Genomic DNA, 288358 nt, shown 5'->3' on the forward strand with positions numbered 1-288358 from the left:
TTGTTTTTAGGCCATTTCTGCCCCCCTTGGGGGCAGATTGGCCGATTTTAGGTCAATCTGCCCCCAAGGGGGCAGAAACCACTAGGCACCGGGGATTTGTTTTTTGGCGCCAATGTCACGCAGGGGGAGCGACCCCGTAGGCAAGGGTCACTCCCGGGGGGGGTGGGGGTTGGGGGGGCAAATTTATTTTTAGGCCATTTCTGACCCCCCTGGGGGCAGATCGGCCTATTATTAGGCCGAACTGCCCCGGGGGGCAGAGCCCTCTAGGCGCCAGGGCAAATGTTTTTTTTTGTGTTTTTTGTTGTTGTGTTTTTTGTTTGTTTTTTAGAGATGGGATGCGACCCATCAGGCAAGGGTCCGCTGCCCTGGGGGGGCAAATAGTTTTTAGGCCATTTCTGCCCCCCTTGGGGGCAGATTGGCCGATTTTAGGTCAATCTGCCCCCAAGGGGGCAGAAACCACTAGGCACCGGGGATTTGTTTTTGGACACCAATGTCACGCAGGGGGAGCGACCCCGTAGGCAAGGGTCGCTCCCGGGGGGAGTAAGGGTTGGGGGGGGGGGCAAATTTATTTTAGGCCATTTCTGACCCCCCCTGGGGGCAGATCGGCCTATTATTAGGCCGAACTGCCCCCGGGGGGGGCAGAGCCCTCTAGGCGCCAGGGCAAATTTTTTGGGTTGTTTTTTTTTTTTTTTTTTTTTAGAGATGGGATGCGACCCATCAGGCAAGGGTCGCTGCCCTGGGGGGCAAATTGTTTTTAGGCCATTGGGCAGATTGGCCGATTTTAGGTCAATCTGCCCCCAAAGGGGCAGAAACCACTAGGTACCGGGGATTTGTTTTTTGGCGCCAATGTCACGCAGGGGGAGCGACCCCGTAGGCAAGGGTCGCTCCCGGGGGGGAGTGGGGGTTGGGGGGGCAAATTTATTTTAGGCCATTTCTGCCCCCGGGGGGGGGCAGAACCCTCTAGGCGCCAGGGCAAAAAAAAATTGTGTGCTTTTTTTTTTTGTTTGTTTGTTTTTTTTAGAGATGGGTAGCGACCCATCAGGCAAGGGTCGCTGCCCTGGGGGGCAAATTGTATTTAGGCCATTTCTGCCCCCCTGGGGGCAGATTGGCCGATTTTAGGTCAATCTGCCCCCAAGGCGGCAGAACCCACTAGGCACCTGGGATTTGTTTTTTTGGCGCCAATGTCACGCAGGGGGAGCGACCCCCGTAGGCAAGGATCGCTCCGGGGGGGAGTGGGGGTTGGGGGGGCAAATTTATTTTAGGCCATTTCTGCCCCCCCTGGGGGTAGATCAGCCAATTATTAGGCCGATCTGCCCCCAGGCAGAACCCTCTAGGCGCCAGGGCAAAAAAAAAATGTTTGCTTTTTTTTTTTTGTTTGTTTGTTTTTTTTAGAGATGGGATGGGTAGCGACCCATCAGGCAAGGGTCGCTGCCCTGGGGGGCAAATTGTTTTTAGGCCATTTCCTGCCCCCCTTGGGGGCAGATTGGCCGATTTTAGGTCAATCTGCCCCCAAGGGGGCAGAAACCACTAGGCACCGGGGGATTTGTTTTTTGGCGCCAATGTCACGCAGGGGGAGCGACCCCGTAGGCAAGGGTCGCTCCCGGGGGGGGGTGGGGGTTGGGGGGGGCAAATTTATTTAAGGCCATTTCTGACCCCCTGGGGGCAGATCGGCCTATTATTAGGCCGAACTGCCCCCGGGGGGCAGAGCCCTCTAGGCGCCAGGGCAAATGTTTTTTTTTGTGGTTTTTTTTTGTTGTGTTTTTTCGTTTGTTTTTTAGAGATGGGATGCGACCCATCAGGCAAGGGTCGCTGCCCTGGGGGGCAAATTGTTTTTTAGGCCATTTCTGCCCCCCTTGGGGCAGATTGGCCGATTTTAGGTCAATCTGCCCCCAAGGGGGCAGAAACCACTAGGCACCGGGGATTTGTTTTTTGGCGCCAATGTCACGCAGGGGGAGCGACCCCGTAGGCAAGGGTCACTCCCGGGGGGGGTGGGGGTTGAGGGGGCAAATTTATTTTAGGCCATTTCTGACCCCCCTGGGGGCAGATCGGCCTATTATTAGGCCGAACTGCCCCCGGGGGGGGGGCAGAGCCCTCTAGGCGCCAGGGCAATTTTTTTTGGGGTGTTTTTTGTTTTGTGTTTTGTGTTTTTTTTTTTTTAAGAGATGGGATGCGACCCATCAGGCAAGGGTCGCTGCCCTGGGGGCAAATTGTTTTTAGGCCATTTCTGCCCCCCTTGGGGGCAGATTGGCCGATTTTAGGTCAATCTGCCGCCAAGGGGGCAGAAACCACTAGGCACTGGGGATTTGTTTTTGGGCGCCAATGTCACGCAGGGGGAGCGACCCCGTAGGCAAGGGTCGCTCCCGGGGGGGGGTGGGGGTTGGGGGGGGCAAATTTATTTTAGGCCATTTCTGACCCCCCTGGGGGCAGAGCCCTCTAGGCGCCAGGGCAAATTTTTTTGGTGTGTTTTTTTTTTTTTTTTTTTTAGAGATGGGATGCGACCCATCAGGCAAGGGTCGCTGCCCTGGGGGGCAAATTGTTTTTAGGCCATTTCTGCCCCCCTTGGGGGCAGATTGGCCGATTTTAGGTCAATCTGCCCCCAAGGGGGCAGAAACCACTAGGCACCGGGGATTTGTTTTTTGGCGCCAATGTCACGCAGGGGGAGCGACCCCGTAGGCAAGGGTCGCTCCTGGGGGGGGGTGGGGGTTGGGGGGGCAAATTTATTTTAGGCCATTTCTGCCCCCCCTGGGGGCAGATCAGCCTATTATTAGGCCAAACTGCCCCCAGGGGGGGGGCAGAACCCTCTAGGCGCCAGGGCAAAAAAAAAAATTGTGCTTTTTTTTTTTGTTTGTTTTGTTTTTTTAGAGATGGGTAGCGACCCATCAGGCAAGGGTCGCTGCCCTGGGGGGCAAATTGTATTTAGGCCATTTCTGCCCCCCTTGGGGGCAGATTGGCTGATTTTAGGTCAATCTGCCCCCAAGGGGGCAGAAACCACTAGGCACCGGGGATTTGTTTTTTGGCGCCAATGTCACGCAGGGGGAGCGACCCCGTAGGCAAGGGTCGCTCCCGGGGGGGAGTGGAGGTTGGGGGGGGGCAAATTTATTTTAGGCCATTTCTGCCCCCGGGGGGGGGGGGGCAGAACCCTCTAGGCGCCAGGGCAAAAAAAAAAATTGTGCTTTTTTTTTTTTGTTTGTTTGTTTTTTTAGAGATGGGTAGCGACCCATCAGGCAAGGGTCGCTGCCCTGGGGGGCAAATTGTATTTAGGCCATTTCTGCCCCCCTTGGGGGCAGATTGGCTGATTTTAGGTCAATCTGCCCCCAAGGCGGCAGAACCCACTAGGCACCGGGGATTTGTTTTTTGGCGCCAATGTCACGCAGGGGGAGCGACCCCCTAGGCAAGGGTCGCTCCCGGGGGGGGGAGGGGGGAGTTGGGGGGGGCAAATTTATTTTAGGCCATTTCTGCCCCCCCTGGGGGCATATCGGCCTATTATTAGGCTGAACTGCCCCCCGGGGGGGGCAGAACCCTCTAGGCGCCAGGGCAAATTTTTTTTTTGTGTTTTTTTTTTTTTGTTTGTTTGTTTTTTTAGAGATGGGTAGCGACCCATCAGGCAAGGGTCGCTGCCCTGGGGGGCAAATTGTATTTAGGCCATTTCTGCCCCCCTTGGGGGCAGATTGGCCGATTTTAGATCAATCTGCCCCCAAGGGGGCAGAAACCACTAGGCACCGGGGATTTGTTTTTTGGCGCCAATGTCACGCAGGGGGAGCGACCTCGTAGGCAAGGTTCGTTCCCGGGCAGGGGGGGTTTGGGGGGGGGGGTTTAGGGGTCAAATTTATTTTAGGGCATTTCTGCCCCCCCCCCCCCCCCCCTCCCGGGGCCGGCTGAGCTAGAGGCCAAACTCCACAGGTAGGCACTTTGCAAAAAACACCTCTGTTTTCTGTGAAAAAATATGTTGTGTCCACGTTGTGTTTTGGGCCATTTCCTTTCGTGGGCGCTAGGCCTACCCACAGAAGTGAGGTACCATTTTTATCGAGAGACTTAGGGGAACGCTGGGTGGAAGGAAATTTGTGGCTCCTCTCAGATTCCAGAACTTTCTGCCACAGAAATGTGAGGAACATGTGTTTTTTTAGCCAAATTTTTAGGTTTGCAAAGGATTCTGGGTAACAGAACCTGGTCCGAGCCCCACAAGTCACCCCATCTTGGATTCCCCTAGGTCTCTAGTTTTAAAAAATGCACAGGGTTGGTAGGTTCCCCTAGGTGCCGGCTGAGCTACAGGCCAAAATCCACAGGTAGGCACTGTTTTCATTAAAAAATTTGGATGTGTCCACGTTGCGCTTTGGGGCGTTTCCTGTCGCGGGCGCTAGGCCTACCCACACAAGTGAGGTATAATTTTTATCGGGAGACTTGGGGGAACGCTGGGTGGAAGGAAATTTGTGGCTCCTCTCAGATTCCAGAACTTTCTGCCACAGAAATGTGAGGAACATGTGTTTTTTTAGCCAAATTGTGAGGTTTGCAAAGGATTCTGGGTAACAGAACCTGGTCCGAGCCCCACAAGTCACCCCATCTTGGATTCCCCTAGGTCTCTAGTTTTCAAAAATGCACAGGGTTGGTAGGTTTCCCTATGTGCCGGCTGAGCTACAGGCCAAAATCCACAGGTAGGCACTGTTTTCTTTCAAAAATTTGGATGTTTCCACGTTGCGCTTTGGGGCGTTTCCTGTCGCGGGTGCTAGGCCTACCCACACAAGTGAGGTATCATTTTTATCGGGAGACTTGGGGGAACGCTGGGTGGAAGGAAATTTGTGGCTCCTCTCAGATTCCAGAACTTTCTGCCACAGAAATGTGAGGAACATGTGTTTTTTTAGCCAAATTTTGAGGTTTGCAAAGGATTCTGGGTAACAGAACCTGGTCCGAGCCCCGCAAGTCACCCCTCCTTGGATTCCCCTAGGTCTCTAGTTTTCAGAAATGCACAGGTTTGGTAGGTTTCCCTAGGTGCCGGCTGAGCTAGAGGCCAAAATCTACAGGTAGGCACTTCCGTTACAGTGTGTGTACTTGGACAATTGTGGTCCACTAACACCTGATAGTGCATACAAATACATATTAGTCGCTGTTGATTCATGCTCCAGATTTGTGTGGGTGTGGCCACAATGCTCGGCTGACGCTCAGACTGTTATTAAAGATTTGCAAGTCTTATCGGTGCATATGCAGTTGCGGCGTTCCATTCGGACCAATGCCCCGCTTTTGCCTCAAGGGCATTCTGGGACACCATGGCTTTGTTGGGGGTTCAACTGTAGTTCTCGTCTCCATTTCATCCCATTTTTATCGAGAGACATAGGGGAACGCTGGGTGGAAGGAAATTTGTGGCTCCTCTCAGATTCCAGAACTTTCTGCCACAGAAATGTGAGGAACATGTGTTTTTTTAGCCAAATTTTGAGGTTTGCAAAGGATTCTGGGTAACAGAACCTGGTCCGAGCCCCACAAGTCACCCCATCTTGGATTCCCCTAGGTCTCTAGTTTTCAAAAATGCACAGGGTTGGTAGGTTCCCCTAGGTGCCGGCTGAGCTACAGGCCAAAATCCACAGGTAGGCACTGTTTTCATTCAAAAATTTGGATGTGTCCATGTTGCGCTTTGGGGCGTTTCCTGTCGCGGGCGCTAGGCCTACCCACACAAGTGAGGTATCATTTTTATCGGGAGACTTGGGGGAACGCTGAGTGGAAGGAAATTTGTGGCTCCTCTCAGATTCCAGAACTTTCTGCCACAGAAATGTGAGGAACATGTGTTTTTTTAGCCAAATTGTGAGGTTTGCAAAGGATTCTGGGTAACAGAACCTGGTCCGAGCTCCACAAGTCACCCCATCTTGGATTCCCCTAGGTCTCTAGTTTTAAAAAATGCACAGGGTTGGTAGGTTTCCCTAGGTGCCGGCTGAGCTACAGGCCAAAATCCACAGGTAGGCACTGTTTTCTTTGAAAAATTTGGATGTGTCCACATTGCGCTTTGGGGCGTTTTCTGTCGTGGGCGCTAGGCCTACCCACACAAGTGAGGTATCATTTTTATCGGGAGACTTGGGGGAACGCTGGGTGGAAGGAAATTTGTGGCTCCTCTCAGATTCCAGAACTTTCTGCCACAGAAATGTGAGGAACATGTGTTTTTTTAGCCACATTTTGAGGTTTGCAAAGGATTCTGGGTAACAGAACCTGGTCCGAGCCCCGCAAGTCACCCCTCCTTGGATTCCCCTAGGTCTCTAGTTTTCAGAAATGCACAGGTTTGGTAGGTTTCCCTAGGTGCCGGCTGAGCTAGAGGCCAAAATCTACAGGTAGGCACTTCGCAAAAAACACCTCTGTTTTCTTCCAAATATTTGGATGTGTCCACGTTGCGCTTTGGGGCGTTTCCTGTAGCGGGCGCTAGGCCTACCCACACAAGTGAGGTATCATTTTTATCGGGAGACATGGGGGAACGCTGGGTGGAAGGAAATTTGTGGCTCCTCTCAGATTCCAGAACTTTCTGCCACAGAAATGTGAGGAACATGTGTTTTTTTAGCCAAATTTTGAGGTTTGCAAAGGATTCTGGGTAACAGAACCTGGTCCGAGCCTCGCAAGTCACCCCTCCTTGGATTCCCCTAGGTCTCTAGTTTTTAGAAATGCACAGGTTTGGTAGGTTTCCCTAGGTGCCGGCTGAGCTAGAGGCCAAAATCTACAGGTAGGCACTTCGCAAAAAACACCTCTGTTTTCTTCCAAAAATTTGGATGTGTCCACGTTGCGCTTTGGGGCGTTTCCTGTAGCGGGCGCTAGGCCTACCCACACAAGTGAGGTATAATTTTTATCGGGAGACTTGGGGGAACGCTGGGTGGAAGGAAATTTGTGGCTCCTCTCAGATTCCAGAACTTTCTGCCACAGAAATGTGAGGAACATGTGTTTTGTTAGCCAAATTTTGAGGTTTGCAAAGGATTCTGGGTAACAGAACCTGGTCCGAGCCCCGCAAGTCACCCCATCTTGGATTCCCCTAGGTCTCTAGTTTTAAAAAATGCACAGGGTTGGTAGGTTTCCCTAGGTGCCGGCTGAGCTAGAGGCCAAAATCTACAGGTAGGCACTTCCGTTACAGTGTGTGTACTTGGACAATTGTGGTCCACTAACACCTGATAGTGCATACAAATACATATTAGTCGCTGTTGATTCATGCTCCAGATTTGTGTGGGTGTGGCCACAACGCTCGGCTGATGCTCGGACTGTTATTAAAGATTTGCAAGTCTTATCGGTACATATGCAGTTGCGGCGTTCCATTCGGACCAGTGCCCCGCTTTTGCCTCAAGGGCATTCTGGGACACCATGGCTTTGTTGGGGGTTCAACTGCAGTACTCGTCTCCATTTCATCCTGAGGGAAATAGTGTTGTGGAGCGGACCGCGATTTAAAGCAATCCTTAACAGCCAGAGTCTTAGGTACGGGTCGTAGTTGGCTATCCCACCTGTATGGAGTTCAGAGAGCACTAAATAACCTGCCTAGAAGGTCCCTGGGGCGTCGTACTTCATATGAGTTCCTGTTTGGAAAACAAATGTTTGTTCCCGATCTTGATGGCTGCGGCGTGGAGGCAGCAGAAACACCTTGTGACATAAATGATCGTGTTACTGTTTTACAGGAATTACAGCAGTTCCGTGAAGATAACTCTTCTAAAAGTGCTGCCTCCACAGGAATTAAGGATGTGCCTGTGACATCTACCGGCTGGATTCCCAGGTTTGGGGATATTGTACGTGAAAAGGTTGCAGTGAAAAAAGAATTTGGCCCTTCTTATCGGCACCAGTCCTTGTACTGGGGATACACGGTACCAGAACTGTTATTCTACCACCATTGCCAGGTGCCAAAGAAAATCGTTTTGTTTCAATTGACAATGTCAAACTACAACATGTGGCCGATTCTGCACAGCCGACCAAGAGGAACATCCAGTAGTTCCCGAATCCCTCTCACTACTGGAGAAGAAGTTCCGCTACAAGTTGTTTATACCAACACTGATACCTCTCCGAGCTTGGGGAGGGTGGATGATGATCTTGCATTAGTTCCACTAACAACAGGCAATTTAGAAACATTTGATCAAGTCACCACGACTACAAGCCAGACCGATGGTGCTGTCTACAGTGTACCACCCCTGGAAACACCAACTCCACCATTGATAACGGCTACGCCATTTGCACGAACTGCCTCTGGTTACTTTGCGGACTTCAACGACGGTCTAACGGACTTGTTTGCCTCTTCGACAGCTGCCCTGTCAGGTGCACATAAGCTAATACATTGGCTTACAGACACATATTTCATTTTTCCATGGAACTATGTATGGCTTTCTTTGACTGTCCTAGCCTTTCTGCTTTGGATTGGTTTTGTTATTACCTTTTTCTTGCTGATACATGGTCATTTTCTTCCCGAGAGATCAGCGGTTGAACACGTGGAGGAGGTTTTGAAACCACATTTTTCATCACATAAGATTCAAAGAGACTTGTCTTTTGTGAACATTTCTGGAGTGCCAACTCCTGATGGGATTGTGTGGGACAAAGTAATGTTTGATATATATGGTCCCACTGAAATTATCCAAATACCGTATGTGTTAAAATTATCTATGAATGATCTAGTCATACCAGGCATTGTGTCAGATGATTGGGATGTGAAAACAGTTGATTCTATGATGACAGAATTGCAATAATATACTGTCTATGAAAACGAAGATGTTTACCAATTTAAAGCCAATTATGGTGATATGTTTTGCTATAATTATTATGGGCACCACTTCATACATAGAGCGAGTACACCAAAAACAATATTTAATTATACACAATGGGAACATTGTCCAACTCCACCGCAAGGGAGTTCAAAAACTTATACTGACAAGTTTGCGTATTTTTCTGGGCATTGTCAAAAAAATGCTGAGTCATATTATTTTAAAGTAACTCCTATAAGGATATACATATTTTATTGACCAACACAAAATTTATATATTTGGAATCCTTTGTTTCCTGGTTATCAATAGAAGGTTATGAATATTGGTCCAAATATATTGATTTGAAAAGTGTTTGGGGAACAAAAAATTGGCAAATCAAGGGTACAGAAACATTGTTTAGAGCATGTCTCATCCCTGTTCAAATGATCTTTTTGAATGAAACAGTACAACAAACAAGTTGTTAAGGCTTAGCGACAAGCAGAGAATTAAATATGCCCAGTATACCTGCCCCTGCAAAATTTGACAACTGGCAAAAATACACAAATGCAACCCCACACGAGCTCGATGAGTGGGTCCAGAATGGTACGTTTAATGCTTCACTGACACATCCAGGTGGGTGGTTATTGTGGCCCATAGATACCAACGGGTGTCATCAATGTTTTCTCACCTCCTCAGGGGGTTTCCGGACGAGTAGGCCAGACCCACGCTATATATCACCAGAACATGCTGACATAATTACAACATATAGTGTAGGAAAATTGTGCCAACAGTGGCTAAAATCGTCCTCATTTGATGCGGTTAAAACACACCTCAATCTCTTGTCTAACAACACTGACTTACAAGATTTCTTGTCAGGCCCCAAGATACCACGTAGGAAGTGTTTTTTGTATGAAGTATACAATGAAATATGGAAACTTTCCCAACAAGAGGCTGCAGCCCGGTTAAGGCAAATAGACCAGGAAAATTTGAAAAAGGCATGAGCTGTTGTAGATAATGGAATTCACACTTTGTCCGACCGGATATATACAATTAACAACATTGTTTCTTCTGCTATAGACATTATACGATCTGATATGTCTTCTTTATATCATGGACAGAGTCAGACCAGGTCCATTATGCAGTTGGGTTGGACACTTCAAACATTGAAGGCGGGTCGCGTTCCATGGCAGCACATCAGTGCCAGGGAAATATTTTTTTCCTTTAATCTAGAGGGGCAACAACAACTAATGGCTAAGAAAGAAGAGACTTATGTCATGCTTAACATTGAAAAGATAGAAAGACTGCCTTTTACCGTGGCCGAGATTCCTTCGGCAGAGTGGTTAATACACGGGGTTATTGCCTATTTCAACATTGCAATTCACTTCTTGTTTGAAACACGTTCCGGTAGGCAGATATGACAAGTTGGGAGATAGTTCCATCCATGAGGTGTGGGAGCTTCCCTTCTCGTACAAATGCCTCAATGGCATGAAAGAGGTCTTTCTTAGCGATAGTGAATGGGAGACTTCAGTCAACCATTCGATGATTTGTAAGCAGCTGTCCCTGCATGGGGCGTGTAATGCCTCGGCTGCAAACTTAGCTTGCTATCTGAAGGGAGTTACAGTCCCCTTGATTAAACGCACGTTCCAGGTGCTTTCAAACAGCAGCTACGTCCTTCTCAACAGCGAAGACTGTTGTGGCATGCGGGCCGGATTAGTTTATGCTGTTTCGGTCTCTAAGGTCGTTACATGCTGCGGGAACGTGTTGTTTCCCCCCACTAAATTAAGGGAGGTAGCTGATATCTGGCCTCATATTGCTACTTCCAAGGTGAATTTTGACAAGTTGAGTAGACTCAAGGCTTTATTGTTTCAGAAGCATGTGGCCCTTACATCTGCACGCGAGACCTACGCACTTCAAGTGGCAAGGTCGTCGGCAGAAATACAGTCCCTGTTAAATACAAATTTTCCTAGACACTTTGGTGAACTCGTGGGGCGTATATTTAATGCGTCCAGCACGGCTGGATTAGCACATTTTTTCAAAGCTGTTGGTAATGGTTTTGTTCACACCTTTTCCTCTATATTCGGTTTGATACCTTCGGCTATTCACTCAATTTTCGGAAGCATTTTTGGGGGATTTCCAATAACTTTGGCTTTATTAACCGGCATTTTGCTGTTGCTGTTGTTTTTCCACAATGGCTGTCCCGCCGCAACAAGGACAAATGAAGGCGCTCCCATCAGCGCAGCTGTGTCCTGAACGCATGATCCAGCAGTTTGGAGCAACACTCCTGAAACATTTGGGGTGTGACTGGTCTCTGTCATTTAGACCGGTTTTGGATTGTGTGCAACCCGTGTTTCGATGCCTTTGTTGCTCTTTTGAACATGCACTAGAAGTCTGTCTTTCACAGCAACGCCCCTCAGTGATTGATGCTGACCTGCTGATGTTCTCGTTGAGGGTTCATTACCAGACATGCGCACTGCAGCTGCATTTGCTGAGAGAAGCTAATTACGGGCTACCCTTCCTGGAGGAAGTTAACATCGACTCGTTAATGGGCACTGCACGGGATGCCGCCTTGCTTGATACTGGTGCTCTGGAACACATCTGCTCCATGGTCGTTTTTGGCGTGGATTTACCGGTTTTGTCATCTGCCGAAGTGGATGATCTTCTGCGTTCCATGACTAATGATTGATTTGGAACAGTTTTAAATTTACATTTTTTCTTATAATTCAGCACTAAGCTGCATGCTCACTTATAAATTGTCAAGTAATATGCTTTTATGAACTCTTAACTTGTCAAAAATATTTAGGGTTTTAAATATATTTTAGGTTAGGGCATTTTAGCTTTGGCTTGAACCACTTTCTACCGACAAGGGGAGGGTGTTGTGTAGCCATTTTAAGTATAGCTCCATGCACGTTAGTTTAACATACTAGGTCGCTGTGCACTTTGCCCTAGATATATTTTATTCAGCTTCGCACTGTTATTTTACAATAACCAGTTTTTACGGTCTTGTTTTAATTTCTTCTATCACACTGTTTAGCTTAGTTCAGCACTGTGTTCTCAAATAATGCATTCCTGATCGCTCTGTGCTTCAGTCAAGGCTACAGTCTGGTACATTGCCAGTAAACATGGTAGAAGTTTAGTCTCCAGCATTCGTAGAAAATACACATCCTTACGTAGGGACATTTTTTCTTAGAACATCTGCGTGTTAGTTATAAAAACACTTCTAGTCCTAGTACACATCAAGAGGGAGATTCCAGCCAGGGAACCACAACCGTATGCTAAATGCCCTGTTGCAGATGCTGATGCAGATTACAGGGCTTTGCTCAGGTATGAGGGTTGATGTCCTCCCGGGGGAACCTGAAAGGCAGGCTTAGAGCTTAACATGCTGTGCTCGAAATATAACTTAGAGAGAAAAATAATCTATTGGCACTATGATAGCCTTATTCTTGTGCTTCACTCTCATCATTACTATTTTAATATTACTGTGTTGAGTAGTTCTGGTTATTGCAGCTCATACTTTGCTATCCAAAATACAGTTGTTTTATTAAACCAATCTTTAAAACTTACACTGCCTTTATTGTCATTTATATATGAGACTGTACTGTGTATGAGAGAACCGGTTGTGACCTGAGTGACCACGACTTCCCTGAGAAGTACAGAAACGTCATCCGCTCGGCTGCCCAATCATCTCTACCATTCGGGAGAGATGAGGCACTGCTAGTTAGCCGGAGCAAAGCCCGGATTTGGAGTGGCAAGTGTCATCCATCGTGGGTCAGACTCAGTCCCCCACATTGTGGACGATCTTGCTGCTCAAAATCAAGTAGTCTCATTAAGATAATGAGAGCCTACGCAACACCAGGACTCAAACAATGAAGACACTTACTGGAGAAGAAGATGCAACATTTTCAATACCTGACGAGCGGGATGATGATGACATCGTAAAGCGGACCAATCAACAACATGAGAACTGTGAAATATTAGAATTCATAGATTTGATTTATAAAATGTATTGGTTAGGGAAAGTCGTATGATTTAGTGACCAATCAGGAAGTGGGGGATAGTCTGGATGACTTTGATATAACAACGGGACAGTGGGAAGAGAGTTCAGATGCAGGAGAACAGATGTTAGGGGAGCGAGATTGCAAGATCATAGAGGTGATTCAAGATTCTGTCATTGGGCTCATACTCTCTGATAGAGAGGCTGATGTGATGCTGATTGACTGATGGCCTGAAGATGAAGACTTACTTTGTTGCTGATCCATACTGAGGATAGGTAGATATGACAATGTGACTGAATGATCTTTTTGTGCCTTTTCTTTCTAGGTACCAACTGCGCTGTATAAATAGTTCTTCTTAGCTAAGATGTTTTCTAAATTCTTGTTCTAAATTGTTTTGCATGAAGCCCCACGTGCTGATGCTAATTTAGAGTAGAAAAGTGTTTACTTTCTATGACAATTAACAGACTACAGAGACAAATGGTTGACGGACTGATTTTGCTGAACTATATGACACAGTTTGACTTATTGCCTTTGATTCAATTGTTGGCTTATGCTAATGCTTTAGAATGTACTCTGATACAAGCTTTGATTAGGTTATGTTTTTGCCACTTTTTAATAAATTCATGCAGATTAAATTGAATTGAGTTTGAACTAATCTCATGACTTAGTATTGTAACTAATAGGGAAATAAAATTATTAAAACGTATACCGAGTTGTGGTTATTCGTGACTGAAAGGTCAAGGTGCGACGATTATTAATTGCCGATTAATGACTAGTCTAATGATTATTGAATATTGTGTATTGATTACTGAAATACATTGGTCACATCATAGCTAGGATACCCCAGGCGAATCAAAAGGTTCATCGACCTATGCACGTCCCCTTGTAAGTTTACTTATTAAGGACCAGGCGCGCCAACAAGTCCTTCCTTCGTAGTCTCAGAGGGAAAATGACTGAAGCTCGTTTGCATGTAAATGGTGTTATGTCTTATTTAACTAAGCAGGGAGGGACTCAGTCTTTCACTTTCATTTCTTTAAGCCAAGGAAAAGGCCTGGTCCACCGAGAACAAAATCCTTGAGTTACAGAAAACGTGAAGGTAATGTAAACTATAGAGCTAGAAACGTTGAGCAAACTCCATCATGCTCCTCAAGAAAGGTATATTAGTTGCAAAGTACTACTGATTACGATCTATAGCTGAGGCAAGTTGTGAATAACGCAATGCTACTTTCAATTTCCTTAATTTGCCTTCTGACTGGGAGTAGAGAATAGATTTTTGGCAGATGTTGACATCTAATGGAATGGCCAAGTACGTTTTATATTCTTTTCCATGATCCTGCCATACATCTTTGTGGTTCCCTAAATTTACCAGACTCATCAAAAATAGAGATACCCCGAAACTCCAAGAAGATACTGACTTCCATTTTGGTCTACCAACATAACAATCTAATGCTGCCACAGGCCCAGTAAACTAAAAGGAAGTGTTATTATTCATTTCTCCCATCTATTGTTGAGAGGAAAAGGCTGGCTCCTGAAAAGTCAAGTTATGAGATAATCATTTTCATAACTTTGAAGATAGCATTGCCATCCTCTGCACTGCTATGAAGAAATCAACCAAAAAAGGGATAAGTAAACATAGCTCAAGTTTGGAGAAAATATGAATTGCCCTTAAAAAACGTCTTTGGATGATGTCTTGGCATTTTGTCTTATTTAATTGTGATGGTAATAGGACTCTTCTTGCAAGTATTATCTGAACATTTTTCAAATACTCACTTTGAAAAATGATCCTACAATGTGTCACGTTCATTGTCTCTATTCACCTCCACACTCCCAATAATAATTCTCATCCCTGCTGACTTGACAGTCTACATATTTTGTTGAAACTACATCGGACAGCAGAATCTGCATACTTCAGACCCAAAGGTGCCTTACTTAGTTGTCGACAAAGAGAAAGATTTGCGAATGAAGCCCTTGCCTTGCTGTGCTTCCTTTACAGCAGGGGATTAATGTTTTGTTAGTAATGGCAGAGAGTTTCTATGGTTTCAGTTTCTGGATCCCAAAGGCCACTGGACCGGAATGATATAGAAACAATTGATAATATTGGAGTGTAAACATTATTAATAAGATATGAGATTAAAACATAATGTGAAATAACATGGATTAAAAGGCCTAAGCAAAAACCTGTGTTTTGGGAAATATGATCACCCTGGTGTCAGGCACAATGAAGATCGACATGAAACTAATTAATGACTAATGAAAATATATTTTGTTTAAACATAATTAAATATACGGACAGGATTATTATTAATGTGTACTAAAAAATTAATGGTTTAAACTTATTATGAAATGTTTTATTTTTCATGCTTAGCACTAGTTTAAAGGCCACACGTTTTAGTAATTTTCCAGAGGCATGGTTTAAAAAGACTGCAAACTCTGCTAAATAATGTCGCTTCAAACATCCTGTGTGACTTGCAGAGTAGAAATTTCTGCATTGCTTTCACTGTTCGTGCTGAATATTTCATTGAGATAAAAACTGTTATTTTAACAAAGGGCCTCAGTGCTCAATGTTGTGTTTTTCATGTAACATATTGGTCGTGCTCAAATTTCATTTTTTTGGTTGGAAGCTCATGTATTGTTTTCACATAGTTTAAATGTAATTTTTGTACAGAAGCTAATGTCAGGAGAGGAGTGGCAGAGTTAATCCATTAATGGCTGCAAAAAATGTGAAGATACATCTGATGCAAAGAAAAGGATCATTGACTGAAAACCTAAACCACCCCTTTGTCTGTCCAATAGAAGTTAAATAACTTTTGGGACTTTATTATACCTATGTTTTAGGTGATGTAAGTTAGTTCTTCATTTTCCAAACTACAAGATGTTACTGTTTAGCTCTATGCCTGTGATTCTAACAGTTCAGATATAGTAGGGCCAACTTAACTGAAATGTTTACCGCTAGTATTCTGATGTTGTTCTCTGGAGACCTGATATTCCTGTGTTCTGCTGAACACGTTTCTACAGCTTGCTGATCCATTTAGGACAATTATAACCAATGTGCATTTGTGTTTTCTTTGCAGGTTTTCTCTTTTGAAAATCCAACACCTTGTCACCTATACATGTCACCTTATCGTAATAATATAAAAGCAAATAAGGTCTGACACGCCCACGGAACTTGGTAGCAGCAGAGGATGGTTATGTCTCAATAGGAGGATGTTATCTGTTGGTTTTTTCTCAATAGGAGGGAAACATTCTGGTTTTGATGATGCTATCTCAATAAGAGAGAATTGAGAGACTTGATTTTGCCAAGGGTTGTTGAAATTTAGATTTTTGGAATTTATTTTTTGCCAGTGCTTATTTAGATGTAATGTGAGATGTTCTCAGTGATTGAATTTTGAGTAGGGTTTGCGCTTGCAATGCTTTGGCGAATCGCAGGTGAATTGTGATGTGTGAGAGAAATAGGGAGTCTGCGTACTCCAATGTAGTTGATTAGGGACTGGGTGTACTCAAAATGGTGAGGGTAGCGAAGTCATCATACTTCAAGTGATTGTGGCGCTTTGAGCCCAAAAATTGCCCACGTGGTTGTTCATGTACGGACCCTGCATGGTTGAAGACTCCGGAGTACTGTACAAGTTTATGAGATACTTGGTGGTGGTTGTTGTTGTTGTAAGGTGTTTGTTGTGTTAGGTCAATTTGGTGTGGTTGACAAATAGTATTAAGGACGTGTTAGTTTGACAGATACTGGTGATTCCTGAGAGGTCAAGGAGGATCTGGTACTAATCAAGGATGAAATTTGCAGGTCGAATTTTACTTGCGCATGAGAGAAAGCTAAAGATGAACAAGTAGCTGTCAGAGCTAAAAGATGCAGTTGAAAATTCCGTAAGGCTTCTGAAGCGATTGAGCCCCTACCTGTAGTAAGTTGATTTGTTGATTTTTTTCTTTAGTGCTCGCAATATTTCTCATTTAGTTTTTGTGTAAATAAAATTTAGAGGACTCGTCTGTGAGGCTTTGTCAGACGCTGTGTGCGAGTGTGACGTCATTGGGTCTGTGCTGGAATTAGTCGGCTGGTGAAAAGGAGCCACGAATGGATTGGTAGACAACTGTTATAAGCTATTGTTCCAGAGTAGAAAGAGCAAAGGATTTTGGGATTGAATTACTTCTTGTTTTGAATTTACTTCATAGCTTTGAGTCAAATTAAAGAAAAAAATAATTTTTTCAAATCGTTAAAGAGTGCATTAAAAGGAGATGCTTTCATTCCAGTCAGATTCAGAGAAAGTGCCCTGCCAGAAGGTACACCCACAGACATTGTAAATTATGGGAAAAGTCCTTCAGCATGTATTTGGTTAAAACAACGGTGCAAAATTACAGAGAGGGAAGGGAGCTTAGCGTTTCCTGCTCATGGAAGTTTTAATATGAGAATTTTAGAGAATCTGAGAAGAATACTTTATAAATCAAACCTCCCTCCTAGACCACCACAATTTGAAGCATTAGCTATTTGGTAGTTAGGGGCCAGGCATCAAGAGAAACTAAAATATGAGAGACTAATGAGAAAAGCTGAGAAAATGTTGCTGGAAACAAGATGGGAAAATGATCAGAAATTTTGGAGACCAGAAACCTTACAGGGTATTGGAATGTATCCTGCAATTACATAAGATAAAGAAGACAGTGTTAGACCAAAGACAAGTAAAAAGAATAAGGATCTTGAAGAAACTGAGTCGCAGTCATATGAAGCTGAGAGGTTGCTGCCTTATGATAGTGACTCAGATGATGATGAATTTATAATGCAACTGTTGAGAAATCGCCCCCCACCATATGCAGCACAAGAAGCAAGTTCAAGTATTAGTATTAGTCCAAGTGCACTGTCTTAAGTTGTGGTGACGCAGAGCCAGGTACAGGTTGCAACTAATGTTCCTGCTATTGCTGCAAATCAGACACCTATGACTCAGGCTGGACTACCTACAGTTTACGATACAGTTCCTATTGTTCTGCACCGAGCACTACAGTACCAGTGGTGACACCATCACAGATACCACAGATTTACCAGAAAGCAGTGATGGTTCAGGCGGAGTCTACATCTAATTCAATGACTCCTGTGCAAGTTGTTAGTCAAGCTCAGGCAATTCCAGGTATACTCACGTAACAGTATCACAAACAAGTTCCTCAGTATGTACAGGTCAAAACTCTGGAGTAATTTACTCGAGAAATCAGAATGTTCAGTCAAGCCCAGAAGCATTAAAAGTTCTCTTTACAATTGGTCCAGTTGCTCCATTGTATGCTCAGGGAAATAATGAGAGTAATGTACAGAATCTTTTCAATTCAAATGCAGAAATGGAGAGACTCAATGCTACTGCGGGAGTCATGTCTCCAATAAATCCGACTTTTGACAAAACAGGTCTGCTTATAGATTTAACTTATTCCAGGATTTCTCAAATTTGGAGAAGTCAAATCAGAGTCAAAATTCAATTCTTATGACACCTGAGAGAGTAATGGGTCCGCTCTGTAATATTCCACAATGCATGCCCAATGTAAATAATAATGTTTCTTTACAAGGCTTGACGTCTCAGCAGTTAACAGACTGGTTGGAGAAAATGAGTGGAGCATCAGCAATGAAAACATTTGCTGAAGGGGAAAGAACACTGAACCTATCAAGATAAAAACTAGAATTAAATTAAATGATTGATGGGACACTTGAATTAAATAGAATACAATTGAATCATATAATGAAGATGAGTAACACTTCATGTGTAAATATGTCACAAATAGAGAAGGATTGGCACATCAGAAAATATCATAACTTGCTGAAAAATAGGAAATGGATCTTGAGAAATCTAAACATTTGAAAAGGATTTACAGATTAGAGTTCGATTCAAAAGTATTGTGAACACAAGATCACCTGAAATGAAAAACATAGGGAGCATTGGATAAATAGGAAGGCAGATGGGTAAAGAAAATAGATCAAAAGAAAAAGGAGTCTGCAGAATTTAACTCTACTGATACACAGCAGACTGATAGTCCAGTAAAAGATATTGCCAATGAGAGAAATTCCGGGAGGGAATTATGTTCATGTCCCTTGGAGCAGGGGTGATATTTTATCATTTACAAACAATTACCCGAGATTGAGAGAGAAACCAGTGGAATGGTACCAGCAAACAAATAGGTTTGTGAAACTCGCAAAATGCCTGTGAAAAGATTTAAGTACTCTGTTAGACATAGCTGTCCCAGCTGATTTATGGATCAAGTACAAAAGGAGTGTGGATTGGCCGACAAGAGAACCTCCACAAGATCCATTTACAAGAGCACCATTCCTGAAGTAATTAAAAGCTACTAAAACATGACAATTTCTGAAAACGAGAATTTCCCCCAAGAATAATTGATAGGACAGCTCAGGAATCAAAAATAGTAAATACATGCATATTATGAAAGGTTGTTGCAGGCATTCAAACACTACAGTGGTACAGAAACAATTGAGCCCAGAGACATGATTCATTTTGCGTTCAGATCTGTTGAAAGGTTGAGACCTGTAGCTGGTAGCATGCTTAAGAGTCATTTGATTTGCTGCCAAGCAAAACCAGTTGATGGAGTATTGCAGTTTGCTATATACTGCCGTGATGAGATTGAAATGAAGCAGAAGAGGTTGAAAGAAAAGGGAATGGTGATGCAGATTAGAGCAACACAACCGGGAATGAAGGGAATTCCACAACAACAGAAAAACATGCAGATGGTTCTGAGTCAGGGAATGGCAAGAGGCAGAGGACGTGCTGGTTTTAGAAATGGAAGTCGTGCAGGTGTTGATCTGAATACTAATGTTAATTCAGGCGATATGCAGACAATGAAGATGATATTTGTAAGGAAATGCCTCCTTGGCATGGTTGCCCCCTGACTTTTTGCCTTTGCTGATGCTATGTTTACAATTGAAAGTGTGCTGAGGCCTGCTAACCAGGCCCCAGCACCAGTGTTCTTTCCCTAACCTGTACTTTTGTATCCACAATTGGCAGACCCTGGCATCCAGATAAGTCCCTTGTAACTGGTACTTCTAGTACCAAGGGCCCTGATGCCAAGGAAGGTCTCTAAGGGATGCAGCATGTCTTATGCCACCCTGGAGACCTCTCACTCAGCACAGACACACTGCTTGCCAGCTGTGTGTGCTAGTGAGGACCAAACGAGTAAGTCGACATGGCACTCCCCTCAGGGTGCCATGCCAGCCTCTCACTGCCTATGCAGTATAGGTAAGACACCCCTCTAGCAGGCCTTACAGCCCTAAGGCAGGGTGCACTATACCATAGGTGAGGGTACCAGTGCATGAGCATGGTACCCCTACAGTGTCTAAACAAAACCTTAGACATTGTAAGTGCAGGGTAGCCATAAGAGTATATGGTCTGGGAGTCTGTCAAACACGAACTCCACAGCACCATAATGGCTACACTGAAAACTGGGAAGTTTGGTATCAAACTTCTCAGCACAATAAATGCACACTGATGCCAGTGTACATTTTATTGTAAAATACACCCCAGAGGGCACCTTAGAGGTGCCCCCTGAAACTTAACCGACTATCTGTGTAGGCTGACTAGTTTTAGCAGCCTGCCACAAACCGAGACATGTTGCTGGCCCCATGGGGAGAGTGCCTTTGTCACTCTGAGGCCAGTAACAAAGCCTGCACTGGGTGGAGATGCTAACACCTCCCCCAGGCAGGAATTGTCACACCTGGCGGTGAGCCTCAAAGGCTCACCTCCTTTGTGCCAACCCAGCAGGACACTCCAGCTAGTGGAGTTGCCCGCCCCCTCCGGCCAGGCCCCACTTTTGGCGGCAAGGCCGGAGAAAATAATGAGAATAACAAGGAGGAGTCACTGGCCAGTCAGGACAGCCCCTAAGGTGTCCTGAGCTGAGGTGACTCTAACTTTTAGAAATCCTCCATCTTGCAGATGGAGGATTCCCCCAATAGGGTTAGGATTGTGACCCCCTCCCCTTGGGAGGAGGCACAAAGAGGGTGTACCCACCCTCAGGGCTAGTAGCCATTGGCTACTAACCCCCCAGACCTAAACACGCCCTTAAATTTAGTATTTAAGGGCTACCCTGAACCCTAGAAAATTAGATTCCTGCAACTACAAGAAGAAGGACTGCCTAGCTGAAAAACCCCTGCAGAGGAAGACCAGAAGACGACAACTGCCTTGGCTCCAGAAACTCACCGGCCTGTCTCCTGCCTTCCAAAGATCCTGCTCCAGCGACGCCTTCCAAAGGGACCAGCGACCTCGACATCCTCTGAGGACTGCCCCTGCTTCGAAAAGACAAGAAACTCCCGAGGACAGCGGACCTGCTCCAAGAAAGGCTGCAACTTTGTTTCCAGCAGCTTTAAAGAACCCTGCAAGCTCCCCGCAAAAGGCGTGAGACTTGCAACACTGCACCCGGCGACCCCGACTCGGCTGGTGGCGATCCAACACCTCAGGAGGGACCCCAGGACTACTCTAAGACTGTGAGTACAAAAACCTGTCCCCCCTGAGCCCCCACAGCGCCGCCTGCAGAGGGAATCCCGAGGCTTCCCCTGACCGCGACTCTTTGAAACCAAAGTCCCGACACCTGGGAGAGACCCTGCACCCGCAGCCCCCAGGACCTGAAGGACCGGACTTTCACTGGAGGAGTGACCCCCAGGAGTCCCTCTCCCTTGCCCAAGTGGAGGTTTCCCCGAGGAACCCCCCCCTTGCCTGCCTGCAGCGCTGAAGAGATCCCTAGATCTCCCATTGACTTCCATTACAAACCCGACGCTTGTTTCTACACTGCACCCGGCCGCCCCCGCGCTGCTGAGGGTGAAATTTCTGTGTGGACTTGTGTCCCCCCCGGTGCCCTACAAAACCCCCCTGGTCTGCCCTCCGAAGACGCGGGTACTTACCTGCAAGCAGACCGGAACCGGGGCACCCCCTTCTCTCCATTCTAGCCTATGTGTTTTGGGCACCACTTTGAACTCTGCACCTGACCGGCCCTGAGCTGCTGGTGTGGTGACTTTGGGGTTGCTCTGAACCCCCAACGGTGGGCTACCTTGGACCAAGAACTGAACCCTGTAAGTGTCTTACTTACCTGGTAAAACTAACAAATACTTACCTCCCCTAGGAACTGTGAAAATTGCACTAAGTGTCCACTTTTAAAACAGCTATTTGTGAATAACTTGAAAAGTATACATGCAATTTTGATGATTTGAAGTTCCTAAAGTACTTACCTGCAATACCTTTCGAATGAGCTATTACATGTAGAATTTGAACCTGTGGTTCTTAAAATAAACTAAGAAAAGATATTTTTCTATACAAAAACCTATTGGCTGGATTTGTCTCTGAGTGTGTGTACCTCATTTATTGTCTATGTGTATGTACAACAAATGCTTAACACTACTCCTTGGATAAGCCTACTGCTCGACCACACTACCACAAAATAGAGCATTAGTATTATCTATTTTTACCACTATTTTACCTCTAAGGGGAACCCTTGGACTCTGTGCATGCTATTCCTTACTTTGAAATAGCACATACAGAGCCAACTTCCTACATTGGTGGATCAGCGGTGGGGTACAAGACTTTGCATTTGCTGGACTACTCAGCCAATACCTGATCACACGACAAATTCCAAAATTGTCATTAGAAATTGATTTTTGCAATTTGAAAAGTTTTCTAAAATCTTAAAAGACCTGCTAGGGCCTTGTGTTAGATCCTGTTTAGCATTTCTTTTAGAGTTTAAAAGTTTGTAAAAGTTTGAATTAGATTCTAGAACCAGTTTTAGTTTCTTAAAAAGTATTCCAACTTTTAGAAGCATAATGTCTAGCACAGATGTGAATGTGGTGGAACTCGACACCACACCTTACCTCCATCTACAGATGAGAGAGCTAAGGTCACTCTGTAAACTAAAGAAAATAGCAATGGGCCCCAAACCTACCAAAGTACAGCTCCAGGAGCTTTTGGCAGAGTTTGAAAAGGCCAACCCCTCTGAGGATGGCAACTCAGAGGATGAAGATAGTGACTTGGAGGGAAATTCCCCCCCTCCAGTCCTACTTAGGGAGAGCAGGGCTTCTCAAGCCCTGACTCCACAAATAATAGTCAGAGATGCTGGTTCCCTCACAGGAGGGACCAACAACTCTGAAATCACTGAGGATAACTCCAGTGAAGAGGACATCCAGTTAGCCAGGATGGCCAAAAGATTGGCTTTGGAAAGACAGATCCTAGCCATAGAGAGGGAAAGACAAGAGATGGGCCTAGGACCCATCAATGGTGGCAGCAACATAAATAGGGTCAGAGATTCTCCTGACATGTTGAAAATCCCCAAAGGGATTGTAACTAAATATGAAGATGGTGATGACATCACCAAATGGTTCACAGCTTTTGAGAGGGCTTGTGTAACCAGAAAAGTGAACAGATCTCACTGGGGTGCTCTCCTTTGGGAAATGTTCACAGGAAAGTGTAGGGATAGACTCCTCACACTCTCTGGACAAGATGCAGAATCTTATGACCTCATGAAGGGTACCCTGATTGAGGGCTTTGGATTCTCCACTGAGGAGTACAGGATTAGGTTCAGGGGGGCTCAAAAATCCTCGAGCCAGACCTGGGTTGACTTTGTTGACTACTCAGTGAAAACACTAGATGGTTGGATTCAAGGCAGTGGTGTAAGTAATTATGATGGGCTGTACAATTTATTTGTGAAAGAACACCTGTTAAGTAATTGTTTCAATGATAAACTGCATCAGCATCTGGTAGACCTAGGACCAATTTCTCCCCAAGAATTGGGAAAGAAGGCGGACCATTGGGTCAAGACAAGGGTGTCCAAGACTTCAACAGGGGGTGACCAAAAGAAAGGGGTCACGAAGACTCCCCAGCAGAAGGGTGATGAGACAACCAAAACTAAAAATAGTAAAGAGTCTTCCACAGGCCCCCAAAAACCTGCACAGGAGGGTGGGCCCAGAGCCTCTTCACAAAACAATGGGTACAAGGGTAAAAACTTTGATCCCAAAAAGGCCTGGTGTCATAGCTGTAAACAGCATGGACACCAAACTGGAGACAAGGCCTGTCCCAAGAAAGGTTCCACTCCAAACTCCCATCCAGGTAACACTGGTATGGCTAGTCTCCAAGTGGGATCAACAGTGTGCCCAGAGCAAATCAGGGTCCACACTGAAGCTACTCTAGTTTCTGAGGGTGGGGTGGATTTAGCCACACTAGCTGTCTGGCCGCCTAACATGCAAAAATACAGACAGCAACTCTTAATTAATGGGACTAGAATAGAGGGCCTGAGGGATACAGGTGCCAGTGTCACCATGGTGACAGAGAAACTGGTTTCCCCTGGCCAATACCTGACTGGAAAAACTTACACAGTCACCAACGCTGACAATCAGAGAAAAGTACATCCCATGGCAATGGTTACTTTAGAATGGGGAGGGGTCAATGGCCTGAAGCAGGTGGTGGTCTCCTCAAATATCCCAGTGGACTGTCTGCTTGGAAATGACCTGGAGTCCTCAGCATGGGCTGAGGTAGAGCTAAAAACCCATGCAGCAATGCTGGGTATCCCTGAACTGGTGTGTGTGAAAACAAGAGCACAATGCAAGGCACAGGGTGAAAAAGTAGAGCTGGAGTCTGGAAAAATGGCCCAGCCTACCAAGAGAACAGGAAAGTCAGTTGGGAAACCAACTGCAACACAGCAAAAGAAAGGGAACCTCTCTTCTCAGGAAGAAGTTCTGCCCTCTGAGGGAACTGAGCCTTTGGAGCTTGAACCTTATCAGGTTGAGCTCTTAGGCCCAGGGGGACCCTCAAGGGAGGAGCTGTGTAAGGGACAAGAAACCTGTCCCTCTCTTGAAGGCCTTAGGCAGCAAGCTGCTGAAGAGTCCAAAGGCAAGAAAAATGGAACACATAGGGTCTATTGGGAAGATGGGCTCCTGTACACTGAGGCCAGAGACCCCAAACCTGGTGCCACTAGGAGAGTGGTAGTGCCTCAGCTGTTCAGAGAGTTCATCCTAACGTTGGCCCATGACATTCCCCTTGCTGGACATTTGGGACAAACCAAGACGTGGGAGAGGTTAGTCAACCACTTCTACTGGCCCAATATGTCCAACATGGTTAAGGAGTTTTGCCTCTCCTGCCCCACCTGTCAAGCCAGTGGTAAGACAGGTGGGCATCCAAAGGCCCCCCTCATTCCACTTCCTGTGGTGGGGGTGCCCTTTGAAAGAGTGGGTGTGGACATAGTTGGTCCACTGGAACCTCCCACAGCCTCAGGAAATATGTATATCCTGGTAGTAGTGGATCATGCTACCAGGTATCCTGAAGCTATTCCCCTTAGGTCGACTACTGCCCCTGCAGTAGCCAAGGCCCTCATTGGTATCTTTACCAGAGTGGGTTTCCCTAAGGAGGTGGTGTCTGACAGAGGTACCAACTTCATGTCAGCATACCTAAAACACATGTGGAATGAGTGTGGAGTGACTTATAAATTCACTACACCTTACCATCCACAAACTAATGGCTTAGTTGAGAGATTCAACAAGACATTAAAGGGCATGATCATGGGGCTCCCAGAAAAACTCAAAAGGAGATGGGATGTCCTCCTGCCATGTCTGCTTTTCGCTTACAGGGAGGTACCACAGAAGGGAGTAGGGTTCTCACCCTTTGAACTTCTGTTTGGTCATCCTGTAAGGGGACCACTTGCCCTTGTTAAAGAAGGCTGGGAGAGACCTCTCCATGAGCCTAAACAGGACATAGTGGACTATGTACTTGGCCTTCGCTCTAGAATGGCAGAGTACATGGAAAAGGCAACCAAAAACCTTGAGGCCAGCCAACAACTCCAGAAGTTTTGGTATGACCAAAAGGCTGCACTGGTTGAGTTCCAACCAGGGCAGAAAGTCTGGGTTCTGGAGCCTGTGGCTCCCAGGGCACTCCAGGACAAATGGAGCGGCCCTTACCCAGTGCTAGAGAGGAAGAGTCAGGTCACCTACCTGGTGGACCTGGGCACGAGCAGGAGCCCCAAGAGGGTGATCCATGTGAACCGCCTTAAGCTCTTCCATGACAGGGCTGATGTGAATCTGTTAATGGTAACAGATGAGGATCAGGAGGCAGAGAGTGAACCTCTCCCTGATCTTCTGTCATCAGACCCAAAAGATGGCACAGTAGATGGAGTGATCTACTCAGACACCCTCTCTGGCCAACAGCAGGCTGATTGTAGGAGAGTCCTACAACAGTTTCCTGAGCTTTTCTCCCTAACCCCTGGTCAGACACCCCTGTGTACCCATGATGTGGACACAGGAGACAGCATGCCTGTCAAGAACAAAATCTTCAGACAGTCTGACCATGTTAAGGAAAGCATCAAGATGGAAGTCCACAAGATGCTGGAATTGGGAGTGATTGAGCGCTCTGACAGCCCCTGGGCTAGCCCAGTGGTCTTAGTCCCCAAACCTCACACCAAAGATGGAAAGAAAGAGATGAGGTTTTGTGTGGACTACAGAGGGCTCAACTCTGTCACCAAGACAGATGCCCATCCAATTCCAAGAGCTGATGAGCTCATTGATAAGTTAGGTGCTGCCAAATTTCTAAGTACCTTTGACTTGACAGCAGGGTACTGGCAAATAAAAATGGCGCCTGGAGCAAAAGAAAAGACAGCATTCTCCACACCTGATGGGCATTATCAGTTTACTGTTATGCCCTTTGGTTTAAAGAATGCCCCTGCCACCTTCCAAAGGTTGGTGAATCAAGTCCTTGCTGGCTTGGAGTCCTTTAGCACAGCTTATCTTGATGATATTGCTGTCTTTAGCTCCACCTGGCAGGATCACCTGGTCCACCTGAAGAAGGTTTTGAAGGCTCTGCAATCTGCAGGCCTCTCTATCAAGGCATCCAAATGCCAGATAGGGCAGGGAACTGTGGTTTACTTGGGCCACCTTGTAGGTGGAGGCCAAGTTCAGCCACTCCAACCCAAGATCCAGACCATTCTGGACTGGGTAGCTCCAAAAACCCAGACTCAAGTCAGGGCATTCCTTGGCTTGACTGGGTACTACAGGAGGTTTGTGAAGGGATATGGATCCATTGTGACAGCCCTCACTGAGCTCACCTCCAAGAAAATGCCCAAGAAAGTGAACTGGACTGTGGACTGCCAACAGGCCTTTGACACCCTGAAACAAGCAATGTGCTCAGCACCAGTTCTCAAAGCTCCAGATTATTCTAAGCAGTTCATTGTGCAGACTGATGCCTCTGAACATGGGATAGGGGCAGTTTTGTCCCAAACAAATGATGATGGCCTTGACCAGCCTGTTGCTTTCATTAGCAGGAGGTTACTCCCCAGGGAGCAGCGTTGGAGTGCCATTGAGAGGGAGGCCTTTGCTGTGGTTTGGTCCCTGAAGAAGCTGAGACCATACCTCTTTGGGACTCACTTCCTAGTTCAAACTGACCACAGACCTCTCAAATGGCTGATGCAAATGAAAGGTGAAAATCCTAAACTGTTGAGGTGGTCCATCTCCCTACAGGGAATGGACTTTATAGTGGAACACAGACCTGGGACTGCCCATGCCAATGCAGATGGCCTTTCCAGGTTCTTCCACTTAGAAAATGAAGACTCTCTTGGGAAAGGTTAGTCTCATCCTCTTTCGTTTGGGGGGGGGTTGTGTAAGGAAATGCCTCCTTGGCATGGTTGCCCCCTGACTTTTTGCCTTTGCTGATGCTATGTTTACAATTGAAAGTGTGCTGAGGCCTGCTAACCAGGCCCCAGCACCAGTGTTCTTTCCCTAACCTGTACTTTTGTATCCACAATTGGCAGACCCTGGCATCCAGATAAGTCCCTTGTAACTGGTACTTCTAGTACCAAGGGCCCTGATGCCAAGGAAGGTCTCTAAGGGATGCAGCATGTCTTATGCCACCCTGGAGACCTCTCACTCAGCACAGACACACTGCTTGCCAGCTGTGTGTGCTAGTGAGGACCAAACGAGTAAGTCGACATGGCACTCCCCTCAGGGTGCCATGCCAGCCTCTCACTGCCTATGCAGTATAGGTAAGACACCCCTCTAGCAGGCCTTACAGCCCTAAGGCAGGGTGCACTATACCATAGGTGAGGGTACCAGTGCATGAGCATGGTACCCCTACAGTGTCTAAACAAAACCTTAGACATTGTAAGTGCAGGGTAGCCATAAGAGTATATGGTCTGGGAGTCTGTCAAACACGAACTCCACAGCACCATAATGGCTACACTGAAAACTGGGAAGTTTGGTATCAAACTTCTCAGCACAATAAATGCACACTGATGCCAGTGTACATTTTATTGTAAAATACACCCCAGAGGGCACCTTAGAGGTGCCCCCTGAAACTTAACCGACTATCTGTGTAGGCTGACTAGTTTTAGCAGCCTGCCACAAACCGAGACATGTTGCTGGCCCCATGGGGAGAGTGCCTTTGTCACTCTGAGGCCAGTAACAAAGCCTGCACTGGGTGGAGATGCTAACACCTCCCCCAGGCAGGAATTGTCACACCTGGCGGTGAGCCTCAAAGGCTCACCTCCTTTGTGCCAACCCAGCAGGACACTCCAGCTAGTGGAGTTGCCCGCCCCCTCCGGCCAGGCCCCACTTTTGGCGGCAAGGCCGGAGAAAATAATGAGAATAACAAGGAGGAGTCACTGGCCAGTCAGGACAGCCCCTAAGGTGTCCTGAGCTGAGGTGACTCTAACTTTTAGAAATCCTCCATCTTGCAGATGGAGGATTCCCCCAATAGGGTTAGGATTGTGACCCCCTCCCCTTGGGAGGAGGCACAAAGAGGGTGTACCCACCCTCAGGGCTAGTAGCCATTGGCTACTAACCCCCCAGACCTAAACACGCCCTTAAATTTAGTATTTAAGGGCTACCCTGAACCCTAGAAAATTAGATTCCTGCAACTACAAGAAGAAGGACTGCCTAGCTGAAAAACCCCTGCAGAGGAAGACCAGAAGACGACAACTGCCTTGGCTCCAGAAACTCACCGGCCTGTCTCCTGCCTTCCAAAGATCCTGCTCCAGCGACGCCTTCCAAAGGGACCAGCGACCTCGACATCCTCTGAGGACTGCCCCTGCTTCGAAAAGACAAGAAACTCCCGAGGACAGCGGACCTGCTCCAAGAAAGGCTGCAACTTTGTTTCCAGCAGCTTTAAAGAACCCTGCAAGCTCCCCGCAAAAGGCGTGAGACTTGCAACACTGCACCCGGCGACCCCGACTCGGCTGGTGGCGATCCAACACCTCAGGAGGGACCCCAGGACTACTCTAAGACTGTGAGTACAAAAACCTGTCCCCCCTGAGCCCCCACAGCGCCGCCTGCAGAGGGAATCCCGAGGCTTCCCCTGACCGCGACTCTTTGAAACCAAAGTCCCGACACCTGGGAGAGACCCTGCACCCGCAGCCCCCAGGACCTGAAGGACCGGACTTTCACTGGAGGAGTGACCCCCAGGAGTCCCTCTCCCTTGCCCAAGTGGAGGTTTCCCCGAGGAACCCCCCCCTTGCCTGCCTGCAGCGCTGAAGAGATCCCTAGATCTCCCATTGACTTCCATTACAAACCCGACGCTTGTTTCTACACTGCACCCGGCCGCCCCCGCGCTGCTGAGGGTGAAATTTCTGTGTGGACTTGTGTCCCCCCCGGTGCCCTACAAAACCCCCCTGGTCTGCCCTCCGAAGACGCGGGTACTTACCTGCAAGCAGACCGGAACCGGGGCACCCCCTTCTCTCCATTCTAGCCTATGTGTTTTGGGCACCACTTTGAACTCTGCACCTGACCGGCCCTGAGCTGCTGGTGTGGTGACTTTGGGGTTGCTCTGAACCCCCAACGGTGGGCTACCTTGGACCAAGAACTGAACCCTGTAAGTGTCTTACTTACCTGGTAAAACTAACAAATACTTACCTCCCCTAGGAACTGTGAAAATTGCACTAAGTGTCCACTTTTAAAACAGCTATTTGTGAATAACTTGAAAAGTATACATGCAATTTTGATGATTTGAAGTTCCTAAAGTACTTACCTGCAATACCTTTCGAATGAGCTATTACATGTAGAATTTGAACCTGTGGTTCTTAAAATAAACTAAGAAAAGATATTTTTCTATACAAAAACCTATTGGCTGGATTTGTCTCTGAGTGTGTGTACCTCATTTATTGTCTATGTGTATGTACAACAAATGCTTAACACTACTCCTTGGATAAGCCTACTGCTCGACCACACTACCACAAAATAGAGCATTAGTATTATCTATTTTTACCACTATTTTACCTCTAAGGGGAACCCTTGGACTCTGTGCATGCTATTCCTTACTTTGAAATAGCACATACAGAGCCAACTTCCTACAATATTACCTTGTCATGCTTGTGGGGGTCATGGACATTGGAAACAGGAGTGTCCAAAGATTCTACAAGAAGGTGTTGTGTAGATGAATGAACAAAATCAATTTCCAAATTTGAGAGGACTGAAGATTCAGAATCCTAATTTAAATGTTCGGATTACGAATAGTCAAATGCAGATTCTTCAGCAAATGAAAATTCCCCAAAAGCAGGTGCAACGTTTTCAGGTACCACAGCAAAGGCAAATGTAACAGCAGATGCAAATGATGCCACAGCAGAAAATGCAAATGCTCCAATGGCACAGCAAATGATAGTGGTTCCTCAGGAAATCATGGGTCAAAAGTTAAGTGAAAGTAGTCAATCATGTATTTCACAGTATCCCCTACACCGTGAGAATGAAACAAGTGATGAAATTGTGAGTGAGAGTGCGGGTGAAGAAGAATGTGTGCTAGCAGTTTCATTAGAGGTGGGTCAGAGTTGTCCTTATGTAAATGGAACAGTAATGGGTCATGATGTTTCTTTCCTGGTTGACACAGGAGCTACACACTTTACTGTCAGAACTGAAGAGGTCCCAAATGTGCTACTTTCTGGGAAAACAGTACAGGTTGTTGGAGCAGCAAATCAGCACCTAACAAATCCCATTACTGAACCGGTTCCTGTTAAAATAGGTAATTTTGAAAGCATGCACAGATTTGTAGGCTGTGACTCAAGACCAGTAAGCCTTTTGGGAAGAAATCTGTTGTGCATAACAAGATGTTTTATTACTTGTACAAATTTTGGAATTGCCGTCCAAACAAATAGTGATGATGAAGAATCCTGTTTACCTACTGGGAATTGTAGTTTGATTAATTAAGTTTTCATTGATTACTCTTTATCCTGCATTTACAGGATTGGAACTGCCAACTGACTTACGAAATACAGTTATTTCACATTTTGAGATCTTTCTGGAAAAGACATTGGTCTAATTAAACGAGTTGAACCAGTCAAAGTCACAGTTAAACCTAATGCAATTTTTCCAAAGACTCCTCAATATCACATGGCACTAGATGTAATTGAAGGAGTTATTCCTGTAATTGCAGATTTTGTTAAATAACGAGTTTTGAAAGAAGTGCTGAGCAGCCATATAATTCACCTATTATGGGTTTGTGAAAAACAAGTGGGAAATTTCAAATTGTTTAGGATTTGAGAAAAGTTCATGAAATTGTGGTGACATTTTACCCAGTGGTACCCAATCCAGCAGTGATTCTGTTCCAAATGCCATGTGATGCAGAATGGTTCACAGTAGTGTACTTGTCACAAGCATTTTTCTCAGTGCCTCTACAGGAGGATAGCCAGTTTCTCTTTTGTTTTAAATTCTGCAATTGTGTGTTGTTGGTGCAGGATCCCACAAGGCTTTTCAGAATCCTCATCCATATTTAATCAGGTGTTAAAAAATCATTTGGAATCACTGGAAATGCCTTTCCAATCAACATTGGTTCAGTACATTGATTGCTTCAAAGACAAAGGAAGCATGCAGACAGGATCCTATTGCCTTGATATATCACTTAGGTGAGAAGGGACATAAAGTGTCCCCAGCAAAATTACAGTACTGTCAGAAAGAAATAAAATACTTTGGACAACAGAGAGAAAAAGGTACAAGGAATGTATCCAGAGAAAAGGTTACAACTATTTTGCAAATGAATCCTCCTGTTACTTAAAGAGATGTCAGGATGTTTTTGGGAATGGTGAGGTACTGCCACCAATGGATTCCCAATTTGCCTGTTATTTCCAAGCCATTACAAAGATTGACTCGCAAAGACATAACTGATCCAGTGCCCTTTAAAGAAGCTTGTATGAAAGCTTTTTTTGAGTTGAGAGTGTCTGTGCACAGCACCACCTCCGAGAATGCCTGACTACACAAAACCATGTTTCTGTTTTGTCATGAACGTGATTGTTGTGCACTTTCTGTCCAGATACAGGTACATGGTGGCATATTTTTCTGCTACATTGGATCCTGTCACCGCAGCTTTGCCTGGCTGCTTAAAGAATGTGGCCACGGTTGGAACCAGCATCACTCAGTAACTGTTTTGGTCCCTCACTCGGTTGAGGACTTACTTACCAGGACCAAGACTCAGTTTTTAACAAATTCCAGTGTGCCTTTGTATAAACTTTTAATTTTAGGCTCACCAAATGTGTCCCTTAAGCGTTGCAATGTGCTTAATCCAGCAACCTTGCTCCCAACAGACACTGTTGAATCTGACAATATTAATGAAATTGAGCATAACTGCCTAGAAGTTACTGAAGTGTGCACCAGACCTGATATACAGGATACTCTGTTGAAGGAAAATGATCAAATAATTTTAGTTGATGGTTCCTGTTTAAGAGACAATGCTGGAACTTTAAGATCTGGTTATGCTGTGTGCACTATTACTGGCATACTCAAAGCTTCATGGCTTCAAGGATTATTTTCTTCAGAAGTGGCTGACTTGGTGGCTCTTACTAGAGCATGCTTTATTTCTGCACAGCTTAAAATTACGATTTCTACAGACAGACAGTATGGATTTGGTGTGGTACATGATTTTGGGCAGTTATGGTCCCAGAGAGGTTTCATGACCTCTTCTGGCTCACTAGTTATAAATGGTGATAGAATTCATGATTTGTTAAAAGCTTTTTCATTGAGATCCCTGTGTGTGGTGGTTTGAGATACATATTGGTGATTGTCTGTATATTTAGTCAATGGATTGAAGCTTACCCCACACATAGAAATGATAGCCTTACAGTATCAAAGCTGTTACTTAAAAGAGTTGATCCCTCTTTTTGGGTTTCCAGCCTCTTTAGAATCAGACAGAGGAAGTCACTTCAACAATGAAGTGATTAAATTACTATGTTAAGCCTTAAACATTAAGCAGAAGCTGCATTGTAGCTACTGGCCTGATGCTTCTGGATTAGTAGAACAAATGAATGGAACTTTTAAAGCTCAATTGGCAAAAATGTGTGCATCCACAAATCTGAAATGGCCAGATGCTTTACCATTGGTTCTAATGAGCATGAGAAGTACACCTGACAGAAAGACTGGTGTCTCTCTCCCCACGAGATCCTGATGGGAAGAGCAATGAGATTGCCAGCTGTTCCTGCAAATGCACTTGTAAACATATGACTTGATGCTGAATTACTGCAAAGATCTAGCTGATGTGGTTCACTCTTTGTCTCACCAGATGACAAACCAACCGCCGTGCCACAATCCCAAGGACAGTGTCATAGACTCCCAGCTGGTGATTGGGTGGTGATCAAGAAGGATATGCGGAAGACTTGCTTGGAGCCTAGGTGGAAAGGCCCTTACCCGATCATTCTGGTGATGACAACTGCTGTGAAGTGTGCTGGAGTTTCAAACTGTGTCCATGAGAGTTGTACTCGCAAAGTGGCTTATCCTCTGGAAGACGATCCAGTGTTGCTGAGGGCACCAGCTGAAGTTATACAGTCCCAGAAGAGCAAGTGACAAAGAGAAAGCAAGAGACTGCAAGAGCAAAGACAGTGCAAACTGGTGAAGATCCCAGAAGTGTACCTCTGAAAGATGAAATAGAGGACACATCTGATACTCCTCTATCAACAGTACCTTTGAGAGATGAAATAGTGGACAATCCTGATATTTCTCTATCAGCAGAAATCGATGCGGATGAAGCAGGAGAGGCAAGTTTGAGGAGGACTCTCACAGAAGCAGACGATTGGGAAAAAGGGATAAAGCAGATCTCGTTCCCTGAAGAAGACGGAAGTGGAGTAGAGTTGAATCAAAGTCATGCAGATTTGACTTCTCCTGAAGTGGTTAATGGTGCAGGTGAAGAAGCAAGTCAAAGTCAAAGAAGTGCTTGTCAATTTCCTGCTGAACCAAGAATAATTGTAAGTCCAGTTTTGCCATTACTGTCTAGAAAAACTGTGAAAGGAGACAAGTGGCCTACACTGCATGAAACTGTAAAGGTTCCTCATGCACTGTCAAGAATAAATGAGGAAGCTGAAACAACAGAAGGAACCGATCTGAGTGAAGGAGAAAAAGTGCAAATCGAAGATCAAAGAGAAAGAGTTGCAAGACGAAGATACATAGGTCCTGAATGGGCATATCTCACAGCTGATGAATGGGAACACAAGTTTACATCCTTTTGTTTTAATCGTGAGAATACCGTCCTACATATTGGACCTTGAAATTGTATTTGAACTGAGTTTTGAAATCACATTGCCAATTGAACAAGAGACATTATATACACTGGAAGTTCGTGATCAACAGATTATGATTGAAAACTGATTTTGACAAAGCTGCTAAACCGATGTTTGACAGGTTCTGGAGAAAAGTCTAAAAGCTGCTATATATAATCACAAAGAAGACTGAAGACTATTTTTGATTTTGTTTGGCCTCATAGTTAAATCTATTTTTCTTTTTCTTTCGCTTTCTGATTCTTTACAGGTCATGGATTCCAATCAGGATTGCATTAAAAATAATAGGTGTTGCAAATGTATGTGTGTTGGATTAGCAATTGTATGTGTGTTGATAAGTTTGTTGCTGATTTTAAGTATGAGTGTTTCTGATAAAGCGGAGACTAATTATACACCTCCTCAAAAGACTACTACACTTTCTAAATTAGAGATGTTTAATCAGGATGAGAAATCCTTACATTTAGACAACTCACAGGTAGGTCTTTCTTCTAATGATTTATATTGCTTATTGTATGAATATGTTGGGACAATGGATGTGAGAGAGTGTTATGCGTGTACATATATTCCTTTACCAGTGCAGGAAGGAAGTACATATCATAGTTAACCACTAAAATGTGGAATTAGGCTCAGTCTTCTGTTAACAAGATTTTATAATCAAGGATACATCCAATATTTTTGGATGTTGTTTTTTATTTGTTCCAATTAACCAACATTTGAGTAGTATTGCTAGAGCTAACAACTGACATTTTAGGAGGTTTCTTTGAGCCCTCACTAACATTTGGGACTGCCTATGCGCATCATAATAACCTCACATGTACACTTTCACAAGCTGAGAAAACTTTCCTGGATCAGAATGATGATAGAACAAAGGGATTGAAGGAGAAGATAGAGATGGGTTTTGTGAACCGCACATACAAAAATGACTGTGCATATAGTGTAACTAACACACAAGGGAAGCTTGCTTTAGATAACCAACATGTAGGAAAGCTCTGTACATACAGACCTCAATCCAGAACTGATACTAAGTTTGTGGGAACCAGTAAATGCATGCATGTATTTCTTTTTAGGAACACATGGGACTTTATGCTGAATGGAAAAGATCCTGTGATTCCTGGGGTTTACTACATCTGTGGGAAAGTGCTTAGTATCATCTTCCTAAGGGTGGTATGGTACTTGGTACCTGGAGTGTTTTTTTCCTAAAATGTATCATGTTGACAACACTGAGGACCACATGAGAACCTGAGATCACGATCAAAAAGGTCAAGTTATTCAGTAATAGTTGGAGATATATTTGGAGGAATTATTCCTTCTGTAGGAGTTGTTCTGAATGACATGGAAATTAGAAAGCTGTCTACTATTGTAGATAGAATACAAACAGATTTTCTGGAGCAATCATATTGATGGATACTGAAATGGTTGTGGTACGTTCGATGGTTCTTCAAAACCGTCTGCGTTAAACATCCTTTACCGATAATAGTGAAGAAATTAGAAATTTCATTAAGAATTTGACAGATTTAAATTCAGATATACAAGACCTGAAAGCCAGGTGTATGGGAAAATATAGGCAAAAGTTTTACTAAAGTATTGGTCGGGAAATCTTGGTCAGGATATTATGGGAATGATACTAAAACTATTATTAATAGTGGTTGTGTGTGTCAACTGCATAATCGGATTCTACAAATTGTATAGATTCATACAAAGACAAAAGATGAAAAATGGAAAAGATGAGAAGCACGTACTTTCATGATTTGAGAAATTCTGAAACTTGGAGAAAACCCGAGTAATAATAGTTATACTAAACAAACTAAGTTTAGAATTGTCTCATTAGTATTAAGTATTTTTTATGATGAAGGTGGTCGATGTTGGTCAAGGATGGCAGGTAGGAGATTTTATCTTTAGGACTGGGTTAAATAACAGTGGCATATTATGTATGGCTCCCCCATTACTACTCTGCCACATGTAGCAGTTGAAAGCAAGGGCAGATGAGCTTGGGGGCCATATGTAACATAACAATACAGATGGGTAAAAAGTAAATTACAGGGATGTTTTTCACTTCAGAGTTTTCAGTGGCCTATAGATAACTCAAGCAGCAATTCACTTCCGATATATAGATATATATTCACATCCAACCACAATCAGCTCAGGCAGGAATACAGCACAATCCGTTACCACTCAAGAGGCTTATTTCTCACTTTTCTTTTGTTGTCATAATATTTCACCCGCCAAAGTGCATGGTGCGAACAAAAAATATATATATTTTTTTTCATTTGTAACAGGGAGGAGAAGTCATGGCTTCCCTAATACTCCTCTGCCCCTGCATAGCAGTTGAAAGCAGAGGCAGATGATTGATGGCTATACATAACATACAATTATAAAAAAAGAAAATTATGGGGATGCTTCGCCCATTTACTGTCATGCAGAACCCCTCAGTGAAAAACTTCCCCATAATTCACTGTACCCTATCTATATTTCTATAGGTTTTCTAGCCAGTCTTATGGCATCCAACCTAGTGTTTTATAACTGAAGACATTACACAATTACAAGATTTCCAGGCCTTTAATTTTAGATTATGTCTAAACATCTGTTCACTATGCAATACATATATAACAGACAGTCCCAGACATTGGATTTGCGTGACATTAGAGGCGTTGAAACTCCTTGGGAATGTTGAGCTCTTTAAAAAAGAACAAAGGCAGCAACAGTGATTTTTCACGTTTTTAATTTTGTAGCTTTGCTCCCAGACATGTACTAAAAAGAACCAATGACTGGATTAAGACTATTTCTTTCATACACAAAATACATTATTGCAGTAGCTTGACAATTTTACCAGATTCTTCACATACATTCACAAAACACTGGTGACTCCACTCTCCCACTAATTCAACCCTCCCTATTAAATTCACCTCTGTATGTGAGTATTTGCTATGAAAGAGCATAACAAAAGGATATGGAAGTCTTCTTTCTACTGATGACAATAAACAGATGACAACACTGCACCATCAGATATTCTGCAGCATGGCATAAAATGTGTCTTTGTCTCTTTAAGATATAAAGCCTGGCAAACAAAAACTACACATAAACACATTTTCTGAAATATAAAGACAGTTACAAAAATATATTTCTGAGCAAATTAACTCAAGTGCTTCAAAATCGTGTAATTCAAAAATACACTACTTTCAACCCCAAAAAACACTTGTAATTTTGATGTTGTTTTTATGCAGCAGCCGCATAACCAATCAGTTAAATATTATTGCATACCACTGTAGAATATATTTACATGAGTATTCCAAGGAAGAAAAAATATCACGGACAGTTTTCCTCTTTTTAAACAGGTCCTCCGAGTGCTTCTCTTTTCAGTTGCAATCACTTAGATATAAGACATATGTTTATGCATGTACACGTGAACATTTTGAGTAATGTTATAATTTAATATCTTTCTTGATTTGAAGGCGTTGAATTCACAGTCTTCTCTGATCTACTACTTTTCACTGATGCAAAAATGGAAACAACACTAGTTGGAGCGTTTATGAACCTGTTTTTTTCCTAGACAAATCAGAGGGATCTCTTACAATGCACGTTTCTTAGAAAAGTAGATGACTTCGAGCTTTTAATTTACGCCACAAATGCACATAGTTGTAAATGCACATCTTCCATAATGTTCACTCTTCTGCTGCCTCCACTGTTTCAGAAACTACTACACCGCTCTCAGTCTTGGATGTGATTTTATTTTTGTTAGGTGCAAGTACAGTTTCTGGTTGTTCGTCTTTTTCTGAGACATCAGCACCAGAGCGCACATCTTCGGTTTCTTCTTTATGGGGGGATGATGATTCTTCACTTGTGGTGCTGGTCTCTACTTCTTCATCTAAAGGAAAAGAAGAGTAACAAATGTGGACATCTGTAACAATTCCTAAATGTAAAAAAACATCAAGTACATAATGAACATTTGAAGGTAACTGTTTAAGGTGAAGTAAATGTAGAGCTAAAAATGGTTTGCCTTTGTGACCTCTTCACAAAATAGAAGCACAGTATGCAAAAACAGGCTTGAGCAAATTGGACTTTCCTGCATGGCCACCCAAGATTTCTGCCGTTTGCTTGACCATGTTTTTACTGGCATTATGACTCTGCAGTGATGCTGCTACTCAGTTCCAGAGTGTATGCTCTCTGCCATAAGTTGGTACTGTCAAAATCGATTTCACCTAACTGTGGTACTTTACTTTTCTGTCAGGTCATGATCCGTGAAAATGATACATCATAGGTGCACTGCAATGAATTTGCCCTACTCGAATATATGCAAAGATATATGGCTTGCAGGGACACAACTGTGCTCTAGCTGGCTGCACTTTAAAAGCACTGCCGTGAAACATTAATAGATCACCCTTAAAGAGTGCCTTGTAAACCGGCTGCCCTGGGTGCTTAACATATCAAAACGGGGCACCCTATGCAATAGAAATAGTGTGCGTAACTGCTAAATATCTAAAAGCTGCATGCATTATTTTCCATTAAGAGGTGAAAGAATTAAATAAAAAAAGTTGAGAAAATGCTAGCACAACTATTCAAAGTTATTTTTCACTTAATTTTAAACATCTAGTTGTGTGGTGAAAGTAGATTTATCATAGCTTTAACTTTATAAAAGTATACTTTGCGCTGCCTCAGCTACAAACGTCTTAGAAACAGTTTTGTACTTATCCCGCCTCCAGAGGCCCAATACACATTCCTTGCTGGAGTTAACTACCCTGCTCTGCAGAGGATAACAGTATGGCCTCTGGGACCAGGAAGAGGTGTTGTCAACTAATGGCCACTTAACACGGATTACCCATCTCCTATGACGACAAGAACATTTGGCAGAACAAAGGACAGTTGTCACATTACCTCTTCTGTCTTGGAGAAGCCAAGTGGGGCAGACAGAATCTACTTCCATACATTCCCAGGGCCCTACAAGATTCTTTGGCTTCAGTCTCAGCAGGGGAAGAAACCAGTTATTGACCCCCAACAGAGGGAAATTATCTCTCTAAAGATAGGAATGGTATGGGTATGGAGAGTTATATCCCCTTCTGACGGAAGAAGGGATTAGCCATGATGGATAATTTACAGTAAGTGCTGGAAAGGAGATGAGCATATGGTAAGAAAGTGGCTGGATAGAGTGGGAACAATTCTACAATCACAGGATAGCACACAGGATAAGACCTCACCATAACATTCTCAAAACATTCATTGACCAATGAAAAACACATTCTCCTTGGTCTTGTTGTTGCTCAAGAACACCAGAGTGCCTCTCTCACTCTTCATGCAGTGATTTATTCGTGGGTTTTTGTGATGGTTGGCCTACGGAGCTAACAGCTGGACTAGGAAGGTGTGCACCACCGATGTACAGTGGTATGACTGACTGACTGACTGACGTGGTACAATTGCCACAACCATCTTTTGTAAATATCTGAAGATGAAAAACTCTGCTGAACCAAAGACTCAACAGCTCCTGACTCCTGTTGGCACCCACTGACTGACACCGCTCTCCAAGAGTCAGGTGAGTGACCTCCTATTTGCCTAATCTAGGGAAATTGAAAGCAGAAGGACTGTCAAAAGGGCCCGGCTGACTAAAGAGTAATGGAACCTGCACAAGCACTGGCTTGAGAGACTTTGTGTGTAAAAGTCAGCCCTGTGGCCATGGGTGTTGAGGGAGAGGTACGAAATAACTTTTCTAGGAACTGGAAAAAAGTGGGATTTAGTCACTTGTTCCACCTCTGGAGGACCAGGCACTGAGGTTTATTCAGAGAGGGCTGTCTCATGGCGGTAAAAAAAAAGCCAAGATACTCTTACAGCGTTTTTGCTGTGCTGACAACTAGTCCAGTGGGACCCCCATGATAAAGGCATTTGGTCTTATGGAATCATGCTGGTTACTGCTTCCAGCTTTGCTCCACTGGTGGATTATGATAACAAAAGAGTGATTAAGTTCAGAGGTGAAACATGGGACTGGGGGTGAGGCAGCACATCTATCCCAGCGGCAAAGTGACCTTGGCAGCTATAAAACCCAGGTTTGTTCTATTCTGAACTTATGACACAAAACAAATGGCTTCAGCAGGAATTGGTGAGGACATATCGAATTTCGACCAACTGTTACCAGTTTAAGCTCTGGATCTGGCCTCGCTGAGGACTGTAACCTTCCAAGTTAAATCAGGCAGAAGGACTTTAAAAAAAAAAAAAAGAAGGTGATCTGCTTTGTGTAACTACCTTTACTGCGGTCGAACTGAGATCATTCTACGTCCCAGAAAACACACTGCGGTTTCTTGTTTCTTTTTTGCATTAAAACTATAAAAAAAAAAATCATATATACATTTCCCCTTATCTGGATTTTTTGGGGAAAAATCTTTTTGTTATGTTTTGTACATAACTAAAGAGCACCCTCTCTCCCAAAACATAATGTGACGTGGTTATGTCATACTCTTGTATTACAGAACAACCTTGGGAAATCTCAAAGAGGCATTAACAACCTCTTAGCTCATGCCAGTTCTCAATATTCCACCCACTGACCATCAAACTTTATCAAATTTCCAGGGGCAACCCCTGGCTTTTTATACTGATTTTTTTGGCTAGCATGCACCACCCCATGCCCACCTTCCATTGTGACACCAATCAGGACAGTGTACGTGGGTGAAGTTTAATCACATCATATGTCTAGGGCAACCAGCTGTTTGGTAACGTCCAAAAGGCATTGACCCACCTGTAACCAAAAGTGTTGTAGCCTCAGGCACTCCCAAATAATATACAAAGAGACTACAGGCTCCGTGGGCACTCATCATCCAATTTCTTGCTCATACGGAAGATTCTAGTTCTGATGTAGTAAGTACAGTGAAATATTTTCAGTTGCACTAATCTGAATCTGGACTTAATGGCTACCTCCCCTGAGTATCGGACTGCCTCACCCCAGTCTTCATCTGTCACCATTCCTATGTCCCCTTCCCATTTGCCCCTCAGAACCAAGAGGGTGGACTGCCAATTAGTGACCAGTGTCCTGTCGATTTGGGAGACGGCGTGTTTGTGTAAGGGTGCGTCCAAATGCCTGAATTCCAAGTCGGCTTTCATGTGCCACTTCTTATATCAGGTCCTTATACCCCTTGAGGGATTGTTGAAGCTGTCTCTACTAATAGACCTGGGTGGCTGCCAGGTCAAACTGCAGCTTAGCAAATGGGAGGATGCCCTATGGTCCCCACACATCCCCAGGCTTCATTATCCTAATTATAGCCCATTGTTTCCCACACTCTAGTCCCCAGAGGTCTCCCAGAGCAGCACATTCCCACAATGGGGCCTCTACTGTGAGGAGCGCTACCACCCTCACCCCACAGCGCCAATCCAATTTTGTTAGCCACTACCTTCCACATGTTAACCACTAAGTCTGTGGGTGATGATAGGCGAGTCAGGCATTTTTGTTTGTATAAATTCAGCACATACCCTGTGGTTCCAGGGAGTATCTTTCTGTACCTAAGAGAGGGTTTCTGCCGAGGGGCAATGCCCAATCATTAATGACCAACAGCTGTGTGGCCCAGTAACAGAGACGAAGGTCAGGCAAAATTCACCCTTGTAGTGATTTCTTGCTAATGTTTTTAGTGCTATATGGGTGGGTATTTGGGGTGGGGTGGCTTTCCATCCCAGAGTAAGGACCTGGTAAATATGTCCACCGCCCTGAAAAATTCCCCTGGCACCGCATATAACGTGTTCTACATCAAACAGAGAAACATGTCAGGGTAATCATTTTGTACAGGGCAGCCCTGCGTTCTACAGTTAGCAGGAGGGACAGCAGGGGACCTACATCTCTTCTGTATTCATCTAGAGCTTGTCCCATGTTGCTCCTCTAGAACGTCCCAGGGCCCAAGACAAACTGGACCCCCAAATATTGGACCCCCCCTCCCTTATAGTCAATAGCAGAGGACAGGACCAGTCTGCAGATGGGCCCCAAACAGTCAAAAGGAAGGCAACTGACCTATGCGAATTTATACGGACCCCTGAATATCTCCCGAAGGTATCAAGAAGCTGCAAAACTCTGGGTATGGAGTGTAACAGTTGATCAGGTACAGAGGCACGTCATCTGCATATAGGGAGATAATGTCTTCCCAGCCTGGTCCCTATTTCATTCCCGCAGCTGGGCGTCTGCCCTTCCACAGTACACCATGGGGTTCCAAGGCCAGGGCAAACAACAGAGGGGAGGAGTGAGTATTCCTGTCTTGTTCCGCTCCCTATGCCAAACTCTTCTGAGAGATATCCATTCACATGCACCTGGGCCACCAATCTAGGGTATAGGAGAAGTATGTAGGAGGTAAAATTTCTCCAGTTTACTGAATCTAAGGCTTTTCGGCATCAAGGGAGAGCAGTCTTCGGTTCACACCAGATACCTAATGAATCTTCAGAAATTGTGACGGGTGAATCCTGACTGATTCGGAGCCACTAATTTTTCAATTAACCGTATTATGAGACTTGCTAGTATTTTGGACACGATTTGCACTTCTGTGTTTGAAAGAGTAATCCGCCTATATGAGGCGCGCTTGTCTATTGGCTTTCCCTCTTTATGGAGGAGGATAATGGTAGAAGTCCTTAAACCTCTGGGCAGGCAGCCTTCCTTCCTTGCCTGGTACAGCCTTTTACATAAGGGATCACATACTAGTCTCCAGACATAGCAGAAACAATTCAGAGGAGAGCCCGGAAGTCTTCCCAGGTTAAGCTGGTGTTCTAGGCTCATTGATATTTGTTGTGCTAATTTCCCTGTCAATGGCCTCCAAGTCCACTCTCTCCAGAACCCTGGAAGGCAGGTCTCCTACAAACCCCTGGAGGTTGTCAACCCACACTTCAGGCCCAGGCCAGTATAGTTCCACAAGATTGGCTGTGAGGGCCCTGGCTATATCATCTGCTGAATGTTCATGTATCCCTTCTGTGTTAACCACTTAGTGTCCCCAGCATCTCCCATCCTCTCTTCTCCTCAGCCATGCCACCAGTTTGCTGGCCTTACTACCAACTTCGTACAGTATTGTCTGGACAGATATTGGACCTTTGTCTTGTTCTCCACCAAACATCTTTACTCTTCCCTAGTAAGGACAATATGGTGCAGGAGTTCTGGACTAGTCTGGAGCGTATATTCACTTTCCCATCTCAACTGTCTGGCCTCTAGTTCGGTTACCTCAGTATTTTATTCTTCGTTCCCCAAAAAGTGTGGGATATCAAGCACCCCCGCTGAACCTTTTATATGCCTCCCGTATCACTATCTTCGAAGCCACTGACCTCCTGTTCTCCCTGGAATACTATCCCGTGTTAGTTGTCAACTTAAGTCTAGCGTTCCAGTTGACCAGGGGTCCAGTCACCATACCACCCAACCCCTCGGGTATTGTCGTCCCAAACATGTGAGGATGGGGGTGATCAGAAATTCTCCTTGGCAGATATTTAATGTTCAGATAGCAATCCCCCCTTGTGTATGCGGACAAGAGGATAGTCCTGTGTGGATATACAGCCATCTGACCCAGTTGTGTATGAGGAGAGTCGTTCCTCCGGGTGGGTGTCTTCCCAAATGTTAAGTGGTTCCACAGAGTCTTCGAATGTTTGCAGATGTGTGTTGCTTCCCCAGTGCTGCACAATCCTAGTTAGCCTGTCCAGCTCTCCCTGCAAGGTAAGGTTGAGATCCCCTCCTACAAAGGTGGCGGCTTGCAAGGCCTGCACCAACCACAACGCTGTAAACCCTGAGTGCACTAATACAGTGTGTCTGCCTTTCCCCATGAAGGCACAGTTATTGCCCACCAAGCGGGTCTCCTGAAGCAAAATTATGCCTGGATTGTTTATCAACAGTAAACGGGACGCCACTCCTTTCTTCACCCAGTTACATAGCCCATTTACATTGCATAAGAGGAGCTTAAGACTTTGACTCAGATTGTTAGGCTTCATCCCCATGCTGTTTAAAAGTTGCTATGCACCCACCCTCCACTGTGTCCATTGCAGTGTCAAACATCCCCTTCCAAAATCTTCCTTGCGTACTTACACAGGCTCCAAGTGTAAAACTGCTCATCTACCCAATGCTTGTGGCGTCCGCCACCTTCCCCTACCCAACATCAAACCTGATTGAGATTATATTGTCAAGAAGAATAGACCCTTACTATCCGGGGGCAGACTAATCACTCAGTCTCTTGTGCAAGTTTTATTCCCAGCGTGTAATGTTTCTCAGGTCGCTGTGCTCCTTATGCCTATGGTCAATCTCTGCAGTCTTCTCCTCTCCTCTGTGGTCCGTCCCTGCAATCCAGACGAGGCACCTCATTATTCAGTACACTGGGAGAAACACATGGGCTTCCTTGTCTTGAGTCCCTTGCAGGGTACCAGCCCTTGAACCAGTTCCATGCCTCCTCAGGAGCCGAGCAGAACTAGAATTTACCCTTTGTCAAGCAAATGACTTTTGGCCTGAACTTCTTTGGTAAAGTCTGAGAACACCATCATTGTCTGATTATCTAAGAGCAGTAGCCCTGTTGCAGCGTTCCTCAGATCACAGTGTCCCAATCTCTAAAGTGCAGGAAAGGGGCGATTATCAGTTGTGGTCTCATACCCTGTCTGGGAAAGGTCCCTAGTATTCTTTGTGCACTCTCCACCGAAAAGTGGGGAGAGAGGCCACTCGTGGTTAGTCACATAGTCAAAATGTTCTTAATGATTTTCTCTACATTGAAGCCCTCTGCTATCTGAGGAATCCCAACAAAGCTCACATTGTTGTAGTGTGACCTGCCTTACGCATCCTCTGCTCCACAGTGTAGGCATTGTGTGATGACTTGGTGGGCTTTGTCGCTCAGGGTCTTGAGGGATAGCTCGCTTTCCAACAGGGAGTGGCAAGCCAATCCACTATTTTCCCCATGTCATTCCAGATCAGTGACGTTCACCTCCGCCATGACTATTTTGTTCTGATGCGCTATGCAGGAGTCCGCAATGGCATAGAGAAGTTCTTGAAGGGTGGAACCTCATCTTCCGCCTCTGCCCAATCTTACCTAGGATTTCTCCCTCTTTTGGCCTCCACAGTGGTTTGGAAGACATATTTGTCCAGGTGGGTGGCTTGAGTTGTCTTATGCCCCTTATCACATACAATGTTGTGAGCAATTGGTAAAGCACCACCGCCTGTACAGCTCTGCTCCTGGATTTGTAAAGTCAATGGCCCCTTCGCAGGTGGTCTGATCTTTATCGTCCGATTCATGGCTCCCCTGCTTTTCTCACCCACTTCTTACAAAACATTGCTGAGGCAGTGAGAAGTAGTATTTTACAAAGCCCCCAAATGAATACATACATCTAGTGATTTTGCAATATACTCTTTGTTGGTACTTATATCACTAAAACAAAGTACATGTTGACCATGAAGCAAGGGTTTTCACTTACCCGTTTATTTCTCCGCCTTCATGGAATAGAGTTGAAGTATGATTATGGTTGCATTTCATATCAAATGAACACAATCTGAATGCCATGTTTTGTAGCTACGTGGTCTGTGCTTAGATACAGTATTATCAATGTATTGAGCTAATTAATCCCAGCCTGCCCGCTGCAGAAATTGTACAGCAACAAACCACAAAGAATGGAAAGAATGTTTGAATATGCCATTCTGGCCAGAGACCAGTCATATGCAAACCAGTCATGGTCCTCCACTAAACGGTATCATCCAGTCCGAACTACCAGACAAGGTCTCCTCCAGACGGCAACATAAGCTATCCCACACCGTTTCGGCCTGCAGACCTGGTCAGTGAGGTATTTAAAGTATAGAGATCACGGGACCCACGTCTGGGTATACCGATCTCAGTTAGCTTATTTATTACTGAAAGCAACAAAATGCTGAATTGATCATTTGGTGGAGAATTCCAGTTTGTAATTTTCCTGTCAATGTGATGCCCTGTGAGGCCCAAAGGGGCCCACACCAACATGGGATTGCTTGTGTTCCTGCTCAGTGGGGACAATGCCTGAGGTTCAGGCTGGACTATTCCAACTAGAGTTGAATACAGTTGGTTCCTGTCTGAGTTGGCATGGCAAGCAATAAAACAATGGAATGGAATGGACCGTGACCCTGAGTAATTGCCAGTGGCTGACATCAATTCTAACAATCCACCCAATGCTTTTCTTTTCTCCTCAGTGCTGAATTTTTATCAGCTCCTAGTATATAAAAATGCACAGGCATACCAAGTGTCAAGCTTACACAGATATTTTGCTTGTAGGGAATGTGTCTATATTCTCAAGTTGGAATACAGTACTACCATGGTAACACTAATAAACAACTTTATAGGAGTAGTTCAGGATTCATAAGAACGCCAGTGCAGTGAGCGAACTACCAACTTGTAACACAACAGCCTGTAAATAGATCTTTGCACATTAAACAAGGCCTATCAGGGTGTTTTAAACGTTATCTATTTACTATGCTCACACAAGTATTAATGTAATGTCCATTATTAAACTGCATGCAAAATACAGCTGTAATTTATTACTTACCTTTTCTCTGCAAATGCTCTTGTTTCTCTCTTAGTTTGGCAGCTTCAGTTTCCTGCTTTTCTCGATCTGCTTTCAGATTTTTACAAACTTTTTTGTGAGTAAACCAGTGAGCTTTCTGACAGTCCTGGTCACAATAGATCACCTATAAGGAAAAATAAGGTATCAACAAACTGTGCTCGTCTATTTACATGAAAGAATCCAAAAACTTGATTGCAAGAAGCAAATACATGCTGCTCTGCCTAATAGGCTATACTGTCAGTCCTTCCCCAACTTCTTGATCCCATTTTCATAGAATGCTAACTATAAGCCATAATCAGAATCACATTTATACAGCACTACGACAGGTGGAAAGTGATCTTTGAGCTAAAAGGGTGCTGTGGCACTGGGACAAGTACAACTAGAAATAAATTCTTCAATTGCCAATGTGTATCTGACCTCGCCGTCCCCTTTCTGGGCCAACATGGTCGGGGAATATGTGCGTCAGAGTCAAGTCACAAGCCCATTTCTCGTTGCTAAGCAAGGATGAGAGACCCAGAGATAGAGAAGAGAGGAAATGTTTGAAGAGGAGGATTACAGTCGGCGTCAAGAGAGGACAAATTATCGGACCACTGCTAGCAAGGACTTCCATAATAACAGGGATGAATCTGCAAAAAGAACCACTGAGAGAAGCAATAATTCACAGAGGAGGTGATGAGCACACTGACAGATACCTGGATATACTACTAAAAGACCCAGTCACCCAGTGGAGTGAGGTGCTGAATCATCCAATGCTATGATTTTAACAGACAGTGACCTTAAGCAAGTTCTAGAGGGATGTGGCAACAATGTATTATCATACAGGGTAGAGTGAGGGGAATCAAATCACCTACATGTACCGTAATTTCCTATCACATCCTGGTCTCAGTGCAGACTGGGGGATAGTCCTTTTGGGTGTTGGGCAGAACACCTTGAATTTTTTTCTTTTTTCAGTGGTCCACATGTTCCACCAGACTGCATAAAACACTATGTGTATTGTGAATAATTGTTTTATTGAGCTCCATATTAATAATAATGGATTTTTTTGTGCTTTTTTTAGGTGACAGATACTCTATTCAGGGAACCTGTGAAGAATAACAAGGAATTCAAGGCTGAAAGAAAGCCCTGTAAGCATCTGTTCGTAACATGTAGTGCTGTAATTCACATGCTCTCCTTATTCCTGACATCTAGTGTTGGGCTTGGTCATTTGCAAGTTGTTTTTCTTCTAAGTCTTTTGAGTCACGGGATACACCATGTCTACACCCTTAATTGGCAAGGCACATGGGCACTGGTACACTAGCAGATTGATTTCCGCAAGAGTGGGTCAGAGTAGCATGGGGTGGCAAGTGAACACAATATAGTGCACATGTATTGTGAAAGGCCGTTAAAGAGGCAAGATCTGTAGAGCCACATGGTTCCGGGGCGGAAGGTGGATGCATGTGAATCTACAGCACAGCACGGTTAGAACAGATGCTTACAGGATACATAACATTTTCCATTTGTAGCATGTGTTGCTGTAGCTACACATGCTCTTTATAGACTATAAAGCACTATCCTTGTAAGTGTGGCAGCTAGCATGTAGATGATGCAGATGTCTGAAATCAAGTCCTTTAAACTGTCTGGCCACCCACTGCCTGCATTTGAGCCAGGATCTCCACGCATTAATGCTTGCTGAAAGTATATGGGGTTGATCATGTGCCTGCCCTACATATGTTACCAAACGGAATGGTTGCTGCTTCTTTTACATTGAGGCGAAGGGAAGGACTATTTTGGCTTTATGATAGCAAGTGTGGATGCACTTTACTATTCATCTTGAAATCCTGGATTAAGACATAGGCAGGCCTATGTGGGGTTTGACAAAGGCTACAAGCAATTGTTCAGCCTTGCAGAAGGGCTTAGTCCAATGACTGCATAGTACACGAGAGCTTGCTTGGCATCCAGGGCGTAAAGGGCTCCCTCTGCTTATGAGTGTGGCTCAGGGAAGACGACTGGAAGCTCTATGGTGTGGCTAAGGTGAAAGGGAGGAACATTGGGTTGGTTCTGGGTACAACCCTGTCTTTGTGGAATTGAATGAAGGGCTCATGTAGTGTGAGGCCATGTAACACACTAATTCACTTGAGAGGGTATGGCTACAAGAAAAGCTACTTTCCATAATAGCAAATGGAGATGGCACGACCCGTAGGAGATGAAATGTGCCATGACCCTGGTAAGGATCACATGAATGTTCCACACAGGAGCAGCTGCAACCCTGGAAGAGATGCTCGTTTTGAGACCATCCATGAAAGCTTTAATCACCATGCAGATACGTTTTTCCTGTTTTGCATGTCAGTGGCTATAGCTACTAACCTGAGCTCTACTGAACTGTATGCAAAGCCTAATTTCTGTACATTAGTAGGTAACAGATAGGTAAGAAATAATGTCCTGGACAGTAGGGTTGAGGGAACCCAGGTGTTGGGAGATTAAATAATGGACAAATCTTTTCCATTCTGCTGCACAGCAGGCTAGCGTGGTGGACCTACAAGACTTTCATAGATGTCCATGCACTCCTTCATAAGAACACAGGTAGACATATTTTAGGGACTCGGGTGCCAAAGCACCCTTGATATGATCTTGGTTCTGGTGAGAAAGACTGGATTATCAGGAAGCTTTTTGTGAGGGTTGACTAACACTTTGAGGAGTGTTAAATACCATCCCTATCTGGCCTATGTGGGGGCTACAGAAAGCTGCTGCCAGACTCATTATGTACCTCTCCCACGCCGAAAACACATCTCCCAACACCTGAGGACGCTCCTCTGGCTTCAGGTTGAAAAACTACTCAAGCTACTCACCCACATGTACAAGGCCATACACAATGCAGGACCAGCCTACCTGAACCACCGTGTCTCCTTCCACACCCCACCAGATCCCTTCGCTCTGCCTAGATGGCCCTGGCCACCATTCCTCGCATCTGCAAAACCACTGCTGGAGGATGATCCTTCACCTACATTGCAGCAAAGAGCTGAACAACCATCCCCTGCACCTCAGCCCGTCACTCACCATCTTCAGGAAGAAACTCAATACATGGCTCTTCGGATGCTGCCCTTCTCTCCCTCCTGCCCCCCCCCCAACGCCAAACACCTTGAGACCCTCACAGATGAGTAGCCGCACTTTACAAAAACTGATTGGATTGGATTAGTGTCAACATCAGGACAGTGCGCGCTCTACGGGCGACAAAAATGCAAAAACCCAGTCTTTATGCAAGAGCATAATTCATGCATAGTGTTTATATGCAGTATGTTAACCTTTTGTATTGCAGAGTTTAACCTTGAAAAACAGTATTAATGATGTTTGCAATAACTGTTTATTTGCAAGGTATTGCTGCAGGCTTACTGGGTGTATTAGGGTGTGGTCCCTTTCTAGGACCTTCTAGAAACTTTCCCTGCAGCATGACTGGGTGTGGTTTGTGGGCTGGGCCAGACTCTATATAAAGGAGCCAGCCCAGCTCCACCTGCTCACTATTCAGAGGTCCCGGTGCAGAGCAGCAGCAAGTTCCTGAGCTCCTGTTCCGGAGGCCTACCTTGATGTTCCAGGCCTGCCCCGCATTATATTGGTGATCCTTGAGCAGGGCGGTAAGGCAGAGGTCGGGCTGGGCCCTCGACCCCGTTCTCAAAGACTCTTGAGTTTTGGGCCTACTTGTGAAACTTTCAGAGTGCGCGATTCATTGCTCTCATGTAAACCTTGGCATTCAGATCGGCAACAGCTTGCGCAATCATTTCATGGCATTTGCATATTCTAGTTCGAATCGGCAGTGTGCGCGATTCTTTCCCAGCATGTAAACCTTGATGTTCAGATCGGCAACAGTGTGCGCGATCATTTCATGGAATTTGCATATTCTTGTTCAAATCAGCAGTGTGCGCGTTTCATTCCCAGCATGTAAACCTTGACGTTCAGATCAGCAACAGTGTGCGCGATCATTTCATGGCATTTTCATATTCTTGTTTGAATCGGCAGTGTGCGCGATTCATTCCCAGCATGTAAACCTTGATGGTCAGATTGGCAACAGTGTCCGCGATCATTTCATGGCATTTAAAACTTTGGTGTGTTGTGTTTGATGAGGTGCACACATTTATCCTGAGCTTTTGGATTTTCTGTGAAGATGCTTAATTCAAAGTGTGACATTCTTTGTGCATATTAAGTTCCTACGGGAGAAGAAGGACTCCTGCACCAGCTCCAGGGGGCGGGCCAAGTCCCCCTTTAAACTGTTTAGCGCGCCCGCTTCGCGGGACGCGCTCACGGGAGAATAAGGACTCCTGCACCGGCTCTAGCAGGCGGGGCCAAGTCCCCCTTTACTCACGGGAGAAGAAGGACTACTGCACCGGCTCCAGGGGGCGGGGCCAAGTCCCCCTTTAAAGTGTTTAGCGCGCCCGCTTCCTTCGCCCATCAGCGCCCGGAAGAGGCCGGCCTGGGCCACATCCCTTAATTTTTATTTTTTCGCTGTGTTTTTTAGTGGTGCTGAGCGAGCTCTTTTTATTATTTTTTTTAATTATTTTTTTTATTCAGTATGGGAAAGCGTAAGGTGCGCTCCAGCCCTGATCCAGCTTCAGTTAAGTCCAAAACCTCCAAATCCAATAGAGTAACGCAAATTCATTTTAAGGAAATTGACAATTTAATCGAGGAAGTGGAATCTATCATTAAGGAAAAAGAGGGTAATGCCTGCAAGAGACTGAAACCCGGAACCCTACTCCCGTTTTTAACAACAGGACCTAACATCTCTACCGATGCTCAGCTTTCGAAAATTCCAGTTCAAGTTCCTGCCTCTTCTAGTTTGTCTTGGTTGCCCAATTCTTCACCTCCGCCTGGCTTTGTTGCCAATTCGGATGCACCTTTTTCAACCCCATCCCTAGTGGGATTCCCTGTGCAAATCGGTTCTCTGTCCTGGACCAACCAGATTTGGCGGGTGCCAAACAGTCTTTGACTCCTGCGCTTCCTAACTCCAACTGTGATCCTCCCGGAGAAGATGTTTTAACAATGGTTTGTAGCCTAAAACGAGAAGTTGGGGAGCTGAAGGTTCTACTGTTTGAGGTCCATAAAACTCCTCAAAAAATCTGATTCAATCTCTCAGTGTACTTCGATTCCAGTGCCAGCTCAATCTCCTCATCCTCCGGTTCCTGCTGTACTACCAGCATCTTCGCCACTGCTAAGGGAAGTTAACAAGGGCCCCATGTATAGGCCAAACCACGGAAATTACTCGGCCCCATTGCCAGCGAATCTGATATCTTCCCTTTCTAACTCTGATCAATCTGTGGCCCATTCTACTCACGTGCCCAACCAAAACTGTATTTACATGTGTAATGTCCCCCCTCTTATATCTCACATGAGGGAAGATACTTCTTCTCTTATTAATAAGGTGTCATATTGGATTCACCACACTAGGGGCTGAGGCTCTATTATCCATGCTGATATTGTTTCTGCCTCACGTGTGCGAGGTTGTCCTGGTGGGCGGGATATTATTAAAATTAATCTCGTTAGCCCCGCTTTAGTCACAGGGCTTCTGCAGATGGAAGCTCACAACCTGCTAAGAACGGACTCTGATATATTTTTTAGAGAAAGTTTGCCCGTTACAGGTCACAAGATCTTACCCTCTCGTCCACCTAGGGTTAAGATCATTCCTCGTAATGTTCCAGTTTCTGTTGCCTTCCCTGGTTTGTCGTCTTTCCCTGTTGATGGGGCTGCCTTGGTCTGCAACCCTAAAGGTGCTAATACCCGAGACCCTGTTTTTTCAGGGGATACATCTGATGTGGATGGACTACGCCTTCCCAATTCCTGCAAACCCAGCGCTCCACACTCGCAGGCCGTGCTACTTCAAAGATCTCCACTCGGCTTGAGTGTTAACACTCCAAGTGCTCCATCTTGCACTGTTAAGGCGATCTCCAATCCAGTTCCGGATGTTGACTTTTGCATGCCTATTTGTAGCACCATACATGCTTCAGGGAAATTATTGTCTTGGAACTAGCAGTCATTAAGAGTAAATTATCTGATTCCGAGTGGGGGGCTTATGTCAAATCCTTTTCCATCTGTATGTTTCAGGAAACTTGGGCAACGGATTGTGTGTACAGGCAAGGCTATTGTTCTTTTACTAAAAAGGCGATTCAGTCTCCTAGGGGAAGGGCGATTGGGGGACTATGTACCTGGGTTAAGCTGACTGAGGTGGGCAGGGTAAAGGAAATTGCTGTCGACTCTTGTGACATCCTAGCAATAGCAATATGGCCAAACTCAGGTACTCCTGTGTTATGCATTAATATCTATAACAGACCAGGCCCCTCTAATTATCAGTCTGACACTATCCATCTGCTGCATAATCTTCTATCTGAACTTCTTTTTAAATATCGTCTCATTATTGCAGGTGATCTTAATGTTCAAATTGAACTTGACTCAGGTTTCGCCGAGTCTACTCAGGCTGAAGATGAAGTGAGGAATGTTCGCCCGCTTTTAATTCAATCAACACCATTTATTCCTCCCCCAGGGTGTCGCAGATAATAGATCTTGCAGTAACATATGGCCTTCACTTTGGAAATGTCCGATTCCCAAATGACAATCCTGATAGACCTACTTTTTTCAGAGGCTTCTATAGCAGTATTCTGGATTACGTCATCTTTGATCTACGAGTCTGGCATTTTATAATTAATGTAGAGGTGGGTTATCGGCGTACTAGTGACCAAGCCCCTTTACAAATTGTATACAATGCAACTCTTTTTACAGGGCACGCACCTCCTCACGTTCCGGATGCTCCCAATGATTTGCTGGAATTGTCCAGCAATAGGCGCGCGGTGAGATGGCCTTCGTTTCTGAAATCCAATCTGCTCAACGATAAGCTCCGCGCCTTGGTTTCCTGTCACCAGCTCTTTGATGACTCTATTGTATTATCTTCCCCAGAAGTTATCTCTTCCCATGTGGCTCTCTTTGCGGACCTCAAGGAGCTTTTTACTAAATCTCCTATAACCCAAAGGAAACCTTCTGTACCCAACTGCAAATGGTTTGATAAGAAGTGCCGGGAGGCCAAGAGCCTTCCGTCTAAAGCTCTAAAGTTAAAGAACCGGGATGCTATTATACATGCGAGAAGAAACTACGTTTCTACTTGCAAGTTATCTAAACTCAAATATGTGGAAAACTTATGGGAGTGTTTGGCGGAGGCGGCCAGTGCTCGTGATGCCAAACTTTTTTGGATTCTGGTTTCACGCAGAGATCCCGCCCTGTCATTTATTCCTGAATGCCACATTGATGCAGAAACTTGGCTCTCCCACTTTGGGGAACTGTACGGCTCTTGGCCGGATTCTGACAATACTCCTACAGATTCTTTATTGTGTTATCCTGCTGTGCCGCCCTTTACTTTAAAAGAAACAGAGCTGGCAATTTGTGCACAAAGAACAGGGAAGGCTCCTGGCCCAGACGGTATCCCCTCAGATCTGTATAAATCAGACTTATCCGTATGGACCCGGTACATCTATAGGGTCTTGAACATTGCCTTGACAACTCGATCTTACCCGGACTCGTGGAAGGTGGCAATTATTGTCCCCATTCACAAAAAAGGAGATAAGAGCTCCCCAGGGAATTATAGACCCATTAGCTTATTAGACAACTTGCAGAAATATTTTCTTTCCAGCTGCTATCCAGACAAAAACATTGGATAATGAAAAATCAGGTTTTAAGCCATCTCCAAGCTGGATTTAGGGACAAGGTCAGTACCATTGACCAGGTCTTCCAATTTACTACCATCAAGTGGAAGATCGTAGACGCAGACCAAGGCCATTTATTTGTGGCCTTTGTTGATTTGAAATTTGCGTTCGACCTCGTCCCTCGCACTAAGCTCTGGGAGGTCCTAAGTAATACTGGAGTCCAGGGTTCCATGATCAACATTATCAAAGATCTTTACTCTGACAACTGTGCCAAAGTTCGCTGGGGTCTGGCTGGTGATCTGACCCCAGCTTTTCCAACAGCCCGTGGTGTGAGGCAGGGGTGCGTTCTCGCGCCTACCCTGTTCCTTCTGTTTATTAATGCATGTATTCCATACCTCTCAGATTGCCATGGTGATGCCCCCAGCTTGGGTTGGCAGAAGCTCCCTTGTCTTTTGTTTGCGGACGATACCTTGCTACTCTCACGTACTGCTACGGGCCTTTCCAGACTGCTCTCTAAATTCACGGAGTTTTGCAAGGACCATGGGTTGGAAATCAACTTAGCAAAAACAAAATACATGGTCTTTGGGGATATTAGGCATAAAATGAAGAGGCCTGTATATCTAGAAGGTGTTCCTTTGGAAAGAGTGGGCACTTTTGATTATTTAGGCATTAAATTGGAAGACTCACATCTTTGGCATGCCCATCGCCAGAAATCTCTACTGTGCCTGAAGCAAAGGGCGGGTGGCATTGTAAGATTTGCCTCTACATCTTCCAAATTTGCAATGTCCCCTGCCCTTGAAATATACAAATCTCAATTGGGGGGGGGTGGGTGGGGGGCTCTATATGGTGACGAACTTTGGGGCCACTTCAACTTGGCGAATCTGGCAAGGGCAGAAAATCAGTTCTTGAAAATGCTGCTAAAAGTTCCCTCCAGCACACCATCTCTGCCCATCCGAATGGACTTAAACCTTTACTCAATTTCACAGATTGCAGCTTTAAGGCCCCTGTTGTTCTGGATTCGGTTATGGACAACAGACGCCCTTATTCCATTTCGTTGCGGGCTTCTTAAATTGGTGGGCCGTAATCCTATTATCAAAACCAAATGGTGTGCCTATGTCGAACGATCCTTTACTCATCTCGGCCTAGGGTCCTATTGGCAGGATCCTTCCTCCATTCCTAAAAACGCTGTACAGCTGCTGAAGGATGCTTTTTGGCACAATGTCCAGATTGTTCAATTTGCCAAGACTGTCCCGTTGTCTATGTCTGACAATTATTTATCAGTCAAATGCCATTACGAATTTGAGCCCTTTATGGACGTAGCGTTATCTCCATTTGCACGTGCCCTTTTTATTAGGTTTAGAATACGGTCTCTCCCTTTGTGCTCCCTAACGTATAAATGGTTCAGTTCCACCAATAGATCTAAGTTCTGCCCAATGGGTTGCAAAAGTGAAGAGTCTGTCTCACATGTTTGTTTTCATTGCCATGCATACCACAAACAAAGAGCTCTTTGGATCATCCCGCTTTGCAAACATAGGTGCTAGGTCCTGTCTTCATGTTGAGAGAATTTTTTAATCTGATTCATCTGTCCAGATAGTTTTACCAGTGGCAAGATTTCTCGAATCAATCTAGCGTTTTAGATTAGCAATTTTAAGGAACAAGACTGGGTGTTAATTCTTAGATTTATTTATGTATATTTATTGAACTCTGATGGATGATTTTAGCTCTCAATTTGTAGTATATAGATATTGTTTCACTATACTATTGATTATTTATGGATTTAGGGAATTGGTCTCTTGTTGAGTGGAATTTTTCATTATTAGGAGACACATACTTTGTTGTTTATTTTGTTTGGATCTTAAAAACTTTCCTCAACCTTTTTAACTTTTTTATTGTGTTTATATCTTCAGTGTTTTTTGCTCTTTTAAAAATTCTATGTGCATTGTACTTTTATGGTATGTTTTTACCTACCAAAATAAAGTCAAATGATGATGATGATGAAGTCCCTAGTACAATTCCTATTGTTTTCCAGGGAATGTTTCAGATAGCCTTTTGTCCTCATGTAAACATGCAATGTTTGTTCTGAAACATTATTCTAGAAGTTTCTTGTATTCTAGACAGTATGTGATATTTCACGAAAAGCTCATATGAAACATTGTATTAACCTATTCTTGATTTTTTCCTGGTACCTAGATTTCTTGAGGTCTAGTTATAGTCACTTCTTAGGTTATCCATGGTTACAGTATGAGAACTCTTAGAACCATAGTCTATTGAAAGTCAATGTGATTATATCTTGATATTGTGTTTAACCTTTTCCTTCTTACAGGTCTCCTTCCCAGCTGTTCTCTACCTAATCCCTTTTTCCCCCACTTGGACTCTCTCAGGCTCTGTGGTATTTCTATCGGAGCTTTGGAGCTGTCTAGTGGTGGACATGTTGGGAATGTGCGCAGACCCCGAAGATCTGGTCTCTCTGACAGAATAGTGAGCCCACAAATTTATTATCCTCCTGGTTTGCGAGTGTTCTCTGCATGGCCACATTGGACGAGCTAGTCTAAGTTATCACGCAGCTCCAAGCAGAGGTAGTGTCATCAAAGGATATAGCAGCCAGCTTAGCTAAGAGAGTGAGTCAGTTGCAGGAAAGGGTAGAAAAGAAGGAACAAAGTCCTTTGGGTGTGTCTTGGCCTGGTCCTCCTTCTCAAGCTTCTGGAAGTAATCCTCCTACGAACATTTCCCTCAAGGTTCCCTCAGCTATTCCCCTGGCTCCTCCAGAATGTTTTTCAGGCGATCCCCTGAAAGCGCAATCTTTCTTGGTTCAAGTGGAATTACATTTTATCTGCCGACCAAACACTTTCCCTGATGCCCAATCCAGGGTGGCCTTCTTGTTATCTTACCTGACTGGGGACGCAGCCACCTGGGCAATCCCTCTTGCTCGTAAAGACAGTCCCCTGCTTTACAATTGGAGAAATTTTGTCCGTGAGTTTGAACGAGTGTTTGATCGAAGAACAGTGACATTGTCGGCAGATCGTGAACTATTAGGCTGGCGACAAGATAACCAAGATCTAGTTTCCTACTTAGCTAGTTGTAATTGGCTGGTAGCAGAGACATCCTGGCCTGAAGAAAAGCAAGCAGCCTTGTTTTACAAAGGACTCAAGGATGAGTTAAAAGACATTCTTGCCCAGATAGACCCGCAGCCTACAGATTGTCAAGATCTAATAAACCTTGTTTTGAGACTGGATCATCGTCTTGCAGAAGAAGGGGAACACGCAAAAAGACTGAGAAATATTCCTGCCGTGTTCACGATCATAGAGAATCAAGAACTCAGAAAGAGAGAACTCCGGAACCCATGGAAATCGGAACTATCAGGAGACCTGTTAGAAATGGGGTCTTTGGTTGACAGTCAGGGTACCTCCTGTTCAAGCAAGGACCCTCACTCTAGTCAGGGTAAAAGAGAATCACCCTCAGCTAACCCCTGCTTACCCCCTTGGTAGCTTGGCAGAGCAGTAGGCTTAACTTCAGAGAGCTAGGTGTAAAGTATTTGTACCAACACACACAGTAACTTAATGAAAACACTACAAAATGACAACACCAGTTTAGAAAAATAGGAAATATTTATCTAAACAAAATAAGACCAAAACGACAAAAATCTGACATACACAAGTCAAGTTATGAATTTTTAAAGATTAAACTAAAAAATAGCGCTTAGAAACAAAAAATGCTTCGATGAGGTGTTAACACAGCATCGTGACGGAGTCGTTCCCAACAAGCCGGCACCAGCGGTGCCGGACACGGAGTCGCGTAGACCCCCAAGTACAGTACCTTTGGTGAAGAGTGAAAAGAATTTGATGCGCGAAGTCGGAGGTCGCAGCGTCTGTGCGAAACGTTGAATCCGCGCACTTCAAGCGGCAACTTCCACGGAGTCACGGACTTCGGCGGGGCTGCAGTGATGTCGGGCCTGCGAAGGTCGTCACGTTCCAGCGAAGATCACGGAGTCATTGCAGGCGGCGTCACCGGATTCAGCAGCGGCGTCAGTCCGAAGTCCTCCGGAGTTGATTTCCTTGAATTTCCATCAGCTTTCCTTTCAAGAGCCCAGGGACTGGATAGGGCACCACTTGTCAGAGCAAGAGTCTCTCCAGAGACTCCAGGTGCTGACAGAGAGAAGTCTTTGCTGTCCCTGAGACTTCAAACAACAGGAGGCAAGATCTAAATCAAGCTCTTGGAGATTTCTTCACAAGATGGAAGGCACACAAAGTCCAGTCTTTGCACTCTTACTCTGGCAGAAGCAGCAACTGCAGGATAGCTCCACAAAGCACAGTCACAGGCAGGGCAGCACTTCTCCTGAGCTCTTCAGCTCTTCTCCAGGCAGAGGTTCCTCTTGATGTCCAGAAGTGATCTAAAGTCTGTGGTTTTGGGTGCCATTCTTATACCCAATTTCTCCTTTGAAGTAGGCCTACTTCAAAGTAAAGTCTCTTTTGAATGTGAAATCCTGCCTTGTCCAGGCCAGGCCAGGCCCCAGACACTCACCAGGGGGTTGGATACTGCATTGTGTGAGGACAGGCACAGCCCTTTCAGGTGTAAGCGACCACTCCTCCCCTCCCTCCTAGCACAGATGGCTCATCAGGAAATGCAGACTACACCCCAGCTCCCTTTGTGTCACTGTCTAGTGTGAGGTGCAACCAGCCCAACTGTCAAACTGACCCAGACAGGGAATCCACAAACAGGCAGAGTCACAGAAATGGTATAAGCAAGAAAATGCTCACTTTCTAAAAGTGGCATTTTCAAACACACAATCTTAAAATCAACTTTACTAAAAGATGTATTTTTTAATTGTGAGCTCAGAGACCCCAAACTCCACATGTCCATCCGCTCCCAAAGGGAATCTACACTTTAATCGGATTTAAAGGTAGACCTCATGTTAACCTATGAGAGGGACATGCCTTGCAACAGTGAAAAACGAATTTAGCAATATTTCACTGTCAGGACATATAAAACACATTACTATATGTCCTACCTTAACCATACACTGCACCCTGCCCTTGGGGCTACCTAGGGCCTACCTTAGGGATGCCTGACATGTAAGAAAAGGGAAGGTTTAGGCCTGGCAAGTGGGTTCACTTGCCAAGTCGAATTTACAGTTAAAACTGCACACACAGACACTGCAGTGGCAGGTCTGAGACATGATTACAGAGCTACTTATGTGGGTGGCACAACCAGTGCTGCAGGCCCACTAGTAACATTTGATTTACAGGCCCTGGCACCTCTAGTGCACCTTTCCAGGGACTTACTAGTAAATCAAATATGCCAATCATGAATAAACCAATCAACATTACAATTTACACAGAGAGCATATGCACTTTAGCACTGGTTAGCAGTGGTAAAGTGCTCAGCGTTCAAAAGCCAACAGCAGCAGGTCAGAAAAAATAGAAGGCAGGAGGCAAAAAGACTGGGGATGACCCTGCAAAAAAGGCCATTTCCAACAAGACCTTTGACCAAAGACGAAAAGGACCTACGTAGAAAGAACGGACAATGCCTTTATTGCGGGCGCAAGGGTCACTTCGGCAAAGATTGTCCAAATCAAACCAAAGAGCAAACAAGGTCCTGTCCAGAAAACTGCAGCCAGTGTACAAGTTCAGCCGGAAAACTAGATCACCCAAGATGTAAAGAAGGGTTGCTCTTGGGTGTCACCATGGACCCTTCACAGTCTAGGCATCTCAAGCTGGGCATTAAAGTTCAAGTACAGAAAAATAACTATTTCAAGAAGGCCCTCGTAGATTCTGGGGCTACCGGGAACATTGTTGATACCCAATTGGTTCGTGCATGGGGAATCCCATGCACCAAGAAAAAGACTCCAGAGATAATACAAGCAGTAGACGGAAAACTCTTGACTGGAGGCCCAGTAACTCTTCAGACTGTCCCCTTGTCGGTGATCTGTGAGGGGGGAGATCAAAGAACCAAACATGAAGAGAAGCTCATCTTTGACGTTATCCATGCTCCTCAGTATGGAATTAGCCTTGGCTTACCATGGTTAACTCATCACAATCCTGAGATTAACTGGGCAGAACGGAAAGTCGTGTTCTCTTCCGCCTTATGTAATGAGAAATGTCTTCAGACATCTCGAGTCGCTAAAAATTGCATTCTCACATAGCCACTGCAACGGAGAAAGAAGTAAAGTTGTCCAGGCAGTATTCATCCTATGAAGATGTGTTCGATGAAAGAGAAGCAGAAACCTTGCCTCCTCATAGACCTTATGACTGCCAAATTTATATCCAGGTGCGATACTCCCTAGCTGTCGTGTGCACACCTTGTCAGAACATGAAAATCAACACTTACGAAAGTACCTAGATCAATTCTTAGAGAATGGCTTCATCCGTCCTCCCAAGTCTCCTGCAGCCTCTCCTTTGTTTTTTGTCCCCAAGGCTAATGGCGACCTTCGAACCTGTATTGACTATAGGGGTTTGAACAAGGTCACAGTCAAGAACAAATACCTCTTGCCTCCGATTCCTGTCTTGTTGGATCAAGTGAAAAAAGCAAAGATTTACGCTAAGCTCGATCTACGAGGTGCTTACCATTTAGTCAGAATGAGAGAAGGTGACGAATGGAAAACTGCGTTCAAGACCAGATATGGTCTCTTTGAATACACCGTCATGCCCTTTGGACTGTGCAATGCTCCAGCAGCATTTAAATTTTTCCTGAATGACGTCCTTAGCGCTGATATATTCTGATCTACTCTGACAATGAAACCGAACATGTACAACATGTCAAGAAGATTCTCATAGCCGTTCGAAAGCATCATTTATATTGCAAACTAACCAAGTGTGAGTTTCATGTTACCACAGTTGAGTTTTTAGGGGTTATCCTTACCCCTCAAGGTATGGTCACGGCAGAAAAGAAAGTACAGGACGTACCCGATTGGCCCACTCCAAAGACTGTTCGAGATGTACAGTAATTCCTGGGTTTTGCAAACTTTTATCGCAGGTTTATAAACCATTTCTCTCAGAAAGTGGTGCCAATCACCAAGTTATTGAGAAAGAAAGAAAAATTTGTGTGGTCTCCAGAAGCTGACAGAGTCTTTTTAACTTTGAAAGAAGCTTTTTCCACTGCCCCAGTCTTGACTCACCCTGATGTGGATCGTCCATTTATAGTTGAAGCAGATGCCTCAGATGTGGCAATTGGTGCAGTCTTGTCCCAACAAAGTAAAGACACTGGCCAACTTCATCCTGTAGCTTACATGTCTCGAAAACTGAACAAAGCCAAACAGAACTATGTAATTGCTGAGAAAGAGCTTCTGGCGATCCGTGATGCCTTTAAAGAGTGGAGACATCATTTATTAGGTGCCAAGTACACTATCACAGTATATACTGATCATCGCAATCTCCAGTTCATGAGTTCAGCTAGACTTTTGACTCCTCGGCAATTACGCTGGATACTGTTTTTTGCCGAGTTCGATTTTGTGGTAACTTTTCGTCCTGGTGAAGATAATCGCAAAGCAGATGCCTTGTCCCGCCAAGAGTCTACCACGCTACCTACAATCGAGCCTTCTAGAGCTATCATTGCTCCAGACAAGGTCCTCTGCATCATAAGGACCGAAGACTTCTTTGAAGACATCCGTAATTCCTTCACCATTGAGAAATGGCAGGCATGGGCTCAAGCAGATCCCAAACAATCAATCAAGGACTACCTTTCCATGACGCACATTTGTTCGTGCCCATTACCAAGCTTCGCAAATTAGTATTTCATTGGTTGCATGTTATACCTACGGCAGGCCACCCAGGCACTCCTAAAACTCTTGAATTAATCCAAAGCTACTATTGGTGGCCTACTCTGACAAAAGGCGTTAAAACAATTGTCATTAACTGCGAAGTCTGTGCTCGCATCAAGACAAGTCATTCAAAACCGAAAGGTTTGTTGCATCCGCTCCCAACTCCACTTCGACCTTGGGAACACATCTCGTTAGACTTCATTACAGGTCTACCAGTTGTTCAACAGCACTCAGTAATCCTTGTGGTGGCAGATAGTCTCACGAAATATGGACATTTCATTGCCTGTAAGAAATTGCCCACCTCCAGTGAATTGGCAACCATCCTATTGACTAGAGTGGTCCGTTATCACGGGCTGCCGAGAATGATTCTCTCCGATCGAGGATTGCAATTTGCCTCCAACTTCTGGAAAACGTGGTGCAAAACGCTTCAAGTTACATCCACACTATCTACTAGCCATCATCCTCAAACAGATGGCCAAACAGAGACTGAATCAGACATTGAAACAATACCTGCATGCTTACGCTGAGAAAGCACTTAATTCCTGGACATCTATGCTCTGGTTAGCTGAACTAGCCTACAATACCTCGTTTTACACCTCCACTGGTGTCACACCCTTTTTTGGCTTGTTTGGTTACCATCCTGATACTTTGCCCATCACGATTCCTCAAGAAATTTCACTTACACCAGCTGTGTCGGAAAACATTCAACAACATCTAGAAAAAGCTAAACAAAAATACAAAAAGCACTACGACAAGAAACATTGTGAAATACCTCAGTATCAACCAGGTGATAGTGTGGCTTTCTACAAGACATATTGACTTCAAGAAAAAGCACATCTTTAATCCCAAATTCATAGGTCCTTACACTGTCCTCCAGCAAATTAATACAGTGACCTATAAACTGCAGTTCCCCTGGTCACTACGTATTCATCCAGTGTTCCATACTTCCCTCCTGAAATAAAGCAGTCCAGAAGGTACGCTCCCAACCAGCTCCAGTTCTAGTACAGGGGGAATTGGAATACGAAGTTAAACAGGTGTTGGATTCCAAACTTAGAGGTCGTAACCTGTGGTATCTGATCTCTTGGAAAGGTTACGGTCCTGAAAGCAACTCATGGGTCTCTGCATCTGACATTCATGCTCCACGTCTAGTGAGACGTTTTCATTGTCTTAACACAGGCAAACCAGGCCCTAGAGTGCGTTTGGGAGAGGGGAGTACTGTCAACATCAGGACAGTGCGTGCTCTACGGGCGACAAAAATGCAAAAACCCCAGTCGTTATGCAAGAGCATAATTCATGCATTGTGTTTATATGCAGTATGTTAACCTTTTGCATTGCAGAATTTAACCTTGAAAAACAATATTAATGATGTTTGCAATAACTGTTCATTTGCAAGGTATTGCTGCAGGCTTACTGAGTGTGTTAGGATGTGGTCCCTTTCTAGGACCTTCTAGAAGCTTTCCCTGCAGCATTACTGGGTGTGGTTTGTGGGCTAGGCCAGACTCTATATAAAGGAGCCAGCCCAGCTCCACGTGCTCACTATTCAGAGGTCCCGGTGCAGAGTTGCAGCAACTTCCTGAGCTCCTGTTCCGGAGGCCTACCCTGATGTTCCAGGCCTGCCCCGCATTATATTGGTGATCCTTGAGCAGGGCGGTAAGGCGGAGGTCGGGCTGGGCCTCCGACCCCGTTCTCAAAGACTCTCGAGTTTTGGGCCTACTTGTGAAACTTTCAGAGTGCGCAATTCATTGCTCTCATGTAAACCTTGGCATTCAGATCGGCAACAGCTTGCGCGATCATTTCATGGCATTTGCATATTCTTGTTCGAATCGGCAGTGTGCGAGATTGATTGCTCTCATGTAAACCTTGGCATTCAGATCGGCAACAGTGTGCACGATCATTTCATGCCATTTGCATATTCTTGTTCGAATCGGCAGTGTGCGCGATTAATTCCCAGCATGTAAACCTTGACGTTCAGATCGGCAACAGTGTGCGCGATCATTTCATGGCATTTGCATAGTCTTGTTCGAATCGGCAGTGTGCGTGGTTCATTTCCAGCATGTAAAACTTGACGTTCAAATCGGCAACAGTGTGCGCGATCATTTCATGGCATTTAAAACTTTGGTGTGTTGTGTTTGTTGAGGTGCACACATTTATCCCGAGCTTTTGGATTTTCTGTGAAGATGCTTAATTCAAAGTGTGACATTCTTTGTGCATATTAAGTCCCTAGTACAATTCCTATTGTTTTCCAGGGAATGTTTCAGATAGCCTTTTGTCCGCATGTAAAAATGCAATGTTTATTCTGAAACATTATTCTAGAAGGTTCTTGTATTCTAGACAGTATGTGATATTTCATGAAAAGCTCATATGAAACATTGTATTAACCTATTCTTGATTTTTTCCTGGTACCTAGATTTCTTCAAGTCTAGTTATAGTCACTTCTTAGGTTATCCATGGTTACAGTATGAGAACTCTTAGAACCATAGTCTATTGAAAGTCAATGTGATTATTATAACTTGATATTGTGTTGTTTAACCTTTTGCTTCCCAGCTGTTCCCTACCTAATCCCCTTTTCCCCCACTTGGACTCTCTCAGGCTCTGTGGTATTTCTATCGGAGCTTTGGAGTGGTCTAGTGGTGGACATGTTGGGAACGTGCGCAGACCCCAAGGATCTGGTCTCTCGGACAATGAGCTACTACGATGAGTATTTAGGCCATTTGCTGGACCTTTCTCACCACATGTAGGAGATGTGGAAGAGGCATAAATGTAGAAGCAAAGGTCCATAACCAGTTCAACCAAAGCCTATTGCCGATGGATTACAGGTAACAGGAGGTGAAGCTTGGCCATTTTGCGTTTTCTGGAGTGGCAAAAAGATCTACTTGTGGCATGCCCCAGCATTAGAAGTAGTGGAGGAGGACTTGGGCTTGAAATGTCCACATGTGGAGTTGTTGATACGTCCTGTTGGGTAGGTCTGCCAAGTCGCTGTCCATCCCTGGAAGATATTCAGCTAAAAGTTGTACATTGAGACAGAGTGCACAATGCCATGTTTGTTGCACTATTAGCGACAGACGGAGAGAGTGAGTGCCGCACTGTTTTAAGAAATAACACATTACAGTCATTTTGTTTGTTCTGACCAAGACTACTTTGCCGTGACCAAGACTACTTTGCCATGAATGAGTGGAAGGAAAACTTTGAGAGTGAGTTGTATATCAAAAAGCTCAACGTAGTTGAAGAGGCACCCTTGCTGTTGAGGGGTCCAGGCTGCATGTCTGGCCATCTGGTTGAGATGCACCCACCCACAGCCACCTAGAGAGGAGCATGTAGTGATGGTGACTTACAAAATGTAATGGCCTGCTTTGCAACAGGTTGATGCTGTTCCACCACTTAAGAGAGCGATGGGCACTGGCCTTCACTAACACAGTTTGACCACTAAGCTGAAAGGCACTGTCGTAGCAGCCGCATATGAAGACACGCAAGGGGAACTATGGCAATGCAAGAAGCTATCATGCTTAGGTGGAGCATAAACATTTTGACAGAAAGTTGATGACTGGGATGAAAAGGAGTTAAGAGCTGCCTGAACAGTAACATTCCTCAGGGGGTTGTGATAGGCTTTACCTGTGATTGCGTTCAGTACATCCCTCTAGGAAGAATTGGACCTGGAGGGGTAAAATGTGGGATTTAATGGCATATGTTATGAACCAGAGGCTGTGAATGAGGGAGACTGTAGCCTGGGTGTGAGCTTTGCTATGGGGCTCGCCTGAAATCTTTCTCAGCCAATCATTGAGATAGTGGAAAATGTGGATGACCCTTCACCTTATTTGGGGGGCTACCTCTTCTAGGCACTTTTAAAGGACCACTAGAGCAGTAATGACCCAAAAGTAAGTACTTAGAATTGATAATGATGGCCACTTACCACGAAGCAGAGGAAACACCAGTGGGAAAGGATGGATTGGAATATGAAAGTAGGTGTCCTCGAGGTCCAGCACAGTCACGAAGTCACTGTGTTGCTCAAGGAGGATGACATTTTGCAAGGTTACCATGTGGAAATGTTCAGATAGGAAGTAGCGATTGAGGGGCCTGAGGTCCAAGATAAGCCTGAAGGAGCCATCCTTCTTGGTGATGGGGAAGAGAGTAAACTCCCTTGCTTGATGGTGGTGGTGGTGGTGGGTACTGGTTCTATGGCACATTTTTGAATAGCCTATTTTACCTCTTCCTGAAGAAGAATGAGATGCTCCCTGCAGAGGGTGTGGATGCAGTTGGGATGCTAATACCCACTGTCCTGAAGTGATTTCTTCCCAGCTGGGAAGGTACTTTTTGAGTCCCCTCTACAGGAATTGTGTGACTGGTGGAAAGACGCGGCATGTCAGTGTGTAGACGTGGAGGACTCCTTGCTGGAGCTGAATCTATCTGAACCATTTTGTTTCCCCTGTAGGCCCCCAAGTGTGCCCTCTTGCTGCCTGCTGGTGGAAAGAATGTTGTTGCTACTGGTGACTGTCAGGCTCCAGGAAGGCAGCCTTTACATCTCCTCTGACCTGCTACCTACGAAAGGAGCCTCTGTATTCCAGGGTCTGAAGGGCATCCGTGGATTAGGCAATGTTAATATCCTCCTTTTCTAAGGTATCCCTTCAAGGCAGTGATACAACGGCATCTCCCCAACTTGCCCTTAGATGGGGAATATATAATCAGGCCACAAGAAGAAGCTTGAAATGCAGAGCCAAGAGTGTTGTCGAATAAGGATACTTGTGTTGATGCCTTGTGAAGCTGTGTTGGCGATGCCTACGCTGCAGCGGACAGTGGCAATGGTTATAGTTTTAGCCTTTAAAACTATTTCCTTTACCCTCTTATGGAATTCCTCAGAGAGATGCTCAATTAGCTCCATGATCCCTTCTCACTGGGCCCAGTCTTAGCAGGACAAGAACCCCACCACAGAGTTGGCTATCCTCCAATGGGTGGTTGCCTGTCCCACCATCATTTTTGCCTGCATTGTCAGGCGGTGAGCCTCCTCCTGTTCCCCTGGGTCTTAGTTTGTGAAAGAAGCTGGCTCATGACTGAGTGACAGCTAGTGGGGTTGATGCCAAACAAGCTGGTGTCCGCACCTTCTTAGATATCAAATGGTGCCTGTTCCCCAAAGATGTCTGGTATTTCGACAGAGGATGTGCCCACAGCCTCTACCATCGATATTCAAGGGTTGCGAGAAGTTGCCTCTTTCTATAGTGGATCAAAAAAAAGAGGTATGATGTGCAAAGAGTACAAGCAAACCTAAGAGGAATCACTGAGGCACACATGGCACCCTAAATGCTCTCTTTTATGTTAGTGAGGGTGAGCTGTTAAGCATATCAGAGGGTAGTGCATGTGAGGCACACACATAGGCAGTAAACAAGACACACTCAAAGAAATCCAATACCAATAAAAATAACATATACTTTTAAATAAATTTAGATAAAAGCATCATCGGAATCAGGCGAGTACTCATGTTAGGAATTTTTACAGTTTTCCAAAGTTGACAAATTGAAATTTTTGGAAGCGGTAATGTTATCCCAAGGGGTAGGGGAGGGGGGGGTCATGTACTATATTTGAACACTTCACTTATGGGACTGTTCTCCTGGCTTTAAGGTGTAGTGAATCCTAGTTCGTTTTAATGGGAGTTAGCTTAGCCTCTGGCTTGTAGACTTGTGCCCCGTCACCTAGTGACTTTTAACCTACTTAGCTTGCTCTGTCTTAGCCCATTTAATTATTTCTCTCTTCTAAGATGGCTGCCTTGTTTATAGTTAGGCCACTTGTTATGGGTAACATTATCAGTGTCACCGCGCCAAGGCGTCAAGATCAAGCACCAAAGACAAACAAACAGTAGGTGTTCACACGTAGGGATTTTCTCTCTCTATACTTTCGAGGGATTGTTGATATTAATTGCCGTCCCAAGCATGTCTGTTATCTATTGTTTAGGAACACACCTACGTCAGGGGACCTTGCAGATCTGTATAAATACATCACACTTTAGACAGATAATCAGAGGGATTCTGACCAGAGGGCATCGCCACCATGGCGGATACCAATGCTGCAGTCATCTTGACGCTGACCCAGTCTTCGTGTCCCTGCGGAGTCTGAGATAGAGACCTCATTCCAAGGTAACGAGGGTTGGGGGCTCCTCTCATGGACATGGCATTGGCAGATTAGGTTTAACAAACCCAGCTCTCCTTTAGGTAGGAGGTTAGGCCTTTTCACATTAGGGTATATGGGCATATTACATCTCATATATCTTTTCTATGTATTGCAAGATGGTGGGGGTCTTTGTAATAATGACTCTCGTCTTCACAATACTGTTTCTTGCTTTATTCATCATCCTAATCATTGCAGCCCATGCAACTTATCGCAAATTGCAGTTATGTTAAATAAAAACTATTGTAACTTTACTGCATCTGTGTCATTGCCTGTGTTTGTATGAGACATAATATATCTGTGAGAAAAGGGTAATCTCCGTTTAACCACGACACTCCCTGAGATATCTTATTTTCTAGTCCATGCGTAAACGGCTGCCATAAATCACCTTTTACTATTGTGTTTCTGGTGAGGTGCTGCTAGTGAGCCAGTAAGGTTGGGACAACAGTTGCGACTTGTTGTAGGAAAGACGCAGTCGCCTACAAACAAAATTACTGTCATCCTTAAACCAGGAGTCTTGCTCAGAGCAAGAGTCTAAACTATGACATGGCACCACCAACGATGGTGTTTAGGCACTAATTTACGGATACCCTGACTATCACTGTCTCACAGACAACAGGTACCCTAAGTACCATTATACGGAGACGTCCGTGGTCTTTGGGAGAATCCTCCTCAGCTGAAAAGGTAACACCTAATAAAGCTGTAGGTTGTTCGAGCTCAAACTCATAAAAGGAATATACTTCCCATTTTTGGTGTTCCATTTCTCTAAACAAATATGGCTGATGCCACAGACATTCCTGAAAATGCTAGACATGCACTAACACAACATTTATTAACGCACGGCCTTACAGATGAGGGCGGGGATGTTACTCTGATAATAGAAGCTACTGAAGCATACCAAACAGAAACATTTTACTGTTGGGTCACCTTTCCTGAGGTTTACCAAAGAACAAACACATTCCACACATATGAAGTTGCAAACGTACCTTTACGGTACCAAGCATACCAGTATCATGAAATATCGCTCACTTACCAGGAGCATCAGAACTGGTTCGCAGGCGCCCTACCACATGTACTACGAAGAGTGAGGTTAGGTCCCTTAAGTAATGATGGACCTACGTGGCCTATGTTCACCACATACACACCTCACCCAGGCATACAGGATATGCCGATAGCAGATTTACGAGTTTTATATAATGAATTAGGGCATTATATAGACAATTAGTCCAGTTAGTAATGCGAACATTGAACACAACACCAGCGCGTCCAGCACCGGCAGTAGCTGGTGGTTATCAATTGACTACTGGGATTAATCCACAAACAGTGCATACTATTATGGGTAAAGTACCCACGGAACGGGAAAAAATACCATTCTGGATTGCCCAGAAAACGAATCAGCTGGAAGCTGTGTTTCCCCATACAGGACCACAGGAAAAACAGATTGCTCACTATGTGCTTGCCTTTAGGGATGGTTCCCTCGGTGGATGACTGTGCCACATGGGGTACAGTCTTCGCTGCCATATATACTACCACACATGGTACCCCGACACTTGCCAATTTACCGGAAGTGTTAAAACAAATACAAAATGAGCATGGGCCTGCACCAGCCCTGGATTTGGGGATGAAATTAATGCGTAACTTTGACGCCGTATCATCAATTATACTAAGTAATATTAAAGGGGAAGCGGTAGCACTGGCAATTCGCCAGCGTCTCCGGGAAACCCCAAACCAGGAACAAGAGAGACAGCTACCGAAAATAATTTCAGATACCTATACTAGTATAGGACAGGATAGTTTGGGAGCCAAACCTAAACAATTGGAGTTACAAGGTACCGCCCATAAGGAGGGTACAAAGCAGGGACAAGAGGGCTCTAAGAAGCGCTGGGACAAACAAAGATTTCAAAGAAAGAAGAAATAAGAGAGCTGATTCTCCACACCCGGAGAACTCGGAAAGGAGAAATAATCTCAGAAATAGGGAGAACATTAAAACTCCAGACAGATATACTGATTCACGTCCCTCTCGTTCCTTTCAGGACGCACCGGATAGACGTAGCGAGAGAGGGGGCCGTCTAGATCGACATCCGGAATACGTGAAAGAAAAGAAAGACTCACAACAGTCTACCATTAAAAAAGAAGAAAAGACTCCTCAGCAAAAGCCACAGTTTAAAAAGAAGAAGGTGGCAACACTGACAGTTAAAAATGCCAGTAATATTGAGAATGCTGTTGAGGAACAAGAGGTGGGCAGTGACTCTGTTAGACAGCGCGGCAGAGGTCACGATATGTCGCCAGAGTCTGAAAGATCATCTGGATGCAACAGCAACTAGCGATTACATCGCAGTTGAAACAGCGTATGGCCGTGTTCTTCCCCCCGATAGGGTTTATGACTTAAAAATTCAGATAGAGGGAGATGTGGAGCGCACTATTAGTGTGATATTTTGGGATGAACTTACTAGTGATATCCTATTGGCCGAAAGAGACTGGCCACCTGAACACGTCCGCAAGCTCCCGCATGGGGAAGATGTCATTTTGCCTTCTTTCTCCGATCTTGTTCCGGAAGCAGCAAAAGGAGCCTATGCTGCTGAATGGGCTTTAGCGCAGGCACCTGCACTATACCACAATCATGTAGGTTGGGACAAGGAGTCTCCTTGTCATATTATTACCGTTAGGTCTACACCCCAACCGCAGCCACAATACCCTGTTAAACATGAAGTGAAAGCTCTGGTAAAGGAGATCCTATCACAACTGGAGTACCAGGGAGTAATTAAGCCCTGTCCATCTGCAATGAATAATCCGTTATTCCCCGTTGCAAAGCCAGATCATTCATATAGAATAGTAGTTGATTATAGACACTTAAATAGTCATACACGCACGTATGCTATACAAAATTCACACAGCACAGCACTGATAAACAATATAGTGCGTAAAAAATATAAAACAACATTAGACACATCTAATGGGTTCTTCTGCCAGAATTTCATCTCATGAAAGTCGGGACCTAAGTGCATTTTCATTTGGCTCTCAGAAACGCTTTTGCCGTTTACCTCAACGCTATAAAAATAGCCCAGGCCTGTTTTCAGCCTGTGTAACCTCAATATTACATGATATTGATTCTGAGGCATTGTCCTATGTGGATGACATATATCTCACAGACGACGTCCTCGACATTCATCTTGCGAGGGTCGATCGGATCATTCTGGGATTAGCAGACCTCGGTTACAAATTCAATTTTAAGAAAAGCAAGATAGCCTTTCTTAGTGTGTTATTCCTGGGATATGAGCTATCAAGCGAAGGGAAGAGCCTGGCCCCGCACTTTCTAGAGAAATGTGCTCACTACAGCCTCCGAACACACTTAAGAAATTGCAGTCATTACTGGGTTTCTTCAATTTTGGCAGAACATACATTCCAGATTATGCTGAACGCATCAAGCCACTGTATGACCTAGTTCAGCCCAAATGTTCTAGCAGACACTGGACAATTAAACACACGCACATCCTTAGGGACATGCAACAGGACATGCTAGAAGCTAAACACTTACACACACGTGACAATAAAAATAATTTGGTCATCAGAATAATTGCTGGTGCCATAGGATGTACTTATGTCACCTTTAATGAGGATGACGCGATACCGATAGCATATAAATCACATTTATACTCAAATGCTGAACAACGTTTTGCACCTACAGAAAAGATTCTGACGGCCGTTCAGATGGCCATCATAAAAGAGAGGCCACTTGCCCAGGGGAAACGTATTATTGTTGTCTCCCCGGTGCCGGCCTTAGAGGCTGTCACTAAAGCGAGCGTTCCTAACGCTAAGACATTACATCCACGTTGGATTCAATGGGCAACGTCTCTGACCGCCACTGATGTCGATTATATATTCAAACCAAGACTTCAAACACAAGAATTTCTCCAGTATGAACAAGAGTACCGCGCTCCTCTAAATATCTTGCGACTAGACAGCTACCATACTATCATATACACTGACGGTTCAGCACAACCGGCTGTAGGTACTAAACATCAATGCTCGCCAGCTAGCGCAGCCGTGAGCGGAGTGATGGAAGATGGAGTTTTCCACCCTCACAATACCTACACGCAGACCTTAGGGGACTGCACGGCACAGTTGGCTGAGCTTAAAGCTCTTATTCTAGCGCTCGAACATACTGGAGACAGGAAGCCAGACTTTGATAGTCTGTGACTCATATTACTGCGTCCAGTCATACAATGAATATCTCAATCATTGGAAACTGAAAGGGTTTAGAGATTCTAAAGGGAACACCCTTAAACACAAAACATTGTGGGGAAGGGTGGCTGATCTTAAGGATAAGCTACCGTGTGTCCATGTAGTCCATACATTAGGACACCAACGTGTAGGAGTAAACGTTGCCGGTAATACATTGGCTGATGAAGCGGCCAAAGCATCAGTAGCTACGGCTTCTGAGGCTGCAGTGACTCGTTCTCGGACGAGATTGGATAATAAAATATTGATTGCCGTTAAAGCTTCGGCTGCAGGCAAGCCCCTTCCGAAAGGATACCCTACAAACTATACTTACCATATCAGTGCACAGGATGTTGCTTATACAACGATTCCTGGGGTTGGAGACCGAGTGATCCCCAATGAAGACCAGAGATTAGATCTGATTACAGCAGCGCATGAGGGTGTCGCTTCTGCACATGCTGGTATACTGGCCACGATAACAATTCTACAGCAACGCTACTGGTGGCCTGGTCTATGCAGACAAACAAAGCAGTATGTCCTTTGCTGTGACATTTGCCAGCAGATTAAGGGCTCTAATATCAAACGCCCACCGCAGACATCCCTCTTAGTGTCAGACAAGCCACTTCAGTGTGTGTACCTAGGCCATTGTGGTCCCTTACAGCCTGATGGTGCATACAAATACATTTTAGTGGCTGTGAATTCCTGTTCCAGATTCCTGTGGGTATGGCCACAGCGGTCGGCTGACGCCCGGACTGTTATAAAAGATTTGCTGATCTTTATCGGTACATATGCGGTTGCAGCATTCCATTCGGACCAGGGCCCTGCATTTGCCTCTAAGGCATTCAGGGACACCATGGGGACGATGGGTGTTGAACTCCATTGCTCCTCACCATACCAACCTGAGGGAAATTCGGTTGTGGAGAGGCGGAATCGTGATCTAAAGCAGTCCTTAACAGCTTGAGTATTAGGTTCAGGCCGCAGTTGGTTACACCACCTATATGGGGTCCAGAGAGCACTGAATAATCTGCCAAGACGGTCCTTGGGGGGACGTTCTCCATATGAGGTTCTCTTTGGGATACCTACGTATGTCCCAGATCTTGATGCCCCTGGTATGGTGGCAGCAGAAACACCATTTGACATAAAAGAACGTCTCACTGTTTTACAGGAGCTTCAACAATTTCGTGATGATAAATTATCTGCAAGTGCTGCCACCTTAGGAATAAGGGAATTGGCGAAAACTTCAACTGGCTGGATTCCTAAAGTTGGGGATCTGGTTCGTGAGAAGATAGCTGTGAAGAAGGAGTTCGGTCCATCATACAGAGCACTGGTACCGGTCTTGGGAACAAAAGGCACCAGGACTGTCATCTTACCACCACTGTCTGGTTCTAAAACGAACAGATTCATCTCCAATGATGACATCAAATTACACCATGTGGCAGATCCTTCACAGTAGACCAGGAGGTCCCTTGGGTGGTTCCTGATCCCCTCTCACTACCCAACAGGACATCCATCTACATAGTAGGATGAACATCACTACTACTGACTATGCAACAATGTCAACTGCTGTTCCGGACACTTCCTCGACCATGGGGAGGGCGGAAAATGAACTCTTGTTGGTTCCAGTCACATCTTCAGTGACCACCCCGGTTCAAGATTTAGCTGTATTTTACACAAACACTTCACCGACGGATGACGTTATCTACCAAGAGCCTCCACGTGCGGTGGATCAGAATACACCGGCTCCTGTGTTTGCAGAGACTATCTCTGGCTATTTCATTGACATTGATGATTTTTCTTCGGATTCATCCTCTACAGTGATTGACGATATTTCAAAAAGTAGTAAGCTGTATCGATGGCTTAAAAAGAACTATTTGATATACCCATGGAACTACTTGTGGTTCTGTTTGACATTTATTGCTTTATTTTTATGGATTGGTTTTGTGACTGTTTTCTTTTTGCTCATAAATGGTCACTATATTCCTGATCGCTCCTCAGTGGAGCCTGTTGATGAAGTTTTAACACCACATCATTCTTCACATAAGGTCCGAAGGGATTTGTCCCCTGTAAATATTACGGCAATACCGATTACTGATGGGATTGTGTGGGACAAAGTTCCATTCGATATATACGGGCCTACAGAAATTATTCAAATACCATATGTGTTCAAAATTTCAATGACTGATGTAATTACACCTGATGTGGTCTCTGATGATTGGGATGTCCAAACAGTTGATTCCATGCTAACTGAAATGAAGGACTATTCCGCTTTTGAAAGTGATGATGTATATGATTATACAATGAATTATGGGAAAATGTTCTGCTATAACAATTGGGGACATCACTACCTACACCGTGCCACTAGATAAAGGCCTCTCTTGAACTACACACAGTGGGAACACTGTTCTACACCACTGGTGGGGAGTCCAAAGTATTATAGCGATAAATTTACATACTTTTCTGGGCATGATACAAGAAAAGCAGAGTCGTATTATTTTAAAATACCTCTGGCACAAATTAGGAAAATTTTGCTAACAGATACAAAACTGATTTATTCAGATCCCTTTGTTTCCCGGCTCTCAATTGAGGGTTACGAATACTGGAAGAGCACTATTGACTTGAAAAGCATATGGGGAACACAAGATTGGCAAATACAGGGTAGGGAGGCTTTATTTCGAGCATACCTGATTCCTGTGCAAATGATTTTCTTAAATGACACTATTGAGCAGACATCCTGTCTGGGGTTAGCAAAAATTAAAGATCTGAACACGCCCAGTATCCCTACTCCGGCAAGGTTTAAAGATTGGCAACATTTCCTTAATATCACAGAGGAAAGGCTAGATGCAATGGTTAAGGCTGGTACCTATAATTCTTCTTTCCAGTCCCGGCGGGTGGTTGGTATGGCCCACAGACACTAATGAGTGTCAAAGGCGTTTTTTGAACTCTTCAGGGGTTTTTTCAATTAACAGACCAGACCCTCGCTTTATATCGGGTCAACATACAGGTATAATTACAACATACAGTGTGGGTAAGCTGTGCCAGCCAAGGGTGCAAACGAACACGTTAGCCGCAGTTAAGAAACACCTGAACACTCTTTCTGAAAATATAGACTTGCAGGATTTTCTGCTGGGTCCTAGAAAACAGCGCTCGAAAAGGTTTTTATATGCTATGTACAATGAAATTTGGAAACTATCCCAAATTGAGGCTGCTGCGCGTTTAAGGCAACTAGATAAGGAAAATTTGGAAAAAACATTAGCTGTTGTCGACAATGGCATGAATACACTGTCCAACAGGATTTATTCACTATCAAATATAGTATCGTCTGCTATTGATATCACTCAGACAGACTTGTCCCGGTTATATCATGGGCAAACACAGCTACGTTCCATCATGCAGCTAGGTTGGATATTAAAGACACTGAAAAGTGGCCACATTCCATGAAAGTATATTAATGAGAGTGAATTCTTCACTGCTTTTAATGTTTCCAAGGAACAAGAGACAATGGCTAAAAGGGAGGCTAGTTTCACCCTGCTTCAAGTAGAGAAATTAGATAAGTTGCCCTTCACGGTATCAGAGAGTCCTTCAACTATCTGGCTCTTACACAGAATTATTAATTTACCGATTTCGACCTTTCATTTCTCAAGCTGCCTGAAACATCTTGCAGTGGGACGATATGAGCAACTAGGAGATAGCTTTATTAAGGAAGAGTGGGAGTTGCCCTTTGACTATAGATGTCTGAACGGTGAAAGGGAGGTCTTTCTTAGCGGAAGCGAATGTGAGACTGCTGTTCGTCATTCTATGATATGCAAACAGGTGTCTCTTCACGGTCTTTGCAATGCGGGGGTCGCAAATTTGGCCTGTTTTCTGAAGGGTACTCCCGTCCCCTTGATTCGTCCGGTGTTTCATGTACTTTCCAATGGAAGTTATGTTGTACTGAACGATCAAAGTTGTTGCGGCATGCGACCCGGAATTGCCTACACAATCTCGGTCCCGAAGGTCGTTACGTGATGTGGACATGTTTTGTTTCCCCCCACACGAGAGATTAAAGTATCTGACATGTGGCCCCACATAGATACTATTAATCTGAACTATGACAAGCTGAGTAGGCTAAAGGCGCTATTGTTTCAAAAACAGGTCGCCTTGACATCCGCAAAGGAGACGTATGCTCTCCAGATTGCGAGACCATCAGCCGAGATACAATCCCTTTTAAATACCGATTTCCCCAAACACTTTGGAGAATTGGTATCCAGAATATTCAATGCTTCAAGCACCACTGGGATTGCCCATTTCTTTAAGGCTGTCGGGTCTGGTTTCATGTCCATCTTCCAGACTGTCTTCGGAGTCATGCCATCAGCCATCCATTCTCTCTTTTCAAGTGTGTTTGGTGGCTTTCCGATTATTTTAGCTTTAATTGGCGGACTACTACTGCTATTTCTTCTGATTCGCAGTGGTTGTTTCTTTCCAGCAACACAGAGCAATGGAGCCGCTCCCACCAACTCCACTGTGCTGTGAGCGCATGGTTCGGATCTTCGGTGCACCTTTGCTGGTGGAACTGGAGCGTGACTGGCCATTGTCATTTCAGCCCCTTCTCTGGTGCGTACAACCAGTCTTCCGCTGCATATGGTGTCTCTTTGAACATCTGCCTATGGTCTGTCTTGCTGTTGCAACAACATCTCCTGTGGACCACGAACTGCTGATGTCCCCGATGAGGGTTCATACACGGTCATGACCCTTGAGACTGAGGTTGCTCCGCGAGGCCACCTGTGAGCCTTCCGTTTTGAGATCTACCATGGATGAGGACACTGCAACGGATAACGATACACCAGGAAATATGGCTCACTTCTGCTCTGTGGATCTGTTTGTCCGCCCAGCACTCGACTTAACATCGGAAGATGTTGACTCATTTTTTAGGTCCTTGGTTGGTGACTTCGATGACATTCTTCAAGATCATGCGTTCAGGGGTGTGGAATTTATTAAAATATCTACTTGTCCAGGGGACAGGTTGCTTCTCAAATCTACTTGTCCTGCAAAAAGATCTACTTGTCCCTTTGGTGCCATGTAGTGTGGCGACAAATTATGCAGCAATCTCATTATGTAAGTGCTCTGATAATAGCCTCTCTGATTATGCCAGGGCTACTACAATAGTATGGCTTGAATACTTGCAGTTTCAATCCCTACTGTAGCAATTTCCTTATTTTGCCACCTTTCTGCAGATCTGCATACTGGGGCTGGAGGAAGCAGTAAGCAATAGTTCCAGGGCTGGAATGCCTTTGAGTCTGCAAACCTACTAACCTGCATGTTTTAAAGATTTTTACCAGCTTCTCTCTAATATTTTCCCATAATAAGAAAGGTTGGACATTTACTCCTGACAATGGCAGAATTAGAACTTCTTCCAGGGTTGGGAAGAAAGTGGCTGGAGGGAAAATGAACTTGCAAATGCTCAATAGATTTTTACATGAGCAAATCTACACATCGTATTTACCCATGCTAAAATACAGTTCACAAATATTTTATAGGGGTACGACATATACCATGGGTGCACTTTTGTGACTTTCTTTAAGAATTTGGGGCCACTTGTAGGTAGGTTCAGATTTGCGACCTGCAAATTGCGAGTCGCAAATCCGAATGTAGAATGGTGTCCCTGACACCATCTGTGATTCGCAAGGGCTTCGCAAATGCCCACCTCATGAAAAATCATGAGGAGGGTCGCAATTTGCAACCCCCTCGCGAATGGCGGCCCTCACAGGGATGGTGGCCTGCTGGAGACAGCAGACCACCATGTCTGTGACTGCTTTTCAATAAAGCAGTTTTTTTTTTTTTTAAATGCAGCACGTTTTCCTTAAAGGAAAACGAGATGCATAACAAAAACGAAAAATGAAACGTTTCCACTGCCTGCTCTGAAAAAATGTTTACAGTGACATTCACAATGGGGAAGGGGTCCCATGGAGATCCCTTCCCTTTTGCGAAAGTGTTAGCACCCATTTGAAATGGGTGCAAACTGCGATTGGTTTGCGCCCGCGGTCACAAAACAATCCTACATTGCATTGCGAGTCGCAATTAGGAAGGGAACACCCCTTACTAATTGCGAGTCGCAAACCCGTTTTGCGATTCGGTAACCAGGTTACTGAATCGTAAAACTGGGTTTGTGCATCGCAATGTGCTTTTTGCACGTCGCAAACAGCGAAAGTCGCTGTTTGCGACATGCAAAAAGCTACCTACATGTGGGTCTTGGTCCCTAATTAGGTCTGGAGTTAACAAAGACATTTTGTTTTTATTAAACTTCTATTTCTCTCTCTTTCGGCTGGCTTTACTGTGAGTGATCGCATTCGGCTCTTCCACAAGGAGCATATTGCCACACAAAGTAGTTTTGTTCAGTGTCAGGAACTACAGTGGCAATCAGTGACGTAACGAAACTGGAGGGTGCCCCTTTGCAAAGAACATGGAGGAGCCCCCTCTCCAGACTCACTCAGGGCAGGTGCTGTGCTGAAGGGGCCCCCTGGAGGGCGGCTGCGGGCCTTTGTTATGCTGCTGGTGGCAACGTGTGCTTTTAGAGTTCAAAAACTTTTTGGGGGGGTTTTGCCTGTGTTTGTTACAATGTTGAGGGCCTGGTAGCTCCCACAGCAATAAAGTGTTACAAAAGCCATGTCAAAACAAGACACGCACTGATGAAACTAAAAGACTTATAAAAATATGTCAGATTAGTTGGCTTTGTCAGTGTTTGTTTATTTTCATGCTTCCCATAATCGTGTTGAAAATGGTTAAACTGATTTTCCGTTAGAAATATTTTTGGGAAATACTAGCATGCATCAACACATTTGACTAAATGACACTTCATTTGCATCTAATCAGAGAGCATTCTGGGAGCATATTTAGCCTCATAGCCTAAACTTTTCAAACATGTGTATACAGTTATTATTTTTTTTGTACTGGAACCAACGTCATTAGTGAAGTGTGACCTTAAAACATTTATTTACAGCACTCACCCTAATAATGAAGGCTTTCAAATAATGAACCATAAATACAAGTTCAAACAGCATTATCTTTTGGAAACACATTACCTCAACTGCAGAGAGTTCCACTCTCTGTAAACAAGCAGCCAAAGGGTTTGTGCTGCAGGGGGTTGGGCCTACTTGTCCCAAGGACAAAGTAAACATAAAAACTTGTTGCCCTTGACCCCAAACAATATGTCCCGGGCTGTGCGTATAACAAATAATTTGATGAATTGACTTGCCATTCCCGATTCCAAGTTATGCATTTAAATTGGCATTTGCTGTTGCACGCTGTACTTGTCATAGTTGACATTAACATCTCTGTATGTATTTTAAAAGATTTGTTTTAACATATTTTTTAACACATGCTAAAGCTTTTTTAGCTTGTTTTTTTGCTTTTAGCTTTTAGTTCAGAAGCAAGTTTTAGCATTTGGGTTCCTGTACCTTCGTCATACCTGTTACAGCAATGGGGAGGGTGTAGTGAATCCTAGTTCGTTTTAATGGGATAACAGGAGTTAGCTTAGCCTCTGGCTTGTAGACTCGTGCCCCCGTCACCTAGTGACTTTTAACCTACTTAGCTTGCTCTGTCTTAGCCCATTTAATTATTTATCTCTTCTAAGATGGCTGCCTTGTTTATAGTTAGGCCACTTGTTATGGGTAACATTATCAGTGTCACCGCGCCAAGGCGTCAAGATCAAGCACCAAAGACAAACAAACAGTACGTGTTCACACTTAGGGATTTTCCCTCTCTATACTTTCGAGGGATTGTTGATATTAATTGCCGTCCCAATCATGTCTGTTATCTATTGTTTAGGAACACACCTACGTCAGGGGACCTTGTAGATCTGTATAAATACATCACACTTTAGACAGATAATCAGAGGGATTGCGACCAGAGGGCATCGCCACCATCGCTGATACGGATGCTGCAGTCGCCTTGACGCTGACCCAGTCTTCGTGTCCCTGTGGAGTCTGAGATAGAGACCTCATTCCAAGGTAACGAGGATTGGGGGCTCCTCTCATGGAGATGGCATTGGCAGATTAGGTTTAACAAACCCAGCTCTTCTTTAGGTAGGGGGTTAGGCCTTTTCACATTAGGGTATTAGGGCATATTACATCTCATATATCTTTTCTATGTATTGCAAGATGGTGGGGGTCTTGGTAATAATGACTGTTTCTTGCTTTATTCATTATCCTAATCATTGCGGCCCATGCAACTTATCGCAAATTGCAGTTATGTTAAATAAAAACTATTGTAACTTTACTGCATCTGTGTCAGTGCCTGTGTTTGTATGAGACATAATATATCTGTGAGAAAAGGGTAATCTACGTTTAACCACGACACTCCCTGAGATATCTTATTTTCGAGCCCATGCATAAACGGCTGCCATAAATCACCTTTTACTATTGTGTTTCTGGTGAGGTGCTGCTAGTGAGCTGGTAAGGTTGGGACAACAGTTGCGACTTGTTGTAGGAAAGACGCAGTCACCTACAAACAAAAAGTACTGTCATCCTTAAACCAGCAGTCTTGCTCAGAGCAAGAGTCCAAACTACGACAAAGGTGAGCAATGGGCCAGGGTCCAGGAGGCCAGGAATTAGCCATTGGAGTTACTCCCAAAGTCTTGGCTCAAGCAGGAGGGCAGTCCTCTGAGGGCACAAGTTAGGCATCAGGCAAGTCCTCTTGGTGCAGCAGGGCAGTTCCCTGAGGTACATACCATGTCACAGGCTCCTATTTTATACTCAATGCTAGCTTTGGAATGGAAGAAATTTCTGGAACCGCCCCCTAACCATACAAACATACTTACATACATACATACATACATACATATAGGTGTCTGTAATTTCCTTCCTCCCTGTGCTTTGGTCCCATTCTGTCTGCAGTCACAATAGGTGAGTATTAGGTTATGTGTGTGTGTGAACTGTGGCATCGTCTCACAAGTGCACACCCTCCCCCACCCAAAAACAAATCCCGACAACACCCTAGCCTTCTATTGTGTGGCTGTCTGGGAGGAGTACACAAAGATCAACTGCAAAATATACATAGTCATGTGACCAAGGTAACTTTCTGCAGGCACCAAATGGTTAGAAGATGATAATGCCAACCTTCTAAAAATGCAATTTTCAGAATCAGACTTAAAATCTGACTATCATTAAAGATGACTTTAGATAACAATTCCTTGGACATCAAAATGATATTTTTGCCTGCTCCCAAACAAAAATCATCACATAATGAAATGTAATAAGATAACCTAATGTTATCCTATAGGAGAGGTAGTCCTCACAGTAGAGAAAAACACATGTGTAAGTCTTTCAGTACAAGGATATGTAAAACTTGAAAGTACATGTCTAACCTTTTAAATACAGTGCACCCTGTCCTACGAGCTGCTTAGGGCCTACCTTAGGGGAGACATATGTAATAATAAGATAGTTTTAGCCTTGGCAAGGGGGTTATTTTTCCAGGTCGAATTGGCAGGTTAAAACTACTCACAGATGGAAAGGGCAGGCCTGGGACAAGTTTTAAGGGGCTACTTAAGTGGGTGGCAAAATAAGAGCTGCAGAATCACTAGCAGCATGTAATTACGCAAGCTCTGGACATATGGTATACCACTTTACTAGGGACTTATAAGCAAATTAAATATGCCAATCAGATGTAATCCAATTTCACCAAATTTTACGGAGTGAGCACAAGCACTTTAGCACTGGTAAAGTACACAGAGCCCTAAGGCCAACAAATACAAATTCAGCATTAATATTCGGGAAGTAGTCAACAAGTTTGGGGGACCACCCTTAGGCTGACAGGACTAACAATGTGGCACTAGGGACAGTACTGGAAGAGCATCCAATTCATCACCCTATCTGCATTCTCCACAAAGAAGTTGCCAAAGATGAGGAACACATCACCCTCAAGGGCCATGGGCGATAGGGGCAGATCTACAGGCGTCAGTCTCCAAGAGTGTCACTGAGAAGAAAGCGGACCACAAAGGCTTTTTCCCTGCTTCTAGATGTCGAACTTGACTGCATAAGGCCAAAACAAACCATAAAGAACACGTTGAGCCTCATAGCCCTGTTGGTACATGTCCAAACCGGGTGGTGGGAAAAAAAGTAAAATAATCCAACATGGAGTAGGTGCCCATGCAAATTAAGGATGGAGTCAGAGTGCATCTCATGACTCAAAACCTACATCAATACATGCAAATAAGAACTAATTTTCAGAAGTCAGTGGAGCCCCTGCTCCAAAATGAATTATGATGGAGGAATTTCAGACCACTCTCATAAGTATGTGTTGTCTGAGAGATAAAGTTGTCATTAGGCCAGCTCCTATAGTACCCAGGTAGCCACCCAGGTACATCAACTGAGTAGTGGTAAAAGAACAACCGATTATCTCCTATCCTGCTGGAGTTTTGAAAAAGAAGGAGCACACAGACTCAGCTTGATTGTCAGGGTTCTAAAACAGGCCAGGTCAATCTGTGTTTCCAGTGTCGGTATAATATGCTCCCCAAACCTATAAAGCTGCTTGGGGTTTTGATACAGAGGAGACAAAGCAGAGGGGAGTTTGTAACTTTGACCAAATATGAATCCACTTCTCCAGGAACAGGAAACCATTTCTCATAAAAGATCATACACATTACTCTTGGGAGTCATATCCTTTTGCAGCACCAAACAGATGTTATGGGAAGCAGGTTCACAACAGTCAAATAATCATGCTTAAGAAGTCCACCAAGATGAGGGGCATAAAAGGCTGATAACTAAGAGGGGTGATTTCCACATTTTCATTGGCGAGTTGATGGGTGGGAGAATGTAAAGTGTAGGTTACCACCCCTTTCTTCTTCTTTGGCAGAATAAAGTTCTAAGATTTGCTGTGATGGGCAGATTGTTTTCAAAGGAAGGGTGGTATGTCATGATCAGCTTTTACAAAATCAGTACTGAAAACAATGTAGCCTTAAAGAAGCAAAGGCAGGTGAAGAAGAGCGGCTCATATGTATAAGTTGTGAAATGGGTCAGCCAGAACACTATTGCCAGAAAGATCCACCTTACTCTTGAATCATAATATAGGGAACATTGTAATGAGGAGTCACTCACAGAACCAGCCAGTCCTATGAAGGAAATCCCTTCCTTTCAAATAAATTCTCCTTAGAATCCATCTCTTAGATTCAACGACAGATACATTTTACACTCTTCCCAATCTTCCCATGTCAAACAGATGAGAGATTGTCAAGTGACATCCAGCTACTGAGTGGCGGCAACCAGGGGATATGAAAGGGAACACAATTAAAAAAAAGTAAGCTCTTAAATCTTGAGTAACATTTGTCTAAATCAGCATGAATTCTAGGACAGCATTATTGACACTTTCATTGGCTTAACGTCTGATAGAAAAACAGTACCACTACATGGAACAGTTAGACAATACTTCACAACTAAGTGGCACAGATACCATCTTCTATGGGGGCATTAAGAACTAAATGGAGGACAAAGTACTAAAGTTTCATTATACACAAGCAGCATCCGCCAGTTTCATCTATCTCCGCCATAAAGCCACACACACTCCAACATGCATTAACACCCAGACTTCATTAAAGTAACTACATTCTAAGTGTTCTGTTGGGGAATTATTAGAGGCACTTATGCAACTGGCTGAATCAGGATGATCTTGTATAGTCTGATCATAACTGTTTTAGAGAAATACAAACCAAAGAATTATCTCCTTGCTATCAGTGTGCACCCCACTGGAAAGTGAACAGTTTCTAACAAGTTAGTTAGGATAGACACTAATGCAATGTACTTTTTAAAAGTCTTTGGTTGTAAAGAAAGGGCCAAATCTACTCATGGGAACAAGTTAATGTAAAGTTGTGATATAATCTTGAAACTTTCCCTTACATGGAAGTAATTAGTTCCCAGAATCACTTTTAGTTTTGAATGCCAGTCAAGTCAAATCTGGCAACTATTTAACCAAATGTATCCCCATTCACATACTGACTTTATCTAAGCTTTCTTATATCCTACCAAGGCAAACTGTGATAGCCACAGGAGAGGTCACTGGTATCCAGTCTACACCCATGCACCCTGCTAGTGCCAGATTTGGAGTACACAAGTAATAACATACTCGTAAGGCACAACTGGCTCGTGGCAAATGAAATCTTGTCATAGAACCAAAACAGCCGACTGGAGTTTAAAGTTAATAACGATCATCTTGTCCAGAAGAAGAATACATTTTGCTCCTATGCTGTCATAGTATTCTCCACTTCAAAGTACTCTTAGCAACTTTAGATACACATGCAAGCAAGCCAAGCAATAACTCTGCAAATTGTTGAACCTCTTCTATGACCTTGTGCACATGCATTGTTAGGTCCTCATATTAGGCACATAAGTTTAGGGGCAGCAAAATTAGGTCACCTACTTCACTGTAAAATACTAAACGAATGTTATGTCAATGGATGGATTGCAATTCACTTGCACAAGCAGTTGTTACAGAGCATGCTGCAGCCTAAAAAAATGTCATCAGGAAAGCATATATTGGCAGGAGTCCTTTCACTCGACAATAATGACAGGTGACTGCTTCAGCAAAGCAACGCAATGAGAGGCTTGGTCTTGGAGCAGCCAACAAGGTGAAACCACAAACATGTACTAAAGCCCAATAGCAAGACGCTGGTAGCAGCAAGCAACATGGTGCTCCTGGTAGGGTCCTATTTTCCTCTCCACAACAACCACATTGAAAACCAGGTGCCACTTTTTTTGTGAACATTTCATCTGCCTTGAAAGGTAATTCTAGGTTAATAGTAGAGGTATTGTCACATCTTGCATGGACCATGGCAACAACCCAATACATTATCTTCACCCTGTAGACATTTCCAGAGGTAGGAATTGATGCCAATGACACATATGATAAAAGAAGCCTCAACAGGAACTTTGGAGATTTGAAGGATGCAGTTAAAGTGTAAATCCCAAAATATGGTAGGCTCAGCAGAAACTGATTTTATAAAAGGTCAAAATGGAGTGTAAAAAGAACTGTAATTAAGTGTGACAGACCGGTGTTTTCTAGTTTTCTTGGAAGGAAAGACATGTATATTCACCCAAACTTTGTAACACCACATATTACAAAAGAAATAATAGGAAATTAAATTTTAGGTCCAGTCTAGTGGTAGCTTTACGTTTCTCACCCACCTGGATTTTTCCTAATAAAAATACACAAAGATACACACACATACACACACACACATCTTCATCCAGTGGTCTATTCAAGTGGCACATTTTGCTTCCTCCCACCACAGCACACAGCAAAGCGCAGTGGATCGGCCCACTTAACCAATAGGCTATCTTATGCTGTCAGTGAGAGCACTTTGGCTGATCACACATGTACAGCCCCTTAAAAAAGTCATGCACTTCTGTGCCAGCACTGCTGGGTCTTTCCTTTTTTATATGTTGTTGCCAATTCTATGCATATTGCACTTGTTTTCCCCAAAAAACATTAATAAATAAAGCTGTAAAGAAATGGCTCCCTGTTGCAGTTACCCCCCACTTTTTGCCTGATACTGATGCTGACTTGACTGAGACGTGTGCTGGGACCCTGCTAACCAGGCCCCAGCACCAGTGTTCTTTCACCTAAAATGTACCATTGTTTCCACAATTGGCACAACCCTGGCACCTAGGTAAGTCCCTTGTAACTGGTACCCCTGGTACCAAGGGCCCTGATGCCAGGGAAGGTCTCTAAGGGCTGCAGCATGTCTTATGCCACCCTAGGGACCCCTCACTCAGCACAGACACACTGCTTGTCAGCTTGTGTGTGCTGGTGGGGAGAAAATGACTAAGTCGACATGGCACTCCCCTCAGGGTGCCATGCCAACCTCCCACTGCCTGTGGCATAGATAAGTCACCCCTCTAGTAGGCCTTACAGCCCTAAGGCAGGGTGCACTATACCACAGGTGAGGGCATATGTGCATGAGCACTATGCCCCTACAGTGTCTAAGCAAAACCTTAGACATTGTAAGTGCAGGGTAGCCATAAGAGTATATGGGCTGGGAGTCTGTCAAAAACGAACTCCACAGCTCCATAATGGCTACACTGAATACTGGGAAGTTTGGTATCAAACTTCTCAGAATAATAAACCCACACTGATTCCAGTGTTGGATTTATTAAAAAATGCACACAGAGAGCATCTTAGAGATGCCCCCTGTATTTTACCCAATTGTTCAGTGTAGGCTGACTGGTTCCAGCAGCCTGCCACAACCGAGACATGTTGCTGGCCCCATGGGGAGAGTGCCTTTGTCACTCTGAGGCCAGTAACAAAGCCTGCACTGGGTGGAGATGCTAACACCTCCCCCAGGCAGGAGCTGTAACACCTGGCGGTGAGCCTCAAAGGCTCACCCCTTTGTTCCAGCACCGCAGGACACTCCAGCTAGTGGAGTTGCCCGCCCCCTCCGGCCACGGCCCCCACTTTTGGCGGCAAGGCTGGAGAAAATAATGAGAATAACAAGGAGGAGTCACTGGCCAGTCAGGACAGCCCCTAAGGTGTCCTGAGCTGAAGTGACTAACTTTTAGAAATCCTCCATCTTGCAGATGGAGGATTCCCCAATAGGATTAGGGATGTGACCCCCTCCCCTGGGGAGGAGGCACAAAGAGGGTGTACCCACCCTCAGGGCTAGTAGCCATTGGCTACTAACCCCCCAGACCTAAACACGCCCTTAAATTTAGTATTTAAGGGCTTCCCTGAACCTAAGAAGGTAGATTCCTGAAACTACAAGAAGAAGAGGACTGCTGAGCTGAAAAACCCCTGCAGAGGAAGAACAGAAGACACCAACTGCTTTGGCCCCAGACTTACCGACCTGTCTCCTGCCTTCCAAAGAAACCTGCTCCAGCGACGCTTTCCAAGGGACCAGCGACCTCTGAATCCTCTGAGGACTGCCCTGCTTCAAGAAAGACAAGAAACTCCCGAGGACAGTGGCACTGCTCCAAAAGAACTGCAACTTTGTTTCAAGGAGCAGACTTAAAGACCCCTGCAACTCCCCGCAAGAAGCGTGAGATTTGCAACACTGCACCCGGCGACCCCGACTCGACTGGTGGAGAACCAACACCTCAGGGAGGACCCTCCGGCGACTCCGAGACCGTGAGTAACCAAAGTTGTCCCCCCTGATCCCCCACAGCGACGCCTGCAGAGGGAATCCCGAGGCTCCCCCTGACCGCGACTGCCTGAAACTCCATTTCCCGACGGCTGGAAAAGACCCTGCACCCGCAGCCCCCAGCACCTAAAGGAACGGAACTCCTGTGCAGGAGTGACCCCCAGGAGGCCCTCTCCCTGGCCTAGGTGGTGGCTACCCCGAGGAGCCCCCCCTTGCCTGCCTGCGACGCTGAAGAGATGTATTGCTACATACACTACGTGCATGCGGCAGCACTACGTGCAAGGTAAACAGTGGTGCAGGGTGTGGACCATTGGCCTCTGCTTTCATTGGCCTTCGCTTCCATTTTGGTTCACGACTCCATTTTGTCGAGTCTGGTTCGGTGCGTAAGGCACTGTTCTGTGTTTTTCCACAAGCTTCGGCAAGCTGAAGGGTGGGGTGTTTTTCTGCTCAACTTCGCTCCATCTGCCTGGTACGAAGGGCGCTATTTACATTCCACGAGCTATCAGTTAGAACAACAGGGGGATGCGCCTGTACACAAGGAGGAATGCAAGCTTCACCTTGGAGTCCTCTCCTGGGAACTTGGCCCGTTCTGAGGAGACGTCTCGAAGGGTGAACAAGGTACCGTCGATTGCACAATTTGTAAAGGAGGGGGTCTTTTTCTAGAAAAGACTCCTGGGTGTTAGTAGATACTATAAAAGTTGGGGGCCTGGATGGGCTGGTTTAGGAACTCTCTTCTGGGTTGGACGCAACGCCAGGAGGACTGATTGTCCCGAACAGAGGCTCCCTGTGCCAGCTGATTTGGGTTCGCCAGCTTTGTGTACGGCGGAGGGATGCAGACGCTCTTTTCGGTGAAGCTTTTCAATTTATTAAGTGTATTGTGTGTGCGCGCGTAATATGCACTTATTCTTGCAGTCATTTTCATGCTATTGAGCATTGAGGTATATTGTGTGTGCTTGTATTATATGCACTTACTCTTGCAATTATTCACAGAGTGCTTATATCTTTATCATTATTCTCATGTTATTCTCCTGATGTATATATATATATATATATATATATATATATATATATATATATATATATATATATATTAGTGTGGTTTAGTTTTGCTAGCTGAGAACTTGCCCCTTAAATAAACTTGATTATTCTACTTACGAAGGTGTTTGAGAGTGATTGCTTTACATTGTGCCTTAAAATATCCTGAAGTGCATAGTTTTGATATTCTGAAGAGTAAAGCAGCACAAATTGGCGTAGTCGTTTGCAGGATTCGAAAAAAAAAAAAGGGAAAATGCTTAATGAGATCAAAGCGAGCTCAAAAGCAGGTTCTCATGTAGCAAATCCAGACATAGAAATACCGGGGTGGGAAACTGCTCCGTATAAACTTTTAGCTCAGGAATGGTCACGTTGTGCTGGTTTGTGTGAAAATTGGAATGCGTGTATGTTGAATGTGGAACCTGAAGATCTTCTTATATGTTTACGGAAAGTTTCAATTGACAAGGGAAGGGAGGTTTGTGCGTTGGGGAGGCGAGGCTGGATCTTGCTTTCTGCGTACCGAAAGTTGTATGAAAAATGTTTACAGTTACAAAAAGACCACGAGCAGCTGGAGAAGGAGTTAGTAGAAGCCCGAAATTCCTCTACCATGCTAGCTTGTCAAAATAAATTATTAAGTGATAAGTTGGAAATGTACCAACTGGTTGCGGAGAGAACGGCTGTTAGCGTAGCTAAATATAAACACAAGAAACGAAAAGGGAAAGTTAATAAAAAGAAGGTGCATTTAGCTATCTCTCAGGCAGGATTAGCCTTTGACCCTGAATTTTGGGATGGAAACATCTGGGATACATCTGATTTTTCAGATGGGTCCGGGAGCGATGACTGCCAAGATGTTAGACAGGAGAAGACAGAGCGCAGGAATGTTGTCCTTGCGCAGCCCATATATCGGCGAAAGTTACAGCATAGCCCAGCTAATCCTGGAGGGGTGATGTTGGATGCCCTGGAGGATTATACACAGCAAGAACTAAGTGATGTGATAGACAGATTTCGACAGAGGTCTGGGGAAACATTGCTTACGTGGTTGGTGCGGGTGCACGATATGGGGGGCCAGGGGGTCCAATTGGATCACGGCGACGCCCCGAGGCTTTGTATGTTAAGTACAGACCCGGTTATTCAAAATGAGTTTAGAACCTATCCAGGGAATGGTCCCATGACCAATTTGTTAGAGCTAGCTGCGCAAGGGTGTGCTCAGAAGTATCCGACAGAGTCAGACTGGCCGCCTAATGATAAACCTTGGTATACTTTGAGAGATGCAGTACAGAGATCGAAGGAAGAAGGGATGAAAACAGCTATCTTTATGGGTAATGCCCATGATTTGATGAATGGAATTTTAAGTGTGTCTGTGCGAAACCGGCTGATTAGGGCCGCTCCTCCTGCATATAAGCATGTCATCATGACTTTGTTAATTAATCAGACGGGTAACCCATTGTCTCAGGTGGTAGAAGCGGTGCGTGAGTTAAGTGATTTAGGAGAATGGGCTAAGCCAGAGAGGAATTCACAGTCTGAGAATCGTACTGATAACAACAGGGTGACAAGGCGAGACATGTTTCAGGCCTTGATGCGAGATGGGGTGACCAGGAATGAAATCGATGGGATAAGCACCAAGGACCTGTGGGAAATGTACTGCAAACGCGGTTTGGATAAAAAGGAGGGGAGTAGGAAAGGGAACAAGAAGGATAACAAAGTGGTGAACCAGAGAAAGGCAGGAGGGGAGGAGCGTGAGGGTGAAAAGGGAGAGAGAGGGAGAAAACCCCACAGTAGAGAGAGATCCCCAGAGGACGGAAATTGGGAGGAAGAGCACCGAAGCGCAGAGGGAACCCGGAGCAGGGAGAGAGACCGGGAACTGACAAGTTCTGGGAAAACTCGAGGAAGAGAGTGGGAGAGGGAGCTGGTAAGCTCAGAGAGGTTGCGAAGCAGAGACAGGGAGGAGGAGTTCCCTGAGAATTACCACAAACTGTATCCAGATTTGACTTGGGCAGACTCTGATGTGCGCAGAGTGAAAATAGATTAGGAAACAGGCCAAACTCCGGTTCAGGGATGGGCTCGCAAAGATAACAGACCTCATGTCAAAGTAGAAATTTATTGGAAACGTGGAAATGTTCAAAAAGTTCGAGCCCTCGTTGACAACGGAGCGGAGGCCACTTTGATTCATGGCAATCCAAGAAAATTCAGGGGACAGTACTTTACCATTACGGGATTGGGCGGAAAAGAAACCCCGGCAGTGCAGATAGTGGTTCCCATGAAAATAGGGGCACTTCCAAAGAGAGAATACACTGTCCTGATTGTGCCCATTCCCGAATACATTATTGGAATTGACATTTTGAAAGGGATGACCCTACATTTGGAAGATGGATGTTATCAATTTGGTTCCAAAAGATTTATATCAATAGCCGCCGCAAGGGTGGGGCTGTTGAAGATTCCTCCGGTAACACTTCCCCAAGCTACTAAGGTGATTCAAATGAAACAGTACAGAATACCGGGAGGACATGAGGAGATTAGCCAGACTTTACATGATTTACTAGAGGCCGGGGTAATAGTTCCCATCACCACTGCGTGGAATAATGCCCTCTGGCCTGTTCGTAAAAGTGATAACAGTTGGAGGATTTGTATTGATTATCGCCAATTGAATAAACATACACCTCCTCTGACTGCAGCGGTCCCAGACACCATTACCTTGATTGAGAACATACAGAAACACAGTGGGACTTGGTATGCAACCATTGACATTGCCAATGCCTTCTTTACGATACCAATAGCTACTGAGAGCCAGCCTCAGCTGGCATTCCAGTGGGCGGGGCGTCAGTACACCTTCTGTAGATTACCCATGGGGTATTTACATAGCCCCACTATCTGCCACCGGCTGGTGGCAGAGCATTTGGATGAAGTACCAGTGGTTCCTGGAGTGCAAATTTCTCACTATATAGATGACGTGATGATGCAGGGAGAGACGCAAGAACAGGTGCAAATTCAGCTAGACAGGGTGGTGGAACATTTGCAGAATCAAGGGTGGGAGATTAACCCCGAGAAAGTGCAGGGACCGTCTCAGAGCGTGAAATTTTTGGGCATTCAGTGGAATCAGGGACACCGAGAAGTGTTGCCAAAAGTGAAACAAAAGATTAAGGAATTCGCAGTACCGCGAAATCGGAAGGAAGCCCAGAGTTTTATTGGACTATTCGGGTATTGGAGACAACATATACCCCATTTGTCTCAGATTTTGGCTCCATTGTACAAAGTTACACGGAAGAAAAATGCGTTTGAATGGGGAGAGCAGGAGCAGCGCGCGTTTGAATTGGCGAAAGACGCCATTCAGCATGCTTTGGATTTGTGGCCGATTCGAGAGGGAGACATTGAGTTGAATGTGACAGTCCAGGGGCAGTATGCCAATTGGAGTTTATGGCAAAAACAAGGAAGAAAGAGGGTGCCCCTGGGATTTTGGACAAAGAAGTTACCTGAGGCAGGAGAGCGGTATACTCCCTTTGAGAAGCAGCTGCTGGCCTGCTATTGGGCCCTGGTTGATACTGAGCAAATTACACTGGGACACAATGTGATTTTAAGGCCTGAAATTCCCATCAAGCAGTGGGTGATGAGTTCCCCAAAAACTCATAGAATTGGACATGCGCAAGAAGCCAGCATTATAAAATGGAAATGGTATGTCCAGGACAGGGCACGAGCGGGTCCAAAAGGGACCGCCGTTTTGCATGAGCAGGTAGCGCAGGCTCCAGTGGAGAATTCCGAAATGTTGCATGATGTACCTTCAGTGTGTGAATCCCCAGTAGGGTGGGGCCAGCCGTTCGCAGACTTGTCTGCAGATGACAAAAAACATGTGTGGTTCACAGATGGTTCAGCAAAATATGTTGGAGCGAAAAGGCACTGGAAGGCAGTGTCCTATAATCCTGTTACCAAGAAGCTTTTGACAACTACAGGACAGGGAAAAAGTAGCCAGTATGCAGAGCTTTATGCCGTGTATCAGGCTTTAAAACAGGAGCTACCCGGAAAATGTCACATTTATACAGATTCCTGGTCTACCGCCAATGGGTTAGCTACTTGGCTTCCCACGTGGCATGCACATCAGTACAAAATCCATAACAAAGAGGTATGGGGGAAGGAGTTATGGCAGGAGATCTGGGAAATGTTACCTCAAAGCACCGTGACTGTCTATCATGTGGACGCTCACTGTCCAACTGATTCATTAGACCGATGGTTCAATTGTCTTGCAGACGATCGAGCCAAGATTCAAGAGGCTGAAGTGGAGGCGCAGAGTTCTGATTTGGGGGGAATGGCTAAATGGGCACACCAGAAATGCGGACATCTTGGAGAAAAGGCTACTCACAGGTGGGCTGAGATTAGAGGGATGCATCTTCCCCTAGATTTGATTAAAACAGCGATCATTGAATGTCCCATTTGTCAGCATGCACAGCACAGACCGGTCCCACAGGTGGTGAGAGGCCAGCTAGGTAGAGGTAAATTGCCAGGACAGATTTGGCAGATTGATTACATTGGACCAATGCCAGTGAGCAGAGGGTGTCAGTATGCCTGCACTGTGGTAGACACTTACTCTGGTTATCTCATAGCCTTTCCCTGCAAGCGCGCAACTCAGCAGAGCACCCTGAAAACACTAGATCTGTTGATTCTGTACTATGGAGTGCCACTCCAGATTCAAAGTGATAACGCGAGCCACTTCAAGGGCAGACTAGTGCAGGACTATTGTGCACAACGCAATATTGAGTGGATTTTTCACATACCTTACTACCCACAAGCAGCGGGACTGATTGAGAGAATGAATGGGTTGCTGAAAGAACAATTGCGTAAACTGAATGATGGGACACTGAAGGGGTGGAGGGATAATTTGTATGATGCTTTGCAAATTTTGAACAACCGACCCCTTACAAATGCTGAGACACCTCTCATGAGAATGCTCACACCTGCTTTACAGATTAATCCGTTTACAACGAGCAATACCATTGTGTATTGGGAAACAGCTCCAGGAGCTTTGGCCCCATATCGAGCTACACCAGAATCTGCAGGACTTGACTTACATGCTTTACACATGCATCGATTGAAACCTAGAGACATCACTCTGATTGAAACTGGGGTGGGAATTCAGATTCCCCCTGAGCATTACGGTCTGATCGCCCCTCGATCTGGGCTTGCCTTGAGGGGCATCCAAGTTTTAGGAGGCGTGATAGATGCAGACTACCAAGGCGAGTTGAAAGTCATTCTCTTGAACAGTGGTGACACAGACCTAGTGGTGCAACCTGGTGATCGCGTTGCCCAAATTGTCATTATGCCGGTTTATGGAGGTGTTGTTAAGAAGGGGAGCGCCCCAGCTCTTCTCACTGTGAGAGGCAAAGGAGGGTTCGGATCTACTGACAAGAACCCAGGGGCCAAAGTGTGGATTGAATCCCCAAATAACCCTCCTCAACCCGCTGATGTCATCGCCACTGGACCAGACAATGTCCTGGTAGTTATGCGACCTGGTCAAGACAAATGGGAACATGTTCCTGCTGACAAATGCTATCTGCGAGAATGATAATACGTGTTTTGTCCTTTGTTCTTTTCAGATCATCCTGTGGAGTGCCTGTGCCATGAGTGTGGTGTATGGAGCCCGTTCGGGAGACTCCACCGGGGAGCGGGAGGGGCTCATAGCCCAAAAATTCAACCGTCAGCCGCAGATGCCAACGCTGCTGCATCAACCGAACAATGTTTGGATTCATCTAGCGCAGGAAGTGCTGAATATATCTCACTTCTGTATGAGTAACATGCAAAGCGTTCAAGATTTGATTACCACTTGTCTAGTGGCAGTGCCCACTCCTGCTGCTGTATTATTACACATCTTTAACAATACAAACCAGGATGGAATGGTGGATGTGAGTGACGTTCGCTCCCATCTGTCACTCTATGAGTACTGCCGTCATTGCCCGGAGGTGGGCAGGCGGTTGTGGAGGAACATGACATCTATACTCACGTTTAACATCTCAAATGGGGATGTGTGCTATTCATTGACCTGTGATCCTATGAAAATAGGTAAATGTGCTCAGCTCAAATTGGAGAAAAGAGACAAAAACTTAACTGCTGCACAACGGACGTTGTGCCACTCACGGACTGACCTAACCTGTTTGAATGTAAATAATTCGATGTTTTGCCAACATGTGGTGCCTGCTGCCAGCCACATTCAAAATGTTAAGTTGCCTAAAGGTTGGCTCTTTTCTTGTGGTAATCTTTCTTTTACTTATATTCCAGCCAATCTAACCGGAGGGCCTTGTGCCTGGTCACGCTTAGGCTTTCTCATGTTTCCTATGGATACTGCTCTACACCCTCGCTATACCAGAGACACTATTCAATTACCTACGGACTGTGATTCTGAAATTTCATTGCTGTCCAGAACAGAATAGGTTAGTTTAGCTGGTTCTATCGTAGGGGTGCCAGGACTTGCAGTATATAATACCAGAGTTATTAATAAACTTGCATGTTTAGTAGTCAAGAATATTAACTATACATCAGCTGCCTTAGCTGAGCTGTTATTAGATGTACAGGGAATTAGAAGAGCTGCTTTGCAGAATCGCACTGCTATTGATTATTTACTGCTTAAACACAACCATGGCTGCAGTGATTTTGAAGGATTATGTTGCTTCAATTTATCCGACCACTCCATATCAATCAACTCCCACATAGAGGCCCTGCATAAGTTGGTGAAGGGGGTGCAGCAGGATGTTGACAAGGGGTGGTGGGATTGGGCTTTTGGATGGCTGCCTAATTTAGGCCAACTGCGTTATATCTTGGGTGTAATCATTATCATAACAGTTATTTTAATTTCATTATGTTGTTGTATTCAGTGTGTGCCTAACCTTCTATCTCAGTTTCGCCCAAGAGCATTGCCATTTCAGCTTATAGGATATACTTAGTTGTAAGTTGGCCAAATGGTCCAAGGGTGGAAATGTATTGCTACATACACTACGTGCATGCGGCAGCACTACGTGCAAGGAAAACAGTGGTGCAGGGTGTGGACCATTGGCCTCTGCTTTCATTGGCCTTCGCTTCCATTTTGGTTCACGACTCCATTTTGTCGAGTCTGGTTCGGTGCGTAAGGCACTGTTCTGTGTTTTTCCACAAGCTTCGGCAAGCTGAAGGGTGGGGTGTTTTTCTGCTCAACTTCGCTCCATCTGCCTGGTACGAAGGGCGCTATTTACATTCCACGAGCTATCAGTTAGAACAACAGGGGGATGCGCCTGTACACAAGGAGGAATGCAAGCTTCACCTTGGAGTCCTCTCCTGGGAACTTGGCCCGTTCTGAGGAGACGTCTCGAAGGGTGAACAAGGTACCGCCGATTGCACAATTTGTAAAGGAGGGGGTCTTTTTCTAGAAAAGACTCCTGGGCGTTAGTAGATACTATAAAAGTTGGGGGCCTGGATGGGCTGGTTTAGGAACTCTCTTCTGGGTTGGACGCAACGCCAGGAGGACTGATTGTCCCGAACAGAGGCTCCCTGTGCCAGCTGATTTGGGTTCCCCAGCTTTGTGTACGGCGGAGGGATGCAGACGCTCTTTTCGGGGAAGCTTTTCAATTTATTAAGTGTATTGTGTGTGCGCGCGTAATATGCACTTATTCTTGCAGTCATTTTCATGCTATTGAGCATTGAGGTATATTGTGTGTGCTTGTATTATATGCACTTACTCTTGCAATTATTCACAGAGTGCTTATATCTTTATCATTATTCTCATGTTATTCTCCTGATGTATAAATATATATATTAGTGTGGTTTAGTTTTGCTAGCTGAGAACTTGCCCCTTAAATAAACTTGATTATTCTACTTACGAAGGTGTTTGAGAGTGATTGCTTTACATTGTGCCTTAAAATATCCTGAAGTGCATAGTTTTGATATTCTGAAGAGTAAAGCAGCACAAGAGATCCCTTGATCTCTCATTGAAAACCATTGAGAACCCGACGCGTGTTTGCACACTGCACCCGGCCGCCCCCGCGCTGCTGAGGGTGTACTTTTTGTGCTGACTTGTGTCCCCCCCGGTGGCCTACAAAACCCCCCTGGTCTGCCCTCCGAAGACGCAGGTACTTACCTGCTGGCAGGCCGGAACCGGGGCACCCCCTTCTCTCCATTGCAGCCTATGCGTTTTGGGCACCTCTTTGACCTCTGCACCTGACCGGCCCTGAGCTGCTGGTGTGGTAACTTTGGGGTTGCTCTGAACCCCCAACGGTGGGCTACCTTGGACCCAAACCTGAGACTTGTAAGTGATTTACTTACCTGACAAAACTAACAAAACTTACCTCCCCCAGGAACTGTGAAAATTGCACTAAGTGTCCACTTTTAAAACAGCTTATTGTGTTTTATGTAAAAAGTATACATGCTAATGTAATGATTTAAAGTTCCTGAAGTACTTACCTGCAATACCTTTCAAATGAGATATTACATGTAGAATTTGAACCTGTGGTTCTTAAAATAAACTAAGAAAAGATATTTTTCTATAACAAAACCTATTGGCTGGATTTGTCTCTGAGTGTGTGTTCCTCATTTATTGCCTGTGTGTATGTACAACAAATGCTTAGCACTACTCCTTTGATAAGCCTACTGCTCGACCACACTACCACAAAATAGAGCATTAGTATTATCTCTTTTTGCCACTATCTTACCTCTAAGGGGAACCCTTGGACTCTGTGCATACTATTCCTTACTTTGAAATAGTGCATACAGAGCCAACTTCCTACAAAAGCCAATGCATACTTGCCACAGTCACACCTACTAGTTTGGCCAATTCTTGTTTAGATTTGTACTATAGCATACCTTTAAAATGCTAGGTAACATGAAGTAACACATACCATTTTGCAGACAGAACATCTTTTTTCTGCTCCTTTTTCCCCACAAGTGGTACAAAATTCAGCATCTACAAATCCCACCTGCCCAGTAATAGCTTGCGTAAGTACAGAAAATGCTGTTGGATCAGAGCCCTGAAAAGAAAAATAATAATACGTAAGCTTCAAGACCAGAAAACGAACAAACTTTGAATTCAATCACCTTCAGAGCTATGTCATCTTTGTTTTGTTAGGCACACGTGCACATTTTAGACTTCTTGACTTATTTTCCCAGAACAAAAAAACATATCAAATTAAAAGTTATTGGTTTAAGCATCCAGTAAGGATGACATTCAGTAAAACTGCCATTAAAACGTAACCACACATATGAAATACATTTCCCATGTAAAATATTAAAAGCAGAGGTAAAACACGTCAGACAAGCACTTCATATAGTTGGCCTAGCACTTTCATACGTGAATTTCCAGGTTTCCGATCGTACACTTTAAGGCAAATTCTCTTGTTAGAAATGTAATTCCTCCTGCTTCTTTATAAAAGCTTACATGTACAAACTGTAGATTATATAATGGTAGATCCCACACAAACAAAACACTTGCAAAGCATACAGGTCTGGCTTTTATGTGCTAATGTGTCATAGGGAGAAGTCGTGTGTTAGTAAGGGCAAGAAGAGACAGAACAGGAAGGTGTTTTGTAGGAAGGAACTGTGTGGAAAAGTGCACTTCTAGCTTGCACCCTTCATGATGTATGCTCAGTGGTGCTGGAGCATCAGGAGCAGGAAGACACATTGTGCAGAAATGGGAAACAACACTAAGTATAATGGACATGATCTCTTACTGGTAAGACCTTGTGAGATTCTGGCTTGCAAAACCTCATCAGCCATTTTGTTAAAAAGGTGGGTATATAACGAGCCACATGATTCATACTGCACCTGTTATTCCTGGTTCTAGGTACAACAAATATGTATTTTCTGAAGGGAAAGAACTTGCAAGCTGATTAGCACTTGGTTCGAAGCCGGCAATTAGGATGGGATATGGATTTCTTTAATACAAGGTGATGTTCTTAGGTCTATGTACCGGTCCAGCTACATTACAATTTGCTATGAATGATGTACCGCAAGAATGTCTGGACCACTTTGATGTGCATTGATGATATTTTAGTTTTACAGGCTCGCAAAAGAATATATGGATCATGTTAAAAATATTCTTTCAACACTGACATCGTGACCTTTTCTGTGAACTATTTAAGTGTGAATTCCAGGTCACAGTTTTGGGGCTTTTTTCTTTCACCAAACGAATTTAGATGGCAAATCGTATAATTCATGAAGTATTAGATTGCCCGGCTCCAAAGTTGCACATTATGTTCAAAGCCGTTTGGGGTTGGCCAGTTTTTATTGTAGGTTCATCACTGTTCTCAAAAACTATGGTACTAATTAATAGATTACTGAAAAAGGGAGTAGTTATTTAATGGTTCCAAGAAGCAGAGAAAGCATTTCATACAAAAAGGATCACATTTTGACCATTTATTGCTGAAGTGGAAACCTCAGAGGTAGTCTTATGAGCAATCCTGTCTCAGACAAACAGTTCCACTGGACCGTACCATTCAGTGGGCTTCTTTTCTAAAACTACTACTGACAGCTGAACAAAACTATACTACGGTTGAGAAAAAGAAAAAAAAAAAAAAACTGTTGGTAATTTGAGCAAACTTCCAATAGTGAAAAAATCACTTATTAGGACTCTGCATAGGGTAAAACGTGATATATGGCTAGTCAGAACCTACAATTTGTATGATCTGCTCAAGCTCTTACTCCAGAACAAGTGCACTGTACTTTGTTTTTTTGCCAAATAAGATTTCCAAATTACTTATCTCGCTGAAATTGAGAAATGGTTAGTTCTAAATCTATAAACAGTAGCTCCAAAGATAATTTCTGAGTAGAAAATAAGCACATTTAACTTTCTGGAGCAGGAGGACTCACTCTGATCAGTGCTCCAAACTGCTCCATTAAACAAGGATTTATTTTTCATCAAAATGTATCACACTTACCTACAAAAACTTCAAAGAATGGAACTGACCAGGTATCGGTTCTTGTTTCACACCAAAGTAGAAAAGATCAAAACCTCTTAGCCGATTCAGCTTATTCTCTATACAATGTGGATGTGCGGATGTAAAACACTGCTATGTTCTTAGGACAGCAGATTCTCCCAAAGAAGTAAAGAAGTGGAGGGTATATGATTAGAATCAGGAAGTGGAGAACCAAACTATCAAAATCCAGTCCAAGCCTATCAGTAAAGTCCCAATAGACTTTACAGCACCCTTTAGTATCATAGGAAAGGATTAAAAGGTACACAGGAAGCAGAATCCCACCCAAGGCAAAGCATGACTGAGACCCTTTAGAGGGAAACTCTACAGCCAAATTACTGGGCAATGAGAATGTCTCGCTTTGGGAAGATGCCATAATATCCAGCCGACCCAGTATCAAGAAAGATGACACCTCCTGAGTATCTGCCCGGACGCTGGGGATGTGCAAGCTAGTATCACAGCTTAAAAATATCCAGATGGAGGCTTGTGGCCCAAGAATGCCTTGCTTTTTGTAGTACTACTTGACAAACGTGTTGTCCATTCACAACAGGACTGACTTGCCCAGAAAAGTCTTGCGAGCCAGCACCAGAAACCAGAGGCCTCCAAATCCCAACTTGCCTAGGTGAGCATCTCAATCAAAACACAAACCATCTGGTGCTACAGTGATTTGCAGAGAGGCTGCATAGAACGGTCTGCTGCATGTCACATTTGTACCCTTCATCACCAGACATCCTGACCTGCATCATCAGAGACACAAGTCTTCCTTAATGTTGAGCCCACTGAGAACGCAGGTCCCATTCAAGGGACCTCATGTGCAACACAGCACTGTGTATCAGCAGCACAAAAAATGCAAAGAGGTCCAAGTTCTAAACCATCCAGGCTATGCCCTTGTCCAAAACAGTAGGATCATAGCATGAACATCCCAAACTCACTGAGGAGGCAGAATAGTCTCCTATGCAAGCCTGTCCAATATGGCCTGATAAACCGCAGCCTCTGTTAAGGAAGAAGATAAACAATTGAATTTACTGATGGAAAGCCCGGAGTGGATGGTCAGCAACCTGAACAGAACAGGACAGGACAATGGGAATACATGTGCCCCTGACCTAAAAAGGTGGGCTGCAACCACTGACATGACTTTCATAAAGACTAGAGGGGACAATGTAAGGCCAACAGGCAGGACAGTGAACTAGAAGTAGTCGGATCCCACCTCACCGCAGGGATAATTCCACAGGACTTGTACATGAAAGTATGTCATTCGCCGGTCAAGGAACATCATCCATTACTTGTGCTTCAAGACCATCAGAACCATCCAGGGGCATCATCTTAAATCTCTCCTTCTTGAAAGAGGAGTTCAAAACACTGAGGTCTAAGATCAGAGTTAAACGCCTTTCCCCCACACCCATCTCACTCCTCCAAATCCTTCTTAGGAACCGCAAAGTAATGAAAGCTACAGCCAATTCATTGCTACGTTAACACTTCCTTGGAAAGGATATTGGTGTGGTTTGCTTAAAAATGAGTAAAAACAGATGGAATGGAAGGGAGTGTGTGGAGAAACAAAAGAGCATAACTAACTTGGACTGTATGGAGAACCATTTAAGTCCAAGGTGTTTGAGAGCCAGTTTAGTAGCAACGTCTTATCCCGCCACCCTTCCAGTCCCTAGTCATGTTTGAGAACAAACTCAATGGGTTTGGAAGTGTTGAGTGGAGATAAAGACAAAAAGAATTGCTCCCACTGCTATTGTCCTCAAACCTTGGCACTGGTCCCCCTTCAAGTGTTATCATAGGTCTGTGTAGGTTAATGGATGAGTGGGGACAGCTGCCGCTGGTAGAAGGCAAGGCCTGTGGAGAAACCCTGAAGAACGAGTTACTTACCTTCGGTAACGACTTTTCTGGTGGAAACATTAGCTACCTGTGGATTCCTCACTAATTGAATTCTCCCCCTTGTACCAGCATTCGACGGAAATCTTCTTCCTAGCTTCCGCACGCCGACGAGGACGTCACAATTGCCCACGCGACGCCATATGGAATTGGCAGGTTGGGGATTACAGTTAGAAGGAGCAGGTCATACCTCGACTGATGTTGCTCTGCATTATTTCAGAAACAGTATTCTTTCTAAAAGGTCCCATCAAAAGGAATATCCACCAATAAAAAACGTACATCGTATCCAGGCATGTCATCTGATAATGACTCTGGCACCCGAGTGCACATGTCAGTGGTATTCAGGTCCTAACATGTTTAGCTGTGCCTTGTCCATCCTGAAACTTTGTACAAAGGTATCTCGTAGGTATTTAGGATACACAGGAAAAACCTCAGGTGCCATGTATCAAAGGCTGTGACCCAATAGGCAGATGGGCATTCAAAGAATGCAGTGTCAGACTTCCTTAAGAAAAAACGTTTCTGCTGACAGCGTCTCTTCTTTTGGACTGCTTATTTGAAGGAACTGCAGCATAGAAGTTAAAGTTCACCCTGTAAGTGGAGGACTGTACATCAAGAACCTGTAGACTGGGATGGTGTGGCAAAAACATAGTTTCACAAGGTCAGGTCTACAACACCTTGCAATGGGGCTATTCACAGTCAGTGCAGAAAATTGTTTTAACCAGGCTGAGATAATTGGGCCAATTAGAGGCACACTGAGTTGCAATGGAGATTAGGAGTATAAGGTCCATGATACAATCTTCTAGTAAAAGAATTTGCCTTATTCTCATTAGGGTAGAGGGGCAGATCAAACAGTTTTACCTCCTTCCTACCCACAACAGCAAAGAGGCACTCTTCTCAGTCAGAGGCACGCAAGGTGAATCAAGAACAGATTCTGGACACATATCTAGGCCACTGGGAGTCTAGAAGTCGAGGTTTAAGCCAGCATCAGTATAATTAAAGGGGTAAAAAGTTGTCCACCACCTCGTCATTCTCAACACATCACCATCAGGATGTTGAGTAAGGTGAAAATCTTGTACACCATCAGCGTTAGACCCAAAATAGCCTCCATTCTCCTGAAGAACTGCTGCAGAGGAGATGGAGTAGAATGGTTGCACCTTTGGGACAGTATAGAACTTTATAGGCTAAACCGCAGCTGGAGAAGGATCCGAATATGGGCTGCTAACCAAAACCGGATCCAGAACAAGCGCCATGATGGACGAACAGGCATGTCCTGTAGCACAGGGGTGGATGGAAAACCACAGAGGGTTATTTTGTCTGGGATCGGTTGGCAATTCTGAAGGGCCTACAGGCAGCAACTCAGGTCCCGGTGTCCAGAAGCTGTTCCAGAGGGTGCTGAAATAATCTTGTAGATCTGCAGCATTGCCCATATGAATGTTTCAACTGCGTGTGGAGTGGATGATGGCCCACACAGGTCGAGAAAACACCAGCTCCAGGTATGACATGGGGTCTGGAGAGAAAGGCAAAGCCAGTGACAGGTTTCTGGAATGCAGACTGAGACATCAGGAGCATCTGGACATCAAAGAATTAAACTTCATTTTCCTAGGCTTCATTTCAACTTTGCTTTTTGTTTACCTGACAAAGGCAACCTTGTGACACAGTTCGGAATTCTGCAACTGCGTTTGGCTTACCGCTTCCTGATGGCTTTGGAGTGCATTAGGGAGCATTGGTCACTTAACTTGGGAGTCAAGTTTGCTGCCAAGACACAGGAAGACATTGTGAGGATACATAACTGCCAACTACTTCTGTGCAGGGACCATGCATCATTTCGTAAGAGAATCAAGTGCATAAATCAATCAATAAATACATGTGCATAGGAGCACTTCTGTCACCTCTGTGGATAAGAACTGGTCTTCCTGGGCAGTATAGTGTCCCAGCCATGCTGAGTAACCAAGAGAGAAAAATGAACATCTGTATAGTTGAGAAGACTTTGATCCAGGGACGGTCTGCTGATTCCTGCCATGCTACCAAGTTAAGCACTGAACCAGAGAGTTGTTGGAATTGTTTGGAGAAAGGGCTCTCCTGCCGGTATGGAGAAAGTGTTGCTGGACGCGCACACTACAGAGGAGAGCTTGCTGTAGAGGAGTTCATCTCCTGTGCTGTTAAAGCATCTTGGACTCTCAAGAGCTGTGTAGGAGAGAAAGCAACAACCAGCATTTCTTCTGTCTGGGCCCTAAAAGGACGGACACCTACTTTGTATCTGTGACCTCATCAACGCTCCACTAGTTTCCTCCAAAAGACCTGAAGTCTGTGAAAGGGGTAGGTAGGTGAAACTTAGCTGTTGTCCGTACTGCAAACTGCAAGCAAATGTCTTGGGTGGTTGAGGAGATACCTGATAAATCCCAGCTGTATTTTGTTTAGCTTTATTTTCTCCAAGCCCAGGTTCCTAGAACTACGGACACAAAACTTGTGTGGGAAACCTTGAATAGGACTGGCAGCTTCAAAGATGTAATGCCCTTGAGTATTGACTATTTCATCAGCTCTCCATCATTTCAGCCATAATTGACAAGACATTGTGGAATTTAAAGTGGAGGCATCCTTGTGAATAGGCACATGATCTCCTTTAGTCTCCTAACCTTGTGGGCTTCTGTGGACCATACTATCTCTAGTACTGGGCAATGGATGTTGCAGTGATCAGAAATTCCATGTTGAGTGTGCTCTTCTGGCTGGTAAAAGTGGTATTGCAGACAGACTGAGAAGATGCAGCAGTCTAATAACATTTGACATCAGAAGTGGTGCTTGTCTCCCCTCTTTGTTATGCAGCCCCATCTGAAGTAACCAAGCCTGTAGTTTATAGCTACTAAGCAGCATCTATGAAAGGCTGACCGAGCATGCTCATTTAAGTACCAAGATCTGTAGGTCAGAGAGTGGAATCAGGGTGTGTAAAAATGAGCAAAGGGTGGGCACTCACCATTCAGTACATCCACTAATACGGTCTGCAGACCTCAACTTGTATTAACAATAGAAAGGGGGCAAGGGCATAATACAGTCTGACTGTAAGCACAGATCTTTTCATGCCACAAGGAATGGTATGTTAACCACCGTGTTTATCATTTTCACCCAGAGGCAGACCCACTTAAAGGACGATCAGCACCTACACTCATTTTGCGGACAATGTGACCATTGCTTGTGGCTCTTGGCACACCCGCACACAAAGTCTACACCATACTGAAGACTAAGAAGTGTTAGAAAGAAAAAACAAGGCAGCACATCTTTCCCATCTATGTACCTAGGATCTGGAATAGCATCCCTGTATCTAGAAGGACCAACTCAACACTTCTCCAATGTTGTAAAGAGTTGAAGACAAACCTCTTTAAAACACTCTGTATCACAATGCTGGACCAATCCCCTACATAGCTCCCGCTTTTATACTTTATGCTGGTCTTTGAACCTGCACAGCTTTTTTAGCTAGGTTTACATTGTATAAATGCTACATACAAGAAAAAAACGGTTTCATCTCTTTTAAGAAAATCAGATCAAAGTTCGTCAAAGTAGATTCATGTAGATCCTGTGTTACACATCTCATCTACTGTGCATTACTTAAACCTTTTCCAAAATTTACATTAAAGCAATAAGCCGTCAACTGGGGATTAGGGGTGTAATATAGTCATTCACCAGTAAGCAAATGGCTATTAATTTTACTTCTCAACTACTACTAAAAAAATAAATAAATAAAAAAAAGCTCGAATCTCGCTGCATCCAGAACAAACTGTCTCACTAATACCACAACCTAAAAAAAACATAAAAACTTCTGCATTTTGGCAGGAAAAAAAACATCCAGAAATTACTATACAAGTACAAACTCCTAGGCATCACACCAAATCTGGCACCTTTAGTCAAATCACATTACTTTATGTTTAACAGAAATCTCAACATATATGTCCATATCGCAAGATGGTAAAAATAGCATAACTGCAATAACATCACAAGTGGTAACTACAGCCGATTTTTGCTAAATTATTCACACTGATGATTTCTTACCTGGGTGAAGTTTATGCATTATCAGCAGACTTTCATTAGACAAATTCAGCCCTGCTCAGAGGTATAATTGCACACAGCCGCAAACTTTTAGAAGTGGCCAAAATATTTGACCATTTCAAACTAATTCTGATAAAACTCTGCTGCTTCCCACTGGAAGTGAGAATTACCTTCAAGCTTGTGCTATGAATTAATTGTTCTCTGGTCTGACCTCCAAACTTTGGAAGACTGTACCAACAGACTGTCTATCCAAATCTATCCCACCTTTCAGGAGGGCCCTCAAAACATATCTGTTTAACACACAGATAGCTCCCAATACAGGTTAGAGCCACCTTCTGATTGTAAGTCACTTGCTTCTCAACACCACACACGCCTTCCCTTAAGATTACTATAAAAGATCATGAACTTGGTTTCACATCATAGAATACCATACAAAAATAAATAATGCAGACATATATCCAGAGAATACAACATAACTGTGAATGGAATGACTTTGTTTTGTGCACTGAGACTTATCCGAAAGCTATGCCATTTCCAATCTATCCAATGTTGGGGGGCAGGTGACTTGAGAGAATTACTGGAGGAAAACAGTTCCTCCAATGATTACAGAGGTTTGTGTAAAACCATAATATTTTAGCCAATGAAAGTTACTGAGTTTGTAATTTCATTAAGTTGTTGAACAAAACAGGTTGACGACTCAAAACTCCAGAAATGACCATCAATCATTAAGGCGTTTTTTTCAAGCCACTAGTTGTAAAACAGACATTAAATGGCAGGAGGGGATGCAAACTTTAGGGTTAACTTGTATGAACAGGCGCTTCACACATACTCACTAGCAAACCAAACCTTTTGGAGTGGAGGTCATAAATGCTAGATTTAGTACATTTTTGGGTCCATTTTGTGCTTCTACTTCATCTTGGTATTTCGAGTTCTCACAATAGACTGAAGTGGCAAGTGGCATTTGCAACTTTTTTTGTACCTGAAGATCATGAGGGCCTGGGGTAAGATGATAATAACAGATTGTTAGAAATAGGGTCTCTGGTTGGCAGTCGGTATGCACACTGCCCAAGTAGGGACCCTCACTCTAGTCAGGCTGAGGGAGCTACCCGCTCATATAACCCCTGCTCGCCCCCTTGGTAGCTTGACACAAGCAGTCAGGCTTATCTCAGAAGCAATATATAAAGCATTTGCACATAATACACAGTAATAAATTAAAAGACTACAAGAGGACACCACACCAGTTTCAGAAAAAATGCCAATATTTATCTATATAAAAAAAGACTAAATACAATAAGAATCCAAAATACAGTAATAAAAATATGAATTCTGCAAGATTTACTAAAAAAAATACAGTTCCTTGAAGTCGATAGCTCCACCTGGGGCTATCACGGAGTTGTGATCAACAAAACCAACAGTTCAGGCCAGCCGCAGCGTCGCGGGCCAGCTACAGTGTTGGGAAGACCCGCAAACAGTACCTTTGGAATTGCAAAGCGTTGTGATCCTCGCGGTGAGCTCCGGAGTGCGGTGTCACTGGCGTGTCGGTGTCAGTTCCTGAGTCGGTGCAGGAGTCGTTGGGCCCTTGAAATCACATGGTGTGCGGGTTGAACTCCGGGCTGAGGAAGTCAGGAGTGCTGGTGGGGATGGCGTCGGGCTGTGGTGCGAAACGGGACGATGCGGTGCCCACAGGTCACGGTGCAAGCAGCAGCTCGGTGACTGCGTCCAGCAGCGTCAGTGAGACCAGTGCTGTGGTGTAAAGCTGGGCTGTGCAACATGCGGTGTCACCAGGTCAAGGTGCAGACAGCGGCATTGTCGTTGCCGAAGCGCTGTCGTCGGTAGGCCCAAGCCAGCTGTGCGGGATGGAACAGTGCTTTGTGACCCTCACTAGCGGTGTCCACAGGCCACGGTGCAGGCTGGGATGCCTGATGACGACACTGGAGTCGGAGATGTTGGTGGACCGGGTCTGCGGGACGGGACGGTGCTTTGTGTACCTCTAGAGCGGTGTCCACAGGCCACGGTGCTGGTGTCAGCAGGTGCGGCGGCGTCAGGGATGCCCAGGCTGCGGTGTGAGCAGGCGATGCCAGAGTGCGAGGCCCACAGGTCGCAGTGCGAGTGGCAGCTCAGTGAAGTTGTCCGATGACGCAGTCGGTGAGACCAGAGTCGCGATGCAAAGGGGGGCAGTGCGGCGATGGCAGGTCACGGTGCAGGCCAGTGGCAACGTTGGCGGCGTCACACTGGTTTCTCCTCTTGAACAGCACAAAACACACAGTTCCCAGTGCTGCAGGTCGAGGAATCTGAAGTCTTTGGTGTCCTTGAGACTTCTAACAGGAGGCAAGCTCTTCTCCAAGCCCTTGGAGAACTCTCTCAAGCAGGACACACAGCAAAGTTCACCCTTTGCACTCTTCAGGCAGAAGCAGCAACTGCAGGCCAGTCCAGCAAAGCAACACAGCAAAGGGACAGTACTCCTCCTTCAGCTCTTCTCCTGGGCAGAGGTTCCTCCTGATTCCAGAAAGATTCTAAAAGTCTGGGGTTTCGGGTCCTCTTCTTATACCCCTTTCTGCCTTTGAAGTGGGCAAACCTCAAAGCAAAGTCTCAAGTGTTTGCAAGATCCTTCCTTGTCCAGGCCAGGCCACAGAAACACAGCAGGGGGTTGGACACTGCATCGTGTGAGGGCAGGCACAGTCCTTTCAGGAGCAGTGACCACTAACTCCCTCCATTCTAGCTAAGATGGCTCATCAGGATATGCAGGCTACACCCCAGCTCCCTTTGTGTCACTGTCTAGAGGAGAGGTGTAAACAGCCCAACTGTCAAACTGACCCAGACAGGGAATCCACAAACAGGCAGAGTCACAGAATGGTTTAACCATGAAAATGTCTACTTTTTAAAAGTGGCATGTTCAATCTTACAATCTCAAGACCAACTTCACCAAAAGGTGTATCTTTAGATTGTGAGTTTAGATACCCTAAACTCCATATTTATCTCTGCTGTCAAAGGGACTCTGCACTTTAAAGTGATTTAAAGGCAGCCCCAATGTTAACCTATGAGAGACGTAGGCCTTGCAACAGTAAAACCCAAGTTTGGCAGTATTTCACTGTTAGGACATGTACAACACACCAATACGTGTTCTACCTTTTAAATACACTGCAATCGGTAAGATTATATCTGGTAAAGACATATTTTAGTTGCAGATTCCTTACCTTAGAATTTCCCCCCTGGCATCAGACCGGATCTGGAGAGTTTTTCTTCGAGCAATACCATTGCGTGTCGGTAGGTGGCGTCGGTCAACTCCGCAGGTGTCATTGGCATCGTAGTCACCGTGATGACGTCGGGAGTAGCACATACGCCGCTTCAGCACAGTGATGTCAGTTTCTTTTCACAACTTTCCACGGCAAAGCGCAGAGCCGCGAAGAACACCGAGATTGGTGCACCACAGCCAGGGCCCTGAAAGGGGAATTCCTGTCCCTAGAAATTAGTTTGCAAGCGGGGTGGGCCAGTAAGGAATCTGCAACTACAATATGTCTCTATCAGATATATTGTTACCAAAGGTAAGTAACTTGTACATCTGATAGAGATTGCAGATTCCTTAACTTAGAATACATACCCAAGCAATGCCATCTTCAGAGGCGGGCTGCGAACCAAGATCATACTAGAAAGTCCTGCAGGACCGAATCACCAAAGTAGCTGTCCCGACGGACCGGACTGTCCAGGCAGTTATCTTTAGCAAACGTGTGCAAAGATGCCCATGTAGCTGCCTGGCAGATATCCAGGACAGAAACTCTGCATGCTAACACAGTGGACGCAGCAGTTGCTCTGGTGTAATGAGCGCGCAAGCCCTCAGGGGGTTGCTTCTTGGCCAAAGCGTAGCACATCTTGATGCAAAAAAGTACCCATCTGGAGATGGTACGTTTTTACACTGCCTTCTCTCTCTTTGCACCCACATATCCCAAAAAAAGAGTTGATTATCCCACCTGGAAATCTTTAGTATGATTTAGATAGAACGCCAACGCTCTTTTTGGGTCCAGATGGCGGAGTCTCTCCTCCTCGTAGGAAGGATGTGGGAGCACATAAAAACTAGGCAAGGTGATGAACTGGCCTGCATGAAAAGGCGTAACAACCTTGGGAAGGAAGGAAGTCTTATTGCGCAACACCACTTTGTCAGGCTGCACAGACAAGTTTGGGGGCTTTGAAGAAAGAGCCTGAAGCTCACTCACTCTGCGAGCATAAGTGATGGCAACAAGAAAAACAGTCTTGAAAGTGAGGAGCCGTAAAGGGCAACTGTGCGTCGGCTTGAATGGAGTACACATAAAGAAAGTAAGAACAAGATTGAGGTCCCACTGAGGCACGATAAATGGGGTGGGAGGAAATAAATGGATGAGACCTTAAAGGAATCGATGGACAATAGGAGACAAAAAGTGAAGGCTGATCAAGTAACCTAAGAAAGGCCAAAATAGCCAATAAATACCCTTAAAGGGTGTCCAAAGCAGAGCCCTGCTGGCCTAAAGAAAGGATAAACAAAAGGGAAGCAGGGAGGGGGGAATCAACAGATTTGTTGGCGCACCATGCCACAAATTTATGCCAACGACAGGCTTATACTGTTTTGGTGGGGGAACGCCTGGCTGCCAAGATAACGTCACAGACTTCGAGTGGAAGGTCAAAAGCCATCAACTGCCACTGCTTAATCTCCACGCATGGAGGCGGAGATTGGACAGTTTTGGGTGGAGAACCGTTCCCTTCTGCTGCAACAGAAGATCCTCCCGAAGAGGCAGTCTGAGTGGATATCCGTGGCCATGCTCAACAGCTCAGGATACCATAATCTCTGTGCCCAGTCCAGAGCCACCAAGGTAACTTGGGCCCAGTCGTTCTTGATCTTCCTGAAAACTTTGAGCAGAAGTGGTATAGGCGGAAAGGAGTAAAGGAGGCCAGAGTTCCACTCAATACGAAAAGCATCTCCGAGCAAGTGCCGCCTTGGAAACTCCAATGCGCAAAACAGCTGACATTGTGCGTTCTCTGCGGAGGCGAACAGATCTAACCAGGGCTCTCCCCACTGCTGAACAAGACCTTGCGCCACCTCCGGATGGAGACGCCATTCGTGATCGGCTATGCATCAAAGGCTGTTTGTCTGCTCTGGGGTTCAGTGAGCCCGCCAGATGTTTAACCACCAGGGTAATGTCCTGATGTTCCAGCCATGTACAGAGGCGTAGTGCCTCCTGACAAAAGGTCCAGGACCCTACTCTGCCCTATTTGTTGCAGTACCACATGGCGGTAGTGTTGTCCGCGAACACTTGCACTACTTTCCCTTTGAGATAGGGAAGAAATGCTTTCAACGCAAGCCTGATCGCCCAGAGCTCCAGAAGATTGATATGGAGCCCAGACTCCGCTGGAGCCCAGAGGCCTCCGGTTTCGGCCTTTCCTATGTGGCCGCCCCACACCAGAAGTGACGCATCTGTCACTATGGATAGATCTGGCTGGGGAAGGGAGAGGGCTCTGCTGTGGACCCAATGCAGATTCGAAAGCCACCACTGCAGGTCTTCTGCAGTCCCCTCCGAAATCTGGACCATATTGGAGAGATTTCCCTGATACTGCACCCACTGGAACTTCAAGTCCCACTGCAGAGCCTGCACATGGCATCTGGCATGTGTCACTAGCATGATGCAGGAGGTCATGAGGCCCAGCAGCCTCAGTGTCAGTCTCACCGAAATCCAAGACAGAGATTGAAAGATCGGAATCATAGCCTGAATATCTTGGACTCGCTTTTTGGGAGGATAAGCCCGAAACTGAATTGTGTCCAGAACAGCTCTGATGAAAGGGAGCGTCTGAGAGGGAGTCAGGTGTGACCCCCAACGCGTGCAGGAGGTTCCCCATAATCTGAAGGTGGGAGAAGACTTTCTGGGACAAGTCCGTCTTTAACAGCCAGTCGTCGAGGTAGGGGAAGACTGAAACCCCCAACCTGTGCAGATGAACTGCAACCGCAACCATCATTTTCGTGAACACCCGAGGGGCACTGGTAAGGCCGAAGGGGAGCGCAGTAAATTGAAAGTGCTCAAGACCTACCATGAATCGTGGGTAATGTCTGTGGGCAGGCATATGGAACTAAGCATCCTGCATGTTTAACGCTACCATCCAGTGTCCTGGATCCAAGGCAGACAGGACCTGAGCCAGAGTGAGCATTTTGAATTTCTCTTTCTTGAGGAAGTAATTGAGGTCCCAAAGGTCTATGAATTGACGTAAGCCCTTGTCCTTTTTAAGCACCAGAAAGTAGCAGGACTAACAACCACAACCTACTTATGGCACAGGGACCTTCTCTATGGCTCCCTTGGCCAAGAGAGCCGCAACTTTCTGGCCAAAAGGGCCCAAATGATCCTCTGGAATATGGCTGACTGATGGAGGCATGGCTGCAGATTTGAAGGGGAGGAAGTAGCCCCTTCAAACGTTCTGCAAAACCCACCTGTCCGTAGTGATGGATTCCCAGTGGGCAGGTGATAGCGAATCCTGCTGCCAACTGGACCGGAGTGAGGGGACAGATTAGTAGGGTTTGGAGGCTTCAGCGGGGCAGGAGTGGACTGGGCAGACCTCTGGTTCCCTGTCCCACGCCCACGTGGGATTCTGCATCCCCAGCTACGCAGCAGCTGAACAGCATGGGTGGCACTGTGGCTGGGATAGGGACGTGACAAGGAGCCTCTTCCGTGACCACGAAAGGGGCGAAAGGCAGACTGTTGGGGGTCAAGGGCAGTGGAAAGGCAGAGGAGCCAAGTGGTAGCCCGGGTGTCCTTAAACCTGCCCAAAGCAGAGTCCGCCTTGTCTCCAATGAGACCCGAGCCATCAAAGGGCATGTCCATAAGAGTCTGTTGACATCCCCCGAAAAAAACAGATGTATGCAACCAGGCATGGCGTCTAATGGCCACCGTCGTCGCAACCAATCTCCCCTGAGAGTCGGTCATATCCAGCCCACATCTAATTGTGAACTTTGCTGCATCTCTCCCATCGGTGACAGCTTGGGAGACGATAGCATGGGTCTCCTCAGGTATCTGCGGCAGAACCTGCGCAACCGTAACCCACAGCGAGTCGGTTTAGTGACCCAAAAGGCATGCAGTGTTCACGGACCGCAGCACTAGACAGGAGGAAGTAAACATCTTCTTCCCAAATTGTTCAAGCCTTTTTGATTTCTTACTAGGGGGTGCGGAACGGAAAGCGCCTGAGGAAGAGGATGCCTGGATGACAAGGCTCTCAGGTGTGGGGTGTCGTGACAGGAGTTTGGGGTCGTTCGGGGCAGGCCGATGGCGGCGTGGATAGTCCTGTTCACAGGAGCACCTGACTTGGGTCTGGACAAAGTACCCAATAGACATCAGTGAGGGCTTCATTGAATGACAGAAGGGACTCGGATGTGGAAGTCCCTGGCTGAAGCACCTCCGTCCTGAGATTTGACCCGACCTGAACAACAGGCAGCACATGGCCAAGGACCTCAACCGCCCTGCTGACCACCATATGATAAGTCGCTCCCTCTGCCGTAGCCACGGTAGGAGGAGACAGCATGCCATCATCTGGAGAAGTGTCCAAGCCACTGGCCTCGCCAAACTACCTGCCCAGTCCAAATTAGGGTCATCCTGGGATTCATAAGGGGCCAAGGACCCCCTCCAATCCTTCCCCGAATTCGTACCAATAAGAAAAAGGGTCAGAATCTGACCTGGGGGGGGGGGGGGGGGGGGGAAATAGACCCCAGACAGAGTCGATGTCGGCCAACGCCGTTTCAACTCAGAGTGGCTGGGGATGAGGAATGGGTCGACATCGATGGTTGGTACCACCAAAGTCAGAAGAGTTGACAACTGAACCGCCACCGGGGGGAAAGTCTCAATGGTACGACCGGTGCCAGTGCGGATCCGGAGGGGACCTCAGTGGCAGAGCCGAAGCTGCCGTCGAGGAACACGAAGGCCCCCCGACCAAACCCCTTGGGCCCAAAGGCACCGTATCAGGGTCGGCCTGTCCAAAAATGAGGCGCATGGCCTCATAAAACTCTTCATTGGACTGGGGTGGCTCCGGCTCCCGGAAACTCGAGGGATCGCAGTGTGTCAACGCTCCTCCCGCGTCTCTTCTTACGTTGTCCTGAAGACTTTGAGGAAGAATGGTGGTGGCTCCACGAGTGGTCTCAAGACCTTCCCCTCGAGCGAGACTGGGACCTACATGGAGTTGAGCGCTGGGACGCTATAATCTTGAGGGACTGCTCTCTCAAGGCCTTTGGGTGCATGGCGCGGCACTCTGAGCACAACTTCAGGTCATGGTTGCGCTCCAGGCACCACAAACAAACCTGATACAGATCAGTCACCGACATCATGCGATGACAGTCCTCGCACGGTTTGAAACCGGTCTTCGGGGATATCCTCGATGCACCAAAAAAAAAAAAAAAAAAAAATTGACAAAAGGGTTGAAATCGGTCAAAAAAAGACCAGGGTAGCTCTCTCCGGATCAGGGGGTGGTGCAGAAAGAAAAGAACTGACGTCTCTGCGCTGAGGCGGCGTCTATGTACTACTCCAGCTGTCATCATGGCGACTACAACGGCAACAACGCCTGCGGAGTCGACCGAGGTCACCTACCGATGCACAAGGGTATTGCTCAAATAAAAAAATCTCCAGATACAGTCGGACGCCTGGGGAAAATTCTAAGATAAGGAATATGCAACTCGAAGTCTCGATCACATTTGTAGTTCTTACATTACTTGTGTAGACATAAACACAGACAACTTGCCCCACCCACCCTCTGTCTTTACTCCTTACACCCTCAACACAGAAAGCTCTTGGTGGAAAAAAACAGCCTAAAACTATTTAATCTGCACCTTAAAACAGCATGGAGCTAGATTCAATGCTTACCATTTCAACAGGAGAAATACTTCTTACAAGCTGCTGGAGAAGTGTAGCTTCACAGTAGGGGAACTTGCGAATGCATTCTCTAATAAACTTTTCTTGATAAATGGGAAAACCATCAGTCTCTCTGCCTCGAAGCAGGCTATATAAATAAATAAAAAAAAACATTTAATTATTCAAACGGTAACCCTTAAAATTCTACCGGTCAAGAAAACACATTGAAAACAGACTAGAAAATTGGACACATCTGATATAAATATGCTAAGTAGTGTGCTTAAACATACCACAATTACAGTAATACAAACCTAATATTGCATTATAACATTTTCAAAACAAATGGAAATAAAACATTACCCATGGCAACAAAACTATAAGCCTACAAACTAGGCAGTATAAAGAAATAAAACTCACAAAGTAACCCACAGAAAGATACTGAAATATGCAGGTACAATGCACGTTTTGGAGCGATCACACTAGGGTTTTTATTTTGATGCAAAGTCTATTTTGATGCAAGTGTGAACTCAACATTTATTTCCATCAGACATTCCACTACAAAAACAATACACTAGAATATCAATGTAGTTCTGCTTTTTTACAGACAACTTCCTGTCAGGTCATGCATTCCTTTACAATTATGATGTAATCATTCTTGCAATCTCTCCTTCCTCTCATCCATATTACAACCCATTGTCCTCTCCTAACACACTTGCTTACACCTTCCTTGCACCATCCTCAATTCCTCCAACTCCCCTTTACACAGTCTTTGGTTTCTTCTCCTCTTTCATTTGTATCTACCTATTGGCTCACACTTGCTCTGCTTCAGGCAACCTACACCTTTCTTCCCTATGCATTCTCCCCTCAACCTCAGACATCGCAGCCTTTCCCTTCCCCCGCCATTGTCTTCTTTACAACTTCTACAACTCCCTTCTACTGTCCCCATCACATTCTGAAATTTTAAAACAAAAACAAAAAAAACTGTACACAACCCTGCCTCTAACACACAACATACAGTATTTTGAAAAATAATCCCACAGTGCTAGTATTTTATACTTTCACATCTAAAGCCACCCAGATAGCTTGCAGGTGGGATATGCTCAGACGTTAGTTAAAATAAAATATCTTGCTCAAATCACAAATTAAAAATTGGTAACAAATCAAGCTCTTCGTAAATCATGCTGCATTGCTAAACCCTTCTAGACACTGCTCATTCATATATAGCTACAGAGCCAAAACTGTAAGAGACAAGCTACTGTAACCCATGTTTATTTTCACAGCCAGTTCTCTGTGGCTTCATGAAGAAGCATAGAAGACTGTGGTTTTGACCAGGAAGCATGTCTGTGGGCATTTACTGACTTCTACCGAGCAATTTAACAATTTCCTGTTGTATAAATGGCTTTTTCCACCTAAAGGCATGTGAAGAGCTATAATACACTGTATTGTAACTTGTAAAGACTGAAGCACCAAGAAGAGAATTTCAAAGTTCCTGTATCACAACCTAACATTCTTATTTACTTGAATGATTAAATATTTTAAGCTCTTACCTTTTGATAAGTTCATCAAGTTTATTTTCTTGATCTTTGAAAAACGCGATACACTTTTGTAAGATGCAGCTGATATAATGCATTTTCATAGCTAAGACTTCATTCATGTCTCTTTGTTTCATGCACTTTTCACAAATTAAGTCCAACACTCTGGAACTTTTTTTCAGAGCTTCTACATCTGCCAACAGAGGATTCTTCTTAACTAGTGTGACAATCTGAAAATGGCATAAATAAATAATTTAGAAAATACTTTTAAATAACAGCAGTTACAACTGTATAAATATTTCATGAGAACCCTCATGGTTGATACACCCTTTATTATTATGGATTACTCAACAAAGTATGGCTCAAGATTAAGCACAAAGGTTGGCTGTAGTTGTAAACAGCCAACCTCCTATAGATTAACATTGCTAAATAATGGGAGTTTGAAATGTGGGTCAAAGAACAGATTTAGGGACTCATTCTGAGTTTGGCAGTCCGACCGTCGGACCGCCAAACCTGCGGGGATGAGGCTGCTGTAGGTCTGTAGAGGTCGCAAACATTCCTAAACAAAGGTATCAGGCTCACTATCTTCACTGGCAAATCATTTTTTTTAATCCATTCTCTTGTGACTAGCACCAACTCAGACCACACTGGTTGTAGAAAAATGTATAGCTTGTTTTGCGTACAGTAGCCAAGATCATTTTAGCTATTTAATTATTAGATCGTTTGCTGTGACGTGCTCCTGGGAAGGTACTATTCTGTGAGATTTGTACTGATGCTCAATGGAATGCTAGGTGTCCAACATAACAGGCCACTCAGTTTTTTTAGTGAATGAAGGCCTACTCCGGGTAAATTATTAGCTACAGTCATTCACAGGAAAAATATTAACAGTATACGGCTTTACAGACATTAGGTAACGGCAGTAACACAGCATTAGGTAAACAAACGGCTTATCAATGCATCAGTCATAGTTGAGACTAAGACTTAGGGCCAGATGTAGCAAGGTTCCAAATTGCGAGTTGCAATTTGCCAGTCCCAGCGACTCGCAAATTGCAACTCGCAAATTTGGAATGCAGAAAGGTGTCTCAGACACCTTCTGCGAGTCGCTATGGGGTCGCAAAGACCCACCTCATTAATATTAATGAGTTGGGTCGCAATTTGCGACCCCATAGCGATTCAGGGCACTCACGGGGATGGTGGCCTGCTGGGAACAGCAGACCACCATGTCCGTGACTGCTTTTAAATAAAGCAGTTTTTTTTTTTTTTCAAAGTGCAACCCGTTTTCCTTAAAGGAAAACGAGCTGCACTTTGAAAAAAAAAAAAAAAACGAAACCTTTAGTTTCGGTATATTTCAGGGCAGGTAGTGGTCCATTGGACCACTGCCTGCCCTGAAAAAATATTTTTTGTGCCAGACACAAAGGGGAAGGGGTCCTATGGGGACCCCTTCCCTTTTGCGCCTGGGTTACCATCCACTTCAAGTGGATGGTAACTGCGCTTTCATTTGCGACCGCAATTGCGGTCGCAAATGAAAATGCATACCATTGAGACTCGCAAATAGGAAGGGGACACCCCTTCCTATTTGCGACTCAGAAATGCATTTTGAGAGTCGGTTCCGACTCGCAAAATGCATTTCAACATAGCAGAGACGCATTTGCGACTGCAAACGGCGATTTTCGCCGTTTGCGAGTCGCAAAGTCTTTGCTACATCTGGCCCTAAGTCACCTGTGGCACACTTGCACTTCACCACTGTATTGGAGAAGTATTTCTTCTTATATTTCAGTGCAACCTAGCAAGTGCTCTTGCTGTAGCTTTTTGTTACAGTCTGCCAGCTTTGCCTCATTAAACTATTTTAGCCACTTTCCTCCTGTGTGCTATCTATGCACTCATTTGTGTTTTTCTGCCCCAGCCTGCACCTAAGCACATTTGTCTTCTAAGAATACTAATGTTTGACTCCTAGTGTCTCTTCTATTTGCAGACAACGTTATAAGACCAGTTACAAGTATGTACCCATGGAAGGCTTTAAATATATCAGTAGAGAAGCGTGCCCAAGAAATACTAGTTTGCGATCATCTCAGCAAGAACCAGTCGCAGACCCTGGTAGTCAAAATGTAAATTGTATGTGATCATACTTCACCACAACTCTTTGTGATTTGTCTGATGACGATGAAAATAAGGGAGGTAAGAGTGATCTGGATTTACTGTTTTCATGAATTCAAACTCTACCACCTTTTTCCATGACAAACTAGTGACGGACTCTGTGGAAAGTCTGGAGCAACGTCATTCAACTGAGTCAATATTGGTCAAGGTCAGCGCAAAAGATAACTAGATTAAATAAAAAGCATTGGCAATGCCATCAGTCTCTCCTATTGGTTTTTGTTTTGGTGTAGAAATTAGTGTATTTGGGTAGACCTGTATAAAGTGCAGTAGACTGACGTGGAGGGAAGTGGTATAGTGTGGGTTAGTGTAGGAGCATGGAGTGGCACAGAGCAAAGGTGTTGAGTGGTGGCAAGCACATTGATGTATTGTACAGTGGTGTATTGTTGAGTGTTGTACAGTAGTTGTGTTATATGAGTTTTCTTTGGTAAGGTGTTGTAGAGTGTATTGGTGTAGAGTTATGTTGTGTGGAGTGTAGTGTTGTAGAGTAAAATGGTGTATAGTGCTATAGGGTAGAGTGCAGTGGAACAGAGTGTAGTGGTAAACAGTGTTGTGTGCCAGAGTGGAGTGGTGTAGTCTGCTGTACCACAGAGTGTATTGGCGTGGAGTTTACTGTTTTTGAGTTGAGTGAAATGTTGCTGAGGCTGTGTGGTATAGACTAGAGCCGTGTGATTGTATACTGTGGTATTGAGTACAAACAGTTGAGAGTAAAGTGATATAGGGTAGGGTGTTGTTTATTAGTGTTATGCATAGTACTGTGGTGTGTACTGGAGTGTTGTAGAGTGCATGTGATTAGAGTGTAGTTGAGTGTTGTTGAGTGTGGTAGAGTGCATTGGAATTGAGTATAGTGTAGAGAGGCTTAGTGTTGTAGAGTTCTGTGTTGTATAGTAGTTCTGTGTTTTATAGTAGTCGAGTGGTGTTGATTTTTGGTGAATGTGTTGTAGAGTGTATTTGTATGTTGTGTAGTAGAGTGTGGTATTATAAGAGTGTTGCAGAGTAGAGTGAGGTGGTATAGAGTGCAAAGGTATAGATTTTAGTGAGGCAGTGTAGAGTGGTGCTGATTTAAGTGTAGTTTAGTTTAGTGGCAGACAGTGTAGTCTTGTACAGTGTTGAAGTGTTTACTTGTTTTGAGTAGAGTGGCATTTTGTGCAGTGTTTTAGAGTGATGTTGTATAGATTGCAGTGGCATAGAGTGTTGTTGAAGCAGAGTTCACCAAGCATTGGATTGTTCACCCACTAATAGGGAACGTGAGCTGGGATTAGACCATCGTGAGACAGGTTAGTTTTACCCTACTGATGATGTGTTGTTGCAATAGTGGCTTTGAGTAGAGTGGTGTAAAGTATTTGTTGCAGGATTTAATTGTTTGTTGGAAAGTGGTGTTGAGTGTATTGGCCTTTAGTACAGTGGTGCTGAGTACAGAGGTGCAGAGTTCAACGGTGTACACTGGTATAGGGGAGAGTGCATTTGTTTAGAGTGTAGTACTTTAGAGTGGAGTGTGGCAGAGCGGAGGTGTGCAGTAGATCGTTTTTTATAGGAGGGAAGTGGATTAGACTGCAGTTGCCAAGAGTGAGAAAAAGAGAGAGCTGCTGTTACAAAACACCATGGAAATATAAAAATGAGACTAGGGCCACACAGTGTCTGTAGCGCATTCGAAACAAATATTGCTGGGGACACGTGGGATGGAACAGCGACAAGTAGCTAGGACGGGATGACAAGCATCCACAGGCTCTCTCATATTATATCACCGTGCCCAGTTATAAATAAAAATAAAAACATGTGTGATGTAATTTATGCCCTTGTAAAGCGCTCGAGTTTGCGCTATATAACTGCCCAAAAAAATAAGGTACATTTCTATTATAAGAATATATACAAGTACACTGTTCCAAAGAACGAAGAATAGAGCCTAATCCAACAGGAGCAAGAACCCTCAAGCATCACATTGGATGACTAGCTTCATCATCGGGAAAGCTCCTCGTCAGGCCGGTGCTGCAATGCCTGACGGGCTCCCCAAAGGGGGCTCTTAACCGTATTGCTCTGAGTGTAGCAAAGAAAACCAGGTCGTATAGGGGAACTACCTTAATGAGAATACCTGAGCAATATGGAAAGAAAATAAATTAAAATTGGTTACCCATCTTGGACATACATCATAAATTTAATCAGCAACCATAAGATAGAGACCAAGGTTAAAATCACAGAAGAGAGTAAAAAGTGAGAGATAATGCTCACTTACTCTCTACAAGAACACGAGAGGACCAGATTTATTATGGTGCCTCAAATCGTGGGTCTAAATGTTTCGCGTCTAGTGGTCCAGCCGGATCCATTGACGCTTCATCAGGACCAGTACAAAAAGAACAACTTCTCCAAACAATAGTTTAATGCCAACCCGAATAGGGGGGATCAAAAACAAAGAGCAGTCACTTACTTTGAGTCTACCTGCTACGTCAAAAAAGGTCGCCAATCCCCAGTCTCAGGATAGAGCTTCATAGGTAACACGTCAGGAAACGGAACAAACACTGAGCCGCGCCGATTCACCTACCCTCCTGACAGCGTCCATGTTCATAGTGTATTTCTATTATAGCTATTCAGGAATGTTAACCCAATTGAGTTTTCTTTATTAAAAAAATAATAATAAAAAAAAAAAAGATTAATCGCACTTGCCTTACTAAATCTTTATTTTTACATTGCAGCTAAGGTTGCACTTAAAGGCATGCCTCACAAGACCCAGTCTCCTTGGCGACTTACATCAACATGTTTGGCATGAACTTTTAGCAGTTGTGCTTTAATAGCTAGCAAGCAGTCCGAGTGACCATATGCCTTAGGCTTTATAGATTTCTACATATCGGTATGATTTTAATTGGAATTAAAACTGCCAATGTAAAATCAGAAGATTTGTTTTTGCATGTGTGCTTTTATTTTGTTTCCAATTAAACAATTGGCTTAAGCACTTTTCAAAAAATTCATATAAAGGCATGTTATTTTCTTAATGATGCTTATAATCAATATGTAAAGATGCAATAGGAGTGATTATTCCTATGATTGTGAATGCACTGTATAGCAATAGAAACAATTATTTGCAAATCTCTTATGAAGTCTTTTTTGTTATTAATATTAAAGTGCGCTGTGCAAAGGCTCATTCACATCTGCTGTTGCAAAAATTTCAGGGAAATACAAATATATGCCAACTACCACACAGTGTCTGCAGCACATTCAAACACATTGTGGGAGACTGGGGATGGAACAGAGGCAAGAAGCCAGGACAGGACAGCAAGCATCCACAGGCTCTCTAATGTAATATCTCGATGCCTAATTATTTTTTTTTAAAAAGAAAATTTATGTAATATGACTGGTGCTCTTGGTAAGCGCTTGAGTTTGTGCTACATAACACTAGCCCAAAAATAATAAAATAAAAAATAAGAAATAAGTACATTTCTATGGCAGCTGTGCAAGCATTTTAACACAATTGCGTAATTAAAAAAACAAAAAAAACACTTACCTTTTGTTTTACATTTGCAACTAAGATTGCAATTAAAGGCCCAGTCTCTGTGGTGACTTACATTAATATATTTTCACAGTACGGAGCCAATCGGCCATTATTACACTCTTAACATGTCTTAGCACAAACCTTTTGCAGTTGTGCTTTAATGTACAAGCAAAATTCACATATATTCTAGAAATAATACCAAATGAAAAGGTAGTTTAATAGCCTGCAAGCAGTCCGTTTGACCGCAAGCATTTGTCTCTATAGCTTTCTTCGTATTGGCATGCTTTTAATTGTCCCAGTAACACAGAGGGCCTCATTAAGAGTTTGGCAGATGGAATGCTCTGCCTGTCAAACTCCCAACAGGATCTCCGCATATGTGGCGACCTCCCCGCCGGAGTGATTAAGAGGTTTCCGCCCGCTGACCTTGCGGAAAACTAAGTTTCTGCTCGCTGGCCTAGCGGGAAACAGGATAAAGCACTGTCTCTGGCTCGTAATCGAGCCAGCAGCAATGCTGTAGCCAGCAGGGTGCACGAGCACTCTCACAATGTTCACAAAGCAGACAGTGAACATTGCAACGGTGCTGGGCAGGGGGGGCCCTGCACTGCCCATGCCAAGTGCATGGCCAGCGCAGGGGCCCCCCTGTGGCCCCCTGCATCTGTTCCCCGTCAGCTTTTTCATGGCGGTGTTACCGCCATGAAAAGGCTGAGGGAGAAAGAGGTCATAATCTGCAGGGCAGCGCTGCCTTGGTGGATTAGGATCCAGACTGCCAGGATACAGATCCTGATGGAGCGGGCGGATCCCTGGCGGTTATTTGGCGGTCGGACCGCTGCATCGGCTGCGGTCGAGACCGCCACACTCATAATGAGGGCCACAGTGTCTGCAGCACATTCAAACAACATATTGTGAATGGCGGTGGGAGTGGGTTGGCAGAGAAGCGGCAAGCAGCTAGGTCAGGACGGCAATCATCCACAGACTCTCTCATATAATGTCATGGTGCCTAATAAACAAACAAAACAAAACAAAAACAAAAAAACAGACTATAGTTTGGCCTCTTCTAAAGTGCTTGTGTTCACGCTAGAGAACATTGCTGTCATTGCGGTTCGCAAAAGTGAGAAAAAGAAGCAAACAGGAAGTTATTCACAGCTGCTGGAACGAAACACCACGGAAATACAAAAATGTAACCAGGACCACACAGTGTCTGCAGCGTACTCCAAAAAACATCAGGAGAAGTGGGGGGACAGTTGCAAGGCGGCAAGCATCAACAGGCTCTCCCATTAATGTTCCTGTACCTCATTTAAAGAAAAAAACATGAATGTAATGTAATTGATGGTCTTGAAAAGCGCTTGTGTGTGCTCTATAGAACACTGGCAAATTAAAAAAAAAAAAAAAATTGAAAAACTGCAGGCAATGCTGACTAAACAAACAACAACAAAAATTCCAATGCAATGCCGAAAAAAATAAAATGCAGATCAGAAACAAAACAAAAATTGGTGCTCCTGTAAAGCACTCGAGCTTACTCTATATAACAAGGACACATTTACAAAACATGCTGATTGGAAACAAAAGAAAAAAGCAGGTACATGTTGATTCGTAAACGAAAAAAAATAAAAGTCAATGCAATGCTGACACAAAAAAACCATGCTGATCGGAAACAAAAGACAATGCAAAAAAACAACATGGAAATATCCATGTAATACCAAAACAAAAAACATGCCATTTGGAAACAAAAGAAAAAAAATGCCCAAATGCTGAATGCCAATATGAAAAAAAAGAAATAAGTTGTAGAAAAAATAAGTTCTCATAAGCATAGCACCAGTAGCAGAAAGACACAAATAAAATACAATTAATTAATACTTTGTCCATGCTCCAAAACAGTCAAAGAAAGTGATGTAATATATACAGAACCCAATTACAAGCCAGGTACAATGACTGACAATCAAGCCTGCAAATAGGAAGTGATGGCGGGGCTCCAAGCCTTTTACTGCATACAATACCCTTCGTTGCAACAGCGCATGCACGCTGGTTAGGCAAGAGCTAAAAACGATAACTGTGACCTAGACCTTCTGCTCAATCATATGTCACCTTAAAGCTGTCCTGTATTTAGACATCAATGCAGTCATTTTTTCACAATCATCTTGTTTCCAGGATGTGAGGCAGATTATCTTTTGTGGAAAGATTCTTTCTCTGTCAGAGTTATTAAATATTCACTGTCATGCCTGCAGAATACCTTCAAGACAGATGTGCCACATGACCCTTCTCCCACTTGAAAATAAAGATACTATTGCTTTTTACAGCAGACAAGAGAATACACAAAGCCAGGGATACTTTTAGCTCAGCTTGAGCTTCTGGGTCTGAACCAATTGTTTTGAAACTTCGCTCACTGAACACACATCATATTAAGTCTGGTTCATGAGCTCTTTTTCGAATGGAAAGGCAGTAATTTGGTCAGTTTACCATCTGACTACATTTAGGATTTAACAATATTTATTCACAACTAGTTATAGCCAAATAATATTCATGAGGTCAAAGGTTCTCTTGAGCATGGATAAGTTGAACTCCAAAGATTTTTTCAGAGAACCCAGACTTTCAGCTTGAGTCTTTGGGTGCTAGTGAGCAAGCTCGTTTCCCTTTTAAAAACCACGATAGTGCTATTGTACATGCTCCGCGTAAGTCTCTTACACTGTCCAAAGTAGTAAATGCCTTCTACTGTATTTATGTCATCTCTACCTTCACTAAGTACAGGATAATCTTTAAAAGAGGTCATAATTACTCATAGCCTTGTGGACTCCTATAACATAATAGGCCTTACTGCATGTGCACCTATCCTGCTATGGGAATACAAATTACATAAGCTTTCTTGATTTCTTCAGGTGATTTAACACACTCAAGCTTCACCCCCTTTGGTCAGCAAAGCTGTGTTTCATACTGATCTTCTGGTGGAATTTATTCTGATGGCACAGACCACCGACGTCCTTGTCTCCCGAAAACGGTTTGGCATCATGAGCCCAAGGCCACCTGCATGTGTTTCCTTGTGCGTCGATAGCCACTATCAACTTTCTGGAGAACTTGTTCTGACTTCCAGACACCCATTTGGATGCAGTCACTAACTCAACATAAAAACAAACTGCCCTCTCAGTGTTCAGGGCCTCTGCCCAAAAACAACAATCTCTATAGGTATTGGTTTGAGAAAAATGGTGGGAAAATCGAGGAATCAGAAGAGGGGGCATTATGTTTTGTTAGAAGAACATTTCCTCCAGTTTTTGTGCAGAAAGGTATGCCAGTCTAAAGGACTGTTGGCCTGCAGCCATTGACATTTATATTTGTCATTGTACTCCTCGCCATTATTGAAACAAACACCCCTTTTTCGAAAAGACAAAATGCAGAAAACAAGGAAAACAGCAGGCAGAGACCAAAATAAAAATAAAATCCACAGTGGCAAATAAATAGGTAAGTTAAAGCTGGATGAACGACGACATGTCAGAAAATTGTCTTGGGAGAGAATGGTTAGAGCCTGGTTTTCCGAAATCCTACTCACAAAGTGCAAAATCTACAAATCTACTTGTGCACCTATGAACGGGTATGGAATTTAATAAAATATCTACTTGTTCATGGGACAGGTTGCTTCTTAAATCTACTGGTCCTGTTAAAAAAAAAAAAAAAAAAAAAAACGACTTGTACCTTTTGTGCCATGTAATGTGGCAACAAATTATGGCACCAATCTCATTATGTAAGGGCTCTCATAATAGCCTCTCTGATTATGCCAGGGCTACTACTATAGTAGGGCTTGGATACTTGCAATTTCAATCCCTACTATAGCAATTTCCTGATTTTGCCAGCTTTCCACAGATCTACATAATGGGCTCGAGGAAGCAGTAAGCAATAGTTCTAGGACTGGAATGCCTCTGAGTCTGCAAGCCTTCTTACTTGCAAGTTTTAAGGATTTTTAGCAGCTCTTCTCTGATCTTTTCTCATAATGAGAAAGGTTGGAAATTTACTCCCGACAATGGCAGAAGTAGAAGTTCTTCCAGGGTTGGGAAAAAAGTGGTTGGCGGGAAAGCAAACTTGTAAACGCTCAATAGATTTTCACTCTATCAAATTTACACATGCATATATGCTCGCGCTAAAATACAGTTCACAAATATTTTCTACGAGTACAATTTCCTGGTCTACTACTTTTGTAAGTTCTTGTTAATTCATGAAAGCCACCAATTCAAAGACATATACCATGGGTGCACTTTTGTGACTTTCTCATGGGGTCCCTTATTAGATCTGGATTAACAAAGACATTTTATTAAATACCTACCTACCTACCTACCTACCTACCGGCTTTACTGTGAGTGATCGCATTCTGCTCTTCCACAAGAAGTATACTGGCACCCAAAGTAGTTTTGTTCAGTTCAAGAAACTACTGTGGCAATCAGTGGCGTAATGAAACTGGAAGGGGGCCCGTGCAAAGAACATTGAGGGGCCCCCCCCACCTGACTCATTCAGGGCAGGTAATGTGCTGAGAACTCCCTGAATGGGGGGGGAAAGGGGTGGCGAGGCATTTGTTATGCCACTGGTGGCAATGTATGCTGTTTGAGACCAAAAGCTTTTTTTCCCCTTTTTGTCAGTGTTTGTTACAATGGTGAGGGCCTGGCAGATCTCACAACAATAAAGTGTTACAAAAGCCATGTCAAAACAAGACATGCATTGACAAATACAAAAGACTCACAAAAAAATAGGCAGCTCGGTTGGCTTTGCCAGTGCTTGTTTATTTTCATGCTTCCCATAATCTTGTTGAAAAAGGTTACAGTGATTTTCCATTAGGAATATTTTTGGGAAATACTAGCATGCATCAACACATTTTACTAAATGACGCTTCAAAGAAATAGCACCGAAAACTTCATAGTAGCGAAAAAAAGTTTTCCTACTTACATGTTTTTTCAAACATATTATTATGAAAGCAAAGAATCATCACTCCTGCTTGCAAGCGTCTGCAAACATTTGCATCTAATCTGACAGCATCCTGGGAACATTATACTTAGCCTAATATTGTTAAACATTTCAAACGTGTGTACACTTTTTTTTTTTTTTACTGGAACCATTGTTAGTAGTGCAGTGTGACCTTAAAACATAAATTACAGCGCTCACCCTAATAATGAAGGCTTCATTAATGAACCATAAGTACAAGTTCGAACAGTATTATCATATGGACACGCATTATCTGAACTGCAGACAGTTTCTTTCTCTGTAAAACTGCCAGCCAAAGGCTTTGTGCTGCAGGGGGAGGGGCCTACTCGTCCCAGGGACACAATAAAAATGAAAACTTGTTGCCCTTGACCCCAAACAATATGTCCAAGGCGTGGTCAATATGAATTCCACATCCCTGCTATGGATACCTTTATTGCGTGCACAGCACTTACACAGGCAAAATCGTTTTGGTTTTACTGAATCTTAAAATTTCACCAGTATGATATTATTTATCTTGTGAGTATATCACCTCAAAAAAGCAGACTGTGGGTATTCAAAGGTGCAGAGGTTTGCAAACAGTAGTGAAAACTCAAAAAATTGATATCAGGGTGTCCCTGAAAACAGTCAGATTTACTCCATTTGAAGACCAGACTAAATCCTTTTCAAATCTTCAAAGAGAAAGAAACACTCTTGAATCTCGGATACAGTGTAAGGGGCTTTAGCACGGAGTGAAATGAACAAAAAACGTTAACCATGCACACGGTAGAAAATACAGTTACCAGAAGTAAACAGGATAACTGAACTTCTGTGCACTTAATGCATACCAATTGTGGCATTCATTCACACACATTCTAAGGCAATCACAGATGTTAAAAGCTAGTTAGTTGAGCAGTTCAGAAAAACATAATAAATGTAGGATCATCATAAGCAACTGCCCACAAACGCTTGAGATTGTGTTTGGTAGAACCCTACTTTAAAACCTGATGGATGTTTAGTGCTCTAAGGCATCTGTCATTGCTTGTTACCTCTACACAAATCTTACATGAAACTAGTATTCCCTGCTAGTTAAGTGTTTTTATACAGCACCTGCGTGTCACAGACCTACACAACACACTGGAGTCCTTAGTACAGCTATGAGTCTGGCATGGGCCATTCCTAAAGGGGCTTCTGGGATGAGAATTTTGGTCCTGGTACCATTCTGAAATGGCGTGAAACCTTTCTTGAAGAACATTCTTCAGGACTGGTTTGAAGAAAGGCAAACTGGGTTGCCTTCTCACGTCTGGGAGTTGTAGACTACATGAAGTGGACATGAAACCTATACAATTTATGGACGAACACAACTCTGTGTACATGACATGGGCATGAACAGAAGCAGCAAATACATGCCTATGATACACAATTGTTAAATAATAATTACTCAACGTTCACTATAACACAATCCAAATTGCATATTAAAATTTTACCATGAAAGACGAAGGATGACCACGACATCCAATGTTAGAATTCACCCTGGATATCAATATTTAATAATTCCTATGATGATGATGATAGCCAGCCTTGTATGAAATGATGATACTGCCTTACCTTAACAGGATGCAAATTTGCAGTTGTTATAATGCTGTGCAATGGCCCAGCAAGTTTCATTGGCAATTTTGGTTCTTTGTCGAGGCCTTGAACCTTTGTGTAATAGTCTAGTTTTTCACGGGGAAAGAAACTGTTTATAACAGTCACACAATCATGCTGACCTACGACAAAAGGAAAAGGGAAAAAAAAAGAACTTAGTAGTAAACAAGAATTAATTTTGCTACAGAAATTGGAATTTATACAAGTCATTTTACATACGATTTGAGTGAACCATTAGATTTCATAGTACTCCAGTGTTTTTGCGTTTGTCTTAACCATGTGCACCTACCTTAGTTATCTGGAACTAATCGAGTACAATAAAAAGACTTTTGAACTTCCAAGTACATTTCCGATAGCATACTTCGACCAACACCAAAATAAAATCTACTAGCCTTGTATTGAAATAAGAATGAAGGAATAAGGTACAACACCCTAATCGTCAGTATAACCTGCAATTTGCCCTCATAATATAGGTAAAACAAGCACCAGCAAAGACAAAATTTCTCACCCTTTAGCCCTGCCAAGCAGAGCTACCGGATTTACCAATGCTGAAACACATCTGCGAAAATAAATAAATAAAAAAAAAATATATATATATATATATATATATATATATATATATATATATATATATATATATATTTAAAAAAAAAAAAAAAACATAGTGTACTCATGCCTGATGTATCATCATGCAATGTGACACAACTGACATTTATTTTATTTTATTTACCATTTCAACAGGCTGAACGTCACTTGGATAAGTAAATATAAGTAAGTATATATATATATATATATATATATATATATATATATATATATATATATATATATATATATATGGAAAATGTCACTTACCCAGTGTGCATCTGTTCGTGGCATGAGATGCTGCAGATTCACATGTGGTGCATTATCCTGCCATCTAGTGTTGGGCTCGGAGTGTTACAAGTTGTTTTTCTTCGAAGAAGTCTTTTCGAGTCACGAGACCGAGGGACTCCTCCCTTTCGGCTCCATTGCGCATGGGCGTCGACTCCATCTTAGATTGTTTTCCCCGCAGAGGGTGAGGTAGGAGTTGTGTATATAGTAAATGTGCCCATGCAATGGAGTAAGTATGTATGTACATAATGTGTATAAGAATAGTATTTATTTACAAATTTACAAGTTTCATTCAACTTATAACGGCTACAGGCTCCCGGGGAGGTGGGAAGGCGCATGTGAATCTGCAGCATCTCATGCCACGAACAGATGTACACTGGGTAAGTGACATTTTCCGTTCGATGGCATGTGTAGCTGCAGATACACATGCTGTGCCTAGACTAGTAAGCAGCAATCTCCCCAAAAGCGGTGGCTTAGCCTGTAGGAGTTGAAGTTGTTTGAAATAATGTTCGCAATACAGCCTGTCCTACTGTGGCTTGCTGTGCTGTTAACACATCTACACAGTAATGTTTTGTGAATGTATGAGGCGTAGACCATGTGGCTGCCTTACAAATTTCTGTCATGGGTATATTCCCTAAAAAAGCCATTGTGGGGCTTTTTTTCCTAGTGGAATGCGCCTTCGGTGTAATAGGTAGATCCCTTTTTGCTTTAATAAAGCAGGTTTCAATACATTTCACTATCCATCAGGCAATGCCTTGCTTGGATATAGGATTCCCTGCATGAGGTTTTTGGAAGGCTACAAATAATTGTTTTGTTTTGCGAAACTGTTTTGTTCTGTCAATGTAATACATTAGTGCTCTTTTGATGTCTAACGTATGTAAGGCTCTTTCTGCTACTGAGTCTGGTTGTGGAAAAAAGACTGGGAGTTCCACTGTTTGGTTTAGGTGGAATGGTGATATAACTTTTGGTAAACATTTTGGATTTGTACAGAGAACCACTTTATGTTTAGGTATTTGTATAAAGGGTTCTTGTATAGTAAATGCTTGTATTTCGCTTACTCTTCTAAGAGATGTGATAGCTATCAGGAAGGCTACCTTCCAAGTTAAGTATTGCATTTCACAAGAGTGCATGGGTGCAAATGGTGGTCCCATGAGTCGTGTTAATACAATATTGAGGTTCCACGAAGGGACTGGTGGTGTTCTCGGGGGTATGATTCTTTTTAATTCTTCCATAAATGCTTTGATGACTGGGATTCGAAAGAGCGATGTTGAATGTTTAATCTGCAGATAGGCACATATTGCTGTGAGATGTATTTTAATAGAAGAGAATGCTAGGTTAGATTTTTGTAAGTGTAATAAGTAACTTCCAATGTTTTTTTGCAGAAGCATGGAGTGGTTGAATTTTATTATTGTGGCAGTAGTAAACAAATCTTTTCCATTTGTTTGCATAACAATGTCTTGTAGTAGGTTTCCTAGCTTGTTTAATAACCTCCATACATTCTTGTGTAAGGTCTAAGTGTCCAAATTCTAAGACTTCAGGAGCCAGATTGCTGGATTGAGCAAGGCTGGATTCGGGTGTCTGATCTGGTGTTTGTGTTGGGTTAACAGATCTGGTCTGTTTGGTAATTTGACATGAGGTACCACTGATAGGTCCAGCAGTGCTGTGTACCACTGTTGGCGAGCCCAGGTTGGTGCTATGAGTATTAGTTTGAGTCTGTTTTGACTCAGTTTGTTTACCAGATAAGGAATGAGTGGGAGAGGGGGAAAAGCGTAAGCAAATATCCCTGACCAACTCATCCATAACGCAATTGCCCTTGGACACAGGGTGTGGGTACCTGGACGCAAAGTTTTGGCATTTTGCGTTTTCTTTTGTTGGGAATAGGTCGATTTTTGGTGTTCCCCAGCGTAGAAAGTAATCTTGTAGGATCTGGGGATGAATATCCCATTCGTGTGTCTGTTGATGATCTCGACTGAGATTGTCGGCTAACTGGTTTTGAATCCCTGGGATGTATTGTGCTATCAGGCGAATGTGATTGTGAATTGCCCAATGCCAAATCTTTTGTGCTAAGAGACACAGTTGTGATGAGTGTGTCCCTCCTTGTTTGTTTAGGTAATACATTGTCGTCATGTTGTCTGTTTTGACAAGAATGTGTTTGTGGGCTATCAGTGGTTGAAATGCTTTCAATGCTAGAAACACTGCCAACAGTTCTAAATGATTTATGTGCAGTTGTTTTTGTTGAACGTCCCACTGTCCCTCTATACTGTGCTGGTTGAGGTGTGCTCCCCACCCCATCATGGAAGCATCTGTTGTGATCACATATTGAGGCACTGGGTCTTGGAATGGCCGCCCTTGGTTTAAATTTATAGGGTTCCACCATTGAAGCGAGAAGTGTGTCTGGCGGTCTACAACACTAGATCTTGGAGTTGACCCTGTGCTTGTGTCCATTGTGTTGCTAGGCACTGTTGTAAGGGCCGCATGTGTAGTCTTGCGTTTGGGACAATGGCTATGCATGAAGACATCATGCCTAGAAGTTTCATCACAAACCTCACTTGGTAGTGTTGGTTTGGTTGCATGTTTAATATTATATTCTGGAAGGCTTGTATTCTTTGTGGACTTGGAGTGGCAATCGCCTTTTGTGTGTGTTGAGTGTTGCTCCCAAGTATTGTTGTATTTGGGATTGTTGTAGATGTGATTTTTGGTGATTTATAGAGAACCATAGTTTGTGTAGAGTTTCTATAACGTATTGTGTGTGAAGCAGACACTGTTGTTGAGTGCTGGTTTTTATTAACCAATCGTCTAATTATGGGAATACGTGCATGTGCGGTCTCCTTATAAGAGCGGCTACTACTGCAAGACATTTTGTGAATACCCTTGGGGCTGTTGTTATCCCGAATGGTAACACCTTGAATTGGTAATGCACGCCCTGTATTACAAACCTTAAGTATTTCCTGTGAGAAGGATGTATGGGTATGTGGAAATATGCATCCTTGAGATCTAACGTTGACATGTAGTCCTGTTTTTTGAGCAAGGGAATCACGTCTTGAAGTGTTACCATGTGGAAGTGATCTGATTTGATGTAGAGATTCAGTGTTCTGAGGTATAATATGGGTCTCAACGTTTTGTCTTTCTTTGGAATTAGGAAGTACAGAGAGTAGACACCTGTTCCTTTTTGATGGTTGGGTACTAGTTCTATTGCTTGTTTTTGTAACAATGCTTGGACTTCTAGCTGTAACAGGTCTAAGTGTTGTTTGGACATATTGTGTGCTCTTGGGGGCACATCTGGTGGGAAATTTATGAATTCTATGCAATAACCATGTTGGATAATGGCTAGGACCCATGCGTCCGTAGTTATGTTTGTCCAGTTTTGGTAGTATGCGGTAAGTCTTCCCCCCCACTGGTGTTGAGTTTTGGGGGTTTGTGACATTGAAGTCACTGTTTGGCTTGGGGTGTTTTAGGGCTTTGGAATTTCCCCCTTGCTTTTGGGAATTGTCCACCCCTGTATGACCCTCGAAACACTCCTCTCTGGTACTGCCCCTGATAGGTGGGCCTGGCTTTTGAGGTGAAAGGCTCTGTGGTTTGGGAACGAAACCTCCCTCTAAACTGTGGTCTTCTAAAAGTGGCCCTGCTTTGTGGGGAGTAGAGCGCACCCATGGCTTTAGCCGTGTCTGTGTCCTTTTTGAGCTTTTCGATTGCTGTGTCCACCTCCGGCCCAAACAATTGTTCTTGGTTAAACGGCATATTTAGCACAGCCTGCTGGATTTCCAGTTTAAAACCAGAGCTCCGTAACCATGCATGCCTGCGAATGGTTACCGCAGTGTTCACTGTCCATGCTGCTGTGTCTGCCGAGTCCAGAGCAGACCTTATCTGGTTGTTGGAAATCGCTTGTCCTTCCTCAACAACCTGTTGGGCATGTTTTTGGTGTGCCTTGGGCAAGTGCTGAATTATATGTTGCATCTCGTCCCAGTGTGCCCTGTCGTAGCGAGCCAGTAGAGCCTGAGAATTGGCAATCCGCCATTGATTGGCTGCCTGTGCTGCCACTCGTTTGCCCGCAGCATCGAACTCCCGACTTTCCTTGTCGGGCGGTGGTGCGTCTCCTGATGATTGGGAGTTTGCCCTCTTTCTGGCTGCTCCCACGACTACCGAATCTGGCGTCAGTTGCTGTGTTATAAACACAGGGTCCGTTGGGGAAGGTTTATATTTCTTCTCCACCCTAGGCGTGATAGCTCTGCCCTTCACTGGGTCCTGGAACACCTGTTTGGCGTGCTTGAGCATGCCTGGGAGCATTGGCAAACTTTGATGAGAGCTGTGAGTGGATGCCAAGGTGTTGAATAAGAAGTCATCTTCTATCAGCTCCGCATGCATTGCTACATTGTGGAAAGTAGCTGCTCTAGATAACACCTGCATATATGCAGTGCTGTCCTCTGGTGGTGATGGCCTTGCCGGGTAACAATCGGGACTGTTGTCGGAGACCGGTGCATCATATAAGTCCCATGCATCCGGGTCATCCTGTGTCATCCCTGTGTGTGTTGGTGACTGCATTGGGGGTGTTGTTACCGGGGACAGCTGTGGTGAGTGCAGTGGAGAAGGCTGTGGCGAAAACCTTGGTGGTGGTGTTCTGTCTCTAGCCACCTTTGCCTTTGGCTGCATTTCCGACTCCTGGAATGCTAGTTTTCTTTTTCTTTTTATTGGAGGAAGAGTTTGAATTTTACCAGTCTCTTTCAGGATGTGCAGCCTCCTTTGAGTATGGTCTGGCTCTCCCATACTTAATTCCTGCTCAAATCTGTGCCCTGGCATTTGGCTGGAAAGTCCGTGCTCCTCGGTGTAGGAGCCTGTTTTCGGCTCCGAGGCTGCCTTTTTCGGCACCGAAGGTTTCGGACCAGTCTTTTTCGGCTTCGAGGAAACCTTTTTTTACTTTGGGCGTGTCGCCTTCTCGGTGGCGAGATGGTTCGGAGCCGGTATCACGACCGGAGTCGGATGTCTTCGGCTGTTGGGAGGCCTTTTTCGGTGCCGATGGTTGGTCACCGTGTTTTCGGGTTAAGCCATGGCCTGTTGGCGGTGGCATCCCCTTGGCCTTTATAATCTTGGAGTGAAGCTTGGCCGGGGCAGGTTTACTCACAGTTTTTTGCTGTGCCTTCGGCTGCTCACTTTCGGAGTCGTCCGAGTCCGATTCTTGAATGGAGATTCTCTCCTCTTCCTCGACGTCGATCTGGTCGGCCAGTGTCAACGCCATCTGAAGTCTTTTGGCTCTTCGATCGCGTAGGGTCTTCTTCGATCGAAATGCCCGACAGGCCTCGCAAGTATCCTCCCTGTGTTCTGGTGATAGACACAAATTACAGACCAAGTGTTGGTCTGTGTAAGGATACTTGGCGTGGCAATTCGGGCAGAAGCGGAAGGGGGTCCGGTCCATGAGTTTGGATGATGGACGCGGTCGGGCCGACCAGGCCCTTCGGAAGCCCCGAAGGGCCGCCGGAGCACTTCTACAATCGGTGTCGATGTACTAACACTAAACCGGTACCGAGCGCAAACAATACCGTCAAATTTTTCGATACTTAGCTAACTTTCCCGATTCGAAATACGGAGCGAAGAGGAACACGTCCGAACCCGATGGCGGAAAGAAAATCATCTAAGATGGAGTCGACACCCATGCGCAATGGAGCCGAAAGGGAGGAGTCCCTCGGTCTCATGACTCGAAAAGACTTCTTCGAAGAAAAACAACTTGTAACACTCCGAGCCCAACACTAGATGGCCGGATAATGCACAGCATGTGTATCTGCAGCTACACATGCCATTGAACATATATATATATATATTTGTATTATTTCTATTTTTTTTTAAAGGAGGAAATGTGAGCAGGGGAACATTAAAACAGGAGGTGCTGGGCAGCAAATTGCAGCTGTCAGGCCTGTTAAACATAAAATAAATAAAATGGTGAGGGGTGGAAGAGCAAGAGAGAACCATGTAGAAAGTTGTGGGGAGTAATGACACAGGAGGGAAATCGAGGGATTAACAAAGGGACTTTGCAACAGGGATTGAAAAACAATTTATAAAGCTCTACTCGAAGGTGTGGGGGAAGCAACAGAGCTGGGAGTGAGCAACACAGAGAGCATATCGGGTTGAGCTGAGGGAGGAAACAGCACACGAGGGAGAGAACAAGAAAACACATGCACTACCATGGAGTGCTAAAAAAAAAAAAAAAAAAATCAGCAATGGAAGAATACAAGTCACTGCCAACAAAAGGATGGTAAAGAAGCTATGCTCCTGTAGAAGGAAAACACAAGAAGATACTGAAAAGCCATTAAATAAAAAAGCAAGTGAAAATAACAAGAAAGCCAACAACTCAAGCAATGGGTTGAACCGAAGCCCATTGTAAGTATTAGTTTTATCCACAATAAATCTTCAACAACAGAGTTCTCAACGTTAACCCTAGGCAAGATGTACAAAAAATTAATCTCCAGCACAAATCAATTGTTAAGGCACCATTTGGGTATGTCACAAATAACAATGAAATCAAAAGCCAGAAAACAGCCTCTCTAGGTATGTTTTACAACTAGTGGACCATGACAGATGTCACGCATAAACAGAATAGCATAACAAACATAGTCAAATCTTGACTCTTCCATGCTGGCTCAAATGTAACACAGTGGTCTCCTACTCTGAAAAGCAAATGCAGAGACGTACCCCAAACGAAGAGTTGTATTGTACGCCTATTATATAGATTTAGTTTTAGGAAATCTTCTGTCCTCCAGCTTTCAGCTGTTCTGATTCACAGCTCAAGATTTATAGAAGACCTTTATTAGATTTAATCTTAAATTGTACAGAAGAAAACTGTTTAGGGTTTGCCTTTTTGTATTTGGGGAACATAACTTCTTACACAATAAAAGGTCTTTTTAAGAATTTATTGGAACTGGCTACGATAAACCTTAATATACCAAATCTCACCCAATGTTTGTTTTAAAATTCAAGTAAACTCTATCATTGCTCTTTTAACATAAGACAACCCATCAGTGACTACAGAGTTTTCAGCAAGGGCTTTTTTACACAGATGTATAATATAATATTGGTCTTTTAACATGTTCCGACACCTTAACATCTTAACACAAAATAAAATTAGTTATGTCTACTTACAAAACGGCCATGCAGGAAGAGGATTATTTAATTAAGTTTACGTATTCACTGGTGGGAAGGTCAAAGAAACCACGAAAGGCAATTCACCCAAAAACATAATTTAAGAATTCTCAATCAGCTTACCTACAAATGCTGCCATTTGAGCAGCTGTTCTTCCAACAGAGTTGACAGCATCAGTGTCTGCTCCTGCCTCTAGCATTATCATTGTAATATTTTTTTTGCCTAAAAATTAATACAATGCAAACGTTAACAAATGTTTCATATTTTTTGTTTCAGAATTACAAATTACAAAAAAAATAAAAAACTGCGCCAAAGCTTTAGTATAACAAAGGTAAACATTGATTATTTTTTTCATTATGATGTCAAAAATACAGAATATAAATAACTATTGCGGTACTAGCATAAAGGGTAGTTTAAGAAGAATACAGGCATCTAAAAATATCGTTTTTGAAACATTGTTGCTAGCAGCAATAAACCTGCAGAAGTGTTAAAATATGAACAATACCTTTATTAGTCACCCAACACAAGAAACCGCAACATACCAAACCCCTTTATCCATTGTTAAAGAACAAATCCATTGATGTCTGCTGCATGCTCTCACAAAAGTCATTAATGGCCGCTCAGCAGGGGCTGGTCCCACTCCTTTAAGATGAGAGGAAGCAGGTGATTTCTCACTTTACTTATCATTTAATTTTGTCCCCAATTTCATGGTGTCTTCTATGGCTCCTTGGTGTTATCAATCCTGTCGATGCATGTTAATCTTCTGGCTTGTTCCATGTGATAATATGGTTTTCATCCTTACTCACCCACAGATATTACCAAAATCGTTTTAAACATGATCTGGGACCTGCTGGTGTACAGTTTCAGAAATTTCTGCCTACCACATATATGTGCGTGAGCAGTCACTGATTGAAAAGAATTTCGGAAAAATTAGGACATATATGTTTGGTGACAACAATGAGCCATAGAGTGGCCAACAAGAATGGCCATTGATTCATTTCTGTGGTTATCAAGATCAAAGCTTTTGACTGGCCTTTAGCCGCACCCTGTATTTTCAGACCCACTCAGTAGCTACTCCCTAGGGTACTCAATTGCCTAATATCACCATCCAGACATCATTCATGGTCCTCCACTATGGCAGGCTGTCGTACATTTTTTGTTCAGGATTCAGAGTACTGATAAAAAGAAGACCATGCCTCTCAAAGTGAAGGGATGGTGGAGGAAGCTTCCAGGGCAGACAGAGCAGCCACAGACATCTCTTGGGGAAGCTTACTAACCAAATATTGAATTCATCATACATATCTCCCTGCATTGGGCATGAAGGGAAATAGTTGCAGACTACCAATTATTTGGGCAGTCTGTCCTCTCCTAAAGAAGTAAACAATGATTGTTGCTTCACAATTTACTGTCACTATATTGAACTCACTTTCTTGAAGTCTGGGAAATCAATATTATCATGAAGAGTAGAAATGCTAAGATAATAAGATATCTGTATGCAAAGGGAATCCACATTTATAAAACAACACAACTAAAGATAATTGAAACTTGCATCAATTAATACAATATCTTAGAAGAGATGCATTAAGTAGAAGCATCCTAACATCAGAATCACGGATAAGAATGCCATTTTCTTACTTTTTTATGGACATAATAATTCTGTTAAGGATAAACAAGTAAACGTTATGCTTTAAATCTCTTTAGCTCTTGAAATGTCAATGTACACTTACCAGAGAGCCCAGCAAACATCAAGGCAGTATATCCATGCTCATGCTCATTGCAGTTCACGTCAGCTCCGTGTTGTAGCAGAAGCTTGCACATGTCCTCTTGGCCTTTATATGCTGCATGCATCAGGGGTGTCATCCCATGCTTGAGAGAAAAATAATTTCAAAGTAAATATAACCATATAAATATTTAGCATGAAGGTTATCTGTGGGAAGTATATACAAACGGACTAAAACAATCTTAAATTTCAAAGACTACATTATTCAAAACAGTGTTAAGTATTTGTTATAATCAAATGGAGGCACTAAACATGAGGTGTCCAGATTTTTTCTTTTGACTAGCCAAAATACTTTTAGTGCCAAAGGTCCCTTTCACTAAGGCTGTAATAAGTAAAAGTAGAAAGATCTTAATCAACAAATGCCTGTTAATTGAAGATGCACAGCATAACAGACCACTGACCCTAAAAATTCAAATAAACAATGTCCTGATAAAATACATAGTGCTATGGATTATATTTAAAAAAAAACAAGAAAAAACCCAAATAAAAGCTTGCGACACAAACATTTAATTATACACAAAAAACCTCAAAGAAACACTGAAATATAGTGTTTACTTCGGAACACCTGGAGGTTGTGGTTGTGGATTAAGAGTGCACTTGGGGCTGAGTTGGGTTACCCGACTGTGCCCACTTTGAGCATTAAGTTTTTCTTATTAGCTGGCGGGCAACCCAAGTACCTCTAATCGCTCAAGACAACCTCTTAAAATGTGCTTGAGCTACTCCCTTGAAGAAACAGTTTACTAGTTTTAAGTTAAGGATTTTATAAATATAACCGAGCATGAAAACACAAAGGTCTTAAAATACAGCAAGAAGAAAAATGATGGAAAGAGGACTATAGATACAACAAAACTATAAACTAAGTACCAAGAACATAACTGAGCTGTCACATTGAGCAAACTCTATTAATGCATCATACTAGTGAATAAACTGGAGATCGGAACTAAACTTTCTTAGGGACAGACAAGTTATGATGTTTATTCTTGTCAGCAAACTAAGCATGTTTGAATGTTTCACAGTGTGCAACACTCGTGACTGAAGGCTGTGTTATAATGAGATCTAGGAGGAGGCTGTGGACATGAGGTCTATGTTCTTGTTTCGTTGTCTTTGCAAATCAGTTTGTAATTTTATGCTATCCAAGATTAGGAATCATTTATCAATATTCATTTTTCAATGCTGTAACCTGAACTTAAAACTGATGTCATCACATCCAGCTGCTAAACATTCGAGGGATAACACTTTTGTGAATGGTAAAATTATCTACTTTACTGAAAAATATTCTTTAAAAAGTAATGTTTCAGCTAGTCATCTGTATTGTTTTTTAAAATAATGATGGATCACAGGCTACTAGAGAGTTTCCCTTGTGAAAACTATGTGGAAAATAAACTGCTGTTTACATAATCGATAAAAATATTGAATTGTATCCAATTTTGAGATGCTTTAACATAGATTCCCTTATCCGACAATATTCTGATTTTTTTTTTTTTTTTTACTTTTTTTTTTTTTTAAACCATGTTTTACGAAGAAGCATTAGCAAATTCAATAACTTTGCAGTTGTATTGGAAATGCAAGACCTAATGATTTTGCCAATACTTGTTCTCTCAAGGCATTACATCAATTTCCACAGTGGAAAACCACATTCAATGCTCAATCAATGTTTTGAACTGGCACTACCACTTTTAAAAGTCTTGCAACGTTCTTGGGCAATAAAGGTGAACTCATATTGAAAATAATATTAGTCACTAGTATGTTCTCGAAACCTACTGAACAAATAGCATTAAGACTGAAACTTTCAGCATTGTTTTGCTTATATGTATGCTTTATGTTCTTCACACTCTAGTGAACAGATCAACCCCAAACTACAAAGAAGACCTACGTTTGACAATGTCAAACTTTACTGATTTGTCCCTTCAAAGTTTGCTGGATTTCTGTCAGCTGTCTTTGGTGTACATTTGTTGAAAAAAAGTTTCCTATACTTGAAATACAAGCAAGCATTTTTTTTTTTTTTTTTAATAATCCTAGAGCTCTGCTCCCTTAACCAATTTGTACAAGTTATTAAACAATACAAAGGCCGATTCATCAAGTTAGGCCAAAGTTATAGTTAATTTCAACGTAACCATTTTTGCCCTTTTAAGTGAGCCTCACCCAGGACACTCTCCATTTGCGCCTGGAGACTATATAACCATTTACCTAAGTGCAACCTGAATCATTTTTTAAAATGTTTACTAAACTACAGTCCTATTTTGTCACTTGCGCAAAACAATCATAATAGTCCTTCCTACTTCATCAAACAAGTCGACAATCAGCCCTCCTCATGTATTTCTCTCTGTATTTTCATCCTATAGTGTTCATATTTTGACAAACAGAGGAGTGCCTATTTTGTTGTTTCTGACTTCACTAGGGTCTTCTTTGCATTGCACCTTTTTAAAGCCTCTAATGTTTCGGACCTGAATCTTTCTCACAGGCTTAGTGCGCAAAGGTCTAGCAGTTTTATTATGTGCTTCAAATGGATTGGTGTATCTTATTACAATATTAGCACATTGAAATTAAACCTGGCCATAACAAACCCAATTCAGAGCCCTATTGTTTGATATTCCAAATATCTAAAAAACACAAAATGGCAAAGCCAATGGGTTTGGCTTTTGCATAGTGCACACAGAAGAACATGTGCCTGCACTTCCATATGCATCCACACACATGCAATAACTCCTTCATAAATAAACACAAACATAGACCCAAATATATAGAGCCAACACACAGGCAGACAATTCATATTCAGGAAAATGGGCAAACCTGCATATCTGGCAAGTGCCCCCATGTCATATATGAAGCCTTTTGCAGGGGGTTGCATTCTTGGTCACCAGTATTTTTCATCCCGGGAATTTTAAACTAAGTCTATATTGTTAAAAACAAAACTAAAAATCATGGAATACAAATTTGTGCTGATTAAAATTTTAAAATGTCTGACACGGTCACAGACAAGGACCATTAAGAATTTAGCCCATCCACAAATGCACAAACTTCTGAAGAGATGACAAAAAAGAAATAAAAAAAAAAAAGAAAGAAAGAAAGAGTGTTATCAAAGTTTTCTTCATTTATTTAGCGTGGTGTGCTCTAAACAAATATATATTCTCTATGCTTGGAAAAATACAACTTCTAGCACTATTCATATAAGAACTTCATTGTGAGACAAAACAATCCTCTGATGTCTTGGCTGTGAACCTTTGTAGGAAGCTGGCTTTTTGCACGATATATCACATTTTGACACATGATGTAAAGAGTCCAGTGGTTCCCTTACCAGTGGGCTGGAGCTTGCTTTAGCAATCCAAAGGTGATCTCATTAGGGGTTAATGTGGTCAGACAGCCTTAGGCTTATCAGAGAGGAGTGTTAGACAACTGCAAATACACAGTCAATAAATGAGACACATAACTCAAAAAAAGAGAACCACACAAATTTACTAAAATATCAAGTTATTTTTATATATGTTTTGGGACCAGAACCAATGCAATCAGGTAAGTACGTTTTGCAAGACAAATCTTTACAGTTATGAAAAGTCGACAGTGCAATTTCTGGGAGCTGCAATGTTATCCTATGGAGGAAAACCAAAGACGGCAAAACAGGTACACTACAATGACTTATAAGGCCAATCTCCAAGACTTAAGGTAAGCAGTGGGCAAGAGAGTCAGGACCACATCAACAGGTCACACCAGGCGGCACTGGGACAGCCGGGTGCAGAGGTGCAGCATGGCTTCGGGTGCTGAATGTTACTCTATGAGACCGTCTGGTCGAAAAGACGCTGCAGGTGAGGACTGGAGATTCAGTCGGGAGGAGCCAACAAGTGGGTTCTAATCTTGAGATGTGTGGGGATGAGTGGATACCTTCAGTCCTCTCCTCTACAGGCAAGGGGTGATGGGAGAAGAGGTGTCCTTAGGCGTCAGGTTTTTCTCCACCTGAGCACTTGCGGTTGATGGTGCTTGCGTGTAGAGGCTGCAGGCGATGTCGGCGAGTCCACAGTGGGCAAGTTCATGGTAGGCTTCGTTTAAGGAGGGCTGGATGACAGCATTGGCACCAGTGCCCACTTCAGCTTGGGTTAGGTGACATGGGTGCAGTGGTGCTCTCAGGCATCGGGTTTTTGCGGCCCAGAGTCCTCTGAGGTCTCATGGGGTGCCTGAAAGACGCAAGGAAGCAGCTCTGCTGCTTCACAGGAATTCTAGTCTTTGTTGAAGGCAGGCCTCCCAGGCTTTTGGAGGCACAGCAGCTTGCAGAAGGAGTGGACTCTGGCGCAAATTGGCAGGAACAGCAGACAGACCGGCAAGGCTGGGGCCAAGTCAGGTGCTTCTTCCTAGGGCTTTGCTTTTGCGGCTCTTGGGTGCCCTCCTTCTTCATAGGTCAGCAGTAATCTTACTTCCTGGGGGTTCCCTAAATACTGCATTTAGGGGTGTTTTGGGGAGTGTAGAGTACTAGCCAATGGACTACTTACCTCTGTGGTCTCTACATCCTCTATATGACCACTTCCTGTGGGAAGTGGGCATAGCTCTGTCCCAGAGTTCCTAAATCTGGCAACACCAAGACGGTAGATTTCTAAACGTTGTGTCCACATCAGGCAGCTCACCTTAGGGGTGGGACTGACCTAGGGGATGGACACTTCCCTGAATACTAAATTTCCCACCTGTCTGGGTGCCAAAGGGCCCTGGGGCAAGGCGTCGGCAACTCTCCTTTGAGCAAAGTCAGAGCTGCATACCAAGGGCAGTAGGCTTCTCTGAAGCCCCCTGCCTTGGAATGCAGATTTACAGGTCATCCTGGTGGGTGGGGTGTGTAATCACCTTTCCCAGAGCAGGCTTTGTGATGGACCGCCCAAAAGCACAAGCTCTCACCCTAGGAGGTCAAACTAGTGTCTGGTGGTGGTAGACTGGCTAAAACTAGTCAGCCCGCACACAGGTAGATGGAAGGTTTTCAGAGGGCACTTCTAACGCGCCCTCTGGATGCATTGATTAAAAAGTCCATCACTGGCATCAGTGAGGGTTTATTAATACAAGATGTTTGATACAAAAAAAAAACTATTTTCAGCAAAGCCATCATATAGCTGGGGAACTCACAGTGACCACTGTTCAGAGCATGTACTTAAAATGGCTTCCCTGTTCACTCACTATGTCTAAGAATTGACAAAGACATGGGAGAGGCATATCTGCTCTTGCAGATACTTCCTCACATATAATATAATGCAGCCTGTCTTGGGGCTGTAAGGCCTGCTGTAGGGGGTGACTTACATATATTGCATGCAGTGTTATTGGACAAGGCACACAGGCTGTGTGTCATGTTGTTGTTTTCATTTTTAGCTGCATGTGCTAGGTGAGGAGTCCCAGAGGTTGGCACAATACATGCTGCAGCCTTAAGGACCCACTTTGGTACCCATGCCCGAGGTACCAGGGGTACCATTTACTAAAGACTTACAGGTGAGCCAAAGATATTGCCAACTTGGGAACAATTGTTTTAAGGAAAGAAATCTGGCACAGGGGACCTGGTTAGCAGGAACCCAGGGCACTTTCAGTCAAAATGGCATTGAATACCAGGCAAACCGTGGGGGTTACCATCTCAAAAAGGGGCACTTTCCCACCACTTTAATTCAGCCATGAAAAATAATGAAAAGCAAAAGGAGGACCAATGAGGAGGTGGAGGAGAGGGTAGAGAAAGAATGACAATGCAGGAGAAAGGGTGACCCAGTTGCTACTTCAAGGAACAAGTGTGCGTAAATAAGACCAGCATTCAACGTAAAGTAAATGAGAATTGCAAAACACACAGTACAATTACAAAACCGTTAGGATGCGTTTCCTAATTAAAACTAAACAGGTAGACACACTGTACAGAAATTCAAGGCAGGGGGGTATGTAAAGGCCCCAGTGCTGACTGGATTAGCAAAGACCTGTGAAGCATTTGGACTGAAAGCTGTGGACACTCTGGAGTTGTATGGCTGGTGAGTTTATTATACGTAATTTGATCAGCTGTCACTCAGGTAACACATTACACCTTCTTGCTCGTCTGAAATCCACTGATGACTTGCACATAACTATGTTTTGATTAGATTCAAGCTAATCAATATTAAATTGTGGGAGACAGAGGCCAGCTGGTATGCTAGGTCATTGTCTGCATGCATAGTGGAAAATTAATTGAACCAGGGCCAATCAGACATCAAGTGGGTTCTAACAAGAGTCAAAGAGTATGCTTCTAGGTCAAAGAATTTGCATTCTACAGACAATTCATACTTAGACCCACCTATACTAACCTTAAAAAATAAACATTCCTTCACCAAAGTTTGTCTTCCTCAAGAAAGTATTATCACATTACACCCATCCTTTTGGCTTTTAACTGTCTCGCAAATGAGGTGAGCAGTTTAGGTTGGTAAGCCTCATGTACAAAGCACTGTATCCTAAAAGTTCACCCAATCTCACTGACTTGCTCAAAACCTCTGGGGGTAAAAGAGATCTGAAAAGTAAGAACACACAATTTTTTGAAAGCTCTTATTTCAGAACATCTCTTCTTCAACATCATTCATTCTCGAGTGTGAATACCACCTTCTGGAACTCATTATCAAGCAAGTTAAGATTATACCTCAACCTCAAATCCTTTCCTAATTAAAAAAAACTCACCTCTTCACAACAGAGCTTCCTATTGAGTAGTTATCCTCAATGATGGTCCCATCTGATATACGCTTTTTGTTCCCTTTCTCTCCTACTCATGCTAAATTTTCCTTCAGTATTAACTCCCTCTTCTAGATATTCATGTGAATCTAGATATCTGTTCAATTGCTGCCATTGTTATTGCTACAATTACATGTAATTGTTACTGCTACTACTAAATGTAATATGTTGTTGTATGAGTACACAGCCGACACACTCCCCAGTTATGCAGAGCTTCAGAACAATCTCAAATGAATAAATAAATGCCACCCTTGGAAGAAAGAGGGCCAGTGCAGGAAGAAACTCAGGGTTAAGGTCCCTAGACAGAAGTCCACAGCATCAAATCTCGCACCTACTTTAGTCAATAGGCCCCTGTATGGAATTGTTGCACAAGTAGAATGAAAACTAGGAGAGGTGGTGGACTTGACTTCATGGTAGAATCAAGGAAGAATATGGTGTTTTAGAGTGTCAGTCCAGGATCCTAGATGTTCTTTTGGTTGTAGTTCTAGGTGAGCAAGCATTTTAGCAAGTCACTCACTGGCATCAATGTGTCTTTCTGCTCAATCACATAATGCAAAGACTTTATTTAAAAAAAATCTGTTAACATACCTCATCCAAACAATTGACGCGAACTTTCTTGTCACCCAATAACCTTGCAACATCTTGAACATTTCCTAAAAATAAAAAGTTTTCATATCAAGGAAATGAAAAACAAATTGCATCACATTTCACATTCATGTATGTTTTATTAAAGTAATATTAACTGGAAGAATCAGTTGTGATTAATTCCTAAGGAATGGAATCAATCAATCAATCAATCCTTTACTTACAATCTGTTAGGCCTGATCCAGATCAAATCTTACTGGTTAATGTTTCAGTTTTAACCACCTAGCCTTAGGTCTATTCATATGCAATAGCTGTAGCGGGTAGTAAGGGTGAGAGTAGGCCGCACTCAAGGGGAATGTACATAAATGTTGTATAGTCTAAGGAACAAGATGTGGTGCACGTGATCAGATGCCCTACTACCCTTGGGCAAAAATAATGTGTAGGGTCAGTACACAAAAAGTATTGCGCAAAAGAGATCACAGCACACAATATACAATAGTAAAACACAAAAGAGGATCAAAACATTTTATAGTTGTAAGGTAGAAATGGATGAGAAAATCAAGCACAACGGTATTCAGATCTTGTCTCCAGAGAGGAGTTCATTTATTCTGAACGAAGTGGTGTTCAATAAAACAGAGAGCATCTTTCCAAAACAAACAGCCAACACGGGTTTCATCACACCAGTGACTTTTTCAAGGCTGTAAATAAACATATACATATGTACCTGATGTAAATGTAGCAGATCAACACATAACACAATTATATGTGGCAAACAAGTGATATTGTATACAATAATAGGTGCGCAAAAGGTGACAAGATCAGAGAAGCTCGGAAAAGCAAATACATGTACCTTGGACATGACTAGGAATATGAAGAGAAACATAAACAACAGTGTGTACCAAAGGCACCCAAGTCTAAAGAAGTGCAGAAAAAAAGTAGACAAACTGGCCCATTGAACCTAGGTTAGAAGGTGTGTGTGAAAAAATGCCCAAATGAAGTAGCAAGAAAGTTTCTACAAAAATGAGAGCCTAAAGTCAGACGAGTGTGGAGAAAAGTCAGGTCTCTAAACCTACCCGAAACTGACGGAAAGGTTTCAAGCAAGTTAAGTCTGATACGTCTCAGAAACAGTGATAAGTCCAAATAGCACATAGTAATCTAAAGAAAAGGGGGGGGAAAAGTAAAAATACACCTAGGTGAGTCATGTTAAAAATGAACCAATTGTTCCCAATTCGATGTAGAAGGGTGCAAAGTATCCAAAGAGTTACGAAAAATACCTCTAAATTGTCAGCGTCAATGTGTAACATAGGGAGTCCAAAGGACGTGCGAAGCTGTCCATCAAAAAAACCCTGGTAGGTCCAAGTGTAAGTCTCTATGGAAACAGTAGAATAAACCATAAAGATACGGGAGTACAAGACGGAGATTTTAATTTTTAATTTTATTTTCCCAGTTAAGTTTCAAAATGTAGCCGGACCGGTTTAAGACACACCAGAAAGGGCGCCCCAGAAAGGGACATATGGGGTAGCTAGATCATGCTAGATAAGTACTAGTGGGGAGACCTGAAAAACAAAAAACAAGAAACAACAAAAATGGGTACGATGGGGAAGAGTAACTGAATAAATCCGTCAATGCGGAGCGGAACCAGGGTTCCGACTAACTATGAGGCACAACGGGTAGACTGCAGTCTGCCCGTGTGAAGGCGTCTATGCCCCTGTTATTAAAAGGAGCAGTTGTGAGCGTTTTTAGTGAATTTAAAAAATCGGGCACGTAACTATAAAAACGCGCCTGGTGCCAAATGAAAGTACTAAAATAGTAGTAGCCTGCGTGTTGTGGAAACTATGGGTAGTGGATGATACTAGTTAAGAGGGCGTGCTCGTAGCCCAAGATGAAGCAACTATATAATAAAATAAAAAGCAAAAAGAACGCAATGTCGGCACGGGAGTTAGGTCACAGACTAAGTGCCAAGAGACTACCGTGAATGCCAAGCGGAATCGGGGTTCCGACTTACCGTGAGGTAGTATGATGCTGTACGCCCGTGTGTAGGCGTCTTGTCCTCTGTTCCCGCAAGGAGCGTCATGAGCGTGTTTAAATCTTGTGCAACGAGCACGTGACTAGAAACGGGCACCGCGATAGAGGAAGGACTAAGTAGTCACAACAGACAATGGAGTATGCGAGGGGTCAGTAAAAGTGGGAGCCATATTGTGTGTGGGTACTGAATGAACCAAAAGCAAGTCAAATGAAAAACGAGTAATTTAAGGGTGGTAAGGCATGCAAATAGAGTCATGTATGTAGAATAAGAATGAAAGAGGACATGGTCCCAGGCGGGCCACTGTCCTGAATGTCACCGACTATTTGGACTGTAAGAAGTGCAAGAGAAGAACATAAGGGAGAGGAAGGGAAGAGAAAAGGGGAAAAGAACAGTAGCGAATAAAATGCAATATAAAGCATGTACAAGGTAATGCATAATATACATTCTGCAGAGTTAACATACAAACGTAGGGCCATTATTGGAGTTACAAAAAGGTATCAAGAGTAGTTGACAGAATTCAGGTAACAACAGAATTATTTTACAGGTGTTCAGGCCAACTTAATATAGGAAAGGAAATAGAACCAAAAGGGGAGAGGAACAATAGTACATATGGAAAATAAACTTATGTGGTCATGATTGTGTTAGTTGAGAAAAACATATAATTCCCTGTCCACATTAAGGCCCATCTCTACCGCTCTAAGTTTCAGTATCCATCTGGCCTCACATTTACGTAAGTCCAGTGTCCTATTACCAAATCTTGGTGCAGTAGCGACATGTGTGATGCCAAAAAAATCTGATATTGCGAATGTCACCCTCTCCATGTAGTTGATTGAAATGTGTGGCAAGGGGGTATTGCTGATTATGGTTTCTAATGGCCCTAATGTGCTTCTGTATTCGTTCTTTCAAAGGACGGATTGTACTGCCCACATATATTAAAACCACAAACCCAAATTATGCAGTACACTGTGTATTTAGTGTTGCAGTTGATAAATTGTCTAATGTGGTGAGTGACCCCAGTGTTATAAGAGAAAGTCATGGTTTTGTTGAGGGCCATTGCACATGAGATGCAGCAACCACATTTGTAAAAGCCTGTAGGTGCATTGGGGAGCCAGGTGAGTTGGGATGTTTTGGTAGGTGGGGCCAGAAAGCTAGGACATAAGAGATTTCTCAGAGTTTTTCCCCGACTATGTACGATTGATGGAGTTTTGCGAATTACAGTAGCTAAATTGGCATCCAAAAGTAGAAGGTGACAATGTTTTTTCAAGATCCGATAGATTGACATGCTGGCAGGGCTAAATTTGGTGATAAATGGGATAACCTTCCTTTTAGCCGCGTTAGTCTTCCTATTATGTCCTCTGATAAGCAGTTGTTGCCGTTGTCTGACAGTAATCCGTTTGCTAGCCTTAGATATCAATTCTTCAGAGTAACCCCTGGCAAGAAAACGTTGTGTAAGGTCCCCAAGTTCTTGTGTGAAGATAGTGTCATCACTGCAGTTGCGTCGTATACGCACCATCTCCCCGTAGGGTTTGGCTTGAATTTGGGATCTGGGGTGGGCACTGTGTGCATGAAGGATGGAATTGAAGGCTGTGGGTTTTCTATATAGGCGGGATGAGATTTTATTCCCAGTGACATATAGTGACAGATCAAGGAATTTGATCTGAAGTTTGTCGCTCTTATGGGTAAAGTATAGGTTGAAATCATTGGTGTTGAGGTGGTCTAGGAGTAGTTTAAGGTTTTCAGTATCACCTGTACAGATGCCCAAAATGTCATCAATGTACCTGCCCCAGAATAGAATATGTGAAGTAATGTGAGCGGGGCAGTGAAACCAGAGATGTTGTTTTTCGAATTGTCCCATATATAGGTTGGCAAAAGAAGGCGAGAATTTGGCTCCCATGGCCACCCCCTGAGAGACCTGACTTTTCTCCACACTCGTCTGACTTTAGGCTCTCATTTTTGTAGAAACTTTCTTGCTACTTCATTTGGGCATTTTTTCACACACACCTCCTAACCTAGGTTCAATGGGCCAGTTTGTCTACTTTTTTTCTGCACTTCTTTAGACTTGGGTGCCTTTGGTACACACTGTTGTTTATGTTTCTCTTCATATTCCTAGTCATGTCCAAGGTACATGTATTTGCTTTTCCGTGCTTCTCTGATCTTGTCACCTTTTGCGCACCTATTATTGTATACAATATCACTTGTTTGCCACATATAATTGTGTTATGTGTTGATCTGCTACATTTACATCAGGTACATATGTATATGTTTATTTACAGCCTTGAAAAAGTCACTGGTGTGACGAAACCCGTGTTGGCTGTTTGTTTTGGAAAGATGCTCTCTGTTTTATTGAACACCACTTCGTTCAGAATAAATGAACTCTATTCATATGCGCTTGGTATTAAAGCCTGGGAGAAATAACAGTTATCAAATAAAACAGCTTGTACAATTTTATCACACCAATGGCAACAGCTATATCCAACTTCTTCATAGGGCTATACTGGTTGCTGAAGCTCTCTCCCTCATTATATGCCCTCGTCAGAGGCTAGGATGTACAACTCTAGTTCAGAGCCTTCATGTTGGCTGTAAGGCTATATTCCTGGGTAGAGAAATAACTGCAATTATCAAGGGCCACTTCTTATGAGGATCTAAGTACATAAAAGCTACCACTCGGAAAGCGGACTAGATCGTTTCGGCTAAATGATCACAAATCCAGCACTTAAATGTGCTAGCAGACTGGGACGCATCAGTCAAAAATATTTCACTGCATAAAGCGGCCCTGATACTGCTCCTGAGGATCACGTGAGGCACAGTGTACAGTGTCTGCACAAAAATGTCCACCCTTCACAGACAAAACAGCATTTGGGTTATCTGACCATTATCTTATTGAGAGAAGAGACAAATTATAATTTGCTTGAGGAAAGTGTGCCAACTCATCTAGTCCACCCCCACCCAATGAAGTGAACTCTTAAGTGTAATCGGGGAAAAGAAAAAAAAAGTGACAAACAGAACATGAACATGGGTGTAAAGGGTGATAACTTTCAGACTCAAGATGTAAAGAAATTTCAAGTGTATGTAATCCATCAGTGATAAGTTAAGTTTCCATAAATGCAGACAAACTTAAGCTCTTGCCAGCGAAGTCGTTTTTGTAGTCAGTCGAATTCAAACAGGTTTTTACTACTAGGGGAAGGGGGCTCGGATTTTCTAACTGAATAGGTTATATTTATTTAGCAAGGAGTGTCAGAGGGACATTAACATCTGTTCTGTGTAGCCAAACCCCACCAAACGCATCTGCAAACAGAATGTTAATAAATGTAACGATGTTAATGTTGACTGGCTGCAGCGGTACTTTGAGTACACTTGTAAACAAGTATACTATGATGATTTACTGTGTGAAGTGGACAAATGTTCATGCAATGCAGTGTAACAAAAACTAAATCTAACAGGCGTCCTATTGTATCAGTTCAATATGTATGTACTGTGCTCACAGATGGGCTGCAGTTAAGTACATTAGGGCCCATGCTGAGTATCCAATTATAGATTTCACATTTTAGCATAATATCTTTTCCCTACTAAGCATTGCTGTCTTGCTAGTTGTACGCTCTGTTCACTCTTTCCAAGGCTAGGCACATAGAATGCAATACACTTGTGTTATGTTGTCCTTTGGAGACCGCTCAGAGGCTCCAGACAAACCACTGCACCCCCAACACAGTGCGATGTGAACAGGCTTTTATTATTTTTTACTACCCTCTGTGCTACATTTACCCGATGAGCATTTCTGCCGGGATTTTCCTGGGGTTAACCTGGAACTCGGCGCACTGTGACCGAGATGAAGCCCTGCTGATTCTGACCTCTAATCTGCAAAGGACCATAGCCTTCAGACCGGCTTCATGGCACATCATACCCAGGTATAGGGGGTCGGGCTAGGGTATCCCAATGGATCTAGCACAGGGTACTCCCACTATGTTCTCGATAGTGTGGGTAGTAGCAGAAAGGAGTGTAAGGACATAGGAACTTTACCAAGGTTGATATGTTAATCGTTTTCACTTCTCATAATGTTGGTTACAAGGCTTTATTACATCTGCCTAACTACTACAGCTCATAATTTCTATACAATACGAATATTACAATAAAAGTTTGAAAAGGCATTTTTGTATCTTTCTTGTGGTTACCTTGAGCATGTAGAGTAACAAAGAAAGGGTAAATCTGTTTCCACAATTTCCTTGGGAGTAAGAGTGGTGATGTTCGAGGTTGCTGGTTTCATCTGATATCCTGGTAAGTTTATGGGTTCAGATAGAGCACTGTGAGCTAGCTATGATTTGTGTCAACATTTTCTGATGGTATATGTGGACTAAGTCCCTGTACTCTGAAGTTCATGTTGACCTGATATACATTCCTATTTAATTTATAAGTCCTACTTAATTTGTAGGAGCTGTATAACATGTTGCCATCAACGTTCTAGGCCAGGTAGTTATTTAATGGGTCTCTTAAGTAGTTCTTGCCTGTGCCCAAGGTCCAGTTTCCCCTTTATATGGAGATGTCTGTGGTGTTAGGGATCAATCCTTCTCAGCTTAATAGGAAACTCCAATTTTTGCCTGAAGGTTGTTCAAGCTTGAACCCTTAAAAGGGTTATCCCACTATAGTATTTTCCTTTCTTCGAATTACATTCATTAAATATAGTGCTCACAGTTAAAACTCCTGTTAACTGCAGAAATGCGTTTACACGACATTTACTGGCACAAGGACTCTCTATTGAGGGTCGACATATTACCTTAGTAGTTGAGGCTAACAATGCATATAGATGCTAACTTTTCTATTCTTAGGGTTATTGTCCTGCAGCAGATGCCACAACAGACATCTCATACATCCACTGAGGCCACAGTACCTAATCAATACAAGCCTTATCAACAATTAGAAATTGCATTAACTTCAAAGGAACATTAAAATTGGTTCCAAGGTGCCCTCCTACATCCAATTCAACATGCAAGACTGGGTTCCCTCAACAATGGAGCTGGCTACACATTGTATCTAAATTAGGGAGCATTATATGCATGAGAACTGACTACACTATAGAACCACATTGTTATACTGTTGCCTAATGCAATACATTATGCGCACACCCACCACCAAACGGGAGGAAATTCTGTTTTGAACTGAACCAAAAACAAACCAGCATTAAGCAGTATTTCCCCAGACCGGACCACAAGATAAACATAGAATTCTCACAATATGGCTACCACTTGGTATGGTTCCCCTTGTATAAGACTGTGCCACCTGGGGCACAGTCTTTGATGCCATATATACCATAACACATGGTAAAACACACATTTCTGTTTTGCCCAAAGTGCTAAAGCAGATTCAAAATGATCATGGGGCTTCACCTTCCCTGGATTTGGGGATAAAATTAATGGGCAACTTTGTCACAGTTTCCTCAATCATTTTAAGTAATATGAACGGGGAGGCAGAAGCGCTGGCAGTTTGCCAATGCCTAGCGCAGGTTCTTGCTGTGGACCAAAAGTGCAAGTTGCCAAAAATTATTGCTGAAACCCATACATCGATAGGTTGGGATAATTTGGGAACCATACCTATTAAGACACAACTTAAAGGCAGATCTGAATCAGATAACAGGCACCCAAGTGTTCTTAAAAACGCTAGGACACTCAAACAATAAGGATAAAACAAACGCACAGGGTGGCTCTCACCAACCAGAGTTCACTGAAAAACGCTGTAATTTGCATAAACGTGATAAACTTTAACATCCTGAGTGCTATCAGTATGCTGATACACGTCCTTCTTGTTCCTTTCAGGACTCATTCGACAAACGCTGACAGGGGGGCGCCAAACACAGGCATGAAGAGTATGTGAAACTGGAAACAGATCCACAACGCTCGTCTGACATAATTACAAAAAAATTAAAAAAAATAAAAGAGAGAAACTTCCATAAGAAAAAAAACTGTTTAGAAAGACTAAGGTGGCAGATATTTCCAGTAAATATGCCACACATATTGAGAACGCTTCTTCAGAACAAGATGTGGACAATGACACTGCTAGACAGCACAGCAGAGGTCACATTAGTTCGCCAGAATCTTCAAGAGTTTCTCTTTCAAGAGCAACTAAAGAAATGATTCAAGTTGAAACACCAGATCAGCGGGTTAGCCCTCCTGACAGACTAAATGATTTAGATATCCAAATTGAGTGTGAGATAGCGCGTACTATTAAAGTAATATCCTGGGAAAATTTAACTATCACCTATGATATTCTCTTGGCTGAGGTAGATTGGCCTCCTGGGGTGGTTAGAAAAGTCCCCCATAGAAGAGGATGTAATTATACCTTCCTTCTCTGTCCTTGTCTCTGAAGATGTTAAGCAAGTGTATGGCGCAAAATGGGCTCTTGCACAAGTGCCTGCATTAAATCACAATCATATAGGTTGGGATAAGTAGTCTCCTTATCCTGGCAAACCTATAGGCTCCAGTCTGTAAGTGTAACCACAATATCCAATTAACCATGAAGCTAAAGGGTTTGTGAGAGAAATTCTTTCACATTCGGAGTATCAAAGCATGACTGAGCCCTGTGTATCTCCCATGAATAATCAATTTTTTTCCTGTAATTAATCCAGATCATTCCTGTAGTATAGACTTAGAATTAAGACATTTGAAAAGCGACCCACGCACTTCTACATTTCAACATTTCCATAGTACAGCTTTAATAAATAATATTGTCTGAAAAAATATAAAACAACATTGGACATTTCCAATGGGGTTTTCTGCCAAAACATAGCACCTGAAACCAGAGATCTACGACATTTAGCACCTGAAACCAGAGACTTACATCATTTAGCACCTGAAACCAGAGACTTACAGCAGTTAGCACCTTAAACCTGAGACTTACAGCAGTTAGCACCTTAGGGGTCCAGAGAAAAATCAGTTGACTCCCCCAGGAGAGTAAGAACAATCCAGGTCTGTTTGTCCTACATTCATGACATATACTACACAGATGATGACTTGAACACACACTTAGCCAGAGTAGATCGCATAATTTTGGGATTCACAAATATGGCTGCTAATTAATTTTCAAAACATCAAAATTGCATTTCTCAGTGTCCTATTTTTGGACTAAGTGTATTTCAACAAAGGCGAAAGCCTTGCACCACATTTCTTGGAGAAATGTGCTCTCTTGCAACCATCAAACACTATAAAGAAGATACAATCACTTTTGGCTTTCTGAACTTTGGTAGAACATACATACCAGACTATGCACAACAGGTTAAACCATTGTACAAATTAATTTGTCTTAACTTATCCAGTACACACCGGACATCAGAAAACACACACAGATTCCCAGAACACTGCAAACTGACATGCTTGCACCCAGACAAACACAACTGTCAACACAACTAACTTGGTGATTCGCCTAATTGTGGGGTCCACTTGTTTTACATAAGTAACCTTTAATTAGGGTGATACTGTGTTGATTGCTTATAAATTGCATTTATATTCCACTGCAGAAATGCGTTTTGCTGCAACAGAAAAACTACTGTCTGCAGTTCAGACAGCTGTTAAAAAGGAAAGACTGTTAGCTCAGGGGAAAACGCATAATCGTGGTTTCTCCCATTGCTGCCTTACAGGCAGTCACCACAGCAAGCATTCCTAACGCAAAACCCTTACATCCAGGATGGATACAATGGGCCACCTCCTTAATGGGTATTGATGGTGACTATGTGTTTGACCCTACTTTGCAAACACAAGACGTCCTCTAGTATGAAGAAGAACACCCTGTGCCCAGTGACATTTTGCTTCTTGATCAGTATAATGACATACTATATACTGATGGTTCAGCTCAGTCCGTGGTTGGCACTAAACAACTGTATTCAGCCGAATGCAATGCAGTACGCGCTGTCATGAAAGACGGAGTGTTTCATGCACAAGAAATGTACAGAATTCGTGAAGGGTCTCTGCACTCAGATGGTGCGTTTAAATTTATTCTGTTAGCCACTGATTGATGTTCTTAATTTCTATGGGTGTGGCCACATCGATTAGCTGATGTGCGAACTGTAATTAAAGATTTGCAGGTCTTTATTGGGACATATGAACTAGCAGCTTTCCACTTTCACCAGGAACCACAATTTGCTCCTAAGGATTACTGGGATACCATTGGAACCCTGGGCGTTGCTGTGTATTATTCCTCCCCAATTGGACATGGCTCTTCTTAGGGGATTTTCCTAAAACCTTTTGCTTTTTCCTCCTGGTGTTTTGCTGACTCTCTTTGCATGGCCTTAGGACTCTGGGCACTTTCCCCCGTACTGCAGTGGGAAAGTGCATGCGTCCTTCCTACACAAGCCAGGAAGGGGAGATTACGTGATTGGTTTAGAGGCTGTACCCAGGAGTGCCCTGTAAAAAGGTACACCACATACCCAGGGCAGGTACGGCCCTGGCTAGTGGTGGGACGTGGCACCGAGTGTACCCACCACCAGAGTAGCCTGTCAAGCATGTATCAGATCCGCCAAAGCAGGCTTGTGGAGGCACAGTTGCAATTGTACCTAGGTTGTCATGACTCACTTTCACTACACCATAGCACTCCCTCAAGGGCGGAGCAGGCGGTAGATAAAAGGCTGGGCAGGTACATAGGGGTGTTCCATGCCCTGGTAGTGAAGAACCCCCAAGTGGAATTTCCCTATCTAGGAGATGGTCTCTTCCCATAGGTTTTGCTGATTCTCTTTTAGTGGTCTTAAGGCTCTGGGCACTTACCCAGTGCAAGTACAGTGTGAAAGTGAGCACGCCCTTTCTACACATTAGGTAGTGGTGCTTACCAGAGCGTGCACACTTGCACCAAGGGTGTTTTCAAACATGTGTCAGGCCTGCCATTGCAGGTTCAAGTGTGTGCGCTTGCATCAAGGATGTTTTTACTCTTATGCTAAGCCTGCCATTGCAGAATTTGTATCTCTTGGTTGTGTGTTATCAGAACTGTCTGGTGTGGCCTGTAACAATGCGCATGAGGCGGTGTGCCTTATTTCCGGGGAGGCATGGAATTTATAACTCTTCATTGTGTGTGACCGGAACTGTCTGGTCCGGAACTGTCTGGTGCGGCACAGATCAACACGCACCAGATGCTGTGCCCCGATTGCATGGGTGCGACTCTGATCGATGTGTACTTGACGGAGTGCCCCTCTCCTCCAGGAAGCTCCTTTGCTACATTCCCCTCCATTGTTGGTTCCGTTTGGGCCCTCCTTTATTAACCTATGTTAATTTTAAAAGCTCCCCTTTCCCATTCTGGATGGCCTTTGCACTTACTGTGCATGCACAAACACATTAAAGAATGCTGAATAGTATGCGAGTGCTGTTCCTCTGGAGTCAATACCTTGAGACACTACGCACTTTTCTGAAAGACATTTGAGAGTGCTTGTAATGACAGGGAGAGGCACCATTCCCCTCATGCTGGGACGAATTCTAATGGACATGCTTGAATTTTGACACTTCTTGACCTCTGCTGTACAAAGATGAGCATACCTGCAGTAACTGCAGCTCCCACTGCACTTCAAGAATAAGGGTCAAGGCACGACCACCAATGAACAGTGTGGAAAGTCGACTTAAGAAAAACTAGCCCGAAAAGCCTCAAAGGACTGCAGCTCATATGACTAAAGACATACTGAAGAATCCATCACCAGAGTAAAAGGCCCAAGAAGGATGAAAAGCTCTGGAGATGAGACTCTCACTTGTTCCCTACATCTTCATTTTGTGCGACTCCGCCCACCTCTCCTCCCCCCAGTCTATACAACCGCAAGTTACTAGGAGTGCTAGATTCATAAACCAACGAGTTTGGAATTGTGGTCTTAAGGATGTTTGACTTCTTTAACAGTTTCAAGTGTCCTGCCATTTCTGGGGGTGCCAGTATCCAAATGCAATTAAAGTGAGTGGGTAACTCTCTAGGCCCACAGCTGAAGAAACCTTTGTGTGCAGCCAGTTGGGGAACGCTGCCAGAACCGAGTTCAAGACACTTGGAATCATCCCTTTAGGACCTTGTATTTTCAGAGATATGGCTAGTAGAACTTTTTTTGTGCCAAATGACCCTTAAAAAAGAAGAAAAAAAAAAAAGTGTACCTCAGAGCCAAGATGATGGTCCTGGCAACACCGGTCTCTCTGACAATGTATCATCTGTACCACAAAGTCCACAAAAAGTAAACAGGATATTGAAACGCCAAACCCATCTGGACCCTGTGTACTGGCTGCAAAGTATTAACTCTATTCCTGTATCTCCCAGGGCATAAAGCACTGAACTTTCACACATTTAACACCAATCTTTTCCCGTGACAGCCACTCCTCCAGCATCCTTCCCATCTCAGTACCTGGAGGTTGGAGGCAGTATGACAGAATCTGAGTAACTTTACCAAAGGGTTGTCAATTCCTTATAAACCCATAATTGCCCTATTTTACTTTGATAAAATACTGGGAGTATTTTTACACAATTACCTCAGCTTAGAGAGAACCTCTGGGGTTGATTCAGCACGATGTTGCACACTGTACAGGTAGCCTGCTCATACCGTCAACCAATCACATCACTTCCCCATGTAAAGTGTGCTCTTGTCCTAATACATCACCGGTAAGTGCTGCTGTAACCCTTATTCGTCCAGGTATTGGGACCTTTAGCAGATTTTAATTATGGCTATGTGGTGAAATTAGATCTTCAGACTACACTATACAAAACCTTTTCATTGTGCCAATATCAACCATATTTACATGCGATGTGCATTAAAAATAAAAACTATGTATGTTTTAAGTACTATGATTGCTGGAAAGCACCCTTAGAAGTTGTGTGAAAATAATATGGACTGACTAGAAAAAAACTATGTACATTGCTATATAATGCAAGCACACGGCCGCCACGTTTTTTGCGGCAGCATGTTTTCTATTTTTTCCTTTTTATTCTTGTGGTATGTGCTAACAACAACAAAAAATTAACCGCTGCACCAACTTGCTAAAGCCAGACATATTGACTTTCCTAATACTTGTTCTAAATGTTAATGAAGGGTGAATCGTTTTAATGAAAAGTTATTGCTTAGACAATGAATGTAATTGTTATATGAATGACTGTATTACACTGCACAAGGATCCACGTCTACCTCCCCCTCTCTCCCCAATACAAAGAGTACAATGAAAGTCTGACGAAGCTATCAAGTACACAAAAGATTAATGACTAACACTTATTTGCCAAAGCAACTGAATAAAAGCCATGAAACGTTAATTAAAAAAAAAAAAAAAAAACAGCCAAAGCTAATTCGCAGCATTCACCATCTGCCGTATGGACGAATGGGTGTTATGCATTCTGAAAATAAACCGCACAGCTTTCTTGATGTAACCCCCATATCATAATCCAGACCTGGCTCTCAGGCCACAAAACCCGGTCAGAAAGAGGAAGCGCAGCTCACAACTGGTCAGAAAAAAACATGCCTTACCTTTGGAAACGGCACGCAGTAATTCCTTCTCTGGCTCGTTCAGGTCCCTCTTCTTAGAAGCCATGGCCGGCTTCAACAGAAGGGCATGCGGCACTCCTCGCCGGTAACCCCCGTGGGTTAGATTACAGAAGAACCGACAGAAATATCCGAAGGACAGACTGCACAACAGACGCCAACTGCCTTCTAAACCAACACCTACAATCAGAGCCAGCACAAGACGACAGGCGTCTCCGGGGTGCTCACGCCGTGCACGACGGACCGCTCCATTGCTAACTGAACTCGGGAGGAGCCTCTTCAAACAGAAATCAAACCACTTTCTCGATATAAAATAATACATGTAATTACAAACATGATGACATATTTCTCTCTCTTTATTTGTTGAGGTACCACCCAATATGAGGCGCAATGTATTCCGTTCAGAGTTACATGTGGTACGATCCGTGCCTTGATGAGGGAAGCGCTGTATCGGCTTCCTACATCAGTTATGTCCTACGCATCCAGGGATCAATTTTAGAATGATAATTACGAATCAATGTAATTGTAAAATGTCTTCATATTTAGTCATCAAAGGTTTGTGGAACATACTGAATATTTTCTGATTCTAGTGAAAAATAATAGTTTTATACTACACGATCCGAAGCACATAGAAATCGAATCGAGGCATACAACTATAAGAGTATTAGTTGTGTGACGTACTTCTTTCCAACAACATATACAAATATATATATTGTACTCGGAGGGCATACTTTTCAAAAGGTAATCCCTGACTATAATAGCTGCAGCTACCTTTACAAGATGGCCGCTGCAATTAGTCCTGGTTTTTCAATTCCGATAAAGCCTTCGACTCAGTGTTAAAGCCAGTCGACTGTGAACTATTTGGGAATGCGCTATTTCTCTGTAACTGTGATGACAGACAAAGTTCAGAAACAAGCATTGGCAAAGTCAATAGGTCTAGCCGATGGAATAGCTTTGATTTTGGCAATTGGGTTGGGGTGGCTAACGGGGAAAAGGGATGGATAAGGAGGGGGTAAGTTGTTAGATCGGAGGAAGGAGGAAGAAAGAGAGTATACGAGAGGGTAATGGGAAATGAGACAGTGGGAAGGAGGGAAAAAACAGAGGGAAGGGGAGAATGAGAGAAGGAACTAAAGAGTGGTAATATTGGGGGAGAAATAGAAAGATTGGAAGTGTATAAAAGAAAGTAAAATTATAGGGTAAAGAAAACATTAGAGTGTGGCATAGAAACAAAGCAATTAAAAACATTCTGATAGCATTCTGACAGCAGTGTCATGCAAAGACTAAGATACACGCATGGTGGAAGGGGCAGAAGAAATGGACGAGATGGAGGGTGTGAAGGGAGAAGAAAAACAAGGGTGGGGATAAGTTAAATACGTTTAAAAAAAAGAGCTATAGACAAGGTAGCAAAGAAGAGTGATGATACCAATAAATGGTATGCTATGGGTGGGTTCCAAGCCCATTATTAGACACGAGTCTCGCAAGCGAGAGCACATGCACTAGAGCATGCTTTTGCAGGCTCACCCTAAAAAGGGACTCATAATTACACTCCAACGTACTGCAAAGTGTACCATTGCTAGCGTGGGTGTATTAACAAAAATGATTAATGAGTGTTCATGTATTCTGAATAAGCGCCTTGTGTAAAAAATATAATAACTTAGAAAAATAATGCACGCATTTGAAAATGTGATTACGATGAGTGGCCGTCAATGGTCACAAAGTGTACTTACTAGTGAATTAATATTATGAAATGTTGAATATATGTTTGACTAATGTAGTAATATGTCATATTAAGGGTTATGCATTTTGCTTTAGCTTTATTAATTGTAGGCCTTAACTTAGCAAATGTCTTGGCCTAGTTTGCCAGGCCTCAGGTTAAAGCTGTATTTCTTAACGTTTAATAAAATGGCTGTCCTAGAGAGTTAAAATCCATTTTGCATTATGTGCTCGTAGCTGGGAAACCTTTCCCGTGAGAATCGACTGCTAGAAGACACTGTTCTTACTAATGTAATATTCTATGTGTAATGTGTGTGAGACTGACTTTCTCAGGAGGAGAACAATGGAGATACTGACTAGAGTGGAAGCTGCAACAATATTGTTACCTGACAAGCCGAATGGTAAGGACATTGCAGGACAAACTAATCAACAAAATGTGAATGGAGTAATAGTAGAATTCATAGATTTGGAATTTTAGTTTTATTGGACAAAGTGTGAACATACGATTAACTGACCAATAGGAATTTGTAAAGTAGTTTTAGTAGTTTTAATTTAACGATGCTGTACTGAGAGAAGAGACCGTCATTGCCCATTTTCTTGCTGGCCGAAAGGTCAATATTCCCCAGGCCTCTTGATAAGTGACATGTTTAACTTTCTTGTTTAGAGACTTTGCTTTTTCTGAACGTTGATGCTGAATCCTGATGCCTTGCTGATCGACTGATGTCCTGAGGACAAAGACTAACTCTGCTTGCTGATCCACACTGAGGATAGGTATAATGCAATAGACTGTTGATTATTATGCATTTTTGCTTTTTCTTTCTAGGTATCAGCTGCATTGTTTTGCTAGAGCCATAGTTAGATGTGTTTCCAAATTTGTGCTACGAATTTGTTTTGCATGAAGCTCAACATACTGAGGCTCATCTGGTGTTAGTTAAGGATCCTCACTAATGAAATCATGCTAATAGGGATGAATTTCTCTGCTATACTTAATGTATGTGATTACTTTGGCACATTTGACTTTGTTATTAATTTGCACCCTAACCTTATAATGTGTTGTTATTCAAGCTTTGATTAAATTACGTTTCTCCCACCGCTTTGGACAGCCAGCATTGTTTCTGTATGTGTTTCATTTGATTTTAAGATTAATCTACATGACCTTAGCATTGTTAATGTAGGGAAATAAATATTCTAACTTTTACTAAAAGGTGTGATTATTCATGACTGAGAGGTCATGGTGAGTGACAATTACCGACTCCATTGATTATTGATAATTTTGATTGTTGTTGATTATTGATTATTGTGTATTAGTTATTGATTATGTACTGGACCTATGGTAAGAACATCTTAATTGCGAGTCAAAAGGTTCATCGACCTATTTGCGTCCCCTTGTAAGTTTACTTATTAAGGCCAGGGACGCTAACACCTGTAAGGGCAGTGTAAAAGACAAGAATATGTGAGTAAACACACTGTATTATACATCTGCATACTGTTTTTAAAGCAATGAATGCCTGCCAACTGCAAAAGCAAGTCAGTGCAACCTGCCTACTTCGGTTATTCTGGTGAATGAGGCGAGAGAGGCAACACTTCTTACGTGTGAAAAACTGCTGGCAGTGTGATTCAAGGTGGATACAAAGGGCACCTTGCTATGAAACAAGTTGTGTTGGTTTACTATAGCATATATTCTGTTGTGGTGGTGTTGCAATCTGCTTAAAAATATGTGCTCCAAGAAGAAAGCACATATGTTCAAATCAGCAGTCACAATGCATGCCTTTTATGGTGCCAACATAACCAAGAAAAAGTTCCAAAACCTAAAGAGTGCCATCACCAGAATTCAGACAAAAGTGAGGATGAGGCAAGGCATGCATAATTACAGAGCTCTAAAGAAAGCTGTGCTCTTTGTTCAAATACATTACCATTGAAAGAAGAGCGTTATGCAGCATAAAATGGAATCTAGATGTAATCTGGAAACTTCGTTTGAAGGCTGCATTGAGGGGGCATCTGATCTGGAAACAAATGCACCAGTGGAAGAAAGCTGCAACTGCCCCACAACCCCAATGCAAGATGTTCCGGCAAAGACAGCTCTACCTGAGACTCTGCAGTGCAGCAATTGAGATCTAGCATCATTTCGATGCATATCATGCACAGCTTTACCGGAATCAGAAGTTCTTGAGAATTAAAGCATCTGCAGTCTGCATACAAACAGCATTTCCTGAAGGTGAGGAAGGCTGCAATGTGCCTACAAGCAGCTTACCGTGGCTAGGATGTCTGTAGCAAATCCAAAATCAAGATAGTGCTGCTGTGGTGCTTCATTCCTCCTATAGGAAGTTTGCGGCTCAAAAACAGTTTGGTTGTACCTAATAAAGACGCATGCATTTTTACTCTGTTAAACCAACATGCCAAAGGCTACTGCTTACAATACTGCTGAACTGGCAAAAGCATGTGGTGAAAGGGCCATAGCTGTTAAAGCTGAAAATGGAAAAACGGGTTCGAGTCTCAGCCTCACCTCGACATCCTGTGATTCTGTGCAAGTCACTAAATCGCCCATTGCCAAAAAACAAAAACAAAAAAGAATGTGCTTTGGGTAATATAACTGCTGGTCATGTAAAGTGCGTGCTCGAATAGCTTCAGATCGAGTTTGCTCTATATAAAACTGTAAAAAGAGATAGATGCAGGATCTAACACCAGCGTTAGTTCACAAAACTAGTAAAGTTTGCAAAGGTGAAGTAACAGATCATCAACCCTTTCAACTGAGTGAGACATCAAAGCAGTTACATCTCAAGACGTGCTTCAGAGCCTACCGGTAGAAAACTTGTAAAGATTTAATTGATTAGTATAGCTTTTGATATTTCCCCAAATATTGGAGCAGTGAGTAACCTTGTAATTTTTACATAAATCAGCAAGTATTTTCAAACTATTTTATTATGAACTTAAAATTATTAGCAGAACAGCAGAAGGTGCTGCAGGTCAAGTTTTAGCTTCAGGTGCACAAATGTTCCTTCTCAGGGTTGTGTAAGATGAATGGTGTTAAGAAACCTATGCAACCGTGGCAAACATAAAAATAAATAAAACTTCAGTCCACTTTGAGGAATGCACGGAGCTGCATATACAGTATCCAGGGAGTGATGAGAAGAAACGAGGATAAGGGTTAAGAATAACTTTAAAAATACCTATTTAAGAGCTATGACGCGTGTTGACCGCATCATAGCTCATAAATGGTACCTGAATTCCACTGTGAGGAGCTTGAGAAGTGGGGTAAGGACCAGGGCTGCCAATTTTGAAATTGTGAACCAGGTTTGAGGCTAGACTTTGACTCATGCTGCGATTCTGGCTAAATCACTTCATCTCTCCACTTGTAATAAAAAATGAAGGTGTCCTGTGTAAGTAACTGGTGCTTAGGTAAAGTGCTCTGCTACCTTAGGGTCGTATTGGCGCTTTATAAAACTGCAAAAAAGAAAAGATGACCAGAGTAGGAGCACTAATAAAAGTTCATTAATCAGTACTTGGTCCGTGCACCATGGCAATAAAAGGAAGTGACGCATGGCAAATACTGCCAAACGAGAAGGTGGCATAGAAGAGCGACAATGGTGCATGCTCTTGCAGGCTCGACCTAAAAAACGGCCTCACTTTTAGGCATAAACACATACATACACAAGCAATATGAAGTAGAGATTTGCTTTACAGTGCAGGGTTATTTTCTGTATTTTAGTAGGTGCCTAATTAGAACTACAGAATCCTGCAGTGCGGCATAGATAATGAGATTTTGTAGCACAATGTATAAGATTTTGCAGCACAGTATTGCATTTTTTGCTGCATTTTATTTTAAAATAATCTTTATTTGTGCATACCTTTGCTTTAAGATTAAACTATGAGTGACCTTATCCCAAATAAATGTGTAGTTGGTATATAGTCAGTGAACCTGGCGATAGCACGTTTTACAAGGTAAAACAAGCACAGGCAATGCAAATAGATCTGGCTTTAAAAGAATGTTGTATAGTGATGGGAAGTATTAGAAGTAAATGGCATTGAGCTTGATAAGTATTTTTGTGGAAGCAAAGAACTAATAACTAGAATAATAATGGTGTAGGCTAAAAGGTCATGTGACAGTTGCACTATCAAGCCAGACCTAAAAATCTATTTAGTTTAATGACTGCTCTCCTCCCATCTGTGCTGTTGCCAGAAAACAACAGCATGAATTATCAGTACACTTTAATACTAATACAATGCCATGCGTGTAACTCTAAAAGTTCAAGTTCAGGTAGCTGGATAAATAAACTGATCACAGGTGTGTGGGGGTAAGGACTTTTTGTGGAAGAATATAACTTCTGCCCAATCAAAACATGTGCTACTGACTCCCAACATGTAGGCAGAGCAAATGCCCCTCTCCTGGTGATTCTTTCATAAATGATTGGCAGCAGCTTGGATTCTCGCTCCCAAGCAGTTGTTAGTCCACGGAAGAGGAGGAAAGGGCTGAGTCTGTCTCTCTGCTCCTACCTGGCATGACATACCTGTAGCTATAAGACATGCTGCTCCGAGGGTCAATAGACAAGCAGCAGCATGTTTAAAAATAATGTGGAAGCACACCAAATACTAAAAGAACTGCCACAAGATGACAGTTACTTTTATTGCAGCAGTTTTGTTAAAATTAGAGGGCATTATGGCACTCATTACAACCCTGGCGGTAGGTGTTAAAGCGGCGGTAATACCGCCAACAGGCTGGCGGTAAAAAAAATGGGATCACGACCACGGCGGAAGCCGCCAACAAAGCCAGCCACTTTAATACTCTGACCGCCACGGCAGTAGCAACAAACACCATGGCGGTAACCACCAATAGTCAAGTGCATTAAAAGCCCACTGGCTGAGTTAATAGAAGTGGATCACCTTGGTAGTTGTGTTATAGTGACCACTGTTTAAATGTGTAGGGTATGATGTTTTGTTAGTTTTGTTACTGTACTTTGTGCAATGTGTGGCTCATTGTGGTTTATATATGAGTTTTGTAAATAATAGTGCAGCAATTTATGTTATGTGTATTAGACTTTGGATTACACTACCATAGCTTCCTTTTTTACTATTTAATTTTTTGAAATAAATCTGAGAAAGAAATTAAATCTAGGATTAACAGAATTAATGACTGTTTATTTAATTTAGGATTTAATTTGTCCCTACCTGTCATTTTCTTTTTTGTGACGTTGTATTAACCCTAGATAGGGTAGGGTGATAGGGTTCCCCCTGTGGATTTGCAGATTTGTATTACACCTTGTTAGGTGTGAGGGTTTTATTAAGATATATGAGTGATATCTGACCCCCACTATGTGGAGGTCCAAATAGGTATTATATAGTTCTAAAAAGGATGCAATTGGTGGTGTATGAGATAGAGTGCCACTAACAGCCTAGAAAGTGTAAAAGAGTGTATTTCACATACTAAATAGATAATATGTCAGATCATCAAACAGTTAGCTATACAGATGAACAAATATCAAAACTTTTGGAATTACCTTCACTTCTTAGTGGGGAATCTCCATTAAGTGAGACACCGAAACTAGATAAAATAGAGAGATTAAAACAGCTGAAAAAGAAAAATACACGAACCCAATTACATGCGCAGGTCTTACTTGAACATCTAAAAAATAATACAATTCCGTTAGGTCTACAGGTTAAAAATATTCCTGTGATCTTTATTGGTGACCCTAAATATTTGTCACAATTTAGTGGAGTAGGCACCAAATGCTCCCGTGATTGGTTAGCTTTGTCGGTTGAAACAGCTCTAAGGATCAGTGAATGTGAGTTAAAAGAAATAGCAGATTTGGAACAAGAGATCTCAGCAGATAACACCATACAGAATGCCCAACAATTGTTGGAAGTAGTGAATAAAACTATTTCAGACTTTAAAACCAATACAATCCATCAAAAGATAACTAAACTAGCACGAGATATAAAGAATTTTGATATTCTAAATACTTATCCATATTTAAGAGAAGACTTCTATAGAAACAACAACCCTAATAATCTTAACCTTCAGTTGCAGACAAGATCACGCAAAAAATTCATTACTTTTTCAGATACTTCGTCTGAATCTGAACCAGAGATACAAGGTGCTTACTCTACGGCACAACCTTTTTTAGGCAGAGGCAGCCGCAGAGGGTGGAGAGGGGGAGGCAACTCCAGAGGACAATTCCAAGAGCAAAATTTGTTTCGAACCAGGAGGAGAGCCTACAGACGACAGTAATGCAATCTGAGGATTCAATTCCTATTTACAATTTGTCTTCACACTCTCTTACACAAATAGAAAAACATGTGCTAAGTAAAGGATTGTCTTTTGTCCCTATTAAGAACCAAGACTCGGTTGAAAGTAAAATAGAAATACTGCAATTTCTACGTAAGGTTAGATTGAGAGCTTTTTTTAGTATAACTCCTATACAGGATGGAATTGAAGACAGTGGCTTTAGACCAAAATCGAGTTTTTTACCAGAGAGAAATGAGTTACCTGAAGAAATTAGAGTATTTGAAAATGTGGTTCTGAAGGAACTAGATTTACTTAACTCTAAAAGAATTCATTTCAATGATAATTGCTCTAAAATAGAAAAAGAAGCCATAAAAGAGTTGGCTGACAACCAAGAAATAATCATAAAACCGGCAGATAAAGGAGGTGGGATCATAATTTGGGATAAAGAACAGTACAACTTGGAAGCCATGAGACAATTGAGTAACCCTCTTCATTATCGGGAAATACAAGATGATACACCTAAACAGGTTGGGAGACAAATTGATTTACTTCTGGTTAAAGCGGAAGAACAAGGTTGGATTGGTAAAAAAGAGTTTAACTTTTTGAGCCAATCTGACGCAAGAACCCCTTGTTTTTATATGCTCCCTAAGATCCATAAAAATGCTGAGCATCCACCAGGGAGACCAATAGTATCAGCGTGTGGCTCCATCCTAGAACCTCTTGCTCAATTTGTTGATGCATTCATAAAACCTGCTGTGATTAAGACATCAGCTTATGTAAGGGATTCCATGGATATTATCAACAAGTTGGAAAATTTAACATTTGAGGAGAACAGTCAGCTGTTGGTTACGTTTGACATTGAGTCATTGTATACTAACATTCCGCAAGATGAAGCTATTGAAATTATCAGAAAGACTTTGAACAATAACATTATGCCTCACACTCCGCCCACGGAATTCCTAGTAGAGTTAGCAACTCTTTGCTTAAAAAACAACTTTTTTATATATAACGATCAGTTATATCGCCAAGTTGAAGGCGTAGCGATGGGCTGTAGCTTTGCCCCAGAGGTCGCTAACCTAGTGATGGATTATTTCGAACACAAATGGGTTTATCCTCAAACTAACCCTTTTAGGGAGCATATTAACCACTGGTTTCGATACATCGATGACATCCTGATGGTATGGCAAGGATCAGAGGAAACTTTAAAAGCTTTCCATGACTGGCTAAACCACCGCACAGTCGATTTCAATTTTACTATGAGTAAGGACAAAACCAAAATTAATTTCCTTGATCTATGGATATGGAACAAAAATGGTAAACTAGCAGTCAGTTTATATAAAAAAACTACTGACCGTAACACTTTGTTACATTTCTCCAGTGGACATCCACGGACACTCAAAGAAAATTTACCTTATGGGCAATTTTTGAGAATCAGGAGGAATTGTACAGAAAAAACTGATTATTTTGACAATGCGGAAGAATTGACTAGGAAACTTATTGAGAGAGGGTACCCCAAAAAATTGGTTAAGAATGCAGCGAAAAGGGCATGGTTTACTCCTAGGGAAACATTATTGGTCCCAAAAGAAAAGACAAAAGATGTACCTTTAACATGTGTGATCACATTTAGCCCTAAGGCAAATAAAATACGATCTATTATTGAACGTAATTGGAAAATAATCAGTGAATTGAATATAGACAAACCACTTTTTTCGTTTAAGAAGGCACGAAGTCTGAAAGATCAATTGGTTAAGGCAGTGCAAAAACAACCAGAAAAAAAGAAAAAAGATTTGAGATCCCTGTTACAACTACCAGCAATCCAAGGGCACTTTAGATGTGGCAAATGTCTGGCATGTAAATACACGCAAGATACCAAAGAGGTTAAAATAAATGGCAGAGTGCATGTGCAAAATGACTTTACTAATTGTAACACTAAAAATGTGATCTATTGCATTTTGTGTCCTTGTGGAAAAGCGTATATTGGACAGACTTCGCAACCAATAAAAACCAGGATCCTGCAGCACCGTTCACGAATTAAATGTGGAGTGAAAGGAGCACCATTAGTCGAACATTTTGTGGATTACACACACACAGAAGAAGACATCTGGTGGACAGTATTATTGGTAATACAAACTAAATCTGATGGACCAACAACGACAAAGAAATTACTAAAAATGGAAGCAAGATTTATTGAGAAATTCCAAACAGCAAAAACTGGTCTGAATGAGGATGATGAAATGTGGGCTTTAATTAAATGAGTTCCTGAATTTTTGAGTTACCTACTCTTGAAGTGAGGCTTGGCTCCTTTGGGATTACAATAGACTGTGTGGTATAGTGTATAGTACCAGCTAATATTGATTGCCCTTGGACTGATATGTATAGTCACTATTGTGATGGCAATACCGAAGAAAGAGTGGATACTGTGACGATGGGAGATATAGTGTCTGTGGTGAAATGTTTAATTTTTTTTTTTTTTTTTTTAAAAAGTCCTGAGATTTTAGTGATACATTTCTCTTTTTGGGTAATAATAACAAAAATCATCCCGGGCAGGAAGTCCTTGTTTCTTTTAAAATGAGGGACAGTAAAGATGGCCGACATAATTACTCTGCGAGTCTTTTTAATATTTAGAGGCCCCTATTTAAATGAATATAGGGGGCCCTCGCTATTTTGACTTCATCCTATTTTTTCCACCGTTTTTCAAGTCCACTATCGCTTGGTGTTCACATAGAGATTGAGAGCTCTCCAGTTACAGTAACATTTATGCTTGTAGCAAGCAATTAACATAAGACGGTGCTGTCCGTCCTAAGATGGCCACCGATATTGACTCACGTTAATGTGAATAAGGATCCACATAGTTGAATAACACGGGGATCGGAGGGCTATTTTAGCCCTTAACGTTATGACGTTATTCGTAACGCCATTACGTTTAAATGAGTGCGACGTTGCCACGTTGCTTAGCAACCAGATTGACGCAGACACGCGACCTGAATCAACGTGGTTGAAGAATGATACGCGATTAGTAAACGCTGTAGCCGGTAAGACTAGCGGTTTAATGTGATTCCTGTTCAACAACTTGTAGAACTACTGCATCTCAAACATAAACCTTAGTTTTTACGAGGTTTTTGTTCGCCCCACTGACAGGAGAGTTTGGAGCCTTGACGGCTTCGATATATTCAATAACCGGCCCGAAATGTGAGATGACTAAAGGGCTTGACCGGTTGTCGTTCTCCACAAAGTAAGTCTATATAATGATGGTTTTTCATTTAAGCTAATTCATAATAGGATAAACACGGGTAAATTAGGTTGTATGGGGTTGTACAAAAGCATTAGATGTTTGAGATTCAAGTTAGATTCACCACTATATATATTTGTTATATATTTTTTATCTTTTTATCTTTTTCTTGCTTCTGGTATGAGCTAATATGTTCACAAATGAAAGGTTGTAAATACCAAATAGTCTGTTGTCAGTGAGACCATATACTTTCTAGACCTGATTAATATGTGTAGGATATTGTATGTATAGTTGAAAGAATTGTTTTTTGTCTGTTTAATTGTTTTTTAGAATCACTTGTGCCCTTATCCAGTCCTGATGAGGCCTTAATCTACAGGCCGAAACGCGTTGACTTCTCCTTACAAGTACATTGGGCTTACCGAATTAATGGACTATATAGTAAAAAATATTTCAAAATGCACCAATACACGCTTGTGTGAAAGAAATACACAAGCGAGTGATAGTCAAGTGCATTAAAAGCCCACTGGCTGAGTTAATAGAAGTGGATCACCTTGGTAGTTGTGTTATAGTGACCACTGTTTAAATGTGTAGGGTATGATGTTTTGTTAGTTTTGTTACTGTACTTTGTGCAATGTGTGGCTCATTGTGGTTTATATATGAGTTTTGTAAATAATAGTGCAGCAATTTATGTTATGTGTATTAGACTTTGGATTACACTACCATAGCTTCCTTTTTTACTATTTAATTTTTTGAAATAAATCTGAGAAAGAAATTAAATCTAGGATTAACAGAATTAATGACTGTTTATTTAATTTAGGATTTAATTTGTCCCTACCTGTCATTTTCTTTTTTGTGACGTTGTATTAACCCTAGATAGGGTAGGGTGATAGGGTTCCCCCTGTGGATTTGCAGACTCCCAACATGTAGGCAGAGCAAATGCCCCTCTCCTGGTGATTCTTTCATAAATGATTGGCAGCAGCTTGGATTCTCGCTCCCAAGCAGTTGTTAGTCCACGGAAGAGGAGGAAAGGGCTGAGTCTGTCTCTCTGCTCCTACCTGGCATGACATACCTGTAGCTATAAGACATGCTGCTCCGAGGGTCAATAGACAAGCAGCAGCATGTTTAAAAATAATGTGGAAGCACACCAAATACTAAAAGAACTGCCACAAGATGACAGTTACTTTTATTGCAGCAGTTTTGTTAAAATTAGAGGGCATTATGGCACTCATTACAACCCTGGCGGTAGGTGTTAAAGCGGCGGTAATACCGCCAACAGGCTGGCGGTAAAAAAAATGGGATCACGACCACGGCGGAAGCCGCCAACAAAGCCAGCCACTTTAATACTCTGACCGCCACGGCAGTAGCAACAAACACCATGGCGGTAACCACCAACAGACAGGCGGAAGACAATGTACTGCCCACCCCATCACAACCCGCCTATCTGCCAGCTTTTCCGGGGCGGTACCAACACCATCAAAAGCACGGCGGAAACAGGACTTGGAAGGGAAACCACTCACCTCTCAATACTCAACGAAGAACCAGGACGCCATGGAGCACGAGCTGCAGGTCCTGCCCATGCTGGTCTACCTCCTCATCTACCAGGAATACTGCGACAACCACGTTGAGTACTGCACCTAGTACACAGGGGAGGGGGGAGGAGTGACACACACATGCAACACGCAACACCCCCACCCTCACCCACAACACCATACACACAAACACATGCATCAACATTACATTTACACCCCGTAACCCCCTGGAAGAACGCAAGGACAAAAGGAATCGAGTTAAATCAGTGATATTTAAGAAATAGACAGATATACGTAAGAAATATAAAAACAGTATTTACAATAATATACAATATGTACATAAGGTGGTACATTGTCCATTCAAAATGTCCGTGGGCCACTGGGCCAAAAATCATGGGCCAAGCCCACACTTGACTCCTGCCTCAATACGGAGAGAACACTGCAGGGGCATCAGGTCAAAAACACACAGGCACCTCAGGGGGATAGGGAAGGGGGGGCACCTCAGCCTGGAAAATGGAATAACACCACTGCTCCTCGAGGGGGCTCCATGTCCACTACTTGGTCCAGGGGAGTGAAAAGCCACAGTCTCTCAAGTGGGTGGTTTGCCCACTGCTTCGTCCTGGGGAGTGCAAAGCCACGGTCTCTCTAGTGGGTGGTTTGCCCACTGCTTGGTCCTGGGAAGTGCAAAGCCACAGTCTCTCAAGTGGGTGGTTTGCCCACTGCTTGGTCCTGGGGAGTGCAAAGCCTCAGTCTCTCTAGTGGGTGGTTTACCCACTGCTTGGTCCTGGGGAGTGCAAAGCCACAGTCTCTCAAGGGGATGCCTTTCTCCACTGGTTCTGGAGGGGGCTTTGTGCCCAGTCTGCTTCATCCTGCCAAGGATTGGGTGAGTGGATGCCTTTCTCCACTGGTTCTGGAGGGGGCTTTGTGCCCAGTCTGCTTCATCCTGCCAAGGATTGGGTGAGAGGATGCATATCTTTCCTGGTTCTGGAGGGGGCCTTGTGCCCAGTGATGCAACACTTGGGGTGTGGCAGTTCACAGTCTCTCACCTGGGTGTCTGAGGCACGAGTTTGCAGGGGCCAGGTTGCATGATAGTCCATGGAGGCAGGGCTAGACTCCATCCTGCGGCGGCTAAGGTTACAAACTGGTGGTAGTGCCGGTGCTGGAGGGGGTGCTGCCAGTGGTTGGGGGAGGCTCCAGCCCTTCTCCTACAGCCTCGGACGGCTGCCCACTGGGGCTGCTGCTGCTGCCAGTGGTGCTACTGTCAGCGGTGCAGGTGGCGGTGCTTGCGGCGTTGCCTGCGGCGGTGCTAGCGGTGGTGCAGGTGCCGGTGCTGGCCATGGTACAGGTGCCGGTGCTGCCAGTGTTATCGGGGGAGGCTTCAGCCCTTCTCCTGCAGCCTCGGATGGCTGCCCACTGGGGCTGCTGATGCTGACAGTAGTGGTGTTCCGGCGGTGCAGGTGGCGGTGCAGGTGGTGGTGCTTGCAGCAGTGCTTGCGGCGGTGCTAGCGGCGGGGCTGCGGGCGGTCCTGGCTGCGGTGCAGGTGGCGGTGCTGACGGTTGTGCTGGTGTCCACCAGGCCTTCACCTGCAGCCTCCGACGGCTGAAGTGCCTTGCCTGGTGTTGTCTACCCCTTCCTCTCCTTGGCAGATGGTGGTGTCACCCTGGGTCTGGCAGCTGGAGTCTTTGAGGTGGCCTTGCTGGGTGGTTGGTGCTCCTTACCCTTGCTGCATGCTGTCCCCCTCTTCACCTTGGCAGGTGGCAGAATGGTTGTGTCCTTGGCAGGGGTTGGTGGCACACTGGCTGGGCTGATGAGTGCCCCCTTTGAGCCTCTGTTAGCTGCAGGAACCACAGCAGACGTTGACTTGGTAGCTGAGGTGCTGGGCTGTGTTCTCAACACCCTGGCCTGAGGGGAAGTACAGGGGGGAGGGGTAGCGAAAAGGTCAATGTTTGTCAGAAAAACTTCTTAGACACACTGGGGTGGGAAGAGGGAGAGGGTTTGGGAGTGGAGAAAGAGGGAGTGGTTGTAGGAGGTGTCTGCTGTGTTTGGGTGCAGGTGCATGGGCTGGATGCTGTTGTGAGGTGGATGGCTGTTGGGTGGGTGCTTGCGTTTGTGTACTTTGGGAGGAGGGGTCACAGACACACTCGGAGAGTACACAGGGGACGTGTGCATGGAAGTGGGGGTGTTGACTGCCAGTGAGGGGTGTGTTGTGATGGGCGTGCTGATGATGGAGGTGGTGGATGAGGATGTAGTGCATGCAGGTGTGAGTGGAGACGCTACTAGGAGGGAGGTGGAAGACGAGGAGGAGGGGGACACACTGGAGGCAGTGGATGTTGGTGTATCTGAATGGGGATGGTGCTTGTGTGAGTGCTTGTGAGATGAAGTGTGGTGTTTGTGTTTGCCTGAGCCACTTTTGTGTGTTGATTTGGGTGAAGGCTGGTCCGAAGGTGTGCTTTGGTTAGGCTGGGGATGAGGGGATTGGGACTGGGTAGAGGAATTTGGAGGGGGAGGCTAAAGACAGGGACAAGGGCTGCCATCAGTGCTGAGGCCAGAGCCTGAAATGCTCTCTGTTGGGCCGCCATGCCAGAGTGAATGCCCTCCCGGTATGCATTTGTTTGTTGCAAATGCCTCTCGACACCCTGGATGGCATTCAGAATGGTTGACTGACCAACAGTGAGGGATCTCAGTCGGTCAATAGCCTCCTCACTGAGGGCAGCAGGGCTGACTGGAGCAGGGCCTGAGGTGCCTAGGGCGAAGGAGATGCCCACCCTCCTGGCTGAGCGGGCACGGGAAACCCGCTGAGGGGCTGCTGGGAGGGCGGTGCTGGTAGGGGGGGTGGCTGCTCTACCTGTTGTTGGGGTGGGCACAGAGGTGTCCGCCACCGCCAGGGAGCTTCTATCGGAGGAGGAGTCGCTGTCTGTGGTGTGCCCTCCTGTCCCTGTCGTGGTGCTCCCTTCACCCTCCGTCCCATTGGTGCCCTCACTGTCGGTGGATTCGGCCTCCAGGCCCATGTGGGATGCATCTCCCTCCGTCGCCGGTGCCTCTGCTCCTCCGCCAGATGATGCTAATGCACACAAGGACAGGGTGACAAAACAAAAAGAGGGGGAGAGACAGAGGATACACTTGGTCAATGACAGCAACACCACCACCGTTGGCGTACACAACACACAGGGAGCAGCCCTATGCACTAGGCCATGCACTACCAGTTACTAAGATAGTCACCAGCCCATGGGGTACAATGCCTACTGCCTTTAGCTGCACACCTGAAACCCACACGACCATGCCCAGTAGTAGATGCCCACTAACACCATTGGGGTAGGAGTGCTTCAGAGCCTGCTCAACAATGGACCTACCCTGCCATCTTCGCCATGGCATAGGGGCACCCACATCCCACATCCCCCACCCAGGTAACCCTTAACGCGCGCAAAGTCAGGATTCTGAATCTGTACTCACCCCCTTGTGACTACTTTGATGCCTTCAAGCGCCCATCCAACTCCAGATATGCCACCGCCAGGATGCAGAACATCAGGGAGGTCATGGTGCGACGGGCACCCCTTCCTCTTTGGGAGGCCAGCCCCAGCTGGGCCTCCGTCATCTCCTTTGGCCAGCGGCGCAGGTCCTCCCACCGTTTGTGGCAGTGGGTGCTCCGCCTGTCAAAGACCCCCAGGGTCCGCACCTCCTTGGCAATGGCACACCAAATACCCTTTTTCTGGTGGGCGCTGACCTGCATGGAAAAGACAGCATCAGAGGGAATTAGTCAACCGTCTGAACCGTCACACTCATGACCCACCAGATCCCTCCCATCCCCTGACGCACATGCATTGAACACTATACATGCAGCACTCTGGCCAGGACGCCTCTGCCCCCCCCCCCACATGTAGCTTACACACACAGCAATCCATACATTCATGGCCCATGCATCATGCTCACAGTGTACTCACCTGTTTGTCTGGAGGACCGTAGAGTAACGTGTACTGGGGTAGGACCCCATCCACCAGTTTCTCCAACTCCTCCGCAGTGAAGGCAGGGGCCCTTTCCCCAGATATGTGAGCCATTGTCGCTTCCAGACACCTGTCACAGCAGCACTTGCAGTGTAGGTCCTCTCCTGTTGAAGGTCAGGTAGCAAGTGAGTGAACTGATAGAAAATGGCGGTCACGTCGGCGGCGGTGCGTACCGTCACCGCTGGCGTACATCGTCATTGGCTCCTTTAACCCATAGGGCCCAATGATAACCAATGCAAAGTTGCGCGGCAGTCTTCGACCACCTACCGCAACAGCGCACAACGCCAGTGGAATTAACTCATTTCCCGTTGTCCCTTCTCACAGGTCAGGCAGCTGCCATTTCAGGGGGGCACAAGGCATGGCACCTAACTGCGTCACAGCAGACATTGGCACAGCAACTGATTTTCGGATTCACATACTGGTTCTGTAAATGAAAAGATGCATCATTAGTGCAATAGATGTGTGAATATGACCCTCTGCTCACTGTTTTCTTCCTTAGGCTTCAACCGCTGAGGCTTAATATGAGATGGCGACATCCTCCGGTGTACAGACCCCTGGTGAACCTTACGACAATGGAGGACAGACACATTATCATAACCTACAGACTTGATCAGGCCACAATCCAAGAACTGTGTGCCCAATTGGAGCCAGACCTGATGTCAGCTATCCGCCAGCCCACAGGTATCCCCTCTCTAATGCAGGTCCTGTCAGTGCTCCATTTCCTGGCAAGTGGTTCCTTTCAAACTACAGTGGCCATGGCATCAGGGATGTCTCAGCCAATGTTCTCTAATGTGTTGAACAGAGTGTTGTCAGCCCTGCTGAAACACATGCAGAGCTACATCGTATTCCCCCAGGTGGAGCATTTGGCCACAGTGAAAGCTGACTTTTATGCCCTGGGGCATATCCCCAACATCATTGGTGCAACTGATGGTACACATGTGGCATTTGTCCCCCCCCCCCCCCCAGGAGAAATTAACAAGTTTTCAGGAATAGAAAAAGCTATCACTCTATGAATGTGCAGATGGTGTGTTTGGCGGACCAGTACATCTCCCATGCGAATGCCAAGTGTCCTGGCTCTGTGCATGAGGCCTTTATCTTGAGGAATAGCAGCATCCCAAATGTGATGGGCCAACTCCAGAGGCACCGGGTGTGGCTAATAGGTAACCCAAGGTCCCCAACCAGTATGAGTAGGTGTCTGGGTATAGGCTTGTCCCTAAGGGTTAGCGTGTGTCTAACAGTTGTCCCTCGATATTTGCAGATGACTCTGGTTACCCCAACCTCTCATGGCTACTGACCCCAGTGAGGAATGCCAGGACAAGGGCAGAGGAACGTTACAATGAGGCACATGGGCGAACAAGGCGAATAATTGAAAGAACTTTCAGCCTTCTGAAGGCCAGTTTCCGGTGCCTCCATCTGACAGGTGGATCTCTGTACTACTCACCCAAGAAGGTGTGCCAGATCATCGTTGCAAGTTGCATGTTGCACAACCTGGCCTTGAGATGCCAGGTGCCTTTTCTGCAGGAGGATGAGCCTGGAGATAGTCTTGTGGCAGTGGTGGAGCCTGTGGACAGTGAGGAAGAGGAGGCAGAGGAAGAAGATGTGGACAACAGAAGTAATATAATACAGCAGTACTTCCAGTGACACACAGGTAAGACACTGTAACTTCACTTTACTTTTCATTTTTCTGTTGGACATTGTACATGGCAGCCTGATTTCCCTATGTCTATGGCCACTTCCAGTACCCTTTGGCATCTCTATTTTCAGATCTCTGTTGCCCACTCCGGCTCCTGGTGTGTTTACTGCTGCCCACTAAAGGTCATTCCAATGTAAATTTTACAGTACAAATGACTTGCTATGCTTTGATGATGTTGTACTAATACATATTTGAATCATTTGACAGACTCCAGATTTGGATTTGTTCCAAGGGTGTTTGTTTAAGTTCTCATAAGTAGAGGGGGATGTGCAGTGGGCTGGGGTGATGGTGGAGGACAGTCCAGGGTAGAGTCCAGTCTCTTGGTATCACAGGTGCATTGTCCAAGTGGGCATAGGAAGTGGAGCAATGGCAGTTCATGGTGAACAGGGTGATAGAGTGGGACAGAAGGGTGACAATCAGGAGAGTCTTATTGGCGGGGTCTTGGCAATGTTCTCTGGCTTCTGCCTGGATTGCAGGGACCGTTTGCGGGGTGGTTCTCCTTCTGCAGGGGGTGGGGTGCTGGTGGCCTGTTGTTCCAGTGGTGGGGCCTCCTGTCCACTAGCGCCGGCGGAGGTGGAGGGCTGTTCTTTGGTGTGGCTAGTGTCAGGGGCCAGTTATTGTGCCACTGCCTCCCTCTTGGCATTGGCCATGTAACCCAGAACCCCTGCAATGGTGACCAGGATGGTGTAGATTAGTTTGAGGTCCTCCCTGATCCCTAGGTACTGTCCTTCCTAGAGCCGCTGGGTCTCCTGCAACTTGGCCAGTATCGGCCCATCATCTCCTGGGAATGTTGGTATGCTTCCAGGATATTTGTGAGTGCCTCCTGGAGAGTGGGTTCCCTGGGCCTGTCTTCTCCCTGTCGCACAGCAGTCCTCCCAGCTTCCCTGTTGTCTGTCCCCTGAACCGTGTGCCCACTGCCACTGACCCTAGGTCCCTGATCGTCCTGTGTTTGTGGGGTTGCCTGGGGTCCCTGTAGTGGTGGACACACTGCTGATTGACGTGTCCTAGGGACAGTAGCATGGGCCCGCTGGGTGGGTGCTGTGCTGGTGATTCCTGAGGGGGGAGGCTCTGTGGTGGTATGGGACTGTGGCAGGGGATCCAACTGTCCGGAGGTCCCTGATGGGCCAGGTTGGTCATCCTGATCCAGGTGTGCAGAGCTGCTGTCATCACTGTGGGCCTCTTCGGAGGGGGAACTGGATGTTGCTGGCAACTCCTCTACCATGACGTTGAATAGGGGTCCTGTGAGGATGCAAATGCAGTGTTATTGTATCTGCGTGTGCCATCCTGTGCATGGGTATGTTCCCCTCTATTGTAAGGCAGCTTTGGCTTGTGTGAGTTGTGATTTGTTTTGCTAAGTGATTGTCACTAGTGTGCACGCTGTGGTGATGGGTGTCCATGCAGGTCTGTAATAGGTGTCCATGGTGTTGCATGCAGGGCTTGGTATGGATGGGTTGTGATAGTGGGCTATATGTGAGGTGGTGGAGTGATGAAGGTGAGGGTGAGGTTAGGGGTAGGAGTTTGTGATGGCATGCAGGTAGGGTGGGAGATATAATAGTATAACTTCGACTTACCAGAGTCAAGTCCTCCTGCTACTCCTGCGAGGCCCTCGGGATGCATGATCGCCAAGACTTGCTCCTCCCATGTTGTTAGTTGTGGGGGAGGAGGTGGGGGTCCACTGCCAGTCCTCTGGACGGCTACCTGGTGTCTTGCAACCACAAAATGTACCTTCCCCCGCAGGTCGTTCCACCGCTTCCTGATGCCATCCCTTGTTCTGGGGTGCTGTCCCACGGCGTTGACCCTGTCAATGATTCTCCGCCATATCTCCATCTTCCTAGCAATGGACGCCTGTTGCACCTGTGATCCGAATAGCTGTGGCTCTACCCGGATGATATTTCCTCCACCATGACCCTTAGCTCCTCCTCTGAGAACTTGGGGTGTCTTTGGGGTGCCATGGATGTGGTGTGAGTGATATGTGTGAGGATGTGTGGGGTGATGTGTGGGGTGATGTGTTGTGAGGTGCGTGGATGGTGTATGGGTGATGATGTTTTGTGCCTCTGATTGAGTGGGTGCTCCTGGCTTGTCTCTCTCGGCTTGCTATCTTTTTTTTCACTGTAAGGGGTTGTGGGTAATGTGGGTGTGTGTTTTATAGTGGTGTGGGTGTGGTGTGTGTGTATCAGGTGTGTGTGGTTTGAATTGTCCAATGTGGTGTTGTTTTGTAAGTGTGCATGTATTTTGAGCGCAGCGGTGTGTACCGCCAATAGTTTACTGCGGTTGAAAGACCGCCGTGGTGATTCGTGGGTCGTGATACTGTGGGTGTATTCCTGTTGGCGTAACGGTGTGGGTTTTCGTACCGCCAGTTTATCACTGACCTTTGGTCTGGCGGACTTGTGTGGGTGTCTGTATAGTGGCAGATTTCTTAGTGTGGGTCATAATACCCGTAGCGGAATACCGCCGCAGTCACGGTATGTTGGTGGCCGTCTGCACGGTGGTAGGTCACATTTACCACCGGGGTTGTAATGAGGGCCAGAGTGTTACCTGAGGAAGAAAAGGGACTTATATGCTTTCAACTATCATTTTGCCCCCTTAAAAACTTTGATTATGTTGGAATGAGGATAGACTTGTTCAAGTTTATCAGGAAATTCAAATTGATGAAATGGCATCTCTTGAAGAAGAGCCCTACAACAAACAATGTGCCTGTTGAGGAAGAAAGCAATCTTTTCAGTGAAATACAGATTAGGGATATAGAGATGTTATCTATCTTACAGGAATTACAAGGATATGAAGTGGATGCTAATGACCCTCTGTCTATGTTGAAATCTCTTGGACTAATCTCTTGGACTAACTTGTGATGACCCATATCCAAATGGTTATAAACCTCCATCTACATTCCTACCCTGTATGCCGTATGACAGCATAGACCCATTCCACAAGATGGTCATTAAAGAACTTAAAGTACTGAGGACAGCCAAAATGAAAAGAGTGAAATACAATATAACTGTGGAGCAACAACAGACACTGGAGTCTCTGGTGGATGATATGAATATTATTGTCTACCCTGACGACAAAGGTGGTAATATTGTAATCCTTAGCCAGGATCAATATATAGCTGAAGCCAATCGACAATTGAGTGACACAAGGTCATATGCTTTAACGGACAAAGAAAGAAACATACAATTGGAGCATAACATCTCTGTGGGACAGATTAATGGACTGGCGAGATAAGGGTATCCATAAGTGGGAAGAGTATAGTTATCTCAAGAAGGAATATTCCAAGATACTGGTGTTGTATTTTCTACCAAAGATTCATAAATATAGCAAAAATCCACCAGGGAGACACATAGGTGGTCATTACAACCCGGGTGGTCTGTGTTAAAGTGGCGGTAAAACCGCCAACAGGCCGGCGGTAAAAAAAATTGAATCACGACCGTGGCAGAAACCGCCAGCATAGACAGCCACTTTAACACTCCGACCGCCACGGCGGTACATCAAACACCGTGGCGGTAACTGCAAACAGACAGACGGAGAACAATGTACCGCCCACAGTATAACAACAGGCCAATCCACCACCTTTTCCGGGGCGGATTTACCACGAACAAAAACACGGCGGAAACAGGACTTGGAAGGGAAATGCTCACCTCCACACACCCCACGAGGAACCAGGACGCCATGGAACCGGAACTCCAGATATTCCCTGCCTTTGTTTTCATGCTCCTCTGTAAGGAGCATGAACACCGGCAGCGAAGACCACAGTGAGTACTGCACCTATGACACAGGGGTGGGGGGAGGGAAAAGAGAGTGACACACACATGCAACACGCAAAATCCCCACCCCCACCCTCACCCACTACAACACACACACTAATACATTACGATACATTACAGTTACACCCCTCAACCCCACCGGAAGAATGCAAAGACAAAAGGAAATGATTTGAACGTTTGTAATCAATTAAAATCCAGTACTCAAATATATATATACACTATACACAAATATATACACCAAGAATACAAGTCCAGGTATTGCACCATTAAAGTCCGTGGACCACTGGGCCCAAAATGCATGGGCGAGGCCCACACTCAATACCCGATCAAAATGGAGAGAACACTGCAGGGGCATCAGATAGAAATAATACAGGCACCTCAGGGGGAAGGAAAGGGGGGACACCTCAGCCGGATGAGTGCACGGCAGATTCACTAGGGGGCTCCATGAGCCCTGCTGTATCCTGGGGAGTGCAAAGCCCACAGTCTCACAAGTCTCTCCAGTGGGTGGTTTGCCCACTGCATTATCATGGGGAGTGCAAAGCCACCGTCTCACAAGTCTCTTCACTGGGTGGTTTGCCCACTGCATTATCCTGGGGAGTGCAAAGCCACAGTCTCACAAGTCTCTCCAGTGGGTGGTTTGCCCACTGCTGTATCCTGGGGAGTGCTAAGGCACAGTCTCAAAAGTCTCTCCAGTGGGTTGTTTGCCCACTGCTTTATCCTGTGGAGTGCAAAGCCACAGTCTCACAAGTCTCCCCAGTGGGTGGTTTGCCCACTGCTGTATCCTGGGGAATGCAAAGCCACAGTCTCTCAAGTGGATAACAGTCTCCACTGGTTCTGGAGGGGGTTTTGTGCCCAGAGTGCTTCATCCTGCCAAGGACTGAGGTAGTGGATGCCTTTCTCCACTGGTTCTGGAGGGAGCTTTGTGCCCAAAGTGCTTCATCCTGCCAAGGACTGAGGTAGTGGATGTATCTCTCCACTGGTTCTGGAGGGGACTTTGTGCCCAGAGTGCTTCATCCTGCCAAGAACTGAGGTAGTGGATGTATCTCTCCACTGGTTCTGGAGCGGGCTTGGTGCCCAGAGTGCTTCATGCTGCCAAGGACTGAGGTAGTGGATGCCTTTCTCCACTGGTTCTGGAGGGGGCTTTGTGCCCAGAGTGCTTCATCCTGCCAAGGACTGAGGTAGTGGATGTATCTCTACACTGGTTCTGGAGGGGGCTTTGTGACCAGAGTGATTCATCCTGCTAAGGACTGAGGTAGTGGATGCCTTTCTCCACTGGTTCTAGAGGGGGCTTTGTGCCCAGAGTGCTTCATCCTGCTCGTGGCGGCCTCAGTAGCATCGGAGCATTCGGCGCTCATTGGCCTGCGGTGCTTGTGGTGGCGGTATCCTTGGCAGCGGTGCTTGTGGCGACGGTGTCCTTGGCAACGGTGCTTGTGGCGGCGGTGTCCTCTGAAGCGATGCTTGTGGCGGCGGTGTCCTTGGCAGCGGTGCTTTTGGCGGCGGTGTCCTCTGAAGCGGTGCTTGTGGCGGCGGTGTCCTTGGCAGCGGTGCTTGTGGCGGTGGTGTCCTTGGCAGCGGTGCTGGTGACGGCGGTGTCCTTGGCAGCGGTGCTGGTGGCGGTGGTGTCCTTGGCAGCGGTGCTTGTGGTGGCGGTGTCCTCTGAAGCGGTGCTTGTGGCGGCAGTGTCCTTGGCAGCGGTGCTGGTGGCGGTCTTGTCCGCAGTGCAGGTTTGTGGCGACTTGCCTTTCTTGCTGTGCACCTTCCCCACCTTGGATGGTGGCGCAGCTGTCTTCTCACTCCCAACTGTACTCCTGGGAGAGCCTTTGGTGACAAAGGTTTTGCCTTTCTCCCGCTGGGCAGTGGCCAACTTTTTATGCTTCTGAGGTGGGGGACTGTCCGTGGTCTGGCTCCTTGGCACACTGGCCGCCCTGCTGCTTGCCGCAGTCCAGAAGCCGGTTACTGCTGGCACCACTGTTCCCGCTGATGTGGTGGCTGAGGTGCTGGGTTGAGACCTGGAAAGGCGGGCCCTAGGGACTGAAGGGGTAGGGGAGGGGAGGGGAAGAGGTCAAGGTTGGACAGGAAAAGTTTTTGGGACACACTAACGGGTAGATGGAGGGGGTTTGGGAGTGGAGGAAGAGGTAGTGGTTGTAGGAGGTGTACGTTTGCTGACTTTGGGTGAAGGTGCATGGGCTGGAGGCTGTCGTGAGGTGGTTGGCTGTTGGGTGGGTGTGTGTGTGGCTGCGTTTGTGTACCTTGGGAGGTGGGCTCACAGACACACTGGGAGAGGACACAGATGATGTGTGAATGGTAGTGGGGGTGGTGAGTGCACGTGAGCGGGGTGTGGTGATGGTGTGCTGGTGATGGACGTAGTGGCTGTAGATGTAGTGCATGCAGGTGTGAGTGGAGACGAGACAGGGAGGGAGGAGGGAGACGAGGAGGAGGGGGACACAGTGAAGGCAGTGGCTGTTGGTATGTCTGCATGGGTATGATGCTTGTGTGAGTGCCTGTGGGATGTGTGGTGCTTATGTTTGCCAGAACTTCCCTTGTGTGTTGAGGTGTGTGCATGCTGGTCTGAGGGTGTGCTTGAGATAGGCTGAGGTACAGGTGTTTGGGTCTGGGTGGAGGAAGTTGGAGGGGGATGCTGGACACAGGGACAATGGCTGCCATCAGTGCTGAGGCCAGAGTCTGAAAAGCTCGCTGTTGGGCTGCCTGACCAGAATGAATGCCCTCCAGGTATGCATTCATCTGTTGCAACGGCCTTTCTACACCCTGGATGGCATTTAAAATGGTAGCCTGCCCAACAATGAGGGATCTGAGGAGGTCAATGGCCTCCTCACTGAGGGCAGCAGGGCTGACAGGGGCAGGGACTGAGGTGCCTGGGGCAAAGGAGATGCCCACCCTCCTGGGTAAGTGGCCACGGGGCACACGGTGAGGGGCTGCTGGGAGGGCGGTGCTGGTAGGGGGGTAGTGGCTGCACCTGTAGATGCGGGGCACAGAGGAGCCTGCCACCGCAAGGGAGCTCCCATCAGAGGAGGAGTCCGTGTCGCTGGTCTCAGCTCCTGTCCCTGCTGTGGAGCTCCCTTCACCCTCCATCCCACTGGTGGCTTCAGACTCTGTTGTGTCGCCCTCCTGAGCCATGTGGGATGCAGCTCCCTCCTGGTCCGGTGCCACTGCTCCTCCGCCTGATGACGCTAATGCACACAAGAACAGGGAGACCACGAAAAGGGGGGGAAGAAAGAAGAAAGACATGTTGAGTGCATGCAATACCCCTACCGTTGGCGGACACTACAGACACAGAAGCCCCCTGCACTACGCCATGCACTTTGAGTTCCCTAATTAATCACAGGGACATGGGTTACAAGGCCTATGCCCCAGTGCTGCACACATGGAAGTCACAGGAGCCTGACTAGGTGTAGTTGGCTCTGAACACACATGGGATGGGGTGCCACATGGCCTGCCTTACGAAGGGACCTTGCCTACTACACTCGCCCTGGCCTAGGGGAACCTACAGCCCACCTCCCCACCCAGACACCTCCAATGCACACAGAATCAGCTGAATGACAGTGTACCCACCCCCTTGTGGCTGCTGTGATGCCCTCAAGCGCCCATCCAACTCCAGATACGCCACTGCCAGGATCCGGAACATCAGGGTGGGTCATGGTGCGACGGGCACCCCTCCCACGCTGGGAGGCCATCCCCAGCTGGGCCTCCGCCGTCTTCTTGCTCCAGCAACGAATGTCTTCCCATCTTTTACGGCAGTGGGTGCTCTGTCTGTGGTGGACCCCCAGGGTCCGGACTTCCTTGGCGATGGCACGCCAAATACCCTTCTTCTGGTGGGCGCTGACCTACAGGAATAGTACAGGGGAAAAGGAGAAGATATAACTGTCTGCACCGTCACAGTCATTGGCCCGCATCCCTACCGTTGCCATGACGCACATGCACTCACCGTCGTTTGATGCATGCCTCAATCTCCCCCCCCATCTTCCAGCCACACCACTCCACACAGGCATTGCCCATTCAGCATGCTCACAGTGTACTTACCTGTTTGTCTGGAGGACCATAGAGTAGCGTGTACTGGGGGAGGACCCCATCCACTAGTTTCTCCAACTCCTCCGTGGTGAAGGCAGGGGCCCTTTCCCCAGACACATGAGCCATTGTCTCTTCCAGACTGAGGTCACAGCAGCACTTGCAGTATAGGTCCTCTCCTGTCGAAGATCAGGTATCAAGTGAGTGAACAGATAGAAAATGGCGGACACGTCTGCGGCGGTGTGCACCATCACCGCCGGCGTACATCGTCATAGGCTCCTGGAACCCATAGGGTCCAATGTTAACCAATGCAGGATTGCACCGCAGAATTTGACCGCCTACCGCGACGGTGTACAACGCCAGCGCAGTTACCTCATATCCCCTTGTCCCACATTACAGGTCAGGCAGACGCCATTTCAGGGGGCCAAATGGCATTTATTTTAAATGCATCACACATATCTAGGCCTTGCATATACACTAATACAGGCACATAGCGGATTAAAAAAAATAATGAATTAAGTTGTGTTTTTGTACCTCAGTGTTGGCTGACTCGCTATTCTCCTCCATAGAGCACGTCCGCTGGGGCAGGTGAGGAGATGGCGGCATCCTCCGGTGTACAGACCTCTGGTGGACCTGTCGACAATGGAGGAGCGACATGTAATTGTCACATACAGACTGGACCGTGCCACAATCCATGAACTGTGTGCCCAGTTGGAGCCAGACCTGATGTCAGCTATCCGCCATCCCACAGGAATCCCCCCTCTAGTGCAGGTGCTGTCAGTACTCCATTTCCTGGCAAGTGGGTCTTTTCAAACTACAGTGGCCATAGCATCAGGGATCTCCCAGCCTATGTTCTCTAACGTATTGTCCAGAGTGTTGTCTGCCCTGCTGAAACACATGCGCAGCTATATTGTTTTCCCTCAGGTGGAGGATGTGCCTACAGTGAAAGGTGACTTCTATGCCCTAGGACATATCCCCAACATCATAGGTGCCATTGATGGGACACATGTGGCCTTGGTCCCCCCGCAGGAGTGAACAGGTGTACAGAAACCGGAAGAGTTACCGTTCAATGAAGGTGCAGATGGTGTGTTTGGCCGACCAGTACATCTCCCATGTGAATGCCAAGTTTCCTGGCTCTGAGCATGACGCTTACATTATGACAAATAGCAGCATCCCTTATGTGATGGGGCAACTCCAGAGGCACCATGTGGGGCTATTAGGTGAGGACATGGACCCTATATAGTGTGACTAGTCTGGGGCTATCTCTAAGAGTTAGTGTGTGTCTAACAGTTGTCCCTCGACATTTGCAGGTGACTCTGGTTACCCCAACCTGTCATGGCTATTTACCCCAGTGAGGAATCCCAGGACAAGGGCAGAGGAACGCTACAATGAGGCCCATGGGCGAACTAGGAGGGTTATAGAGAGGACCTTCGGCCTCCTGAAGGGCAGGTTCCGGTGCCTCCATATGACATGTGGTTCCCTATTCTACTCACCAAAGAAAGTGTGCCAGATAATAGTGGCCTGCTATATGCTTCACAACTTGGCTTTGCGACAACAGGTGCCTTTTCTGCAGGAGGATGATCCAGATGGAGGTGTTGTGGCAGCTGTGGAGCCTGGGGCCAGTGAAGAAGAGGAGCCAGAAGAAGAGGATATCGACAACAGAAACACGGTGATTCATCAATACTTCCAGTGAGACACAGGTAAGAAGACATCTCTGCATGCTACATCTGATACCATTGTTCTACCTCTCATCTGTCTGTCACTTTCACCCAGTGTATGGACACTGAGTTATCACTTTCCCTTTCCATTTCACAGATGTGGGTCCCACTGTGTGACATCTGCTTTGTTTCCTCATGGACTAGAGCTGTGTGACATAGGTATGTTGACAATACAATGGATAAAGCAGTTTCCCACAGTTATTGCAAATACACATTTTTGAAAGTACAGACTGACTCCAGATTGTTTTGTGATTTAAGGGTGTTTATTTAAGTGCAAAATATTGGAGGGTGTTTTAAAATGGTCAGGGGTGATGGTGGAGGAATGTCCATGGCAGAGTCCAGTCTATTTGTCTCACAGTTGCATTGTCCAAAGGGGCATAGGAAGTGGAGCTGGGGCAGTTGATGGATGGACAGGGTGACAAAGTGGGACAAAAGGATGACAATCAGGGTGGTCTCATTTCTTGGCGGGGGTCTTGGCATTGATCTATGTCTTTGTCCTGGATCTCAGGGACCGTTTGCGGGGTGGTTCTCCATCTGCAGGGGGTAAGGTGCTTGTGTCGTGGTCCTGTGGCGGTGCCTCCTGTCCACTAGCGCCGGCAGAGGTGGTGGGCAGTTCATCGTCCAGGCTAGTGTCAGGGGCCCCTTGTTGTGCCACAGTGTCCCTCCTGGTGTTGACGAGTTCCTTCAGCACCCCTGAAATGGTGCCCAGGGTGGTATTGATGTTTTTGAGTTCCTCCCTGAACCCCAAATACTGTTCCTCCTGCAGCCGCTGGGTCTCCTGAAACTTGGCCAGTACCGTTGCCATCGTCTCCTGGGAATGGTGGTAGGCTCCCATGATGTTGGAGAGGGCCTTGTGGAGAGTGGGTTCCCCTGTGTTCCTGTGCCTCTGTCCCCTGAACCGTGTGCCCACTGCCACTGCCCCCAGGTCCCTGGTGTTGTTGGGGTAGTGGGTTAGCCTGGGTTCCCTGTAGTGGTGGACACACTGCTGCTTGACGTGTCCTGGGGACAGAGGTATAGGCCCGCTGGGTGGGTGCTCTGCTGGTGTTTCCAGAGGGGGGAGGCTCTGTTGTGGCTTGTGCCAATGTGTGGGGAACCGACTGTCCCGAGGTCCCAGATGGGCCGGGCTGGTCATCTAGATCCAGTTGGACAGAGCTGCTGTCCTCACTGTGGGCCTCTTCTGTGGGTGGAGTGGACATGTCTGGACACTCCTGTCCGGTGACGTTGGGTAGGGGTCCTGCAGGGGTGTAAAGCATGATTATTGCATCTGTGTGTGCCATGGTGTGCAATGGGTGGGTGACCCTGTACCCCAGTGGTTGCATTCTTGTGTAGGACATTGTGTGCTAAATGTTTAGAGGTGTGTGTGGGTATGTGCAGTGGCCATGCATTGGTGATGGGTGTCCATGCTCTATTGTTGCATGCAGGGCTTGGTGTTGGGATGTGTGGTTTGTGATAGGGGGACATATGTGAGGTGATGGAGTGATGGGGGTGAGGGTGAAGGTGGGGGTATGTGATAGCATGCAGGTAGTGTGGGGGAGGAAGTAGTTAAGATCTGATTAACCAGAGTCCATTCCTCCAGCTAATCCTGCGAGGCCCTCAGGATGCAGTATAGCCAAGACCTGCTCCTCCCATGTTGTTAGTTGTGGGGGAGGAGGTGGGGGTCCACCGCCAGTCCTCTGAACTGCAATCTGGTGTCTTGAGACCACTGAATGTACCTTCCCCGTAGGTCGTTCCACCTCTTCCTGATGTCATCCCGTGTTCTTGGGTGCTGTCCCACTGCGTTGACCCTGTTCACGATTCTGCGCCATAGCTCCATCTTCCTAGCTATTGTGGTGTGCTGCACCTGTGCTCCAAATAGCTGTGGCTCTACCCGGATGATTTCCTCCACCATGACCCTAAGCTCCTCCTCAGAAAACCTGGGGTGTCTTTGCGGTGCCATGGGGTGGTGTGGGTGATGTGTGGGGTGGTGTGTGTTGTGATGTGTGAGTTGATGTTTAGGGGTGTGTGGTGTTTTGTGTGTGGATGTTGTGTGAGTGATGGTGTTGAGTGCCTGTGGATGCTAGTTTGTAGATGGTGGTGTCTCTCTCTGGCCTTCAGTCGCAATTGTGGTCGTAAGGATTTGTGGGTAATGTGGGTGTGTGTTTTATATTGTATTGGGTGTGTGGGGGTGGTGTGTGTATGTGTATCAGATGTGTGTATTTCGATTTTTCCAATGTGGTAGTGTTTTGTAAATGTGTGTGTATTTTGAGCGCGGCGGTGTGTACCGCCAATGGAATACCGCGGTTGAAAGACCGCGCGTGGATTTGTGGGTCTTGATAGTGTGGGCGTATTCCTGTTGGCGTGACGGTGGAGGTTTTGTTATCGCCAGTTTATCACTGACCTTTGGTGTGGCGGACTTCAAATCAAATCAAATCATTAACATTTATAAAGCGCGCTACTCACCCGTGCGGGTCTCAAGGCGCTAGGGGGGAAAGGGGGGGTTATCGCTGCTCGAACAGCCAAGTCTTTAGGAGTCTCCGGAAAGCGGAGTGGTCCTGGGTGGTCCTGAGGCTGGTGGGGAGGGAGTTCCAGGTCTTGGCCGCCAGGAAGGAGAAAGATCTCCCACCCGCCGTGGAGCGGCGGGTGCGAGGGACGGCAGCAAGTGCGAGGCCAGCGGAGCGGAGGGGGCGGGTGGGGACGTAGAAGCTGAGGCGTCTGTTGAGGTATTCCGGTCCCTTGTTGTGGAGGGCTTTGTGTGCGTGGGTGAGAAGACGGAAGGTGATCCTTTTGCTGACTGGGAGCCAATGCAGGTGTCTCAGGTGTGCGGAGATGTGGCTGTTGCGGGGTACGTCGAGGATGAGGCGGGCCGAGGCGTTTTGGATGCGTTGCAGGCGGTTTTGGAGTTTGGCGGTGGTCCCGGCGTAGAGGGTGTTGCCGTAGTCCAGGCGACTCGTGACAAGGGCGTGGGTCACGGTTTTTCTGGTGTCGGCGGGGATCCAGCGGAAGATCTTGCGGAGCATGCGGAGAGTGAGGAAGCAGGCAGAGGACACGGCGTTGACTTGCTTGGTCATGGTGAGAAGAGGGTCCAAGATGAAGCCGAGGTTGCGGGCGTGGTCTGCGGGGGTCGGTGCGGTGCCGAGGGCCGTGGGCCACCAGGAGTCGTCCCAGGCGGACGGGGTGTTGCCGAGGATGAGGACTTCCGTTTTTTCAGAGTTCAGCTTTAGGCGGCTGAGCCTCATCCAATCTGCGACGTCCTTCATACCCTCTTGTAGGTTGGTCTTGGCGCTGGCGGGGTCCTTGGTGAGGGAGAGTACAAGTTGGGTGTCGTCGGCGTAGGAGGTGATGATGATGTCGTGCTTGCGTACGATGTCGGCGAGGGGGCTCATGTAGACATTGAAGAGTGTCGGGCTGAGCGATGAGCCTTGAGGTACGCCGCAGATGATCTTGGTGGGTTCTGAGCGAAACGGAGGGAGGTAAACTCTTTGGGAGCGGTTAGCGAGGAAGGAGGCGATCCAGTCCAGGGCCTGGCCTTGGATCCCGGTGGAGCGTAGGCGGGTGATTAGGGTGCGGTGACAGACGGTGTCAAAGGCAGCCGAGAGGTCGAGGAGAATGAGGGCGACTGTTTCACCGTTGTCCATCAGGGTTCTGATGTCGTCTGTGACTGAGATGAGGGCGGTTTCCGTGCTGTGGTTGGTTCGGAATCCGGTTTGTGAAGGGTCGAGCAGGTTGTTGTCTTTCAGGAAGGTGGTCAGCTGTTTGTTGACGGTCTTTTCTATTACCTTGGCTGGGAAAGGTAGAAGAGAGATGGGGCGGAAGTTTTTCAGGTCGCTTGGGTCAGCCGTAGGTTTCTTTAGTAGGGCGTTGACTTCAGCGTGCTTCCAGCATTCGGGGAAGGTAGCAGAAGAAAAAGAAGAGTTGATGACGGTCTGGAGGTGCGGGGCGATGATGTCGTCGGCTTTGTTAAAGATGAAGTGCGGGCAGGGGTCCGAAGGGGCGCCGGAGTGGATAGAGTTCATGATGGATTTGGTTTCTTCCGTGTTGATGTGGGTCCAGTTGTTGAGGGTGATGTCCGGGGAAGCGGGTTCAGTGGTGTATGGTTGGGTCTGGTGTCCGAAGCTGTCGTGGAGGTCGCTGATCTTGCGATGGAAGAAAGTGGCGAGGGATTCGCACAAATCCTGTGAGGGCGTGACGGCGTTGGCGCTGGCGCTGGGGTTGGAGAACTCTTTGACGATGCTGAAGAGTTCTCTGCTGTTGTGGCTGTTTTTGTCTAGTCTGTCGGTGAAAAAGTTCCTTTTGGCAGTGCGGATCAGGTGGTGGTGTTCGCGTGTAGCGTTCTTGAGGGCGGTCATGTTGTCAGCGGTGTGGTCCTTGCGCCAGGCCTTCTCAAGGGCACGACAAGTTTTCTTTGATTCTTTGAGGGTGTCAGAGAACCAGAGAGGTTTTTTGGTGTTGGTCTGTCGATGCGTGCGTTTGAGGGGAGCAAGGTTGTCAGCGCAGTTGGAGATCCAGTTTGTGAGGTTGAGAGCTGCGTCGTTGGGGTCGGTGGTGAGGGTGGGTTGGTTGGCGGCGAGAGCGGAGAAGAGTTGCTCTTCAGGGATCTTGTTCCACTGTCGACGAGGGATGGGTTGAGTGCGGAGGTGGGAGGTCTCGCGTCGGAATGTGAAGTGGACGCAGCTGTGGTCGGTCCAGTGTAGGGCAGAGGTGTGGCTGAAGAAGACGTGTTTGCTGGCGGAGAAGATAGGGTCGAGCGTGTGTCCGGCGATGTGGGTGGCGGTGTTCACCAGTTGTTTGAGGCCGAGGTTGGCGAGGTTGTCGAGCAGGGTGGTGGTGTTGGGGTCGTTGTTTTGTTCCAGATGGAAGTTGAGGTCGCCTAGGAGGATGTAGTCCGGTGAGGCGAGGGCGTGCGGGGAGATGAAGTCGGCGATGGCGTCGCTGAAAGAGGCGCGAGGTCCGGGAGGACGGTAGACGAGGGATCCTCTGAGGGTGGTCCTTGGGTCGGTGCGAATCTGAAAATGCAGGTGTTCAGCGGCGAGGGGGGGGTCTTCGGTGGAGGTGGTGACGCTGATGGAGTCTTTGAAGATGATGGCGACACCTCCTCCTACTTGGTTGGTGCGGTCTTTTCTGGAGATCTTGTAGCCTTCGGGGATGGCGGGTAGCGATGTGGTTGATGGCGCGTGGGCTTGTGGTCGTGGTAGTTGCGTGGTGGAAGATGCGTTTGCAGGAGTTGCAGGCGAAGGGTCCATGGGTGCGTTTGGGGTGAGCTAGGAAGCAGGTTTTGGAGCGCCCTGGGTTGAGGGCGTGGAGGGTGGTGGGGTCGTAGCGGATCAGCGGGGCTTGGGGGAGCTGGGGACCAGGGGTTGTGGCGCTGGGCGCGGGCCAGGCGCGGACGGGCGCAGACCGCCATAAGAGGTAGGAGGGGGGGGGGAGGGGTCAGCTGGGGGCGAATGGGAGCTGGGGGGCGGGGGCGTGCAGGAGGTCGCGGCGGGAAAGCGCGAGGGAGGGGGGGGGACAGGTAGAGTGAGAGGAGCTGGGGGAGGGGGTTTAGGGTGGAGGAGGGTGAGTGTTAGGAGGTTTGGAGATTAGGGAGAGAGATAGGAGTAGGGTTGTGAAGATAGGGGAGGGGGGGTTGTAGAGGTGGGTGAGGGAGAGAGGTAGAGTGAGAGGATAGGGAGATAGGTAGTAGAGGGGGTGGCGGGAGGGGGGGAGAGATAGAGAAATAGATAGAGAAAATAGATAGAGAAGTCGATAGATAGGGAAATAGATAGATAGACAGATAGGTAGGTAGGAGGAGGTGGAGAGTGGGGGAGTTAGATAGTGAGATAGGGAGCTAGAGAGATAGGAAGATAGGAGGAGTGAGGGAGGTAGATAGCGAACGGGTTAGCTAGGGGTGAGAGAGGGGGAGGCGAGTGAGGGAGGGGGATGAGGAAGGAGCAGGAGGGCAGGCTCGGGGGAAGAAGACGGAGGAGGTAGAAGAGCCGAAGACAGGAGAACAGAAGACAGAAGAACAGAAGACAGAAGAACAGAAGACCGGAAGAGCAGAAGACAGAAGAACAGAAGAACAGAAGAACAGAAGATCGGAAGAGCAGAAGAACAGAGAAGAACAGAGAAGAACAGAGAAGAACAGAGAAGAACACAGAAGAACACAGAAGAACCGAGAAGAAGAACACAGAAGCACAGAGAAGAACAGAGAAGAAGAACACAGAAGACCGGAAGAACACAGAAGAACAGAAGGGAAGAACAGAAGAACAGAAGGGAAGAACAGAAGAACACAGAAGAAGATTGCAGAGGGGGAGCGAGGAGGAAGAGACAGAGAGGAGGAAAAGAAGCAGGAGCAGGAGAGAAGGTGAGTGGCGCGGGGCAGGGCGAGGGGCTGGGAGGAGGGGGGTACTTACAGTTAGGTGGGTCTCAGGAACACAGGAACTCGGGAACTTGGAGGAGCTGCAGCGGCAGGGGGAGCGACCTACCCTTGGGTCAAGGGTCGCTACCACTGTCGCGCAGCGGCCGCCATAAGAGGTAGGAGGGGGGGGGGAGGGGTCAGCTGGGGGCGAATGGGAGCTGGGGGGCGGGGGCGTGCAGGAGGTCGCGGCGGGAAAGCGCGAGGGAGGGGGGGGACAGGTAGAGTGAGAGGAGCTGGGGGAGGGGGTTTAGGGTGGAGGAGGGTGAGTGTTAGGAGGTTTGGAGATTAGGGAGAGAGATAGGAGTAGGGTTGTGAAGATAGGGGAGGGGGGGTTGTAGAGGTGGGTGAGGGAGAGAGGTAGAGTGAGAGGATAGGGAGATCGGTAGTAGAGGGGGTGGCGGGAGGGGGGGAGAGATAGAGAAATAGATAGAGAAAATAGATAGAGAAGTCGATAGATAGGGAAATAGATAGATAGACAGATAGGTAGGTAGGAGGAGGTGGAGAGTGGGGGAGTTAGATAGTGAGATAGGGAGCTAGAGAGATAGGAAGATAGGAGGAGTGAGGGAGGTAGATAGCGAACGGGTTAGCTAGGGGTGAGAGAGGGGGAGGCGAGTGAGGGAGGGGGGTGGGTGTCTAGATTTTGGCGGATTCCGAGCTGTGGGTCGTAATAGCTGTGGTGGAATTCTGCGGCCGCGGCGGTGTGTTGGTGGTCTTCTGCACGGCGGTAAGCGGTATTTACCGCCAATGTTGTAATGACCCCCATATTGTCATCGGGGGATAGTGCCTTTGAAAATGTATCCACATATGTGGACAATATTCTCCATGACTTTGTTGTCACTCTCCCCTCCTATGTGAAGGACACTAAAGACTTTCTCTTTAAAATTACAGGGATTAGTTGGGAAGAAGATTTTCTTCTGACAAATTTAGATGTCAGGTCCCTATACACTGTTATTGACCATGAGCAGGAGATAAGGGCATGCTACCACTTTTTACAAGCAAGACCAGTTCAGATGCTAGAACACACGATTATGATTGTAGAAATTGTGACTTGAAAATAGCATTGACAGATCCATGGAACTTCGATGGGCAAGTGCTTTGCTCCCAGTTTTGCTAATCTCTTTCTGGGATGGTGGGAGGAACAAGTGTTCAGCAATGATGAGCTACAGGGATAGTGCCAAAAAGAAGTCTTATGGCTACGTTTTATTGCCGATCTCTTTGTCATCTGGAAAGACTCTGGTGAGGAAATGAAAGATTTTGTTAGGATTTTGAATAACAATGAGAACAATCTGATTTTCACCCTTACCACTAGCAAGACACAGATATACTTCACAGATTTAGTGGTGGAAATTGAACAGGGCAAGATGGAGACTCGTCTGTTTAGAGAACCCACAGCAGGAAACAGTTTATTACATGCCTTGAGTGGACACCCTACTAGGTTGAAATGGAGTATACCATATGGCGAACTCCGTAGAGCTAAGAGAAACTGCATCACTGAGTCTGCATTTCAAAGTGAAAAACAAGCAATGGTGCAGGGATTTAAGGACAGGGAATATCCGAATTTGGTATTAAAAGAATCCTGTAGGAAGGTAGAGTGTGTGACTAAGGGAAAGATTTTATTTTCAAATACAAAAATATCAAAAGACAGCTCTTCCCCTAGAATAATTCTAACCTACAACAATGATATGGGCACGCTTAATAAGATCTTATTGAATCATTGGGCTATCCTGCAGAATGATAATATAGTTGGAAAAAGAGTAGGGGGCAAACCGATCATTACATGCCACAAAGCTAGGTCACTGCGGGGCAGTCTGGTACACGGTGATATTACTCTGAGACCAATCAATACAAAATTTAAATGATTTTTTCCATGTGGGTAGTGCAGAGCATGTAAATCTAGCTGCACGAAAAAGGAGAATGCAACTACTGGTAGATACAAACGTCCTATAAAACAATTTATAACATGCAGTACACAATATGTAACCTATGTGCTTGAGTGTCCTTGTCAAATGCGCTATGTGGGGAGCACTGTTGGTGCGGTAAAGAAACAAATGCTAGAATATATGCAAGCTATTGTGCATAGAGATCATAGATATTCAGTGGTGAGGCATTTTGAAGAATTTCACTATAATGACCGTATGAAACTGCCATTCTATGGCATTGAACAAATCAATGTAAACCCGAGGGGTGGAAATCGAGTTGCCTAATTGAGAAAGAGAGAGTCTCAATTAATTTTAGATCTCCAGTCTCTAAAACCCATTGGTCTTAATCAGGATGAAGAATTGAGTGTACATCTATAAATAGGAAGAACCTGGGTCGAAATAGAGTGCAGGAGTTTGATCTCAGTATAAGGACATGATTTTATTATGTATTTGTTTTGTTGTGTATGTCATCTTCAGAGAATAGAGTTTGTATGAGCATTTGTGCATTTCACGTGGTGAGCGGCACATTGGAGTAATATAGGAGCCTCTCCAGTCACATGTGTTGGGAATAAGTATGGTTGTCTTTCCGGTTGAGGGCTAGTAGTGGGTGAATCATTTTTATTACTAGAAACATAATAGAGTGAAGAGCAAATTACAGATTTAGAATATGAGTATAGAGGTTAGGGTAGAGAGCATGTCAATTCCTCTTGAAATTCTCTGCAAGGCGTCCTCATTAAGAACTAGATGGGTAGTATAGCGGTTTGGTCCAATGATGAGTTTAGTAGTTATCATACCGAAAGCAAATGTATTTATAAATTGAGAATGGGAAACGATGAACGTTATATACATCAGTATGACTAAAAGGGTAGGGGACATCTGTGCCGGCTGATAATAGAACATGATTAAATGGCACATCAATGTGGTGATTTAAAGTGCAATGTAAGAAATAAACATGGTAGAAATTAATTGAACCGAAGTAATATGCCGTGGATCTGATCAGCAGGATATATTTGAGAAGACTGAATTTGCAATTTGATATGTTGTTATGTAACGTATTATAATCATGGAATATGTCGGAGAAATGAATTAACCCGTTCTTTGAATGAAGATATGTACTTGAGGTCTTGAGACATACCAAGATGGCACCCATTGTAATGTATGTATAAGACAGGACTGATCGAACAAGTTCTTTCTCATTATTTAGTACACCATAGAGTTTATTTATGTTCTACTCACAATACGGTGATTGTGTGAACAAGGCCGCCATTCAGACGAAACGCGCCATGGAAGGTGATTAAGTTTATGTGATCTGCTCTAAAGTCCGAGTGAGTGTTCTATGGAGGCTTTGGGACTTTGATTATATTTGCCAGTGTGCTCGTCTGGTACTCCACCCCTCCTGGGAGCAGGATATTTACAGCTTCTGCGCTGCCAGGTTGCCTTAAAGCGGTAATGATGGTTAGTGTCAGCATTGAGAGGTGTGAAAACATTGTCATGGGTCGTGCGTGGCAAGATGGTGCCATGATCGGACACTTGGAGCTGGAGCTCCCCACATACCTGGGCCTGGCATCTTATGTCCTGCACCCTTGACTTACCCAGGGTGTGGGGTGTCCCTCCCTGGGGACCCTGCCATGCCTGTGGTGTCCAACTGGGACAGCCCGCGCCCCTTGGCAAAGACCAGGTGGAGAGGGAGCAATGCGGCTGCAGACCCCAAAGCCACCCAGGGGCTGCACACTGAAGATGCCGAGGCCCTGCTGATGCACAGTGGCCGAAGGGCTGCTTAGAGGCTCATCATATCCCTTTGGCAGTGGCGTGGCCATTGAGACAGTGGCTACGACCGGGAACGCCAGTTAAAAGATCCCAGTGGATGTGGCCTACGTGGCGCCTGCAGGCCATAATGCACTTTAAGTTCCTGGCCTGGTGAGCAGTACTCAGCTGGCTGCAGCCTGTATACGGCTGCCGACGTTATCAAGCTTTTGCTAAGAAATTGAGGAGGTGATGGCCTGGGGGGACTGGGCCCCTTCCTTTGTGGGACTACTCCTCTAATCCAGCAACACTGGAGGACATGGCCTACCTGTTGTGGTAGTACCTATAAACTGTGAACTGGCTGCAGTTTGCACTGGGGAGCCTCCCCTCTGTGGGCTGAGTAGAGTGCCTAAGTTTTGACATATGGACTTGTGGAGCCCCCCCCCTTCCTCCCCTGATGTTGGCAGGCATGCTGGTATGATAGTGGGAAGCAGAGCCCCCCAGAGTACCTCTGAATCCTTGGAACCTGGCACAGCACAGAGTGCCTAGGGGTGAGCTGCGATAGCTGAGTGATGTGCATTAAGTGCCTGCTGGCTTTAGACTTGCTATACCGCCTGGGAGGCCAAGGGGGATGAAGTGAATGGCTGGTTGGGGCCTCCTTCAGTCAGGGCCTCCATCCAGGGGCAGAGTGATTGCATTGAGCTCTTGCTTTTGACACAGGACCTTTGACCTGCTGCAATGCTTGGATTTAATCCAGTGCAACCTGAGTGGACATCTCCTGGTGCACTTCGCCTTTGGTCAGTGAGTCACGCCCTCACTACTTGACCCTCCTTCAGGGCCCCCCCGGATTCTGTTGAAGACGGTGCTGTATGCTCCCGTAGGTGGCACCGGCCCCATGGGTGCTGATGTATGCATCCTGCTGACTGTGACGGTGGACAACTCCTACGGCATGATTTGCCATAAGGTAGCCAAACCTCCACCATGAAAGTCCATTATCGCCATGCTAGGAGCTACATCATCCCACACGGATCCGATCAAGCACTTGGAGAATACACTGGCAAAACATACCAGTATGTTTGACACAATCTTGCAGGCAATACAGGACTCCGAGACGGCAATGGAAGCCCATCTGGGTGACATACATGTTGAAACTGGTCTGATGCATGCTGACCATGCCAAGCTGGAAGAGCAGGTGGATGAGGCAGAATCCTTGCTGGCCTCCCTCACACCTTCGATGAAGAATGTACTAGAACAGCTGAGGGCACTCCAGGAGGAGGTGCCAGTGCTCCGGGTGTGAGCAGAAGATGCGGAGGTACGGCCCTGCCACAATAACGTTTGCTTCATAGGCTTCCCAGAAGGACCTGAGGGCCCGAACACTGAACTATTCCTTCAAAACTGGCTGTTGACCACTGTCCTTGCTAAAAAGGTCCCCAAATTCTTCTCTGCAGGGGGGGCACAGAAGACCACGGGTCGCCCCCGTTGCCGGGGGCCCCCCACATCCAATAATAGCATGCTTTCTTCATTTCCAGGACAGCGACCTGTTCCTGCAGCTATTCAGAGTTAAAGGCCCCTGGACCTACGATGGGACCACAAATATTACAGCCTACTAGGATTACGCTGCGAAGGTCCAAAAATGACGTAGTACCTTTGCAGCAATCAAGGCTCAACTTCACACTCTGAATCTCTCCTATGCCTTATTGTTTCTGGCCCACCTGTGCATGGTGGGCGTGGGCATTATGCACTTCTTCACATCGCTGGAGGAGGAGTGGCAGTGGCTTTGCACTAAAGGGGCGCCTTAGCAACCGGAGCCCGGAGAAGAAGGCCTACTGGGTTGGTCTGAGAGCAAGTCTAAGCGTCCTCACAGCCACCCACATGGCCCAGAATCCAGCCCCTCAGTGCAGCAGGCCACCATGGAAACAACGGCCCGGGCGGTGGTGGAGATTTCCACACACAGTGCAAACAGGTATCAAGCATTGCTTCCAGACACTGACCTAGACTCGGAGCCTGGAGCTCTTGGCTCAGGAGCCTCCAAGCTAGGATCGCTACATTCACCACCAGGCTCCCCTTGTTGGGAGCCCCTAGACTCTTGAAGTGCCATAGGTGGTGAGTCACTGTCAATCTTGTTGGATGTGGGGGGGGTGACTGGTGGCTTTTTCGCTTTCGCTGGAGCTCATGGGTGAAACTGATCATGGACAAGGGACATTAGATTTGTAAGCTACAAGGCTGGGGCCGGGGCAGTGACCTGGGCTGCAGCCACCGGGTGGTGGTTTCCACTTGGTCAGCTCCCAACAGAATATCCAGAATGGTCATGTTTTTATCACAAACACATAATTCACATAATTGTACTGTTTGGGGTGTTGTGGCACTGGCCAGAAGGCTTTCAGGCCTGGGTTACAGGAGTTGTTTATCACACTTGTTCGATTGTTTTTAACCCTTTGGCTCACTGGATGGGCAGTGGGGTGGGTGGGATGGGTGCAGGGGGATGCATTGGGGCGCAGTCTCGTAATGCATAATCTGCAACTATGGCTATCGCATATAGCACAATGACTTGGAATGTTCGGGGTATGGTGACCCCCTGCTAGGCGTCACAGAATATATGCCTATCTTCGAAGCAAACATGTTAAGTTTGCTTGCGCCAGGACTCCCACCTAACCACGGGGGACCTTGAAAAAGTCAGTAAACTATGGAGCAGACAGGTATGTTGTATGGGATACTTTGCCTATGCCCGAGGGTTCCTTGTTTGGGTTGCTCTGAATGTACCTTTGGTCAAACACAGGCTACTGCTTGATCGGGAGGGCCACTATGTGGCCCTGGAGGGGAACCTTATACGGGCACCCATTTTTTATGACATCTCTCTATGCCCCCAATACCTCACAGGGTGAGTTTCTGGATACCCTATCACCAATTATGCTACTTTTGTTGTGGGGAGGTGATTCTAACTGCATACACAATACAGATCTAGACTGTTCGCCCCCCCCCACTCCTGGGCACACAGGATCTACAGGAAACAAAACACTTTAAATTATGGTCCTGGTCTACCGCTTTTCATGATGTCTTGTGTCTGGGGTTCTCCGGGGAGACGGACTACTCCTACTGTGCGCTGGGCCATCAGGTTAACAGTAGGCTGGATTGTTTCTTTTGTAATACAGACTGTTGGCTCCCTTATACGCAGCTCTGAATATTTAGGCAGGGCTCTATCTGGCCATAATTCACTCACAATCACATTCCAGTGGGGAGGAAGAAGGCCACGATCCCGACTTGGTGGCTCTGCATGGAAGCGCTACAGGACACATCATATAGGAACACTGTCCCTACGCACCTCACCCAATACTTCGCAGATAATGCGGGTTCAGTAGACCCACGAGGGCTTGAATGGGACACCTGAAAGGTTGTCATGAGGGGACACTGCATTAGTACATTGTGGTGAACTAAGATGACACCCACTTGCAGTGTGCTTGACATTGAAGTGCGTCTGTGGACAATGTCGACAGAGGCGGTGGCAGTGTCTGACGCCCGACTTGCAGCCCTCATTCGTCAATACCAGGAAGAGGTTAGGCAACTGTGTGATCTTGATTACCAGACCACGTTAACCTGCCACCATGCTGATAGTGATAAGTTTGGGTGCATTCTGGCATGGTTACTACGCTCTGCAGTCCTGAGGACCCTGATTGGTGCCATGTGGTGAATGCACAAGCTGGTATCACTGAAGTGTTTGCTCACTACTATGAGCTGCTGTATTCCCCCTTGTTCTGCTGTATTCTCCCCAGCTGGAACCAACTTCAGCACAAATCCGAGACTACCTACATGCGGTACCACTTCACCGTCTGACCCCAATCTAGCTTTTGGAACTGGAACAGCCTTTACAGGTGGAGGAAATTCATTTGGCAATTGGTCAAGTGGCCTGCAACAAGACCCCAGGCATGGACGGGTTCCCTGTGGAATACTATGCAGCCTACAGGGAGACACTAACTCTTCCCCTGTTGAAGGTTTATCAAGAGTCGCATTCTTGTTGGGGCTGTTCGCGAGGCCTTCATAGTGGTGTTCCTGAAACCGGCAGGACGCTCTTGAGGTGAGTTTTCACAGCTAGTTGTCAATGGTCAACATTGAATATAAAATATTAAGTAACACCGTTGCTAACAGACTGATTCCAGTACTGGGCTCCCTGGTTCGGTCAGGCCAATGTGGGTTTGTGCCACAACGAGTGACACATTTCAATGCTCAACGCATGTGCCATATCATGGAAGTTACATCCAGGGGAGCTGATCTTCTGGTGTCGGTCTCATTGGATTTTTTAAAACTTTTGATACGCTGAGCTGGTCCTACTTGCTACAGGTGTTGGAGGCAATTAGGATGGGTCATATCTCTCTTCAATGGGTCAGGATACTATATACTGCTTTGTAAGCACGGGTCCAAACTGGTTGTCAGATTTCACTCTTTTGCCATAGGGATGGCTTCAATGCTCTTTGCTTTGGCTGTGGAGCTGCTGGCCATTCAGTTGTGTGATGGGGCCCTGCATAGGACATCAAGGTGGGTCTGGACTGACACACTTATGTCTTTATATGCAAATGATGTACTAGTGTATTTACGTTATCATACACATACACTGCCAGCTCTCTATGACCAACTTGATCTCTTCGGAGACATGACAGGCCTTAAGGTAAACTGGGGTAAATCTTGTACCAGCAACAGGGCATCTCCCCTGGAGTTTTGATACCTTCAGTTATCTTGGTGTGAATGTCTAACATACGGACAGGGACCTATTTGATGGTAATTATGGTAGGACCCTGACCTCGCTATGTCACCCCATGCACTTTTGAATGCAGTTGTCCCTCTCACTCATGGCAAGGGCATTGATAGCGAAGATGCTAGTGCTTCTGAGGCTATTATATTTTTTTGCTGCTTTGCTGATGCTTCCCCCAAGATCCTTCTTTGTTGCTCTGAGGAGACTGGAGTTCAAGCTCATTCGGGGCCCTGCACAGAAGCGAATATCACTTCCATTGATTCAGTGACTTATGCTCAAGGGGGCCTTGGGGTTGCATTTCACAGTGGCTTAATTGCAGTGGCCAATGAAATGGCTTGCTGGAGATAAGTCTGATGAGGTACACTCGTTCATGCCGACTTAGAGGACCTGAACATACTGAAATGGCTGTCTCACTGGGAGGTCCAGCCAGGGAAATGGGCAGGCTTCCGCGAGTGGCCAAACTGGGTTGGGGCCAATACATGCAGCCTCACTGCGCACTGTCCCCTTATGCACTGCAGTTGCCTCTCTGGAGCTTGCCTGCCATTAACAATTTGCTCAAGGCCCATTGAGTAATCCTTGCTTCCCACCAGGGGTGGTGGGTGGTGGATCACGTTAGTAAGATCCAAACATGTTTGGAACCTCATTGGAGTGGGCCATATCAGGTCATTTTAGTAACAACGACAGCTGTTAAGTGTGTAGATCTCCCTAACTGGATCCACGTTTTCCTTACTCACAGAGTTGAGTGTTCCCTTGATGTGACAGTACCTGTTTCAGAAGTACCAGTGGTAACAGAGAGACAACAGAAGCAGGTTAGTCAAGCTGTCGGGGATTAAAGAGAGCAAGGAGAGCATGAATCAGCACATGATTGGTTTAAGGAGGGTCTGGAGAGATACACAGTTGAAGCTGAGACAGGAGAGTCTCATCCTATAGTGGTGAATGAGTCAAATGTTGGATTTCAACACTGACAAAGGGCCTAGTGCTCTGAGAAAGTGAGTGGGAGTTGGAGACCATTGGCCTAGAAGACAAGAAAGAGAAACCTTGAATTTGCCCAAATAATTCCAGAGGATACTGAGAACTCTGATCTAAGTGATAGTGAAAATGAGGGATTGGCATTGAGGAGGTCAAAAAGGGTAAGAGTGCCTTGTTGAAGATACTCTTCGCCTGAATGGATCTACTTTGCTGCAGATGACAGAGAGAGAAAGTTTTGGGAGGTTTGGAATAACAGTGCAGATCCAACTGAACCTCCTTTAACCTCCTTGAATTGAACACTGAGCTTCATTTTCATTATGAGTTTCCTGTGCTGTTGAATAGACTAAAACATCTCATTCTGGATGTGACTATTAGTGACTGTGAACTGTGCATTTATTAGGGACTTTACAATGACTTTTTCTAATAAAAAGAATTAAGAAGAGTACCGAGGCCTGAGTCTGCATTAGATGAGAGGGTTGTCCTTTAGAAGAACACAGAGTAGGGTGACTCATGAAGACCTTGTATATAAATCTGTTGCAATTCATCACTTGGACTCTTTTTTCTGCTGTTTTGCACAGGTGAGTTTGATGGAGAATACTCTGTTACTACTGCATTGCACCGTAAAAGATCTGATTTTAGCAAAGTCATTGAAATTTACAAAACACGTAAATGTACACATTAGGTGCAATATTTCTTGTTTCCCTTATATTATGGATCATCCTATTGATAAGAGCATTTTCTCTTACACCTTCTGTAGTAAATGAGTTATCACTTAGGGGTCATTACAACATTGGCGGTAAAAGGCGCTTACCGCCGTGCAGAAGACCGCCAATACACCGCTGCGGCGGCGGCATTCCGCCACAGCTATTATGACACACATCTTGGAATCCGCCGAAATTCAGACACCCACACAAGACCGCCACACCAAAGGTCAGCAATAAACTGGCAGAAACAAATCCTCCACCTCCACGCCAACAGAAACACGCCCATGCTATTACGACCCACAAATCCACGCGGCGGTCTTTCAACCGCGGTATTCCACTGGCGGTACACACCGCCGCGCTCAAAATACACACACATATACAAAACACCGCCACATTGGACAATTACAAATACACACACCTGACACACATACAAACAACACACCCACACACCCAATACAATATAAAACACACACCCACATCACCCACAAACCCCTACGACCAAAAATTCGAGATGAAGGCGACAGAGAGAGAGCACAGAATAGACAACCCCACTACACAGAGGCACAGCCCAACACCGACCTTCCACCCTCTGGTAACACCAGCAGAGCACCCACCCAGTGGGCCCAAACCTCCCTACCCAGGACAGGTCAATCAGCGGTGTGTCCACCACTACAGGGCACCCAGGGTAACCCACCACCCCAACAACAACAGGGACCTGGGGGCAGTGGTAGTGGGCACACGGTCCAGGGGACGGAGGCACAGGAACACAGGGGAACTGGGAGGGCTGCTGTGCGACAGGGGGCGGACAGGCCAAGGGAACCCACTCTCCACGAGGTCCTATCCTCCATCATGGGAGCATACCACCACTCCCAGGAGACGATGGCGACGGTCCTGGACAAGTTGCAGGAGACCCTGCGCCTGCAGGACGAACTCTATTTGGGGTTCAGGGAGGAGCTCAGGACCATCAGCTCCGCCCTGGGCACCATTGTAGAGGTGCTGAAGGACATACAGCAGACCTTGAGGGACACCGTGGCACTCCAAGGGGCACCTGACACTAGCCAGGACGATGAACTGCCCACCACCTCCGCCGGCGCTAGTGGACAGGACGCCCCGCCACAGGACCACCACACCAGCACCCCACCCCCTGCAGACGGACAACCACCACGCAAGTGGTCCCTGAGATCCACGAACAGGACAGAGCAAGATGGCAAGACCCCCGCCAGGAAATGAGACCACCCTGATAGTCCTCTCACTGTCCCACTTTGTTACCCTGTCCATACTTAAACTGCCCCAGCTCCACTTCCTATGCCCAGATGGGCAGTGCACCTGTGAGACTAATGGGCTGGACTCTGCCATGGACAGTCCTCCGCCATCACCCATCCTCATTTTACAAGCCCCTCCCATTTCTGAGCACTTCAATAAACACCCTTGAAACACAAAACAATCTGGAGTCAGTCTGTGATTTAGTAAAAATGTATTATCAATCACAGTGTCATAATGGGTTTACCACTGTAAAGCTAACATAACTATGTCACACATCACAAGCCCTTGAAGGATGCAAGCAGTTGACACGTAGGTAACCACACCTGTGAAACCGTAATGGAAGGGTACAACTCAGTTACCAAATAGTGATTCAAATCGAGAAACAGGATAGAGGTAGACGTGTGAAAGTTAATGTAATGCTAAAAATGAAAATGTTCTCACCTGTGTCTCACTGGAAATATTGCTGTCAGACTGACTCCCTGTAGTCGTTGTCTTCTTCCTCAGCTTCATCCTCATCACTGTCCACAGGCTCCACAGACTCCACAGCTGCTACAACACCGTCATCGGGATCATCCTCCTGCAGAAAAGGCACCTGGCGTCGCAATGCCAAATTATGGAGCATGGAGCAGGCGATGATGATGTCGCACACCTTCTTCGGTGAGTAGAATAGGGATCCACCTGTCATATGGAGGCACCTGAACCTGGCCTTCAGGAGGCCGAAGGTGCGTTCGATCACCCTCCTAGTCCCCCCATGGGCCTCATTGTACCGTTCCTCTGCCCTGGTCCTGGGATTCCTCACTGGGGTCAATAGCCAGGACAGGTTGCGGTAACCAGAGTCCCCCAATAGCCATACACGGTGCCTCTGGAGTTGACCCATCATACCAGGGATGCTGCTATTCCGCAGGATGTAGGCGTCATGCACTGAGCCATGGAACATAGCATTTACCTGGGAGATGTACTGGTCTGCCAAACAGACCATCTGAACATTCATTGAATGATAACTCTTCCGGTTCCTGTACACCTGTTCACTCCTGTGGGGGGGGACCAGAGCTACATGGGTGCCTTCAATAGCACCTATGATGTTGGGGATATGTCCAAGGGCATAGAAGTCACCTTTCACTGTAGGCAAATCCTCCACCTGAGGGAAAATGATGTATCTCCTTACGTGTTTCAGCAGGGCAGACAACACTCTGGACAACACGTTGGAAAACATAGGCTGGGACATCCCTGATGCCATGGCCACAGTTGTCTGAAAAGAGCCACTTGCAAGGAAATGGAGCACTGACAGCACCTGCACGTCAGGGGGGATTTCAATCGGATGGTGGATTGGTGACATCAGGTCTGGCTCCAACTGGGTACATAGTTCCTGGATTGTGGCGCGGTCAAACCGGTAGGTTACGATGACATGTCTCTCTTCCATTGTCAACAGGTCCACCAGCGGTCGCTACACTGGAGGGTTCCGCCATCTTCTCATATGTCCCATCTGACGGTGCCTACGAAGGACAACAGCGAAGAACCAGTCATTATTCCTCCAGGTATGTACCCACAGTTACACACAAGACTACACCACTCACAAAACCCTTCCTGTATGTGTGTTGAGTGTAGGCCTAGCTATGTGTGACGCAGTAGTAAATGAAGCCATGTTGGCCCCTGAAATGGCGGCTTTCTGACCTCTAAACTGGGACAATGGGATTGTGGGGTAACTGCACTGGTGTTGCACACCGTCGCGGTAGGCGGTCGTAGACCTCGGCGCAATGCTGCATTGGTTAACATTGGACCCTATGGGTCCCAGGAGCCAATGAACAGGTGCGCTGGTGTTGATGATGCGCACCGCCGCGGACGTCACCGCCATTTTCTATCTGTTCAATCACTAGATACCTGACCTTCGACAGGAGAGGACCTACACTGCAAGTGCTGCTGTGACCTCGGTCTGGAAGCGATGATGGCTGCTGCGTCTGGGGAAAGGGCCCCTGCCTTCACTGCACAGGAGTTGGAGAAACTGGTAGACGGGGTCCTCCCCCAGTACATGCTACTCTACGGTCCTCCAGACCAACAGGTTAGTACACAGGGAGCACGTTGTATGGGCCAGGCCTGGGTGGAGAGGGCTCCCAGTACCAGTAGAGACCTGCATCAACTTAAGAGACTGTGGCTTTGCACTCCCCAGGATGGCACAGTGGGCAAACCAACCACTGTATAGACTTGAGAGACTGTGGCTTTGCACTCCCCAGGATGGCACAGTGGGCAAACCACCCACTGTAGAGACTTGAGAGACTGTGGCTTTGCACTCCCCAGGATGGCACAGTGGGCAAACCACCCACTGTAGAGACTTGAGAGACTGTGGCTTTGCACTCCCCAGGATGGCACAGTGGGCAAACCACCCACTGTAGAGACTTGAGAGACTGTGGCTTTGCACTCCCCAGGATGGCACAGTGGGCAACTCACCCACTGTAGAGACTTGAGAGACTGTGGCTTTGCACTCCCCAGGATGGCACAGTGGGAAACCCACCAACTGTAGAGACTTGAGAGACTGTGGCTTTGCACTCCCCGGGATGGCATAAATGGGCATGGAGCCCCGTCATGGATCTGGCTTTGCAGTCATCCGGCTGAGGTGCCCCCCCTTCCCTTCCCCCTGAGGTGCCTGTAGTATTTCTATCTGATGCCCCGGCAGTATTCTCTCCGATTGAGGTCAGGTATCGTTTGTGCGCCTCGCCCATGCATTTTTGGACCGATGGTGCACGGACATTGTTATGTACATATCTGCACTACTTCTCGTATTGTATATAAATATGACTGATTTTCAAATATATATCTGTATATTTTTGTATGACATGTATATTGGCACATTACATTGTTTGACCGATTTTCGTTTTGTGTTTTCATTCTTCCGGGGGGATTGTGAGTTGTTACTGCGATTTTTTGTGAATGCATTGGTGTGTATGTTGTAATATGTGAGGGTGGGGGTGGGGGTGTTTGGTGGGTGTCCCCCTATCTTTTGCCTCCCCCCTCCCCCATGTCGTAGGTGCAGTACTCACCGTTGTCTTCGGCGCCTACGTAGCTGTTGGTCATAGAGGAGCAGAAACACAAGGGCAGGGAGTATTTGGAGTTCCGGCTCCATGGAGTCCTCGTTCCTCGTGGGATATGTTCAGGTGAGCGTTTTCCCATAGCAAAAGCTGTTTCCGCCGTGTTTTTATACACGGTGAATCCGCCCCGGAAAAGGTGGCGGATTGGCGGGTTGTAATACTGTGGGCGGTACATTGTCTGCCGCCTGTCTGTTGGCGGTGACCGCTGCGCTGCTTGTCTGTACCGCCGTGGCGGGCGGTGTGTTAAAGTGGCTGTCTTTGTTGGCGGTTTCCGTCAGGGTCATAATTTCCTTTTTTTGTTCGCCGGCCTGTTTGCAGTATTTCCGCAGCTTTAACACCGTCCGCCAGGGTTGTAATGACCACCTTAGCGTTTACCCACAAACATTGAGTCCTAAAGATAGTGGCTTACATAGATTAGATTCTAAGGATTTACACTTAGATGAATCTAGAAGAGATAGTTCTGCAAGTGTATATTTTAGATTGCTTTACAATTACATTGGCACCATGGATACAAGGGATTGCTTCAGTTTCAAAAGACATCACTTATCATCATATTCCTTTGACATGTGGAGTTTCCAGTAGTCTTTTGTTGGGCATATTTTATATACAAGGAAGTTGCCAATATTAATTTTTGAATTATGATTTAGTTCTTTCAGGAGTTCCCATGTTCAAACACCTGAATAAAAAATCTTAATTTTAAGGGTGCAGAAATTACAGGCACATATTTTGTATCTCCAAAGCCATGAGACACTGCATATGTACAAAGGCACAATTTGACTTGTTCGATGACAGATGTAGAAAATAAATTCTTGAATCTATTGGACCATAGAAGAAGAGATCTAGAATCTAAGTCTGAAACAGATAAGGATCTTATGAAATTACACAGATTGAATAGGGAAAAAATTGAACATCAGATGAAAGGAAACGTACCCGCATTAACTTTAGATAGGAAGCACAAGGAAAGTTCTCAATACATACTGAACACAGTTATTTATATCCATTATTCATATGGAAGAGTGAATGTGAATATTTCTTTGATATTAGAGGAAAGATTGAACTCTTTTTTCAGGTGGGCAGGACCTGTGATTCCTGGAGTGTATTTCATTTGTGAAAACTATGCTTATTTTAAGTTGCCCAAGGGATGGCATGGTACATGTTATTTTGGCATCATTTTCCCGAAGATTTACCACGTACAACATTTCAATGATCCACACTCCTGCCAGACTTCCACACCCTGCCAGATTCCTCTGCTCTGCTCAAATGGCTCTGGCCACTATCCCTAGCATTTGAAAAACCACCGTCAGAGGACGATCCTTCACCTACATTGCAGCAAAGAGCTGGAACATCCTACCCCTATATCTCTGACAAAGCCCATCACTCTCCATCTTCAGGAAGAATCTCAAGATGTGGCTTTCCGGATGACGCTCCACTCTCTCCTTCCCCCCAGTGCCTTGAGACCCTCACGGGTGAGTAGCCACGCTTTACAAAAACTGATTGATTGATTGATTGGGAATGATCATGTATGGGAAAAGAAGCATTGAACTAAAAGAGGTGTTAGTGCTGGAGTAGAGGTTGGAGACATGTTTGGTGCATTGATTCTGTCCATAGGAGTGATCCTGAATGATTTGAAAATTAGAAAGCTGTCTATGATAGTGGATAATATTGGCAACAAATATAGCAAATTTCCTATTGCTTGTAAATACTGAGATGGTAGCTATAAAGTCCACAGTTTTGCAGAATAGACTTGTGTTAGATCTTTTACTTGCAAAAGCGGAGGAGTCTGTCAGATGCTAAAAGTTCAGCAATGCTGGACTTACAACCGAGATAAAAGTAAGGATCTGGATAAATAGATTTGGAACGTTTCTGGATTAACAAAGGATTTGAAAGAGTTGAAAGCAACAGGTGCTTGGGAAAAAATTGGAGATGGATTTTCTGATGTTGGCAGGTGGTTTGGAAACATGGGGAGTGAAGTTGTGGGTTTTGTTTTGAAACCGTTGTTGGTTATTGCCATATGTGCAATAGTTGTGTTTGTGGGTTTCAAAATCTATCATAGGTTGAGGGTTGAGCAGGCAAGGAGGAGACAGAGAGCAGATGTTGAATTGAAAATAGATCAGTCTAAATAATATGATGACATGAAGCGTCTGGAGGAGTCTTGACAGAAAGTAATTAAAACAACAAATTTCTAGTTAGCCACATGGAGGGGATTTTATCATGATTGTGATGACTTATATCATCATCAGTGGGGCAATTGGTAAAGCAGAATTTTGATTGTTCCATCATGCGTGAAGTGACGTGATAATGTAATCGACAATACATATATTGTGTGTTTTAATGGTACTAATATAAAGTAAAGTACCTACATTTTATTTTTAAAGGTATATTCATTGTAGGGAAGTAGACGTTCATATGCAGGTGTGTTTTAACATGCTGATTTATAATATAAATGATCATTTAGGTTCATGTAGTTCTGATAATGGTATTATGATGTAATCACATGTAATCTGTTTCAATTATGAACCATATATTCGTTACAATTGCAAGATGCCCTTATAATCCTGTATTGGAAAAGTGCATTAATGTCATGTTAAGTTAGCGTGACTGAAGGCCTGAAATGTTTAATTCCCACTGTTAACCTTTAATGTAGGTTTTTGCTTGTATTTTAAAATTATTCTGTTGCAGGTGTGTTTGTGCAAGTCTACAGTTAATGGAAGGCATGTTGTGTGTGATAGACAGTGGGGGTAAGGAGGATGAAAAGAGCAGTAATGGACTGAGAAGAAAGAAATCCTGTTTGTGTACTCCTCACTAGGAGACATTCAAGGTTGTCCAGATGTCCAAATAGTGGGATGCGAAGATTGATGGGAGTTTCCAGATTCAACTGTGCAAAGATGATGGAAAACTACTGGTTTGGATGACGTAACCTTTTCAAAGGTTCTGTGGGTTTAATTAGGATACATCTAGACAGAAGACTGCAGATTTCCTTTGGTGTGAACTGATCTCTCTATTTTGATTTCTTTGTGTGGCTTCATGCTATACACCACCTCTCTATCAGAACTTTTACAGAGGTTTCTGGTATGCTGACACTTTCCTATATTCTTATTAATGCCTGTCTTTCCTGAGAATCAACTAAGATTTCCCATAGCTTAGTTTAGGGCATTAGGTTAACTTAGGTTTTCAAATGATTCAGCAGGAATATCGGGACTTGTATAGTGATCACCAAATATTATTTCTTATCTTTTGTATTGCTTCTAACGAAATTCTTGTATGCCCTATGCTTATAAGATACATTTCACTTCACCTTTGGTGATTCTGTACTGATACAATATGTCCTGGAGATACATTTATATTAGTTTGGCTCTAAATTTGTAATAACCTTTGAACTTTATCCTCCTCCTCCTGAATGTTTTATGTGACTAAATAGGTTAGACTGCTAATCAATCAGAAGTGATGACTTTAAACTTCCCTTGCCCCTCAGGACTCCTAAATATTCTATTGGAAGAAGAGAAGTAAGAATATGAGCCAGATCTTCTCAGTTCCATCCTGGATGCTGTGGCCAGGCCTCGCTAATAAAGGTAGATTATGTTTGACCCTCTAATTCCTCTTCAAGACTGTTGTGCATGGCATATATTGGTGATGTGAAAAAACTGAGACACATTGATGACTTTCCTTTTTTTTGTAATATAAATTTCAGTACGGTCATGTAGAAAATGTAAGATAACAACTTATATCTGTCCCAGTGGAAGAAAACTTCTTAACAATCTGGTAAATCTCTTACTTTGACTTGATGAGTTTTAAACATTTTTATTTGAAGAAGGAACAGATACGGATATAAGAACAGTGACCTTCTCTTGTTTTTTATTTTGGAAGGTGGATGCAGCGGTATGTGTTATAGTAATATTGATAATAGTAACATAAAAATGGTGTCATGTACAATAGGCAGACACACAAAAAATGAAAATAAATTACAGTTAAAGCTGCTGTTTGTATGAGTCTCCGTGCTAGACCCCACCAATTGGGTGTTCTGTAAATTCTGAGGGGCTAAAGTCCACCCAAGATGTTTTGAATTTGTGCATGGTATCCTGCAGCCTCAGACAAAACACACTGTGGGACTTCTGTGTGGCATCAAAGTCCCAGTATGACACTCATACTCTTCTTACAGATCCTATATGCCTGTATGTTACCGATGTCAGAGAATTAAAGTGAGCCAAGGGCATCTGCTGTTAATGTTATGCCTTCATCCCAAGTTGTCTCACCACAGGAGTACTCTGTAGTCATGGGTATTGTCTATTCTTCAGTGTCCCAGTTGGTGTGAAATAAGTGAATTAATTTTATCGGTGACTTCAAGCCTGAAAGCTTATTATGAGAAGCATTATCTTCTTACTAGCATAACGAGCCTCATCCCTTTCAGAACCAGTGAGTGCTGTCACTAGAAATGTGCCACTACTTTCAGGAGTCCAGTTGTAAGTGAGACAATGTAAATGTTAGGAGCCCCACCAATGATTTCAATTGAGCGGGGCTTCTTGAAAAAAGGGTTTAATATCATGGCTGCACCTTTAACGAGCAAACGTTCCTCTAAAACAACGGCATTCTCTGTACCGTTTTAGAATAATATGTTTAAAAATCTGTAAGGAAAATATTTTTCAATACAAGATTTTTAAACATCATGGAGAGTCCGAGAGCTATGGCCCTCATTTTTTACCCTGGCGGTCTTTTGACCGCCAGGGTTAATGTGGCGGTATCACCATCAACATGCTGGCGATGTATACCGCCACATTATTAGTGTGGCTGGTTGGCCGCTGCCAACTCGCCAAATCTCCACTCATACTACCATGGTGGTATGAAGCGCGGGGTCGGAAATGTGCATCTCTGACCCTGCGGTCCACACAGTACCGCCTGCGGTATATGAGCTGGCCTACCGCCATGGTTTCTGCGGCAGCAGCACCGCCACGAACACCATGACGGTAGGGCTACCGGTGACAGGGAACTCATTCCCTGTCACCGGTAGACGGCTCCCCTCCCCCACCCCCAGCAATCACCTGACTGTCTGGGGTAGATTGGTTTAATAAAATCAGAAAAGAAATGGGAGTGGTTTGACTAAGACTGGGTATCAAGTTCTGTTCTCGACAAGAAGTGTGTGAAAAGAGACAAACATGTCTATTCAGTTTGTTTTAATTGTGGGGGTAAGTCTAGAATTCTGCTGTTGGCTCCATTGGTTTTTCTGCAAAGTCTTGTGAAAAAATAAATTCATTGTCCATGTTGCAAGTCAACAACACTGCTGAACAATAATTTAAAATGTGTACATATGCGCTGTTAAGTGCTGGGCTTGTTGCCATGCTGCCCCCTCTCATGGAGAGATATTTAGGCCGACAGGGAGCGCATCCATGTAGCGGACAATTGCAGTGGGGGGCACCATTGGCACGACGAAGCCGCATCAAAGGCAAGTCCGTCTGCGCCCGTCCGCACCTGTCAGTGCCTAGATTACCCTCAGCGCCTTTACCCCTGCTGGATTTGAACCCCACTTGCAGCAATTCCACTGCTTTTATAGAACAGAGCTACTTACTCTGAACACCAGAGGTAAGACCCTAAATTGTATTTGGCATTGATTTTGATTCCCTCTGTAATGTCATCCAGACGCTGTGTTGAGAGTGTGCCCTTCTAAACTTCTCACACTATTAAGTATAAGACTTTTACTACAACTGGTAATCTAAAAATAGCATATCACACTGTGCTCTCCTAAACACTAAGGGCCAGATGTATGAAGCCTTTTTGCAAATGCAAAAAGGCCTTTCAGAATGTATGAAAGGCATTCTGAACGCTATTTAAAGGAATCGCTAAAATAGCGATTCCTTAAAATTGCGACCCCATTTAGAGAATCGCAGTTTGCGATTCTCTAAATGCGGCATCACAAATAAGAAATCCTTATTTGCGGTTCCTTAACCACATGTATGAAGCAATTCCTTAATGCGAATTGGGCATTAAGGAATCGCTATTACCACCAAGTTGACCTTGGTGGTAACCATGTGCAAATTAAAAATGCATTTTTAAAATTGACATGTAACGCACACATGCCCTTTTGGCATGTGTGCACCTTACATGTCTTCCAAAATTGTTTTGGGGTGCAGCAGAGGGGACCTTAGGCCCCCAGCACCCTGGAGTTTGCATTTCCCAAATTGCGAATTCCAGTTAGGAATTCGCAATTTGGGAAATGCAAAAAATTCGCACATATGGGCCGACAGGCCCATAGATGCGAATAGGGGCTGTATCGCAATTTGCGATTTGGTAATAGCATTTAAGATTTTTAAGAAATTGCCATTACCGAATTGCAAATATGATACATAGCATTTTGCGAATCAGAAATAGCGATTTCTTAAAAATCGTTATTTCCGAATCGCAAAAGGCTTTTTTCATACATCTGGCCCCAGATCTTTAGTGAAACACAATGTTGAATTTGCTGAGTTCCTAGAAAGTCAGCAGCTCGACATAGCGTTATTACCGAAATCTGAACAGATTGTTTGAAAATGCCAGATCTGGTAGAGGCCATTCCCCCTGGTTTTGATTGTCGCACACTAGACTGACCTCTTAAACGGGGCAGTGGGTTAGCAATCATACATCGTGATTTTATATTAGCCAACTTCGGTACTGCATCCTCCTTAGCATGAGAAGCTCTTTCCTTTTGCTTACAATTATCTAAGCATCAATCCTTTAATGGATTTTTTTATCATCCTCTGGACTCAAGAAGCATTTTCATGCTGAACGTTGGTTCATTATTAGAGGATGGGCTATGCGCTAAATATTTCACCGTGCTTGGTGATTTTAACTTTCATCTTGAGATCACAGAGGATCATGACACAAAACTGCTCTTGGATAATATGTCCAGTGAGGGCCTCCTACAATTGGTCCAGGGCCCCACTCATTCTGTTGGATGGTTTTTTTTCCAACAATGCTCTTCTCAAAGCTCAAGACTCCCTGTCAGACAATTGCACTGTTATGTTTGACATCAATCTCGTGTCTAAATTTCAACCACATAAGTCTGTTTTTAGGCCATATAAAGTTCAGGCCTGGATCAGAAAGAATTAATTTAAGCACATGCTTATCTGCTTGCTGTCTATCTATTCTGAAGATTTGGACCAGGCTGTCTCCAGCTACACAGATTGGTTGTTTTCAGCCTCCTTAGCATTAGTCCCAGAAAAAAAAACAGGTTGTTGTCAGCGCAGCAGCCCCAGTGCCCCGTGGTATAATGACTGTCTCAGGAAACAGAAACTACTATGTAAATGGCATGAATGTAAATGGAGAAAAGACGACAGTCACCAAAATAAAGAAATGCATAAAAGAAGTTTGGCAGACTTCAAGCCCCTACTTATTAAATTAAAAGTGGCCGATTATACAAAACAGATTGAACTAGCTAAAGACCCAACAAAATAATTGTTTCAGACAGTGTCAAAACATACTGTGATTCCTTGCAAGGGTCAGGCTTTTAGCAGCAAAGCACTTTGCAACTCCATTGCAAGCTTCTTCGTAAACAAAGTGGAACAGATACACAATACTTTTGTAATATCCAAGGATAAAACGTAAGAGGGAATTAAGTATCAAGTGCCATATATTAAACATACCCGCTTTTTGGAATTTGCTCCTCTTACATCCAATCAAGTCTTGGGACAAATCCAATCAGCCAAGTCCAGGTCCCCACTGGATACATCGGTGACCAAACTTGCACCTGAGATCCTGGCCAAAAACGTAACTACAAAATTTAACCAGATGTTTAAATCAGGCTATTTTCCTAAAGCATGAAAAGTGGTGTCCATTCTCCCTTTGATAAAAAAACACCTAGCTTTGGTCCAAGAGACCCTAACAATTTCTGCCCTATCTCACGCTTCTCGTTACCTGCCAAGCTAACAGAAAAAGCCATGAATGTTCAGCTATCAGACTTTCTTCTGGCTAATCAGCTTCTTGATCCTACTCTGTATGGCTTTAGAAGCAGCCATAGCACTGAAACTGTATGATTAAAGCATCAGAAGAAATCAGAGCAGCCGTAGACGCTGGAGGAAAGGTGCCTTGGTCCTGCACAACCTATCGGCAGCTTTTGACACAGTCAATCATGTCCTCTTAATTTGACCATCTCACTAAGATTGGAGTGAATGGAACAGCATTAACCTTGCTTTGTTCCTTCCTCTCAGAGCATATACAATGAGTAGAATTTAATCCTTTTGTGTGTGAACCTTTTTCTTTGCCATGTGGGGTCCCATAGGGGTCTTTGCTTAGATTTCAGGACTGCATGCTGGCTGTCAGTAACTAGATGGGAAAAAATGTTTAAAGCTAAATTCAGATAGTATGGAAGTTATTCTGTTTGGCAATCAGACTTCCTTCTGGTCACCACCTTGGTGGCCAGATGAACTAGGTACCCTTCCATCACCGGCACGTAAGGCCAGAACTTTAGGTGTTCAAATCGACAAAGAGCTCACATTTGGCGACCAAGTAAATACAGTCGCATCAACCACCTTTGGTACATTAAGGATGATAAATAAAATTCTTCTTTACATTCCCCCTGACTTTCAAAAAACAGTGGTCACCTCAATGGTGCTTTCAAAACTTGATTGCTGCACTGGGTTATACCTAAATATGCAGCAGCAACACCTGAACAAACTACAAATGCTACAAAATGCAGCAGCTAGGCTAATAACTGGGATCCCTAAATTTAAATTGGTAACTACGGCCATTCAGAAGCTACATTGGCTACTTGTTAGAAAGCGCATTAGATTCAAGGCTCTCTGCACTGCTTATTGGGCACTATGTGACATACGGCCCCTTCTCCTGAAGCAAAAGTTTAACTGGTAAGAGCCCAATAAAAATCTTTACTCAGCAGGTGCCAAGACTGTGGTCGTCCCTAGAGTCAAACAAGTTAACTGGGGCGGAGAAAGTTTTTCTATTAGTACAGCCAAAGTCTGCAATCAACTCCCTTTCCACATCAGATCTTCTTCAGGTCTGTTATCTTTTAGGAAATAGCTCAAGACCTGGCTTTTTAAGAATTAGGCTTCTGTCATTTCTCAGTTAACCTCAGAGTTAGAGCCAGGAAACCTACGAGTAGTCAAGCGCTTTATAAATACATTTAACATAACATATCATTAAAATTTGGACACAAAATGTATGCAATTGATTAAAAGAAATATTCTCAAATCATATTAACCATTACCAGAAGGTTTTGTAGATTGGAAATATGGCAAATATAATATTAGCACTTTGCTTGATCTTATGAATGAGAATAGACATTCTGATAGTCCTATGGCAAATATTAGTCTTGATGGGGAAACATCACTTAAAAGTGTACATTTGTTATAAAACAATCTCTCTTTATAGTCTTAGATTTGTCAAAACAATTTAAAGACATTTTGTTCTTTACTAAAGACTGACATGAGAAGTAAAAGGGTGCAAAGTGTTTAGAAAAGGTAAAGGGTATGATGCCCTACATAATAACAAGTTATTATCAATAGTAGTAGCAGTAGTAGTAATATAAATTGAAGTAGTACTATTAGTATTATTTTTACTGAACACTGCCATGCCTTTCCTGCAGACAGGGGGATATCTGTTGTTTAAAACAAACTTTGGCTAAGCCAGACACCTTAAGTATCGCTCTTTGCGAGTGAGACTCACACATCTGAAGAATGTGTTGACCTCTCCAAACAGGATAAATGTTATACCCGACAAGAGGGGCTATAAAATGAATTAGTTCAAAGTGCAATGCTATTCATTTATCTAATGCATGCAGCTCCTGGGAGATGTAGAGGTTGCAGAGAGCAGACCCACAACAGTAGGAGCTCTTTGAAAGACCACTTCAGTTTATGTGAGAAGACTCTTTGGACTTGATAAAGGACTGATCCACTCACTACTTTTGTATGCCATGATTGTAAAGAAGATTTGGTGTCATTTATTTTACATTTATTTCATTCTTTGTAATTTGATTGAAACAAAGTCCCTGTTGTCATTGATTTTAAACATAGTGTGTCATGATCTTTGCACTGTAGCAAATTATTGTTATACGTTAATAGGGTTATGGAACTAAAAGTCACAGAATGAAAATGCTTGTGCCGCAGCTTATCAGATATTTCTTAATTTATGGAGTTTCATAGAGAGATTGAAGCCACCCTTTGCCGCTTGAGAGCACTAGATATATAATATTGATTCAAAAGTAAATTAGTTGTACAGTACGGTAGACTTCAGGACTGTGGTGGTCATTATGACACTGGCGGTCATCTGACCGCACGTCGGTGATGGCGGTAGTACCACTGCCAGGCAGGCAGTAATGACCGCCAAATTATTACAATAACGGTGATCCCTCCCATAGACAGCCAATGTACCCCCCTAACCGCCAGTGCATTACGACCACTGAACACAGCGCTAGCAATCTCCAGGCAGGCGGAAGACAAGGATCCGGCCACCATACACGGATCCGGCCACCATATTATGAAATAGCAGACCACCAGGGTTTCCAGGGCATTAACAACACCACCAAAAGCCTGGCTGAAATACATCATATAAAAGGAGACACTCACCTCCATGGAGCCGTGGCCGCCATGGAACCAGAACTGGAAGTCTTCCCGATGCTGTACCATGCCATGGCAGTCCAGGAGCACCAACGAAGACGATGATGGTGAGTACAGCCGCCTAGCACACAAGGGAAGGAGGGAGGGGAGAGGGACACACACACACGTACAACACACATCATACACACATACCACACACCCAGAAAGATCTGCAGAGAAATCCCACACCAGCATAATCCAGAATGAAAGAATGCCAGGACACATACATTTTGTCCAACCACTGTAATATGTTTGGTATAGCGACCTCATGTTTGGAAATGCAAATATTTACAGATTGGCCATGGGTCAGTCCAAGTGAAGCACAATGACACAGGGCAACATCCAAGGCCCAACTTGACTCCTGACAGTCCAGTCACTCCACTGGCAGGGGCATCATGGTAATGGTCGGCAGGTCACTCAGGGGGCAGGGGGTGGTGGGGGGGGGGCGTTTCTTTTTCACAAGGGGCTTGGGTTTGGGAGGGGGGTCCTTGCCATTCTGGCTTGGGGACGGAGGAGTGGCCTTGGGATGGGGGACTGGAGTGCCACAGTTCTTTAACTTAGTGGCAGGAGTACACTTAGGGGGAGGAACAGTAGTTGGTTTGGAGCTGGAGGTACTGGGCTGGGGGGTGGGATTTTCCTTCTACGGGCAGGACGGAGGGTGGAAGGAAGAGGTCAAAGCGGGAAAGGAAAAGCTTCTTAGGACCAGTGGGGCAGGATGTGGGAGGAGGTAAGGGAGTAGAGGTAGAGGGAGTTGTTGTAGGAGGAGGAGGTATGCTGGACTTGGGTGCAGGTGCATGGGCAGCGTGCATGTGTGAGGTGGATGACTGTTGGGTGTCTGAGTGGGAGCATTGGTGTGTCTTTGGATGGGGGCAGACAGGGTGGGGGAGGACAAATAGGACGTGTGGCTGGATGTTGTTATGGTGTCTGCAAGTGAGGTGGGTGTGCTGCATGGGGTGGTGATGGTAGTGGTGGTGACTGTGCATGTGGTGTGCTGGGTCCATGTATGCGGGTCTGCTGTTGTGGTGAAGGGGCAAGGCTGTGCAGGTGTCAGGATCTGGGACTGTTGATGCTGTGCATGCAGGTGTGAGGGCTGATGTGACTGAGAGGGAGGAGGAGGAGGGGAAGACAGTGGAGGCAGTGGCTTATGTTGTGTGTGCATCTGTGTGTTGGCTCTGTGTGTGTGCTTGTGGACTGAAGTGTGGTGCCTGTGTTTGTCTGTGCGAGTCTTGTCTATGGTTTTGGGTTCATGCTTGTCAGAATGTGTGCGTGGGATGGGTTGAGGGTGAGGAGACAGGGACTGGGAAGAGGTAGTTGGAGAGGGGACGGAAGAAACAGGGACATTGGTTGCCGGCAGAGAGGAGGCCAGAGCCTGAAAGGATCTCTGTAGGGCTGCCAATCCACCATGAATGCCCTCCAGGAAGGCATTGCATTGCTGCATCTGGGATGCCAGCCCCTGGATGGCATTCACTGTGGTTGACTGCCTGACAGAGATGGATCTCAGGAGGTCCACAGCCTCCTCACTGAGGCAGAAGCGCTGACTGGGGCAGGGCCTGAGGTGCCTTGGGCGAAGGAGACGCCCATCCTCCTGGGTGAGCGGTCACGGGCAACCTGGTGGGGGGGCTGGTACGGGGGTGGTGGAATATGAAGTTGCTGGGGTGGTCCAGAGTGTTCCACCACCACAAGAGAGCTCCCATTGGAGGAGGAATCAGAGTCAGTTGTATCAGCTCCTGTCTCCCCCCGTGGTGCTCCCTTCGCCCTCCGTCCCACTGGGACTCTACCTCCTGGGTCATTTGAGCTGCAGCTCCCTCACTCACCGGTGCCCCTGCTCCTTTGCCAGATGATGCTAATGCACATATGGACAGGATGACAAAAGGAGAGAGGGAGGAGAAAGAAAGGGAGCACAGGGTCAAAGACAGCACCAACAGCAAAGATGGCATACACATCGCTATCACTCACTGGGAGTAAGAATGGGCAGTATGGACCACAGTGGCATACCATTGGTTAGGTACTACAGCAGGTAGGAGCAAAACACTGCCATCTGCCCACCTATAGGGACCAACCAGGCCCTGTCTGCCATAGAAAGCCAGCTACCTAGTGATGAAGCAGAAAATGAAGGTTTTACATTTATTAACACGTAAACGTAGTGTGAAATAATCATGTGTGACTTTAACCGAACTAATAAAGATTGTACGGGGACAAAATGTGCCCTCAGAGTAGTTTGCCAACATTTATAAGCGTGCTTTATATAACGTGGTGTATTAGAATTGCACTAATCCGACATAATCATAAACGTGTGCTATGATTTGCTTGTTTGAAATGTTCTAGCTTAGCATTACTTTAGTGGAGGCTTTGGCCTAGTGGCCTGGTCTCACGGTTTAGATGCTCGTATTTTTCCAATGTGCTATTAAACGTGTACTTTTGCTTGAAGCTGTACTTTTCCACTGAGACCGTTCACATGCTTATCTTAAGGTTTCGTGCCAGCCTGGCATATTTTCTCTTTACTCCAAGGTCGATCTGCAGGTGCGGACAATGGAAGCTCTGAAAGTGAGTTAATTGGTATAAAATGTTGCAACTTGCGTACCCATCTCCAAGGATAATGTATGCTTAAGTAAAAGCTTGAGAACTGTTGTTTTTGATTGGACAATTTGAAGCTAACCTATGAACCCTCCAATGGAAGACCCTACTGGATTTGAACTGTTGTCTATAAAAACCAGGTGCACGAGAAGAAAGTAGCCATTGCAGCTATTATCAGCCATTACCAGCTATTGCCCGACATCGCGTCATTCCGTAGCTATTATGGCCCACTTTGCTGCGACGCCATTTTGAAAGAGACTTTGATGCTTTCTCTAATCGAGAGAAAGAGACTTTAATGATTCTTGCCCTAGAGACTTTAACTTTGATCCCTTGCATGAAGTAGTAGTTTTACCTTGCCGCCGTGAGGCAATTGCCCCGTCCACCCCTGCCCCTTTTGCCCCGTCCCATGCTGATCGAGAAACGGTACCTGTGAGACGAAGACTTCCTTGATTGCTGATCGTAATTGGTGAATATGAAAGGAAATTGTAAAATTGCATTGTGTTTCCTTTAGGTAACCAACTGCTGATTTTGATAAGAGCCCTAGTTAGGAGTTTCCTAAATTAATGTTGCTAAATTGTTTTTGCATGAAGTCCCACATGCCGATGCTAATTTGAGGTTAGACGAGGATTCCATATGTCGCACGATGCAATTTGAGATCTTGTTATGCTGACTAAATGTATGCAATTAGTTCGTTACAGATTATCGTATTAGTGATTTGCATTGCTATTATCGAATGCCTTGTGATTCAAATGCTACATAGATTGCACCTGTTTCGCCGTTATGGACAGCTATTAATGTCCATATATGTTTATCATTTGGTGTTGAGACACATCTATATTGTGCTAGCTTTGTTAATATAGGGAAATAAAATTCACTAACTTTGAATAAACTGGTGTGGTTATTCCTGACTGAAAGGTCAGGGTTCGCCGAAATGTATTCTGGATTAATTGTCAAGTGTTATGTTGATCAAGGTATTGCTTATGTTCGTTATTAATTATTGATTTAAGGAAGTTGATCGATATAGAGTACAGAGAGTCCCACTTAGTCAAAAGATTCATCGGCCTAAAGAGCGTCCGAACACAGGTAAAATTATTAGTACGGACCGCTCTATCACTAGCAATTCAAAATATGCATACCAACCTGCATATCTAAGCTGGACCACGCAGCAATATCTAAACTGGCATATTGGGGAATCCACTGACTAGAACCCTGCACCCAAATCCCATGCCAGGCAACAAATGATGAACATCAAACACACTGTACTCATCCCTTTGTGGCTGCTGTGCTGCCCTCAAACGCCCATCCAGCTCTGGGTAGGCCAACTCCAGTATGTGGGCCATTAGGAGGGTCAGGTTCCGACGGGCACCCCTCCCTCGTTTGGAGGCCGTCCCCAGCTGGGCTTCCGGAGTATTCCGGGCCCAGCGTCTCAGGTCCTACCACTGTTTCCTGCAGTGGGTGCTCTGCCAGCTATAGACCCCCAGGGTGTGCACTTCCTTGGTGATGGCACGCCACAACCCCTTCTTCTGATGGGCGCTGACCTGCAGAGGAAACACAGACAGAGGGACACCATGAACCATACAATCCAGCCTGTCACACATATGGACTACATACAGCGTTTGCCCCTCATCAAACACACATGACCCATACTTCTTCATTCATATTGCCTCTAGCCATACGCCCCCAAATTACACACTGCCAGCACATAGCCAGCACACAGCACACAGCCATGTTGCATGCAACGTACCCATGATGTTCTTACCTGTTGGTCTGGAGGCCCATACAACTGCCCATACAGGTGTAGGACCCCATACACGAGCCTCTCCAACTCCTCTGACAAGAAGGCTAGGGCCCTTTCTCCTGTAGCACGGGCCACAGCAGGTACCAGACACAGGTCACAGCAGCACACGCAGTGGAGATGTAGTCCAGTGGAAAGTTTGTAATCAAGTGAAGTAGTTAGAAGAAAATGACGGTCACGTCCACGGCAGTGAACACCGTCACCACCGGCGATGATCATCATTGGTTTCTGTACTCCATAGAGCCCCACTGTTAGACTTGGCAGCTTTTTGGTGTGTCTCCGCTGTTTTTTTGTCTTCTGACCTCCTGGTTTTGGACTCTCTTTTTGCTGGTTTATTGTCTCTGCACACTTTACCACTGCTAATCAGTGCTAAAGTGCAAGTGCTCCCCATATAAATTGTTCTGTGGATTGGTTTATCCATAATTGGCATACTTGATTTACTAATAAGTCCCTAATAAGTGCCCTAGAGTTGCCCAGGGCCTGTGAATCAAATGCTACTAGTGGGCCTGCAGCATTAGTTGTGCCACCCACATTAGTAGCCATGTAAACATGACTCAGACCTACCAGTGCAGTGTCTGTGTGTGCAGTTTTAAACTGCCAATTCGACTTGGCAAGTGTACCCACTTGCCAGACCTAAACCTTCCCTTTTACTACATGTACGGCACCCCTAAGTTAGGCCCTAGGTAGGTCCATGGGCAGGGTGCAGTGTATGTTTAAGGTAGGACATATACTAATGTGTTTTATATGTCCTAACAGTGAAATACTACCAAATTCGGTTTTCACTGTGCAAGGCCTATCTCTCTCATAGGTTAACCTGGGGCCGACCTTCAAATACCCTTAAAGTGTAGGTACCCTTTGAGAGCAGATGAAAATTTGGAGTTTAGGATCTCTGAACTCACAATTTAAATTAATCTTTTAGTGAAGTTGGTTTTTAGATTGTTAGTTTGAAAATGCCACTTTTAGAAAGTAGGCATTTTCTTGCTTAATCCATTCTGTGACACCTGTTTGTGGATTTCCCGTCTGGGTTGGTTTGACAGTTGGGCTGTTCACACCTCTCCTCTAGACAGTGACACAAAGGGGGCTGGGGTGTAGCCTGCATATCCTGATGAGCCACCTGTGCTGGAAGGGAGGTGGAGGAGTGGTCACTCAAACCTGATAGGACAGTGCTTGCCCTCACACAATACAGTCTCCGACCCCCTGGTGTGTGTCTGGGGTCTGGGGTCTGGACAATGAGGGATCTTTCAAAGGCATGAGACTTTGCTTTGAAGTTTGCTAACTTCAAAGGCAGAAAGGGGTATCAGAAGAAGACCCAAATCCCCAGACGTTTAGAATCTTTCTAGAATCAAAAGGAGCCTCTGCCCAGGAGAAGAGCTGAAGAGCTGAAGGAGGAGTACTGTCCCTTTGCTGTGTTGCTTTGCTGGATTGGCCTGCAGTTGCTGTTTCTGCCTGAAAAGAGTGCAAAGGGTGACCTTTGGTGTGTGTCTTGCTTGAGAAAGTTCTCCAAGGGCTTGGAGTAGAGCTTGCCTCCTGTTGGAAGTCTCAAGGACACCAAAGACTTCAGTTTCCTCGCTCTGCAGCACTGGGAACTGTGGGTTTTGTGCTGTTCAAGAGGAGAAACCACTGCGACGCCCCCAATGAAGCTGCTGGCCTGCACCATGACCTTCCGATGCCATACGGAGCCGCACTGCCCGCTTCGCACCGTGACCCTGGTCTCACCAACGGCATCATAGCGGGCCACTGCTCGCACCGCGACCTGTGGGCCCGCACTCTGGCATCGCCTGCTCACACCGCAGCCTGGGCCTTCCCGACGCCGCTGCTCCTGCTGACACCAGCGCTGCAGCCTGCACGTTGGCCTCTGGACACAGCTCGCGAGGAGCACAAAGCACCGTCCCATCCCGCACCGCAGCCCGGTCCACTGACGCCAGCACCATCGACTCCAGTGTCATCACCAGGCATCCCTGCCTGCACCGTGGCCTGTGGACACCGCTCGTTAGGGTCATGCAGCACCATCCCGTCCTGTCCCGCACTGCTGGCTTGGGTCTACCAACCACGGTGCTTCAGCAACGACGATGCTGCTCCCTGCACCGTGACCTGTGGACACCACACATCGCACCGCCCCGCTTCACACCGCATCCCTGGTCTCACCAACGCCGCTGGACGCCGTCACTGAGCTGGTGCCTGCACTGTGACTTGTGGGCACCGCACGTCGTTTTGCACCGCAGCCCCGTCGCCATCCATGCCAGTGCGCCTGGCTTCATCAGCCTGGAGTTCAATCTGCAACGTGTGTGACTTTAAGGGTCTGACACCCAGAACCGACACCACCACGCCAGTGGCAATTCCAAAGGTACTGTTTGCGGGTCTCCCTGACACCGTAGCTGGCCCTCGGTGCCGTGGCTGGCCTGAACTGTTGGTTTTGTTGATCACGACGCGGTGATAGCCCCAGGGAGAGCTATCGACTTCAAGGAACTGTATTTTTGAGTAAATCTTGCAGAATTCATGTTTTTATTATTATATGTTGGATGTTTATTGTATTTTGTCTTGTTTTATATGGATTAATATTGGCTATTTTTCTAAAACCGGTATGGTGTGCTTTTGTAGTGTTTTCATTTATTACTGTTCGTTAAGTGCAAATGCTTTACACATTGCTTCTGAGATAAGCCTGACTGCTCGTGCCAAGCTACCAAGGGGGTGAGCAGGAGCTATCTAAGCTGGTATCTCCCTTTTGCTGACTAGAATGAGGGTCTCTACTTGGACAGGGTGCAAACTGACTGCCAACTAGAGACCCCATTTCTAACACCCATGTTAGCCAACGATCAATTGCATGGCTGTGGAGACCGCCTTCCGTCATGACGCATAACGCCGGCGGAGTAAGGTCACTTCCACCTGGCCCTGCATACAGGACTGGCAGTTGCCATTTCCTACTGCTAGTATGAATTTAAAAGTTCCTCATTGGCGTTAACTGTACACACCTAGACAGTTCTAGTGTCCAACATACATACATGCTCTGTGTACTCTGATGTTTTGTGTCCATAGGTCCTGTTGTCACTCCCTTTTTACTTTTGGGTCACTTAGGTACCAAACACTGCAGAGGAATAGGAGGAGGAGGCAAGCACCCATGTACAGACCCCTTGTGGACTTGGATGCACTGGAGGACAGGCACATCATACTCACCAGACGTCTGGACAGGGCCATCATCACAGACCTGTGTGCACAATTGAAGCGTGCTCTGCTACCTGCTATCCATTGCACCACAGTAATTCCCCCTCTTGTGCAGGTACTATCATTGCTCCATTTCCTGGCAACAGGTTCTTTCCAGGTGACTGTGGGCTTGGCTGCAGGAATGTCACAGGCAATGTTCTCTATTGTGCTTGGAAGGGTTATGGCTGCCTTGCTCAAATACATGTGCAGCTAGGCCGCATTCCCCCAGGGTGATGATTTTCCCACTGTGAAGGCTGGATTCTACGCAATGGGAGACATACCACATGTAATTGGGGCCATTGATGGCATCCATTTTGCCTTAGTTCCACCCAGGGCCAATGAACAAGTGTACAGGAATAGGAAGAGTTTCCACTCACTCAATGTCCCGATGGTGTGCCTTGCTTACCAGTCCATCTCCCATGTCACTGCCAAGTATCCTCGGTCTGTGCATGATGCCTTTGTCCTGAGGAATAGCAGTATCCCACAGCATGACCACAGAGGCACAGAGTGTGGCTTATAGGTGAGCTTGTGTCCCCACCCAATGTATGTCAGTGTATACCTATAGGAGTCATACCCCATGCCATTGTGCAAGGCTAGTATGTGTCCCTTACTTCTTCTAGGTGACTCCTGGTAAGGCTGGCTCTTGACCCATGTTAGGAATCCGAAAACAGGGGCTGAGAATATGTACAATAATGTTCATGGGTGCACTAGGAGGATTGTTGAACGCACCTTCGGTCTCCTGAAGGCCAGGTTCAGGTGCCTCCATCTGACAGGTGGATCCCTATGCTACTCCCCTGAGAAGGTCTGCAAGATTGTTGTGGTGTGCTGCATGCTGCACAATTTGGCCCTCAGACACCATGTGCCCTCTCTGCAGGAGGAGGGGGTTACAATGCACCTGTGGCAGCAGTGGACACTGAGGACAGTGATGAGGAGGAAGAGGAGGAGGATGTGGACAACAGGACACATATCAAACAGCAGTACTTCCAATGACACTCAGGTAAGACTGTTGAACTATACATTTCTCCATTCAAGTGTTGTGCTGTGTGGCTGTAGTATGATGCCTGTCACTACCTTTGCATCCAAACTGACTGTCACCTATGCCTTCCCTCATTGCAGATATTGGTGTGGTTACAACAATGTAATGCTGTGATGTGAACAGACTGCTGAGACACATATGTAGGATGGATGAACCCATTACAGGACATTTGCAAGGGATCATGCATTTCAATACAATTTAATAGATTGTACATTTCCTTCAGATAAAGCACTATTACTCAACTTGTGTCCAAGGGTGTTTTATTAATTAATTAGGTATTCAGTGCAAAGTGCAATAGGGTGGGGTGATGGTTGGGAAAAGTCCATTGTAGTGGGCCAGTCTGTTTGTAGCACAGGTCCAGTGTCCAAGGGGCCATAGGACGAGGAGCAATGGCAGTTCAAAGTGGACAAGGTGACACAGTGGAACACAATGGGGACATTCTGGAGGGGCTCATTTCCTGGCCGTGGTCTTGGTAACTGTCTCTAGTGTCTGTCCGGGTCGCAGGGAACGTTTACGGTGTGGTTCACCTTCTGCAGGGGGAGGGGTGCTGGTGACCTGTGAGTCCAGTGGCAGGGCCTCCTGTCCACTAGCTGCAGCAGATGTGGAGGGCTCATCAGTACACTGGCTACTGGTAGGGGCCTACTGGTGTGCTGTGACTTCCGCATGATGTTGGCCATATCACCCAGCACCCCTGCAATGGAGGCCATGGTGGTATTCAGGGGCCTGCAATTGTTGCATGACCTTCTGGTGGTGTTCCCCCTTTAGCTAGTTCTCCTGCATGATGTTGACCACCTGACCTACCCTATCCTGGGAGTGTTGGTATGCCCCAAGGACATTTGTGAGTGCCTCCTGGGCAGTCGGTTCCCTGGGCCTGTCCTCCCCCTGGCACACAGCTGTGCTCCGACTGTCCCTGGCCCCCTGTGCCTGTGTCCCCCGAACGGTGTACTCACTCCCACTGACAACAGGACCCTCATTGTCTTGCCTGTCTGGTGTGGACTCGGGTCCCTGCACAGGTGGGCACACTACTGATTCACGTGTCCTGGGGACAGAGGTCTGGGGCGTTGGCTGGCTACTGTGGTGTAAGATTCAGGGGGGGGGGGACTCTGTAGTGGACTGGCTGTGGGATGGGGTAGCCGACTGACCAGTGGACCCAGATGGGTCAGGGAGTTCATCCAACTCCAAACCTCCTGAGTTGCTGTCATCACAGGGGCATCTTCTGGTGGGGGACTGGGTAGCTGTGGCACCTCCTCTCCACTAACATTGGCTGGGGCACCTGTGGGGATGTAAGTGATGTGTTAGGGTACTTGTCTGTGATGTATTCCGCATTTCTACCTTTTCCAGTGATATTGGTGTTGTCCTCTCACCTTTGGCAGTGTGTGGTGATGGATTGTGGGATTGGTAGTTCTACATGCTGTGCATGCTTTGGTAGTGGGTGTGCATGCAGAGCTGGAAGGGATGTGCTTACAGTGGGTATGGCATCCATTCTCTTGACCCCATCCCTAGTGCCATTGCCATTGACTTCTATACTAATTCTCTTTCCTATTGGACCACTCTGGTCAACCTCTCCCTCAGTCAAGGCTCCCTTCCTGTTTCCTTCAAAACTAGGCAGGTCACCCCTCTGCTTAAAAAACCCACCGCTGATGCGAACGATCTCAACAACTACCGTCCCATCACTTACCTACCCTTTCTTGCGAAAATCACAGAAAAATGTGTAGCGAAACAACTCTCTCGCCATATCAAGGAAAATGATCTTCTTGACAATTTCCAGTCCGGCTTCATTCAAAACTGCAGCACTGAAACAGCCCTGCTGCTAGTGATTGATGACGCGCTGCGGATTCTCGATTCAGGGGAGTCTTGTCTTCTAATTCTTATTGACCTTTCTGCAGCCTTTGACGCTGTCAATCACAACACTCTCCTTAACACTCTTCAACAGAGAATGGGCATGGAGGGCACTGTGCTCAAATGGTTTGCCTCCTTCCTCTCTGATAGATCCCAAATGATCAAAATAGCGAACAGTCTTTCAGCTCCTCTAGCGGTCAGTCAAGGTGTTCCTCAAGGCTCCATACTTGCACCCACACTGTTCAATCTCTATTTAGAACCGTTGGGAAATCTCCTGAGTAAATCCGGGATCCACTATCATCTATATGCGGATGACACTCAGATCTACCTTAAGGTGGCTTCCACTCACGATCTCTCCTTCCTTAGCTCTACTCTCGACTCCATTCAAAACTGGATGTCAACTCATCAACTGATCCTGAATCCCTCCAAAACAGAATTCCTCCTCCTCTCCTCCTCACTTTCTCATCCCCCAGTGCAATCATGGATGGATCAGATCAATCTAATGAACAATAAGCCCATCATTGTCGAGAGCGCAAAATCCCTTGGTGTCATACTCAACAAAAAACTCAATCTACTCTCCCACATCGACTCCATTGCAAAGTCTGCTGGACACCAACTGCGCCTTCTTTGGGGGATTCGTCGCTTCTTCCCGGAACACGACCTTAAAACCCTGGTCCAATCGCTGGTTCTCTCCAGATTGGACTACTGCAACTCTCTTCTTACTGGCCTTCCCAAATCCCACCTTTCCCCCCTGAAGTCTATTCTCCATTCAGCAGCTCGTTTCATATATGGGGCCAAAAGAAGCGACCACATCACACCCATTTTATCCACCCTCCGTTGGCTTCCCATAAAGGCAAGATCTATCTACAAAACTGCATGTATCACCCACAAAGCCTTGCACTCCTCCTCCCCTCGCTACCTGGTGAATAAACTGAAACTCTCTGGGGGCTCCAGACCATCACATAATGCAGAAAAGTTATTGCTTGAACCTCCCATTTTCAAGAAGGAAAGATCGATGGCCCAATCCTTTTCAGGCAACGCGGTGAGAATCTGGAACTCACTTCCACCTCAGCTTCGGACCACCACCTCTTCCCAGGCCTTCAAAACTGACCTCAAAGCTCTCCTCCTTCAAAGACACTTCCAAATTTAATTCAAGCCCTCTGTTTTCTGAAGAAAGTCCTTCCATTATAGGAAATTCTGTTCTCCATGCCTATAGAAGTGCCTTCCCAGGGTGTTTTTGTGTTTTGAGTATCTGCCATTTAATGCAGTACTATACCTCTACCTGTATTATGTACTCGTTTGTAAAATGCACACAGCACCTTTCCCTTTACAACGTATCACTTGCTACCTCTTATATCTTGTTTGCTTTTGATACATGCACAACGGCCACCACTGCCTCATGTAACGTAACTATTGTTTTAGTGTTTTGAGTGTCTACCATTTATTGCAGTTTTTTTACCTCTACTCATACTTTATTTGCTCTTGTAACCTGCACACGTCACTTTTTCCTTTCGTAACGTATCGTTTGCTACCTCGTGTATTTTTTTTTATCTTGATACTTGCACAATTATCACTATTGCCTCATGTTATGTAACGTTTGTTTTTGTAACAGGCTCACTTGTAATTCTTCTCCTCTTGTATCTTTACTTTGCCTATTGTGAAGCGCTCTGACACCTTCGGGTAAAGTCCGCGCTATATAAAAACGCATTAAATAAATAAATAAATAAAAATGCAGGGTTTGCCGTTTAGGTGTGGTAATTGGGGTGGTGCCCTGTGTGAGATGAAGAGGGGTAAAGGGTGTCAGGGTGAGGGAGTGAGATGGCATGCAGGTATGGGGGTGATAGGTTGTAAATTGTGACTCACCAGTGACCAGTCCTCTGGCTAATCCAGTGAGTCCCTCAGGATGCAGCATTGCCAAAACTTGCTCCTCCCATGCTGTCAGCTGTGGGGTAGGAGGTGGGGGTCCACCTCCAGTCCTCCTGATGGCGAGCTGGTGCCTTGCTGCAATGGAACGCACCTTCCCCCCTAGGTTGTTCCACTTCTTCCTTATGTCGTCCCTTGTGCGTGGATGTTGTCCCCAGGCGTTCACCCTGTCCACAATTCTCCGCCATAGCTCCATCTTCCTGACAAAGGAGATCTGCTGTGGTGATTCGTGGGTCATTATTTGGAGGGCGTTGTTTTGGTGGCGTAACGCTATGGGTGCTAGTTCTGATAGTTGATCACGTTCAGTGGGTCTGGCAGATTTGGGGTTGTGGCTGGTGTCTGTCGGTTTTGTGTGTATGTGTCATAATCTGGCAGACAGATGTTCACCTCCACGGTGGTATGTTGGCGGCAGTCACGGCGGCGATATTCGGTATATACTGCCAATGTCATAATGAGGGCCAATATGTGAATAAACTGTTAATATACTTAAAAGGCCTACACTATGTTGGTCTTTGACTAGGTTCCATGGATTATGACTTTTCTGTTAGGTCAAATGATGATTGTTGGAATGGAAGACCAAAGTTATATAGCTTGGGAAATTAGAGTTACTGCCTGGTACTTTCATGAGCAATCTAATAATAAGGCAAAATTAGACTTTTGTGGAATGGCTTTTGATTCTGATTTGTAATGTCCTATTTGCCCCGTGAGGCAGGGTTTTCATTTTGGACTTTTCCAGGGAGACAAGGCAAGCAAAGCAATCAGAGCCAGGTGACAGCAGGTTCTGACTGAGAGAATAGGCCTCACACCAAAATAAAAGTGGCTCACATTAGAGTATCAATAGCTAAAAAAGTAGCCAACATTTGCAAATTAAGGCCGTTGTGACCTAGTAAATAGGAGCTGGGAAGGTGCTTTGCAAACATACAAAAAGCCAGTCCCCACGGTGGCCTATCAGAGCAATACATCTGGCACTGACAGATTGCCCTATGGGCTAGTCAGACCATTACAAAATGCCATCACTCAACTTAACCGTTAAGAAAGCTACTTAATGGGTGTCAAACCAGAAATAAAAATGTCTGTTACGAGAAAGTTGATGTCTTAACCCCTTCTGTGCCCAGGACGTAATGGTTAAGTCCTGAGGCACAGTGCTTGTGTGCCCAGGACGTAACCATTACGTCCTGGGCACAGAGCCCAGAGGGAGCACTAGCGCTCCCTCTGTGGGGTAAAAAGGCCGGGATGGAAGGGAAAGCCCTTCCCCATCCACCCCTGACCCCCCTATCCCCTGTGTGACGTCAGAGCGCGATCGCGCGCTGACAATCACAGAGGCCTGAGCTTCCAGCGCGATCGGAAGAGAAATGCAAAGCATTTCTCTTCCGATCACGTGGAGGAGGCCGGAGAGACTTCAAAGGGAAGGAAAGGAATTTCCTTCCCTTTGAAGTCTTTCTGAGAATTTCAAAAGCCAGATTTTAAAGCAATCCGGCTTTTGAAATGCCCACTAAACACCAGGGATTTCTATTACAAAAAGAAATTGGCATGAGGGAGCGACCCCTTGGGCAAGGGTCGCTCCCAAGGGGGGCATTTTTTTTAAGGCCTTTTCTGCCCCCCCCGGGGGCAGATCGGCCTATTATTAGGCCGATATGCTCCCGGGGGGCGGGCAGAAACCTCTAGGCACCAGGGATTATTATTTTTTTATTTTTTGTTTTTTTTGTTTTTGTTTTTTAGAGGTGGGGAGCGACCCCTTAGGCAAGGGTTGCTCCCCTAGGAGGCAAATTATATTTAGGCCATTTCTGTCCCCCTTGGGGACAGATTGGCCTATTTTTATGAGGCCAATCTGCCCCCAAGGGGGACAGAAACCACTAGATACCAGGGAGTTTTTTTTTTCTGTGAATTTCATGCAAGGGGAGCGACCCCTTAGGCAAGGGTCGTTCCCCTGGGGGGCAAATTTATTTTAGGCCATTTCTGCCCCCCTGGGGGGCAGATCAGCCTATTTTAATTAGGCCGATCTGCCCCCAATGGGGGCAGAAACCACTAGGCACCGGGGATTTTTTGTTGTTGTTGTTTTAGAGATGGGGAGCGACCCCTTAGGCAAGGGTCGCTCCCCTGGATGGGCAAATTGTATTTAGGCCATTTGTGCCCCCCTTGGGGGCAGATCGGATGATTTTAGGTCAATCTTCCCCCAAGGGGGGCAGAAACCATTAGGCAACAGGGATCTTTTTTTTGCGCCAACGTCACGCAAGGGGAGTGACCCCATAGGCAAGGGTCGCTCCCGGGGGGGGTAGGGTGGCAAATTTATTTTAGGCCATTTCTGCCCCCCCATGGGCAGATCGGCCTATTGTTATTAGGCCGATCTGCCCCCGGGGGGGCAGAAACCTCTAGGCGCCAGGGCAATTTTATTTTGGTGTTTTTTTTTGTTTGTTTGTTTTTTTAGAGATGGGGAGCGACCCATTAGGCAAGGGTCGCTCCCCTGGGGGCCAAATTGTGTTCAGACCATTTATGCCCCCCCTTGGGGGCAGATCGGCGGATTTTATGTCAATCTGTCCCCAAGGGTAGTAGAAACAACTAGGCACAGGGAATTTTTTTTTGCGCCAATGTCACGCAGTAGGCAAGGGTCGCTCCCGGGGGAGTTGGGGCAAATTTATTTTAGGCCATTTCTGCCCCCCGGGGGCAGATCGGCTTATTGTTCTTAGGTCGATCTGCCCCCAGGGGGGGCAGAAACCTATAGGCGCCAGGGGTAGTTTTTTTTTGTTTGTTTGTCTTTTAGAGATGGGGAGCGACCCATTAGGCAAGGGTCGCTCCCCTGGGGGGCAAATTGTATTTAGACCTTTTCTGCCCCCCTAGGGGGCAGATCGGCCGATTTTAGGTCAATCTGCCCCCAAGGGGGGAAGAAACAACTGGGCACTGGGGATCTTTTTTATATGCGCAAATGTCACGCAGGGGGAGCGACCCTGTAGGCAAGGGTCTCTCCCCGGGGGGGCAAATTTATTTTAGGCCATTTCTGCCCCCCTGGGGCCGGCTGAGCTAGAGGCCAAAATCCACAGGTAGGCACTTTGCAAAAAACACCTCTGTTTTCTGTGAAAAAATGTGATTTGTCCACGTTGTGTTTTGGGCCATTTCATTTAGTGGGCGCTAGGCTTACCCACACAAGTGAAGTACCATTTTTATCGGGAGACTTGGGAGAACGCTGGGTGGAAGAAAATTTGTGGCTCCTCTCAGATTCCAGAACTTTCTGTCACCGAAATGAGAGGAAAAAGTGTTTTTTTGGACAAGTTTTGAGGATTGCAAAGGATTCTGGGTAACAGAACCTGGTCAGAGCCCCACAAGTCACCCCATCCTGGATTCCCCTAGGTGTCTAGTTTTAAAAAATGCGCTGGTTTGCTAGGTTTCCCCAGGTGCCGGCTGAGCTAGAGGCAAAAATACACAAGTAGGCACCTTGTAAAAAACACCTCTGTTTTCTGTGAAAAAATGTGATGTGTCCACGTTGTGTTTTGGGCCATTTCCTTTCATGGGAGCTAGGCCTACCCACAGCAGTGAGGTACCAATTTTATCAGGAGACTTGGGGGAACGCTGGGTGGAAGAAAATTTGTGGCTCCTCTCAGATTCCAGAACTTTCTGCCACCGAAATGAGAGGAGAAAGTGTTTTTTTGGTCAAATTTGAGGTTTGCAAAGGATTCTGGGTAACAGAACCTGGTCAGAGCCCCACAAGTCACCCCATCTTGGATTCCCCTAGGAGTCTAGTTTTCATAAATGCGCTGGTTTGCTAGGTTTGCCCAGGTGCCGAATGAGCTAGCTGCCAAAATCCACAGGTAGGCACTTTGCAAAAAACACCTCTGTTTTCTGTGAAAAAATGTGATGTGTCCACGTTGTGTTTTGAGCCATTTCCTTTCGTGGGCGCTAGGCCTACCCACACAAGTGAGGTACCATTTTTATCGGGAGACTTGGGGGAACACAGAATAGCAAAACAAGTGTTATAGCCCCTTTTCTTTCTCTACATTTTTTCCTTCCAAATGTATGGCAGTGTGTAAACAAGACGTCTATTCGAGAAATGCCCTGTAATTCAAATGCTGGTATGGGCACCCCGGAATTCAGAGATGTGCAAATAACACTGCTTCTCAACACCTTATCTTGTGGCCATTTTGGAAATACAAAGATTTTCTTGATACCTATTTTTCACTTTTTACATTTCAGCAAATGAATTGCTGTATACCCGGTATAGAATAAAAACGCATTGCAAGGTGGACCTCATTTATTGGCTCTGGGTACCTAGAGTTCTTGATGAACCTACAAGCCCTATATATCCCCACAACTAGAAGAGTCCAGCTGACGTAACGGTATATTGCTTTCAAAAATCTGACATCAGGAAAAAGTTACAGAGTAAAACGTGGAGAAAAATGGCTGTTTTTTTCACCTCAATTTCAATATATTTTTATTTCAGCTGTTATTTTCTGTAGGAAACACTTGTAGGATGTACACAAATGACCCCTTTCTGAATTCAGAATTGTGTCTACTTTCCAGAAATGTTTAGCTTTCTGGGATCCAACATTGGTTTCTCACCCATTATGGTCACTAACTGGAAGGAGGCTGAAAGCACAAAAAATAGTAAAAATGGGGTATTTCCCAGTAAAATCTCAAAATTGTATTGAAAAATTGGGTTTTCCAATTCAAGTCCGCCTGTTCCTGAAAGCTGGGATGATGGTGATCTTGCCACTGCAAACCCTTTGTTGATGCCATTTTCAGGGAAAAAAACACAAGCTGCCTTCTGCAGCCCTTTTTTCCCATTTAAAAAAAAAAAAACATTTTCACTGTATTTTGGCTTTTTTTCCTCCTTCAGGGGAACCCACAAAGTCTGGGTACCTCTAGAATCCCTAGGATGTTGGAAAAAAAGGACGCAAATTTGGTGTGGGTAGCTTATGTGAACAAAAGGTTATGAGGGCCTAAGCGCGAACTGCCCCAAATAGCAAAAAAAAGGCTCGGCACAGGACGGGGAAAAGGCCTGGCAGCGAAGGGGTTAAGTGATCTGTTCCATTCCCATATTCCATCTATTGTCTCCATAGCTGACCATCTTTTATTTGATAATAGAACTAACTAAAGCAAAATAGGTTTGACTAAAATCCCATTTTCTCAATGTATTATAATGCATTTGTTTTGAGAAAATAAGAGGCTGGCATTTGGGCCAGGACGGAAAAGGGATTGAGAGAGCACAAAAATAGCAATCTGTGAAAGTTTGTACTAAGTGTTTTCTGGAGAGATCGATTAGAGATTCATTGAACTCCTCCAAACTAACTCACATATGAGTTCATTACACCTACATTTAAGAAAAATGATATTGTTCGAAGGCCGATATAGGACATAGGCCCTTATTTTAAAATCGACAGTCAAAAAACCATCGCCGCAGCTACCAGCCGTCTGCTATATTATGACCACAGCTGGATTTCCACCACAAGAATGGCGGAAATCCAGCTGTGGCCATGCCGGCGGATGGCGGTAAGGTGGTGCTGCTGCCACCAGCAGCGCCATGCCAGTAGACCGCCGCCAGCCGTATTATGACCAATAATACAGCCTGGCGGTGTTCTGGTGGTGGGCGCTACTGGCGGTAGCAGAGCCCCGTCCCGTTTCCTGCTGGAGGACCCCCTGGATCCAGGTAAGACGGGTCTCCGACAGGGGAGGTGGGTGGGGGGTGTTGTGTGTGTGTGTGTGGGTATGTATGTATGTGCGTGCATAAGGGTGTATGTTGCGTGTTGAATGCGTGTGTGCATGTATGGAAGTGTGAGTGTGTGTATGTTGTGTAATGTGAATGCGTGTATGTTTGTAAGTGTGCGTGAATGTGTGTGTGTGTGAATGGATGTATGCATGCGTGTAAGCATGTGGGAATGGGTGTGTGTATGCGTGTGTGTGTGTGTGTGAAGGGTCGTGAATGTAGGGGGGTGGGGAGTTTTAGAGAAGTAGCGGGTGGGAGAGATACCTGGAGAGGAAGGGGGGGGAGACCCATATCAGTGTCAGGAAACAAATTCCCTGTCACTGATATGGCCTACCGCCATGGTTTTCGTGGCGTTACGAACGCCACGGAAACCATGGCGGTCGGGGGGGTCATAATCCCGCAGGTGGCACAATGGCAGCCGCCGGACTGGAGATGGATATCTCCAGCCTGGAGGCTATTACTGCTGTGGCGGTCGGGGTGGTACATTGGTGGGTTGGCTTCAGCCAACCCGCCAATGTCATAATATGGCGGTAAGCACCACCACCCTGTTGGCGGTACTTACCGCCACAATAACGCCGACCACCGGGGTCGTAATGACCCCCAAAGTGTTGTTTTCATTGCTTTGAATAATTTGTTTGCTTCCATTTCAATCCATTATTTATTCTTTTGTCTGTATTCTTTTTTGGCTTCTCTAACTCTGCCCTCATCACTCCTTACTTATCTCGGTTACATAGACTACCTCTTGTGTATCACATTTTATTCCATTATTTATGCTTTGGCTTTAGAAGTACTAAAGGTGTTGCAGCATCTTATCTGGTTGAATTAATGTTGTTCTGCCATCCTGCTTGTAATTTATCTTTATCAGGAGTAGGCTTCCTTTTCTACTTCGGCTATTTTGTCACCCTTTAGGTTTAGGGCTTTTAATTTAGTAGCCCAAGGCTGCAACAGGTGTTCTTCCTGTGATCCAGCGTAAGCGTCATTATTTGATTAAAAAAAATATTTTACACATTTTTTTCCAAGTGGGTTCTTTTTCACACTAGTTTGAGTAGTATTCTGTATAACCTTCTGCTTCTAGATGCTGTGCTCATGATATCTGTTTTGTGCTATTTCTATTTACAGGTTGTGAGCCTGATTCCCAAAAGTAAACTTACACTTTTGTGTAAGTTTACTATTTTTTACAAACCATGAGTTTAGAGTTTAAATGTACTAATAGTAATTTTACGACCGCTGGTACAGCGCACATAAAGAGATAGGTTTGTCCTGTCTGTAAAATTAAACTTGTAGTTTGTGAATAGCAAAAAACATAGGCCCATATTTATACTTTTTGACGCTAAACTGCGCTAACGCAGTTTAGCGTCAAAAAGTTTTGCGCCGGCTAACGCCATTCTGAAGCGCCATGCGGGCGCCGTATTTATTGAATGGCGTTAGCCGGCGCAAGCAGACCGGCGCTGCCTGGTGTGCGCGAGAAAAACCACGTACACCAGGCAGCGCCGGCGTAGGGGGAAAATGGCGCATGGGCGTCTTAAAATGGGGCAAGTCAGGTTACGTCGAAAAAATCGTCGTAACCCGACTTGCGCCATTTATTTTCGACGCCCATCCCCCATCAACATGACTCATATCATTGTAAAGATAGGAGTCATGCCCCCTTGCCCAAAGGCCATGCCCAGGGGACTTCTGTCCCCTGGGCATGGTCATTGGGCATAGTGGCATGTAGGGGGGCACAAATCAGGCCCCCCTATGCCAAAAAAAATTCTTAAAAAAAAATAAAAAAATACTTACCTGAATGTCCCTGGGGTGGGTCCCTCCAGCCTTGGGTGTCCTCCTGGGGTGGGCAAGGGTGGCAGGGGGGGTCCCTGGGGGCAGGGGAGGGCACTCTGGGCTCATTTTGAGCCCACTTGTCCCTTAACGCCATGCCTGACCCAGGCGTTAAAAAGCGGCGCAAATGCGCCGTTTTTAGCCACGCCCACTCCCGGGCGTCTCTTTTGCCCGGGAGTATAAATACCACGTAAAGGCCTGGGAGTCATTTTTTAGACGGGAACGCCTCCCTTGCATATCATTAACGCAAGGAAGGGGTTCACGCTAAAAAATGACGCACATTCCGGGAACTTTGGCGCTATTCGCCTCTAACGCCATAGTATAAATATGGCGTTAGTTGGCGTTAGTTTAGCGTCGAATTTGCGTCGAAAAAAACGACGCAAATTCGGCGCAAACGGAGTATAAATACGGCCCATAGTACCCTTACACAAAAATGTAAGTTTACCTCTTTGAATCAGGCCCTCAGTTTTGTTCTTGCACTTTTAGAAAAAAATGCTTTATGTGTTATCATAAATGAAAGGTGTACCTTACAAGCATTTTACCCATTTTTGTGAAAAGAAATATTGTGTTTTTAATGTCATGCAATTGGAGCAGAATGTTTATAATGGAAATGTTTAAGTAGAATGTTTAGTATGTATGAGTCTAAAAACGAGTGTGATCTATTAGAACGGTATGCAATTATTTTTTGTTATTATTATTATTTCTATATGTTAAGTGCACCATTAACTGATATGGAGTCCTAGCACTGCAGAGGAGGCTGCAGAGCACCATAGTCTGAAACCAACAGCTTTTTTGGAGGAAGCCAAATCTTGAGCAGTTTCCTAGACTGACTAAGCTCAGGAATTGAGTAGAATGACAGAGGCAGGCCGTTCCACAACTGTGAGTCCTGGACAGGGAGGGCTGGTCCCCCCTAGTGCACCATCTTGAATCTAGGCATTAGCAAAAGATAAGCTTCAGTAGTGCGCAAGCACCAAGAAGAAAAATAATACTGGGAAGACAAGTCCGGTAAGATGAAGAGCTCTGTGAACCATTAGCAACACAAAAGGATGATGGACGGAGTGCTGAACAATGCAAACACTCACCCCCTGGCCCAGATCTGGGTTTAATCCATCATTCTTTTGCTCACCATGTCACCCAGTTTGGACCCAGCCATATGCAAACCAGTCTTGACCCTATTCCCGATGGGAACAGTCCAGCCCAAAGTGCCAGGCCAGGTCCTCCCTGGACTGGAAACAAGCATCCTGGAACCGGTTTCAGGGTATCACCCTTCATCAACCAGGCTAGCTTGAATCCAGTGGCACAGTGAGCATGGGACCCACGTCTGAGCATACCCTTCCCACTTAGGGCAACTTTAGCAACACAAAAGGATAATGGATGGAGTGGTGAACAAATGCAAACACACCCCAGTCACAGATCTGGGTTTAATCCATTGTTCTTTTGCTCTCCATGCCACCCCAGTTTGGACCCAGCCATATGCAAACCTGAGCTCTGTGAACCATACATACAGCCTTAAAGATAGTAATTTTAGGGACAGGTAGCCACCAAAGTCTAATCAATGGATCAGAGGCTAAAGCTCAGTGGGGAAGAGAAAGCAAGGCAAGTGGCAGCAGTCTGTAACTGATATGGTCTCTTGATTAGGTACTCAGGTGACCTCAGGAAGAGGGAGTCCCAATAATCCAAACGACTAAGGGTAGTTGACTCTACTACCAAGGGATAGTGAGGCAGGGGAAGTGATGACACAAGAATTCTCGGCAGGGTATAACAGGTGGCTACCAAATTATTCAACTGTGGGCCACTACCGGTAACTGTGCATCCAACTGAAACCCAAGATTTCATTCAGCCGAGGCAGCATCAGTGGGTTAGGCTGTCTGAGGGGACCAAAAGTTGTGAGGCAGAGGCTGGGGGTTTTGTTATGTTTCAGACAGCAGAGAACCTTTTTGCTATACATTAAACTTAAGAGAATGTTGAGAGAGCCAGCAGAGAATCTTACTCATGCAAAGAGGGAAGCTCTCGTACAGGGCAGGGGACTACTTATTCAAGGTTATTTTGGGCTGTGTGCCTTCCATGTAGTTCAGAAAAGCTGCTATGTGGTTACAAATCAGCTGTAGACGAGGTCTCAGGTACATGTTAAATAGTGCTGGCCTCAGGAAAAAGTCCTGACGGACACCCTGTCCATGGATTTGAAAAAGAGGTAGATTGATTGAGCGCAGTTCTCTAGATAGGAACACTAACTCTACGCTGTCCCACAGACTCCCATGTCTGCGAGCCTAGAGATCAGTATCTGATGAGACACTGTCCAAAGTGTATCCAGTAGTACCAGGACAGCAGAGCCAGTTGATTGCCATTCCGAGATCATCTATACAGAGCTCATTTCTCTCTCCATCCCATGGCCAATTTGGAAGCCAGCCTCTGTAGCATCAAGCATGCTATTACTCTCCAGGAAAACAGACAAGATGGAATAAACATGCTTTTCCAGAATCTTCATGGAGAAAGGGAGCAGGGAAATTATCCAAAGGTTACTGAGAATTGATAGGCCTGCCAAAGGATTTTACAGAGTGGCCACTCGCTTTCTTCCACTCCCAGGGTAACCTATCAGATGTCAAGGAGGCATTGCATATACCGCGAAGAGGCACTCCAAACTCAGATGAAAGTGAAAAACAGATTTTTGGAGCAACCATATCTGATGGAGAGCCCGAAGTTATGGAAGCAGACAGTTTCAGAAAGTGATTGGGCAGGATCTGCTCAAGATGCAGCATGAACTGTGTCCACTTGAGGACTAATATGTCTTCGAAACCCAGCTCAAAAGACCTTGCAAAGGAAGTTGCTAATTTAAAGCTGGGTAGAATGTTAAGCTTTTCTTGAAAGTAGTGGGCTAGGTTATCACAGAGCATCTGAGAGTGTGCCACAATCTGTGACACACACTCTGGATTAACCACAGAGCAAACAATTGCAAACACCTTCCTAGAGGGGTTAGATGGCAATAGTATTTCTACCACCTTTGCTGTGTTTTGCTGTGTTTAGCAGCTTTGTGTGAGCTTAAGTGCTGCTTTGAGAGGAATCCTTGCTTCGGGGTCACAATTGCTCTACCATGATTTTTCTAGTTTTTTACAATTCAATTTAGATTGCAGACACCGTTATATCTTTGGGCTTTATACTCTTAAAATAGGTACTTTATGGATCGACCATTAAAAACAGTTATTAACATACGTTTTAAACATGCATATTTAATTTTATTTTTGTCTTTTCCTGTTTTCAGAGTCACTAACAATAGTTTATTCTTTAGGATGACGAAAATGTAGACATCCAAAAAGCATACAGTGCTATTTGGCTTTGCTTGCTGCTATTTGGCTTTGCTTGCTGCACCACTCTTTGTGATCATCTATGTTAGTTTTAAATAGTACTGTAGTATTATAGAACATGCATGTATTGTTTTACATTTAAAATAGGTGCATACATAATTGTTTCTATGTCAGTGTCTTACACAATAATTGATTTTTATATGTTTGAAAACATCTTAAATGTCAACAATGTAACACTTCCTCTCACAAAATCACAAAACTCAAGGCAGCTCCAGTGACCATTACATTTTAAAACCTACATTGCAAACATAATTTACAAATTTTTATTTTGCAGATTATTTTATTGCAGTGCTTCATTTGTAAATAAAAACATTAAAAATAAGTGAATTGAAGAAATACACCTCTAACGTTTTAGATTTTAATGTAGCTCCATTCAGTAATAAATGCAAAAATGAACTTCTGCGTCAGATACTATGACTATCAACATTTTGGCTGGTGCAGGTTCCTTAGCTCTAGGGTACATAGATTTTTGCCTACAACAACGACGGTCGCACCCCCTCCACAGTGCGTCTGTTGGCCATTGACCTACACTGGGGAGGAAAGGGCCCTTTGGTGCTTGGCATCAGGGGGGTTCCTTTTTTCTGCAGCTTGGGCTTCTTGGAAAGAGCTTCCAGAGCAGCCTAATTGTTTTTTTTTTGTAATGATAATCAGTGCGCAGGGCACACTGATTTCATTGCTCTCAAAAGTGAAAGCAAAACGAGCCGGTGGGCTCATTTTACTGTCACTGAATCAGTGATTGTATCTCAGCTCCCCAAGCACTGATTCTCTTAGGAGAGATATTGTTGGAAAGGGGAGACTCTCTCCTTTCCAGTGGTATCCCTCCCCCAGTGGATCCTTGCTTGGAATCTCTTGCTTGGAATCGCTGCATGAGGATGACCCCCATTCAGGAACACCCACTGCTCCCTGGGGGCAGATGGGGTTTTTACCCCCGATCTGCACCCCTGATGCGGCACAAAGCCCACTAGACACCAGGGGATGTTATTTTAATTTAGGGGTGGGGGCTGCCAGAATGTCATGGCCATGCTCTCACCACAGGTAAATGAGGCAACACTCTTTCTGCTCCCCCTGGTGGGCACATGGGGTAATAATACCCTGATCCTCCCCCCTTTAGGGTGGGAGGGGGGGATAAGAAGCCCACTAGAGACCAGGGAAAGTTTGTTTTCCTAATATTGGGGTGGGGGCTGCCCACCATGGGCATGGCTATTCTCCCAACCCAACTAAAAGGGATGACAGTCTTTATAACCACTGGAGGGGTCAGATGGGGTAATTACCCCAGATCTGCTCCCCCAGGGGGCAGAAAGCCCACTAGACCCTATGGACTGAAGTTGTGTAATTTGTTGGGGAGAAGAGCCCAACCTGGGCATGGACCTGGCCCTCCTTTCCCACCTCAGGGCCAAATAGACTTTATGCACCTCCTGGGGGGGGGATAGGTTATTCAACACAATCTGCCACCACCGTCTGGAGGGCAGAAACCCTACTAGACACCAGAGATTTCAAAATGTACCAAAATAAACAAAATGATGGAGCGACTTATCCTCATTTCACGCCATACCCCTGCCCCAGGGGGATCTATAGTGTCTTTCTGACCCCTGGGGGGCAGATAGGAGGCTTGTCCCAATTGGGGAGGTTACTCAAAATGTGCCCCGGAGGTAAGAATCCACCTGACACCAGGGATTTTGCCTTTGGGGTAAAAGAAAGTGGTGCATGGCTTGCACTCTAACATTAGCCACACTCCACCCCAAATGGACAAACCAGTTTTCCCTCCCCCTATGGGCAAAAAGGCGTGCCCCCAATCTGCTCCTGGGGGCAGAAAGCCTACTGTAGAACAGGAATATACATGTATATATTTTTAAACAAAATTATAGAGTTGGTCTTGCCCATCCTAACACTAGGCCTAATCCTTACCTCCAAGACCTCAACAGTGTTTCTGCTCCCCTGTGGACTAAAGCACATCTCAATGGCAAGAGAGAGGACATTTGATATTATTTTTTTAATTTTTTTTTACCAATGGGCTAGGAGAGGGTGGCTACCTTCCAATATCATCCCACTTGCAACGGTGAACAGCTGCACTTTTTGGGCTTGGGTTGGCTGCCACCTGGAAAAACCTACCAGACCCAGATAATTCTGAAAACTAGACATCTCAAGGAGTCTAGGGTGGTGTGCTTCGCATGCCCCCCACTCCATTTTCTTACCCTCAATGCCCTGCAAACCTCAGGTTATGATTAAAAACACACATTTTCCTGACATTTCTGTGAGGAAAAAATCTGGAATCTGTGGGGAGCCACAAATCTCCTACCGCCCAGCGTTCCTCGATGTCTCCAGATAAAAATGGTACCCCTTTTGTGTGGGAGGACAACAGGGGATTCCAGGTTGGGTTGCCTTGTGTGAATTCCACAAGGTTTTCTTACTCACAATGCTTTGCAAACTTCAAACTTTGCCTGAAATCATTTTGCTTACATTTCTGAGACTCCCTTTGACCTTAGTTTCACCCGTTCCTGTCGTGGATACAAGGCCCAGCCACACAAGTGGTACAGCATTTTTATCGGCACAAGTGGGGTAACGCTGGGTGGGAGGAAGTTTGAGGATTCCTGCGGCTTCCAGGAGTTTCCATCACAGAAATGTGAGATAAATGCGTGATTTCAGGCAAACTAGGAGGTTTTCAGAGCATTGTAGGTAAGACAACTTCATGGGATCTACCAACGCACACCACCTTGGAGCCCCCCAGGTGTCTAGTTTTCACAATTGTGCAGGTTTATTAGGTTTCCTTAGGTGCTGGCCGAGCTGGGGCCCAAAAATCCACAGCTACCCACTTTGCAAAAAAGGTCAGTTTTGAGTGGTCAAATGTGATGTGTCCATGTTCCATTTTGGGTTGCTTCTTTGTTGCAGGCGCTAAGCCTACCCACACAAGTGAGGTTCAATTTTTATCAACAAACTTGGGGGGGGGGGGGGGTGCTGGGTAGAAGGAAATATATGGCTTCCTGCAGATTCCAGAACTTTCCATCATAGAAATGTGAGGAAAATGTGTTATTTTAGTCAAAGTTTGACGATTGCAAGGGATTCTGGATAACAAAATCCTGGTGAGAGCCACACAAGTCACCCCACCCTGGATTCCTCTAAGTGTCTAGTTTAAAAAAAATGTACAGTGTTACTAGGTTTCCCTTGGTGCCAGCTGAGCTAGGGCCCAAGTCCACAGCTACCAACATTGGAAAAAATCAGTTTTGAGTGCAACAATGTGATCCATCCTTGTTGTGTTTTGGCCCGTTTCCTGTTGCAGGGTCTAGGCCTACCCACATAAGTGAGGTACCATTTTTATTGGAAGGTATGTGGGAGTGAAGAATAGTAGAACATTTATTACCAATTGAATTTCTTTGCATTTGTGCCTTTCAAATGTAAGCCATTGTGTAAGAAAGAAAACATTTTAGGAAATAGTCACTAAATCTTATGATGGTATAGGTACCCACAATTTCATAGGTGTACAAATAACTACTTTTCCTAACATCCACATCTTATTTCCATTTCAGAAATAATAGGTTTCCTTGATACCCATTTTCACTCTATATATTTGACCTTATGAATTGGTCTATACTCTGTACACAATGATAAACCATTATATGATGCATCTCAGTTGTTGGCTCTGGGTACCTTATGTTCTTGGAGAACCTACAAACCCAATATATCCCTGTCACCAATGGAGTCTAGCGGATGTAATGGTATATTGCATTTGTAAATCGGCCATCGTGTCAAAAGGTTACAGATGAAAACAACACAAATGGCTGTTTTTTTCTACTCATTTACAATAGTTCTTTATTTCAACTGTTAGTTTCCTTAGGAAAACCTTGAAGGATGTACACATATGACTTCTTGCTTAATTGGGAAGTTGATCTACTTTTCAGAAGTCTATTGCTTTCCTGAATCACCCATAGGTTTCCCACTAGTTTCAACCACAAACTGTAAGTTGGTTGGGAGCACAAACAATAGGAAAATCAGGCTACCTCTTTGAAAAATGACAAAACTGTGGTTATAAAATGGTTTTTATTCAGCTCAGCATGTTCATGAAAGCTGGGCAGTGGTGATTTCAGCACAGCAAACCATTTGTTGATGTCATTTTTTGTAAAAAAAAACAGACACTTATCTAGAGCACTTTTTTCCTATCTTTCCCACAAAACTCAAAATGTGGCTATATGTTGCCTATTTTCTCAATCTTCACCAATGCAATCCACATTCCCTATGTACCTTCACAGGATGCTGGGAAAAAAAGGACACAAATTTGGCATTGATAGCTTATGTGGAAAAAAGTTATGGAGCCCTAAGCGCAAACTACCTTAAAGAGCTAAAAGGGGCTCAACACTTTGGGGTAAGGCCCAGCAGTTAAGGGGTTAAATGTGAACCACGTTCTATTGAGATGGGAAATGGTTGCTCATCTAGGGCCACAGTTCTGTATTACCTCAGCTACAGTTCATGTTCCATTGTGTTGATGATTGTGGTTTGCCTTCTCTGTCAATGGCTCATGTTCAAGTTCCAGGGCACCTTGGTCCATGGTCAGGAGCTTTTGCCTGCACAGAGGCTGATCATAAGTTGCACAGTAATAGCCAGGTGGTAACTCCACACCTGGGCTCTCAGGTTTAGTATCACCCACTATTACTGACAAAGTCTGGGGTAGGACCCCACAATGGGGAATGATCTCTGCATTACCGTTTTATTATTCACCATTTTCAGGTCTGGCCTAGAAATAGGATTGGCTGTTTGTCAGCTTCTTGTAATAACAAAAAATAACACATCATGATAAAACAACTGTTCTACAGAGAGGCGCTGTGGGTCAGCCTTCGGCAATGCTTGGTCTGCTGGAGTGTCACTCACATTTTGCATTGCCCGCAGAACATCATACAAAGAGTGAAGGATGTTTCAGCCCACTTTAGCCACTGGCTTTGTTTGCAGACTCAGTCATATTTGGATTAACTCACACAATTTAGATTCAGTATTTGAAGTCTCAGTCCGTGCTCTGGGGATTCGTGTACAGCAACCTATGTCCAGACACCTGGCCCCATAATCCTCCCCTAAGCATGTTGGCTGCTGTAGATGACAGCTTTCAGTGACGCGCTTTCCTGATCCAGGACCCCTGCCCACTCGGTTAAATAAGACCCAGTAGCACATGCCAACAGTTTAGATTTGGAAAGTGGGAGATTTTGAAAACAAATGGGGGAGGCGTTATGTATATTCCTCATTGCCATCTATTGAAGATGAGCCAATTTCAGGCAGGACACAGTCAAAATAAAGCTTTTTTGGCTTTAAAAAGCGGGAGTCTCACGCCTCAGTCGTGACTTTTGGCATGTTGGCAGCAGTCCCTTCTGAGTGTTAACACATGTGAGTGCGAGATGTCACTAGCCAAACATGATCGTTCCAGCACATTTTTTTATGGGTGAGCACAAAGCGCTCCGTCCATAAAGTAATCTCTCTTTGGGCTTCAAACCACGCCCAGGTCACGTCAGTCTCTTTCATTGGTTCCTAGGCTTGCTCTTTAAAATCTGCTTGCTTTCATTTGTGAAAGGCATGCATACGTCATGCCTTTTCCGGTGTTTAGCCCACCTACACAGCACCGGTAAACTACTAGAAACCCATGAGGCTCGATGTTTTGAGCCTGGTTTCTGGACTACTTTATCTGTTAATTTTCCCCGCAGCGCTATCGCGCTGGGGTTTACATAGCGCGATCGCGCTCCGTTTTTTCGTTTTCAATTTCAGTGCGATCGCGCTGTGTTTTTTTTCTTTTAATTTGTGTGGCAAGAAAAGTTAGGTTAGGAGTTTACAACGCAAATAGCTCCAACTCAAGCAAATGCGAGCCCCGTTGCATTGAAAATGCTTTTTAATTTACCTCTTTATTTTAGAATCATTAAATCAAGATCTGGATAGCATTATCATTAGGCATTAATCAAATGATTCAATTATTTAAAGACACAGTCTAATTGGTTTTCTCTCTTTTTTAATGTATGGATCCTATTTCCCTCTATTATCTGAGACAGACATTTTTTTCTTTAAAAATTGTGTTGTTCATGGCAAATTTGTCAAAAGACATCTATGGCGTAACAATACAGTCCTGAAACAGGAACTCACCCCCCTTCAATCCATGTTTATTACAGTTTAAAACACCTGGACACAGTAGTGAAGAGGTTTGGAACCTATATTTAACATAAAATCGGAGTTTGTGAATACCAAAACAAAACTAAACTTACACAAAAGTGTGTTTACCTTTGTGAATCAGGTCAATGTGTCTATTGCATGCCACTGAGGGTTACATACCTATAGCTCTATATATTATGTTCTAAATCTGAACCTCAAATCTTTGTGACACTTAGGCCCATATTTATACTTTTTTAGCACCGCATTTGCGTCATTTTTTGATGCAAAATCGGCACAAACTTACAAAATACAGCTGTATTTTGTAAGTTTGCGCCACTTTTGCGTCAAAAAGCAGCGCAAATGCGTCGCTAAAAAGTATAAATATGGGCCTTAACGTCACATCTAAACAGACGTTTATCATAAAGGGATATATATGTTCAGCCTCTTTGTAATCTTGCGCGAGTTCAATTCCATTTAGGTGCATTGTAAAATGGAGACTTGCTGCCACCTTGAGGAAATAATGGAGTATTACGCTAGCAACATCGTTTCTTCCAAATGCTTTATCTTCTATGTTGCTGGTATACCTGTAAATAAAGAGAATTATAACTTTTCCTTGGGGTATTTTTCATTTCCCTGAAGCCACCGTTAAATAAAAGCCTCATATTAGCAAACGAAGATAAAGATTTAGTTTATGCTCACCTTATTTCTCCTTAGTAGAACTTGAATCCTATAAATAGGTTTTTGTATAGTAATTACATTGACATTGCGCTACTAACCCTGACAGGGCATTGATGTGCTTTATGTAAGTGCTGGAAATGGCCTTTTCCCCTCTCCAGACTTTTTGCTTTCCTCCTCTTCGTTTTCTGACCTTGTTTAGTTGGCTTAAGGACTCTGTGCACTCTACCTCTGCTAGTCCATGCTAAAGTGCTTGTACTCACCTTAAAATGTGGTAATACTGGCTTATCCACAATTGGCATATTACATTTACTTGTAAGCCCCTAGTAAAGTGCACTATATGTGCACAGGGCCTGCAAATTAAATGTTACTAATAAGCCTGCAGCACAGAATTGTTTTTCTTTAAAAATGATGTTGTTCATCTTGCTTTATTCACCTCAAATATGTCACAACACATCTTTGGCGTAACAATAGCGGGACATAATCATCGTCACACTCTTGAATAGTGTAGAAGGCCATTTATTAGGATGGGATTGCTATTTCTAACATAACATTTACATAACTTGAAACTTCAACTTTATCAACTTTCCCGCACCACCCCTTTTGAACACATCCCCCCCATCTTTCAGCTTCCACTTAGTTCCCCCACTTTTGCCTACATTCACCTAGCCTTCACTTTTATTCACCCACCATCCACATTCTCCTTTAATCCCCTGCCTCATTCGGGCATCCCCCACGCTGTCATCCCTCACCTGCTTCTTCTTCCCCCCTCTGGAAGGGTGGCCACGTCCGCATCTGACTCTCCACCCTCCCCCATCTACTGACACCCAGCACAAACCTCTCGGGGCATTTTGCTGCCCCACCAGAGAAACCACTGCAATGCCACTAAACCGGCTCTCTGAGCCATTCTTTCCCACCCCACAAATCCCCCAACAAAAAATGTAATTCCATGATATAGTATGCATTACCCATCTCTGACCGGTGGACTCCGTCATCTCTGAAAATACTGCTTCCTCTTCCTTAAATCCCTTCATATGTCAAAACTTTTAAATTATGAGCCCAACAAAAAACTCTCATTGCCCGATTGAGCTTCTTCCAAGCCCTATCGATCACCCCATGCTTCATTGCCCCTTTCCATTTTCTCTGGGGCACAAATTCTGTCCATACCAGGCAAGTCGAATGCATTTTTTTGTTGAAGCAAAGCTATATCTCATTGCATGTGTTGCAGTAGGGTGAGCCCAGAAAGATGCATCAGATCATTCTCCCAAGGTGCAATACCAACATATCAGGACAACCCAAATTCGGTAGCATAGATGTTAGAAGCAGAAGCAAATAGCCCCACCTCATTCCGCTCTTCCCCCACCACAAAACCTCATGACAGCTACTTGGCAGTCCAAGCGAATGTCCATAGATTTGTTTCTCTGTGTATTTTGCTGCCCAATGTATAAAGAAATGCCCCACATGCCATGTGACCACTTTCGATCTTCCTAGGCCACTCACACAACCTGCAAAGAAAACAAATTTCGGTAGGTGAAAAACAACCCCCCCTTTTCACAACTTGCGCACCCTTCCCTTGCCCATAAAACCCAAAGAAAATCAGGCCCTCACATACCTCTCACAGCATTTCGAATGCCACCTCCCAATGCATTCCAAAATGACCCACTTGCCACCCAATTCATCACAATGCCATCCGCAAGACTGACAACAACTGAAATGCTGTAATTTTCTCGCCATTTGCATGGCAAAACGCCACCCTCCCCCACACCCGGCACCCTGTGTGTCCTGAAACTGTCCCATTACAACACCGGGCATGCTGCTGCATCACCTCCTTTGCACAACCACACCCATTTACCCTGGCTCAGTTGATCCGTTTTGGACCTTCATAGCCAGATACCCAAACGTTCCGCCTGTGGGCATACCTCTCCATGCTTCAGACCAATAGACTTTACCACCCCCAACAACTCAGACACACGGAAAGCCCCCAAAAACATCCACATCATGCACAACTGAAATAGGGCCATTTCAGGTGCATCCGTACAACAAACCGGCAGCACGTGCAATAACTTCAGAAGCAAATCAAAAGTAATAGACTCCCTCACTGCAGCAACTGACCCCATTGTTTAAATCCCCCCATCCTTTCAACATTTTACCCAAAATGTCATCCTTCGCTGAATCGCAACCAAAAAAAACAACTTTCCATAAAAAGACACCCCTGTCAACTTGCCTCCAATTGTGGCTGGTGACAAACCTTTATTAATCAAACACAATACAAAATGCAACACTCATGCCTCAAGTGCACCACAGTCCTCAAATCAAAATTGCCCTTCAAAACCTTCAAGAGATTGGAATTCCAACCATGCCAGGCAATAACTCTTCCGAGTGGATTCCGCTAGTGACATCTCCACAAGCCTAATGACCATCGTGCCCCTCACTCCCAAGTGTCTGTCGGGACCGCTGTCTTGTGCTCCTCTGCGCCTGGTGCCAAACTGCAGAACCGTTGCCACTGTGAACGAGACAGGGAATCCACAATAGAATTGTTGACCCCTTGAATGTGTGCTGCCTTGAATATGATATTTAAAGTTAAACATCGAAGCATAAAATGCCTCAGCAGCCACAGTACCCTGAGATCCCTTGCCCTCTGTCTATTCACCAATTCCACCACTGTCAAGTTGTCCATGTGAAACATTACGGTCCTGTTGGCCAGTTCCTACCCCCACACTGTCAGTACCACAAGCAGCGGAAACAATTCCAAAAAAGCAATACTCCTGCCCTGTGTCAACCACTGCTCTGGCCACGCCTCAGCGCACCACCGTCCATCCCAAAATAGGCCACAGCCAGAGGCTCCCGCCGCATCTGAGAATATCTGTACCTGCCAGACAGGGTCCTCCTCACGAAAAACCATTGAGACCCCATTAAACTGTGTCAGGAAAATCTGCCAGACCCTGATGTCCTCTCTCAATCCCACCGACATTCGAATCCTTTGGTGAGGAAGGAATGCACCCGACAAAGCAAGTCCCATGCGCAGGCAAAAAGTCCAGCCTCCGCGAACCACCCTGCATGCAAAATCGAAAAGCTGTTGAGCCATCCTCAATTCGATCTTATGTAGCAGCCAGAGGTGCTGAAGAAAATTCAGGATTTCCTCCACCTTCCCTGTCGGCAGTCATGCCATAGGTGCAACCGTGTCGAGTTCGATGTCCAGAGAAGTCAGTATACAGCTTGGGCCCTCAGTCTTTTCTGGAGCCAAAGGAACCCCTACATCCAGTGCCAGATGTTCCAAGCACCGCAAAGCCCTGCCACACGCCCCAGATCCTGCTGTACCCACAAAAATGAAGTCATCCAAATAGTGTGACACTGCCCAATGTCCACTCACCTTCATGAAAACCCACTGTAGGAATGTACTAAAAGCTTTGAACAAGGCACAGGAGACAGCACAACCCATAGGTAGAACTCTGTCCACATACATGGCAACATCTAGCTGTATCCCCAGGAAGAAGAAATCCTCAGGATGGATGGGCAAGAGTTGAAAAGCCACTTTGATGTCACACTTAGCCAGCTCTGATTCCCTGACACACCCTCGGATGAGCCAGAGGGCATCATCAACTGTTGCGTACTCTACTTGTGTATCTTCTGGTGCAATGAAATCATTCACCGATGCCCACTCCGGCAATGACAAATTGTGTATGAGGTGAACCTCCCCTTTGTTCTTTTTTGGCACCACACTCAAGGGTGAAATCATCAAATCTTCCATTGGCAACTCGTAAAAGGGGCCCACATTTCTGCCTTCTGCCACCTCTTTAATCAATTTTGTAGCCACCACCTCCTGCATTTCCTAGGCAGTCGCAGGTTGTCCGCCCATCTTCGAACTTACGGCCCTTGATATCCCACCTAAAAACCTTGTCTGAAACCCCATTCCAATCTGCTCGCTTTGTCCGTATCCGGGTACAAGTGCAGCCAAGGCAGTAACTTAACTAATTTAATTGGTGTAGGAGCCCTTTGGCCCAGGTGCGCCTTGCTCCTCTCTGCCCCTGGTAGATCGCCACTGCTCTGCCGGGCTGGCGAGAAAAAAACATTGCATAACCAGGTGTCTCCCCCACATTTCGAACACTCATATTTGAATTTATATGGGTGTCTAAAGCAAAAACCTTTGTTGAAGTTCCAACAGGCTCCTGAACTGGGAACCTGGGATTGCTGTTCAAGACACGCCCTCCCCCGGGTGAAGGTTGAAAAGACTTGCACATAACAGGCAAACCACTTGCGGTGTGTGTCGATGCAGTGGAATGCGGGGACGCCATCCACTGCATCCACAATTCTGAATCTACGTCACCACATGGCTTTTCTGAGTTCACCCTTACTCTTGCCCTGAACTCCTCGTCCTAGCTTAGCCACCAAAATGCATTTGCACTGTGCGGATAATACCCACATACTTTAACATTGCAATGGCCCTCTCCGGATATTTTTCGCAAAAAATGCTTGTGTAAATCAGAAAAGCCTATTTCCAGTTCTCCATCTTTATTGGGACTCTAGGCCTACGCGTCAGTTCCCACTCCTCCTCCTTAGACCCTTCCTTCGCCTCTATATCCCTGTGAAGAAGCTTGAATTTATCTACAGAGTCACGCTTTGAGATTCTAGCTTTCGTTTTTTTGGGCCACATGAGAACCTAATGGCATTGCGAGTCCCATATATGGGATCCGCTTCTTATGTCCCCCTCCCTCTTTGTCATCGCCATCTGCCTCTCCCTCTGTCGCTTTCTCCCCAGCCTCCCTGGGGGTTGTCGTCTCCATATCAGGTACCTTACTTTTGCTCCCTGCCTGAGCTGCACTTGCCCCAGGCAACTTGTGTATCGATTTGTCCCCCAACCAATGGACTTACAATGAGGTGCACCAGAAGTGCTTGGAGGTCATCCAAAGTAGACCACCACTCGTCCTGACTTTTGAGCCCTGTTCCTGAGTGTCTGCCTCCCGAAATGTCCTGCCACTGTGGTCATCCTTGCGTGAAAACTCCTGTGCCCTTGCAACTGGCTTTGAGACCTGTAAGAAATCAAATGAAAGGGGGGGGATTGTGTCGCTCCTGTGCCCCTTTACCCTCCCTTTTCCCCAGCTCACCTCCACTTCATGGATCTCACCATCTTCCCACTCCTCACTGTCATTATCATAATCGAACTCCACCACATTCTCTTCTACCATTGCACACTTCCCTTCAGCACCCTCAGCTTCCACAAACTCTCGCCACACCTCCGCTCCATTTCCCCCATGGCATCTGGAGGGCGTGCGCTTTGGCTGAACCTGTGATGTAGAGAAGGCTGCCGAAGACCTCTCTATTGTTTCTGACCAATGTCTTGAGGACCTGTTGCTCCCCGTTGGGTATGCCACCTTTCTGCCAGCCTCCAACGCTGCCTTTGACTCTCCGCGCCTCACCTGGCCGCGTATGCCACTTGTGCTCTCTTGCGCTGCTGGACCCTCCTGCTCACCCCCTTTCTCATCATTTGGTACCCATACCCAACTGCCCTGAACTGCCCTGGGATTCTACGTGTCACCTACCCCTCCACCTCCTGACTTCCTTCTGATCTGCCTCTCTCACCTCAACGCTTCTTCCCTCTCCCTACACAATTGGGCCCACCTATCCTCAGTCTCGGCCACCAATCTGTGTTGCTCCTTTATCCTTGCCTCTATGTCTACTGCAGACCAGTCAGTGGCCGCTAACTGCTGTGTCCTATCCCACTGTGGCTCCCCCCCACTTGTCCCTGCCTGATCCCCAAAGTCTCCCTCTGCCGGGCAGTCTCCTCCTGGCCCCTTAAATACCCCCAGGCGGTCCTACCTTCTGCCCTTGCCCTGGCACCTGTTTGGACTTGCCTGTCTACTTTTTGGCCCCAGGGGCTCTGCCTGTCCCCCTTTTCACTTGCCTGCCCAAGGATAGATCCAGGGGCTGTTCCCCCTCTCCTGGGCCATGCAAGGAGTTCTCCTCCATCTGGGCATCCACAACAGAAGAGGGGCCCTGCCCAACGTGGCCCCCAGTGTCTGTATCAGCCTGTGCCCTTGGGGCCCCGCCCGCATCTCACCTGGGCCCTCCTCACTACCTCCATGGCCCGCAGAGGCCACCCTGCACTTTGGGGGTGGACGCCCCTCATCCTCACCACCCCCGTCTTCTTCTTAATAGTCACTGCTGACAGCGATTGGAAGCGGTGATTGCCGCTGCCACGCCGCGTGACAGGGTGTGCATGGGGTGCACCATGCCTACCCAGGCCTGGTCAAGCACACCAGGCCTGAGTAGGTCTGCCCCGCTGGCTTTGTCCAGCACACGAAGCACAGCCCTGGTATCTTCCGCGTCACGGCCTGAAGCCATGGCACTGTTCCCGACACTTATTCCTGCCCTACCTCACCACGGCCAACTTCCATGCAATGCAATAAGCCAGCGCAGAAGAGGCCGATCCCTTCCCCTATCTAACTATTTATACCCCTCCCCTAAGAACCTGTCCAGCTTGTCCCCATGCCAATCCCTGTCTGTTATGCCTCCTTCCTTTCCCGAAAGATTCCATGGAGAGACTAGACTGCGTCCCTGCTCTCCATGGGGCCCTTGACGCTGTAACTCAAACGCTCTCCCTTCAATCCATGTTTATTACAGTTGAAAACACCTGGTCACAGTAGTGAAGGGGCTTGGAACCAATATTTAACATAAAATCAGAGTTTGTGAATACCAAAACAAATGTAAATGTACACAAAAATGTGTTTACCTTTGTGAATCAGTTCAATGTGTCTATTCCTTGTCTCTGTGGGTTACATACCTATAGCTCTATATATTATGTTCTAAATGTGAATCTCAAATCTTTGTGACACTTAACGTCACAGCTAAAAGACGTTTATCATAAAGGAACATGTTCAGCCTCCTTGCAATCATTAGAGAGTTCAATTCCGTTTAGGTGCATTGTAAAATAGAGACTTGCTGCCATCATGAGGAAATAATGAAGTATTATGCTAGTAACATTGTTTCTTCCAAATGGTTCCTGTAATAAAAGAGAATTATAACTTTACCTTTGAGTATTTTTCATTTCCCTGAAGCCACGTTAAATGAAAGCCTCATAATAGTAAACGGAGATAAAGATTTAGTTTCTGCTCACCCTATTTCTCTTTTGGAAAACTTGAATCCTATAAGAATGTTTTTTTGTGAGATTGTATTGTACTTGTGCACTAACCCTGACTGGGCATTGAAGTGCTTTATGTAAGTGTTGGAAATGGCCCTTTCCCATCCCCAGACTGTTTGCTTTCCTCTTCCTCCTTTCCTGACCTTGTTTTTGTTGGCTTTAGGACTGTGTGCACTCTAACACTGCTAGTAAGTGTTAAAGTGCTTGTGATCTCTCCTTAAAATGTGGTAATACTGGCTTATCCACAATTGGTATATTTAATTTACTTTAAGCACCTAGTAATGTACACTATGGGCCTCATTCTGAGGCTGGCAGACGGCGGTAGCCGCCCGCCTGGCGGGAACCGCCAAATGGCCGCTCTGCGGTCGAAAGACCGCGGAGGCCATTCTGGTTTTCACGCTGGGCTGGCGGGCGACTGCCAGAAGGCCGCCCGCCAGCCCAGCAGGAAATCCCTTCCCACGAGGAAGCCGGCTCCGAATGGAGCCGGCGGAGTGGGAAGGTGCGACGGGTGCAGTTGCACCCGTCGCGAATTTCAGTGTCTGCACAGCAGACACTGAAATTCTTTGTGGGGCCCTCTTACGGGGGCCCCTGCAGTGCCCATGCCATTGGTACTGCAGGGGCCCCCAGGGGCCCCACGACACCCCATACCGCCATCCTGTTCCTGGCGGGCGAACCGCCAGGAACAGGATGGCGGTATGGGGTGTCGGAATCCCCATGGCGGCACAGCAAGCTGCGCCGCCATGGGGGATTCCCCAGGGCAGCGGGAAACCAGCGGGAGACCGCCGGTTTTCCTCTTCTGACCGCGGCCAAACCGCCGCGGTCAGAATGCCCTGTGGGGCACCGCCAGCCTGTTGGCGGTGCTCCCGCATCCCCGGCCCCGGCGGTCCTTGACCGCCGGGGTCGGAATGACCCCCTATATGTGCCCAGGGCCTGCAAATTAAGGGGCATATTTATACTCCGTTTGCGCCGGAATTGCGTAGTTTTTTTTTACGCAATTTCAACGCAAAACTAACTCCATATTTATACTTTGGCGTTAGACGCGTCTAGCGCCAAAGTCCATGGAGTTAGCGTCATTTTTTAGCGTGGACACCTACTTTGCGTTAATTATATGCAAGGTAGGCGTTCCCGTCTAAAAAATCGACTCCGAGGCATGTGCGTCGGATTTATACTCCCGGGCAAAATTCACGCCCGGGAGTGGGCGGGTCCAAAAAAATGACGTACGGCCGCTTTTGCGCTGTTTTTTAGCGCCTGCAAAAGGCAGGCGTTAAGGGACCTGTGGGCTCTGAAGGAGCCCAGAGGTGCCCTCCCATGCCCCCGGGGACACCCCCTGTCACCCTTGCCCACCCCAGGAGGACACCCAAGGCTGGAGGGACCCATCCCAGGGACATTAAGGTAAGTTTTTTTTATTTTATTTTTTTGTGGCATAGGGGGGCCTGATTTGTGCCCCCCTACATGCCACTATGCCCAATGACCATGCCCAGGGGACATAAGTCCCCTGGGCATGCCCATTGGGCAAGGGGGCATGACTCCTGTCTTTGCTAAGACAGGAGTCATTTCTATGGGGGTTGGGAGTGAAAAAAAAATGGCGCAAATCGGGTTGAGGCGAAAAAATTGCCTCAACCTGACTTGCCCCATTTCTTGACGCCCAAGCCCCATATCCCCCTACGCCGGCGCTGCCTGGTGTACGTCGTTTTTTTTAACGCACACCAGACGGCGCCGGTGGCTAACGCCGGCTAACGTCATTCAATAAATACGGCGCCCGCATGGCGCTTCAGAATGGCGTTATCCGGCGCTAATTTTTTTGACGCAAAACTGCGTTAGCGCAGTTTTGCGTCAAAAAGTATCAATATGGGCCTAAATGCTACTAATGAGCCTGCAGCACTAGTGCTACCCACTACAGAAGCCCTTTAAACCTGTCTCAGCTCTGCCACTGCAGAGCCTGTGTGCACAGTTTTCAACTGCTATTTCGACCTGGCAAGTGCACCCACTTGATAGGCTCAAACCTTCCTTTCTATCACACATATGTCACCCCTAAATTAGCCCCTGGTTAGCCCCAAGGGCAGGGTGCAGTGGATTTAGCAAGATGGACATGTACCTTTAAGTTTAACATGTCCTGGTAGTGAAAAACGATTACATTTGTTTTTCGCTATTACAAGGCCTACCTGTCCTGCAGGATAGCATTGGGATTACCTTAAAAGATATTTTAAGTTTAATTTTCAAATGGGAAAAGATCGAAATGTGGATTTTTTTGTCCATGGACTCACAATTTAAAATTACAACTTATGGTGTTTAAAATTGTAAGTCTGAAAATGCCACTTTAAGAAAGTTTGCATTTTCTTACTTTAACCCTTATGTGCCTCTGTCTGTCTCTGAATGCACATCTTGGGTAACTGGGCTTTGTGCATTCTCTCTAGACAGTCACACAATGGGAGCTTAGGTATGAGTTAATAGGTCTTGAGGGCCCATTACCTGGCTTGAAGGAGAGGTGGGGAGCTCAATACTGCCTCATTTACTCCTGAATAGGGCTGTGTGTGCCTCTCTTCACATAAAGGGCTGCATAACCCCCTGTAGAGTGTCTGGAGCTAGGGAGGGTAGGACAGGGTCTTTGTGGACTTCAGACTGTCTACCACCTTCAAGAACCAGGGCACCAAAGTATAAATACTGGACCCCAAACCCCACCAAATCAGAGATCTACTTGAACCAAGGACACTGCCAGGAAGGACTGCTGTGCTGCTAGGAGGGACTGTCGCTCTGCACCTGCATTGCTGTGTGGACCTACTGCTGCTGTGTGCTGTGCTGTTGGAGGGACTGCCACTTTGCAGTTTGCTCTGCTGTGTTGGCCTGCTGCCTGTTGCTTCTGATCTGCAGCGAGAGGACCTGGGCTTGCTCTCTATATCCTTGAACTCAAGAGTCTCCAAGGGCTTGCTGGCTTTCTCACTATTCTTCTGCAGTCTCAGTCAAAGACTGCTTGCAACTCTCCTGGTGCTGCTGGACTCTGCCATCTGTGAGCCCTACCCTTCTTTGATGTGTCCCCTCCAGTCCAGGGCCTCAGAACTGGAATTTGCTGCTACAAGCTTCAAAAAGCTATGATTCTCCCTGAGTGCAGCAGAAATATTGACTTATCGTGTCCTCACGGTCATAACATTGCTCCAACAAATATACTGTTTAGTGGGCCCAAGTGGGTCCCTGTAGCCCCCTTCACTCCATCGTGGTCAACTTGGATTTTGGATTTGCACCAGGCCCTCACAAACTCAAGTAGCCTTTTAACTGCTATAGACTTCTAAGCACTATTTTCACACTTAATCCTGACTTCTACTGATTGGATTTTTGTTGTTTTGGTCTTGTTTTACTTAGATAAATATGATCAATTTTGCAAAACTTGTGTGGAGTCCTTTGTAGTGTCTTTTACTGTTTTACTATAATTAAGTGTTGCACACATACTTTACACATTGCCTCTTAAATTAATCCTGACTGTTCTGTGCCAAGCTACCAGTGGGAGAGCACAGGTTAATTTAGGGTGTGTATCTGTCTTACCCATAATAGGATTGTGGTCCCTACCTGGACAGGGTGCATACCTCTGCCAACTAGAGACCCAATTTCTAACAGTAAGATTTGTAGTTAATCCGGTGGTTAGCTGGATTAATCTTGTGCTCTCAAGAAAACAATTTCATGCATTTATTCTAGTTTCCTTGTGGTGGTGTAAATTAACAGATTAACATGAGTTAAGTGTGACCATTAGTCAGAGATTAGGGAGTTCGATAGCTCATGCATGTGGCTGGTGGAATTAATAGATAAGATATATTATAGCGTCACTGCGTATGAATACTCACATAATATGGCTAGGTGTGACAATGGCATACCATTGTTCATAAATTTACAAATATGACCTAATGTATCTTCCTGACTCCAGGTAAATATGGACATTGTCTCAATCCCATGTTTTTACCTAAACATCATTGTTTTCAAACAAGTTTGCTTAATTAGTTCAGTTGGAGCAAAACAAGACTGCAGCAATAGGAAGGCATTAGCTTAGCACAAATAAGTCCAAGACTGGAAACAGTGGCCCATATTTATACTTTTTGGCGCAAACCTGCGATAAAGCAGGTTTGCGCCAAAAGGTATAGACGCTGGCCATATTTAAGTAATGGCACTAGCCGGCGCAAAGGCCCTATTAGCGTCCTTGGAAAGGACGCTAACAGGGCCTGGAATGGGTTAGGGGAACTGGGGCTTGTGCGCCAAATTATGGCGCTACACTGTTTAGAGGCAAAAAAATTGCCTCTATGCAGTGTAGTGCCATTTTCTGGCACACAAGCCCATGGACATGGCTCCTGTCTTAGTAAAGACCGGAGCTATGCTCACCACCCCAATGACCATGCCCAGGGGACAAATGTCCCCTGGGCATGGTCATTGGGGCCAGCGCTGTGCAGGGGGCCCCAAGTCAGGGCCTCCAAGCGGTGTTGGGCAAAAAATAATACTCACCCAGACTTACCTTCAGATGGGTCCCCCATCCGTAGGTGACCTCCTGGTGTGGGTAGGGGTAGGTGGGGGTGTCCCTAGGGACAGGGAAGGGCACCTGTGAGCAATTTCCATGGTCTCTGACCATGGAAATCTGTCTACACGTCCCCTAACACCTGCCCATACCCAGGCATTAAATAATGGTGCTAAGCAGGCTTAGTGCCATTATTTAAGGCCCTCCTCCTCCCATGTGTGATTTTTTCTATGGGAGGATAAATAAGGCGCTTGGGCCTTTGAGGCATTTGTTGCCTGGGAATGCCTATCTTGCATCTCATTGATGCAAGGTAGTTTTCCACACGCAAAAAAATGATGTTAACTCCAATATTTTGACGCTAGACATGTCCAGCGCCCAAATATAAATATGGAGTTAAGTTTGTGCCAGATTTGTGTAAAAAACATTACGGAAATCCGGTGCAAACAGAGTATAAATATGCCCAGTGTGCGTAATGGAGGGAGGTGGTCAACAGAGTTGTGATTTCATCATAGTGATGTTCTTATCGCTCCCTTTACTTACATTTCAAACTCTGAAATGTGCTTTTTTTTATTTTATAGGTACACTTACAAAGAAATAGGACATGTATTACTTCTTTTCTGTTTGAGAATCCAAAGACATGAATGCAAAAGTGTGAATTTTTTAGACAACATTCAATAAGGGTGGCTATACAGACTGATAATCATAGCAGAACTGACTGTGCTCTCATTTTTGAAGGATCATTCCATAATCTGGTTCAACCTACCTTATCGAAGATGGAGCTGTAATGCATGAAACACAAGAAAAAGCTGTATTGTTTTTCAGGCCCTTTTTGGTAGTTGTTTGATGCATTTAATATAATGATTTCAAATGTGCTTGGTCAGGTATTTAATAGAATATGCGGTCCTGTCTATGCGTTTCAATTAGAGCTTCCAGCACCATGTTTTCTGTAGGTTTTTCTCACATTTGTGTGGTCTGTCGTGCTGCTCACACTGTGCTGCTCTGAGGCTCCAAATGTCCCACTTTTTTGCCCCCCGCAGCACCTTCAAAGGAAAAAATCTTCAGGAGGATTCAAGCTGCCAGACAGGATACCTCAAGCGCTTGACCTGGTAGGGAGCTCACCTCTTACTCTTTCTGGATGAGCTGTAAAAGAGGTGCCTCTCTGTGGCTCGGGGGAGCCGGGCAGAGCTGCTGCAGCACAGGACTTCCTGCTCAATGCAGCTTCAGGAGCATGATCCCTTTCAGAAAAGCTAATATGAAATGTAGACAGCTGCATACATATTGTCTCTCTTGGCTATTAGGCAGGCCACTCCTATAGAACTGCGGTCTGCTAGTGGGCCTCACAACTCCTCCATTTGCCCCAGCAGCACTATTTTAGGGTGTCAATATGACCGGGCGTCCCAGGACCTCTGAAATCTCTGCTCCCACTGCCTTCCAGAAGGGTCTTAGCCGTGGGCACTCCCAGGCCATATGATAGAAATGCCCAGCGGGAAGGCTACACTAGCACAGGCCGGATGGGCCTCTGGGACCATTCACTGCATGCATGCAGGGGATAGGTAGGTTGCATGAAAGTAGTTGAATTTTACTACATATAATCATGTGAATATGGCCAATTCTCTTGGGGCCAGGGAAGCTTCCCTCCAGTCTTCATTGTCTAATTCACCGACCCCGTTTACCATTTCGGTCTCAGGAGATCTATGCCATCTGGGGCATGAGTAAGCAAGGACCTTTAGATTTGGTTTATTGCTTTCTTCCACAAATGCCCCATGAGTATCTTTGCCTTTAGTGGGCTGTTTTCTGGGAGTTGAGTGTCTGGGGGGATGCGTGTTCTACGGTCGTGTCTTATCTGTAAGAAGCAGAACAATTGTGTATTTGCTAGAGCACATTGTTCTTTTAAATCCTGAAATTACATCAAGTTGTCCTCTTTGTAGATGTCTCCCAGGTATGTAATTCCTATCTGGTCCCACTGGTGGAAGCCTTTCATTGTTGAGAGTTGCTGTAGCCCTGTGCCCTGCCACAAGGGAGTCATTCGCGTTAAGTGGCGATCCCACTGTATCAGGTGTAGAGCTACTCTCCAGCAGTGCATTGCTATTGGAGTACATGATGGCATCTCCGTTGACACTCTCTTTTCATACAGTAGGCCTAGAAGTCTTTCAAATCCCACCAAGCAGATTTCAAGGCAATAGGTGGGGTCGTCCCACCCTCCAGTGAACAATTCATTAACAGGCACTAGGTGTGCGGCAAGATAGTATGCGTATTTGTGTGGGATTCCTAACCCCCCTCCGGACAGCAACTTCTGCGCTGAGTTGAAGGGCACTCTATGCCACCCTCCATTCCATATAAAGGTGGTAATTTTGGATGTCAAGGAACAAAACCATCTGCATGGTATAGGAAATGTGCTAAGACATAGAGGTAACGGGGAAGCCACATCATGTTGAAAAGTATGTTACACCCCATGGGTTGAGCGGGAGACCCTTCAATCGATGCAGATCTCGATCATGGGGAAGAAGGCATGCCAAGGGCTCTATGGCTAGAGTGAACAATAGCAGGGAGAGAGGACATCCCTGGTGCATTCCTCGTTGGATCTGAAATGAGGGGTAAAGCACCATTGTCTTCATCCTCCTAGTACTGATTAAAATTATGATGTGTTTGTGTGATGAATAACCAATTTTATACATATTTTTCTCTTCTCTCCAAATTATGCTGGTGCCTGTATGTAGGCTCCGTGCCTGGATAGTCGAACCCACCAGTCACTACCAGAACAGTATGGCTTAGAGCCCCCTTCGGGGAGCCCGTCAGGCATTGCAGCGCCGGCCTGGCGAGGATCATTTCCCGATGATGATGGTAGTCATCCATTGTGATGCTTGAGGGGTCTTGCTCCTTAGACTTCAGGTCTCCTAGGATGTCAGAATAATTTGGAACAGTGTACTCTAATTTGTATGACTATAGTTAGGAGACTGTACACTGGACCACATAATATCCCGGTCCCTCCCCCTTCTTTTTTACCTCAGTACCATATACAAGGGAATTATATGGGTGTACCAGTATGCCAATGTGACTTGGTAAATTTAGTCACTAGCCTGTTAGTGACAAATTTGGAAAGCAGAGAGAGCATAACCACTGAGGTTCTGGTTAGCAAAGACAATTCTTAGTGCTGCCACACTCAGCAGAGTAATTACTTTCACAAGTTTTTTCCTTGTCCATCCCTATCTACTTTTTGGCCCTCTATATGGTCTTGCATTCCAGGAATTACATACCAATTTCATATGAAATACTCTTTTTGGGTGGCATACACAAAATTTAGAGTTCACTCAAGTCTCTTGGAAAACTGGCAGATCTCTTGCTTTCTATTGCAATTTTTATTATTACTTCAAACTGGAAATCTTCAGAGAACATTACTGTCACACAGTGGTGGAATTCTGTATGTTATCATCCTAAACTTGACAGCTACAAGCTTCATTCAACAGAAACTTTCTTCAAATGTCATCAGTTATGGTTGCTATTAGGTAACTATGTCTCATGCACTGCGATGGAAATGGATTCTTCTCCTTTTCAAAATGTCAAATATGTTTCCTGTTTTTCTTCTTATATATATATACTTATTTCATCTTATATTTTCTGTAGTGGGACAGAAGGGGGTCTTGGCATTGTTCTCTGTCTTGTTCCTGGATCTCAGGGACCATTTGCAGGGTGGTTCTCCATCTGCAGGAGGTGGGGTGCTGGTGTCCTGTTGGTCCTGTGGCGGTGCCTCCTGTCCACTAGTGCCGGCAGTGGTGGAGGGCTGTTCATCGTCCAGGCTAGTGTCAAGGGCCCCTTGTTGTGCCACTGTGTGCCTCATGGTGGTGGCGAGGTCTGCCAGCACCCCTGCAATGGTGACCAGGGTGGTGTTAATGGACTTCAAGTCCTCCCTGATCCCAAGGTAGTGTTCCTCCTACAGCTGCAGGGTCTCCTGAAACTTGGCCAGTACCGTTGCCATTGTCTCCTGGGAATGATGGTAAGCACCCATGATGTTGGAGAGTGCCTCGTGGAGAGTTGGTTCCCTGGGCCTGTCCTCCCCCTGTGACACAGCAGTCCTCCTAGTTTCCCTGTTATCCTGTGCTTCTGTCCCCTGAACCGTGTGCCCGTTACCACTGCCCCAGGTCCCTGATTTTCTTGGGTTGGTGGGTTTGCCTGGGTTCCCTGTAGTGGTGGACATACTGCTGATTGACGTGTCCTGGGGACAGAGGGATGGGCCCGCTGGGTGGGTGCTGTGCTGGTGTTTCCTGAGGGGAGAGGCTCTGTGGTGGCTTGTGCCAGTGTCAGGGGAATCGATTGTCCCGAGGTCCCTGATGGGCCAGGCTGGTCATCTTGATTCAGTTGTGTAGAGCTGCTGTCATCACTGTGGGCCTATTCTGTGGGGGGACTGGATATGTCTGGCACCTCCTGTCCGGTGACGTTGGGTAGGGGTCCTGTTGGGGTGTAAATGCATAGTTATTGCATCTGTGTGTGCCATCGTGTGCAATGGGTGAGTGACCCTCTACTCCACTGCTTGCATAATTGGCTTGGTCCTTGTGTGATTGGTGATTTTGGGGCATGAGTGAGTCTCTCCACTGAACATGCTTGGGTGATGGGTGTTCATGCATTTGTGTTACATGCAGGGCTTGGTTTTGGGATGTGTGGGTTGTGTTGATGGGGTATCTGTGGGTTGTTGGGGTGATGGGTGTGAGGGTAAGAGTATGTGAGGCATGCAGGTATGGTGGGGGATATAGTAGTAAAGATTTGCCTTACCAGAGTCCAGTCCTCCTGCTACTCCTGCGAGGCCCTTAGGATGCAGTATAGCCAAGCCTTGCTCCTCCCATGTTGTTAGTTGTGGGGGAGGAGGTGGGGGTCCACCGTCAGTCCTCTGTACAGCAATCTGGTGTCTGGAGACCACGGAACGCACCTTCCCCCATAGGTCGTTCCACCTCTTCCTGATGTCATCCCATGTTCTTGGATGCTGTCCCACTGCGTTTACCCTGTCGACGATTCTGCGCCATAGCTTCATCTTCCTTGCAATGGATGTCTGCTGCACCTGTGATCCGAATAGCTGTAGCTCTACCTGGATGATTTCCTCCACCATGACCCTGAGCTCCTTCTCAGAGAACCTGGGGTGTCGTTGAGGTGCCATGATGTGGTGTGGGTGATGTGTGAGGTGGTGTCTGTTGTGATGTGTGAGGGGATGTGTTGGTGTGTGTTGTTTGAGGTGCGTGGATGTTGTGTAAGCGATGGTGTTGTGTCTCTGTGGATGCTGGTGTTGTTTTTGGTAGTGTCTCTCTCTGGCGTGGTTTCAAAATTCTGGTAGTAAGGGTTTGTGGGTGACGTGGGTGTGTGTTTTATAGTGGTGTGAGTGTGTGGGTGTGGTGTGATTATGTGTATCAGGTGTGTGTATTTCGAATTATCCAATGTGGTTGTGTTTTTGTATATGTGTGTGTGTATTTTGAGCGCAGCGATGTGTACCGCCAATAGTTTACAGCAGTTGAAGGACCGCTGCGTTGATTCGTGGTCGTGATAGTGTGGGTGTATTTCTGTTGGCGTGACGGTGTCGGTTTTGTTCTCGCCAGTTTATCACTGACCTTTGGTGTGGCAAACTTGTGTGGGTGTCTGTATTGTGGCGGATTCTGAGCTGTGGGTCGTAATACCTGTTGCAGAATTACGCTGCCGCAACGGTATGTTGGCGGTCTTCTGCACGGCGGAAAGCGGGATTTACTGCCAGGGTTGTAATGAGGGCCTTAATGTCTATTAAAGTATAACCTATTTCTTCCAGAACCAGGTATCCTGAGGGGGGCCACTGTCCGATGCCTCACCAAATTCATAGAAAATACAGAAATTCTTAAGGATTAATTGGTGACATACAAAGATGCAATGTTCTTAACTTTTGTAATGACCAAACATAGCTGTTGCCCAACAAATCTGCAGTCAAACCATTATGTGCACCACCTCTACAGTAGACCATCACCTTTTCAGCGGCTTCACCAGAACCCCCAACAGGCTAAAGCTCCGCAAACTGCACCAAAAACTCTTGCACCCAGCAGGATCAAAAGCCACAACACACCGTAAAGACTTTTCACATCCATACCCCTAACAGGATCCCGTACTACACCTTTCTCCAAAGACGTTTCCAAACTGTTTTACAACTCAGATGCTCCCATCAATAAGAAGAGCATGAACATCTCTACTGGAATCATCTCAAGGCTTATAATTGTTCCTAAGATATTTGTCTTTATGCATGTATACATTCCCTGTTTGCTAGGGATGCTAGAGCATCAATGCATTTCCAAAGAACAGTCTGGTCTAATAGAGTTAATTTGAAAACTTTCACCATGCCTGAATAGGGTCCTCTCTCTTACGTCAACTTTAAATACACCGCACCCAACACTCTCATCCCACATGCACTACACAGCGCTTTACACAACACATGGTATCAGCACATTACCCCCTTGGGCTCCAAGACATCAGCTGGGTCATGTTATGTCTGTTCGCTGATACCACATGCAGAAGGCGCAGATATATTACATTTATCTCAAGAGGTAGCCCATGAAAAAAACAAAATGCCTACTCTATCTGTACCTGTGTACAGCAGAGCTAGACAGAATGCGGAGGAAGGGAGCTATAGGGGAGGACACTGTTTGGCCCCAAGATTTTCATGAGAAGAGATTCTTGGAGGTAGGTAAACCACCTAATCAGTGCACAAATATGTCCACTCCTGCTTCCATCGGTTGTTCTAGGGTGGCCTTAAGAGTGTCTGGGGCAGTCTTCATGAACAACAAATGGGCCCCAGACATGGATTTTCAGTGTAGAACCATCCACCTCTATGACATGGAGGGAAATGGGTCTCATAGGGGAGGGTTAAACAACAGTATAGATACCTTTGTCAGAAACTCTGAGACAGTGAGCTGGGTACACGTGTATCGAAGGGAAGGGGCAACCCCTATTTGTACAGAAACTCCCACTGTATTCCTTATGTTTCAGAGTCAAAGGAACCATTCCACTGTGTCACAATCCTGCATATTCCAGACTTGTGATGGGGCACCTCAATGCTGATGGAAACCTACTGGCAATGTGGTGAGTTTGTTTACACCCAAATCATCTCTGAATACCGTGGCCTCTGCTCCCTCAACAACATACGCACCCCAAACCTAGTCATCCCCGGAGAAGATCTATTTGAACTGTACCAACACCCGCTGTGGAAGAAACACACTGTTGCATTAGGCTCAAAGAAGAAGAGCTGCTGATTATTTTGGCTGAGCTCAGTACAAGGAAATTCCTGAGGAACTCACTTTGCAGACTAAAGCAAATGCCCTCTGGTTGCAAATAACCCAGTGGGAAATGCTTAAAATGTTGAACTGTACTGAGCTGAGCCTTAATGCAATCAAGGAAAAACTGAGAGCCATCCTCCTCATGGTGATGCAACATCAGTATGTCTTGGACTTGATGACTGCAATGGAGGGTGGGAAGTGCACCAAGATCGGTGCTTCCTGCTACACTTTCATACCTGGCAATGACATGGACAATGGAACTCTGATTGTTGCCATTCAATCATTGCACAGACTACAGAAGGACATGCTTGAAGAGGAAGGTGGCCCTGAACGGGAGTGGTTCACACACTGGTTCTTCTAGATACCTGGTGGCTGACCAGTTTGCAAGTCATTGTTTCCCATTTTCATTGTATCACTGTTTTTGTGTGGTTTCCTACAATTGGGGGTTTCCTGCTGTAAAAACACAGTGCCCATATTGGGTAAAGTACAAGCACCCAGGGAGGTGGGACAACAAGGTACCAACAATGTGACTGTCATAACTTGTGGGTTTGATGGTGTAGTTGAAAATTCAACTAGAGAGGAGAATGTTGATATTGGGTTGATCAATGACCAGCTCAACAACAAGACATTTATTCACACAAACAATACATTTTCATACACAATTGAAGTTGTGTTACCACTGTTAGAGTCCCCCTTGTGAACTCTCCGTCAACTCCAGCACGTAGACATGTGATCGGTTAGGATCTGAGACTGACAGGTCACAGGTGGGGTAGCACTTAGCTGGCAGCCAAATGCCCAAACATTAAAACGTATATCAGATCCCACGGATAGGGAGCAACACTACAGTGGTCCCCGAAGACTGGCCCCAATAAAGCACACATGGCCAGTGGGATGCATGCATTTCCAAAATACCATAAAGGTAGATGCCACATGTAGTTAGGTACACTTCGCCAATCAGGGTAGACAACACACAGCACATGCAGTGACCATGCGCCCCTCAGGACGGTCATCTGGACACATACTCACTGAACCACATTGTGTCCATGCAAGGTTGAGGCCCACCTGCATTCCTTATCTTGAGTTGCATCTATGACCCCGTAACAGCTGTTCACATTTTATGGTTTTATTGCTCCTAGAGCAATGAATAAACTTTTTCATTTTGATGTACAACGAGAGAGTCCTCAGTCCCTGATCTGTAACTGCTCTCCCAGGTGTAAAGTTTAATTAAATGAGCTGCTTTCTGTTTTGTCAGAGGCCTCTTTTCTTTAGTTTTTTAAGGTTAGTTCTCATTTTGAGAAACAATTTCTCCTCGTTGTTTCCTCTTTCTATGTGTGCTGCACTTTGCAACACAAATAGAACAAGATAATAACGCCTCTCAGGATTGGTTTTGTGCAGGAATGGGCCCCTTCCTGCACAAAAACAATCCTGCAAGCAACGCAGGCTCCCTTGTACCGTGGTGGAAAAGTGCCTGCATTGGTGCTAGGCTGAAAAAGGGTGCTAGTGCAGGAGGAAAGGACAGGAATGTGCTGGATGCTGGATAAATATGGTGCATTCCTGCCCTTTCCCTGTGACACAGGTCATCGCAGGAAGATGACTTGCTGCCCTGCCCTAGACCACAAAGCTCATACCTATGTGCCTAGGTTTCCTAATTCTACAGGTACTCTCGTAAATAATAAATAATATGTAAAATGATTGTTTGATGCTCTCCAGCTCCAAGGGTAGTAGCAATTGTTAAACATGCACCCATGAATCAACCCAGGACAAAGTGTCCCAACTGAATGCTCCTGCTGCTAAAAATATTACTATGTCTTCCAATTCCGATGTATAATTCTGAAACAGCTGAACTTCTTATACCAACCTATGAGAAATTAGGCTGTTGGTTGACAAGGGTGAAACCCTACTCAAGCAACCTTGTCACAGTGTACCACAAAAAGCCACTAAATTAGCCTGTGTTTAACCCTCTGGTAGCATGGCACAAAAGCAGTCAGGCTTAACTTAGAGACAATGGCCGCAGGGCATTCTGACCGCGGCGGTTCGGCCGCGGTCAGATGCGGTGAAACCGGCGGTCTCCCGCCGGTTTCCCGCTGCCCTGCAGAATCCTCCATGGCGGCGGAGCGCGCTCCGCCGCCATGGGGATTCTGACACCCCCTACCGCCATCCTGTTGGAAGAGGATGGCGGTAGGGGGTGCCGCGGGGCCCCTGGGGGCCCCTGCAGTGCCCATGCCAATGGCATGGGCACTGCAGGGGCCCCCGTAAGAGGGCCCCACAAAGTATTTCAGTGTCTGCTATGCAGACACTGAAATACGCGACGGGTGCCACTGCACCCGTCGCACCTTCCCACTACGCCGGCTCAATTCTGAGCCGGCGTCCTCGTGGGAAGGTTGATTTGCCCTGGGCTGGCGGGCGGCCTTTTGGCGGCCGCCCACCAGCCCAGGGCAAATCCCAAAATACCCTCAGCGGTCTTTCGACCGCGGAGCGGTATTTTGGTGGGGGAACTTTGGCGGGCGGCCTCCGCCGCCCGCCGAAGTTAGAATCACCCCCAATGTGTAAAGAATGTATGCAGCGCATAAAGAGTAATAAAGTGAAAACACAATACAAGAAAAATCCCACACTCATTTAGAGAAATAGAGAGTACATGTTAATACATTATTTGACCCCAAGATAATAAAAATCCAATCAGTAGAACTGGAGATGTGCAATTTTAAAGATTTAGATAACAGTAGTATTGACAGGAGCTTTAGCTGTTTTGCCAAGCTTTATGCCGTACATTTTTAAATATTCATATCTCTGGTTTCCCTTATGGAAGTTTTGCCATTTTAGTGCCATTTTACTTATTACATTTGTAACTATTTTTCTGAAATTGGTTGTGGGATTTTTATTGTGTTTTTTTTTTACTTTTTAAATTTGTTGTTACTGTTAAATACTATACACATTTTCCTAAGATAAGTCTTTTTGCTTTGTGTTATAGCTATCAAGGAGTTGAACCTAGGTTTAAATTATTGAAACTGTTGCACTCTAACAAACTTGAGGCCTTACTTCTTGTGGTGGAATCATATCTACCCTGTTAGAAATTGGGCTGTTGGTTGACTGGAGTGTTAACCTTAGACAAGCAGCAATCAAAATCCTCGTCAGCGTGTCAGGCAAACTCTAAATTAACCTTTGCTCACCCTCTAGTAGGTTGGCAAAGAGCAGCCAGGCTTAACTTAGAGGCAGTGTTAAGTATTTGTGCAACACTTCAAACAGTAAAATAGTGAAAACAAGACACAAAGGGGGTTATTCTAACTTTGGAGGAGTGTTAATCCGTCCCAAAAGTGACGGTAAAGTGACGGATATACCACCAGCCGTATTACGAGTTCCATAGGATATAATGGACTCGTAATACGGCTGGTGGTAAATCCGTCACTTTTCCGTCACTTTTGGGACGGATTAACACCTCCTCCAAAGTTAGAATAACCCCCAAAAAGATTCCACAGCAGGTTCGCAATAAATCAGACAAGAACAAAACAACAAAAATCTAATAAGTAGAACTGAAGTTATGAATTTTTAAAGATTAAACGGTAAAATAGCGCTTAGAAGCAAGAAGCACCAATTGGGGATATCTGGTCATGCCAGACATGGACAAAGTTAAAAGTTCAAGCTGACTACAATGGAATGTGGGTCAGATACATGGACCCAGTGAGGCCCCTGAACAAAAGTACCTTAAGCCTGGTTGTGTCAACATCAAAGATGTGTGGTGCAGCAGAAGCAATGCACCAGTGTCAATCCCCACAGTGCAGGAAATGCCTTTATTTTCACCACACAGTAGAAGAGATGCATCAACTTTCTCCACGCAGTGTGGGTGATGAGGCGAATCTCAAATGCAGAGGGTCTGGAGGTGATGCAACGGGTCTGGTCCTGCAACAGTGGTGATGTGCTGGTTCTGATTCATGCAACAGGAGCGATGCACCAGTTCTGATCCACGCAACAGGAGCGATGCACCGGTTCCGATCCCCCCCAATAGGAATAATGCACCAGTTCTGATACATGCAGTGGCGGAGATGGGTGGGGTTGACAGAGGATGCATTGGTTTTGCTGGAACAAGCACATTAGGCCTCACTTCTAAGGGTCCAGGACTGGAGTGGCACCTCTTGGCAGGGCAGACACCCAGATGGCAGAGTCCACATGAAGAAGTAGGTTGGTTGGAAGTCTTTTATATCCCTGCGACTTTAGATCAGGAGACCAGTCAGCTGGCCCTTAGAGTCACTCTGGGTTCAATTAATGCAGGTCCAGTCCTTTTAAACCAGGCAGTACATCCGGGCAGCAAAGTAGCAGTTCAGCAGGGTGGCAGCCCTTCAACAGTACTCCAGGCCTTCTTTCTGGCAGAGTAGTCATGGGTCCAGAAATTTACTGAGTTGGGGGTGTCAGAGGTCCAGTACTTATAGCCTGTATGGCCTTTGAAATGGGGTAGACTTCTAAGATAGTCCTTTCAAATGTACAGAGGTCCTGTCCTTCCTGCCCTGGCTCTAGACTCTCAACAAGGGACTATGCAGCCTTTTGTGTAAGAACAAGATAAAGCCTATTCAGGCGTACGTTAGACTGTGTCCAGCTCCTCACTTTCATCCTGCCCAGGATGGCCCACTGAGGCTCATTAAGTCACACCTGAGCTCCCATTGTGTGTGCCTGTCTAGAAGGAATACATAAAGCCCGGCTGCCACCCACCACAGACAAGTAATCACATACAGACAGCAGGCACCAAACGGCTAAAGTAAGAAAATGCTAACTTTCTAATAGTGACATTTTCAGAATTGCAATTTAAAATCTGACTTCACCATAAGTTATTCTTTTAAATTATGATTCCAGAGACACCAAACTTGAAAAACGTATCTGTTTTTGATTGTGAATTAGTCATAAGATGTAATAAGGTAATCCCAATGTTATCCTATGGGTGAGTTAGGCCTTACTGTAGTGAAAGACGACTTTTGGTAGTTTTTCACTACCAGGACACGTAAGACTTAAAGGTACATGTCTTGCCTTTTAAATACATTGCACCCTGCCCTCTGGGTTGTCGAGGGCCTACTTTAGGGGTGACTTAAATGTATAAAAAGGGATGGTTAAGGCCTGGAAAAAGGGTTATTTTGCCAGGTCGACATGGCAGGGTAAAACTGCAGACACAGGCTCTGCAATGGCAGGCCTGAGACATGGTTAAAGGGCTACTGAAGTGGGTGGCACAACCAGTGCCGCAGGCCCACAAGTAGCATTTAATTTACAGGCCCTAAGTACATGTAGTGTACTTTACTAGGGACTCATAAGTATATTAAAAATGCCAATTGGTGATAAGACAATGTTAAAATGTTTAGGAGGGAGAGTGCAAGCACTTTAGCACTTGTAGCAGTGTTAAAGTGAACTGAGTCCCAAAGCCAGCAATACTGAGGTCAGAAAAGTGGAGGAGGTAGGCAAAACGTTGGGGGGGGGGGGAGACCACTCTAAGGTTGTCAGGTCTAACACACCCCAGTTAATAACCCATTTTCTAACAGTTATAAGCACATGCAGGATCCTGAGGAATAACTGAAGGTAGTGTTGATACAACATAGGATACTCAATAACTCCAGGCACAGGATCAAGGAAACATCAAACCCCTGTAAGGAAAGGAATGTGAGGGGGGCAGGGCACTAGGTAGGAGGAAAACAATAAAATGGATGGCACACAAGGCCAGGTGAGAAACTGATATGGCAGCAACTAAAAAGTGCATGTGATATTTTTATACAACAATTCTACCTTTGTGAACCCAGAAGTGTAACGTCTATCAATAATGTACTTTTCCACTATCCTTTGTTCCTGTTCTCAATAACATCCTCTCCTGACCCCGCTGTATATATACAGAGCACTTAGCCTCCGTGGGAATCAGGTGATGCCATAATCTGTGTCACCTTTTGATTCAAATGTGCCCATGATTTCTGTTGATTCCTGATATTCCTGAAACATACCCCTTTCCTGAAATTCATGGTGTTCGTTTGGCCAATGAATTCTGCAGTTATGCTAACTCCCTTTATGTTCCACAATCGAAGTGGCTTGTGTAACACCTTTCCAGGTGACAGCGGATAAGGGGATGCCAGAACAATCCTGGCAGTGATGATGCTTTGCTATGAGCTGAACATGATATCCAGCAACATGCTGTTGGGCAGCAGATGGACTGCTCCATCGTCCTCTGAACCTGTGAAGTCTCTGGTATTCTTGTGGTACTGCTCACATCATTGGTCCTGGGACAGATCTCAGCACAGATGTAACATTCAAGATTATTGGCTTCCTATTTGCCAATTGCAGAATTTATTTTGTAAAAATGGTGCCTACCGTTTCACCAAAGATTCACTTTTCATTTGTTCACAACAATTTTATCCAAGAGTTGTTCCATCTTCTTCTCATATTGATTCTTTGGTTCCAGCAGTTATTGATGACTTGCATCATTAACAGAATCTTATGACATTTACTCAGTTTGAAGGTCAAGATGGAGGAATCTGCTGATAAATTACGATCAAATTCTTCTTTATGCTACTGAAATGCTGGCCTGTCCTCTCTTTTTCCCTGCTCTTACATTCCCTGTTAAATTTTAACCATGATGTTTTAGTTCATTTGTGATAACTCATATGAACTGTTAGATCTGTCAGCCTTAGGGTAGTCTTCCCCCAAAGGTTTTACCTTACCCCTCCTGTTGTTGCTGAATTGGTTTTGGTTGGCCTTGGGGCTCTGCACACTCTACCACTGTTATCCAATGATAAAGTACTTGTGCTCTCCCCTCAAACGTGGTGAAATTGGCTTACACCCAACTTGCACATTTCATTTACTGGTAAGCTCCTAGTAAAGTGGTACTACATGTACCTGGGGCATGTATATTAAATGCTACTAGTGAGCCTGAAGCAGTCATTGTGCTGTCACTTAAGAAGCGCTTTCTCACATGTCTCAAGCCTGCCAATGCAGCCTGTGTGTGCAACATTAAACTGCCATTTTGACCTGGCAAAATAAACCTTTTTTGCCATACGTAAAGCTTTTTTTTATACAAAACAAGTCAACCCTAGAGTGGGCCCTATACAGCCCATAGGGCAGGGTGCCATGTATTTAAGAGGTTGGAAATGTACTTTTAACTTTTAAATGTCCTGATCATGAAAAACTCTGACATTTGTTTTTTTCAGTTTTGCAAGGCCTACCACTCCCATTGGGTAACATTCTGTTACCTTATTACATTTAATAAGTGATATCTTGTGATTAGGAGCAGGTAGAAAAGTAATGCTTGGTGTCTGGAATTGTAGTTAAAAATCCTTGTTAATGATAAAGCCAGATTTTAAGACACATTTCTGAAAACGTCACTTATTGGAAAGTTGTCATTTCCTTGTCTTAACCATTTAGTGCCTGCAGCCTGTTCCTGAGTCACATGAATAGGTGTAGTTGGCAACTGGCTTTTGTGTATTGCTTCAAGACAGTAACACAAACATGGTAGAGGTGTTGGCAGGATGGGTCATCTCTGTAGGGATGAGGAGGGGGACTGAAACCTACCACCCTTGCACATTACAAAGGCTTTGCCTCAGCACACTCACAAAGGGTTTCACATTAGCTTTCTATGCCCCCAGACAAGTTGGGGCTGGGACCCAGAGGCAGGCAATTCCAGATACCTCTGTTGTGGAGAGGGCTCTAGACATTTCTCCCATTTCCACGAGGGCACTAGGTATAAATATTGGACCCTCAGACCCACTCTTCAGTACACTTTTGGACCTGTGGAAGACTTAGAAAAAGGACTGATGTGCTACTCTGCTATTCTGCTGCCCTGCTGACTGGACCTGCATCTTGAACCCAGGACTACCAGAGTGATCCCACGAGATAGTGGCTAGCTCCTGATCAGAGCCTCAGGGACAGAAAAGTCTCCACCATCTTGAACCCTGCACCTGGACTCTACCTTCGTTGAGTCCTAGCCCACACCTAAGTCACGCCCCCACAGTCCTGGACACTTGGAAGTGGGGCTAAAGGTGCTCTGCTGGCCCAGCTGTGGTCCTCAGCAAAACTGATGCAGCACAACATAACTGCATCAGGACTGCTGCTCGATGACGCATCTCCGATGCAGGACCCCACATCGCAGCCCCGCAGCTCATTGGCACTGCCGCTGCACAACATATCTCCAATGCAGGACCTCTCATGGCAGCCCTGCGGCCTCGGAAACATGGCTGTGCGACGCATCTCCAATGTGAGACCTCACATCCCTGCCTGGAACCGCCTCTGCGCGCACTACTCCTCAACCAGGATTTAGGGTACATTGATCAGTGGGACTAACTGAGTCTTTGTAACTGGCCCACACTCCATTGTGGTTAGCCTGAACCTGTGATTTTGTCCTGATTCAACAGTTAACAACAGTTGGTGCTTTGTGCTCTTAAGCACTATTCTGACCTAAACTTCAAAATTGTAACTTTGTGATTCTACTAATTGTATTCTTGTCATTTTGCTGTCAAATAATTTATTCAGTTTTACTCTATTTTTCTAAATTGGTGTGGAATTTGTCTTGTGTTGTGTTTCTACGTTATTACTATTTGTGTGCTGCATGAATACTTTACATATTGGCCCTCATTATGACCCCGGCGGTCTGGAAACAGCCAGGGCAGCGGTGGCGGTCTCACCGCCGACGGCCCAGCAGTTTGGCCTCAGCCAAACCGCCACATCTCAGCTAGTACCGCCAGGGTGGTAGGACAGCTGGGCCAGAGGAGAGCACCTCCTGGCTGGCGGCCCTCTGAAGACCACTGGTAGTAGTACGAGTCGCCTTTCTGCCAGGGTTTCTGTGGCAGTAGCACCGCCACTAAAACCCTTGTGGAAAGGCTGCAGGCGATAGGAAGTTCCTTTCCTGCTGCTGGCAGATGACTCCCACAAAACCCACCTTCAATTATATGACACAGCCATGCCCCTTCCATGACAGTACCACCCTCCCCACATACATGCACACACCCACCCACATGCACCCTGCATACACACATTCACCAACACTTACATATACGCATTCAACCACATGCTTACATACACTCATTCACTTACACCAACAGACACGCATTCATACGAACATACCAACACGCACTCACTTCTACAATCACACATGCATTCACACATGCATACAAACAAGCATACACACACGCATACACACTTATATTCACATACGCAGACATACACGCACTCACACATGCACACACAACCCCCCCCACCCTCCTGCTCCCCTCCCCTATCAGACGATCAACTTACCTTGTCCGGCGAGGAGGGAACAGGACCCAACGCTTCCACCGTCGGCAGCGATGGGCCATCAGGACCCCGCCACACCATATTACTGCTTGTAATACGGTGTGCGGAGTCCTTTTGGCGTGGCGGTGACAGCAGTGGAACTGCCTCTACGCCGCCAACCGCCAGCACGACTGCTGACAGATTTCCACACAAATTATGGTGGAAAACCTTCAGTAGTCGTGATATGGTGGTCGGAAGACCACCAGCACTGGCAGTCTTCTGTTGCCTGACTGCTTTGCGCCAAGATACGAGAGGGTTAAGCACAGTTTAATTTGGAGTCTGCTTGTGTATGACCCAGACAAGAATTGTGATTGCTGCTTGAGTAGGGATTCATATCCCTATAGCACTTACCCAATTTCTAACAAGATTCAATCTATCTTTTGCTCATATCAATTGAAACCATATATTTCTGATTATTATCACTGGCTCCTGTTGGAATTTCTGCTAAGTACTGTACAGTTATGGTAGAAGGACACCCACAATATCAGGTTCAAGAAATTTGTGATTTTTGGAAGCTTTAAGGTCAACTTAATTTTTTGATTGGCTGAAAAGGTTATCCCTCTAGGGAGCATCTTGGGACGAGCCTTCTTCAGTTCGGATTCTGATGTAAATGCACTCTTTTGTTCAACATCAGCCAAATAATAAGCCTATTGCTTTTTGAGGGGGTAAACTGATTCATCTGTGTTTTTGACTATGCCAGCTCCAGGAGCTGTGTTGAGAGCTTACCAATATTTACAGTTGTCCAGGAAAAGAAGGAGCACTTGTTGCACTTTCAAGCAGCATGTTGCTGGAGGCCATGTACAGTGCATGTTTAAGCACCTCTGCCACCTAACTTGCACTGGAATCTCTGCATTTGTAGTCATCCAGAGGGGTGTCCTATGAACTGTGTGAAGTGCCAAGCATGAAGGGCAATGATGCGGCTAATGAATTGGGTACTGGTCATGGGATGTTTTATTTGAAATTCTTCACGTGCCAAACAGATATCATGAATTTCCAGAAAGGAGTGTGGACACACCTTTTAACCTGTCCTTTTCAATATGGTGGCCTTTGCATAGAATGCTATTCAAAGTTCCCAATCCAAGATGAAACAGTCTTTTCCTGTGATGCCAGTTTCTTTTTGGCTCATGTATAAGAAGGCTTAGCAAAGTGAGGGATGTGTCCCAACACATTTGGGGCCATATTTACACTTTTTGACGCAAAACTGCGCTAACGCAGTTTTGCGTCAAAAAAATTTGCGCCGGCTAACGCCATTCTGAAGCACCATGCGGGCGCCGTATTTATTCAATGACGTTAGCCGGCGTTTGCCGCCGGCGCTGCCTGGTGTGCGTGAAAAAAAATGACGTACACCAGGCAGCACCGGCGTAGGGGAATATGGAGCTTGGGCGCCAAAAAATGGGGCAAGTCAGGCTGAGGCAAATTTTTCGCCTCAACCCGATTTGCGCCATTTTTTTCGACTCCCAACCCCCATTGAAATGACTCCTGTCTTAGCAAAGACAGGAGTCATGCCCCCTTGCCCAATGGCCATGCCCAGGGGACTTATGTCCCCTGGGCATGGCCATTGGGCATAGTGGCATGTAGGTGGGCACAAATCAGGCCCCCCTATGCCACAAGAAAATTAAAAAAAAAATACTTACCTGAACTTACCTTAATGTCCCTGGGATGGGTCTCTCCAGCCTTGGGCGTCCTCCTGGGGTGGGCAAGGGTGACAGGGGGTGTCCCTGGGGGCATGGGAGGGCACCTCTGGGCTCCTTCCGAGCCCACAGGTCCCTTAACGCCTGCCCTGACCAGGCGCTAAAAAACTGCGCAAAAGCGGCTGGACGTCATTTTTTTTGACCCGCCCACTCCCGGGCGTGAATTTTGCCCGGGAGTGTAAATACGGCGCACATGCCTCGGAGTCAATTTTTTTGACGGGAACGCCTACCTTGCATATCATTAACGCAAAGTAGGTGTCCACGCTAAAAAATGACGCAAACTCCATGGACTTTGGCGCTAGACGCGTCTAACGCCAAAGTATAAATATGGAGTTCGTTTTGCGTCGGAATTGCGTCAAAAAAAATGACGCAATTCCGGCGCAAACAGAGTATAAATATGCCTCTTGGTACCTTATTTTCCACCACATTCATCCTAATGCATTTGTTTCCTTATTTTCTGACACATTCATTGCTTCCTTCCTACAATTGTAGACCTTGCATTTTGCTTCTACCAGTTGGAACGTCTACTGGATTCTCATGCTTAGCGCCTTCGTCTTCCATGATGTGAGAGGGAGCCTGGTACCTTGACAATTACTTTAGTATCAATCTTCAGCTTCAATCAAGAGCTACAAGACTGCCAAGTTGGCTTGTGTTTTTTCTTCCTATCTAGGACTCCTGTGAGTAGACACTATGCACCTTTCACATGTACTATTCAATGTGTGTGGCACTGAGGCTGCTAGGAACAGTTGCTTTTTCCTAAGGCATTCAAGAAAGGGGACCCAATAGACCTTCTCGGCATCCAGTCCTTGACAGTTCATGACAAATCATCCATAGAGACTTTTCTAGTCTAATGAGGCAGAGGCATCTATGAAGCAGTAAGCTCTTCTCGGGTGGTCTAAAATGGTAGGTAGCTGTTAAAACAAGGAGGATGAGGAGGTAAACTGGGCTGTATTTGCAGGTCATTGGTGTCCTGAGATGAGTTTTGGCAGATTTGTTTCCAGTGTGATAATTTGCACAATTGAGGTTTTTTAAAGGCGGAGCAAATCTGTCATACCACATCCCTGGAACCTTTCGGACTTCTGCTTGCTTGAACTTGTCTGCTCCTTGTTCTGATTGTCATTAAAAAAGATTGCATTGTAAAGAGATACATTTTCTTTTTCTGTGGGCTTTTTCTTCTACACTATGATTCGCTACAGAAACCAACTCAGAAAAATGTTGATGACTTGTAGTTTCAAGCTTTCTCGTTGAATTACAGCCAGCCAGCCACACTGTCACTAACTGCACCTCTGCTTAAAGTGCCTCCTGTGCTTGGATACACCATCATTAACTGGGCTGGGCCTACTTGTGACCTGTCTGCCCATCGACTGGCACTGCACTGCCAGCTGGCACTGATGACTCCATCAGCCAGGGTGGAAAAACTTAAGATGTCTGAGAGATCCTCCTTCTCATCCTGGACCTCACCCATAATTCAAGCAAATAAATATGGGGAAAGCAGAGCAGTAGGGCTCAAGCCCAGGTCATAACCCTTTGGTGACTCATTTGGCATCTCAATTTCTCTTGTGTATCCTTGAGACCCCTCAATTGAAAATCTTGTCAGTGTTTAAGGTCCATTGTGCCAAAATAGGATGGGCAACCATTTTTTGGGGATGTTTTTTTTTTTTTTTTTCACCTATTTTTTCATCCTTTTTATCTGTGCTTTTCATCTAATATGTCAAATATTGTGTGCATCTGCCATACTGTGCACAATTCAAAACTCTCTTAATGGAACATTTGTAAGCAATTTCACCTATTGTACACATATTCTCTCCAAAGAAAAAACGTTTATGTAATCTGCCACTTGTAGCAGTTGCTCAACCCAGTGAACCGAGGACAGAAAGGTTCTTTATCAGGAGAAAGCGGTCTGACTACCCAGCCAGCTCATACCAACAAGGAAGGACAAAAAATACACTCACGCCTGTCCTCCAACCCTCTTTTAATCTGAATTGCTAAAGTCAAAATGGGTACCAAACGATTCAGGCTGGCTTAACTAGTGTACCCCTTTCAACAGCAGTCATCCAGTAGCATCTATAGTGGGAACCACGCAACCATGCTATCCCTCCAAACTGCCTGCTCTGATTTCAAGGGCTATTTTTAATATTGACTGTACATTCAAATCTATATTGTTTTGGTCAATTAAAACCATAATAATGTTACTTGTATACTTACAAATGGCTATTGTATTCGCAAAACCCCAAAAATCAATGTATTGTATAGATCCACACAATACAACCAACAGTATGAACTTCATTCAACCCAATAATCAGTGCAATGATTTATCATAAAATACTATGAAGAAGTTTCTAAAAAAAAGCAAGAAATACATCTAATACCTTTGCTTCATAGTACAATGGATTCATGCGTTCCCATCATCTCCTAACCAGAGAGTTTTTTCTTAACAGTTATAATAATTAAATATATTGACTGTTTAATCAATAAATACACAACAAACACTCATTTCAGAACAGAATCATGTAAGACTGCCAAACACCACCCATGCCTCCCTAGGAAGAGTCTTAACGCCTCATTATAACACTGGCAGTATATACTGCCTACCACAGCGGCTACGGCTGCCAAAAGACCATCATTGCAGCTACCAGCCGTCCGCAGGATTATGACCACAGCTGGATTTCTGCCAAAAGGATGGTGGAAATACAGCTGTCGCCATGCTGGCGGATGGCGGTAAGGTGGCGCTGCTGCCAGCAGCAGCGCCACACCAGTAGACTGCCGCCAGCCATATTATGAGAATAATACGGCCTGGCGGTGTTCTGCTAGTGGACACTGCTGCTGGCAGCAGGGCCACGTCCCATCTCCTGCTGGAGGACCCCCTGACGACAGGCAAGTCGGGTGCTCCGAAAGAGGCGGGATGTTGTGTGTGTGGGGGTGTGCGTGTATGTCGGTGTGTGCGTGTATGCGGGTGTGTGTTGCATGTTGTGTGTGTGCATGTATGTATGTGTGAGTGCGTGTATGTTGAGTTGTGTGAATGCATGTGTGCATGTATGTATGTAAGTGTGTGCAGGTGTGTGTGAATGGATGTATGCATGCGTGGATGTATGTTGGGATGGGTGTGTGTATATGCGTGTGTGCGTGTGTGAAGGGAGGGTCGTGTAGGGGGTGGGGGGATTTGGAATGGAAGGGGTAGGTGGGGGAAAACAGGGGAGGGGTGTGAGGAAGACCCCTATCAGTGACAGGGAAGGAATTCCCTGTCACTGATAGTGCCTACCGCCATGGTTTTCGTGGTGGAAATGTTGACACGAAAACCATGGCGGTAGGCGGGGTCATAATCCTGCAGGTGGCCAAGTGACGGCCGCCGGGCTGGAGAGTGAAGTTTCTAGCCCGGCGGTCGTTACCTCCGTGGAGGTCGGTGTGGCACATTGGCGGCTTGGCTTCACCCAAACCGCCAATGTCTTAATATGGGGAAAAGTACCACCAGCCTGTTGGCAGTACTTTCCTTCATATTTACGCTGACCGCCGGGGTCATAATGACCCCCTTAATCTTTCTTTTTATGTATGGGATTGTGGAGAGGAGGTCCAGTCCAGCACCATACACCACTCCCATTCAAATTGTTGCAATTCCAAGCCACTGTCATAGAAAACTCTGTCTCACATCTGGATTGACTAAAAGTACTTATGGCAAAAACTATTATTCTGTGACTCACAGAACCAATCAATAAGAGGATCCCCCTTCACTAGTAATGGAGTCAAACTCTTCGATACAAGGCAGGAGGTCAATATATAACCTATCGCTTCAGCTACTAGTAAAGATCACATGCCTACTTTGCACCAAGAATACTTGCAGGTGCCTAAATAGACTCATGAGAGAGATCAGGGAAGGGTCTTCATAAGTAACAACACTGTATACAGTGTTAGCTGAACTAGACTTTGGAAAATCACACATCAGGTAACAAGGCACATCTGATCTCCTCTTGAAGATAGGCACATCTAGTTAGCAAAAGCAGAAAAACATGGCTATCTTGAATTTCTACAATACAACAATATAGAATAATTTCACAATTTGAAAGCAGCTCATTTGATGCCTGCTTCTCTCTTGAGACTGCATTACCCGTGTTTTCAATCTTCTACACTGAGGCAGACACAGGCAGGAACTAGTGAAACTCCTCCAACCCCCCATCAAGTTAATAAAGAGTCTTCATGGGGTAATCGCAGGCGTGGTGCAGGAACCCATAGTGTTTAGTGTCAAGTGCCACAAAGTCTGCTGTGCAGCATTGTGATAAGCCCCTACGTATGTCCTGGTTACATGTATAGGTATTGTATATCACAGATGATGGATAACGATACCATGACTACGTTATTTATCGAGGGGGATAATTACCACTCACTACTAATTGTTGGGGAATAACATGTGGATTTTGCTGTATGGTTTCCTCCATTAAATGTGGGCAGATCTGACTTGCCGAAATTTAACAAAGGTTGAGTTAGTTAAAACATCCAATAATTATTGGAAACGTTAAATACATAACAACTCATAATTCCAACCAGTGAGCAAACAGTGGTTTACACATGGGTCAGAATTAACTGCAAAACTCAAAATCAGACCCTTAATCATTAACAGGATGCTCCACAAAGCGAGGTAAAAAAGAAGCCACCAGACATGGTGTCAGTCTGTACACTTTACATTTCGACTGCGTTCACCGCTAATGATCTTTCTGTAAATTGACAATGGTTGATCACTATGGGAAATGACAGTGAAGGGGATCTCTATTTATGTAAGATGTTCATAACACACACGATTAACTTAATGATGACCTAATATGATGCTAAAAACACAAATCATATCTTTGTTCATACGAACTGAATAACCAAGTCTTCAATCTATTCCTGAAGACCAGGACTTGATTTCAAGAAGAGTGGTCCATGCCACAGCTGGTATGAAAAAGCCATGATCCTCAGTCTTTTTTTGTTTTCCTTATCGTTGTGACTACTAACAAGTACTCATAAGCAGATTTTACATGGTGCATAGGGTAGGACCAAACAAACATTCCCCTAATAAAAGCATTACCATTTAGGGCCTTACAGCAAATGAGAAGGCTTTTGAAAACCATCCTCCTCTTCACTGGTAACCAATAACCATTGTAGAGAATACTTATGTCCTCCAACTGGGGTCCAGCAAGGCAGCCTGAGTCACAGTGTTTTGTACGGCTCGCAAAAAATAGGTAATACAGTTCAAGATAAAATTAATCCATCTGGGACCACATAACTACCTGCAAAATTGTGTAATATAAATTGTTTGGCATCAAGGGTTACTGTTTCCTTAGTAAAACGACAGCAATTTGCTTTGCACAAATCTGCTTACTACACAGTTTTAACAACGAGTTTAGGAAAATGTAAGATACATGCTTAGTGAAAAGGTGCTGCCTGTAATATTCTGTCATCCAACAATTCATCCACTAGTGAATTTACTAATCCACCCTTTCACTCATTTGTGCACTTCCTCATCCACTTACTCACTTGTGCATTCATAAATCACATTTTCACATATCCATAAATGAATTTATTCATGGATCACTCATACATCTATTTATTGCTTTCTCCATTTACTCATTCATTAGTACTTTCAACTACCAACTACACATGTGCCTTATCATTCTTTCCTAAATCCTTCCTTGAATCGCTCAGTCACACTATTAAATTAATTTTGAATTAATACTTTAATTAATGAAAATATCTTAAATGAAGCTAAAATTGTTTTTCTGAAATTTGAATTTAAAAACAAATTTCCACCTAAACAAAAAATGTGTTACAATAATTATTAAAAGTGGTGCCTTTAAGCATTTAAAATTAATCTACTTATTTTATTAAAAATCATGTTAACAATATTCTTTATATTCAAAATAGGTTTTTATAGTATTTCATATTTAAATAATGAATATGCAATTATTTTTAACAGAAAACTATTTAGAAATATTTTAACTTTGATTCCTTACCTCCATTATTTTCAAAGGAGGGAGGGGGAGTGTTGCAGTACCAGTGGTTGGCCATGTGTGGTGCTGGACTCACTAGAATTTTGTTTTAGTAGTAACTTACAGTTTGCAAATTACCTATACTTATATGTTTTGAGTTCTCCACCTCAACTGGGGAGTCTCTGCACACTGAAGTATACGTTTTATTAGTAAATGTGGGTGAGACTGGAGGGAGTGATGTGAGAGGGATATACTTACAGCAAAAGGGGTTAGGGAGGAGTAAGAGGGGTCTAGAAAGAGATGGGGAAGTGCTAAGAGAGGGACATCACCAACCCATACAAGAGTTAGCCAAGTCCTATACCCAGGGGTGGAGACATGTAACTTACACAAGAGTAGTAAATTCACACTCTGAGTTTTGTGACTACTGAAAAGTAGTAAACTTACTCCAAAGTGTAAGTTACTCAAAAGTGTAATAAATCAGTGGCCTACTACAGAATATGGTGCACTCTCCTTGTTTGCATCAGGTGCACCTTTTCAAAAGGTGAACCCAGCCAAAACAAGGAGAGTGCACCATATTATATTAAATGCGCTTCCCCCGAGGACAGCAGCAAACTCGTGCTCCCCTCGGAGCAGTGCATTTCAGAGAAATAAGCAGCAGCTGTTTAAAAGCTGCTCAGTGTTTATCTGTACAGATGGCATCCTGCTTCACTTTTAAGGGGGATTAGAGAGCCCCTTACAGTCGGGTGAAGTGAGTGACTGCACCTGCCTGCAAGGGGATGTCTGAGGGGTCCATGGAACCCCTTACCCCAGAAGAGGGCAGCCTTTAGAAGGCGTACTGTAAGTGTGCCTCTTTTTGTGGCGCACTTACAGTGCACTTTCTAAAGGCATGTTTGTATCTGCACCTATGTCAGTAATATGGCGAGAGCGCAGAGACAAAGTGATTCCCTTGTTTGCATTGAGCCTTGCCCCCATACAAATGAGGGAATACTCTCCAATGATAGCACTGGTGCTATATGTACGCCAGTGCTATCTGTATTACAGAAGGGGCCGCACACACGTTTGCAGCTCCTTCTATAATACCAGAGAGACAGAGGGAGCGCAAAACAGGCACAAAACACCTGTTGCACCCCCGGGACAGATCTATAATACGGCCCAGGTGTTCAGTTTTCACTTTTCATTAAATTTACTCTTGCCATTGCTCTTTTCATCTACTCTGGTATCTCTCAGGTACAGGACGCAGATATCTCCCACCAGCTGGGTTTGTAGAACCAAGAAGACTGGAAGAGGCACGGGCTTAAGAGAAAAGTCCCTTCTGATAGAGATAGAAAGGCTAATCCTCACTGTGGCTACAAACATGCCTTTACCAGGACCAAAAATGCATACTACCTTACTAGACTTTCAGAATCACACACTGTTGGAAATGGCCCTTCTGGCAGAGTTATCCCAAACATTTTGCCTTCCTTCTCCTCTTTTTCTTACCTTGTTTTTGTTGGCCTTGGTACTTTGAGCACTTGACCACTGCTACCCAGTACTAAAGTGCATGTGCTCTCCTCTCAAAAACATGGTAACATTGGTTTACACCTGTTTGGTATATTTAATTTCTTGTAAGACCCTTGTAAAGTGGCATACCATATACTCAGGTTCTGTAAATTAAATGCTTCTACGGGGCCTGCAGCACTGATTGTGCCGCCCAATTCAGTAGCCCTTAAACATGTCTCAGGTCTACCATTTCAAAGTCTGTGTGTGCGGTTTCACTGTCACTTCAACTTGGCATTTAAAACTTCTTGCCAAGACTTAAGCTCCCCTTTAATTATATATAAGGCACACCTAAGGGAGGCCCTAGTAGCCCAATGGGGAGGGTGCTTTGTAAGTAATAGGCAGGACATGCACTTTTACGTTTTACAGTCCTGGCAGTGAAAAGCTCCCAAATTAGTTTTTTCACTACTTTGAGGCCTTCTCCTCTCATAGGCCAGCACGGGGAATTCCTCAATATACTTTTAACCTGTAATTCCGGATCAGAAAGGAGTAGCTGTATTAAAAAAATGCCATTTATAGAAAGTGGCCATTTTTTCTGCTCTTACTGTTCTGTGTGCCTGACAGCCTGTCTCCAATACATGTATGTAGTAGGCTGGGTGACAGCTACATTTGTGCATTCCCTCCAAACAGCCACAACGCAGGAAACTCAACTGCATTTCAAGTAATCTGCATACTGATGGGTATTCCTGGCCAGGGAGGATGGGAAGGGCTCACACTTACACTTCAACGGGTAGTGGCCTGAGTCCCACACAAAGGGTTGATTATCCCCAACTAATAGTCTGGAGCCAGGGCTGTGATGAAAGGGGGACCTGTGCACTTCAATGAGCTGATTTGAAGTCAGCCCCACTTCCAAGGCACTTTTGGCATATGTACTGGGCTCTATCCCCTTGAACTCAGATCACTACTGTTAGAAATTGGGTTTTTGGTTGGCAGTCAGGTTACCCCCTGTCCAAGCAAAAGCCCTCACTCTAGTCAGGGTAAGTCACACACAATCCAAGATTATCCTGTGCCCACCCTCTGGTAGCTTGGCACGAGCAGTCAGGCTTAACTTAGAAGGCAATGTGTAAAGTATTTGTGCAATAAATCATGCAATACCACCATAAAGCACCACAAAAATACACCACACAGTGTTTAGAAAAATATATAATATTTATCAGGATAATTGTAGGTCAAAATGAATAAAGTTGCAACGTGAATTTGTAGAGATATCACTGAAAAGTGACATAAAGGGGGTCATTCTGACCTCGGCGGTAAAAGGCGCTTACCGCCGGTCCGAAGACCGCCATAACACCGCCGCGGTAAACCGCCACGGTCATTCTGACCCGCAACTGGCAAACCGCCAAAAACCCGACTTCAACAAAAGTCCGCCACACCAAAGGTCAGCGGGAAACTGGCGATGACCAAACCTCCACCGTCACGGCAACAGAAATACGCCCATACCATTCCGACCCACAAATCCCCGCAGCAGTCTTTCAACCGCGGTATTCCATTGGCGGTACACACCGCCGCGCTCAAAATACACACACCTTTACAAAACACATCCACATTGGATAATTCAAAATACACACACCTGAGACACATACACACACCACTCCCACACACCCAATTAAATATAAAACACACACCCACATCACCCACAAACCCCTACGACCACAATTGCGACTGAAGGACAGAGAGAGACAGCACAGAATAGAGTACACCATCACACAGAGGCAAATCACAATATCACCTACACAATATCCACGCAAAAAACACCACACACCACCACACTCACCACACTCTACAACACATACACCACCTCTCACCTCATCCACACCACCCCATGGCACCCCAAAGACACCCCAGGTTCACTGACGCAGAACTCAGGGTCATGGTGGAGGAAATAGTTTGGGTAGAGCCCCAGCTCTTCTGGACACAGGTGCAGCACACCACCATTGCCAGGAAGATGGAGCTATGGCAAAGAATAGTGGACAGGGTCAATGCTGTGGGACAGCATCCACGAAATCGGGACGACATCAGGAAGCGGTGGAACTACCTACGGGGGAAGGTGCGTTCCATGGTATCAAGGCACAACATTGCGGTGCAGAAGACTGGCGGCGGACCCCCACCTACTCCCCCAGAATTCACAGCATGGGAGGAGGAAGTCTTGCACATCCTGCATCCTGAGGGCCTCGCAGGAGTAGGCGGAGGAATGGACTCTGGTAAGTCAAATCTTCACTACTTCATTCCCCCCACTTCACCTGCATGCCAAATCATACCCCCACCCTCACCCCCACCCCCATCACACCAACTCCTTGCTAATGGCTCACCATCACAACCCACCCATCCCAAAACCTAGCCCTGCATGCGTCCCCAAAGCATGGACACCCATCACCAAAGCATGCCCACTGCACACACCCATCACCCCCACAAGCCACCGTCACAAAAGCCCCCACAAGTGAAGGCCAGCACTGGGGGACACGGCCACCCACCCATCACACGAAATGGCACACACAGAAGCAATAACCATACTCTTATACCCCTGCAGGACCCGAACGCCACCACACCGCCACGGAGGGTCCAGAGATGTCCATCCCACCCCCAGAAGAGGCCCCCAGTGATGACAGCAGCTCTGTCTCCCTGGACCCAGATGACCAGCCCGGCCCATCGGGGACCTCTGGACAGTCGGATCCCCACAGACAGCCACAGGCTACAGCAGACCTAACCTCCTCTGGGAACACCAGCACAGCTCCCACCCAGCGGGCCCATGCCTCTGTCTCCAGGACACGTCAATCAGCGGTGTGTCCACCACTACAGGGCACCCAGGTTGACCCACCACCCCAACAACAACAGGGACCTGGGGGCAGTGGTAGTGGGCACACAGTCCAGGGGACAGAGGCCCAGGGAAACAGGGGAACTGGGAGGGCTGCTGTGCGACAGGGGGGGGACAGGCCCAGGGAACTGACTCTCCAAGAGGCCCTCTCCTCCATCATGGGAGCATACCACCAATCCCAGGAGACGATGGCTACGGTACTGGCCAGGTTCCAGGAGATCCAGGTACTGCAGGAGGAACAGTACATGGGGTTCAGAGAGGAACTGCAAAACATTAGTTCCGCAATGGGGACCATCGTCGTGGCCCTTAACCACATAGTCACCACATTGCGGGACCATGTGGCACCACAAAGGGCCCCTGTCACTAGCATGGACCAGGAACAGCCTACCACCTCCGCCGGCGCTAGTGGACAGGAGGCCCCCACCCAACGACAGGCCACCAGAACCCCACCTCCTGCAGAAGAAGAACCACCCCG

At 45.3% G+C, this 288358-nt stretch overlaps 1 protein-coding gene across 1 annotated transcript; it reads right to left on the minus strand.

Moving 5' to 3' along the window:
• Nucleotides 1-36816: 36816 nt before the first annotated feature.
• ANKMY2 (ankyrin repeat and MYND domain containing 2) lies at nucleotides 36817-158832 on the minus strand. The gene is made up of 10 exons (XM_069211810.1): nucleotides 158434-158832; nucleotides 144971-145035; nucleotides 137637-137775; nucleotides 136033-136131; nucleotides 127873-128033; nucleotides 115719-115933; nucleotides 114184-114319; nucleotides 97346-97474; nucleotides 46586-46727; nucleotides 36817-37976 (listed from the first exon to the last, which is right to left on the minus strand). Exons 1-10 carry the CDS (start codon nucleotides 158768-158770, stop codon nucleotides 37774-37776), a joined length of 1626 nt encoding a protein of 541 aa, XP_069067911.1. The 5' UTR covers nucleotides 158771-158832; the 3' UTR covers nucleotides 36817-37773.
• Nucleotides 158833-288358: the final 129526 nt, after the last annotated feature.

This window comes from Pleurodeles waltl, chromosome 10 (genome assembly GCF_031143425.1).
Source record: "Pleurodeles waltl isolate 20211129_DDA chromosome 10, aPleWal1.hap1.20221129, whole genome shotgun sequence".
Taxonomy (NCBI): domain Eukaryota; kingdom Metazoa; phylum Chordata; class Amphibia; order Caudata; family Salamandridae; genus Pleurodeles; species Pleurodeles waltl.

Bases quoted from the DNA above. Each gene is read 5' to 3' on its own strand.
- ANKMY2 (XM_069211810.1), bottom strand. From the start codon at position 158,770: ATGTATTATTTTATATCGAGAAAGTGGTTTGATTTCTGTTTGAAGAGG. The intron at 136,132-137,636 runs GTAAGTGTACAT...ATTAATTTTTAG, and splicing joins GATGTTTGCTGGGCTCTCTG to GCAAAAAAAATATTACAATG. The intron at 46,728-97,345 runs GTATGTGTTACT...TTTTCCTTATAG, and splicing joins GATGTTCTGTCTGCAAAATG to GTGATCTATTGTGACCAGGA.